This window comes from Centruroides vittatus, unplaced genomic scaffold, assembly GCF_030686945.1.
Source record: "Centruroides vittatus isolate TY-2023 unplaced genomic scaffold, ASM3068694v2 contig_371, whole genome shotgun sequence".
Lineage (NCBI taxonomy): Eukaryota > Metazoa > Arthropoda > Arachnida > Scorpiones > Buthidae > Centruroides > Centruroides vittatus.
Window position 1 is genome coordinate 510962 of NW_027122194.1, and position 288358 is coordinate 799319.

General features: G+C 29.5%; 8 protein-coding genes across 11 annotated transcripts; 3 read left to right on the forward strand and 5 right to left on the reverse strand.

The window, feature by feature from the left end:
* The first annotated feature begins 4581 nt into the window (after positions 1 to 4581).
* LOC136975379 (integrin-linked kinase-associated serine/threonine phosphatase 2C-like) lies at positions 4582 to 32924 on the forward strand. The gene is made up of 8 exons (XM_067270421.1): positions 4582 to 4748; positions 12701 to 12868; positions 12970 to 13087; positions 16018 to 16124; positions 16558 to 16739; positions 21288 to 21409; positions 28376 to 28577; positions 32636 to 32924. The coding sequence occupies exons 1-8, from the start codon at positions 4712 to 4714 to the stop codon at positions 32774 to 32776; spliced, it is 1077 nt and encodes a 358-aa protein (XP_067126522.1). The 5' UTR covers positions 4582 to 4711; the 3' UTR covers positions 32777 to 32924.
* A 3024-nt stretch (positions 32925 to 35948) lies between these two features.
* On the forward strand, positions 35949 to 58016 carry Swip-1 (EF-hand domain-containing protein D2 homolog Swip-1). The gene is made up of 4 exons (XM_067270423.1): positions 35949 to 36225; positions 36303 to 36450; positions 54456 to 54590; positions 57020 to 58016. The coding sequence occupies exons 1-4, from the start codon at positions 36065 to 36067 to the stop codon at positions 57164 to 57166; spliced, it is 591 nt and encodes a 196-aa protein (XP_067126524.1). The 5' UTR covers positions 35949 to 36064; the 3' UTR covers positions 57167 to 58016.
* On the reverse strand, positions 57688 to 90877 carry LOC136975381 (solute carrier family 25 member 36-A-like). Its single transcript, XM_067270422.1, has 7 exons — positions 90694 to 90877; positions 78083 to 78298; positions 72431 to 72508; positions 66327 to 66427; positions 64213 to 64279; positions 61455 to 61729; positions 57688 to 58627 (listed from the first exon to the last, which is right to left on the reverse strand). The coding sequence occupies exons 1-7, from the start codon at positions 90732 to 90734 to the stop codon at positions 58380 to 58382; spliced, it is 1026 nt and encodes a 341-aa protein (XP_067126523.1). The 5' UTR covers positions 90735 to 90877; the 3' UTR covers positions 57688 to 58379.
* Positions 90878 to 98235: 7358 nt separating this feature from the next.
* Positions 98236 to 121956, forward strand: LOC136975375 (2-phosphoxylose phosphatase 1). 2 transcript variants are annotated; one of them, XM_067270415.1, is made up of 3 exons: positions 98236 to 98323; positions 116122 to 116289; positions 120126 to 121956. In XM_067270415.1, the coding sequence occupies exons 1-3, from the start codon at positions 98293 to 98295 to the stop codon at positions 121394 to 121396; spliced, it is 1470 nt and encodes a 489-aa protein (XP_067126516.1). In that variant the 5' UTR covers positions 98236 to 98292; the 3' UTR covers positions 121397 to 121956. The 2 variants fall into 2 exon arrangements, with proteins under 2 accessions (XP_067126516.1, XP_067126515.1); XM_067270414.1 differs by lacking the exon at positions 98236 to 98323 and adding an exon at positions 105369 to 105507.
* A 5591-nt stretch (positions 121957 to 127547) lies between these two features.
* alpha-Cat (catenin alpha) lies at positions 127548 to 218250 on the reverse strand. 3 transcript variants are annotated; one of them, XM_067270417.1, is made up of 21 exons: positions 218101 to 218250; positions 193534 to 193695; positions 193252 to 193441; positions 164594 to 164760; positions 164391 to 164510; positions 164223 to 164312; positions 161430 to 161612; positions 161148 to 161351; positions 155975 to 156208; positions 155787 to 155879; positions 155333 to 155489; positions 150415 to 150615; positions 150140 to 150291; positions 144584 to 144653; positions 142030 to 142088; positions 138626 to 138807; positions 138440 to 138545; positions 129413 to 129547; positions 129221 to 129313; positions 129120 to 129146; positions 127548 to 129026 (listed from the first exon to the last, which is right to left on the reverse strand). In XM_067270417.1, the coding sequence occupies exons 2-21, from the start codon at positions 193642 to 193644 to the stop codon at positions 128862 to 128864; spliced, it is 2739 nt and encodes a 912-aa protein (XP_067126518.1). In that variant the 5' UTR covers positions 193645 to 193695; positions 218101 to 218250; the 3' UTR covers positions 127548 to 128861. The 3 variants fall into 3 exon arrangements, with proteins under 3 accessions (XP_067126518.1, XP_067126520.1, XP_067126519.1); XM_067270419.1 differs by lacking the exon at positions 218101 to 218250 and adding an exon at positions 217045 to 217067; XM_067270418.1 differs by lacking the exon at positions 218101 to 218250 and adding an exon at positions 196055 to 196262.
* A 19350-nt stretch (positions 218251 to 237600) lies between these two features.
* Positions 237601 to 257974, reverse strand: LOC136975473 (uncharacterized). Its single transcript, XM_067270532.1, has 10 exons — positions 257962 to 257974; positions 255760 to 255933; positions 255053 to 255116; positions 253292 to 253404; positions 253111 to 253215; positions 246393 to 246443; positions 245854 to 246006; positions 242934 to 242985; positions 240403 to 240498; positions 237601 to 237881 (listed from the first exon to the last, which is right to left on the reverse strand). Exons 1-10 carry the CDS (start codon positions 257962 to 257964, stop codon positions 237841 to 237843), a joined length of 852 nt encoding a protein of 283 aa, XP_067126633.1. The 5' UTR covers positions 257965 to 257974; the 3' UTR covers positions 237601 to 237840.
* A 2697-nt stretch (positions 257975 to 260671) lies between these two features.
* LOC136975444 (uncharacterized) lies at positions 260672 to 261575 on the reverse strand. Its single transcript, XM_067270504.1, has 2 exons — positions 261234 to 261575; positions 260672 to 261118 (listed from the first exon to the last, which is right to left on the reverse strand). The coding sequence occupies exons 1-2, from the start codon at positions 261573 to 261575 to the stop codon at positions 260672 to 260674; spliced, it is 789 nt and encodes a 262-aa protein (XP_067126605.1).
* Positions 261576 to 268812: 7237 nt separating this feature from the next.
* Positions 268813 to 285343, reverse strand: LOC136975394 (growth hormone secretagogue receptor type 1-like). The gene is made up of 2 exons (XM_067270436.1): positions 284956 to 285343; positions 268813 to 269796 (listed from the first exon to the last, which is right to left on the reverse strand). The coding sequence occupies exons 1-2, from the start codon at positions 285311 to 285313 to the stop codon at positions 268967 to 268969; spliced, it is 1188 nt and encodes a 395-aa protein (XP_067126537.1). The 5' UTR covers positions 285314 to 285343; the 3' UTR covers positions 268813 to 268966.
* Positions 285344 to 288358: the final 3015 nt, after the last annotated feature.

Here is a 288358-nt window from a genome sequence, read left to right on the forward strand (position 1 = left end):
TACAACACATTACAGTTCACTTTTATTCCGGAATCCCGGGACAAGCAAAAGACTGGGAAATGAGAAACCCTACTCGTCATGTCACGGGTCCAAGCCAACTGACGGATAGGAAAGTTCGGAATGTCAATCGGAAAAATCCACTTTTGACTCTGACTCTAGTAGACATGCCAAAATTTGGAAATAAATGTAGCATTCCTTCGAAAGCAAAATTATCGCGATGTAAGTAATGAAGACATAAAAAAAATTCTTAGCCGTGAGAAAAGAAAATATCATGGCGTGAGATACGAGCGAAAGTTTCGAAGTTGGATCAACACTCGCGGACCATGTCGAACGGAAGTGTCAAATTGATTAAACCGTCAAATTAAGAATTTAGGGAAGAGCTCCTTTAAAAAGTCAGAAAGTCAAGAAGAAAGAACGGTCTCTTCTCCCTAGCTCAATCCGTTTAGCCTCTGTGTCGGTTTTCCTGTTGTTCGGATTTTATTTTCGTTCGGCCGTATTATAAAAGTTTTTTGGTATTTTTCATATTAACTTTATCCAGTTTGATGTTGCATCAATACACGAAACGTACAGTACAACCCCGACGGCGACCAGAGTCCACCAGTGGCCAAGCGGTCTTCGTATCCTGAACACTGGAAGTCCGGTCGGTGGGTTCACGCCTCGGTCGGTGGGTTCACGCCTCGCTCGGTCGGGCTGGTTATGTGTAATTTTCCGAGTTTTCTCCACGTCTGTAACGCCTAAATAGGGGCCAGTTTTCCTTAAAAGGCATCCTCTTAGGCAAAACGCCCAAATGTTGCGTTACCATAACTTAACAAACAAACCGACGGCATCCGACGAATATCTCCGAACAGCAAAATAATACTGGGCGAAATAAATCGAAATCTTAAGAATTTGATTTATTTCATCCGATGGACGAAAGATATTTATTCAAGCGATTTTCGGAGAAGGTCAAGCCTCAACACGTAGAATTTAAGATGGTCTTTTACCTCTCCACGGTGGACATTCTGCACCATGTTAATACCATGTAAATAATTTATTTATCAAATTATCTTTTGTATACACAACTGTTCTGTATATTAACAGCTGTTATGAGGATTGAGCTTCCGGCTAGGCTAGGTCAGGTCCTTCGCTCTCCTCATGACACCGTTCGGGTAGAAAGACTATCTGATAAAGGTAATAATGTTGACCTTAGATAATAATGACCTTCTCGTTTTCTCACTGTCTTTGTGTTTTGTAGGGACATTTGGGAGGGAGACACTTCTCCCTCCCCAACTTGAGGCCATTTGGCCATACGAAGTGGCCATTTATCGTACAAGTGAATATTTTCCGAAGTCTCCGATGGCAAGAACTCTTTCGTTTCATTTTTTAATACATCTTATTTGCGTATCGTAATATACTGATTTTTGTTTATAGACATGCCGAAGATGATCTTCGATCACACACACGCGGACATAAAATCACTGTACGCGAGGATATACACTGTTTGACCTTAACTCAAACTCTCGCACTCACACACTTACACTTCAAGCGCCTCGTTCTGTGTAATTCGACATAATGAAACAACCCGAATACTAGCACCCATAAATCCAACCGCTGGGTCCTCGTCCCAGGAAGTGGAAACGCCAATTTTAAAGATTAAAACACTTTAAATTGGTGGCCGAAGGGGCTCTGATAATCACAACCTGCATGAATTAAATGGAATTTTACACATTCGCATCAATAATCTCTTTGTGATGAATTTTTCTGTTAAATCTCTCTAAATTTATTATGGTAAGAAATTATCTGCGCACAAATCTCGCTCGTATTTCAATATTGCTAAGGCCGCGACTCCACTAGCCGTAAAAGGGCCGTAAAACCCCTCATCGTAAAAGCTTTTAATCACGTGACCATGAGGTCACGTGATTAAAAGCGAGTTGAACACTGCTCAACTCGCTTTTACGTTGGTTTTACGACCTGCTCAGGCGTAAAATATCATGGTCACGTGATTAAAAGCTTTTACGGTGAGGGGTTTTACGGCCCTTTTACGGCTAGTGGAGTCGCGGCCTAACTCTTACATAAGATCATCAATTAAAGATCTTCGTGCTCATCGTATATTTCATCACACTTGCAATGTGACAGCTGGTGATTTTTTTTGTTTTGTTTTGTTTATGGACCAGGCCCGTTTTAATGTTACCCATCGTCGGTTTCTGAAGATTCACAATTTGGGCTGCCAGACTGTCTTGACACACCAGGTACAGATCGCCCCGGGTTCTTCAACAGTCCGAAATCGATCTCAGAGCGGTAGACTGAAGTCTTAACAGCTCAAACATCCGGCCGTCACCTTGTTATACCAGGTGTTGAAAGTATAACAAGTAGCGTCACTTCCATATAAACAGTTTCTTATTGTGCGCAGGACACTTGCACATAAATTATTTTTAGTTGGTCTGCAATGTACCATATCTCTTACACAATATATTATTTCGGCGAGAAATTGAAACCATTTTGCTCACGACGCGTTTTAGGATCGTAAGCTTTAAATAGGTTGAACAAATTTGTGTCCCCTCCCACATACACTAACATCTATACATATGGAAATTATCCGGATTTTTGTTTGTTTCATTTCGCGACGTTTCAAGGACCCGAGCCCAAAAATGTAAAAATCTGAGGGGGGTGATTATGCCGGATCGCCGGATACTTTTCCCCGGTTTAAACAGCCAGAAAACAAAAATTATATAAAAGGTAACGAATTAAATGAAAACTGTAATTTTTTGAAAATAAATGACATTAGTTAATCTGGTGAATAGGCGGGACGATGCAATATTTTTGTTCTCCGACACGTTTCGTATCGTTTTCTCACGTTTATTCAATATATGTTTAGAACATAGCATAAAACAACTTTAATTATTAACATTCTGGATATAGGAAAAAAGAATTGACTTATCGCATTGGATAAATGTTCATTACAAACAAATTCCAAAAATTATTAAATAGTATATTAAATGCATGATGCTGAAGCACACCAATCCAAAATTGTTCTGAGTTTACAGGGAGTCCATCTTTCTTAATTTTTTCCAGTTTATGAGAATATTAAGCATCACCTTCCCACGCACAAGCCACGGAGTGAATGAAGGTTTTTCAAATGGAAGTGGTGCAGTTCTGGTTTGCTAAAAATCTGGAGGAGTGTTCATAGCTGCAAATAAATACTTGAATGCATCTCTTCGTAATTCGCTATGGCGAAACCAACTTGGTATTTCTGCCAATAAAAATCCAATATTTGACGACAGTTTGGATACTGAATGCTGAATGCGAATGACACACACTTGACTTAAACACATGAAGGAGATATAGCTTTTAGTCTTGACCAAACAGTTATTGCATCCAGTCTGTTGGATGCACCATCTGATGAAAATCCCACACAATTCGTAAGGCTCTGGCCACATCTCTCGATTTCTTCGTCAATCAGATTGAACAGGTTTTCACCTGTAGCTTCTTGAACTGGGTTTAACCCTAGAAATTCAGTTACAATTTCATTTCTCCTATCACTAAGAAATCGTACTAACACACACGTGCTTTTAGGTAGGAATATCAGTCGACTCATCGACGATGACGTCATATTTCTTATGTTTTTACGTCGGCAAAAAGACTGGGTTTTTAACGCATGAGAAATCACACTTTTTATCAAGCAAGCACACTTACTTCGGTGCAATTTTACATGTTCCAATATACTTCCACCTTGTGTGGTCAACAGAGCGTAGAGCATAATGGCATATCACGCTGACTGCAATTTGCAATCTGCTGCCTTTACTTCATTATTGTCATGCCTTCGAGTTTTTTTTTTTTTTGGATCCAGTTTCTTTTGGCCTTGAATTGGCGCTTTCCTTTTATGTTTCTCTGTTTTTTTTATGATATGATAAATTACAAAATCACTGTGATTTTTAAACGCGGTTGGTTATTTAGATCACATTTTGTAAACGCCTAGATAACTACCGGCAATTACCGGTAACACCGGTTACAATTTCCAAACGCGCCCATATATGACTTGAGTCTAGTGACTTCAGTGTTGCACGTCGCTTTAGCTGGCGGCCGAACTGTTGCCAGATGTAACTAACCAAAATATTTCTCTTAAAAAAGTATTCAGAGGAAGAAAAAATGTAATTTTTGTACAGAAAATTTCAGCTTGTAAAAAAAAAAAGCCAGGATAAGGCTAAAAGGCCAAAGGAAATGTCTGAGGCCAACCAAGTTTGAAAAAGGCCAGATTTCTGGAATCTGGCCTTAAAAAGGCCAAATTGGGAAGCGTGATTCGGGGAACGGAACCGCTTGACCATAACCGAATGACTTATAACGATCTTCTTTTATAAATAATAAATTAAAATTTAAGACAAACTAATTTTATTTCTTCTTATATAGTTTGAGCAATTTTTTTTAAAATTTCTCTGTCAATGAAGTAATTTACAAAATTAAATATACTCGAAAATTGGACATTTTATCCTTTTAAATAATTTATATAAAGCGCCATCTGATATTTATTTTTTAATTATCTATTCAACCGTTAAGTGAAAATAAGAAAAAGGAAAAAAAAAAAAAAAAAAAAAAAAAATGTATTAAGTAACGTTATTGGCTAATTTTGTATTTAATTTTACTAGACAACCAATAATATTTTAGTTACATTTTAATGGAAGAATTGTGATAGAAGAGTTACTCTTTATATTTCTTTGGTTATATCTTTGTTCAAATTATGGATTTATTTGAAGATTTACCGGAACCAAGTGATTGTTAGTAAATACATTTACTGTATTATCGAATATATTTGTTATTATTTATATATTTAGTTATTTTGAATAAGAAACATTTATTTTCTCATTTTATTGCAAATTTATAATATAGATGCTGTATTTTGTTCATTTAATTTATTTTTTTTATATTTCTCTTTATTTACAGCTTAAATTATGTGTAAACACGATTATTTTCTAATTAATCAATGCATTTTAGATTATTTTCTAATTAATCAATGCATTTTAGATTATTTTCCAATGAAAATAGGCAACTGCAGAAGTATTCTGATCATTGAATTTATTAAGCAGAGCAGATGTTGAATTACTGACTGTAGATCTATAATTTGAATTTGTTTATAAAGTATTTGACTTTTAACACACGAAAAAACATAAGTCTTATTGCAGGCTCTTTATGTAAGTTGTTAAAGCGAGATGACGGCACCTTAGTCTCGTTATGGGTGGGCTTGATTCCTAACAGAGTCACAGCAAGGGACTGTTTGCAAATTATGTAATGCAGATATGGATGGTGGTGGGGGTACAAATGCAGCTCTGAATGACTCGGTTGAGACTTTGTCAGAGCAGTAGACTACACCCTTAAGAATAAAATGAGTCAAATGATCCGATTCTCTAACTGTAAGGGTGCAACTATGCAGATGCGAGTGAGAACATCTGGTGAGAAGAGGCGAGATGTGATAAATATCGAACTCTGTCAGATATGTGCGAGAACCAGAAATTCACTCTTGACGGCGATATTTTGCTTGTGTGTGGTTTTCCTTTGCAAGAACTATATTGCTCACAACTTCTAGCTCACTTGCAATTTGCATCTGCATAGTCGCACCCTAACTTTGTGAGATATAGTTTCCTGAAATCGGCTTATTTGGAGTTTTGGACCTTCAAAAATGGAGTAAAATTTAAAAGTGAAGAAATACAAAACTTTTCTTAAAACAATGTTAAAAATCAACTGTTTTTTCCAATTTACTAGAGACAGATAAAAGCTCATAAAACATAAGAAACTCCATTGCATTGATTACTACTGAGGTGCAATTGGAATCATGATATATGTTCTGTTAATCCTCTTGTATGTTTAACAAGCAGTTGACTTTGGAAGGACTATATCTCATGAATGGTTGTAGATCATCTGTTCTTTGATTTTTTTTTTTTTTTTTACTTTTATAGGTATGATCTACAGCTCTGATATGGTCCCAATTGCCTCGTTCAGAGCTGCATTTGTACTGTGGTGGTAAGCAGGTAATAATTATGATACATTATAAGCATGGGTGTTTACAAAAACCCTATACAATGCTAGGAACTTTAAATTGATTGTTGTTTGTTAAATATATAGTGATTAACTGATAAATTTTTGGTCAAAATGATAAATTTTGATAAATTATTTTTGGTCTACTGATAAATTTTTGGTCAAATGGCAACAACTTACCCTATGCTATGTATTATTTCTTAGTAAAATTAAGGGATTAAGCTAAGCATTGTGAAATTTTGGGGGTGAATATGTACAGGATGGGATGGTAGTTGAAAAGTATAAAAATAGCATTACATAATTTATGGACAATTCCTAAGAGAAGAAAAATGATATCCTAACTTACTATGAAAAACAAATTTAGGATCAAGTTTTAATGTGGATAGTGATAAGACAATATATAGCTACACGGCCATCTGACTTACATTATCATATAATTGATTAACAAAGAAAAATCCTTCCCACAAGTCTGGGTGTTACTTTTTTAAGATTCTTGAAATAATTTGGTTTTAACATAAAAGTGTAAAAATTACATAGTTGCTGTATAAGGTATGGAAGCTAACAAGACATTATATAGGCTGCTATAATTTTGTTATACAGTCATGATCAGCATGATGATGTATGGAGATTGAATGATTCCCAAACTGAATTGCCTACTCATGATAAATTGTGAGGTTCTGGATTCAGATTGAAATGTAGATTCACAGTAATCAGTATCTAATTGCTTAGCCATCTTCCTTATTTCATTATACAGTCAAACCTGTTTTTATGCGGTCTTTTTTGTGCGGTATAGTTGGCGACTAGTCTCGTGCGATTCGTCATGTCTCACGTTGACTTATTATAGCTAAATAAACTTATTATAGTAATATTATTGCATGAATATGCGAAAAATGAAATAATTTATTTTTTAAGTCAACAAAACACCACCTGGACAAAAATATGTAAAACAGACGATAGACCAGACGATGCAGTCAAGTGCTGACATCTGTTGTCAATAAATTCTATTTCGTACGGTTTTGAGTTATTTTCTATGTGAGACTTTTTTTATGCGGTCCCTATTGACCGCATAAAAACAGGTTTGACTGTATAGTAAAACCTACAAAAGTCAGAACCTGAGTAATGTGGAAATCTTCCAGAGGTGATAAGTTTAAATATTTTTTAATGAAACAATTATATTACCCTAACAAATGTTATTTGAAAGCTGGAACCTGTGAGATGCAGATGAAATGGAAGATGATATGCTATTGCAACTAAATATGAGGAAGTATACTGTAAATGCAAAATCTGGAAATTTGTATGTTCTGTATTGCAATGCCATCTATCAGGAAATTATTTTTTGTTAGAGGAGTTTTAAAGCACCCTGAAAGATTCAGTCTTTCATTTTTTTTTGTGTTATTTTCAGTTTTCATTTTTTATGCTTATATAAATTTCCCCACAGAGATTGATGATATAATCCTTCACAAAATTGTGGATTTGCAAACTAAAGGTGACCAAGATGAAGATCAACTAATAGAAGAACCTGAGTCTTTAAATCAAACACAAGTTTTCAGCTACATGAAAGCTTTGAAACAATTTGGAGAAGCTACAGAAGACCAAGAATTTTCTGATAAAACTGTGAACTTACAAATTTGTTTCCATAACTTCATTAAGATCCAAAGACAACTAAGCAAATAGAATGTTTTATTAAAAGATGAACTTTGCCCACATATTTGTAAGTAACATCATCTCAATATATGTAGACATCAGTAAGAAATGCAATTTGAATAAACATATAAAAAACTTCCACCAAATCTCATAAAAAGGAAAGACAATAGAGAGCAAAAGAAAAGTGATAAAATTATATTTTGTCAATGTAGAAAACCTGTGACAGGTAGAAAAAAAGATAGTCCTGTCAAGTTTTCCAGCTTTTGCAATTTTTACTGTATAACTAATAAAATTATTTCTGAAATTCAGATAACAATTTAACATTTTCAAAGCAATTTTTGTTTTTGAAAAACATTTACTCTTATAAATTTCTGGAACTAAACAGCATGAATAATTTTTAAAATGAGATTATTTGTACTCTTTAAGTTGGTCCTGGAATTATATAAGATTTGTTCTATTCTGAAGATGAAGCCATGTTGCTTCAAAAATGATAAATAAAATTTGAGTTTCTAAAACGACTATCTTTAGTTAATTTTATTTCAAATAATATTTTACATAAACATTTGTGTAGTAGTATTTCAAGATATCAAAATAATAATAATAATAATAATAAAAGTACTTTAGAACATGATTTGTAGAATGCAAAATAGATTATCTATATTTCATAGTAAATGTAAATATGTTGTAAGTTAATAATACTCATTGATGCAGAAGTTACACACCAAGAAGATGGCATTGTAATTGAAACTTTAATAAAATGAACATGATGATATCTTATAGGACTTCCTCTTTCTTAGATACATATGGCAATATGATCAGGAATGGAAGCATACAGGCATTATATGCTATCTTGTGACAGATTTGTTTACAGATGTTGCAACTGTTTTTCCAAATCCCTCACGTATAAATGATTGAAGCTGGTCCTTTGATCCCACAAATGCTTAGTAGGTGACAGCAGCTTGTCATTGTGTGTTTTAATATAGTAGTAGTCTGTTTACAAACAGAATCAGGATTTGTCACTAAAGGTAATCAGTCTATAGCAGTTTGTGCTTTTCTGTCACAGCACTACTGCAAATGAAGCTAGCTGATGATTATGAGATGCTATTGGCAGAACATGTAGTAGTGCTGTGTTTACAAATTTGCATCTGCTAGTCACTTGCCAATGATATAGGAAGAGACAGAGTTCTGTAGTGAGGTTTGCACCTGTCTCTGGATGGTGGACAAATAATTTCTTCTGATAGTCTAGAACCTGCCTGTCATGTATGTATGATCTTCTACCCCAAACACCACTACAGTCAGAACAAAATAGCTGAGTTGGTGGGCAATTTGGTGAAGTGATTATCCTGCTTACTTCACTTGATGATGGAGCCTTTTCAAATTCTATCGGCTATGCAGTGTCTGAGTGCATAGTACAAGCATGCCTGATTGAAGATTTCCAAACAGGTACAGTACAATGCAAATTCTGAACACATTAATCATTGAGTCTCATATGTATAGAATTTTAGTAGTGAGTTTAAGGTACTCTGATAGCATTACCTGACATGAAGTTGGATTACATCTGTAATCACTATGTACCTGCCTTGAAACACAACTGTAGGCTGTTTTACAGGAATCAGACAGTTCTATCTTGGTACATAACTTTTTGTAAATAAGTGTGCATATAAATGCAGATATAAACAAGCAGCACATCCAATAGAAAAAAAATCTATATTCTATTTTTATTATTGATTTTTCAATTGACATTTTTATTTTATTTTAAAATTTTATTAGACTAGAGATAATGACACCTCACAGATAATGACAGCCAAAGGCAATAGGAGACCCATCTAGAAGATCTAGATTCAAATTCAGATCAGAAATTTTCACAGAAGGGGGTTTAAACTGCTCCTTGTTACCAATCATTACACTGTGGGTCTTGGTTAAGTGACAAGGGATCTAAAATAAGCCTTTTAATCATGCTTATCATGATTAAAAGGTCTCTTAGTACAATGCAGAGTAGAAAGGCTATAAAAAAAAAGAAAATACTTCAGAGAATAAAATAATACACAAACACTAAGACAAATAAAATTAAGAAATACTGTAAAAATGTGTTTTATTAAAGTAATTGGAAACAATAACTGCTCTATATTTTCAATGACATCAAATGATGATACAGAAAATTTCTAGAATAGTCATGTAGAAATACAAAAAATGAACAATTGTGTAATTCAGAGAGGAGTGTGTACAGGAATATTATCATGGGAAAGAAATCTGAATATGTATAATGTGAAAATTAAATTTCTGTTACATCATTTATATGTAATAGTACAATGTACTGTACATGTACAGTGTGCATAAGTTTTTGATAATTCTGTAATACTTTTTATTTTATTTTTATTATTGTAATGTAAATATTTTTTGAAGTTTTCTCTAAAACCTAAAAATAAATTGAAACTTTTATATTGCTCTTAAGTTTCCAAAATGATCTCAAGACATAACCAGAGGGATCATGGTAATTATACATAATAAACATTTCTTGAAATTCACACATGTTCCAGCAGAGTTATATATATAAAAAGAAAATACACTAATGACAAGACACTTCCAGATCCTGTTATAGTTCTATCTTCTATCTGAAATTTTTAATTATATTTTTTTAATATATTTAATTTAAAGTATATTCTCTCCACCTCAAATTACTAGTGGCTTGTCCCTGTTCATCATACTTGATTAAAACATTGGGTTTACTGTAGCTGAGCTATGATTCCTTACCATTTAATTTTTTCTGAATTTCAGGCATGCAAAAACACTTATCAGTTAAGGTCCACTCCACTATCAGAAGAAACTATTATTTTCTTTGTTCTCACTGATATTGATGCATAACTAAGTTTCACTCCTGTATTCCAAAAATGAACTTTCTCAATTCAAACTTCTTTTTGAATATTTAGATTTATATACCTTACTTCAGAGAACAACCCCATTGAAAAAATTAAGAAGCTTCATTAAATTAACACTTAAATACAATAAATAAATAAATTTACATTTTTATTTACACACAATAAATTTACAGTTTTAGAGGTTACTTTAAATAATTTGATAAATATTTTTATATGTTGTCCATATCCATCTTCAGATCAAACATAGAGTGAAAACTTTTTCTTTATTTATTTTGAACTTGCATTATTTTACTCTTTTAATGATATTCACTTGTGATAGCATCTAAATCCACAGATCTAGGCATACACCTTCCTTTTGTTAATTTATAAGATTCTTTTATGTAGAGAAAGAGATACATAGAAGTAACTTTCTGATAAGAATAGCAGTAGAGCTATCTATCTCTACCTCGTCATATAAAAATCCCATAAACAAAAGGAAGATGTAAGTCTAAAACCCTGGATTTGGACATTATCACAAGAAAAGAGCATTAAGAATAAATAAATTGGAACATTACCATACAAAAAAGAAAGTATAAAAAAATTTTTATTCTGCATTTGATTTGAAAGTTTTGTTTTACATTTGATCTGGAGATGGATATAGACAATAATAAGAATGTTTATCAAACTGTTTAAACTGTCTTCCAAAAAAAAGTAATTCAATGAAGTTTCTTAATTTTTCCTTTTTGAATGTTTACATATCTGTGTTCTCTCATTTTCTCAAAACAAAAAATTCTTTCTCTCCAACATTATTATTATTATAAAATCCTGAATTTACAATGATAGAATTTTTATACATGATTTCTCCTTGATTCTAACAATTACATAATGTTGAAATGTTAAACAAGTTTTTAAAGTTCTTTCTCTACTTCCGGAGCAAAATTATTATGAAAATACTGTATATATAAAGTTTTTAAGCAAGCATTTTTCTTTTATGCATATTACAGATGAGAAGAATGAAATTAAAAGATTTTTAATATAAAAAAAAATTTTAACTTTGAAATTTAATAACATGAATATAAAATCCTTTTTATTCTTTATTCAATTCTTCACTCTAGGAATAGTTCTTAGTAATGGCACTGCTGACACTTTCCATGTTAGGTTATAGAATGATCAAAATTGAGAAAATTTTATTTTAACAAGCAATTATTTATTGTGACATTGTCACAATACCAGGCTGAAATTTTTAATCATATTTTTTTAATGTATTTAATTTAAAGTATATACTCTCAACCTCAAATTAGTGGATTGTCCCTGTACATCATACTTTTCCTATTACCAATAGTCATGCCAGTCATCTATTAACTCCTTTCAGGGGAAAAGTTTTGAATTGAAATGACTTCCAATTTGCGTCGGAAATTCATATGTAGTTAATCGGGGTCTCCTGTCCCTAAGTTTTTCATGTCTGGTCTTGTCTTTCATCTATCTAACCCTGTTCTCTAGATTTAAGGAAAGATGGACTGACAACAGTGGGATTTTATAGGTTACAATTTTTTCAAATTGCAGCTCAACAAACAAACAAAAATTTTAAAAAAGCAGCAGAGAAAATTTTCTCTAGACAACAGTATTTAAAATGACAATGGTAAACTCCTCTAATGAAGAGTTGTACCATTGTCATTTTAAATACTGTTTATGGAATATAAAAATGGTTGATTTTATGAATAAAAGGATAATTTGATTTTTTCTCATATATTGATATATGTATGTATGCATACATACATACATACATACATACTAGGGAGGTTTTGCTCTCTACTCCTTCAAAAGTTATGTGACGATTCATTAATTTCAGGTGATGCCATTTCTACTTTTTTCCTCTGCTACTGTAGATGGCCCAACTCTTGTTTGCTCACTGCATGGGTTTTGCCCACTTGTTCCCAATATAGGCTATTCATAAAAGAAATTTTGTGAAGGTTCATCAATTCTCAGTGCTACTGTTTATAATTTTTTCCCTTGATGATTTTAAGCCAAGTATTTCATATATATATAGAGTAGATACAATTCAATTCAATATTAATGAATAAATAAATTCATCAATATTATATTAAATTAATATTAATAATTTAAAGAAGAAATAACTTCTTTTAAAATAATAATTTACAGTTGAATATAATAAAGAATTAATTAAATACTATTTATAGCAAAGATCAAAGAAATTCCTAAAAAAGTTTCTTCAGTTCCTTCAGATGATAAAATACATTCATTGTTTAATGATTTACCATCACCTTCAAATATGAATTCTAATGCTGCCGTGAAGAGAAAAGCAGATGACACTCCCAATATATCCAAACCAAAAAAAACTCTTACAGGTATATTATTATTTTTTCTCTTTAGGAAAAGGTTTAGACAATTATTAAAAATATTTCATTTAAATTTAATTTTTTTAATTAATATATAATATATTTTTAAGGTGTGTATGGATTACAAGGATTTTTTGCAGAGAGAAAAGGAGAGAGAGAAGAAATGCAAGATTCACATATTTTATTTGATACATTCCACAAAAACATAGTTCATTTAGATTCTTCCATGTATGTATATACATATATAAAACTTTTTATAACACTTAGATTTTACTCTTTTTATAATCAATAGTTTTTGAAATTTATTTCATATATTTAAACAAAAAAAATATGTATATATATATATATATAATGCTGTCTTTATTTGGCTGCTTTCTTACTTTTTAATAATAGATTTTTGATACAGATAATAGAAATAACTGAAATAAACTAATAAAAATAGAGAAATTGGGGGATTTAAGTACAGTTGACTTCCAATTATCCACAAGCAAATTGTGTTATGGATTATCTGTGGACACCTGTGGACAAGGTCAATTACAACCTCAGCTAGTCATCCATCAAACTGATCAGCTGTACAGGTCACTGGGTATGTTCCATTTTCATCAGTGGGGATGATGATATGTAATAATAATAATAATAATTTATTTTTGAAAAAATGCTAATTACCATTTTTTAAATTTATTACAGTATAGTTTTATTATTAATTTTATATTTTATTGTTAATTTTAATTTTTATAAATGTTGTTATTTATTATACATATTTTTTGTTTTTTTTTATATGCCATTATATGGGTAGTTGTTATAATGTAAAAAAAAAAAATCGCATTTTATTGATAATTGATTATTTCCTCAAACTGTCCATTAACTAACAACCATCTACTTTCATTTCTGGTTTAAATAGAACATCCCCAAGAAGTCTCAAATAGCTAGCTAGACATTTGCTGCCAATGTAGAAGTATTTGTAGTGTCTTTTTTATTCATGGAATTTGATTATCCACAGTAGTTGTGCCACCCATTACCATAGATAATTTGGAGTTGACTGTATATATCAAATTTGAAAACAGGAAATTTCATGTTTTACATTAACTTTAAACTATAAAGAAACCAAATAAATGACAGCAATAGAAATGTAAAATTGTTGATTTAAAGAATTCTATTTTAAACAGTATATAAATCCAAAGAAACAGTTGAAGGATAATAGAAGCAGAAGCATATCTCAAAGGTCTCAAAAACATTTTATTCATTTAAGATCTTTTGTCTTTGGCTTTCGATCTCACACCTGAAGATGAGATGAGGTCTCAAAAATGTTTATTTGTACATACTTTTGACCTCTAATAATTTTTGTGCATTTGTTTCTTTGGGTTTTATATTCAATATATAAAAAATTTATAAATGTATACTTATGTTTTAACAATGTTTAACCCCCTAAAAAGATACTAAAAATATCTTCTCTACTTGCCATGTCCAACCACCAGGAACAAACTATTCTCCATACTTATGTTATTTTCAATATGTTCAGTAACAAGGATTTTTCCTTAATACAATAAAGATTGATTGATGATTGATGATTTTCAATATGCTCAATATATATTTATGTTCTTTATATCAAATAACAATATATTTGTATTGGTCAAAACTCCATCATTCCAAACAAACAATTCTCTTGACTGAATGATATCAACATCTAAATATTTATTGTTTCATATACAGTAATGTTTTTTGTAATTTTATTATATTTAGTTTAGTTTATTATAATTAGGATTTTGATATTTTGTTGTTAAAAAAGTTACATAATTATAATTAAGCTAAAAAAGTTTAATTTGCTAGCTTTAATTTCATATAAATTGCTAAAATACCTCTAGGCCAGCGATTCCCAACTAGGGGTATACGTACCCATGGGGGTAAGCAATAGGTTGTTTTGGGGTACAGAAAAAAGTTAGTTATTATGGCAGAAAAAAATAATATATTATGTATCACAAATTAATAGTATTAAAAAATTATTAGGTAAAAAATGTTTCTTGCAACAATCATAAACTTTATTATACATTTCAAAATGCAAAAATAGAAATAAAAACTTATGCTGCCGATTGTACAATGCAACAGATCAATAAATGTTGCGCAGTCGGTCAATGGTAGTGGGGATACCATTATGCATGATTAGTGATTATGCTACGGACTTTTGATGGTGGGGTGTATTACCATTATTATTATTATCTCTCAACAATATCCCCACGTGTTGTTTGAGAAAAGTATTTTTTTGTTTATAAAAAGTATTTTTTATTGTTAGCAAGGAAAAAGACATAGCTAGTTTCTCCAGATTTTCTCTACAAGTTGTAATTTTTTTCATTATTTATTCAGTATTTTTATTAATTTTTTATTGACAAGACTAAGTCTTGTTTATAAAATCGTACTGCCTGCTGTATTACCAGTTTAGAGATATGAAGGAGTACATGTCAGAAGTTGCAATTTGGCACAGAGTATTAAGTGCCCAAATCATGCACACATTAAAAAACCAGACTTGTAGGAACTCGGGACCAAGAACCGAGTCAAAATAAAATTTAAAATGGTGATTTTTCCTTAACCTCACTTGATCCTAAGCTTCACCTTGTTTTATTTGCAGCTCATCTCTTTTCTTATAGTGCTAAGAATGGTGATGTTACATTGATATGCCTACTCAACCCTATTTACTTACTTAGATTTAATATTTATTTAACTCTAGCAATCTTCTTTCCATGTCATATCATCACCCTCAGAATCATTATAGTAAGATGAGTTTCATTTTTATTTTTTGAATTTTGTCCAGGCATCAAGGTACAGTAGTCTATCCTTAATGGAATAAAATGCTCTAAAATAAATAAGAAAATGAAGTCCTTACAACTTAGTATTACATGGAATATTTCTGTATAAAAGAAAATATGAAACACAGAGTGATTATTTCAAGAGAAAGTAATCAACCAAAGTATGTTTCACATTACATGTTATTCAATGTGCAGTCAAGAGTTATTGAACAAAATAAGTGTTCAGTTCTGAATGAATGACTGTATTATATTAAATTTGTCATAAAAATGTTTTATAATAGGAAATAAAAATTACACAATAAATTTATTATTACAATAGAACTTACATTGTTTTCTCCAATAATTCTGTAATTACTATAGTTGCAGAGTTGCGCTGTATGGTGTATTTGATGGACATGGAGGAGCCCGTGCTTCAAGACATGTTGCCGATAGGTTTCCTGATAGTTTAGCAAGCAGCTTTCCCAAGGGTACCAACATGTGTTCAAGCTTCTGTCTGAACTTTTTTAGACATTTTTGGCACATTAGTAATAAGGTCAGTTGTACTCGATAACTATGGCAGTCTCTAAAACTGGATTTCACACAGTTAATCGTGAAAACAGAGTTATCGACCATAGGCAGTTTTGCAGGTGATAATAATTCTAGTTGCAGTATATTAATTGCCAAAAATATTAATTATAAGGGTTAGTATGACATCAGAAATACTTTGGAACCTGCATGGAATGGAATTAATATCAATGTCAAAAAAGTTGTTCTCATATACAAGAACAAAAATATTCATGTTTTAAAATGATTAAATTTCCTTTTTACAAAATGATGTTCCCTCTTATGCAGGATTCATTGTATTTTATTGAGTTTATATCATTTTTAATTTGTATAACTGCACGCACTTTATTCTCCTAGGTAATGTTGAACAAGTTGAGAAAGAAATAAAAAAGTGTTTATTAGAAACTTTTAAAAAGACAGATGAAGAGTTTTTAAAGGAAGCAGCTAAAAGTAAACCAACATGGAAAGATGGAACAACTGCAATAATTGTATTACAAATCAATAATACACTATATATATCCAATCTCGGTGACAGCAAAGTAAGATATTAATTTAAACTTTCATTAAGTATTTTTAATTTCATAAAAGGAATCTTGTTTCTGGCAGTTTTTCTTAAAGAATTCATATTGAATTTTGAATATAATATAAAAATTTTAATGTTTTGTCAAATATTTAGAAAAGTTTTTATATTCAATTAAAGTGTAAAGTAGAATTTTTTTGTTAATAATTGTGGAGCTGTAAATTCTTGTTTGATTAACATCAGAGATGAAATATAAAAGTTTTTAGCTTTTTTTCTTTTTAATTGTATAAAGTATATATTATTAATTTAATAACAGTAGTTTGAGTTTTCAATGTTCTATGAACATATATATTTAATCACTTTTTGATTTACAGTGGGTGATAGGTAAATGAACATAATCCATTCCAAGACTTTGTTCACTATCCGAATTGTTTGTTAACCGATTATCGATTTACCATAGGTTTTTTTTTATGGGAATTTGATTAATTTGTTCTGGAGACCCCAAAAATAAAAGTAAATACTTTTTTACTATGTTTATTTATATGTAATAATAAAAATACATATATACACAATCTTGCATTTTTATTAGTCATGTTTTTTCCATTTGTGGGGGTTAAAGAATCTATCTGTCAATTGCTTTTCTCTCTTCTTCAGGATTTTTCAGAATTAATTAATAGCATTGTAATTGTAGAGATCCCTGAGCCTATTAACCTCAACCTAGTTTGGATGCCATTCTAAGACCGTTGTTCTGAAATCTTCCCACTTCTTTAAAAGATGTTTAATAGCAGATATCAGCATTAATCCTCTTTTTCAGAAGAAAACATATCTTGCTGAGTTTCTTGGTGTTCTTCATTCAAGAGTTCTTGGCATTCTTTTGTCATCAGATCAGTTTCAGGTTTCATTATGAGCTCTTCAATATTCTTTACTTCTCAAATGTGATTTTTGTTACTCCTTTAGCTGCCTGAATCATCTTGATTATACTGTATTGTCTTAGATAAGATTGAACCTACTGTAAACCTGTTCAAGCCATACTGCCCAGCAACATCAGACATCTTCTGCACACTCTATACCTTTGCTATTATACTCTCACCTTTCGAAAATAAAACTGACACAATACTTAATTAGTGCCTGCTCGACAGTCTCACAAATACTATAAAAGAATTGTTTCTGTCAGAAAAATAAAAGGCTGGAATTACAAGGGAGAATTTCAAAGTTTGGAGGAATACTATCCGACAGGGTTGAGCATCGATGTCGATGTCTCCTGCACTCCAAAAAAGTTTCGAATTGTTGCCTGAAGACAAGGGAAGACCAATCGGTACTCATTATTTTATGTCGCTTCTTGTTGTGTTTGTTCTGGAGGTGTTCGTTATCCAATCATGTGTTCATTGTCCGAACATAAAAATCTTTCACAAAAGTGTTCGTTATCCGATTTGTTTGTTAACCGATCACCCACTGTGTAGTAAAAATTAGTGATGGGACAGTACCAAACTTTCTCCCAATTTTCGATTTTTTTGAATACTCTCTAAAGTTTATTTTAGTTTAGAAAACTTAATGATTTACATTACAAGCACAGTACATTCATTAATTAATAAACATCAAGCTTAAGAATGGAAAACAATCAGGAAATCCAGAATCAATCTTTAGAAAGAAACATGAAAATTCTCCATTTATATGTGGATATGCATGCTTTTATTGTGTGCTACAAAATAAATTTGTAATTATTTCAATTAAAGTTAATATTGCAACACTAACCCCAAAAAAAATTACAGTTAATTCCCTTTTACTCAACAAACTATCCCATTGTGTCATATAGGGTCACCATCTTTAGAAACTGATTCATTGCCGAAATGATGATCGGGGGAGGGGAAAGTAAATGAGAAGATGCATTTTTTTCACGCATTTTGCAACAGACATGTTTTTAACTCCATTGTATTTAACACTAAATGAAGTTTAGTAAATGATGCAACAAGCCAAACAAATATCATTGCCACAAGTTAACCAAATTTTGAATTCATTCACTCAAGCCAAGAATATCTAGACTGAATCAATTTTTGAAACTCGTATGGCATTAAATTTGTTGCAAACAAATATTTTTACTCAGAAATGTATGAATCACATTTGAAAACTTATTATTAACTTAACTTATTACAGCATAATCTGTGAATCATAGTAAAATTTTTTATAATTATAATGAAAAAGTTGTTTTATCATTATAAATAAACATACCAAATATTAAAAATAATTTCATATATTTTTCAATTAAAATACAATTTTGTTTACATTTTAAACTGTTTTGCTGACTGCTGGCCTTGATTTGAAACTAGATAGTTTAATCAATGTTAACTAACTTATAATTAAAAATTTTAAAAAGTAGGCAAATTTATGAAACAAAAATTAACGAAATTACTAAAATATTAAAATAAATTTAAGTTTGATTATCTTTTGTGTGAAACAACACTAAAACAATTTATATAGTTGTATCACAAAAGAAAAACTTGCAATTAATTTTAAAAATTGTAGTTAGTGATTCAAAAAATGCAGGAAAAATTGGATAAATAAAAATTATTAAAAATAATAATTAAAATAAAAAAAATAAAATAAAAATTAAAACTTCGAACAAAAACTTTTAATTAACACCAAAACACTCAATTTACACCAAAACAAAAACTAAAATTAAAATCAAATCATTTGAAAATTAAAACAATGTTTTTAAAAACTGTTTAAAAATTGCTTTGAAAATTTCAAATTGTAAAGCAAATTAATTTTAAAATTTATGTTATTTGTGTGTGGTGGTGATGGAACACTTTGCTTTTAATATTTATTTAAATGTACACAATACAGATTGCCGGTCAAGCCAGCCAGATGACAACTCTAAATTTACCCTATCTCCCGTAAAATGGGAACAATAAATACCAACAGAGTGCAGTCTCTTATCGCTCTGACTACACAAAAGAATGGTCCACTGTGACAGATGTTACCTTGTATATGAGCCGTTGTGTGCTTTCTGTTTAATTGACATTAAAGTTTCCAACAAACTAATATTTAATTGTTAATATCGTAATTTAAAAAATTTTTAATCTTTGACCAAAACAAATAATTAATTTTCTTATAAAATGTGGAAGAATCATTTTTAAGAATCAGAAATCATGATGAGGTTTTCTTGATTCCGATACCCAGAAAGTGTCTGATTTTTCCAATTCCAAATAATTGACTCATCACTAGTAAAAATGCATGTAAATGTTATGAATCCTTGCATATACAATTTTTAGTTATAAATGCAATAACAGTTTTTAACCCTGATTTTATCATTTTCAAATATACATTTATGTGTATCTTCCAATATACAAAGATACATAAATATGTCAAGAAAAATTTATATACATTGACTCTCAATCCTATTCTATTAATAAGTTTACTAAGTTTATAGGTTATTCACTAATGTGTTGTTGTGTGTATTAATAAAACAATACATTTTTTGCATTATTGAATTCAAATTCTTTGTTAATGGTTAGTATCTATAAAAGACCACTGTAGATTTTTTCAGTATTGATTAAGCAGTTTATATTGTTTTATTTTATGCTCTATGTTTTCGTATTTTAACTTATACTTTGGTTACATTGGTGCAAGTCGTCATTACATAAAATATGAAGGAAAAAATTAGTTAAAATATTGTCAAAATGTTACAAATGAGGATATGAATAGATTTCTCTGTCATTCTGATAACAATTTTATTTCTGTATATATTTTTGTATATTATAAACTTTGATTCATTATGTAGTTTTTAAATTTATGATTCGGATTATACCACATATGATATTTAGAATTTTTATTATTGTTTATCAATTTTATATTATAACATAATTAAATTATATAAAATCAAGTAAAATATTATTAATGTAGTACTGTATTATAAATGTACAGTATTTATGCTTCAGCATCTCAGATCATAAATCTACCAGTACTATAAATATATGCAAAATTCAAAGTGTGTCTTATCTTAAAAATTATAATAACTTATTACATTTGTAAATTTTAAAATATAAATTTTATTAAAATTTAAATGCTTAATTATGAATATAACAAAAATATATTTTTATGAAGTATCTATTAAGCAAATTGCCATGAATTTGTTAAAATTTTAATAAGATGACATAGCAATTTCTGATAACTTTTGCAGTCAGTTATAAGAATAGAATAGAATATAACGATTTACATGCCAGATGATAGTTCTGATAAGTAGTATAATGAGACTGAATTATTGAAATATGAATGTTGAAAATTTTATCTTATATTGTGCAAAAATAGTGCTAGAAAGGTTTTGATTTATTTATTTGAATGACAATTGATAGATTACTTATATATTGGACTATCAGGTTTGTTATTTACTCAGTTAACAAATTAAAAAAGAAATGGCTTTAGCATATTTCTTTTTTAATTTGTTAAACTGAGTAAATAACTTACTTATTTCTAGAAAGAATCAATTGATAAAAATTATTATTTATTGTTGTTATACTTTTCATTTACTTTTAAATGATTTTTAAATATTAAATTTTGAAATATTCATTAGGCAATTTTATGTCGTTTTAATGAAGAAAGTAAAAAATATATGGCTTTGAATCTGAGTAAAGATCATTCACCAACTGATTATGAAGAAAGAATGAGAATTCAAAAAGCAGGTGGCTATGTAAGGTATGTTAAGTTTCAATTAATTTCAGTTATATATATATTAACTGAATAATAAATTATCAATAAATTTAATAATAGATTTTGCTAAATTATATACAAAATATTACCGTATTTTACGGACTATAAGACGCACTTTTTTCTTTGAAAAATTGCTTAAAAATTAAGGTGCGTCTTATAGTCCATAGCGTCTTATAGTCTGTAAAATACGGTACATGCTAAAGATATTTTAAAGATGTTTGTGTGTATATATGTAGCTATACTACAATGAAATCTGATTTTAGCATTTTTATTCAGTGAATGAAACATTCACTCTTAGCATAATGATAAAAACTATTGATGTAGTTTTAATTAAGCAAATGCTGTCTTCTTTAGACAATGGATAAAAAATTTCCTGTCTTTTTCTATTCTCCAAAACCTCTTAGGTGAACAGAATCAATGAATTACTTTTTTTAAAAAAGTAAAGTAAAAACATCATGAATATCTTCACTATTGTTTGTCATTTACACTTGTGACAGTCCAAAACAGAATTCTTTTATACAGGAACAACCTTTCCTTTGAGGCTATGCCCAAAGGACAGGTAGTTCCTGTATATAAAAATTATGTTTTGAACTGTCACTGGTGTAAACGACAGAAAGAAAGCAAAGGATATTTGCAATGTTTTTATATTCTTTTAAAAATTAAATGCCGTTAACCAAGGTTTTAAATATTTACTTAATGAATTAACTGTTTTCTCAAGATGGTGATCAACACACTAGTGCCAAATTATGTTAATTATCATATAAAAATAATTTGGCTGTTTTTGATTTTTGTTTTTTAAAACATATTCTTTTACAAATCAAAACTGTATATTTATTATTAAAAAAACACTAAATATTGTGAAATATATATAGTAGTTTTTAATAAGACTGTTTATGACAGATATCTAAGTCTCCAGTGAGAAGAGTTTCTGCTAAATTCAGGTTCTACTATACATATATTGTATAATACATACAATACATTCATTTACGTATTGCATATATAGCATTATTAAGAATTTTCAATTACATTATAAACTTGTAAAATGATGTAAACCCAACTTTGTACATGTATTAGAATATCACGTAAGCTGGAAGTGCACTTTACAAGTTCCTACTGTTGTGCCATCTGGATTTTTGTTAGGGGGCCTGAAATTTTTTGATTCTTGTTTCCAAGACCACTCTCTCTTAACTATCTTCTTCATATTATATTGTCCTTTTAAAGGGGTGAAAGAGTCAAATCAGTAACCAATTGGTACTAAGGCCAGAAGCTTTCCCCATAGGTCTGCTTCCTATGAGACCCCAGCAGGTTGAGTGGACATGTACTAATCCCTTTTGAAAAAAACTCCAATTCATTTAAGTGTAAGGCATAATCTTGATCTTTTAGTCTATTGCACCTGCTTTTATGATTAGTATAAATTTTTATGATTTTTGAAATGCATAGTTTTTTGTTGATTATCTCAATGTAGTGTTATATAATTTGTACCATACTTCTAGAAGTAGAACCTCAGTTTATGATATTGAATCTCTGAGTTATCAGTTTGATATATGAATGTAATAATGCTTTCTTAGGAGCCAATTAGTTTATAAAAGTAGAGTTTACTTTATTAAACAGAAATTAATACAAGTTTAAATGATATTTAACTTCTTAACACACTGGGATGAATATAAAATCAACCTTACTTAAACCAAATAACCAGAGCAAAAATGTTCTACTAATGTGAAGATTTTCGATGCCCCTTCTGGGCTCTTCTTCAGGCTTTTACAAAAATCTGTTGCAAGCTGTTCATTCAATTTTTTGAATTTCACTTAGAAGGCATTCGATTTCTGATGAAAACATGCACGCATTCCAAGATATTCAAATATTGGATAATTGTATGAGATTCTAAATGAGCACAAGATTCAATTCAAACCATTAAAAGACCAATACAAAATTAAATGCTATCATCCATTAGGACTTGCCATGCCGTAGAAAGCGACATTTCTTCTTTAAAATTTAAAATTTAAGGCAAGTTGCAAGTCCACATGCATTAATTTTAAAGAAGAAATGTCGCTTTCTACGGCATGGCAAGTCCTAATGGATGATAGCATTTGATTTTGTATTGGTCTTTTAATGGTTTGAATTGAATCTTGTGTGCATTTAGAATCTCATACGATTATCCAATATTTGAATATCTTGGAATGCGTGCACGTTTTAATCAGAAATCGAATGCCTTCTAAATGAAATTCAAAAAAATTGAATGAACAGCTTGCAACGGATTTATGTAAAAGCCTGAAAAAGAGCCCAAAAGGGGCATCAAAAACATTCGCATTAGTAAAACATTTTTGCTCTGGTTATTTGGTTTAAGTAAGGTTGAGTTTAAATGACTTTCTATATTTTTAAATCTTCAATATTCTCTATTGTCTATTGTCTTTTTAAAAGCATTTGAAATTATTTATTATTGTTATCACCATTTAAAATTAATTTAACTATTGAATATGTTAACATATTTTTAAAAAAATGGATAAAATTAATAATGAAATTCTAATTCACACAAATGTTTCTATGAATTCTTTTTTATATTTATTGGTAAATAAAAAAATAAATGATAAGTTAATTTGTAAACTTAAATTATCATTTCTTAATAAAAAATTACAAATTAAAACAGTTAAATTTTTTTCAGTATGTTCTTTGTTTATATAAATATGGTTGGTACAGTTTTAATATATATATATGTTATGGCCAATGTCCAAAATCTAGCCAATTTGCAAAATTGCTGGCCACTTCTAGCTGTGGCCAAAGCCCAAAATATATGAAAATTTAGGACTACAGACTACTAAACCTCTTGGCTTCCGACAAAACATTTTAGCAATTTACAAATGTTTTTGGAATCCACTTGATTCTGGCTTCAGGTTTTCAGAATTTGTATCGAATTGGAATGCATTGAATAGAACGCATGTGTAGAATTCAAATTTGAACAGACTGAGCCATATTACATCACTTCAGCTATAATAATGTTTTGTACCATGCTTGCCATGCTTTGGATGGCTGTATCTCATTCCTAGAATTGATACAATTGGAATTATATCTGGCTTTAAATATTTCAATGGACTCTAAGAATCTGATGTGTTCTCAATTTGTAGAGGATTGATGAGATGGGCCAGATTTAATTTAGTCTGTGTGTGGTCTTCCAAGGTAAGCCTTGAGTGATGATTTTTGAGTGCTTTGTATCATAATTATGTCTACATATCCACTTTTTGATGACGTTTTGGTGGCACCCTTTCATGTAGACTAGATCCCTCCTGAATCTCTCATCTTTTAATGGAATTCTATACATTGTTGGGAGTTTCTGGCAGTTTAGGGATTCAACGAGTTGTTTGGGGATCTAGTCTAAGTGGATGCCACCAAAAGATCAATATAACAGGATATGTAAAGTACTCAAAAATCACTGCTGCCCTATCAAGGTTTCCCTCAGAAGACTATATAGAGGCTAAAGTAAATCAGGCCAGCTCACCAGATCCTCTGCAAATTGGGACCACATCAGACTGTTAATTCATTTGAAGTATTTAAAGCCAGATATAACTCCAATTATATCAACTCTAGGGATGAGATATAGCTATCCAAAGCATGGCAAGCATGTATGAGATATCATTATAGCTGAGGTGACATGATATGGCTTGGCACATGTCTTATACTAGCCTGTTCAAATTTGAATTCTACATGTGTTTTATTCAATGTACTCAATACAAACTCTGAAAACCTTAAGCTGAATGCTGAAGACATTTCCAGTGATAGAAAAGTATATTTTGGTAATTTAGGATTACTTTGGGCTTTGACCTGCCAATTTGCTATGCACCCAACAATCAATGGTCAGTTCAAGAATTGTCTAAGAAAGTGACCAAAGCTAGAAGTTTTGAAGAGTTGGATCATGCAGTTATGGGAGTTGATCATACTATTTCTAACTCACATTATTACAACTGTGAAAAATGTCTTTACTTTAGTCAAAGTAGAAAAAAAATTACTTTTAAAGCAAAGAGAAAAACTAATCAGTGTGCAAATTGCTTTATTTTTGTTGAAAAATTGTATGAAAATAAAAAAAGTGTATTTACATTGAAAAAACACAAGAGGAACCTTTTTAGTGAACAGTTTAAAAAATCAGACAAAAGAAAAATGGCTTTAGTTGTAGAAAAAACTCATCTATAAACATAAGATCTACTTAAATACAGCTGAAAAAAATCATGTCAAAAAATAAAAACTCTTCAATCACAATTAACAATAAGTCTTTAATCCCTTTTTAAAGATATTTAATACAAATATACTTTATTACACATACATAGAATATTATTACAATGAAAGGGTTATCACACACCTGAAACTATTAATGCCTTGTATATATCCCTAAAATGCATTTTGGCCTCTGGTTAATGGCCCTCTTCAGTTAAGTGAACAACATTTATAAATTATAAGGCAAAAATTTTTCTAAAGAATTTATTACAAGATTCACACTTACAAATGTTAAAATTAGAAACTATTAACAATCAAAATGTTTAAAACTGTACACTTAGCTGTCAACAGCTTTATAAATGCACTGTGAACATCTTGACACCATATGCTGCTGTCAAAAATCTTTATGGCTTTATTACATCTCATACTTCACTGAGCCCCATTACTACTACCAAATTATCAAGTACATACTCAGTACCATATGTTGACCTATTAATTATCATACATTTTACTCTAAATTTAATTAAATCCACAACTAATCTTATAAAATTCTTAGTTACCTTTGGTGTGGTGAATTGAAAGTTTAATACTTGCATGAACATGCATAATACACACCCATATTGCCATTTTAGTTTCACCCTGCACCAGTCTATAAAGTTACATTAGATCCATTAATTTTAAGGTATTAATTGGCTAACAAATTTTAAGGCATATCTTATATGAGAAGTTAATTATAATCTGTCATTCAGTTTTTGTATCCAATTGATTATTACCATATCAAATTCACTTGTACATTGACCTGATGAACTTTTGTATGATTTGTTGTATGGTTATGAGCTGGTAGGGCTTGAGCTACTAGGCCAGGGATGGCGAACCTTTTTGATTCCATGTGCCATATTGTAAACATACTTAGCTTTAAAGATGTTAATGCGTGCCAAAGTCTTAGCCTTTGAATAATGATATATTAAAGAAATTAAAAGAATATGCTTTAATTTGAATAAATGTAAAAAATCTGATTGAAAAAAGGATGGTCAGGTGATAAACAGAAAGGATGATTGAAAAAGACAGAAATCATATGATACATTACGTGCCAGATGATTTCTCCAATGTGCCACTTTGGACATGCATGCCATAGGTTCGCCAACCCTGTACTAGGCTATGCAGCCACTGCTTAGGAGTAGTCATAGATTGGACAACTGAACTGCTTATGGTATTAATGCCAAGATAGTTGTGCCACCTATTGTCTATTCTCATACTGTCATTATCATTTATCAAATTACTATTTCTGCTTTTTTCTTTTATTATGGCTATGTGCTCAAACAATTTTCTTTTGTGTTCTTTTCTTTACTGATTATTTTTATAGTGTTTTTATTAATTTCACAACCATACTTATAGCAATGTTACTTGACTGTTGAAAAATCACTATTATACTGTATAGCTTTAATGTGTTCTTGTATATGGGTTTTTAATTGACATTTGGTTTCTCCAATGTAAATATTTGGAATTGTACAGTTATAACTGAATTTATACACCACACCACTTTGTTCAAGAATATTGATTGTTTCTATTTTATGTTTTTATTAATCCACAACATTATAGTATTAGTGCATTTTGGAAATAATTGGATATTATAATCTATCAATATTTTCTTCATTCTTTGAAAAATGTCTTTTGTATTGGAACTTTAATACATTTGTCATTCTCAATTTTTCTTCTCTAATTGTTTCTCAGATTTTTTGTTCAAGATTTTAACAATTTTTAAGGATTTCTTTTGGATATTCATTCATTATATACTGTACAGTACATGTTCATAATTTTGGATATTTCTTCCTGTTTTATTTCTTCATTAGTGATTCTGTGTTGAATTTTGTCTATATACATAGTAAAAGTATTTTTCTTTATATATTCTGGTATTTCAGAATAATAGTTGATTTTGTTTTAAACATTGCATTCTTTTTCATATTTTTGTATAATTTATCATTTTTTCTCTTTATTATATCTAAAAATGGTATTATATTATTACTTTCTTTTTCTATCTCAAACTATATATCTGGGTCAATCTTATTAATACTATCCACAAGATTATCTATGTTAACTAAATTATTTTCATAAATAGCAATGCTATTATCTGCATATATGTTATATAGAACAATATATTTGACTAATGTGAATTGGCTGGCCAAAGTGTTTTTAAATTCTTTATATTTCATGAATTGGCTATACTTTGAACATTGACCATAACATATATATGCATAGTAATGTAATTTACAAAAATGAAAAGCAAATTAACTAAAAACAAAATTATATAAATTTTAATCAATAGTTTTAGCTTATAACAATTTTCAAATTATTTAACAGACTTATTTTCAGTACATATTAATTAAAAATACTCAAATAAACTTATTTGAATTTAATTTTTGTATAAATCTATTAAACTTAATGTTGTAACTAGGATTTGAAGAATATTCTATTTATCTTCTATTCATATATTTACTTTTACTGGATAAAGAATAAGCACAAACAGTAAAATTCTTTAACTTAATTTCAAAATAAAAAATATTTTTATTAATGTTATACATAATATTTAAGCTATTTGAAACAGTTTAGAGAAATTTTTCTTTAGATATAATTTGATATATTATAAGCAATGTTTGTACTTTTAATAATATTTACAATATATAAATGTTATGTGTGATATATAATTTACTGTAGAGGCATATTAAAACTGAAAATAAAATATTTATTGTATAGGGATGGACGAGTAATGGGTGTATTGGAAGTTTCTCGTTCGTTTGGAGATGGACAGTTCAAGACAAGTGGTGTCATCTGCTTGCCAGATGTTAGACGCTGTCAGCTGACACATAATGATAGTTTTATACTACTTGCATGTGATGGTTTATGGAAAGTTTTTACGTCACAAGAAGTTATATCCATAGTCATGAAAACTTTAGAGGTAATATTTTTGCTGCTGTGTCCACTCATAGATGTGTCTGCATAAGTGCTTGCTGTTTCTTGTGACTGCTCATTTGTATAGTTTTTGATTAATATTGTTTGCGGACCACACATTTTCTAGAATAGATGCCTCTGTATTTCAGTGATGCTTGGAGATGTTGATAACCACGGGCAGTGTTAGCCAACGGCTGAGTCAGGATCAGTGCATGCTGGCCTTAACAGTACAATTTGTATGCAAAGTGAGATGCCTGATTTTCAAACATGTTTGAAAATCAGGCATCTCACTTTGCATGTGGCAGCATTTATCACAGCTTTTAAAACCATTCCAGCCTCATATTAATTTTGACAAGTTTCACAGAACATAGTTTGGGAAACACTGATATAGCTAATCAGAGATTTCATCCAGAATGTTTTCTATTTGACAAAAATATTTACTTTTATATATTATAGAAAATATTTCTACATTTGGGATTGAAAAGTCTTCCTTTTACATGAACTATTCTTTTATCATACCTAAACTGAATGAATAGGAAATATTAGTGGGCAAATCTGTATGATTTTTATTTCTCTTAATTTTAATCAAGGGAATTAATATACAGGATGTCTGAAAGTTAATGTGCAGTGAGAAATTTGTAATATCATTGATATTATATGTGCAGTATTGCATATTGGATCTGTTCTGTAATTCTATGTCAGTTCTTTGCAGAAGATTATGCTGAAGATGAAGTAGACAAAGATAAGGACATGGTGCTGAAGAATCCCAACTTTATTTAAACCTTTTCTCTTGCAATATAACTTTTCAGCCATCCTGTACATGTTTCATTTTATTTAATGATTCAGAAATGTTAATGAGAATTATTTTCTGTTTTGATGCAGTCTATCCAGTCTATCCAGATCTATAATCTAAATAACTGAATAATAGTTAATGGTATAATAATGAATAACATTAAAAATAAGTTTCATAAACTACTTTTGATATTTACAGTGAGAAAATAAGTGGGGAGGAGCAAAAGGTATTATTTATAAAAATTACTTGAAAATGATTCAATGCCTGTAACATTTAGTGAAGTCTTTAAATTTACTAGGAACTAGAGTTTGAACTAGTGGGAAGTTTGTCTATAACTAGGCAATGATGCTGGTAATACCAAAGTTGACTACTATCAGATTACTGGATTTGTTGAAGTGGCATCACAATTTCCACTTGCAGTACTTTGATTTAAACCATATTTTATATATTATGTCAAATATTTTAACTGCTGTACTCCATGCTGCTAATTATGTTGCAAGACACTTCTTGTAACAGCTATGATAGATTTGCTAAATGGTTAAGAATGTTCTCTCACACACAATGAAAGAATAAATTCTAATGGTTATTGATTTCAGATGAGCAAATGCTTTTCCACTTTCAGGTGTTCTCAGCTTGATCATTTGTTCTAAGCACATTTGAACAGCTGAAAATACATCAAAAAATTGAGATATGCTTTCAGCTCTTGATAACTGTGTGTTTCACACAGCATTAATAGTTTCATGTAATCCCACTTTTCTTTATCTGTTTCATGTCCATCATCACTCATCTGTTTCAATGTTGGTGCTGGAATTGGCTTCCTACACTCATAACTATCATTACTAAACTCTTCATTATTGTCACTGACATTATTAACACTTTCATCTGAGATGGTGTCATTTTGGCTTTTAAAAAATACTAACTTACATTTAGCATATTTGTCAATAAACTTGACAACTTTTTGTACTACTTCAAACATATTTCTAATAGAGGATTCCATGCAGCTATCTTTGGACGTGTAGATTAAGGAAATGTGCCAAGCAATGAGCATAGAACACTTTTCAATACTTCTTTTCATTATATGTTTGCATACCTTTTAAACATTCACTCATATTGGCTGCATCATTGTGCCCATGAATATTAGCACAATTCAAACCAACTTTCTTAAGGAGTGATGTCATTTTTTTTGTTCAGTGAATCTTGACACTTCAACAAATCTAAGAAATTCTTCATGTACAATTACAATTTCAATGATTTTTTCTAAAATTAATTTTTGCATTCCTGAATTAATTCATTCTGAATCAAAATACTTACCTTTTTTTTTTCTTTTTTTTGTTGCTAGTTCCAAATACTACTTAAACACCACATCTGTCTTGGCACAGATTTGACAAGAAAATTTTCTTCATGTCCATGAAAAGCAATTCCTCTCTTTCCCAGCCATTCATTAATAATTCTTAGAATTTCCATATTCTCTTCTATTTTCTGCTTCTATGCATTATTAGACGAGGCATTTCTGTTTCCCTCTATGATCACTGATCTACGATTCAACCAGGGCTGTGGAGTTGGAGTCGGGAGGAATTTCTGGCCATAGAAGTCAGTCGGGAAAAATGTGTTGACTCCGATTCCGGCATTTTAAATTTAATTTAGTTTTTTTTTTATTTAAATGAAAGAAAATTTATTTTATGTTTATTAATTTTTTAAAATGTTTTTATATTTTGTTATAATACATTTATTTTAAATACAAAATGCAACAATTTAATTTATTAAATATGTATTAATAATTTTATTTGTAGTATTTGTGCTTAGTAGTTAAATTATTTTGATCCAACTGAATTTGAATATTATTGATTCATTCCTTTATTATCCCCACTCTAAATAAGTAGTCTATTTTTCTGAATGAGCCAGACTAATTGATCAGAGGATATATTTTTCTTTTCTGAACAAGGTGCTGAAGTAGCTAGTTTGCACACTTTTTAGTTAGACTAACTTTTCTGGAAAGGTGAAATTGAAGTACAAAAGCTGTAGAATAAAGATATGTAGATGTAGAATTTTATTGCTTCCCCTTTTTCCTCTTATTAAATATTTGTTAAAAATTAATTTTTTTATACAAATAAATATTAATGTAAGTTAAATATTAAAAATACTAACTATAAAAGTACTTGGGTAAATGCCAGGGCTCCGTTCAGAGTTCAGAGTAGGGTAACCTCCTATAAGTGCCTTTGTCCCCCATAAAATGATTTGGTATTTAATTTTGCCGGAGTCAGAGTCGGCCTACTAAAATTATCAGGAGTCGGAGTCGAGTTGGGCTGCGGAGTCAGATGTTTTTATACCGACTCCGCAGTCCTGGATTCAACATCAGACTGGTGCTCTCACAAGGTGGCTAACTTGACCTTGAGAACAAGGAATGTGGTTTTGGTCAATATACAAGAAACAAATTACATAAAAATAGTTGCATGAGGCATTGGACAAATATTGTTCATTGGTTTCTTTGGGATTAGGAACAGATGAAAAAAATGGAGAGGCATGTGCTCCAAGTACCCCAAAGTACAGGCACTCTTGGCTATGGGCTATATGGCCTATATTTGAGAATATACATATATATAAGGAGACCAAGCTGTTTTGTCATCAATCCTTGCAATTATTAATTATTTTGTCATTCTTTTGTACATGGTTTAGGAAATTTTCTAAAAAACTATATAAATTTTGTAATTTTATAAAATTTGTATGAGAAAAATTTTGGTATACTAAGTTTTTACGAAGAACGTTAATTGTAATTCAAAATTATTGTATTAATATACAATAATTTTGAAAACCATTAAAGACTTTAAGGCATTAAATAATTTATAGTCATTAAGTGTAATTTTTATTTTTATTATAACAATAAATAGAAAAATTATACAAAAAATTATGTTGTATATTTGGTGCAACTTCCGTAATTTCTCTCCTATTTCACTTTCGTAATTTACAACATACAACATTTACAACTTTCGTAATTTCTCTCCTATACAGTCAACAAACTGTAAAAAAAAGGAGAGAAATTATGGAGGTGTACATAATAAAACAGAATGTAATCAAATTTTCGAAAAAACACCCAACTTGTCAAGTGGTAAACCTAACAACAAATATTTGTACCCTACTTAAAACTAGTTTAGAACTAGTTTGACCCTTCTATGGAATTTTAATTGTTTTAAAATGTGCTTAAAAAAACAACATAAAGAGAAAAACTGAATATTTTTTCAAGAGAAACTAAATTAGAATTTTGATTACTTTTGCAGGATTCCAACATCCAGGCCACAGATCTGAAGACGGCAGAAGAGGCAAGATACGAGACCGCCTGCAACAGACTGGTCAACGAGGCCGTTCGCAAATTGAGTGGCGACAATGTCACCGTAGTCATCGTGGCCATTCAAAAATAAGAAGACCTCGTCCATATTCCATAAAAGAAATTATTTTGTTCACGTTTGACGATAACTTCACCACACCAGACATACAGAATATATTTAACAATTTCTTTCGTGTTTACTGTAAGAAATTTATCAAATAAACAGTATCCATTACACATTATTTGGTAAACCTGTTATTTTTTTTAATTTTCTAAAGCAAAATCTGACAACAGGAACACTTATCAGATTGTATTTGCAGAATTTGCATGTACAAGGATAAATAACTGTTGACAGAATGCACTAAAAACCAGTCAAGCATGTTGCAGATAATAAACAAGTTATAATATCTAACACATTTTATTTAATTTAATCAAAAATATTTGTTGCTTTATCAATATATAAAGTGTTTTTAATTAAGTTTTGTACATTTATAACACATTTGTTAAGTGGAACGTGCAGTTATACAACAGCACCCAGTCAAAAGTCTCCATACGCAGTACCCCGAAGTGCTTACCCAACGTTAAGTGTATACAACAGCAAATGTATTAATGTACTGTGTAGATACACAACATCAGACGAGTTCATCATAACACTAATTCTTTGCTTATATATTGTGACTTTTAAATCGCCTTTTATACAAACAACCTGAGAGGGAGAGAGAAGTGTGTGTCAAAGCAGTGCCTTACAGACTTTAGAATATAAAAAAACCACAGAAAGTTAAATCTAAAAAACTAAATTGCAAAGTTTCTGCTTCATTGATTACCACACATTAATTGTTCTCATTTTTTTAGAACTTCTAAAAATACCACAAGCGCTTTAGAAAGGGAATTGTTGATTAAAATTATCGATTTGTTCAACAATAGAAAGAAAAAATAAATTATCTGCACACTTAAATCCATCAATATCAAGATTAATGAGGGGTGGAGACGTTTGTTCTAAATGGGAATGATAATTCTCTGAAGATGATTGTGTACCTATGTGTGTTTTTGAATAGAAACCATGCGTGACAGGAAATAAATGAGGATGATTTAAATATTCGTAAGTGCGCGTGTGACCTAGAGTGACGTTGCACACAATTCCGGAGCCACCTAAAGATGTGTGACCTAGAAAAATTTTCCGTTTATTCGTCGAGCCTCTTGATAGAGTATTTCGAAAACAGAAAAAAACAAACACCACACGTTACCGTCTGCATGTCAAGAATTGACCCACATTTAAAAATTTTCCAGCGGGTCAAGTGTAATTACGTAAATTTTTAAGCATTAGAAAAGGTCACCCGAAGTCTGTAGTAATTATTTTTATTTTTATTTTTACGAAAATGAATTATTTAGAAACAAATTTGTTTTATCCACAAGAATTTTTAAAAATTAATTCGAATTTAAATGCCAAAAACTTACGAATTTTTGACTATAAAATTGCGTGAATTTCATAGATTAATCCTTACAAACTTTTATCAATAAAATGCAAAAAACTAGTTTTTGATCTTAAACTTGTATTTTTGATTCTAAAAAAATCTTATCAATTCTATAAAAATTCGGAATTTTTTAGAATCCGATAGAAATCGAACCTTAAATCTAAAAACTTGATCGATTAACATTTTTCTTCTTTTCATCAAGTCTCTCTCAATGGAAAAAATAAATGAAAACCATTAAAAAAAACTCATTCCGAATCTAAAAATACCGAAATCGATCTTAAAATATTCTAAAAATACAACATTTTGGGGTCACGTTTCGACCCATAAAAACTTTGTTTTCTAAGTCCGCGCGACGACCTGAGGTCCAAATCGAGATCTGGCCTAAATTATACGGCATCTAATTCAGTAAATCCATAGAAAATGTTCTTTTTTATGATGATTTACTCAAAAAAAAACGAATATCAATCTAAATCGATCAATCGGTAAAATAGGTTTTCGGATATTGGATGTTTTTAGATGAATTTATCTCGACCTACGCCATTTGAAATGAAAATGTGGCCCTACTAAACCACACCCTTCGCTTAATTATACACTATATTAATTATGTTTAATTAGAAGTGTGATTATAAACTAAATAGAGTATTTTAACTGCATTTCAGTTATAAACTTTAACGATATTTCTATAGAAACTAAACTAAATCTAATCGCTTCTATCTAGAATTACTCGTGTTTCACCCATGTGTAATTATCACGTGGTCGATTTTCCCGTTAGGATGTAAAAAATTGCAATCTAATTGCTCGGAAACTTCATTAATTAAAGATTAAAAATATTCTAAAACCATATATATTTTTTAAATTTTAGTTATACAAAATGCTAATCTATCGAATTTAGTAAGAAAACTGCATGAAAAAAAAAAAAAAAAAAGAAATTTCTTCGGATATTCGTAATTATATGAGGATAGACAAACAGACGGACGAAAAAGAGCTAACACAAACACAAATTAGTGTTTTATAACATAATATAAACATCCGGTTGTATACAAATGTATTATAAATTACAAGTCATTCGTACTTTAACCGAGTTAAATGTAAATAAATTATGATTCGGTCTAATAGACATACAATTTACATAAAGTACGAATTTACACATTTAATGTGTAAAATTAAATGTGTAAATTCGTACTTTAGATCATTTTAATAGAATTATGCGCTTAGTTTCATTTAATTGTAATTAACCAGAAAAACAGCCTAAATAACCCTCAAAACATCAATTTATATCAGAAAACACGAGTCAGAACTGTATAAATATGACTAAGTTTTTAAATTAATTTTAATTACAATCAAATAAACCATTTATCTAATACATATAAAATCAATTTAATTAAATTAAACCTCTAAAAACGTAATACCACTAGAGAAATTATAGAAAGAAAAGACTATGAAAATGTCAAGTTTAAAAACGCAATTTATATAAGAAAATACAATCAAACGTGATCGAAAGATAATTTATACATTAAATTTACTTAATTACAATTAAACCACTTATATAACTATAAAACAACCGAAACCATTAAGACAAGCGGATCCAGAATGCTCCTTCTTGATCCGCTTGTCTTCGAAAATAGCTTCAGTTCATAGAACACTGGAAAGGGTGTATAAGTGCGGTTTATATATTAAATTTAATTACAATTAAATCGAGTACGTAAGGTAGAAAACAACGGAAGTGACAGCAAAAGACGGGGGGGAGAAATTTGCACTTAGTTACGAAGTGTCGAGTGATTCAACACGAAGGAAATGAATCACGCGGAGAGTTTCGTCCCGCTTCCGTTTAACCGGAATTTCCAGTCACGTTCGGTATTTGGGTTTGTAGCGCTTATCGACTCGCCTCATTCGTTCGACGAACGTGAAAGATGGCAGACGACGAACTCTCCGCTAAACTCCGTCGCAGACAGACTCTAAGTGAATCCGGATCCATCGACGATTCAAACAAGAAACGAATCTTTAATCCTTATACCGACTTCCCCGAATTTTCACGTAAAGAAATCAAAGAATACGAGAAAACATTCAAAAAGTAAGTCGGATGCTTGTTTTATTTTTTTTCGAATTTATTACAGTTAAATTGAGGGTTTTCTATTATTATTATTGCAGGTTCGATGTGGGTAAAGATAACTTCATCGATTTCCAAGAATTGAAGAGAATGATGGAGATTCTTGGTGCTCCTCAGACTCATTTGGCTTTGAAGGAGATGATCTCGGAAATTGATGAAGATAACGATAATAAAATTAGTTTTCGTGAGGTATGTTTTGCTTGTTTAACGCTTTTTTTTTTGTGATGTTTCGGCTCGTTTAACATTAATAAAAGTTAAAGTGTATGACTTAATTCTGTGTTCTGTTTGTAAAGATTGATGTGTTTTTACATGTATAAGTATTTTTTTTAGCTTGTGTGAAATGAATAAAAAGGATTTAAATTATACATTTTATGCAGTTATTAAGTGTTTTTGTAGAGGTTAGTGGGGGTTTCTTTTGATATTTTTAGATCATATAAAATGGATAATAGCTGATTTTAAATGGTACATTTTATGTGCAGCCATTAACTGTTTGCTTGTTTAAAGGTAATTTTGTTTTTGCAGATTGTTAAGTTTTTAAATATGTAAATAGCTTGTATAAAATAAATGCAAGTTAGATTTAAGTTGCGCATACAATTGTTAACTGTTTACTTCAAATAACTGTTTGCAATTGTTAAGTGATTGCTAAAGTGTTTTTTTTTTTTTTTTATAGGTTAGTGTATTTTTAGATATAGGTTTATATAAAATATTGGGATTTAAATTAGAATAGTACTCTTTATGCAGTTGCTACCATTTATATGTTAAAGGTGTTATGTTTTTAGTCTGTATTATATTATATATTTTATACAATTGTTCATTCTTATTAAAAGTGATTTTTTTTTTAGAGGTTGGAGTATTTTTATTATAAAAAAATGTTAGAAATTAAATATTTTATATATATTTATTCACTATTTCCATCCAATAATTTTAAATAGCATAAAAATGCAATTTAAGCTAATTACTGTCTTCTTAATTATGATTTTAAACGGTAACAGAATAAGCCTATAATTATATATCATAAATTTTAATACAGAACTAACATTAAAACCTTATTATGCATTTATAAGGATGCATTACTTATATTTGTAAGGTTTAATCATTTGTTTCGACCTTAGTTTCATTTGTATTATACTTAATTACATTCGTGATTGACTAATTGTTGCCCCTCAAAAGTAGCACCCAGAGAGTAAATGGTGCGTGCAACTGTCTGTCTCATTTACCGGGTTGCATTCAAGATCAACAGTTGCTCTGTTCCATTTACATAGCATTATCGTTAATTTATAAATAAAAAAAATAAACTGAATTTTTTAATAAATTAAATTTGTATGAGCATTTTATGCATGGTTTAATGCAAACTTTCCTTGTAATTATCAGTTACATTTGTGTGTTAAATTTCAAAAATATATCTAATTACTTTAAAATTATTCATAATTAGGGCAATAATGTTAAATTAAATCAAAAAAGTAATTATTTTCAATTTATTCTCATTTAAATGAAATTTAAAATAAATTTTTTATGCTCGTTCTGTTTCTGAATAAATGTTTATAATGATTCTAGGTAATAATTAACGAGCTAAACAATTTATTTTTATACATACCAATAATTTTAATTATTTTGATAGTTTATGAATTCCAACAGGTTAAATATCAAGTATCTTTAAATTAAAAATAGGAATTATCTTAATAGTAAGTTTACAAATAAAATGCTTGGCATATGATGGCACAAAACATTTGTTTTGTGCCATCATATACCAAGCATTTTATTCGTATACCAAGCATGAAATATAAATACAGTTTATGTGAATTTTATAGACTATAAATACAAAACCAGACTGATTTTTATGGTTTACTCAGATTTAAAATAAAAATAAAAATATATTATTCATATTTCCAATAAATTGAATAATTTTTACTCTAATTTTCCTTTAATATTAATTAATAATTAAATGAAACACTTTAATTAAAGTACTTATAAGATATAAATTATATATTATATCTTTATATAAGTACTTGAAATAAGAAATAAATTATATAGCTCTTGCTCGTATATAAATTATATACGTGCAAGAGCTAGTTTAAATTGGTTTTTTTGGACAAAATATTTAAGTTCTTTTTAATTTTTTAATTTAAATTTTTCCTTAAATTAATGTTTAATTAAATATGTAGTTATGACAAGAATGAATGGAAGCTAATGATATTTATCATACATCTATACCATATTATCTTGTTTCAAAGTCTAATTTATACGGACAAGCACATCAAAACTTTCTACCCATTCCCTTAAGCTTATTCATACTAAATTGTGTTTAAAAATTGCAATTTAATGCATTATTTAACAATTAAAACTTTTTATGCAAAAGATTATATATAGTTTATTATCTTAAATATATCAAAAAGCATCTGTCAGCAGAATTTGTATATTAATGTTATAAGAATATATATAAAATTATCTACTTTTCATCATTTTTTTTTTAAAGCAGTTAAGGGTGAAAGTGTAATTTTTCACTTGAATGAACAGCAGTTCTATGTATTTGTAACTTATCTACAGTAACCTCTTTGTCGCAATAAATATAGATGTAGAGATTAGCATCTAAATAGCATATCAATACATTTTAGAGAGCATTCTGTACAATATTTCGTAATGATTTTTAATCAAACTGAATTAAAAATCTGTATAAAAAGAATGAATTTATAAAATGTTTTAGTTTTTAAATCAGTTTTTAAATTGCAATTTTTTTTTTTTTTTTGCTTTGTAATATAATGTAAAATTACATGTTTCTTAACTGATTCTGTAATAATGTATTTCAACATTTATAATTTATTATAAAATTAATAAATCATTTCTGAAATTATAAGAAAAACTATAAGTTAAATATTTACATTTAAACAAACTATAAAATCAAGTTATACAATGGGCTCTTTTTTACATGGGGTTGTATGCCAGAAGTACTGTATAAAATGAAATTCCTTGTAAATTTGTACTTCAATCCAAATATAGTTCCAGATGACTGCCTAGATCAGGGTTGGCTAAACCTTGTCATGATAGGAGCTATGTGTTGCCTATCAGAAATATGAGAGCTGCATTCTCTATTGAAACTTTATTTTATATAAAGTGTTAGTGTTTTTTTAGTTTGGTCTTATTATATAATATGGATAGTGTCTAGAAGAGCTGCAGTTTGGCCACCTATACTTGTACGCAATTGCAATTAAAAGAAAAAATACTCATATAGTAAAAATATATGATAACGTTTTGGTTTTATTTTTCTGAATATACAGAGAAAAATTTTATTATATCGTATTGAATACTCAAGGAAAATACATGCAAATCAAGGTATTCATCATAGTGAGTAGTATTCAGTAGTTCCATGTTTGGAGAAACATAGTTTGCTGACTTCAGAGTCTGATTCTGGCACTAAAAGTAATTAGAGTAATTATTAAAGATTAGTTAATTTATTATGGCTGAAAATCCATTAGCTATATTTAAACAGAAGCCAAATTTTTAAATTGATGCATTAAAATGATGATATATAACTTACAATTTGTTAATGATTTAAATCTATATATTGCACTTGAATTAAACAAGCTTTAAACTGTAATAGTATAAACAGAAAAGCATGCATTTTGGATGATGTGCATTTTGTTTTTATTAAATGATAACTGGTATGTGTAAAACATAACTGATAATCAAATTTGGTTAAATTTTCTAATTTGAAATTTGGAGCAGTGTGTATAAATCACATTGCATCAACACTAGTTTTGGTTCTGTAATGCTTTACTGATTCTCTATTTCCTACCAACTCTGTGTTAAGCTGGATTTAAGTTCTTGTATGTAGCATCCAGTGTGCAGCAAAATAATGCCAATTTGATGCGATTTTGCTGCTTCCTAGATGTTACTCACAAGAAAAATCCAGCTTTAGTTGTTAATACTTGTTGCAACCAATGTCAGGCTAAACACATCACATATTTATGAAGCATTCCCTGGTAGGATTTCAGTGTTAGTCCAAACTCCAGCAACACTTCAAAAATTGTTTTACCCAGTAACGTTTTACATTTATTTTCTTAAAATATCATAGATATCAAAAAAATAAAATATATTAAAATGACTTAATTAACAAGTTAGTTTTTAAAAGCTTAATGGTCATAATATATCTATCTGAAATATTTCATTTTATTGATAAGGACAGGAGTACAAAAATGTGTTGTAAACTTATATCTGCTAATGATGCAACAATTTATCTTGTTTATTTGCAAATTATCATTTTTTAATGATAAAGTTCTCTAATTTATGTCAAACTTCACATTCATCATCGAATATTAATAAATAATTTGATTAAAAATCTTTATGTAACTTATTACAGATCAGTTATTATCAAATACTTTAACTAAACTTGATAGTCTTTTTTTTCTCTGAGGTTCAGTTTCGAAATTTGATATCTAGATTGGATTAGTTCTTACATATTTTTAATTGAATAAAGGCAATTTTATGTTTTTCCTGTAAAACTAAATATCCTCTACCCCTACTTGCATCTTCAGGACATCCCATTTGTAATTTGAGAATTTACAGATGGATATTAATTGCATAATAATGGTTACTTTTTAAAGCATATTTCATTAGCATGTTTAAAGATTTAAATTTTGTAGATTTTAATAATTTTTTAAGATTCTCGAGTACACTGTTTTCTCCAAAAGACCACAGAAAAAATTTTATGGATTAATGTAAAATTATGATTTTACTGTACATTTAATTCAGTTTTAATTGAAAGTAAAAGTAAAATTTCAGGAGTTTGATTGAAGGCTTTTTTTATATTTTTTCGTGTCAAAAAATCAACGTTTTATGTATAAATCTGTCATCCTGTTTCTAAGTTCAATTATATGAATTTTATTTCCTTATCTGTTCTTTAATTTTTTCTATTTTGATTACAAATCTTTCATTTCATTCAATGATTCAATATCAATTAATTGATTATTTACTAAATCAATCAGAAAGAAATACTTCAAATTCTTTCCATTCATCATCCATTAAAATTATGATTTTATTTTCTTTGACTCATTTAAATGTTATATCTGGATATTTTGTAATTTAATTCTAATTCCTATTGTTTTTTTTTATTGACCTGAGTAAGAGTTTACTGGTCATGCTGATTGTGTTCAGTCTCCATTTATTTATATTGAAAATTTATTAACACTTGTGATAGGGTCTTGTTAACAATGAAATCATTAAGCTTTTATAATTTTTATCAGTATAATCATCAGAAACTTTTCTTTTTTTATATAAATATAAAATATTATATTACATCAGTCAATTTTGTCTTTGTTTCATTTAAAAAAAGACTTTAGCTAATGCCCATGCTTAACAATAACTTTCTAATCTATGAATAATTCTAAATGATCAGCAGTTTCTTCTGATAGTTTCTGAATGTTGCAGCAAAAGTTGTGTTTAAACATAGAACTGCATCCTTAATAAATGTTTCATTTGATTTTTAACATTGAGATATTACCTTTCGATCAATTATTTTTAAAATCAAGAATTAATTTGATGGATAATTAGTAAATTTTAAAGAATCGGACATTAAGAGTCTGTATTTTCTCTTAGAAATTTTTTATAGAACGTTAGAGTAAATTGACTTAAAATATTTTGTTACCAGTCTAAATTTAACATTAAAATGCTTGGATAATTGTTAAATTTTTGAATATAGCTTCCCAGTTGACCTTTAAATTGTCTTATATTTTCTGATATATTTCCTTGACTTAAATCAATATTTTACTCATTAATTTATATAAATACAAACTGTAATTTTATTGATATTTTACTTGAAAGACATTTAAATTTAGGAGCTGCTTCTTTAATAAGTGGTAATTTTTTCCACACAATTGACATTTCTCTTCACCAGTGGCATGCCATCCATGGAAGCTGTGGAAGCACCGCTTTCCTTGTATTTTCTAAAATATAAATGCAGTACATATTGTGCAATTATTTTCATATTTTAACATACTTTGAATTACTTAAAATTAATATTTTATTATAATTGCATTATGTATCTTATTACAAATTTCTATACTACATGTGAAAAAAATGATAAGATGACTATTGTAGCTGGCATCGCCACTATAATAAAACTTTATCACCACACTGTGATATACATTTGTGAGAACTTTTTTATTTGAAAATCGCACCATAAAAGGTTTGCGGATGTAAATTTATGACTATTGTATATTCAAATATAAATTTGTATATGCATATTCCCAATGGAAGTGCTGTTATTATCAAATACGGGATAGTTCCCATGGCAAATATATTTGATTGGTGTAAAGCAGCCAGATTACAGGCATTCGTGCATGTGCTTTAGAGCACCAACCTCATGCGATTTAGCTCATGGATGCTACACACCAAAATATCGTATAACGCTACCAATGATTTTATCCAGGCAGGCACAGCTTCCCTATCATCAAATGTCACCACACATCACTGCTCTTCACTCTTGTCAATTTAGGTGGATTTTATCATTTTCTAAAAGAAGTCATTCTTGTGGCATAGAGCTTTCTTAATTGATTCTACTTTATATATTTTGTGCTTAGAACTTATCAAATTCCTTGTTCTGTGATGTTTCTTTTTATTAGATAAACAGTCCTTATAATTATCAAATGCTATTTGATTTTAATTACTGTTTTACTTATACCTCTTGATTTCTTTATGTTAAGTCTCTCATCTTCAAATCATATATCTTTTCTGAGAATTCTATAGATTTTATCACAATCTTTCTACTGTTATCTTTCCACTGCCTAAATCTTTGTTTATTTTTGACATATTATAAACATTATCTGGCATTATCAGATGTGTCAAAGTAACTTATTATTTCTTTTAAGTCTTTCTAGTTATTGTTGTTTGTATAATATCTTAATATAGCGGTCTTATATTACGGTAGAAGTTTATTAATCTAGCATCTGATAATCAGAAATTGTCCAATAATAATCTGGTATGCTAGTATTCTACAAACTAAAACTCGTTTGAACCAAATTTGTATGCTAAAATTGACTCATTTTGTTACAGTACATCTGCTTGTGTGGTTGAGCATTGCTGTACATACTGTACAGCAAAGTCTGCAAAGTTTAGATTGCATATAACTTTTCAAATATTTCAAAATACAAAAATACTTGGTAATCTGGCATTTTCAATCATCCAGCACCTCTCTGATCTTATAGGTATCAGATTAACAAACTTCTACTATATGTCTTGGTTTCATAATATTGTAATGGAAATTGTTCATTAATTACTTCATCAAGTCTAAGATACTCATTGTAATATAGATTTTGAGTTATTAAAAGTATATTTTTGTCTTAATTATTTGACAAATGTAAATCTATAACTTAAGAGAGGAGATGAAAGTACCTAGCTTTTAAGTTTAATCAGAAAAGCCAAAGCATATTTATAGTTAATGTTTAATCTATATTAAATCTTAATAATTGTTTTTTTGTATCAGCTAAATCAGCTTGCCATTGATCATCCATGTGCCAGCATAAATTCTATCATCATTTAAATTTTCTAAAAACTTGTTTATATTTAATATATACATTTTGTTGATGTAAGAATTCTCCTTTTTTTTTTTTTTTTTTGAGGTGATCCAGTTTTTCTTTGTAATTCATTAATACCACAATAACCAGTTTTAGGATTGTAGTACAACTCTTTCAAGGATTCTCTCTAAGAAATGAGTTTTTAAGCTTTTTTTGCTCTCAATATCATCAAATTGAATAAAATTTTCTTGATTATAAAACAAACACAATATATGCACAATATTTTATGAGACACATACTAAAAAGTAAACTATTTCTATAGAATAGATGAAATAGATATGCTTTAAAAGCTGCATTTTAAGAATTCACATTAGTAAGAACCAGCACAATACTGTGGTAATTATTTCACCATTACAATACTATATCTTGGTTGTTGTAAGCTAGATTAAGTTTATTTACTGCGTAGACATACATTTTATGCTTTCTATTTTAATCATTTTTGAAAAACCTGTTATATTATCTAAGCTTTTCACTCAATATCTGAATGGTCAGATATGTTACAAAAAACTGCATCACTATTGTTCAGGAGCCACCTGTAGCTCATAAGTCATGCTTTGGACACTGTTACTAAAGGTGATGCTAGAAAAGATTTGAAAATTTAATGCTGCAGTACAATCTCCACTTGTGAGTCTTTCACAAATGGAACTTTTTAGGCATGAGTCAATCAACTTTAGTTCAATATTTTACTTCAGTAAAGAAGCAGATAACTTAGATAAGGGATTAGAATGTTTTATATTTAGAACAAACTAATTTATATTACTATCACAATTAGTAAAATAACTAGGAAAAAGATGTGAAATGCCTTCAAAAATAGAAAATAAAAGCAAATTATTAGTTTCTTTAAAAGAAAAATTATGTAAGAAATTAAAGTAACTGATGAGAGACAAATAGAGCATTTGAAGAAAGGATTGAAGTTGTATGAACATAAAAATAAAATTAAAAAAGTTTTGTGGGTATTTCTCATTCATTTACAATTTCTGGAAAATGTCATTTTCATCAAATTCACAAACTAATAAAGTATTTAAATATAGCACCACAATACTTTGATCCAGTCCAGCACCTGGTTAATTCACTAGAAAATCTAATGTTTTTAATCTTCTAGGAAAAGTTTCTGAAAAAACAGGTAATAGAATATAGATATAATATAGACCAATGGTGGGTAACCCCCGGCCTGCGGGCCAGCTACGGCCCGTGAAAAGTTTCTGTCCGGCCCGCAAGATCTTTAATAGATTATTAAAAGAATTGGGAAAAATAACTATTAATTATTTTCCAATTCTTTGTAATTTTTCGAAAACGATAAGAGAAATAAATGTAGTAATTAACTTCTTTTTTTTATTTATTTCATATTTGCAGACTAAAAAATTACAGATCACAAGAAGGCGTCAATTAACTACTAAAGCCTGCAGAAAAAACGTAAAATTTATTCTGGCCCATGTTATAAAAAAGGTTGCCCATCCTTGATATAGACTATAAGTTGAGATCTACAGCTCTATCCATCTGACAACAATGTTATAAAAATATTAGATCAGGTCTGTATGATAAGATGTGCTATCCATACTGAACAACTAAGAAAATTGGAAGCCCTCTTTAAGATTGTGAGGATGCTGCATTAATTTTAAAGAAGAAAAATATATTTCTCATGCCTGAAAAGTGCATTATGAATTAATTACTATCTATCTATCATCTACTATCTATAAGCATCTTATTGTTATTTTTCAATTTGAATTAATATTGTTCTTTGCATGGTTCCATTTTTAATCCAGTATAGTTTCAAATATCAAAAGATGTGTGCTTTGGTATTTGTGGACCTTTTTCATCAGTGTGGGCTTTTATTATTGTCCTATAAAATATTTTAAATGTAATACCTGATTATTATCTTCAGAGAAGATCAAAAATGTTAGTTTTTTTAATGAATTAATTTTTTATTTGACTGGATTAAAGTAGTGTATTTGTACTCCTCATCCATTTTAGAAATGTGATTGCTTGTAATAAACTGTTGGGTAAAAGTAAATCATTACATAATCAAATAGTTTATATAATTATTTTAATTATATTAATATTATTATTAATATATAATAATTTCATGTTATTAATATTCTTTTGGTACTGTTTTGAATAATGGAATAATTACAAATGAATAGCTTGTCTTTATGTCACTTATGAGTATTTAAGTTTATCAGATTGAATCTCAAAAAAGAATTAAATGATGATAATTAAGATCTATATTAAAGAAAAGAAAAAGAAGCAATATTTAGCCTTTGATGAATATACTAGTTCTTGTCAGATCATTAAAATTAAGTGGCATGGTTCTTGATCTCCATGCTGCTAAGTATTCCAGTTTGAGACTGCAATACCAGTGATGCTGTTTATCTCCATCAAGTCAGAGCTTGGTAACTGGACCAGTCCCATATCTGAATAAACTGTGAATTGATAGTAGTGTGAGGACCGAATTAAGCCGGTCCGATTTTAAAATTTCTTTGTTTCAAATCTCCTCGGGAGATAACAATCAAAATCAAAGATAACAATCACAAGTCAAAGGATGTACAGTCTTCTGCCGTCAAACTCGCTTCCCTCCTCTCCGCTGAGTCACGGAGATTGACTCATCATCTACCGTCATCGCAGCGGATGGGACTTGGAATATATAAGGGGGAAAAAGCTGAGAACGGGGTTGCTGAAGGTCCGCATAAGACACCCGACCCGTAGGATCCGTCCCGAGAAGCGAGGGCCGAGACACGAAGTCACCGAAGCCCGCCGACGACGAGCCGCCCGCCCGATCCTCCCGCTTCCCTCCACGACCGGAGAACAGAGACGATTAACCCTACGATTACAGCTAATTCTTCGACTAATCCTATGAAGAGGTATGATCCCCCCGCATTTGTGAACTCTCTCTCTCGCGGTTAGAAACGGAACGCATTAGAGCTTTTGTATCTGTTTACCGTCTAAATAAATCGTTATTTGTTTTCCTCATGGTTCCTTTACTTCGAATATCGCCTTGAACTTATCAATGAACCCCCACACTTCCTCCACTCAACCTGACAATCAGTTATCCGATCCCGACAAGTCGGGATATCATACAAATTTAGCCATCCTTGACAGTGGGGTGGGTCTTACCGACCTGTTCGTTGACAAAAAGGAGGTACGACTCTGTCCTACCTCTGGTGTTCCCCACAGTAGGAATGACATCTGTACAGGGAACAGGTATCAGTGATTCCATGCTCTGTGAGAATATGTTGATGATGATGATGATTAAAGAATACAGAAGTTATATTAATGGTTGATAAATGAAGTTTGGAGTTTCAAATTCAAATAAATAAATAAAATTAAAATGCACAAATTATCATTATACAGGTCAGATTATTGTTTCTGTAGTCTTTTGTTGTATCTTTGGATTGTTCTATTTAGAAAAGAGTGATTAGAATGATTCAACAAAGTAGTAAAGGGAATAAAAAAATATTAATATTGGACCCTTATAAAGCATGTTTATGCATTTTAATTTTTTTTAAATTAATAAGTCAAAGATAGCATTCCAATAATAATAATAATAGAAAAACAGTAAAAATTTATAATTGTTTTTACTAAAGTTGTATTATTATTTTTAATTTCATTGCCAATTTCTGCATGAAAAACTGTTGCTAGTGATATTTTAACTGGTTGTGGAGTTAATATCTTTATCAAAAACTTTTTTAATGGTTTAAATTTGAATGAAAACAATTTTGATAAATCATTAAAACATTTTTTTAAGATTAATTTTTTTTATAGCAAAACAAAATTCATTCAACTGATATTTAGATATCACAGTGTACTAGGCAGGTGTACACATTGTGTTATGCTGGTTTTTGACTCTACAATGCTTTATTTTAAAAAGTCAACTTTATCAGTTTTAACAATTATTATTTATCTGTAAGCTGTTGCTGAAACTATCGCATGTAACAAAAGAAATGTCTTATCAATGCCACAAGAAACAGTGCATAGATGAAGATATTTCATGAAAAAATTTCAATGTTGCTCCAAATTTGATTCATATCCTAAAGGTAGTCAGCGTCATCAAGTAAAGATTATGGTATTTATTTTCATAAATATCATAATTATTTAGAAATTAAATAAATCAATATAATTTGTTAAATTCGGCAATATTAGTCAGCTTAATTGGTTCTATATCTAATTAGGACGTAACAATTTTTGTTTATTAGTCCACAAACCCCTTTTAGGTGGTTAGATAAATAATTTCCTTTATTTACATTTTTAAAAAGTTTATCATATAAATATTTGTATCACAAACATGTAATTTTAATATTACATGCAATATAGATAAATATAGACAGATACAAAATTATGACAAATTTTTAATGATGAAATAAAGTATCTTCATTAGCTTGTTAAATGTGAAATTTGAAAAAACGACGTAAAATATTAACATAGTATGCTGCATAAGGGTAGCTGTGGTGTTATTGGAAGGTTAAATTCTGATTTTTTTTAAATCTTTGGTATTATGTAACACAGACCTAAGATACAGGATGGAAGGACTTATATAAATGCAGCTTTTTTATTATTTCTAATTTTGATGATGGGAAGAGGGATTTTCATGCATGGGTGTGAAATACTTATTCAGAATACTATGTAATGACAGGGACAAATTAACTATGTTACAAATATTAACAAACAATTTTATTAAAATCTTTTTGTAACTTGTTACTGATTGTATATAGGCAGTCCTTTTTAGAATATTTAATAAGAATTTTTGTCCCTATGATAAATTTTCATCTCTTAATGGAAGATATACAATGAACTAGGCTGGAAAATCCCATAATAGAGAATTCATTATGAATCCTCATCACAGATTCTTCAGCCAGTGTTTTCCATCCTGTGGGGAGTGATGATTCTAAATAGTCTCATATTTTCCTTGTGGTTTCAAAGTTTGTATCCATATTGTATAAATATTAATATATTTTTACCTTCAAACAACAGCAATTCTGCAGTATTGTTCAGTAAAACTGAATATCCTGTTTCCTCGGACATCCTATTTTCAATATGAGAATACAGGATTTACAGATAGGTGATAATTGTGTAATTATAGTTGCTGTGTTTTTAAAGGTCAATAATATGTTAACTTTAAATCTATAGATTTTAAAGAATTTTAAAACACTTATTATGTATTTTTTCTGTTATCATTGCTTGAATTTTCTGCAGGAGACAATATAATCTCATCCATATTAATTGATAAATTGAAGCTTTGTCTTATAATTTTAATTACATTTTTGGATAGGAGCTTGAGAGGAATTTTATACTTTGCACTTATTGTAACTTTAATATTGATCTTATTTAATACAATTTTAAGGTTTAAAAACAAAAAAAATGCACATGAAAGAAATCCTATTACATATTATGTACCATCATGTATCGTAGATTTGACATTTTATTGGTCAATAAATAATAATATTAAGTTAGGTAAAAGTATTATTAAATCCTTTTGGATTTTTTCAGTGGTTTTCTAAGTAGTCAAAGTGTTGAAACTTCATTTCCTTTATTACAAAAGCCAGGATGTCTTTGACCTCATTACTTAATATAGTAATTCCGAAGTAATTCATCAGACAATGTACCATAAGATGCATTGAAAAAATTAATGATAAAAGATTAAGACAACAATGTCAAAAGGAAATTATGATCTAAAGAGGTACTTAGTTATTTAATTTAAATAACAAGCAAGAATTGTTTAGATTGAATAACTAAATAACCTTGCAAGTTTCAAGAAAGTGATAATTTAATTTAATTTCTTTTATTAGTAATTGCAATTAACTTTAATATTGAACTTGGAAAAGTTAATATTTTTTAACTTGAACATGATACTTCATTACTTTGCTGTCATCTCCCTTACTCAGATCCTCTACAGCTCATGATAATCCTGCTGATAACACCAATGATGACACTGATGACCTGGAACCATTACCAGTATTTGAAGGATTTGATGATTAATATTAATGACTTTTTTTAAGTGAATGAACTTTAATTTTTTTTTGGTGCAATATTTTAATAATTTTTGTTGCTTCTATTTTTGTATTATAATATGTAAGAGATGCAAATTAAAGCAAAGTTATCAAAACTAAATAAAACAATTAAGCTCCTCATTTATCAACCAATTTGCTTAACAACATAGTCGTAGAAATAGAACTAGGTCATTAAGTAAGGAGTATAGTATGAGCTGAACAGGAACAGATATATAAAACTGTTAAAATACTATGTAATTACTCTTTAATTTTGTATTAATTATAACAATAAATTTATTAGTCATTTTTAACTTGCTGATTTTTCAATTAATCAAACTTGATAAGTGTGGTTAAGTCAATATAATGAGAGTTCCAAGGTATCCTTTCCCGATACTTCTTTGTCCATCATTTCTTTTGTCTCAACTGATAGATCTATTTTTGTCATCTCTCTTCAGGTTCTCTTATCTAAACTGACTAGATTTTGGTACAGCTGGTACAAGGCACAGCTATATTGTATTGAAGGAATATTTTTTGATATTAACATTAATTATTTATGTTATTATTTATTCCAGCAAACCCCATGTATAGCAAAACATGATACCTATAAACTGTTTTCCACTCTGCAAAGAACTTCCTGCCTGATTATATATCATGTGCATGCTGCCTACTAGAAAGATCAGAATGCCAAAAATTTTATATACTTACTGCTTGATTCACTTCTATATCTATAAAAATAGCAAGTAATGAACAGCAGAAATTGTTTGTTTACAGATATATGTGCTTTTAAAATGAATCAGAATTCTGAAGAGAGAATTCCCGAGGATTCTTTGAAAACACAGAACATTTTTCCTGGAATCTGGAGTATGGGATATTTCAGCATCTGACAATAATTAGTTAGGATGACAGGACACAGGGTCAAAATATAGAACTGTCATGTACAATATGGGATGTCTGGTTACTTATCTTTTAGTAACATATCTATCACTTTCTGTTAGAATTTCTTCTTTAGTTTGCACTCTTCTCTTTGGAAAATTGAAAAATATTCAAGAAATCTATTCTCTCATTATCTACTAATAAATAGCAGTAACTACAAAAATAACAACCAAGAAAAAGCAGGTAGCATTTTTTACATGTGTGACTAAATATTTCTCTTCCTCCACTGAAATTATGAAATCTATTACAGATTTTTTTCTTCTAATTTCATCTGTATCTTATTTTAAATTTTCTTTCTTTACACTAGCTATTTTCTATTAAACTCCCCATTCCTTTAAAATAACTTTATATTGGTATGACATTTCAGATTCTAAAATATCATCAGGACCAGTGTTACTCAAACTATGGGTCGTGACCCAATATTGGATTGCATTAAAATTTTAATAGGTCATGAAATGATACTATCTTTTGCAGAAATACTTGCCATACTTGTATTACTAAAATATTTTCTAACAACTAGGAACAAGAGATGCATCTGTTAAGTACTGAAAATTTTTTAACAACTTTTTTCTTATAATTGTCATTCAGTAATAAACTTGTAATATTAAAAGATTACAGAATATGTGTATATGAAATTGATTTCTCTTTTCTATTTTGAATAACATTGATGTAGATTAGAAAATTCTTGGGAATTCCATAATCCTGTGTTTGCAGGTGGTACTAGTGTTGTCACCTTTACAAAATCGCTGACTCGGCAGGCCGGACGGCAGGTTTGTTCGAACAGAAGTTCCTGATGCATGCGCAATGTCATTTTACAATGCGAAGAATAATGTGCATGCCGGTTCTAAATCAGTTACAGTTAGGGACTAGGGACTTGCGTAGGAGTAACATATGTAACCTAAATTAAGAAAGAACAGATAATTTAGCTCCATAGAAAACATGTAAGAACATACAAGCAAAAAAGAAAAAAAAGGTTGAGAGGTAGGTTGCGCGTCACACTTCGGCATAAACAGAGTAACATGGAGGAATGGCAGATAAGTTTCAGTGAGTGTGAGGTCTTTCGCTGTTCAAATGGTGTAAATTTATAAAAATATTTGCAAGAACTTTGTTTCATCATAATTTCAAAATTTCTACGAAATTTCCAGACAAAATTAATAGTTCACCCGGACAGTGAGTCAATTCACGGACTGTTCTGGGTGAAAACCGGACGGGTGGTAACACTAGGTGTACGCTAGTGGTAATTCAATGACCCAAAACTATGGTTTGGATAGTTGAATTACTGTTAGTGTTCTTATACACCTGCAGATGCAGGATTACGGAATTCCTAAGAATTTTCTAATTGGAATATAGCTGGTATCCCAACAAGAAAGAAAATATTCAAATCAATATAGATATTTAATGTACGATCATAATCATGCTAACAGGAAAAGTATGATGTACAGGGGTAAGACACTAATTTGAGGTGGAAAGTATATTTTTAAATTAAATTAATTAAAAATATGATTAAAAAATTGCAGTTTAGCATTGTGATGATGTCACAATAAAATAGTTGCTCGTTAATAGTTAACTAACTTCAAATTCAGTTTTTATGATTGAAATTTATTTGTTACAAATTGAACTGCTTTTAATGGAAATGGATACTTAATGTTACATTTCACACACAAGTTATTATCAAAAATGCATAATTTTATTTCATTACATAATGTACAGTACTCCAGTTTACAAGGTTTTTAAAAATTTTATATAAATATATAGGTCACAGAACCATTACAAACATATTGGGTTGCATGAGTGAAAAGTTTGAGAAAGGCTGCTTAAGACTAATGCTCAACTTGGAAGAGGCAGGAAGTCTATTACAATTTGAGTTTCTGTACCTAGATGATCTTTATTCAATTCCAGCTTTTCTCAGACCTCTATTTTATTTTTACAAATGCTTACATTTCAATCCTCCTCTTTATTAAATTTATGATCTCTTTCATTTAAAACTGCCAATTTGGTAGAAGAATATATTGTTATAGTTTGCAGAATTGTAGCTCAAATTGTATTTTTACATACATGGATGTTTGAAATTGTTAAATCAGTTAATCATTTTATTTGATGTCTGTAACTGTCTGCACATGTCATAGTCTCTTATCATCAATCCATAATATTTTTTCTTCTTGATCCAAAGAAAAACAAGTATTGCTGGTTTGTTAATTCTATTTCAGCCCTGCTATAATTCCATTTGATAGTATTTAATTTGTGTAAATATAATTTTAAAAAAGCTTAGAACATTCTACATTACAAAGCATAATATTTTTGTAATAAGATTTTCATCGTGATTATTACTAGTTTTTTGTTTATTAAATATTATTAGGAATGACTTGAATTATAAGATGATTTACATATTTACCATCAATTTTTTGCTTTCAATCTGGACAGAATTATGAGAGAGCACTTAAAATTTTCACAACAGTTAGCCTTATGCCCTTAGTGTCAAAGGTAGTAGTGCATGCTTACTTATATTCAACCCTAGATATGACTTCTGAAGATGGAGTAAACATGTCAGTGGAATTAAATATAAACACCAATTCACATTTAATGTGCACTCAGTTTGTTTCTCTTAGTCCATGGTATTTTAGAAACGAGAGGTATATAAGTTAGAAGGTCAAGGATGTAATTATTATTACATGACCTGACATAACAATATGGCAAGGCTTTGGAAGTAAGCATGCCAGAAAATTTATGGTTGACCTGTATTAAAATTTGATTGATTATACTAAAACATTCATTTGGGATAACAAATTACAGTATGTGCAGAAAAAAAAGAGAGTATAAAATTTTAATTAACTTCAAATAATTCAATCTAAAATCAATTTAAATTGGGAGTTTGAAACTTGTTTACTTGTCAACCCCTTTCTGTACTGATTCGAATGAAATAAAAAAAGTGACTACAATGGAAACACAATTATGTGGAACATAACTACAGTATCCATAAGGTTTTTCAAAAAAAAAAAAACTACTAGAATGTATAGTGTCACACAGCATACCTTTTCACTCTCTAAAATTTTATGCATCTAACTATAACGTAACACAGAATATGATATGCAGAGATTAAATTCTTTATGTAACTGGAAATCACTAAATCATCTGTTGATTGTACACTGTGAAACTAGGTTATAATATATTGTGTAACATTTTATTAGTTTTGAGTTAATTAATTTACCTTTAAATGCAGTAATGCATTATACTATGCATTTTTTTGCAAACAGTAAATGCACAGTGCACAAGGTACTGAAAACAAAAAAGAGTTTCTCCATTATCCGAAATTTTGTTTATCTGGATAATTAAGTTTCCACTCTGTTTTCATTTCATCCTTCTTGTAATTTGATTAAAATTTTAAAATAAAACATAATTTTATTATTAATATAATTGTGTTTTACTTAATAATTTATCAACCCAAATTTATCAATCATTAGCAATCAGATTGGGAACCAAATTTAAATTATCTGAACAGATGATAATTATTTTATTCTTTAAAACAGATTTTTTTTAAAATCATTTTATTTTACATAACGTATAAAATACAGGATAATAAAATGCAGGATAAATCTTCAAGAGTGATAATCAATTAACTATGACAGTCTTGACACTACTACTTTCTAAAATACAGAATAAAGCGTTTAGAGTTTTAAACATTTACAATTTTTAAATAAATAAATATTTCTTTTCACAGTTCCTATTGATATTCCACAAGGCCAAGGCAGGAGAGCTGTTGTCGGACAGCGGACTCGGTCAGCTGGCATCACTGACCGAAATTGACGTAGAAAAGGAGGGCGTCGGAGGTGCCAAAAACTTTTTCGAGGCCAAAGTGAGTATTGGACTTTATATTGTATTTTTTAAAAACCTGAACCAAATTGAAATATCTAGAAATAAAATGCTTCAACTCCATTGCAATTTTGTTAAAAATAAAAGTATAGCAACATTTGATAAGCACAAAGTTTCTTTAGTGATTGTAGAGCAAAATCATATTGGGGTTGTAGGTTCAATAGGTCTGATTCAAACCACTTATGAAAATTAGGATGCAACCCAGAATTGAATTACTATATCTACAATTTCTCACAAGATATTAATTGATATCAATACTTCATTTTTTAAATAATTTATGTAACTTTAGTAAGGATGAATAATGTCTATTATTGACTAACAAAACAAACTGTCCATTTTGAAAAATATAAATATCATAAACTAAATTGCAAAAACATGTCATTTATGTTTTGTAATGCTATTTGCCACAACAAAATTTTCTGACAAGGTAAGCAAATAAAAAACAAAATCTATCTTTTTATTTGATTTAAACATTAAAACGATTGGATTGGTAGAATAAAGCAATGTAATTCAAGGGCAGTTTGTCAAGGAGGGTGTCTCCCAAGATGAATTCCTATGAGAAATGGACCCTTATTTGTTAATGTATGAAGGAAATTGAAAATTCCAAGCAGTTTGATGCAATGTTTGGCAATTTTATCCAGTTGGACACTGGTGACCCAACTCGACGAGATCATTTTTGATTCCTTATTTGTCACCGAGCGTGCTCTACCAATTTGAAACAGTGAACATTTTGCAGATTACGTATTATTTCCATTTGCTTTCAATATCCTATAACATTGAATAGCTGACAGAAGATTGGAATTAAATAAACCCAGCATAAATTGCTAATATTTGTTTTGCTGTTTAAAAATGAAACTTTTTCAAACTCTCAATACTACACAGTCTTGAATTTATATTGTATCCAATTCACAATTTGGTTGGTTAAATTTTAAAATCATAAAAACTATCCAAAATTATTATTTGTTAATTTCATTTATATTAATAATCCTTTTAAAACAAATTTACACTTCTAGTGATTCATTTTTTGTTGTCAGTCATTTGCTATGTCTGTATAACTGTCCTTATTTTAGATCATATTTAATTTTTATTTTTCTATCAGAAATTAATGCAGTTTTCCGACTCTGTAGGAAAAACTGAACACTCCCATTATTGTTGATAAGTGTCATCCTATACATCTGCTCTTTTTGTATTATTTATGTAGGTCGTTTGTTATTTTATAATTAACATAATAAGAATTTGCTTTCTATTGTTGATTGTGTCCAGTTTTAAACTGTTTCCTTGTGTTTAAGATAGTGTACAACAGACCCTTATATCTTAGAAAAGTTGAAAAAACATTTTAATTTGATGGCTTGTAAAATGGTTAAGTTATTTTAAAAAATATTTTCAATTTTGTTAATAATAAGACTAATATTGAGCTCAATGGGTCTTAGTATTTCAGTTCCATTAATGTCTTATCAATTTTTACATTTGAAATTGCTTTTTGTTAGTTTAAAAGGGTTGTTTGACCAAAGGGTATTTGATATAACCATATAAAAACAGATCACATTATAGTTTTTGAAAATTATATCAATACTAAGTTGATTTAAATCCAAAATATCTGAATGAAAAAATTCTCTCGCTAACATATAACTGTTATATGCTCTGAAATTGAAACTTTATGGTTAAGAATTTATCAAAGTTAACTTAGCAGTTGTAGTTATGACACAGACACAAATTTTGATTTTGGGTGTAAACTTGGAATTTTTCAAATGTGTTGCAACATTCTGTAAAATATAAATAATCAAAATATGAATCCGAAAGTATGTGGATTGATGCACTGTCAAAGGTACCAAGAGTTGCCATAATATTGTCAATATTTTTTAGTAAAAAGTGTCAACTCTGAAGAAAAGCATCATCAGAACCATTTTTTATCTATATAAAAACTATTAAATTAAACAAAGCAGCATTAATCATGTGACTTAATACTAACCTTATTTAGGTTTCTCACTGATTTCAAGTTTGAAAGTTCTTTAATTCAATGGGTTGTTAATCTATTAAAAACAGAAGAGAAATAAAGAATAGTTTAAATGTACGGAGAACTTTCAAGGAAGTATTGTATAAAAGTAAATTTAATACTGATGTGGTTTGGAAATATTTGATACAAAAAATCATGTTAAAAACAATTTGTTGATACTTATATTATTATATAATTAATTGTACAAATATTTTAAATGATCTTAAAAGAGAAATGTAAGCAGATTTCTAAAAATCCTCTTCCTCAATAATAAAAAATGACAAAAGATCAAATTTATATTTGAAATACTGTGCATGGAATGCAGTTTGTTTCTATACCACTATTCCAATATTTAAATTATTTTTAACTAGTTTAATATGAATAAATCTTATTAATTTTTTCATGTATTTCTGTCGCAGATTGAAGAGCAATCTAGAGGAAAGAGATTTGAAGAAGAGATCAGAGCTGAACAAGAAGAAAAACGTAAACAAGAGGAGGAGAGAAGGCAACGTAAAGAAGCATTTAAACACAAGGCACGATTTTTCGAGCAGGCTGCGGCATCTTGAATGTTTGTTGTTCCGTTCTTTTTCCTTTTAGATGTGTATAAATGCCGTTCGGAGTCGAAACTTGTGCCGAATAATTCTTTCACAGTAGTTGTTAAATGTTAATTCTTAATTGAGAGTTTAATTGCTTGTTGAACAATTTACAGTCTTTAAGCCATATCGATTAATTTTTACATTTAAAATGAATAGTCCAGAAAGCATATCATCTTGCATGCAATGGAAGTATTAATGTTTGTCGTCACAGAGTCTATTAATTATTACTAGAAACAAAATTTTACGGTGTCAGTTATTTGATGTAAAGTAATATACTTGATAAGATGCAGTTAAGTTGTACGAGGTTGAGCGTTGAATTCCGTATTTGTGCCTTCCTGGCTTTGAATTTTATCCCGTCGAAATATCTCGTCCATGGAAACTGCCCAAGAATTGTCCTTAAGCAATAATTTGTTTATCTTTAATGAAGAAAAATGTAAAAATCTTCCATTTAGTAATTTTTATATATGTACAAATATTTCTATAATTATATATTATTTACACCAAGTACTTTATTTTCATTTTTTTATATATATTCTGTACAGTACATTGTTGTTAGAGTATCTAATATTTATGTATAGTGAAAATGCAGTATTTTTAAAATAATTTTTACACATTGACTTTAATACATTGACTTTAGATGATGACAAATTTGCTTGTCGCTAGTTAATGATTAAATTTTTGTATACACTTCTATGTTTTGTATTTGATATGTACACTTCTATATACAACATAATTCTATTAAAAAAAGTTTAACATTTCTATATTACAATAGTTAATGTATTAGAGGACAAATAAAAAATACATGTTGTACTTTTATAAAGACTCCAATTATTCAAATAAGGCACTTCTACTACTAAGTAATAAAGAATTAAATCTATAGAACAATTTACAAAATAACTGTAAATGGGTAATGAAAAGCTTAAAAGAATAAACAGAAATTTTATGAATTAATACAGCGTAAATAATGGTGACTAGATGGAATGCACAATTTTAACAAGTGAGACTGACTAAAAATTTAAGAACTACAAAAAAACTAAAGGCCAGCTTGCATGAAAAACTGGCAAACAAATTGAATGACATTTACAAAAATGTAGTAAGAACTGTACATTTTCTTATATATACAATGAGCATTTAATTTTTATACATAATTACATTCTGAAAATATCTAAATAGCTGCCAGTTTTTAATATTGTTCCTCTTCCTCTTCGCAGATCTGAATGGTAGGAACTTGATAGGGATAATTAGCAAGTAAATAGACGACCGCTTCGTAGACAGTCATCATGATTGCAGTATTTGGAATCTGACGTACTAACTGTGTTCCCAATCCTCTGTACAGGCCTTGGTATCCTTCCTCTTTAAAAACCAGAAATAATGTTTGAAAAAAGGAAATATATTTATTGCCTTCTTGCCTTAATCTTGTTCTAACTACCTCTGGAAAATAAATAAATATGATTTATTAATCAGAATTTCATATCTTCAAAAAATTATAACTACCTTAGATTTATTAGGCTAATATAAATGAAACTTTACTAAAATTTAAAACTGGCAAGATGAACTATGAATCCAATAAATGCTTAATCTGAATGTGGATACATGCCTGAAACTATAAGCTATTTTATGTCAGCATTCTTCCAAAGCTAGTAAATTCAAGGTTTTAACCTGGTGCTATTCATGGTCGGATTTATAACACTGTTACTCAAGGACGAGCACTGCACTCGCCCCCACATTTTCATATCAATTCTGTCTTGAGAAATTTTACTTAGATCAATTTTCTGTTTCTATATTGAAATCTGATCAGATCGATGAGATTAATAATTTCAGATAACGTTATCAAACTTAATTATAATTTCTATTCAAGTTCTGAATCTATTTAGTCCGAATTTTTAAAATGACATTGTTTGCAGATTGTTATTATGTGGTATCTGCTGATTAGTACAGTAAGCTACATGTTAACACTTAGATACTATTCTTCCTATTCTTTTTTGGGGAATATGCAGACTTTCCTCTTCATACTAATGTTGCCTGTGATGGATATGTTACTTTCTTAAAGCTTTCAGCATTTTCATATGGAGATTCTTGTTCTCATTGTCTGTGAGGAAGGAGCCTACCTTTTTTTTCTCAGACTCATCAAGCAATTTCAGAAACATTTCATCACATTTTATGATGGTATGATTCTAATTGTGAAGTGATATTGTATATATTTGTATATACATACTATTTTGAATGCAAAAAAATACACAGTGTAGCACTCACAAGTAATCTTAACTTGTCCAACACAACCAAAACAATGGCAGTACTGAAAGCATTAGCAATGACATTATTTCTAATCTGGTATCTTGTTAAAAGGGATACTTGGGAAGGAAGGCAGACAAGAGTTTGGCCACAAAACTTCAAGAAGCCCGAGTTACAAGCATTTTAATACAAAATATGAGTGCCATGCTCACCCTCGAGTAATGGAAGGTTAAAGGTAATTTACTAGCAAGGTTGAGGCCAAAGTTTTCAACGCAAAAACATGTACATCGGACGTTCAGCACCACTGTCCTTTAAGCTAGAAGTTTGGCAATAGCATTTGGAAAGTCAGTGGAATCATGCTCGACATTCCAAAAGCCATTGCCAAACTTCTAGGCTTACAGGAAAGCGGCGCTGAACGTCTGACGTACACATTTTCACGTTGAAAACTTCAGCCTCAACCTCGCTGCTATGATACTTCTATATTTTGAAGAATAGGATAAGGAATTATCTTACCTTATTCATCAAAATGTAAAATGACTAATATTTAAATCATTAAAATACTATTTAAACCTCTATTTGTGACAATACAGATTACAATTCTTTGAAAAATAATTTTAATATAAACAAGCAAAATGTTAATAAACATTTTGAAACAAAAACGGTGATGCATGAAAATTAAATTTCTATAAATTCCACCCTTGTTAAAGATTAGAACTATACTATCTGAATTACTACAAGTTCTCATTTAACAATAATTCACAACTATTTTTGTAATAATTTACAGTTTCAATTTTATTGTTTATAACAAATTCTATAAGGTGGGAAATAAATTCTAGAGGTTACAAACACATTCCAATTAAGCAAAATGACATGTAATATTATTAACTGAATTATATTTCACCTTTGGTAAATTGGTTTTATTATACGTCACTACGAAATATTGCAGTTTCCAAGAACCTATCAACATTAAGTGAGGACTTGCTGCATTTAATATTTAAAATCTTTTCCTTAAAATTCATATTTACATCATCTGTTTATTATAATCACAAATCAGAATTAGTATGTGGTCAGAATGTATAAGTTAAGTGAAGTTTTATAAGTATACTTTAATTATAACTGAAACTCTGATTTATAACAATATCTTCAAGATATATATAATAGCACTAGTCTCAAAATGTGCCTTATTTACTAATTTTGTATTTTGCTATTAAACCACTATCTTAATAAGTAATTTTTATGTTAAATATTTATTGTTTTACTGTTATTTTCTCAATACAGTAGTTTAAATCGTTTGCATTTCTTACTTTAGTTAAATGGATTAATTGCTAGAAATTATTGAAAAAATATGATTATTGTGATAATTAGGTATAGATAAAACAAAAAAAAAAAAAAAATCAGCCTTTTAATGCCAGTGTCAACAAAACTATAATTTTCACTAATTGTAGTTTTATTTATTTACCTCATGGTCATATTCATGACCTATTAAGAGTTAGAGTTAAAAGTTAACCAAAATTTTTCACATAATAAAGTGAATGATAATTGGTAACTTCTAACTCTTGACCCTTGGATGCAAATATGGACATGATGAGTCAAAGTGATTACAATAAGCACATTTTATATGTATTTAATATATATATATTTATATATCTAGCATTCAAACTGAATATTTTACCAAACATTTTATATTATTTCTCTAAAATATTCAAGCATGCAACACAAATGATCCAACCAAAACTTTTCAAGAAGTTCAAAAAATAAATTTTTAAATTGTTTACAAAGTAGTATTATAGTATTTTTTTAAGAACCAGTTTTAGGTAATAACAAATGAAAACTAAGGCATGTTAAGCAAAGAATATACTGTATAATCATAGATAAATTATTTTCATTATTGACAATTTATATTTTTCCATTAAAAGATTTACAACAAAATTACTAGAATTCCTGAAAATTATTTTTATTTAAGAGAATTATTATTTATCTAGGTTTAAAAAGTAAAAAGTAAATGATAAAAATAAATAAAATTTACCATGTGGATAAGCTAGGATTGAAGCACAAGTTTTAGAGGTTGCACCTGCCAACATAAATTCCATGAAATCTCTTGTAGATTTATCTTTGTGACAATAATTGATATCTTCTCGACACTTCCTTAATTTTGCTTTTAAAAACTCGTATATCACAAAATGTATCATTGTTTCAGAGATACCAAAATAAGATGCAGTAATTCCTTTGTAAAATCCCCTAATTCCTTTGGATTTATAAACGTCTCGAATACACTGAAGTGTACTAGTTCGACCATATTCTCTATGGAGAAAAATTTTTTAATCAAAAATTTTGCTAAATAAATATATTAGTATTTATTAAAATTGAAATTAAATATTTTTTAGTTAAAATTATTTTATGTGATACACTAGATATTCATCTAGTACAGAAGACAAGACAAATATGTCTCAATAGTGGTATGAAATAGTGGGACAAGGTTTAAAACTCATGGGGCTTAGAATTATTTTATTTATAATGGGAAAAAAAGTGCAGATTATCTAAAGAGAGAAAATATATGGAAAGTTTCATATTAGCATTTGCAGTAAAAATGCATATTAATCTGAAAAGTTACAAATATATAACACATTGATTACTTTTTCTACATTGATAATTTGATCATTCATCTGGAGTGGTTCATAATTAACAGGAGGAAGTGTTTCTTTCATACAAGACTGCTCATTGAAGGTATTTTTGATCATATCCAGGTTTTGACAGTAGGTAATGTCATCTTCACTCTCTTCCAATAGCCAGATAAGAAAATATCAGAAACAACGTAGACAGTCTTACTAAAAAGACCTCTCAACAAAATACTGCAAACACACCAAATAATAGTTATAACTTCTGCTTGAAACACAGTGGGAATATACACATTGGGACAAAAAAAGCTACCTGACTGTTCCCTACAAATGCCAGCTTTCATGATGCTATCAATTTTGAATCCATTTGTACATCAGAGTATTCTGTGAAAGAAAGATCATTCTACCCATACACCAGTCAAGGCAAGTGGGTAAGGAGATCAGAGTGCCTATCAAACAAACTGAAATAACATTGTTAGAATCTATCAAAAAATGTCTTCCTTCATCATGTCTCTAAGTAGAGTCTCTGTTAAGTCTGCATCAGTTCTGCACATTGACCTTTAAATAGGTCTGACTTAAGTACTGGGAAATTTCCCAGTACTTGGCAGAACAAAATTGTCTGCATTACCCTGGATGTACTGTACAACCCACAATTATTAAGATCCCTCAGGAGACCATCCTCAGGGGTAAAAGGACAGCAACTTTGCATTATGGATACTTACAGGAAGGTTCCAAAAGGGAAATCACCATACTATGATGACATAGAATAAAGTCAATCTAGCAAGCAAGAGCTGGACTGATACCATGCTCAAGTGCAGCATATTTAATAGCCTCAAGAGATCTTAGCAAAAGCACCCTGAATGTCAAGAAATGCAACCACCTTGATATTTAAGGCTCTCAATCTGGAATACCAAATTATGTAAGACAGCCTCACAAAACATGCGGGTTAATAGGCAAACTTAATTGAATAGGTTTCCTCTCCATTCCCTCAAACAAGTACTCTTCACATGCCTATCAATAAGCTTATCCAATGTCTATTGATATTAGGCTAATAGGTCTAAAAGCCTTGGATTCGGAATAAAATTTCTTGCCAGGTTCAGGATTGAAAATCACCAGATAGGCGCACATAGCCTAATGCCAGACAGGCACAGTACAAATGTAACAAAGAATTAAATTACAATGACAATCCTTGCATTTCTGTGACATGTGGTATCTCCACTACACTCCATCAGTTTTTGTACGATGTTTCTGGTGTAATCTTTTGATTATTGTTCCAATTATGTCATTATGAAACTAGATTGATTGTAAAACATTTTCAGTAAAAGATTGATGTTAGAATAAAATTATTCAGATTTATGGTTCAATCACAATTTTATTTTTGCTGTATTCTAAAACCTCCATTTACTGCTTAGCATTTTGTTCCCAAAGAAGTCAATTAATTATTAACCTAACCGAAAAGTAGCCTGATAATTTTGATGAGATTGTTTGGCTTAATTAAAATCAGGTTATGAGTTGCTGTTCATATAAAAAGTTGTTTAATATTAAACTAATTTATATAAAAAATAATAAAAGTTTTTTAGAACTTAAAATTATAATTAACAAATTTAGAACATTAATTCTGAATTTTACAATAGATTATGTAAACCCAAATTATTTGAAATATGGGAAATATGTTATTCAGATATAAATCAAAATTTTCAAATAACTGAAAAACAGTATAAACAGCATGATACTGTACTAAGATTTCCCATAAAGATTGGTAGTTGAATCTATCAGGACAGTTAAATATAAATGCATTAAAATGTTGGTGGCCAAAAATTTAAATAAAACAAAGCATATAAACTTCAAAACTTTATTTCAGAGGTGACCAACCAGACTGAGAGACACAGGTTTAGCTATCAACATCAGTTATAGCTATAGCCAATCATGTGACAACATAATGTAACACTGATGTTAATGGTATTATGACAATGTATCTATCATTTTTGAAAGGATATAGTGATGTTATTTAAGCTTTCCACTCAAAATTCTCCAATGGTAAGTTAAGTTGCACATGCTATACACCACTGACATTTGAGAGCTTCATATGGTTTGTTAACCATGTTTTGTGCATTGTTGTATTATTTTATGAATTAAGTAAATTTTATCTGTCATAGTTCATTAACTTACCTTTGGTCTAACTGCAATCTTGTTTTTATGAACCATATAGGACTAGTTAAAGTACATGATGTAAAACCTATAATTAAAAGAAAAGTTATTTATTCTAAATTTTTGTTTAAATTTAAAATAATTTATCTCTATATAGAATAAACAAGAATTTGTTCTTTTATTTGAAAAGATCTGCAAAGATTATAATGATTACATCTACATTTACAATACACAAAATTAACATTTTTAATTTATTGGAATTCTGCATAAATTTTTTTAGTACAAAGAAATTCATTTGTAAATATTTCTTTCAGATATTTACAGTCTTGTTCCAAAGCTCAAAGCTAAACTTTGAACTCCGACTGACAGAACAAAAACATAATACAAACTTTAAAATAAAATTTTTCTCAAACTGTGATTTGGAACAAAAAATAATGTCATTTGATTCTTACAAATACAAGATTTTAAAATCGTCCTATATGTATATATCAAAATATGTTCATATATATTTTCGCTTTAAAATATATATGAATATGTTGAAGATAAGTTTTCAAAAATAGCATAACATAATTTTTTAATTTAATTTTTTGCCACAATTTTATAACTAGACATAATAAATGTATTCTTCTTTGTAATTTGCATTGTAATTTTTGATAATTATTTAAATTTTGGTGTTTGTTTCCATTTTATAATTTTTTTTTCATAACTTGGAAATTTAAGCAGAGAAAGTTTCATTATATTTCTCATGATATATATATTTTTTAAATTTATTAAATTCAGATTAATTTCATAATTTACTGTTAAAAAATAACTAATGAAAAAAATGTTTTAACAAATTTTTTCCCAACTTTCAAAAAATAAATAAATAATGGATAGTTTGTAATAAAACCATTTAATAATGAAAAAAATAAAAATTTACTATACATTTTCATATTAAAATATTCATTTCTCATATAGATTTATAAACGTATCAGATAAATTTTTTTACTTTAATCATTTCTTTATTCTATATTTTAGCAGTCAATTGAATAATAGACTTTATCAATATGCTTAGTATTTTTCTTGGGTATAATGGACACAACTGAATAAACTACAGTGAACTTGCTTTATAATGAGTGACCTCATATGATCTTTCAAAAATGGAGGTTATATCAATTTTGGCAGCAAGAAGCAGATTATATTATGCAATTTTATGCCTACACAAGAAACATTCCAAAACTTGGAAAAAAAAAATTATTCTTTAAGTAGTATAATTTCAATTTTAAAACTTAATTTAAAAAGTAAAGAAAATATCACCATTCATTTGACTTTATATTGTAAATCATAAATAAAAATAATATTGAACATAAGTAAAATAATTATTTGTAATAATAATTCATATTTGTTGCCTAATATTAATTAATTGCATATTCTAATTTTTGAACAAACATATTTTACAAACTTATACAAACTTTTCCTAAATATGCAGATTTATGGACCATCATTAAAAAAAAGGAAACTTTTTACCATTTTGGAAACCCAATATTAGCCTTGATTAAAGATTACTAGATTCTTCAAATGTGTATGCATTTTATTATTACTTGAATCTGTTATTGTATAATTGAAAAAATTATAGTGGTTTTTCATATTTGTGATAATGTATCATAAATTATATAAATAAAATTATAAAATTATTTAATTTATTTAATTCATTACTGAAATTATGTTACAGAAATACACTGTATTTTTATTTTTATGAACAATAAATATAATTTTAATTAAGAAATTTTTTAATGTTATGGCATAGCTTTATCTCAAGGTTTCTTGATTGTTCTATAAAATTTTTGATTCAATGTTTTGTAACAACCCTGTAAATTTCAGTGATTCTAACTATATCAATGAAATAAGATTACACTTATGGAAGAACAGTCAGGACATTATTTATTGGTTATTAAATCTTGGTGAGTGGCTAAATCAAGAGTTTCTATAAAGCAAGCCTGCTGTAATTTTGTTTTACAATATGAAATTTTACTGCTTTCTAAATTTAGTATACATTTATTATACCTACACTTAGATATAATAATTTATTATGAAGTTAATTAAAAAAAAAGTAAGTTGTCCAAGAAAGTTTATTAAATTAAAAATTTAAAACTTACCAGCACATGCTGCTGAACAGAGATGTACTAAAGGAGTATCTGGTGTGAACTTGGAATTACAAAAGTTCTTTGTTTGAGAATAAGTGCAGAAATAAATGGCCCTAAAAAATAACAATAAATTATTTTTATTTCATACATATATTTATTAGGGTGGTCCTTATTATATAGGCTAAAAGCAAAATTTGTAGTTTGCATAAGGGTATCTGCCTAACTTGTTCCAATATTGAAGAGAATAACATTCCCAAAGTTTGGATAAATTTAGAGGTTGTTACCAAAGTTTGAATCATTAAATTTACTTTAAGCAAGATATAAGGTAATATAGTACTGAGAATTTATAATTTAGTCATCAAGATCAAGTATTGTCAAAAAACCTCATAACATTGCTGATACAAAATAGTCCAAATTTTTTTCCAAGATGCTATCCTGATCAATTGTCACTCATTCTGGGATGTTCTCATTACCTTCATTTTGGAGAGATCAAATCATTTTGGCTTTTGTATCCTTTGATATTCATAAAAAGGAAACTAAAGGCAACCAACTCTTTGCTCTTCACATAAATGACCAACCAACAAGTATTTTGGAAGATTCTAGGTTGTTTCAGAAAACTCAATCTGGACTATTATAGAACACTAGCTGTGTGTGCTATGTTGCTTTAACTTTTGAGGGGATGGGGATTAGTGAGGTTAGATTGGGAGAGGGTGATAACAACAATGATCTTAGTAACTAAACTGTACATTTATTAATCTGAGTATTTACAATAATGAAACTGCAAGAGGAAGTCTGCTTTAGAGGTGGCTGGAAGACTCCCACAATATTTTTTCTAGGGTGTCAATGAAAATTCATACCAAACTTTGTGCAGACAGCTGGAACAGTTATAGAATCCTTTACCTAACAAACATACATTATTTTGACATTTAAATGTATATAGGAATAAGGTAAAAACATTGAGCATATACTGCTGTACTTATGTAAGTTTTCTATTTCAACAGTAAGTTTGCAATTTTTAAGAGCATGGTAGCAACTCCTAAATATTATTCAAAACTAACAACAGTTTAAAGCCAAATGACTGCTGAATTATATTGGTTATACTACTACTACTATTAATAATAATTAAATGCTAAATTTAATAATTATAATTATTAAATTTAGCATGGTGATAGAGATGGTGTTTAATATCTTTCTCTAGTGCTAAATTACTTACCATTTAATTATTAATAGTAGTAATATAACTCAATATAATCTGGCAGTCATTTAGCTTTAATATGTAACAGATTTGGCTAAGATGGCTTAAATGTTTATATTTATAAAATGAAATTTTACCAAAATTATTTTTTTCATAATGGAACAGATTCAAAAAATGTCCCCATTCAACTTTCCAAATTTTAAAAATAAAGGCCACACTTTAATGTATTATACAGGCAAATTATAAATCATTGAAATAAATTATTTTAAGATGTTAAACAGTTAAACATTTTAAAACTTAAATCTATCATCTTTAAATGCATCAGAAAATTAACAATAAAAAGTAATTTGCAAGTTTCCTATTCAATGACATGTTATAAACTTGGTTTTTCTTCCCTTCATTCTATTTAATCAATTTTTACATATCTTTCAAAGTATTGGAATGTTTTACTTAAAATATTTTGCTTTTAAAGATATATTATACAGAGTGTGTGTGTGTGTGTGTGTGTGTGTGTGTGTAATCATAATCATCAACTCCTAAAATAAACACAAATTGAACTAATTCAAACTGGTAACATCATAAATCGTTAATTAGTTTTTCTAGAATAAAAACTATTTTAAATAGAAAATAAAGGATAAAGTTATTTTAATGAATTCATTGCCTACCTTACTATTTCTTTCTGTTACTTTAAATATATGAAATTAATAATTTTTAAAAATATAAAAATAATGACATTTACGGATTTTAAAACTTTTAATCCTAAATGTAAATGTCATTATTTTTACAGAATTCTGACTTTTAAAACATACCTGAGAATTTGGACTTTTTAAAACAGCAAATTTTTATGGATTTCATGCATAAAGATATTTTTGTCATATGCACATGATAATTTCTTTGTGATTAAATTGTGATACATCTTGTAAACAAAGCTTTACAGAAAAGAACATTACTTCAAATAAGTTATAGAAATATCTAACTGATAGAACAAGTGTTCTTTCTATCTACAAGAAGTTCACCAAATGCACATGAAATTGTCAAAATGAAGAAATAATTTATTTTAGTTTTATTTTTTATAAAAATATTTTGTGAATTATTTCCAGAATAAATCTGATGCTATATTATTTCAGAATAAAACCACTATCATGATTTACTTGTTTTCTTTTACTTTATTTCACCTTAAATTTCAATCTTAGTTAAGATTTAATCTAGAAAATTCAGAAATCTGGTCCACCCAAATCCCCAAGCAGTCCAGATTTTTCAGGTCTTTACTGTATAAAATAAATATTAATTCATTTAAAAACTAGAATATTCAAATATATACAAGGTGTGGCAGAAAAGTAATGAGATTGGCATCATGAGAGTGATCTGGCAACACTGCAGATGTCCCTTTCACATAGCTTGTACGTCAGTCCCGCCTAGACGCTCAGTAACAGTTTCAACCTCATGCAGCAACCACGTGATACTAGAGAAAATGAAAAGTGAAGCATTGTTTTTGTATTGCATCACAGAAAATAGAATAGTGAAATTTGGAGCAATGGTGTGCCATCAAATTTTATGTTAAGCTTGGTGAACCTGTGAGTTTGACCTACGAAAAGTTGCAACGAGCATATGGGGAATATTTCTTATCATGAGCACAAGTTTTTCGGTGGCACAAAGCATTTTTGGAGGGCCTAGAAGCAGTAGAAGATGAACCTAAGGGAGGCATTCAACATCAAGAACTGCGGAAAGTATTGAAAGAGTGAGGTCTCCTTGAAATGCTCAGATAAAGGGTGTTTTGAGTCAGACGAGACATTGCAGACACTGGGCTGCTCCCCATGACAACTCCTCTTGTCACATGGCCATCTCCATCAACCAGTTTTTGACAGAAAAAGAAATTTCTGTGGTTCCCCAGGTCCCCTATTTGCCTGATCTCAGTCTGTGTGACTTATTTTTGTTCCCCAAGATCAAAACCCATTTGTAAGGATGTCATCTTGGTACTGCCAATAACATCCAAAGGAGCATAACTGCATTGCTGCAGGTGATTCCACTTAAAGCCTTCCAGCATTGCTAGGCAACAATGCCTCTGCTAATGTATAGCTGCCCAAGGAAACTACTTTGAAGGGGATAACATTAATGTATAAAAATAAAATAAAATTGTTGCAAAGAAAAATTAGTCTCATTTCTTTTCTGCCACACCTTGTATAATTAATAAATAAAGTTCTGGATAAAAAGTATATTATTTGTTTATTTATATTGATAAAGTTAAGTTATAACATTAATTCAATAAAATTTTTAAATTATTATTTACTAAACATTAGTATTATATAGTGTAACTATGTTAAAATAAACATATTAGTTTTCAATTTATATAACATTTTGGAATAAAGTTTAATTTTAATCACTCTAAATGATTTTAATTTCTCTCTAAAATGAAAGTGCATTTGTTTTATAAGAAGAAATATTTAAATTACAAAAAAGTTAATTTGTTTAATTTAATGTATTTAATACAGTAAAATCTTGATTTAAAGAACTAATTCAGGTGAGGGGGTGTTCATTAAAGCCAAAAGTCTGTTTCATAATAAAGTAGTTTTCCAAATTTTCCAAATGTGTTTATTAAAAAATTGACAAATTTGTTAGATATTTTCACTTATGTAGATACATTTGCATAATTAAAATTAAGTATATACGAGGAGTTTAATTTCACAAAAAAAGTCTTCTATATGTATTATTGCTTAGGTATTTGCCCTAATTCTGAGACTGTAATAAACAAGTATATGATCTAAATCATAGTAAATAAACATATATTTTTTGGAAAATACACTTTAATTGTATTTAACTAAACAAATAAATAATGTTCTTTAAAAGAAAATAAAATTTAAATTTGACAAAAACAAAAAAATTTCCTATTTATTCGTCTTCAGATGATGATATATTGAGATGCTCCCATTGTTGCTATTGTGATAAGAAGTTAAGAGTACTGACTCTTGAGATTTGAAAAAAAACAACCCTATTAATTTAATTTAATACAAAAAGCATTTTAAAATTAACAGGATGTTAATTTTCACATGACATATGGACTGGAAATTTTGTCTGTTAGATCGAGGTTTTACTATATTAAAAAAATAAATAATAATACTAATACTAAATCTAGTAAACACTATTTTTTGCATTGTTTCAATATTTTATTTACTGTGTATTTGAATTGAATAAAAATCTATAATAAAATCTACTTATTAATCACTTTTAAGTTTGTAAACATAAAACTTTGTAGGCACACAGACAATTCAGTGTTATCATACTTTACATTTTTTACTACAGAGGTAGTAGCCTACAAGGAAAGGTCATCTCCGTGAGTTTTGTGATTTTATGAACTGCAGATGGTGCAAACAACAGAAAGAAGGACTGAAGCAAAGTTTAATCTTTGTTAAAAGTTGTAATTATATTTATTATATTATTAAACAATTCAGTGTATTTTCACATAAATCATTGATATTCAATTTTTAATGTTGTTCTTTATGTAAGTTTCACACTATAAAAAATTCTCTTTCTGTAGTGCTTACATTATTTTTACTGCTATTATAACAATTAAATTAAATAATGACAACAAAGCAAACTATACACTTTGGGAGTAAATAATGTGTGACAAGACACTACCTTTAGCTATCATCAAACTCCTCATTTTGCTTTTTGCAAGAAAATTTTTCAAGTGCCTAGCTGGTATAATTACAATGCTTGTAGACTGTTAAAAACAGTTTATTTCTTTGAAACTGTAAACATAAACAAATATATATATAGTTTTAAAGAAATATATGGCAATAGTCAGCTTAACATTCTTAGCAGAATTATATCCATATAATTTTGCTGCATAGGGATCATTAAAGACAGGTTCTATCAACAGAAACCATAAGAGCATTTATTCACCAATGAAGTTTCAGAAACTAAATAACAACAAATATCTCTGTGAATTCACCATTTGCAAGAATATTTTTCTTGAGAATAATAAATAAACAACTACTAACCCGTTATAGATAACGATCAACCAATGCCGAATTATCGGGCTAGCAAATGGCTATAGTGATATTAATAATTTAAGATAATTTGGTACTAGAGTTAGGTAATCTTATATCAACTGGAAGAGGAGAGTGGATCGGAGGTCCGGGTAGCGTAACTGGTAACGTGTCTGCACAGATAGCAGAAGTTGCGGGTTCGAGTCCTGCTTCGGGCCGTTTCTTTTCTTCCAGTTAGGCTTAAATTTATTTAAATTATTTAATTAAAATTCTAATTATTAAATTTAGCAAGAGATGGCACCTAATGCCTAACTCTAGTACCAAATTATCTTAAATTATTAATATTACTATAGCCATTTGCTAGCCCAATAATTCGGCATTGGTTGAACCTTGAGAATAATGGATCATATTTTGAAAATGCTTTGAAAATGGTTTATTTGTATTTACATTTGATTTATTTATCAATTTTAATAATATATGACATTCATGCATTTATTGATTTTTATTGTCATCCTATATACTGTATTTTGTTTGAATTACATATAGTCCAAGAATTCTATAGAAAATAATATCTAATCTAAATACAAACATAAACATCCTAACGAAAACCCAATACATTATAATAAAGTTACAGCAATTGCCATATGACATCAAGCTAAATAATGGCTATAATAATTATAAATTACTGAGATTACTATTATTGAATTAAATTTAATATGAGATGGTGCCTAACGCCTCCCTTTAGTGTCAAATTTCTCAGTAATTTATAATTATTATAGCCATTATTTAGTCCAATGTCATACATCAGTTGGTGTAAATACAAACATTATGCAAAATACTAAATCTAATTGATTTTCAAACTGAATCACTATAAATAAACAATCTGACAAAATGAAGAACTAAATACACTAATTGAAAATCAAAAACAAACTTACCTGGATGGGGCAACACCAACTAAATTAGGACCAAGACCTTTGAAAAGTGCTCTTGTGCCTTCAGTTTCCACAATATGCCTATGTAATATTACAGTTATTATTTGTAATGTTGATAAAACTTTAAATTTACCAGATAGATTATATTTTATATAATTTACAATTAAGAAAACAATTATTAACTATTTTCAGCTTCATTTCTAAAATAAATGTTTTTCATTGTAATATTTAAAAAATCTTATCAAGAGATATTACTAATCAATAATAAAAAATATATATAATAAAATTTCTTAATAAAAACAACCTTGTATATTTAAATTGAAAAAATTTTTTGTACAAGTTTGTATTTTTGTCTACATTTTAGATAAAGAATATATAACTAAAAAGTGGCAAAACCATTTAGCAAAATTTGAATTTATGACATAATAGCACAAAATTTCAGTTGGAAATACATTAGATACATCTCTAACAGAAAATCTGGTTCATGAATTTTGAGTAAGTCATGGGAGATTGTCATTAATCCTTTATTAACTTGGCTGTATTCAGATCTTTCTAACTATTACTGAATTCTTTTAGGTCACTAAGAATTTTGTGAGAACCCGGGCTAGCGTAAATTATTTAATTAGTAAAAACCCAATTTAATTTTATAATTTTTGTTTTGTCAAAAACCCATAAATGAGAAAAGTTCCATGTCACAGATTCAGTCAAGGAACTCTATAAACTTTTCCCATGGATAGTACTTCCTCTGTGAGTGGCACAGCTTCGAGGGAAATAGAGACAAAATCACGAATTGAAGCAATGGCAACTTCACCAAAAATTGGTATTAGAATGCCCAGGGGAAGGATCACAAAAAAAAAAAAAAAAAAAAAAGCAAAAGGACAGATGATAACAGAGAGTTTACCTGTCAAAATTCATGTGTGCTTATCTCTACTGGGATCCACAACCGATCTTCTCGACCTCCAGCTGTTGACCGGACCTCAGCCACTCTGAACTAATGAACAATTAGTCGAACCCCATTGTGAGTATAAATATTACAGTCTGTTAAATTCAAGACCCACCATAACCAGAGGGAGACTCGCCTTCCTTTCTTCAAGACATCCAAGGCTGACTCACCGATCCATGTATTTACTGACATGCATCTGAATTTGTAAACTCTCTCTCTGTTTGATGCGCTTATAGAATAGACTCTAGAATTATGTTACATCTTGTAAATTAGTGATGACCTTTACAAATAAATTGTTGTTATTTAATGTTTAAATGAATAGTGAAGTGCATTTATATCTGGCGTGCTGTCTCGACTCCCTCCTCTATCCCAAATCTGACTCTTCTCATACACAACTGCTTCCGTGAGATTTACACCCAATCATAATGGTGTCAGTTCTGATTTGCGGATTGTTGACATAGCCATCATGGTGCCGACATAGAGGTCACAATTTACTGTTAGTCAAAAATTTGACTCATTGGAGGTTAATAAAATACAATAATGCAATTAACTATCATTGTATTAACTAATTCTAGAAAATAATAATTAATGCATCTATACTTTATTTTCATGTTTTACATGAACTGAAAAAAGTCAACTAAACACAGAATATAAAATTAAATAATATTTCTAAACATATCATCATAGTTAACTGGATACAGGTAGCCCTCAATTTACACCAGGATTAGGTTCCATTAGAAGAGGATGTAATTCAAAATAAAATTGTAATGCAAGGTAATGAGACCAAAAACATTTTGTACACATACTAACTCAGTTGCTTTTCTTTGTAAATATGTGTAAAAATTAGGAATTTTATTGTCATAAAATAACATTCTTTACTATAATAATAAAATTAATCAATTAGAAAATTTCATATCAACTCTTTGGGATTGCCAGTCTTCTGCCATTGCAAGCTCTCAATAATGTCTCTGTACATTTTGCTTTCATAAGGAACTTGGCCATTGATGACTGCTGCATCCACATTTTCTACATTATCATTGCAACATACTAGAGAGGTTGCAGCTGACGTTTTCATCACAAAAACATCAGCCGCACCCTCTTGCAACATCAAGCATGATTCCACTGACATTCCAAATGCCATTGTCAAACTTCTAGGCTTACAAACTTACAAACTTAGGAAAGTGGCACTGAACGTCCAATGTACACGTTTTTGTTTTGAAAACATTGGCTGCAACCTCTCTATTGTAATAGGACTGAGCACATTGACCAATATAAAGGCACTGACCCCTCTAAAGATCATGGAGCTGTGCTCCCGGATAGAATTAATGTCTCAAAAGTTATCTAGAGCTTTAAGCAGTTTGGTAAGATGTCTTGCAGAAAATTTGCAGAAAACTAATTTCTCATTTCTAATTCTTGCACTTCTTCTGGCATCTGTTCTAGCTGTAAAGAATGTCTGTTAAGTAATTCAGTGATATCCTGACCTTCAACGTTTTGGAAACCAAAATTGTGTGTGCCACGTTTGTAATTTCTTCTAACACTTCTATCACTGATTCTCTGCTATCAAGTCCAAAACAGCATGTGGCCACAATTTTCTTTGAATGTCATTCATACAGAATTGGCTAACATCTTTCTAGGACGGTGTGATGATGATAGCCTTCAAAATGTGAAAGGTCTTTTAGTACTCCTTCACTGTTACTGCTGTATCAATTGTCTCTTAATACATTTAAAGGTCTTATAGCTAGTATGCCTTAAACATTGCAAATATGCCTTAGTTCAGCGTTTCTCAAAGAGGGCAATAATGCCCTCTTGTGGGCGGTGAGTAAATCTAGGGGGCGCTGGAGGCAGGGTACTGAACGGTGACCAAAGGCAAAAGTTGGGGTCACTGACAGCAGTTCCATTTCCTCTGTTAAATGGATAAGAGGAAACATTGTGTTTAATGGTTTCCAGATGTTGAGAACAATGTACGGTAAGGGCACAGAGTGTGAGATTCATAGAAAAGTTTTCCTAAGAATATTTCCAATCCTTTCTCACACAAGAGAAAATGGGTTAGGGGGCATTGGGTATAACTTTATGGAACAAAAGGGCGGTGGATCGAAAAAGTTTGAGAATCACTGCCTTAGTTCATTGATTAAAAAATCAATGTTGAGTTTGGCAGTAAAAATAAATAACTGATGTTTAACTGACCATTAGAGATGTCCTGAAGATTAGGTCGGGGCATTATCCACGGCCAATAAAACCTTCTTAGGGAAGTTATTAATTTCACAAAACTTGGAAACTACTGGACAAAAGAGTTGGATGTACCATTCAGCAACAATAGTTTGTGTAACCCATGCCTTTTTATTGTCATAAAAAACATTGAAAGAAGTACTTTCATAATCTTTTTCATTACTCTTGGCATCTCTGAATGATACACCAACACCAGCTTTAGTTTCAATAATCAGGTGGATTGCTTACAAAAGCAAAGTTAAGCATCTTTTGAGGCATTAAAACCAGGAAGTCTTTCTTTAACAGCAAGGAAGAGCTTGGATAGACTGCATCTTTTTCAAGTACAATCCCGTTTCATTCATATTGAAGACTAAATCAGTAAACTATTTGTTTACATTTATAAGTTTTTAGAATTCAGTCAGGTTTATTTATCTACTTTGATCATTTGAGTAACAGGAACTCCTTAAATAATCAATCCATAAAGTCAAAACTTAGTCTAACTTTTCCAAATACACACTCCTTTCATATATAATATTACATACCAAAACAAAAGGCATAGCTTGATAAGAATGCTTAACTTTTTCTGCATTATACATAACTGTTGAAGCTGTAAGCCTAAAACTTCACAAACATCTACAAGCTACAATCCATCCTCCATGTGACAAATCACCTTCATCTTTTCACATCTACTGTAACCATTTTACACAACTTTTTACTACTTTCAGCTCCAGATTCTAATTTATGCTTTGGTCCAACAATTAAACAAAATGCAAAAAAATTTATGTTTACCAATGTTAAATATTTTAATACATTAAACAATGTCCTTAAAACTTGACATTTTAGATTCAACTGATCTACTAATTTCTGTGATTTACACAGAACTAGACTGCAATATCCTTGCACTCACAAAACACTGCAAGTGCTAGGCTGTCTTGATGATGGTAGTCTACCACAACGGTTAGCAACCCTTCTGACCTCACGAACCACTAAACTCACAATTTTGAATCCCGTGGACCACTATCATGAATTTTTTTAAACAATACAAAATCTGTAGAATAATGATCATAAAAGTTCAATTTTACTATATTAATATGAAACTCACATGTTTAATTATAACAAATTAATGCAAGCCTAAAGTTCATTGCTGCTTGTTTGAAACAAGTTTATGGATTTTTAGCACCTTTCCACGAAGGATGACAATTGCACTCACAATATTGTTTATTGTTCATTATTTATTGATAGCAGACGTTTCGTATTTGGTTTTAGATTCAAATAAAAAACCCCCAATAAGTGAAAAAGTAACTAAGCATTTTGCATTTCTTTCGTAATACTTCGTCTAACCTTCTGTTGATCAATGTCCAAATTTCTCCTCGGACCACCCATATTTTCTCGCGGACCATTGATGGTCCATGGACCACTGGTTGCTGACCATTGGTCTACCACCATATAGAAATAATTTTGAAATGTTGTAAATCAAGGATTACCTGTATATGAAAACATTCCTTCTACTTTTCCTAGCTAGTTCTTATTTGATATCAGAATGCAATTATTTGATTACACAATAAAACAAAAATCAAAACATTAATTTTAGTGTACTCAAGTTTTTTCCTCTATTACATTCAAAAAGAATATACTAGAGGAAAAAACTTATTGAAAAGATTTAAAAAGCTAGATTAAACCAATAATAAAATTACTCTTATTATTTTGTTTATTTTTCATTATTGTGTATTATTATTGTTCAAAAAAAATGTTTTAACCCTATGCTTTGTAGAAGATCTCTTTTCAAGCCAATCACAAATGTGGTCAATCTCTTAATGGGTTCAACAGCTGATACATTGGGTCCTGTTCTTCAACAGGACCCAGTGTATATAGTTCAACTCATTTATGAACATTTCTGAGTTAGTCTGGACTAAAACTGAGCAAAACAGCTGATGTATTTACTATCTTTGCTATTAAGTCATCAAGAACAGGTTTGTAAAAACTACATTTCAACTGAACATCCTACCAACAGCTAAGTGGGAAAAAAACGATTGAACTCCAGTAGTTGATCAAGGATTTGTGTCTTGCATAAAAAAGACCAAGTAAAGTTTTCCAGGTTTTCCTCACTTATCTAATACTTAATAAAAGCCAGTTTCCCAAAGAAAATCTCTCAGAAGACACCTCCCTTCGCAGATCATCCAAGTGTTGCAATACTTTAATGACCTGAATTTAAATCTGAATCATAAAAATGAGAATTGTCAAGTGTAAGGTAAATTTTTGACCAAAATCAGAAATACTGATCATTATTTAAATATATTACTATTTCTTTTTTAACCATTTTTAACAACACAAATAAAGCAAATTGTTAGAAAAGTAGAAATAATTAAATAGCATTGTATGGTTCCTTTATTTACATTATAGTATTTTAATTATTCAAATTAAATCATAGAAGTCTAAAAATTAAATACTTGATTAAAATAATTACTGCAATTACAAATATGAATGTTCACAACTAATTTAAAATTTACCTAAGACATCTCCAAATTCCAAATGATCTTTTTTCTGATGTTAACGGCACAATTCTTTCAGAACAATGAAAATCTCTTGGAGCACAAGCACAAAATTGGTATTTCTGATGAGATAATGATGTTTGAGAAAAATTAAAATTTGCAACAGATGACTGCAGCCTGGTTTTCACAACTTCTAAAGGACAAGTAGCAATAGCACCTGCAGTTCCTCCCAAACTAATAAAATAAAAGAATTTTTAATGTTTAATTTTAATAATAATAGTATATACAGTTGTATTATCAAATCATACATATATTATTCATTATTCTTACATTTTTACATTAGGTATTTGCAAAATAATCTTTAATTTTACCATTAACACACATTACCTCATTTACTTTTATACCCAACTTCCAAAACAATCTTCAAAATAATAGGAAATAGAAAATTACAATACATTTAAATATAACATGTCAAATTATCTAGGTGGCTTTAAGTGGGTTATTGTGACACACAACAATACAGCATCATATAGCTGAAGTTTTATATATATCCAATGAGAGAAAATAGATTCACTTATTCTTCTATCTACAAATGATTCTTAAGAAAATTATCAGCTAAGTTTTTGAACCAAGTTTAACTAATTTTAAATTTTTATTATAAATTAGAAATTACACATTTTTCACAAAAATTCTCTTTTACAAAAGTCCTCAAAAATGAAATTGCAACAACACAAAGCAATGCACATAGCCACATGCAAATTGCAGGACTACAGGATTGACAGAGATATGCAAATGATTAAAAGAACAAACAAAAATATGCAACAGACATCTGTTTATTCAGTGAAGAATATGGCTCCCACAGGCAGCTATAGAGGCTGCTATAAATCAAGGCATACTATCAATGAGGCAACTAATGTTGCCTGAGATATTCCTTGCCAATCTGCATCAACTGTGGTGTGCATGTCATCTATGGTGGTGATTGTCCCCAATGCATCTCATGTCGAACGAGGTCCCACAAGTGTTTGATGGGAGAGAGGTCTGGTGAGGCTGACAGCAAGGGAAGGATGTGAAGTCCATTCTGGCTGGTGAGAGTTCACCAAGCGACATGCAGTAGGGCATTGTCTTGTTGGAATATCGTGTAAGATGCAGCCTGCACCACAGGCCCCACAATTCATGCAATGCATTGGTCCACTGTCAAGAAGCAGAAATATGCACCAAGACTAATCACTGATTGAACATGATGCCTAGTATGGAGCCAGTGTGACACTCGATGGAAACATCTAGCACTTAGAATTCCCCAGGATACTGCCACACCATCCACAGCTGTCATTCCTCCACAGACAGAAGTAGGATTCATCTGTAAACAATATCTGATGCCATTCAGTGGTCGAGTTTCAATGACAACAACATCACGCCTTCCATACAATCTGTTGCATATGGTTTAGATCAGTGATTCTCAACCACTGTGCCCTAAAGTGCCGCAAGATTTTTGAAGTGTGCCACCACTGCGAATATCCATACAAAAGCAACATCAGACAAGTAGTTTAATTGGTTCTACCTTCCTAGAGCACGTTTGGAAATTGTAACCAATGTGCCAGTAGTTACCAAGGCATTTAGAAAATGTGACCTAAATAACCAACTACATTTAAAAATCACTGTTATGACATCACCAGTTGTCCCGCAGTACTTACCAAAGTAACTGTGTGTGCCACAAAATTTTTAAATCATTAAAAGTGTACCATGACAAAAAAAAGGTTGAGAATCACTGGTTTAGATAGACAAAGATACACCCTTTGATGATAACAGGCGACTTCAGACATCAAGTACCATGGCAAACGAGTCCCATTCAGCAAATTCGCTGGTCTATGCACTCTGTTGTGTGCCAGTGTGATCCATTCCCTCTTCGGCATGTTTACAAATGTTCCTGTATCCATCATGTCACATATCACTATAGGATACTCATGTCATGTCAAACACACTTGGCAACTGTGTGCATCAACAAATTGAGGTCGAGCAGCTTCAGGACACAGTCTCATTCCCCAGTTGTTAACAGATGGTATTCAGCTCACTGAGGTATTTTCTATGCTTCTTTAAAGTTTGGCTGCTATGAATTGTCATTGACAGCATTTACAGAATGAGCTAACTGTTAGTCGTTATAGCCCAAAACTGGATACCATATGACCTGATGTGTACACAAACTTAATCATTTGCACATCTCTGTTACCTCTACCAGTCTTGTGATTTGCATGTGGCTACATGGATTCCTTCGTGGTGTTGCAATTTCACTTCTGCAGAAGTATATGACCTCTATTTATTAAAAATAAATAAATGACAATTAAGTAAAATTACTCTTCACTCCGACACCGGGGATGAAATACTAAATACCGAACCTGTTACCGGTGTAATTTGCGTGAAAAAATCTTCTTTCCACAAACGTTTTCGAGCTTTCCAAACAGATCTACCTGAAGAAGAGCTGTTTGGAAAGCTCGAAAACGTTTGTGGAAAGAAGATTTTTTCATGCAAATTACACCGGTAACAGGTTCGGTATTTAGTAAATGACAATTGTATAAACTTGACAATACTAAGAATATGCAGTCCTTTTCAAAAGAATATTTATAAAAGAATTTTTTAAAATATTCTCTAAGACTAAGCCAAAAATAAATTTGTTTTTGGAAATAAAGTTACTTACATGCTTTTGTCAAAATTAAAGTTAAAATTCAGTTCTTAGATCATAGTTTTAGGTATGATTAAATACAGGCAGATTAAATATTATATTATAAAATATTTAAGAATCAATTTATTACAATAATTTTATTTTTTCATCTATGGATAATATGTAATGTTAGGATAAATATAAAGAGAGTGATGATTATTACCAACGTTGAAACCACAATCTATGGCAAAATTATATCATCAATAATTCAAAAATTTTCATATGTACAAAAAATTTGCATTAATAATGTTAAGATTAAGAAAATTTAATCTTACATTAGTACCTTAACTTATTTCTTATATATTCTTGCTTTTCAAAATTTGTTTGTATTCTACATTAAACTCTGTCATTCTTTATACACTAATGTTCATTTAATTTCCAATAGACCTAAAGTATAGATACTACTTATCAATTTAACAATTAGGATTAGTGATCAGATTTGCACAAGAAATAAAGTTAATTGTTTATATCCAACTACTATTAATGATCTTAAAAATCATATTAAAGAATTTTTTGGTCAACAAATAGTTTATTGCAGTTACATTGTAATGTTCATTCAGGGTATTATGTACAGTAGAATACCTTTCAATCCTAAATAAAACTTCATGGAAATTACAATGGCACATGATTTGAACTTTGTAATATTGAAACTGTTTTCATTAATGATTAAACAATATTTTCGACTTTAACATTGAAAATAGACTTGTAGGTAGTGAGTCAAAAATATTCTGATATGAAGTAAAGTTGCTAAATGAACTTGAACACTGATAAAGCAGAAGGCTGTGACTAATTTTACCAAACTGAACATACTTGAAATTCTTTCCAAATCAAACTGAAAATGCTTTGATTTGGAAAAGAAATCAATTTGAACATTTGAAGATTGATATGGTTTCTTATAATATAAAAATTAAACATTTCTTGTTTTTATATACTCTCACCAATCCATATTAACTAATGCAAGTCTTAAAAACAAAGTTAAAATTTTAGATTATTAGTATTAAATTCCAATTTTCAATACAAAAATTATTTAAATAAAATTTTAAGTTTAATAAGCTTATTTAAAATTAATACCAACTTATTTATATTTTTTAACCAAAGGAATTGTTGTTTTTGTTTGATAAGTAAGATTTGATTAGCAAGAAAAAGTATTAAAATAAGTCTTCTACATCTTTTGGAATACTGAAGAGTTGGATTAGTGAAAGTATATTGTATTTCATTTCTTCCTATTAGCGAGTTACTTTTTTTCATCTATTCTCGTTATATCTCTTCTATTTTTAAAATTACTTAAGTTATTTTTTATACAAAAAAAAAATGATTAAAAAATTTAATTTTAAAATTTTTAATTATTATATACATAATAAACTTAACATTATCAAATATAAAAATATCCATACATATCTACACTATACAATTAAACATTCCAACCCCACCCTGAAACAAGCATGGTTATTATTGATCTTCTGGATTTACATTTTCTTTTATGCATAATTACTTTTGAGATATACTAGTTAAAGATTAACTTTTAATTTTCTAACTATAAAATAAATAAAGACAGTTTTTTTATTCACTTTGATACTGCTATAGACTAAAAACTTACACATTTTTACTTTGTCATTTCATTTCTCATTTTTTCTTTCTGATTTACATAATCATATTTTTAAACAAATGCATGCATGAATAGAATGTGATAAGCATGCAAATATCATGAAGATATAAAGAATAATCACATTATTAATGCAATAAGAGACATTTCAACTCATTATTACACTGAAAAGCAGCAAAGAACACTAACATTAAAAAAATCATACAGACAAAGACAAGCTCATTGCATAAAAATGCTTAAAATGTAATTTATGAGAGAGAAAACCACACCCTATATTCAACAAAGCAGATGATTAAAACAATGAATTGTTTAAGATCAATTAACCCTATTATATTTTAAACATAATTGTGTAACATATAAATTTATTTATCTACTCATGGTACTGTTTATACACTGCTATTTCAGATAGTAATACAATATGTATATCATTATATAAACCAGTAATTTCTATATCCAAAGGTCACTTAATGATCACAAAAAAATAATCATGAAAATAAAAAATAGTACTGAATATAATGTTTTGGAGTAATTCTAATAATTCTGAAACCATAAACTTATATTAATAATATTAACGTTCTATAAAATTCTTTTGGATGCTAAATGCTGTCCAAGGATCACTAGTTGGATAATATTGGGTTGATACAAAAGTTTCTGGAATTTTCAAAACGTACAACATTTATTTCAAAAGCAAAAAATAGTTTTTGATATTTAATAATTATTAGTAGCAGTAATGTAGCCCAATATGTTAATATGGTAATTGTTTGTCTTTAATATAATCATCAGGCTTTAAGATAATTATATATGTATACATTCACCATGCTGAGGTAAAGCAATAGTCAACTGAGTGTCAGAGTGGGTAATTACAGGCTGGGAATGCTGAGTTGTCCTAAGTCAGCACTGTGAATAACTAGTTGGTTATAAAAATTAAATATATCTGGAAGGAAAGGATTGAATGAAGATACAGTAGCATAACTGGCAACACATCCACACAGTAAACAGCAGTTAAGTGTTCAAGTCCCACTATAGACTAATTCTTTTCTTCCAGAATTTTCTAAATTATTTAATAAATATTAATTTAATTATAATTATTAAATTTAATAAGAAATAGCACCTAATGCCTATATCTAGTGCCAAATTACTCAGTATTTAATAACGATTAGTAGTGGTATTGTAACCCAATTTAATCTGGTAATCATTTGGATTCAAAAAATAATTTATTCAAGAAATTAACTGCCATTACATTCAAGCACCTTCTTCCATCAATTTGGCAGGTTGTGGATCCTGCTGAATAAAACTCAGATTGTTTTGATTCAAAGAACTCTTCATCATCTCCTCATCATCAGTGAACTGCTTTCCATCTGAATAGTGTTGCATGGAGCAGAAGAGCTAGTAGTCAGATGATGCAATGTCTGGGCTATATGGGGATAGTGGAGAACCTCCCAGACAAGATCAAGCAGAAGATGCTTGATCTTGTCTGGGAGGTGCCAAGTCAACCTTTGCACATGTGCATTCAGATTGTGAGCAACTCAAACATTGGTCTTGCAGATCTTTCCAATGGCAGATAAGTGATGAACTATGATGAACTCTTCACAACCAAGTGACTTGTTCATTTCTCAAGTGGTCAGATGTGGGTTGGCAATTATCAGCTGCTGCATATCGTCATCACAAAGACTTGGAAATGACATTTTTGCTAAAAAATTCTTAACCATGCATTGATAAGATGATCAATTTGGTATAAAAGCAGATGAATCATAAATTGCACATGTGTGAATTCAGTCACAAAAGAGCATTGGCAAAACTTGACATATTTAAAAAGTTGGTATTGCCATATAGAATATCTTTTCACTTAAGACTGTGCATTTCAACACCCTTCATTCACATATCTAACTAGAAACTTCTAGATGTCATCTGTTGGTGAACAATTTCAAATACTCTAGAAAATTCAAGAAACTTTTGCATCAATACAATACTAATGTAGAATATTTATATTAAAAAACAGAGTTTATCTATTAATATTGTGATGTATTGCAGCTCTAAACTGCTGAAAATTATTTAAAAGAATCTTAAGACAAATAATAAGTATCTGAAAAAGTATTCATAAGTATGAAAATTTAGTTTTTCAATTCAAACTAGTTAAAATAATGTATATTTACACAGTTAAAAACAGCTCATGTTGACCTACAAAGTCTGAAAACATTCTTGATAAAATTTCTAACTTATATAGGCTACTTGGATTTATTTAAAATTTTTTTAAAAATTAAAAACTTTTTCCATTTTAACATACTGTTTATTCTAAATTCATAAATTTCTGGAATTCAATTATTGAATTTGCATATTAAATTGTAACTTATACAACCAACCCAATAATTAATTTAATCAAACAAACAGTCAGAATCTTTATTAGACTACTTTAAGGCTAATTACTTATCAAGGAATTACCAGTAAGTAATTTGGCTAGAGGCTAGTGGTTAAGCTACCATCTTGTGTTAAATTTAATAATTAGAAATAATTTGATTTAGAATATTCTGAAAGAAATGCTTTAAATTTTCTGTTATTTTGAAAGTTTCAAATGTTCTGTTAAGTAGAATGATGTACATCCTGCATGTCAAATAAACCATGTTATGGAATAGCAATGTTTAACACAACTAAACAGAAAAATTAAATGTATACAAAAAAAAGTACTTTTACCAGCTTTCTTTTACTTTGTTCAATGTTAAAAAAAAAATTTACCCACTTTACGAATACATAGCTATAAATTGCTTGAGAAAAAATTCTTAGTTTATTTATTATTATACTGAAGAAAATATTCTTTAAAAAATAATAATAGTAAGTTCTACGAATAGAAGAGAGGAGGGTATTATGGAATAGTCGGGAAATATGGAATACCGAGGTTTTGGCTCTGTCTGTTGCTGCTATCACGTGGGAATACCATGAACTACTCAAGAAAGACTCCCATGATGTAGTGCAGTGAGAGGTGACCACTTGTTGTTGTCGTAACAGTCGTTACAGAACAAAGTGTGTTTTGTGATTTTCAAGACTTTTTGCAGGTAAGTTTTCAAACATTTTAACCTACTAGTACACATGTGACTTGAACATTGATGTTAAGCATAATGTACACTAAGAATTGTAGTTTGTTATACTGTAGTCGTTTTTTAGCTGACGATGATGAAGGGTTCATTTTCCAAGATGGCGTGTCGGGTATTATGGAATACCTAGTATTCCATAATACCCAATGTAAAAGTATAGTAAGTATACCATATAACCCGACAAAATATACTGAATAAAAATAAAGTAAAAAATGAGTTTTGAGTATAATATTGGATAGCTAAACAATAATTATTAATTATATAAATAGTAATATAGCTTAATTTAAAACCAACGTATATTTTTTTAAAAGCTAAATCCATTGAAATGGAAAGAAAACATAATTTTTCCGTTATTTGAAAATTTGTCTATAGTCTAAACCTACAAATCATTTGTTTTCAGATGTGTTTTGTCTATTTAAACTTAACCTTCTCCCTTAGTTGCAAGAGTTTTAAATAGTCTGTGTTTTTTCAGATATGCCTAGAAAAAAGGAAGATGAGGGAAAGAAGCAAAAGCTTTAGTATCAGATGCAAATGGCTAAGGCTATAGAAACTGTTCGTGAGAAGATGGGGGTATCTTAAAGTGTCCAAAGAATTCCAGGTTCCTAGTGTGTCTCTCTTCCATAAACCACCTTTTTCATATTACCCAACTTTCATAATAACCTCCATTTGTGAGTTTTTTAAATAAATATTTTTTTAACAACAAAATAAATAGTATTTTTTACAAGTGACAGTTCATTACAATTAGTTATAGTATGTACTCATGATGATTTTGGGGATTTTTATTCAAAAACCAGTAAAGTTACTTTTAGAAATGTAAATAGTATTCCATAATACCCTCCATTCCTATACATATTTGTATTATTTTCCTCATTATTATTTGAAAATAGTGATAGAAGGTCACTTAACAGCATTTACTATTAATATATAAAATGAAAATAATGCATTGAATTCATGAATTTAGATTCAATTCAAGATTCAAACTCATTTTTTACATAAAAAAAGCTTTCTGTATATAATAATAAATTATTAATAAAATTAATTATTTTTTAAATCTATTATTTTATTTCAATATTTTAAAATATTAGAGTCACCATATGTCCACGTTTAGTATGGACAGTCCATACTTTAAAGGCTCTGTCCATGTCCATACCGTACTTACAAAAAAATAATAAAATGTCCATACTTTATTCAACTGATCATGAAATTAATAATTAAATCATAACCACTTAGATTTAAATCTGATAAAAGGTACTAAATTTTTGATAATAAATTATTGTATTTGTTGGCTAGGAGGAAATGTTGTATAAGCAAATGCAACAGCTCCTAATTCCTTGTAGCCCAGAGTAATTTGTTCCTTTTGCCCCCTCTAGGCAGCCCTGCCAAAAGATGAGGCCAAGTCAATATAAAGTAAAAAACATTTGCTTCAAATGTTTATTTCAGTTCATCAAATTTACCAATATTTTGTGAATTTATTAAAAACAAATGTGTAATTTGTATAAAAACTTATTTTAATAAAATAAAATTAACACAGCATTAGTACATATGTAATAAAATGATAAAAATAAATCAAAAATAAAATAATAAAAACATACAATTAAATAAAAAATGTACAATAACAATAAAAAAAACCCAAAACAGTCACTACCTCTGTCTTCTATTTTGGTAGGCCTATACATTTCTGTAAAACTTGTTTGATTATTGACCATTAAAGAAAATAAAAGTTTACATTTGTGTGGACTTGTGTGAAATTAATTGGATGTTATTTATCCATGACTTATGTTTAGTCAAAAAAAAAAAAGTACAGAAAAGGAAGTTTGGTTTAAATGAATTATGTATAATAATTAAGTATTTATGTAAACCATAATTTCAGTAATAATAGTGAAATATAAACCATAATATGGGAGATACTATGTAAAAATAAAATCAATTCAAATTTAAATTAAAAAGAAATGAATAACAAACTATTTTGTTGCTTTGTCTTAGCAAATATAACTAATATCATTATAATTAACTGAGTACATTGTATTTGATTCAATAAACAATAACAACAGGTCACTTGTTTCATTTTCATGGAAATAGTTTCTTAAATAATTTTTAATTCATTTCAATACTGAAAATGAGCATTTAGCATTTGTGTTTAAAATATGTATATTCAAAAATATTTTAAAAATTGTTTATAAGTTCAGGAAAATAGATGTAATATTATGAAGTTAATACTAACAGGTAACTAAATTGTTAGTTGTTAGATGTGTATACAAACAATAGTTAAGTTTGATTGGTTACAGCCATATGACAGAACAACATTTCAAATGAGGACAAGAGGCTACCAAAATTTTTCATATACCACTAGTTTTATAGAGGCACCTGAAAAATTTAGTATTTAGTATTAGATCTAGTAATTTAAGTAAAATCTTCAAGATTACTTTTATTAAAAAGAAATATTTTATGTATTTCATTTGTTCAAACAAAAAACAAAGTTATAAGAGCCCATGAAGAGACAAAGTAGAGCTGTTGTCAGTTAAGTTCATGACAATATTTGAACTTTATTACAAGAGAATGACACAAACTATTTTATTCATATGAATATAAAATTGTTGATTTTATACATTATATATGGTATTATTAAAGAACAACTGAGATGAAAAATGCACACTTTTCATAAATTTTTGTAATATTTATATTATCAAAAGATAAACCTAAAAACAATTGTTTTTAAAATATTTGAAAATGAATCATAAATCAATCAGAAAACATCTAAAAATAGAATTCTTTTTGTGATTTTAAATATAGAAAAAAATACAATTTAGCAATGTTATAGCATAAAATATTTGTTATAAATAGTTTATACTTTACTAATCATTTAAAAATACTGATATTTTAAGTAAATTGTCATTCCTAATAAACATGTTGATAAATACTCTGCATTTGTATTATATATTATAATGTACAGTAAGTTAAAATAAATAATATATATTTATTATATTATATTATATTAATAATAAATAAATATTATTTTTATTAAATAATTTTATAATAATTTATCTGTGAAATTTTCAAAGAGACTTTTCAATATTTATTCAGAAATTATTTAATAAAAAATAATCAATAAAAATGATAATAAATTAATACTCTTTTCTATGTAAAAAAATTAGTATTTACAATTTTCCTATAATTATTTATACATTAACTCTACAGTATTAATTGTTTTAATATTTCTGAAAATAAATGCAGTTTGTAATTAATAATTGATAAAAATTCCTATTATAAATTAATACATTAATAAATTAAATAACAATTACTTTGTTAATACTCTATTAATCAATATATAAATTAAAAATTTTTAATTTATATATTGATTAATAGAATATTTAAACACAATGTTAATTATATTAAAATTGCTTTTACAAATCCAAACTATAATCAGGACAGACAAATTATTATATTAAGCTGATATGAACTCATCTAAAGTTTGAGATTGATTAAACTGTAATTTAACTTAAAACTGCTTTATTTATAGAAAAAGATTAAATTAAAACAAAATTCTGTAAACCTTTCTGCTTATTTAGAGAAAAACAAATGATTCAAAAGAGAATCATTAATAATAACCTCATGAAGATGTAATCAAAAAAGGCTTGAAGCTAAGAATGCTTTATTTGTTTAACTTTTTCCATCAAATAAAGTACTTTTAAATGAAAACTTAGATAAAATATGAAAATAATTACATGCTTAACTACTTTTATCGTTGTGAATTTCCCAAAAAAATATAATAGGATTTCAGGAAAGTCAAAGACATTTACTTTAATTTAGTACGTGACAAAAGCTTATTCATCAGAAATACTGATTAAAAATAAAAGCTTGACTACTTGGAAAAGCTTGTTTTTACTTTTTTAAAAGTTTACATAATTTGAAATATTTTGCTATGAATTATATATAACTTTTTATAACTGAACTCTCTAGTAAAATATATAGAAATTCATGTCATAAATGCAGTATTTATCATCATCTTCATAACTGACATCATATACATAATTACAATAGACATTGTTATAAGACTGTAAACAACTTTTTAAAATGTTATATTTTTCAAAAATATTTTACAATCTTATAGCAATATCTATAATTATTACATGTACGATACCAATTATACACATATTTATTACACAAGACAACAACATATATAACTTAACTAGTATGTTATGTTTGTATTATTAGAGTTGGAAGGGAGAAAAATAATGTATCATATAGTTCAAATAGCTCTGTAGAAAAATATAAACCTAGGAGTTTCAGCAAATATATTTACAGAAACAGGTCAGTGTAATTGATTGGCATGAATTTTTTTTTAAAATATAAAAATGTATAAAATTGTATAATTCTTGTTGCCTGTATATTGCCTGGTGAAAGGTGAATTATATCTAAAACTTATAGATAAAATATGATGTAATTACTACAATGCATATCTTTGATCTGTAATTGGTAATTAATATCTTTTGCCCATCTTTAGACTAGAAAATGACTGTTTCTTTATTGTGTTCAGTCAGTTTACATGTGTAATATGTTTACATTTATATCACAATGTAGAAACCCTATCCTAAACTGGATATATGTTAAGTGTTGAAAGTATTGTTATATCGCAATATATATGTATTGTTTTATTAATTTCTGTAAATATTTAAATATATATAACTTTATTAGACCAATTCATAATGCTATAACACAGAATTTATGTCTTTATAATCAGCATCATATACAAAATTGTCAGATTGTTGCACAACATTTAACATATACATTTATCATTGAAATCAACCTAATTCTGTTATATTTTTTAAAATAAATAACTGATTAAACGCATATATTTATCGCATTTATATCAACACACGTATAAAAGCCAACAATGCATTAAAATTGTTAAAATGTTTATATTAACGAAATATAAACTCAATATATTTAAATTCTGAATAAATTCAAGAGTGACGTAACGATTTAAAAAATGATTTATAGAAAAACATTTTTAACTCTTATACAACTACTCGGCAATGGAGTATATGAGCCAAAGGTTACATTAATGTACTGTATAATGCAATGTATTAAGTAATTTCTTTACATTGTTACGTATATATGTCTTTAAGTATGGTAATGTATACTACATTAATAACAATATATATGTATATATATTATATATATATATACCGATCATTAAAATAATATTAAAAATAAATAAGTTCCTTACCCTCCGGCAACAAGATGAATTACCGTATCGTAATGCGACATGCCATCTATAATATTAAAACATAATTTTCCGTAATAAAATTCTAAACTCGATACCTTAATCTTTAGGATAAACTACAATATAATTCCCTATTTCCCTACATTCGTATCACGTGAGGAAGTGACGGACTGCACGTGAACACTTTTTTGTTATTGGTCTCGGCCTATCACGTGATCGCATCGAGCAAACTCCGTGCGTTCGCGTGAACCGAAATAGTCGTCTGCTGGTTGTTTACGTTTTAAATCTTGGCGTCGGTGTTACCTTCGACACGTGTCTTTTCATATTTTAAAACTTTTTTTCTTTTATTTACGTAAAAAAAATTTTTTTTTAATATTCTTATTTGTTTTAAATTGTTGTATGTATAAATACAACGATATAAATTATTTTCTTTAATATTTTCATAGGAAAGTAATATTTACATCTTATTTTTTTATTTAGTATTATATATATATATATATATATATATATATATTGTTATACATATATAGTTAAAATTTTATGGTACAGAAATTATGAATGTGCTAAAGGAGATTCTAATTTCTAGTATAAATCCTCCTGGCTTATTCGTTAATCGATCATATTTTAAAAAGGGTGCGTCGCCTGGTAAAGCTGCTTTAATACGGCAAGATAAGCACGTTAATGACCTATTCAGTTTAATTTGTAACGGGTTATATTATTGGCTTGCTTATCCTGCTGTTTAAAACAGCTTTACCAGACAATTCGTCTAAAATGTGTATAAAAATTGCAATATGATTACATATGTAAAAAATTATAACAATTAGTGAGCTACTTTTGCATCATTTTAACATTTAAATCCTGTACAATTTGACGGCCGGATGACCGAGGACGACGCTTTGATGGATCCAGGATCGAATCCGGACGGGTCGAAAAATCCGAGGAATTTTTTGAAGGTTCCTCCGGATATGTCGAGCCCCATCTCTCAACACCCAGCTGTTCCGTTTCCCGTAATGGGCTTGATAAAATAAAGAACTCTTTTAGTGCCCACAAGGCGGAATGAATTTTTAGAAATTCTTTTACATTTTTCTATTCCAACAAGAAACTTAATGTAAGGCAATATATTTAGAGAATACGATGGTTAGCCATTCATTTGCCGTTCATTACACTCTAAATGTAATTACCTTACATTTAACTTTAGGACTTTTAATTTTTATACTAACTTTTCCGGATCGTGCACTAACTTTTAAACTTTTCTTTGAGAGTAAAACAGCAAAAAGAGGAAAAAAAAAAAAAAAGATTGGGAAATAACGGGCACGTGTTTAAAAATATATACACAGTATACAAAATTCTTTTTCAAATTTAGCTTACACTATTAGATGAATATTTACGTTAATTTCTATGTTACTTTATAAATATTTTGATTTTATATATTAAAAGAAAATAAATTTCATAAATTTTCATAGTACAGTATTTAATGAATGAATTTATTTATAAACTGGATTTCCATCATTCGATTGCTTAATTTACCTATCATATATCTATTTATATACATTCTGTTCAGTTTTATAAATTATTATGATTCATAATTCCATCGAGTTTTATTTTCGATATTATAGTAAAACCTCGATTTAACGTATTAATTTGGTCGAGGGGTGACCGTTAAAGCCGAAAGTCCGTTATATAGTAAAGTAGGCTTTCCGAATGCGTGTGTTAAAAAATTGACGAATTAGTTCTACGTAAGTAAAAACAGAAAAATTCAAATGGCATATATATGAGAAGTTTAATTTCACAGAAAAGTTTTCTATATGTATTATTGCTTTCCGAGACTGTAATAAATAAGTATAGACCTCAATCAAAATCAAATAAATAAACGAACGTTCTTTGGAAAATACACTTTGATTGTATTTAACTAAACAAATAAATAATGTTCTTAATTTAAGAAGAAAACAAAATTTAGATTTGACAAAAACAAAAAAAACACAAAAAAAGAACCTGTGTATTTGTCTTCGGATGATAAAATTTATCGAGACATTCCTATTGGGGCATGAAATTAAGAGCGATGACTCTTGGAAAAAAATGATCTGTTAATTGAATTAAATATAAAAAGTATTTCAAATGAATAGATTTTACATATGACATAAGGACCGGAAATTTTGTTCTTCAAATTCGAATTCCGTTAAATTGAGGTTTTACTGTATTGCTATAAGCATAAAAAATACCATATGTAGGCCTTACTAATAACAATATTAGTATATAACCGTATGCATTGAATTCTATCAAATAAATTTCAAATATTCTTTTTTACTTTTCGTGCCCTGTGGGCACTGAGGGCTTTTCGAGACAACATTTCAGAAACAAAAACGAATCATTTTGTTATTTAAGACTGTAACATTATGTAATGTTTTTGTAAACAGCCTACCTCCTTGTAGCGCATCGTAAAGATTATCTGCATACACACCCATTGCGTTGCTTAATTTTATGACAGCTACTATCTTAGGTTCGGCTAGACCAGGGGTTCTCAAAGTGGGCGATATTCCCCCCTTGTGGGCGGTGAGTAAATCTAGGGGGACGTTGGAGGCAAAGTACTGAACGGTGATTAAAGGCAAAAGTTGGGTCGATGATGGATTAGGGGGCGTTGGGTATAACTTTATGGAACAAAGGGGGCGGTGGATCGAAAAAGTTTGAGAACCTCTGGGCTAGACCCACAATCAAGGGCGTCGCCAAGGGGGGCAAGAGAGGGCAGTTGCCCTCCCCTAGAAATTCGAAAAAAATTATTTAAATGCTAAGTTTTAATTAAAATAATCTTCTTAGGCTTCTTGTAAGTTAAAAAAATGTTTTAATTAAGATACAGTATTTTTTTTCCGGTACATAGTAAATGATTAAAACTTTATGAATCGTTTTTATTTTACCTACATACAATTCACATCCTCTATCAATTTACATCATCTTGCCCCTCCCTGGCCCGTTGGCTGGCGTCGTCCTTGCCCACAATAAGAGTTTCCGCGTGGTGGGTGAGGAACGGAGACTATCTCATCCAGACTTATTCCCCGAAAAGTACGGTACCTGGTGTTTTTCTATTGCTCGGATTCGATTCTGGGTCCTCAAAGCTATAAAGTAAAGAACACCGTGGACATTAGGGAAAAATGGTTTAAACATTTTAATAATAGTTCTGTGGAAGTATAAATTTGTAAATAAATTTTATATTTAAAAATGTAATAGACTGAAATATTTACATTAAAATAAACAAGTTTATACAAAAATGAAAAATAAGTACAGTAGAAAGTCACCTATCCTAAACGGTTTTCAAAACAACAAGTAAAAGAAAGGTATAGCAGTGTACTGTTCAGACCACAAGGTAGACGGCCGGATGGCCGAGCGGTCAAGGTGGCAGCCTACCGCCCTGCGGAACCCGGGATCGGATCCGAACGGGTCGAATAATCCCCAGGAAATTTTCGGGGGGGTGGTCCGTTCGGATATGTCGGGCCCCGTCTCTCACCATCCGGTCGCCCCATAATGGGCCTACTAAAAGAGGCCCTCTTAGTGCCTACAGGGCGGAGAGAGTTAAAAAAAAAAAAAGAAAAAGACCACAAGGTATAGAACATAGAGACCAAACTCTCCACATTACTGGAAATTACTACTTCAGCTGTCAATTTTAGCGCCGTGAAACTAGGTCATAATATATCATAACATTACGTTATATTTTGAGTAAATTAATTTATTCTCAAATACAGTAATAGCATTAAAGTATTTATAGTTCATAAAACGTATAAATTCACAGTGCTTGATATACCCAAAACATGAAAACGAACGAGTTTCTGGATTATTCGAAATTTCGTTTATCCGAACGAAAGGACCTCTGAAACAGATCGATATTTCGGATAATCGATCCCTACTGTAGTAATAGGCCTAAATAAGATTATAAGATAACCAGTTTAAATTTTTTGTTTTACATTTTAAAAAATATGTTTTTGTTATTCGATTTTATTATTATTATTTTTAAATAAACATAATTAAATTTCATAATACAACATCTAATATTTCCATTAAGTTTGTGTTAGATTTAAGTAAATTGTTTTATTCTTCAGAATTCCCAATGGATATTTTAAAAATAATATTTAGTATTTTATACTCCATTTTTTTAACAGTAAAATATATTTTAAAAAAATAAAATACAGTAATATATTTAAAAATACATTTTAAAGGTGTTAGAATGAACCATTCTCTATATTAATATGACACGTCTGTTATTTTTAAACGTTGTTTTTCTTCAGTGAAGCTCATTGCGATAATAAATAGATAATATAAAGTTTATGTCAGAGAGATAAATGTTGAGCTGTAAATGAGATAAAAATGAAATTATCATTATATTATGTTTGTAATAAATTATATATATTAATAGAGCGAAGTCCATCAACGAATTTTTTCCAGTTTTGTCAAGTTTTGGACGGAACATGTATTCTGCAATTACAACTGTTTTAATTATCAACTGTTTCATCAAGATGTTTGTATATATTGGAAATACAGTAAGATTTGTTTCTGTAACAAACTACTTATCACTTATACATGTTTAATATCTAAAGAACTGCGCATTATATCTTATCCTTTTAATATGCATAATGTTTTGAAAGCCTATCTATATTACACGGATTAAATTCATACATTGTAAACAAAATAAATATGAAATTTATAAAAATTTATAATGTTATTTTTATACGTCTATAATCGTTATCTGAAATGTTTATTCTCTTTCACATTTTTTTCTGAGTATCGACATTAAATTTTTTTCAAATCAATATTAAGTTTGAAACAAAGATTTATGTTCTAACCAGCTGTTTAGATTTCAAGAATACAAATTTTATAGGATATTTTTACCTATTTGTTTCTGTTATTTTGATCGTTTTAAGTTTCCTCAAAACTATGATGCAATTAAAATTAACAATAAAATCTATAATAATGCTGAGGTTAATAGGACAAATTTCTCAATCTTCTATCTGACTTCTATCAGATAATAATTAAAAACATTTGATGTCAAGGGTGAAATATGTTATAATTAAAGTTTTTCAGCAATAGAAGTTCTAATAATAATTTAATGTTTAAAAAATATTAATTAATTAGTATTAAAATATAATGACAGCTTTAAGAAGTCACGAGGAAATTATATTATATGTAAACATACAGATAGAGTAAAAACAACAAACATGTTTTGACCTACAGCATGGTCCAAAAGTCAGTTAACCGAGATTTATTTTTTTTTTAAAGATTATTTAAGAATGGTTAAAACAGATTTGAAACAATTGCACATTCACATTTGTTATTTATACGTTTTATAATGAAGCAAGTGCATCATAAATAATGACACGCAGTTGTTCCAAATTAGTTTTAATCGTTTAAAATATATAGGCTATATATGGCATGTAAACGCTTATTAAACATTTAGTTAAATTTAAAAAATCGGTAATTTTAACATTCTATATGCGTAGCCTGTTGAAGTCTTGAAGGAATTCTGGTTTCTCTATCAATCATTCACCGCAATTTTTTTGACACCCAGAGCGTAACATATCCGTTTTACAGGTTCTCCATTATCTATATGTTAGAACGCTTTTAGTTTTGTTTTAAAAGTTAACGTGTTCATATTCACGTCAATATTCAGCATAAGTTTAGTTGTGTGGTGTACTGGAAAATATAAGAAATTGAATAAAAAAGAACACTTATTGCTTTTACCAAAGCTACTGTTACGTATATTTAAGTTATAAAGAATGTGAATGAGAGAGAATGACATCTGCTTAAGGTACTCTATGCTGAACTGAGTGGGTTTGAAGAATATGCAGTACAGTTGTCAAAATCAACCTCTTTGTGTAAATACGACGCTGTCTACAATAAACTTAATGAAGTTTGATTATAACTTTTACTTTTTTATTTTTAAAAATTTGTAAACAGTTATTAAAATTGTCAAGAAAGTATTCAATATATTGTAATTCTAATAGAAGTAAGAGCTTATAATTGAGTTTCTGCACAATAAATTGGAAAAAAGTTTCGTTTCTCCAAATAATTTGGTCTTTACAAATTCTCATGACTTTAATATTAAAAAATCATTAAAGATTTACAAAATTTTCAGATTAATTACGAATCTAAATTAAAGACATATTTTTAACAATTTGTCCCGGAAAGAGTTGAATAAAAATGTATGACAAATTAAATTTTATTATAATTATTTTTTACATTTTAACTTAATTTTACATTGCCATAATCTATATATAAACATTAAAAAGATTATGCTTTTTATAATTCTATAGGCCTATCACTTAAACTTTAATATCAATATATAACTGATATATATATATATAAGAAAAATAGATTTATTGCGAATTGATAGAAAACTTGTAAAATACAACACAGTCAGTCAATGAACTAAAAATAAATGTAAAAGTAGATCGAAAAAATTGAAAATCGTTAAAAGTTAATATTGCAGAAAAGTTATTTTATCGAATCTATTTAAAAATAAAACAAATTTCTATTAAAAGCTATAGAACATTTTAAACTTTTGAACAGTTTGTTCTTAAAATACAATAACCAATTTGAAATAAATTTACATAAATAAGTACAATATAGTTTGTCATACTTTATTTTTATATACAGGGTGGGCCAGCGAAAACGAAACGGCAGAGTGTTCGTGTTCGTCCAAGCAAAGCGCTCGGACAGGTCGATTTTACTCTCGAGGGGACATCTTTTGCAATAAAGTTTTTGCGATTCTGAATATTAACTAAACAATCATTTTTTTCGAAATAAATGCTTTTTTAGTTAATACAAAATAAATGAGTTTTTAAAATTTTTTGTTGTCTGTTGTATTCAAAATCGCAAAAACTTTATTGCAAAAGATGTCCCCTCGAGAGTAAAATCGACCTGTCCGAGCGCTTTGCTTGGACGAACACGAACACTCTGCCGTTTCGTTTTCGCTGGCCCACCCTGTATAGACTACAGTACATGTAAACTTATAGAGCAATACAAAACAGTAGATTAAAGCTCGGTTCACACTAAGAGATTTTCGTGCAATTTTTGTCGTTTGACTGGAGACGAAACAAAAATCGTAATACATGCGCCAAAGCCGAACCATTTAAACTTTGTCGTTTGGAAATTGATCCACCAAACATCCTGATCGTAAATCATGTAATATCATTACGTGGTTTATGATCCGCAGGTTTGTTCAGTTTAATTCCCCTAAAGGAAATTATTTTTAATTATAGAAAATTATAATTATTTTCTCACATGTATATTTTCTTAATAGATTGATTATTAAAATATCGAAAAAAACGGATTATTTTCTGCATTTATTTAGCAATCAGTTGCGATAGAATAAGTTTAATTGATCATTTGAAGAAGGCAACGACAAACACAGAAAACTAGAAAAACCCAGAATATTCTGTTTCTTCTCAGTTGAGTTCATCCATCTGTTACATGAAAAATGATCTGTGATATACAGAGTATTGTATAGCCTATATCGTATACCGATCGAGATGTGAGAGAGTCTTTTTAGTCTCTGATATGTCTCTCTGACGATACAAGACTACCTACTATATCATCAGTAAGTTACGATGAAGACAACTCATGGAGAAGACAAATTTTATTTTCAGTTACGGTAACAGAATATTATCATTAGACTGAACTTTTAGATTCTAAAAATTTGATTTTAGGTTACTCTAGCATAGATAAACTTCAAAACAAAAGGAATAGCCTACCTCCCAGGAAAACATTCGGTACTAAACTGGCTCCTATTTAGGTGTTAGATACGTGAAGAAACTCGGGAAACTACGCGGTTAGCCCATGAACCTCACTTTTCAATGAATGCTGGTAGATACCAGACTGATGATCGTAAAATTACTTTGATAATTTGTTATAAAAAGCCTCTACCTTCAATAGCGCTAAAAGTAAAACAAATCATTCAAAATCTGGATCGAACTTTAATTAATTTTTTTCTGATCTAAATCAATTTTTCAATACAAAAGAAAACTTGATTTAGATTGTAAAAAAGTATTAACGATTAGATTATATTTTTTATAAATTATTTTAAAACTGTAATTATAATTTTAATTTCTCTTAAAACACCAGAAATATAAAAGTTTAGTTTGATAACCCGTATATAATTGAATATAGGCCTATGAATACAACAGAAAAAATGTTTATCTGTCAAAATATAATGATATATACTGTATTAGATATATTTCCTTTATAAAACAGTATCATAGTTTTATCATAAACAATTTACATAATTTACATTTAATCCAATTAAACATTATGAAAGAGATGATTATGTCTTAGTTATTCGCTGTTTTTTCAATATAAAGCGCTTAATGTTAACAGCGTTAAACAATAATCGTATTAAATAACAACTGTATGATATCCGTTTACAAATTATTTTAAAATTAATAGTTTTATTTATTAAAAAAATTTAATATGACCTGATATAAAACTAGCCTCTAGCTGCTTATTAAAGTTAGGGTTTCTCAAAAGTTGAAAGAAGTCTTGGCCTCCAGTACCAACAACTGACCGCCCAAAAATTTTTAGTTGAGGTTTCAGTTGCTATTTTTTTAACAATATTTTATAACACTTGATTCTCTTTAGGCGTATATTGAGTAGTTTTGACACAAAAACAAATAAAATACGAATCAACGATAGTTTTCAAATTTATTTGCAATTTTGGATTCTAGTTAACCAGGCGTCCACAGAGGGGCAAACGGGGCACTTTCCCTCCCCTGGGATCGAATAAAAATTCCACAAACTATAACCACAGAAGTGATTGAGATATATAACCTTACACCCTCGACTATGGAACTCTTTGTTTTTTTGAACTGGTGCAAATACTGTATTCTATAATCTTCTCATTAAAAAAAATCCAAAAATTAAATGATTAAATTAAAATTTATTGATGTAATTATTTGTCTCCAAGTTTTGTTTTTCCCTGAAAAATTTTCTGCGGACGCCCATGAAGTGGATTATTATTTTTGGTATTCCTGAATGACAAAAGTAAATAAAAGTTTTCAGAAAATTTAAATAGGAGGTGTTAGGAAAATTTGTTTGTTGCACTCAAGTACGTTTATTATACTTTATTATTTTGTTACACACGAATATAAGAACAAGAATCAATTGAATACAATAATTTAGAGCGTTTCACGACACAAAAGCTGATCACCAACCTCATCTGAACACAGGATTGGAATATTACAGTTAAGTGGTAAAAGTAACTGTAGGGATGGTGGCATTCCAACCAATAAAGTAAAATGACGACCACATGTACAGTACAGTACAATTTCGATTGCAGTAGAACAAATAACAAACTATTTGCAAAATACTTCGGTATCTTAACACAAAATTCTAACATCTTAACACGGAGCATACAAAAAACGTGGAAGCACAACAAATATCAATGAGCTATGATTTGATCGAGTCTTATTCAGCGTTACGTTCGTGCTAATATTATCGAATATCAAGTAAATATCACAAATTTTTAAAAGTAATTTTATACCATATTTAAAAATGTATTCATTCATTTTTGTTGTGGAATAAATGAATGCATTTTTAAAACCCAGTTTTACCAGGTTTAATTTAATTGAAAAATCTTTTTCAATTAAATTATTTTACCCCACATTTGAAATTTTTTAGTAACTAACTTTAAAAAATTTCAACATTCTACAGTATAAAACTAATTAAGCAAAAACACACAAAAACTGTAAATGAGCAATTGAGACTTCAAGTGAAAATTTTCTGGTGGTCAGTTGTCAGGATGTCAGTTAGTGGAATCAGTTGTCCTAATTCATAGGCCTCTTACTGTTTTTATCGTTAAAAATTATATTAAATTTTTCAAATTATAAAATTTTACAAAGATAAAGGTTTTTTTCATTCCTTCTTAATACTAAGAAATGCGATGAAATGAATAATTGCGATGTTTTTGGCTTCATGGATGCTCTTTCACTATTACAGGAGAACCAGCCAAGCCTAATAGCCCGGCTGATCTGATTACAGATAAAACCATTGCATCAACCATGATACAAGTCTATGAATTTTTACAGTTAATTCACATTATCTAAAACATTAAAACCATAAGAACTACCCATTTTTTCATTCCATTTCTTTAAAAAAATCAGAAAACTGGAAATTTTCTGAATTAAATAAAAATAACACAATATTTCTTTCCATTGAAGTTCTAAAATTAGTTATTATTATCTAAAATATCTTTAAATAAATCAATATTATCATTTGTTTTTTTGTAATACGCCTTCGATAAATAATCAGTAAGATATGCATCTTACTGATTATACCGCATTAATAATAAGTAAATTATGTAATCAATGACGTACAGTACAAACAGTTTTACAAACTATTCTTTGATAATATGGCGTTTTATACGAAAGATATAAAGCTTAACAAAGTTAATTTTGCTTTTTTATTTAGTCCGATAAAAAGTTTAATTTTTATTCTGATTATTCTCTATATTTTTAAACTTGTTTTTCCTTAAACAATGAGCTACTCATTCACTAGATTCATATAATGGGATATAAAGATCTCTTGTAGACATTCCATAAATCAACATGAGATGTTTTATGATTTATAATTACGTAAAACGTATAACACATAATGCTAAAATACGTGGTACGATCCAAAAGTTCGGGGACTGCAGTAATCTATGACGACAAAAGCATGTATTTGAAGTTACAGCGTGTGGAATGGATTCTACCAAACCACCTCTACGTGTTCAGGTTAATTTTACCCATGTCATGTGATTAAACCGCGAGCGCTGCTGTTTTTTTCCGGAGATAGTTACCTTTGTTCCGCGACGTAATAAAAGTGGAGTTTCAAGAACAACCTCCAACATTAAATTTTGTCAGCGTTTAGGTAAAACATCTACGGGGACTTTAAAATTGCTAAGAAAGGTGTACGGTGATTCTACCATGGCGAAGTCGAAATGTTGGAGGTTGTTCTTGAAACTCCACTTTTATTACGTCGCAGAACAAAAGTAACTATCTCTGGAACAAAACAGCAGCGCTCGCGGTTTAATCACATGACATGGGTGAAATTAATCTGAACACGTAGAGGTGGTTTGGTAGAATCCATTTCACACGCTGTAACTTCAAATACATGCTTTTGTCGTCATAGATTACTGCAGTCTCCGAACTTTTGGATCGTACCACGTATAGTATAAACTTCTAAACAACGCATTATTATATCACAGTCAACACCCATCAATAATTCATGACCATTTTTAAGCTAGAGGCGAGCACAAGTTTTGGCTGGCATATCAAAGACCCAGCTTGTAATCAAAGATGCTCTTATGTGTATATAAACAAAAAGTTATGTTGTAAATCTGCATTTATTCTTACGTAAAAAAAGATATACAGATAATATTAAAAAATAGAGAAACAAATTAACACATTTAGATGATTTTTTTTCTGGAATTCTGTGGCACTCCTATGAGAATTTCAGGAACTTCTCCTGGGAAACTACCTTTAGATCTAATATGCAATTTCAATATGCAATAATTAAGTTATTGTTACATGAGAGTGTAGCTGGAACGACTATAGTAAGAATGGCTCCAGCAAATTCTGGTTTAGACTTCCAGGGTCTCTGGGTCACATACCTCGGAGAGAGAAGGTCTGAGGCCCTTTTCCGGAAAATTTTTGGAATATAATTTAATACTGTTAAGTAATATACGCTCGACCGTACAGAAATATTCGAAATTTAAACGTTAAAAATTCATTATTTATATTTTTTAGATAAATATATAAACAGAATTTCGTCATTTAGAACAATAGACAGGTGTGGATCAAAATTTTCTAGAGATAGCTGAGTCACTTGGCCGACTCTAGCTGCGGGGCCTATTGCAACAATATACAATTTCATTGATAATGACGAAATTAAATCATTCTTTATTCTTTTAATCTTTATTATCTATCCTGTTTTGCATTTGTAAATCATAAAGAATTTTATCAGAAATTTATCATAATGTTAACATATTTCGTATAATGAAATCATCACATTCAGTATTTATTTCACTTTGCATGTATGATGAAATCGTTTTTGGAATGATGAAATATTTGCATTGAAACAATGGAAAGAATTGTAAAACTCCTTAAAGAAGGCAATTCAGCAAGGACTGTTGTAAAACATGTCGGCTGTTCAAAGTCATGGCCGAGTGGTAAAGGTGGCAGCCTACCGCTCTGGGGGACCCGGGATCGAATCCGAACGGGTCGAATAATCCCCAGGAATTTTTCGGGGGGTGGTCCGTTCGGATATGTCGGGCCCCGTCCCTCACCACCCGGTCGCCCCATTGTGGGCCTGGCCGAACCCATAATGGGCCTACTAAAAGAGGCCCTCTTAGTGCCCACAGGGCGGAAAGAGTTAAAAAAAAAAAAAAAAAAAAAAAAAAAAAAAAGTCAATTGTATGTAAAATTTAGTGCAAGTATAAACAAACCGGGAATATTAAACGGAAAACCTACTAGTCAACCACAAAAAATATCAGAGCGTGTCAGGATAAAAGAAAATAATAGAAATGTATCTTATAAATAGAAAATGTACAACAGAGATTAATAAGAAGTGGATTGAAGTGAGTGCTAGTGTCTGTAACAGAACACTGAGAAATTGTTTGAAAGAAATGAGATTTTCATATACAAAAGCAAAACGATAACCGACATTAACACTAAAACATAACAAGAAAACAGGTTACAATGGGCCAAAGCAAAGCAATCGTGTACAGTACTTTGGGTAAAAGTGATTACTCAGTGATGAATCACAAATTTGTATTGTTCTTGAATATGATAGAACTTTTGTCTGGCGGTATTTTAATGAAGCTTATAAGGAAGGAAGCAACAAACTTTCCTACTTCAGTTATTATTTGGGGTTGCATGCCAGGTGAAAGACCAGGAGAATTAGCCATTATTACATCAACAGTGAATGCCCCGATATACGTTGAAGTTTTAGAGAACCTTTTTATTCCATCTATTGAAATTACTTTTAGTAGTGATTTCATTTTCCAAGATGATAATTCATCTTTTCACAAGGCTCGAACTGTTAAAATTTCTTCGTAACAGCACATCAACAGAACAGAACCGAGCAGTTTTGGCTCCAGAGGCAAACCGCATACCTGGTGCCCCTGATTCAACGTTAATTACAAAAATATTTTACAGCTTCAAGATCGCGCCGAGACATATGACTATCTTCGACCCTCTTAGTTATGCCGCTGCAACATGATGGACTAGCCACCAAATAGTCCAGAGCTCAATCCAATAGAAAACATGTGCTGGGGATTAAAGAAATTGTTCCGGGACAAAGTTCTCTGCTGCAAATCACTTATCTTGACAGCTGTTTGGGAAATTTGCGGCCGGATGGCCGAGCGGTCAAGGTTAGTAACCTGCCGCCCTGGGGGGACCCGGGATCCAGGATCGAATCCGGACGGGTCGAAAATATCCCCAGGAATATTTCGGGGGGGGTGATCCGTCCGGATATATCGGTCCCCGTCCCACACCACCCGGCCGCCCCATTGTGGGCCTAGCCGAACCCATAATGGGCTTGTTATAAAAAGCCCTCTTAGTGCCCACAGGGCGAAAAAGTTACAAATAAATAAATAAAAAAACCTGTTTGGGAAAGTTGGAAAACTATTGATAAGGAATATTGCTTTCTCACTGGTGAAATCTATGCCCGAAAGAATTACGGCTGCCATAATAGCTCGAGATGGAGCAAATTATTTAAGATGACTGATTCTATAATTTTTTCCAGTTTTACGTGATTCCAAAATTTTCTCTTATAAGAGAAAATTTTGGAATTTTTAAAACTTTTGTGTTTAATTTACAAGATGTTATTTTGATTGTAAGTCAGTGGCGCACTCAAAATTTATATATATGTATATATAAGCAAATGACTTCGTATAGTAAAAATACGAGAAATTATTTTATTTTATTTTTTTTAGAACTTTTCGGTGTGTTTTTCGAGAAAACGCGAATACAATTCAACATAATACAACATTCATTAACATTGTTTCTTATATGCTACATTGACGTCATCGGTAAACCATCGTCATTATCAACTTGTTAAATATTAAAGATTACGTAGGGTGCCCAAAACGAAGTTAACCGAGACGTATTAGTTTTGTATTTTAAGATTATTTTAAGAATATGAACACCCATTCCAAATGTGTTACGACTGATAAAAAATATATATACCGTATTTTACGGACTATAAGACGCACTTTTTTCTTCGAAAAATTGCCTCCAAAATTCAGGCGCGTCTTATAGTCCGTAGCGTCTTAAGCAATTTTTTTAAAAAAAAAAAACCTATAAAATTTAAGGTGCGTCTTATAGTCTGTAGCGTCTTATAGTCCGTAAAATACGGTATATATCTCGATTAACTGATATTTGTGCCACGCATTTACTGATACGTTACCTTAATTTTATTTATGTGTGAAATTTGAAATCAGAAATTAACGTAATAAAATTAATTAATGAATTAAGTACACGATCATAATTATTTTTACAGATAATACTCATTAAAAAAATGTAAAAACTTGAAAATATTCCCTCAGGTTTAATTACGGATAAGAGAGATTTAATATTAATATATATTTAGTTTGAAAATATTCCCGAAGAGGGCGCAAGCTGTCGCACGAAGACTGATACTGTGATTTCTTCCCCGTTGATTTGTCAATTTTACGTGTTTGTTTGGATGAGAAGAGGAAGATGACCGATAATCCTTCCGTTATCATGAAGTTGATATCCCGTCACAAAATTCTCTTTGGCTCGCTTCTTGTAGTTTGGATTGTCGGAATGATATGCACCGGTAATCTGTAATTTCATTATAAATATTATACAGTATTTCCCATTTTCATAAGTTTGCAGTGTAAACAACTTCTATTAGGTTCTCGATTCGTATTTATAAGTAAATATTAATACCACTTCGTGATTTTAATCATTTTATTAATGGAAACTCCTTATAAATTTACAAATATATGAGAATTATATAGTACATATAGAATGGAAGAAACTTTGAAAGTTTATAAAGAAAAGAAAAATTGGAAGTTACTTTTAAATAATTTGTTTACTTAATTTATATGTATATAAATTACCTAAAAGTAACTTGTACCAAAAGACTTGTAATTGGTATAAAAATTTAAATTTTGTTTTTGACGAGACATAGTCTCATCTCTAAAATCACGTTTCTGTCGACGGCTGCATGCCTTAGAGGTACGAAGGAGTACGTGTTCGGAGTTGCAATTTGGCACGGAGTATTTGGTGCCCAAATCGTGCGCACGTAAAATAAACTAGACTTGTAAGTAATCGGGAGACTGAGAACTGGGTTGAAATAAAATACGAAATGCCAAGACTTTCTACAAATGGGCATGAGTGCGAGATTTGCGCATGCCTTGCTTGCGCTCTCCGAGGCATAGTATCGTCCCAAGAATGGCTTTGCCGTTTACTTGTTCTTAATATGATTGCGAGATATGTATTCTATTTTAAAAAAGGATTTCTTCTAGAAACTTTTTTAAAGAATAATGTCTAAAATAGTGGTTCTCAGTCTGTAAACGTGCACTGGGTGGTCCATAGACTGACACTTCATCATTTTTCCAAAATACAATTCTCTGCTGTTTAGCCAGAGAAAAGAACATTTTCACACATATCTTATGTTAAATTGCCAGATAGATTGTGTGCCAAAATTTTTGTTTATTATATCTAAGGCAATATTTATGGAGTAAGTGGATGAGAACGTAGGTAGTTTGCATTTCGTCTGCGACTCTAAGTGGTCCGTGGATTGATAACTTTGAAAACCACACGTTATGAAAGTGCTAATTTGGATCGTCTTTTGCCAAGTATTTTGTATTAATTCAATTACTTTGCATTTATTATTTCCATTTAGGAGCACGATGACTGACTGAAAAATTTCTTATTAAAAAAAAAATGTTTTAATTCTAGATGGAAATTACTATTGTTTATTTTGCATTAATGACACAAACTGTAAATGCATTATAAATAAAAAGTTTTTTTGAAAACAAAATAAATATAAAACACTGTTTTTTATCAAAGCAAGTATTTTCATTTGTAATTTATTTTTATTTTTTCAAGTCTTTAGATATTGAGTTGCTGATCACAATGATTAATCAGATTGTTGGCATTTTTTTTTTTAGATTGCATTATCTTGCAAAAATAGATTTATAAGTTCAAAAACATTTGGAATTTTTGTATCTGTAATGTTTCAATAAAGCAATGTTTTATATTTATTATGCATTTTATTATTTCTAAGAATATCAATTTTTCACTCAACACTTATTAAATAATCATATATATCAACAAAATATATATTATGCTATTAATTATTAGTTCAGTAATTACAGTAATTAGAACTAATTATTAGAACAAAATTTAGTCAAGTACCATAATGACTCAAATAGTTGAAATATATATTTTATAAAATATACATTTGTAATTACATGAAATAATTCATTAGTTGACAGTAATAAAAGTTAATGTAATTTATTTGTTATTGAATGTATTCTTATGTATAAAATGTACTGTACCAAGTGTAACATTTTATAATTGAAGTTTTGTATTTTCAAAAATAGAAAGAGAAATAAGTCAAACAAGGTGTTGACAAATGTGCAAAAAGTAAAATGAAACTGACTGAAATCATATTCAGAGAATTTATATGACTTTGTCAGTTGATTTTTTAAATGTTTTGTCTTGCCTACTGTGAACTGATTGAAGAATAAGGAAGTTATTTGGCTTTTTATATTATTCATTAGACATTTCTTTGGAATTTAAAGAAAAAGTCTAATAACCTAAATCACAATTATAATATAAATTATACAGTACTTCATAAAAATGAGATATCTCATAAGCTGAGTGTTTAAAACTTTGAATAAGATAAATATTAAAAAAATAAAGTCTAGTAAAAGGCTTTCAAATGCTCTGATGATAATCTTTTATGTAGATTAAAGAATATCATCTACGATATATTTATGCCAATTAACATTCATAAGAACATTTAATTTATAAACTTTTCCCAGAACATATTTTATATTTGTATTTCTAAAAAGTATTTAATTTCTCTAATTGAATATAGATTATTGTCAGTCAAATATATAATTTTAATGAATAAATTTAATTTTTTTAAATGTTAAATATTGGAAAAAAATATATGTCTGTCAAATGTTTTAAATCTTAATTCAATATAAATAATATATAAATTGTCTTTCATTTCCTTTCTTCATTGTTGTAGAGCATAAAGTAAATGAAAATTAAAACATTTTTTAAAGTAGTTTCGAATATACTGAAATTAACTAGGAATAAAATTTTATATTTATAATATCAGTTTTGTAATAGTTGAATTAAAATAACATATTTCAAAAGTTAATTTTAATAAATATTCAAAATATAGTATACTACTAAAGCTGGATAAATAATCCGTATGTATTAGCACTAATAGTATTTACAATGAAAATATTTACATTTTCAATACAGTATTGATTAGTTACTCAAATTGTAAAAAGTGTCATTGTAATTAATGTTTTTATAAAACTTTCCTACGTACACTGTCTGCATTGCTTTGAGATCTAATTTACTGAGACCATTGGATCTCAGAATGTCTTACAATTTATTCATTCTTTTATAATGGATTTAAGAATTAATCTGTGGAAATAATCATGAAAAAGTTGCTTATTCTTTGAAAAAGATATATAAAATTCTTTTATTTGTAACAACCAGATACTGCCATAATAGATATTCACCTCACAAAATCCTTCATAAGCAGCAAAAAGTTTGTAGCTAATGAGATACTAAAAGAATATCCAAAAGTTTGAGCTTGTTGGCTTATATCCAAAAGTAAATGCTTAGACGTGTCAGATGAGCCAATGAACTTTGACAATGTTTAGATTTACTTTTTATATTTAGTTGGCTTTGAATAAAGTAATGTTGTATAATCTATTATTGTGTAATTAATCATGCAAATCATATAGTTCTTTTAGAATATTTAAATACTTTGTCTATTTAGAATAAATTAATATAGTGTTTCTTGTAATGGTTAACATTTATTTTATTGTTATGTTTTTAAAATAATAATCAGAGTAAATTAAGGAAACAAAATTTAATTATTTTTTTTATTGATTTTCCACTAAATCAAGCAGAATTCTAAATAAATAAAACCATTCAAATTAGTCTAATGCAGTGGTTTCCAAACTGTTTACCATGACACCCAGAGGTGCTGCCAAATCTAATTGGGTGGCACAGGCAGACTAGCCATTATTTTAATAATTAGTTATAGACTGACATTCATGCTATGTATTTTTTAAGCCTGCCTAAACTGTGTATCTTGAGGTCTCGTTAGAAGTTTTTAAATAAATATAAGTCTTTGTTTTTCTTCTTTGGATATTGCACTCGCATTAAATAACCAGATCACAAAAGAAACTTAAAATGCAGTAATGTTTTTAATTTTGAATGTTTTTAGTTGTTTTCATCAATTTTTGTAAGGATAAAAATGACGATCAAATGTCAGTTTTCATTCAACATGAACAGAACATAAATGTATTTCTGATGAATATAATTTAAAAATTACTATTCTAGAATAAAAAGTTCAAAATGAGAGAATGCTTGACTTTTAAAATAAATATGCAACAAGTGAAAAATCAAAATATGCATAACTGAATATGAAACAACTAAATTATCTAAAAATGCACAAATGAACTAAACAGATAACAAAAAATGTGGAATAAATACCAAAAACAATAAAAATAAAAATAAAATTAAAAATACAGTATATACAAAATTGTGAAATAGGTAGATATATGTGTGGTAACACCTCTGTATGTTTCTGTACTTTTATCTAAGGATCATTTAAAGTCTAGATCTAGGAACATTTTCCAAGCTGCCAATGTTAGTCTTTGTAATGAATGGATTGTCCTATGGATATTAATTTATAAATGTGCAATGCTTCTGTATATTTAATGTGCTGCATACTCTGCACTTTCTGGATTATTCTAGTTTAGTCCCATTTGACTCCAACAGAATTAGGGTTGGAAATTATATATGCTGCTAGGGCAGAGATTGGTTTAGCCTTCTGAATGTTGTCTTTGTGCTCTCTTAACTTTGTACTCAATGATCATCTCTTGGTGGCTTTGATATAGCATAAAACATGCATAACTTTACTCTTCTTTATCAGTATCTTTTAAATTCCTGGGATATATAGAGGGTCAATAGGTTCCTTATCATTTCATGGTATTTTATAGATGGTAAAGTTTCTTCTGAATATAATCTTATTATCATAGCTGCTCCTATTTCCTTGTATATGTACTGGAGGGTTTCACACATTCAATGATTTATACTTAGCTTGTATGTCTTTTTTCTGTACATCCTCCATATTTGGCCTGTATCTCTTGATCATAATTTTAACGATGCATGGTTTAAAATCAAATTTGTGACCAAGTGTTTTGATGTACTCCCACTCATGTTCTCTCTTTTGGACAGTTTGACGACACCTGTGGATTCTTTTAATAATATCCCTAAACGCTGCCATCTTGTAGTTAATTGGATCATGGGAAGCTCAAGGGATAAATAGTGGGTTATAAGATGCTTCCTATAAATGTTGATGGTGATTCCTCCTTTCAGCTTGAGTGCAATGTCCAGAAAATGTGCATAAATGTGCTTTCTTGCTCTAATTTAATTGTCAAGCCATATGGGTTTGAGTTTATATCATTAATAAATTGCTGAATGTTGAGATGTCTTCTAATTATACCAATGCTTTAAATTATATTTGTAAGAAATATGTTTATATTCTGTTCAAGTCAAATGAAAACTGTCATTTGATCACCATTTTTATCCTGAAGAAGGTTGATGAAAATGACCAAAAACATTTAAAAATTTAAATATTACTGCATTTTCAGGTCTTTCTTTGTGTAGTTATCTTTCTTTCTTTCTTTTTCAGAACTAAATTATGTTCTTTTCTTCATAATAGAGGAAAAAGTGAAGAAAGATAGAGAAACAGATTCTTACAGATAATTTTATTCCTGTTTTGTGGTTAATTTTACAAGTTGAAATCTGTAATTAATGTGCGAGTCACATGAAAATAATTGTATTATATGCATTTTATAGAGTTGGGCTTACCCACTCTGCAAAATAGACATATATAGGGGAACTGCTGCCAAATAGCAACAGATTAAGGGAGCCAGGAATCAGAAAAATTTGAGAATCAATTTTCTAATAATTCAAAGAATTTTTAACAATATCAATCTACATTAATTTTTTCTTAGAATATTTTTAAGTATTTTATTTTCAAAAATATCTTTATGCTCTTGTATTGATCTATACTATATATTTTTTCCTATATATATCTTATCTATTATTGAAATTTTTATAAATTATATTTTTTGGAATCTCCAATTAATTTTTGTTAATATAAATCTATTATTAAAGATTAAACTTAACACATAATGCTTTCCAATATATTTTCAAAGAATTAATGATTTTTACATAAACTCCTAAAGCAATATCTAAAAAAATAATTTTAGTTCAACATCTTCGAGTATGAATGTGCAAAAGTAGAGAACTGAATTATCTGACTTGAACTAAGTTAATTGATTAATATTTTGCAAATTATTAATAATATGTTCAATAAATAGATCAATAAATATTTCAAAAATGTTCCTTGAATCTTTTTAAAAAAAACTTTATATTACAGAAGAATCTCATTTTAACAGATTGCTTGGGCTGCCAAAAATTATCCATTGCTCTGAGAATCTGTTACATCGTGAACAATGGATTTCCTACACACCCAGGAAAATATGTTGTTCAAAAAATTTTCGTTTTTTAACTCCTAAGAAATACTATTATTATTCAATTTCTTGAGATCTCTCTGTTTGTAACATATATGTATATTATGCCATATGTGTGTACAATAAGGCCTTAGTGTACAACAAAGCTGACAAAATTGTACATACTATAAGAATAAAAAGAGGAAAATTACATATGCTCATTAGTAGTTTGATTGACTTCACAATTTCAAGAAAAAAACCTCGGCCGTCTAGGTTTCTCTCGAAGTTGCTTTTCTGTCTATTAAATACAACATTGCTTGATATTAGTATGTCATGTACAGTACAGTATAGCTTGTTTGTTTATGCTGCAACTCAGTTAGGAAGGTCTTCACAACTTGGAAATACTTGATAGCATCACTAAATTTCGGTACTACACTTGGACCAATGAGTGTTCACTAGGTGACTCTTCCTCAATCATATCAGCTAGCTGACTCTCTTTCTACAATTCATCAATTGTACATAATCCAAATGTAACAAGTGCATCATCAAACTCTGCAAATTTTCAGAAACACCTAAATATTAACTAAACATTGAAAAAATATGAAGTTTACAATAGATTTAGGGTAGAAAAAATCTGTTATTCTGAGTAACAGACCCACTAAAAAGAGGTAAAATTACATTGATTTGGCAGGACCTGGAAAAAAAAACCTTTATTCCAATAAATCTGTTATTCCATAATCCATTTAAATGAGATTCTACTGTATATGTTGTATAATATAAAGCTTTTTAAAAAAATATTTTATTCAATAGAGCGTTTTTAATTCAAGAATTTTAAAATTTCACAATTATTTCATAAAACTTTAAAAATTAAATTAAGTTTATATATTAAATTCTTAAAGTTTGTGAAATTGTAATTGTTACATGATGATTGTTCTAATTGATGATGACGATGATGATACATTTATGAAAGTTTTGAACAAATTTTGAAGCCAATAAGATGACTGAGGTAGTTAAGGTGTCAGGTCTACTGCTCTGGTGTCCTGGAATTGAATTTAGGTAGTCAAAAAATTTTAAGAATTTTTTAAGTGGTAGTCTGTCCCAGATATGTTGATCCCTGTTGTACACCACCCAGCTGTCCCATTATGGGGCTGACCAAACCCATAATGGACCTAAAAAAAGAGTATTTGTAGTGTCCACAGGGCAAGAAGAGTAAAAGAAAAACAAAGAAATTTTGAAAACTCTTAGGCCACATAATAAATATTGTTTTTGGTTGTAAGATATTTAGATTTAATATGCAATCAATTTAGTATCTATTATTGACTGCATTTATGGATTATAGCTATAACATTTGAAATAATTACTTTTTATAGTTAATCTGATTCAGTTACATCATCATTCATCATTATTTCAATGTAAACATCAGAATCAGGATCTTCACTGTCATTATCCTCTTGTTCATACTCACCATCTCCAATTTGAGTTTTCCTAATTACTCTTCAGCTGATAAGTTCTCTTATGAACTTGATCACAACTTTCCCACAGTCAATATCTGAAAATATTTATAATTTTATTTCAAAAATGTTCCTTGAACCTTGGAATAGAAAGTGCTATCCAATTCTAGACAATTTGAAGAGAGAGAATTTTAGTTCATTGTAAACTGCATTATCTTGTATAGTGTAGTACTTCAATGTATTTCCTATGCTTTTTATGCAGTATCTTGATTCTCTGGGCTTTATTTGAAAAATGGGTTTAATAAAGGAAATAAAATAGTTTCAGTAAAAATGATTATATTAGGGTAAATATATTTATTTTAAGCTTAAAAAAGAATAAAAAGAATGTTATTACAGATCTTTCAAAGGAAAGTCTTATTTAGAGAATATTAAAGGCTGTGAGAAGGGAATTCCTTAAGTTTTAAATATTTTGTTAAGAGTAACAGATAAAAAAGAATACAAAGCCATAGCTACAGGAGGCTATGATGTGACTAAGTCCCTCAGCTTAATCAATAATGCTTGTATACAATATATTTAATATATGCTTTTGCTTTTATCATGTAAACTTAGGTTACTGTACTTTTTTACATATGGACATTAGCTAATAAGCCTAGTACTTGAAAAAATATAAGTTTGATAATTTTTTCAGCTTGTCTCTTATTTATAAATCTAACCCTCCAATGATTTGTTTCTGGCTATAAGACTGAAATATTATTAAAAACCATGAGAAAATACTTTATTTAATGCTGTTTTTAATTTGTAAAGACATGATTTATAAATCAGTACCTTTTATGGGATGGTTAATAAAATAGGACTAGGAGAATCTCATTCTTGACTGAAATGCAGCAATGGCTTGTGAACTCACGTTAGATCATTGGGAGATGCTAAATTAAAGTAACTTGTCACTCTGCATAAGCAGCAAATTTTTACCTTTGTTCTGAAACTTTCTTAACTTACATAATAAACATTGTGTGAGATATAATATGTTAATGTATATAGGTTAAGTTTAGTATATAGGTTATGTATAGTTAAATTTTTGAGAAAAATGGAAAAAGATCAGTATTTGAAGAAATTTGGCAAGAGCTTTGCCTTATTTCATATGTCAGGTAGTGTGCACTCGTTTACATTTTTACAATGGAAAATTTCCATTGACTTAATGTGGGGTAACCTTTGACCCTGATATCTCCTGTTTTAAGTTGAATTTTAAAATTTGGCGTCTTTCATGATATGCCATTTTATTGCTTCTATTAATGTTCAAAATTTCATACAAATCAGTCAGGTCATTACTTTGCAAGTTACATTTCGATGATTTGTCAATTTGAGTTTCTGTCATCACTGCCAAGGAAGTTTGCTTGCTTTGCTCACTGCACATTAGTTATTAAAGTGATATAAAATCCATGGCTGTGGAGTTAATAAACCAAGCTTATGATAGAATTTTACAAAGTCCAACTCCTGTCTCTAAGTAATAATGTAAAATATACAGTAAACCCTGCTAACATGGATTTTGCATAACTTAGAAAAATTTTTTTACATAATTTAAAATTTATTGATGATAGAAAAATTATAATTAACAAGTATTTTCAATATCTGGTAGTCTTTGCAATACTATACATTATATTATTGCAGTCAAAAAGTTACTAAAAACTGTATATTGCTATATACTTACTGTTGTGAAATTAATGAGCTTGAGGCCAAAGCTTTCAATGCAAAAACGTGTACATTGGACGTTCAGCACCACTTTCCTGTAAGCCTATAAGTTTGGCAATGGCCTTTGGAATGTTGAGCATGATTCCACTGACTTTCCAAATGCCATTGCTAAACTTCTAGGCTTACAGGAAAGTGGTGCTGAATGCCGACGTACATGTTTTCATGTTGAAAACTTCAGCCTCAACCTCGCTATCTTTTGGCTCACTTCCTGTAATAATAAATTCAGCAGTATAATTTTAGCTCAGTAAAAATTTTTTATAGATCTGATCAAAATAAATTACTGAGCTGTATATCTCTGTTCTCATTTTCCATGTTAGAGAAAATAACTTGGACAACCTTCACCCACTATTGGTCCAGGTTAGTGGTTTACTATAATTTGATTACATTAACTTAAAATGACATTTTTTAAGTGAATCATTAGGCATTTCTATCCAAACTAAAAGTACTTATCTTTTTTCAGAGTTTTTCATTTTTACTACTATCATCATCATAATCAACAACAACCACATATTAACTTACAAAATATTTTCTATTCATGGGTATAGTAAAGTATTCAAAAATGTTAGATTTAACCCAAATTCTCTGTGCTGTTTTGTGTGTGTCTTTTGACATTAAACAGAATTAGCTAACACAATGTATTTGAATATAAATTTCTGAATTACAGGAGGCTCCTATAATATAAGATAGGAGGTTAATGCTCCTATTAAAAGCTTAACATAAAGTACATAAAATAACAAGCTGGTCTGTTTTACCAACTCTAACTCCTCTAGCAACAAATTTGCTTCTGTCTCCAACTCCAGAGCTCTGATAAAATCAAGATTGATTTCATTTCTTTGATGTAATACATACAAAAAAATTAAATCAATATGGTAATTAGACTTGTTGCTTAATCATATTAAAATGACAATTCCAGTTTCAAATGAATAAAAATGATCATATTGTATATAAATTTCAAAAGAAAATACTAATAATAAGTTTGTAACAAGTTCTTCTAATTTAATATTGATAGAAGTACAATAAGAAAGCCATTAAATAAATGAAAGAGAGTTTTCTTAATGCTTTTAATATAATGATCTCTCTTAAAAACACCTGGAACTTATTTCTCCATAAAAAAGATTACATCACAAATGCACAGAAAAAATTTTATAGTTCCAATTATATAAGTAAAATTCAAAATAATAAATAATTATGAACTAAAATTTGATAATTTTTGTATTTAAATAATTTTTAGTTAAGATTTAAATATTTATTTTTAAAATTTAAGCAATAAAATCTAAAGAAAAACAAAAAGTTTTGATTTCTTTAAAAAGTCTGGTTATTTAATGTTGTTAATATATAACATGGAGTCAGAATTTTTATATATTCTCAAATATTTATAAAACAAATTGAAATTTATAATTGACTGAAGATAAAATATTTATTTTTAACCATATAATAACAATAACTATTGTTTTTAAACAGTAACGTTAATGGGAAGAAATGGTCATACTAAAATTCGATTAAGAAGAACATCTCATACTATGCTTCTTCATCATCGTCATAATGATTTACCACCACCAAACAGTTACAAGATGGTAAAAGCTTTAAAATATTGCAATCCTCCTGAAGACATATCTTTGGGTCATGAAGGTTAGTTCCTTTTTAGATTTTCTTTTTTATTTTTATTTTATTTGGTGATCAATATTTAAAAATTTTGTTAAGGTATTAAAATATTAAAAGATTGTATTCTTTAGATTACAAATTAAACTTTACAAAAATTATTTGTATAATCTTAAAGTGCACTTGCTGTAAATGCCAATGACTCTGCACACTGTGAACAGTATAGTACAAAGACAAGTAAAGCCTACATAAAGACAATGAATGATGTGACCTGTTGCTCTTTGTACTGATTCTATTTAGAGGCAGGTGGGCAAATAATAAGGCAACTGACATGCAATACTACACAGAGAAATGAGAGCTAAGTATACAGGACATGTGACACTGAGATTGTGGTCCATACCATCCTAGACTTAACATTTTCATGAAAATGGAAGCAAATAAGCAATCACAGGGAAACTATAAAAATAATTTTTTAAATTAACATGTATAAAACTCATTCATTTTTTAATTTTTTATATATAAAAATTTCTTTGAGAAAATAACTTGCAGTTAAGATAGTTACAAATCTTTTTCTACAAATTATACAATATTCTTTAACAATAACATATTAATCTCACACAACACACTTGATATTTTGTTAAAAACAACAAAATCCACCAAACTATTTCAGTGTTCTGTCCATAAATTTTTACTAACCAGGTTGAATGAAGAAGTAGCTGAATGAACCAAAGAATGTTGCCTAATAACATAAAATTATGTTATTTGTAAATATGATCCTTCTTTCTCTACAAACACACACACACACACAATGTGTATGTATATATATATATAGAGAATCAATTTCCAGAATTTAATAGGTTTTTTTCTCCCTCATATTCTATGGTTTCTATTTCATGGATATCCTCTACTTTAAGTTTTTATTTTGTGTATGAATAATGATCTACATAATCTTGCCAGTAATTTCAATTACAATTAGCTAGTTTTTTCACTTTTTTTTTATATTCCCTACATTTTGGCTCCATATAATATATAATATACTTCTCATTATAATGTCATATTCCATTTTCTCTCTGAGATAGTTTGCATAACATGAAACATTGTTTATATTTTGTAACATAAATAGTTTTTATTTCATATATTTATAAATAATATATACATATTTATAGTGGAGTGCATTTGAAAGAGATTATGTAGAGGTAAATTAATCATATAGGCAAAGTTTCTGTAATTGATGATTCTATTTTTTATTTGATGTCTTCACTATCATGCTTATTAGTTTTTTCTTAAAATAATATAAAAATAAATAATAATAATAATTTTAAAGAATGTTATTTTCTAGCTTAACTTGAAAGCATAGTCTATTAAATGTGAAATTCTATTTACACATCAAATCTGTTTTCCAGAAACATATTATGTTCAGTATTAACAAGTCAAACAGTAGTATATGGTTAATAGCAAACTGCAAGTAGTACCTGACTTATGATTAATTAAAACAATATATTAATCAGTTATGGACTGTAATACAACAAAGCAATGCTGTTTAGGTATATTGAACTTCAAACAACATTTATTATTTTAATTAATTGGTATTTTTATTAACAAAGACTCACAGAAATGTAGGTAGTTAATCACATTCAAAGAAACCAAACCATATATTATTCTTTGTAGGGAATTTATTTTACTTTCTTCTTAATTCCCTTTCATTTATTTTGTTTATTATTAATTCCCTTTAACTGTATTATAAAATTAAAATTAGAATGATTATCCGGACTGAGCAGCTCTGCAAAAATCTATTGCTTTTTGATGTGATGCAAATCCAAATGATAGTGAAACATAAGTATACCAGTTTTGTGTATGTTTATAACCAATTATAGTAATAACTGATATTTTACATTAATAATTGTAGACATTAGAGAGTGGGATCAGTTATTTGGACTAAAAAAATATTTATTATTATTCTAGTTTTGGTCATCATAAGTAATGGTGGTTGTAAGTTGAGGACTGAATGTATTTACCAGTTACATAACATCATATACTTTTTTTACACTTGATGATTTATGATTTCTAACCTTTGTACACATTTTTAATATTAACTATTGATAGCTATTGAAAAGCTTTTCAATATAGTAGCATGTTCATATTTCCTTGTATGTAATTGACAGTGTGTTTTTTTATGTCTGTTATAGTGATCTACAGATGTCACAACTGTCCTTATTTTGTATTGACTTTTGTTTCTGCTTAAGAGTATTTTTGAATTAGATTTTTGCACTCTTTCTCTGCTTTAGAGACAAAGTATTTGATGTTCATTTTAACATTGTTTTCATACATGGGAATGACATCTTTACAAATTTTAAGAATTATTATTTTGACCACCAGATTTAACTAGCCAGATGGCTAATAGAATCAGCTAGGAGGCACACCCCAGCCAAAAGAGCCTGGGAAGCACTGTATTTTCCAAACTATCTGATAACTTTGACAGTTAATCTGTGACCAATCACAACGCTTTTTTATGACATAATCCAATTTATATATACAGTGGACCCCCGATATAATGTGCATGTCAGGCAAGAAACAACACCTGCGTTATAAGGTGAACTGCGTTATACCGAGTGGCGCGATGTAACAGGGTTCACCTCTTTACTTTAGCAATAATGTCAAGCTTTTCTTTCACACTGTAAGCTTTTCTTTTACTCATCATGCATACAATAATTAAACACTATTCAAAATACATGCAGGAACTCAATACATACACAATTATTCAACACGCAGTAACAATAAAATGCACTACTCACTAATGCCACATGGACCTGTATAAACATGTTTGAGCTTATTGCGTCACGAACATCGCCCGCGCTATAACCGAGTGTGCAGTATAGTGAGCAGTGCTATAACGAAGGTCCACTGTCTAAACTTCCACTAACTCAGATTAATAGTGGGTGAAGTTGTCTGAGCTTATGAAAGTCCAAGTTAGTAGGGTATTTTCTCCAACAACATGGAAAACAAGAATGTGGACACAGTAGTGTGAATTCAGTAATTTATTATGATCAGTTCTATACAGAAGTTTTATGGAACTGAAATTATACTGCTATATTTATTATTACAGAAATTGAGTTAAAAAAATTTTATGAACATGCAGTATACAGAAATGTATACTGTCTTTTGTAACTTGCCAACTATAATAATATAATGCATGGTACCACAAAGATTTCTGGATATTGAAAATATTCATTATTATTTTATTGTCACAAAACTTTACATAACTCTCAGAAATTTTCAAAACATTAATTTAAAGTCCAGATTTATTGTATAACATTTACATGTTTTAAAAAATTCCTTCTTTAATAAAATTTTTGCCAAATCTTATCTAATATTTATCCTTATTATACTTATAAATCATCACTATACTTTTAAATTGTTAAAATAAATATCTTTACATTGCTTTTATATTTAATATATAAGTAATATTTTCATAATTTTTTTTAAAATGAATTCAATTCTTCATTAAATAAAATTAATGCTGAGTTGATGTAAGATGCTTCAAAATATACTTGAAGGATATTAATCTATATATAATTTTTATAAAGATATTTAGGAGATCTGAAGTAATAAAGTTCAATATGTACAGAAGAATTGGCTTTTAACTTCCAAAACTACTGATAAAATGGCCACATTAATTTTGAAATAATATTACAACATACATGTAAATCAATACCAATATAAATTCAATAATTATGTGATTGGTATGAACTGATTTTTCAATTAAAACAGTTAATTTCATTTTTTATTAATTATTGATACTATATATATTTCTTAGACTTTCAATCCTAATTTCATTAAATCAATAATTATATATCTTTTTATTTTAGGTAAAATGCCAGGAAATTATTCTTTAGAATTGGTGGTGGTTCTCATACGTCACGGAGACAGAGCACCATTAAGGCAAATACGTAATCAGTCGTACATTAACTGCGGTGTAAGTAAAGAATTAAACCATTCTCTTCTGAACAAGTATATGTCATACATTAAATCAGTTCAGAGATTGCCAAAGGAAGATCCTTTTTCGGCCTTTAATCTCTTTCCTCACCCAAAACTGTGCAATCCATCTCAGTTAACTTTATTAGGAGCAATGCAACATTTGTGGCTTGGAAACATTCTAAGCCAAGTTTACAATACTTACTGGAAGTTACTGACTAAAGATTTTACTTACAATAACATAAAAGTTTATAGCACTGTATATGCTAGAACATTTCAAAGTGCTGTTGCTTTTCTGTTTGGGTTTTTGCCGAAATTTGATTTTTCTCAAATCAAAATAATACCGTCTTTTGATACAAGATTTTGTTTAAAGGAACTATTTTGTAAATGTCCCATCTTGGATTTTCAGCGTAGAATAATTGAAAAGAAGCAGAGGAAACTGATTAATTCTCATCCTGCCGTACTTCATTTACTTCAACAGTTAAATCCTATTGTCAAATCTAATCTTAATCAACAAGATATTACGTCTGCAACTGCAATGTTTGACAGTCTGATGGGATATATATGTCATAATTCGCAACTTCCTTGCATTCCAAACACTCATATCTGCGTAACGATCGATCACGTTCGGAATTTAATGGCATTTCTCGACTGGGAGAGAAAACAACTTGCCGGAGATGGAATTCACAAGAGGAATTCGCTATTGAAAATGCATGGTTTTCTTTATAACGTACACCAAAACATGCAAAATTTAATTAACGAGAAACCAAATGCAGTTCGGTTTATATTATATTCTGGCCACGACATTACTCTGTCGCCGGTTGCATCTTGTTTAGGATTTAACGATGGCGTAATTCCATCCTATGCATCAAGAATTATTTTTGAATTATATAGTTCGACCATCTCAAATTCAAAATCTTATAATTTGAGAATCTTATATAATGGAAAAGACGTTACAAAGCATCTTCCCTTTTGCAAATCGCATTTTAAAACAAAGAAATCAAAATCCAAACAGGATCATTTGTGTTCATTTGACAGATTTACCAAGTTCATTCACAGTGATTTTTTTAAAGTAATGAATACGTCGTCTTACGAAGTTGCTTGTGACTTTCCATTAACGACAACACAATATTCAAACGAGAAAAGCACATCCAGTGGTGTATAGTTTTATAAATTATTTCAAAGAATTATTAATAATTAATTGAATAGACCTTTTGATTTGTACAGTAATTTTTATGTAAATATACAAACAAGTTTTAGAAAATTAATGTACAAATATTGCTGAGCTTCAGATTGAGGTAAAAATAAATATATACAGTAAATAATAATAATAATAATATATTGGATGAAGTGAAACAGAATGCAGGAAAATTAAAATATATCTAAGAGATCGAATAGTGAAAATGTCAAAATATAAGTTGGACCTTTTAAGGGAGATTGAGAGAAATTGGAGGTCAGAGAGAAATGTTGAGATTGTCACATGATAATTGTTAAACTGATAAGTAGGAATGTGGATTTGGATTTGGATTTGGATTAACATCATTTCCTTTAAATTCTATATGCAAAGTCAAAATGCGATAAAATATATGTTACGTTTTATTTTAAAAGTTTAATTGATACGAACAAATGATTCCACTAAACATCATATCCAATATTGGCATTTAAATGCCAAAGAAAATCTCAAATTCATCTGGTTCCAAAAATCAACAACAAATCTACAAACATAATAATCATTCTAACCTAATAAATTTAGGTTTAAATGTTTTTAATATATTTTATGTTTTTACAGATTTGTTGAAGATTTTGGAGATAAATTAGAATGAATACAGATAAACACTAAACTAATGTAACTATGGAAATAGTTAGAGAAATAAACTAGTAATTCACATTATTGGAAGATTTTTTGCAAGTTTTTTGCAATTCTTCATAAATTCTCATCCTCTCCCATATATATATTGGCGAAAATTTGATATCGATACTGATAACGGTCAAATTTACAAGTTTTTGGCTAATAATTTAACTATCGGCAAATATTTTGCCACAACTTCCAAAATGCTTGATACATACTGCAGTTAGTAGTTCAAATTAGTCTACCCCAGACAAAGCCGATAAGAAATTTGACAGTAAATGAATGGTCCAGAGGTTAACGAATCTTCAAATGGAAAAGCTCTCTACCGAGCCAACTGTGATTGTGATTGTAGATGGCAAATATATCAGCATGCTCTCGGATACTTTCTTCATATTCGTTGATGTATAAATGTGTATATAATGTTATGTTGTGATTTAGAAATAGCATATTCCAAATTTCATATCATGTAAATTATTGCTTTGTTTCGTCGGTTTTACGTCGTATGCCGTTCGTAAAATGTAATAATTTTACGTGTGAATTACGAAATATCAGACTTCAAATTATTAATTTAAATATTTAATTAATAACATTATTAAACACTTACAAAAGAGTTGTAAAGCTAGTCATAAAATGTCTTTTAAATAGAAAATAGTAAAGAATGACAATTTAGTAACAATTTGAATCTCAAAATTTAGATCTTACAAAGCAAATATCTCACAAAAGACTGCAAAGGAGATAATTCTGATGAAACGTTATCATACATAGAAGTGATATATTTCTTAAGAGTATTATTTGTTCTTGTGATGTCAATTAACTTAATCTTTGTTTACTTTTTTGGTTACTTAACCACTTCACTCTGCACAATTAAAAGTTCCTATTGTGGTAATATCAGAAATTGCAAGAATTTAAGAATTTTGAATCTTTGTACCGATTACTTACTTATATGCTTATTTCTAAAACTGATCACTAATTTAGTTTAATTTTCTACTACTAAAAATTTTTAATTAATAAAATATTTTTAGAAAATGTCTTCCGTAAGTTAATATTGTTAACATTCTAAATTGCTTTTTAGCATTTAGAAACAAGAGTGAAGGGGTTAACGACAACATTTTAAATGAGAATTTTTATTCTGTGATATACTTAGATTTTATTTACATCTGTACAGATCTTCCTTAATATAATTGTCATAAAATGTTGTACGAAAAGTTTTAATGGATGTCGGAGACTTAACCTGTGATTGTTGTCGGAATTTGTTAAAACGGAGGTGAAACTAGGGCAATGAGGCATAGTAGACTGCGTGTCTTTTCTGTTGGGAGAATAATTCTCAATTCTGGTCTCGATCCTAGTTCCGGTTCTGTTATAGTAAGTAAGAATGCATTGAGAAAAATGTTGTTCTGAGGTACTCATCTCTTCAGTTTACTGTATTGTCTATTATTATAGTTATATGAATAAAAGATGAATTTCTTATTTGTTTTTGTCAATAAAATTCCGAAAGCTAAAAAAAAATTTGAGGTATTGTCAAATGCCATTTGAAAATCAAATTATACCCTTGCATTTAAATCTGATCGTATTTAAGAATTTGAATTTTAACACTAGAATTGCAAAAGGGGTCGATTTGACCTCGACCACATGTGCTTTTGTGGTGGTTTGTGTATAAAATTCAAGCTAAAATACAGTGATTTACATTATAAATCCATTTTGTCGATTTTTTGTTGATGAATGACGTGACACTCAAAACTCCCCGCCAGAGGAAATTGCTAATGAAAGATAACATTACTGATTTTCAGGTGTTAAGAAAACATTTTCTTTAACTCAAGTACACCTCTTGACTTGAAAGGTGTGTTGCAATTAATATCTTCAAAATTTATCCAAAAATTAATGATTTGAATTATCAAGAAAATGTTTCAGCAAAAAATTCAGAATCTAGTAGTGATTCAGAGCTAGAAATGGGACTTTATCCAGACTTTCTGCTACTGCTGCTGGCCCAAGTACTAATAAGAGTACTGGATGATCTAAGTGAAGGAGAAAGGAGTGTTGGTTATCTGTATATTTGCAATGATGTCAGTTGCTCATTGCCTAAGCATGTTTTGTTGGACAAGAGAAGACAGTCCTGAATTGAAACTATGTGGAAAGTCATTGAAGCTGAAACAAGTGTTTCAGGTACATTGCTTTTTGTCTATCTGCTGTAGGGAATTTATTATAAGAAATGTTTCACTACATAACTAACTATACCAGGGGCATCCATACGTTGGGGCACATACTGCCTTTGTTGTTGAGTTGCCTGGATGATGTGATTCCTTGGAAACAAATTACAAGAAAGAAATTGATACCAGAGTGAAAAGGAAAGAATTGATTCTGTTCAGATTTTATTGCAAAGAAAACTAGAAATCACAAACACAAGTTTAATAAATCTTATTATATATATATATATATAAACTAAACAGAAATTGTAGCAAGACCAATTTTCCCACTATCACTGAGAAAAAGCTTAGACTTTAAATTGCTTCCTGTTTCTATCTAATAGCCTAACTTGTAATTCATTACATGCTTTTTAAAATAGTCTTTTAGGTATAGAGATTGCCATTATGGCTAAATATTTTTACATGTGCTTATACAATCCAGGAAAAACTTTCCTCATCTCAAATCAGAGTTACTATTGATTTGAAGACAATGCTGCCATTGGATTGATCAAGTGTACTCTTGATTTATCACAGCTACTTTTTTTTTTTAAATTTCTGTCTTGAGATAGTTCTTGTGGAAGCTCCAAAGCTCGAAAGGGTCTCCCTTCCAAGGGGCTTAATCTTGAGTGATGCGAGTAGCAACGTGAATGTGTTGGGAGTGTCACATGGTACCAACCTGTTCAATGAGACCATCACTGAACAAGTTGGTACCACGCAACACTGCCAACACACAATTCGAGACTAGAAACCATAATCTATAGCCTTGAGGTAATGAATGAAGTGTCAGTCTAAGTGGTCTTTCTTAGGCTTTGTAAGTTTTTGGATCTATGATCCAAGTCTGGCAAGAGCAATTGGAAGACAGAGTTCAATAATATAAATTAAGCAATTTAATATTTAGAAAAGAATATCTAAGACAGACGACAAAAATATTTGCAAAACAGAGATCAATTTGTTTTATATAACAATTTATTGTTGGTATAATTTACAAATGGACACATTTCACATGTTTTCTGGTCATACTCCAGGGGCTTCAAAAGGTCATTTCTTTAATTTTTTCTCTCTCATGTATTGATATTTAATACTTTAAGCACTTTGGTCATTCAACATAAAGAAACTATTGTTAAGATAATTGAGTACAGCCTAAATCTGTTATAAATATATAGCTTGAATCCTAACAAACACTCAAATCAGAGACTTTGATTCTAATAAAATATCAGTATACCAGTAAAAGTATTGATTCCAAAACATAGAATTGCAACATTGAATGCTATAATTAAATGAACACAATCTCACATTATTGCTAATATGAGATTAAAATAAGTTCATGTTCTTTGTTTTAAAGCTTCTCTCTTCATATTTTGTTTGAATAACATCAAGTTGAAATGTCTTCAGATAAAAAGTATATCAGGCATAGCTTTATTTATGAGTTTTGGAAAGGATATACAGTAACACCTTACAAATGATAAAAACAACTCTTAATGTGTGTGGTAAAGATGCTACTAAACTTTGAACATAACAAAAATAGTCCACAATTTCTTGAACAGTAAAGGATACAAAATTTATGGAGCACTCTAAAGTTGTTGACAAAGAAAAATTGCAGGAAGACATTGTTAAAAACTGATGAATAACACAACATCTATATATAACCAAACACACCAAAAATAAAGCGATAAAATTATAAAAAAAAAATACGAGAATGAGAGAGCAAGAGATGACTTGGACAACAGGTTGTGTTTACGCTTTGAGTGCATTTTTCACTGTGTAGTTCGAACTTTGAGATTCCATTGTATAAACATTTGGATTGCAGAAATATTTACAAATAAATATATTTGGCCACCTGAGCAGTTTGAGAAAAACTGGACTAAGATATTCCCATACATGATTTTAATAAACCGTCAAGACCAGAGAGAAAGACAAAGAAATCAGAACATTCTAAGAACTTCAAAGTATAAATTAATATATATCATCAAGTATCCCTCACATAACACGATAGTTACATTAAAGAAAAATTGTGCCATGTTATGTGAATCCATGCATTCCAAAAGTTAGTAACAAAAAAGAATTGTATACTTTTGCTAAGAGAAATATGTTTATTAAAATTCAATAATTAATTATCAATTGCTTTAATTGTTGTTAATTTATTTCCAATCACAATTAGCACAATTACTGGATTGCATGTTAATTTTAGTTAAATAAGGACATTACTTTTCTGGCTGTTATGTATTGGAATTGTCAAATTTGACTCAGAGTATTTTGCAAATCTCCACATTTTGAGGCCATCTGAACTCAAAAAAGTAAAAAAAAATTCTGTGGATGTGTTGCATATATTTTGCTTAATATGTCAGGATAGGATGAAAATAAACAAAATTTGACACTGTAGCTTGTAAATAAGGGGCATTGGTGCTATTAAACTTTGGTTGTGAAAGATTGAGGGGATTGCGAGGGTGGTCACAAGTCGTATCTCACAAGGGATCAAACTTAATGAAGAGAGAATTTTACTTGTTAGCATTTACAGTGTTTTTATAAAACTCATATCTATCCTTAAAATTCTCTTGCTATTTTATAATAATAATAAATATATAAAGTTTTTATAACAAAATCACAGAACAGATGGTGCCACATACAATGTTATTTATTTTGATTAATAATACAAAAATGTTACTTTTAAAATAAAAGCTGGGAAAGTTAGGCAACTTGTTGCTGGATTTTTTAAATCCAGCCAGACAGGTTGAAGATAAATACAATTCTTAATTAATTAAAATTTGCCATTAAAAACACATACTTAATACACCTGACACTGACCTCGTATGGCATAGCTATTTTGAGAATTCAGGTAGACCTTGCAGCTTTAGAACCATTCTTTAAAATGGTCACCAGATCATGAAATATTTGTAAAAAAAAAAAGCCAAGTATGTATAAGACTTTTCACATTAATTGATTAACGAAACAAAGAATTAAAAGATTGTGATGATAATTTCCCCGTTTATAAAAAAAACTAAGGTATTATTATTATTCATGCAGTGCAGTGCAATTAAGTTTGTGTAAGTGAGGTTTAAAATTCTATATACCTAATAAATTTGTGGAAACTGCTTTTTGTTCATCATATATCAAAAAAATCCATGAGAAGTTGTTAATAAATTTCTCTACACTGTCCTTGGTATAAAATTAATGAGAATGAAATATGATACAAATTATTTTGAGATTAAAATTATTTTGTATACTTTTCATTCGACTACTTATATTGATTATTATGTATTCTGTACTTAGGTAATAATCAAACAATCATATTTTGCATCAATCACGTTTTCAATCTTTATTGCATGTGAACCACAAAAAATTGAATACATGCATATTTAGTGCCATAAAAATGTGATTGAGGCACTTTCTTTTTAGGTGACAAAAAAATGCAATCGCCCCGATTATAACGATCACACAAATGGTGAAGGTACAAAAATATTTTTCTTCTCATCTTGCCTTACCGTATTAGGAAATACAAGAACCGAGATGTGAAGTGCATCCTTCAGCCAACAATTCACAATCACAAATACCACCGGAATTCGTAATACTACATACTTTAATGCTTTTTCCTACGACTACACGATGATTTCCTATCGTCGATCTCTCATCTTGGCACGGCTCTTCGATCGATCGTTCTGAACAGATACATATGTTGGAAATACAATTTCAAAAAATAACAGTAATAATGAAATATGTTAATAAATTTGATTGTTAATGGCAAACAGATTTCTCCTGTGATATATAGTGTATATAAACTTCCTCTCTCACTGTATCAAATTGCATACATCAATGTTTGGCTACAAAATTCCCTCAAATGGGAAAACGATTTGGATATTGGTCTTGGTTTAAAAAAGATTCCCCAAATTAAACTTCTCGAATGTTAAACAATTGAAAAAACAGCACCCGTCAGTTGCTCCTGACTGCTTATGTACATTGTCCGATTAAGGAGTAACCGAAAATCGACGGAGAAAAATATATTGCTCACATGAAAGTTTCAAAATGAACAAATATCAAAGTATATTTTATTAAAAAATTAGAATAGTACAAAATAAAATTTCCCCTTTTATTAAAAGCAGTGCAAATTCACACTTATTTTGTGTGGTTCCTTCTTTGGCATGACAGGAATAATCAATACAAAAACTGGTTTGATAGTAAAAAGTATTTATATATAATTCTTTAGACAGCTTTGTATTGAAAATTCTCTAGGCCTCATAAAAGATTTTTCTTCTGAATCGTCTCAAGCAAATTTTCTGCAAAATAATTACATTGAGCAGTTTTTCCTCATTAAACATCTAAAAGATAAGAAAAAAATTTTTTGCTTTTGTTTTGAGATATTAAAAGATTAGATAAATAAATCTTATGAGGTCTAGGCCATGCTATCTAAGATTATAATGGAAAAAAATTCTTTTACAATACATACAAAGATAAAGATGAGTTCTTAAGAAGAAAAGGTCTATTGATGTAAAAAAGCTTCGAAATTATCAAAAGACTTCATCAACTACTAGTTTTTCCATGCTAAAATATCAGCCTTCCCATTAAGGGATGTTTCTGCATAACAAAATTGGAATGATTCCCCAAATTTCTCATACTGATTCTGCTGGACTCTGAAATTCACTTAAAGCTTTGATTGGAGCAATGTGTTTCTTTTGTGATCCTTTTCTAACTTTAGCCCGGACTTCTTCTGGTTTTTCGCGTCTAACCAGAGGTTTCTTCTCTGGTGCTTTCATCTTCCAAACTACAATTGGTGACTAAATGAAATAATCAAACAAATATAAGATTAAAACCTAAAATTGTGGTGGTGTGTAATTTAATTAACAAAAAAAAACCACATATATACTTACACTAACCATACCGCTACTTCTTGGATACTAAAATAAAAATCCATAACAATTAATAAAGTGCAAATACAAAAAAAATGATATTCTAATAGTTAATAATTTACCTTAGTTGATGCTACATAAGATGCCTTCACTGTTAATACTACAGCATTCATCAAATTTTTAGCTGCTTGAATTAAAGAAGTCGCACTGTCCAACTAAAAATGAAGTGACAAGAATAAGGAAATAAATTTAAAATCTTACTATGTCTACAATTTTTATAAATTTATCATCTTTTCTCTCATAATGATACTTACCCCCGAAACAATGAGATTGCCAGAAATATTCTGGACGTCTGCTTTTACTTTACTTGTGATATTTAATTGATGACAGTACAGAGCTATACGTTGAAGATATGCTAAAAGATCCTTTTTAGTATTTGATTCTGGACACTGGAAAGAAAAGATGAAATCCATAAATTTCAATAACTACATTAATTTTTTATGACAGTTGAACAACAATCAATCAGATAAAAAGTATTGCTAAACCAACATTATTGCCTAAAACTAAGATATGCAGATGCAAGTGATATACAGTCCTCTGAAATTTATTTTAGACTATCCATTAAGAACCCTAGATGGTTATTAAGGATTTTATGATAAATTAATATTCATTTAACAGAATTTTTAATAATTTTATTACCTTCCACGCTGACTATTAATAAAAAATAAAAAAAAACAAAAAAAAAATGCATTTTATGATAATTTTTTAAATTGCAATCTCTCACTAGATTCAATCTGTTTTCTATTTTTAATCACAAACATATTACAATTTACAATTGATTAATTTTTTGTATAATATAAATTTAAAATAATATTGAAATTTTACAAAACAAAAGAAAATATATAATAATAATAATAATTTAAACAAATTTGGTCAATCTTCTACATCAGTTAATTATGCATAACTGTTTTCTTTTAAACAAAACAAACTACAGCAATCTAGCTGGAGCAGGAGAGAAGTTATAGCCATTATTTACACTAAGTCTCTAATTACACTTCTGGGAGGATGGTGGATGAGTCATCAGAGGGTCAAAGTTAAGACAAGTTTTCTTAGCAATAATGTATAACAAACGTTATTTTTATATTCTTTTGGCAATTTTTACAATAATTGACTATACTATGCAATTTTATATGTGATTATTTACATATTTTCTGGTATTATGTAACAGTGGGGAGTTGACTTTCCCAGAAAATTTATAGCTTGACGGTTCTTAAATAATGTTTACTTGCCTAAATACTGTCTAAAAACATTAAATTAGCTAATTAGAGCTCAAAAAACAATTAAAAAAGCAAATTTATAGTGATTATATTTACATTTTACTTCCACATTCATAGTCAAAGGAGGCAGGGCTTTCCATGGCAATTTATAGCTTTCACAAGTCACTGCTTTGTTAAAGTAATGTCTATAGAAACAGAAAATAACCAACTAAAGTTTAGGAGTTTCCTTTAGATTGTTCTAAGCCAATTATGGAATATTATTATAGAAAACTATGAATGTATAGACTTTTCCTTTATGTTTCATCTCATACCCATTAGATAACAACTTACTGTAAAGCCTCCCTTTCTGAAGGAGAACACACTTGGTAGAGTAAATTTACTCCATTTAATTCAGGGAATGGGAAGAGAAGGGTTTGAAAATAGGACAAAAAATACTCTCTCAGTCAGAATGTTTTCAACAACTTAGCATTCTAATCTGGCACATTACACTAACCCAATGAGTGTGGTGCACTGAGGTTTAGGAATGCAGTGGAGTCTCATAGATTAATTGTTTTTATTAAACTTAACATTTTAACAGATGTAATGTTTATCACCACCAAAGAATCAAGTACACATCATGCCAAACACAGGTCTATATAGTCTAATTCTTCACTGTACATGATCTCCATGCTTTACCATCTTATGTTGTTTCAGTACAGACTTTTCTAGATCACAACTTTGTTGAAATTGATACCAACCCAATGATATCAAAGTTCTTCATGGTTGTCACAATATTGATATTGGTTTATCTGCCATTTCAGTTCTAAACTGTAACCATGGGTATAGTTCTAAAAAGATGCCAAATATTTTCTATAACATTTAGATCTAAACTTGTTGGAAGTCTGGCTTTATGTACTGATGCATTATCATGCTGCTGTATCCATGGGAAAAAGATGAGCTGAAGGCCCTCTACATAAACACTACCATTATACTTCTAATTGACACTCTTAACTTTGAGTTTTTCCATTGAAGTGACTTTTCTACATTTAAAACAATTTGTAAATGGCTACTTTATATTAAACAATCATTTGTTTTTATTTATGTATGTTTTTTTATCATGTATATTGAATGTTATCCTTTCTTTATTTGTATTTTAATCTTTTGTTATGGGGGTTATTTTTGAGGTTATATTTACGGGTGTTATGTCAATTGTATTATGACATTTCATTTTGTATATGCAATAAATAAATAATTTCAACAGTGAAATAAATACTAAAATTTTGAGACCAATGTAAAATGTAAAAACAGTGTTTCACTGTATGTATTAAGAAACTGAAGCTACAGGTCTTCAAAACGTCATGCCATGAATGGAAAACAGATAAGTCATTTAATGTTTGTTCTCTACCATTATGATGGTATTATTATTATTATGTTGGGTGTAGTGGGTTATACTCGGTTGACACTGGTGGCTGTGTACTATGCCGGACCAAAATCAAGGCATAGCAACCAAAACAAAACTAAAATTAAATAAGTGTGTCAGTGTCAGTATTCAGGAATTTCCTAACAATATGGCATATATTCAATATTGTGGCCTTCTGTAGTGTGATGTATGTGTTTCTATTCAATTGTAATGTGCCCAGGCTTTTGTGTAGTGTGTGTGGTATGACACCTGTAGAGGAGAGAACAACAGGTACAATAAGCACCCTATCCATCCTCCACAGATGTCTTATTTCCTGGGCGAGTTCTGTGTACTTGCTGATTTTTCCAGTAAATGTATTTTGTACATTGTGAGTGTTTGGTATGGCTATGTGCATAATGTATGTGATTTTACTGTGTTTGTCAATGAGTGTGATGTCTGGTTTGTTGTGGTAAATTGTTTTATCTGTGATTATGGCTCTGTCGTAGTATATTTTGTGTGTGTTGTTTTCCAATACTGTCTGTGAAATGTACTTGTAGTATGGCTCGTGGATAATTTGTGTTTCTTTGCAAACTCTTGGTGTATTATATTTGCTACTTGATTATGTCTGTGTAGATAATCTGTCTGTTCCAAGAGTTTGCAACCAGAAGTGATGTGTTGTATAGTTTCTGGCATAACGTGACATTTTTTGCATGTGTCATTCATGAGTGTTGTATCTTTGAGTATGTGTTTTCTGTAGTTTTTAGTATTTATGACCTGATCCTGTATGGCAATCACGAATCCTTCCGTCTCCCCAAAGAGGCATCCCCTGAGTTAACCAGCTGTTTGATGCAGTTTTGTCAACAAAATCCTGGGCCAAGTCATAAGAATGCCTGCCATGGAGTGCCTTTTGAGCCCACGATTGCTTAATGGTGTCTATGCTTTTTATATGTTGTGAGTGTAAATTTAATGGTGTGTTATTTGAGTCTGCTAGAGTTACTGCTTTATATAACTGTAATGTTTCTTGTTTTCTGTAGAAAAACTCTCACAGTGACTGTATTTGTTTGTAATGAAGGTTAACTATGTCAATCAGGCCATGTCAGCCATCTTTATGTGGAAGAATTAGTCTTTCTATGGTGGATTTAAGATGATGTTGTTTATGCTTAGTAAGTGTTGTTCTTGTTTTCCTTTGGAGTTGCTTGAGATCTGTGTGAGTCCAATATGAGCTCCAAAAGAATATGTGAGTACTGGGATGACATACGTGTTTATTGCTTTAACTGTGTGCTTTGCATTTAACTCTGTTCTGGGAATAGCATTTAACCTACTTTGGTATTCTTTAATTAATCAATACTAATGACGAACAACTTCACATCGGGTGTATAAAATAAAATGTTACTCATGAAAAACCCATAACCAGTGCATAACATACAATATCAGTCACTACGAACGTTTTAAAACCCCTCCTGGGTTCTTCAGGTTAAAAAATTGACTGGAACGATTTTTGAAGATGAAAAAAGGAACCAAATCACATGCCGAACAGCATCGAACGTGGAAATTTTACGTGTGGCCAAATGTTATTTTAAAAATATCAATGTCACAAGGCTTGATGAGAAACAAACAGTCAAATCTTTAACATAAGTTTGAATGCTATTTTTGAAATATCGATGTCACAAGGCATAATGGGAAGGAAATCGTCATATCCCTAACATAAGATTGAATGTTATTTTAAAAATATCGATGCCACAGGGCATCCCGGGAAACAAATCATACACTTTCCCAGCTCCTCCACAAACTATCCTTTACATAAAAGATAATGTTAAAGCTCCATAACAATTCCAGATCAGGAATGCATGTTCTTAAAGTATCCTTATAGGGAGGAGTGGGGGTGTACGCTGGTCCAAATTTAAGGACTCTTTGAGCATATTCAGGCACATGTACATTGTCCCATACAATAAAAGAACACTCATGCTGGGCAGAGTTGGCAGGAAGTTGGAACTGTAGGATCCAGTGCAGCTTCTTACAATACTGTTTCCTTAGGTTAGAGCCAAGCCTTTCCTGGATGTTAGTAAAACTTTCGTAGTGACTGATATTGTATGTTACGCGCTGGTTACGGGTTTTTCGTGAGTAACATTTTACTTTAATTAATTTTCGCTTTATTTGTGCATGTTCTGTTAGTTTGGCCTGTTGGAATCCTAAATACTTGTAGAACTCACACTCTTTCATGGATTCAATAATGTCCCCATTTCCAAGTGCAAAATCTTCTTTCTTCAGGATTCCTTTTTCTATGTGAAGTGTTTTGCATTTATCTAGGCCAAATTCCATTTGTATGTCCTTGTTGTATGAATGTGTGATTTGTAGGAGTTGACGAAGTTGTTTTTGCGTGGATGCATAGTTTTATGTCATCCATGTACATGAGATGTGACTGTGTTGTTTTTTCATGTCTGATATTGTAACCATATTGCACGTTGTTTAACATATTGGATAAAGGATTCAGGGCTGAGCAGAACCAGAGAGGACTCAATGAATCTCCTTGAAAAATTCCTTGCCTAATGAATATTTGATTTGTATGGAAGTGTTATGAACTCTGAGATGTAGTGTTGTTCTCCAGTGCTGCATAGTGTTTTGGAAGAATGCAATGAGTGGTGGATGTATTTTGTATATGTGTAGAATTTGTAGCAGCCAACTGTGTGGAACACTGTAAAATGCTTTTCTGTAGTCTGTATATGCCATGTGTATGTTTCTGTGTTGTTTGTATGCTTGCTGTAGAATGACTGAATCTATGAGTAACTGTTCTTTGCATCCCGTGATTTCTATGGCAATCTTTTTGTTGTTCCGTAAGAATGTTGTGTCCTTCAACATGTTTGTATATTTTGTTTATAATGCATGATGTCAATAATTTGTAGTGTGTTGGAAGACATGTAATTGGTCTGTATTGTGTGGGGTCTGTGGTATTGTTGTTTTTAGGTTTCATGTAGGTCAGGGGTGGCAAACCTATAGCATGTGTGTCCAAAGTGGCACATAAGGAGAAATCATCTGGCACAAAATATATCATATGATTTGTCTTTTTCAATCATCCTTTCGGTTTATCATCTGATTATCTTTTTTTCGATCATCAAGTTATTCTAATTAAAGCATATTCATTTAATTTCTTTAAATATTGTTATTCGAAGTCTGAAACTTTGGCACGCATTAACATCTTTAAAGCTAAGTATGCTTACAATATGGCACACGAACACAAAAAGGTTTGCCATCCCTGATGTAGGTGATGCCTTGAATAAGAAATTTTGGCATGTCTTGTGGATTGATGATGATGATGGTGTGTGTTAGGTGTTTAGCTAGTTCCTGGTGCAGTGATGTAAACTTTTTGTACCAGAAATTATGAATGTTGTCTACATCAGGTGTCTTCCAGTTGTGTGTTCTGTTATTACATTGTGTTATACACTCTGTAATAATACAATGTATTGGACATTGTGTATGTTTATTTCAGCACAGGGCATAGTTGGTATGTTATGCATGTTTTTGTTCTCCTCCTCGATCCAGCCTGTATCAGCATTGTGCATAACAGCACTGGACCAAAGAGAAGACCAGTAAGTTGTGAGTTCTTCGTCTGTTGGTGTGCCACTGTGCTATGTATCAGTGCTTGTTTTGGTACTGATTTGTCTGTAGAAGAGTTTTTCATTGTTTGTGAATAATTTATTTTGTTGTTTTTGTAGTGTACATGTTTTATATCATTTGAGTCTACGTGCTTTGGCAGCAAGTTTTTGTTTTAGTGTATCAATGTATTCTGTAATGCGTGCATTGTGATGTTCGTGTTTTGTGTGTGTTATTTTCTTGAAAATGTGTTTGAGTTGTTTCTTTAACCCTTTCCCGGCCAGGGTACCGATCTATCGTTACCCTAATTGTTTCGCGAAACGGCCAGGGTACCGATTCATCGTTACCCTGTTAAAAATCGATTTTTATAAAATTTATCGACAACAGATGTCAGCACTTGACGGTATCGTCTTGTTTATCGTCTGTTTCACATATTTTTGTCCAGGTGGTGTTTTGTCGATGTAAAAAATTTTAATTATCGATGTTTTTTCCTTAATTTTTCATTTTCTGATAATTTTTTATTTCATTTTTAGCATATTCATGCAATAATATTACTATAATAAGCTCATTAATGCTATAATAAGTTTATTCAGCTATAATATGTTAATGCATCATAAATATTCAAGTTATGACCTTCAGTTCCGATATTTTATATATTTTTTTAATTTTTAATTTTTAATTATTTTTTAAATCTAAAATATCAGCAAATGTTACATCTATTGCTACTGGTAATCATATGTTTATTACGAAAATAAATAATCTTGTTAGATATAAAATGAATAAAGTATATTAGTTCATTATATTAGTTGAAAGCAGAATAAAGTTCAGATTTCAAACAAATGTTTGATATAATGTGCGATTATTTCACAACGAATGAACGTACAGGAGGGTCTAATGATGTGTTCACTTGTTTATAATCGATCAGCGCCGCCGTAACTTATCCGTTACAATTCCCAGACACGCACCTGTTATCAAAGAGTTGACCGTTACGATTTGACCATTACGAGATTGACGGTTGCGATTTGCGCTGATCGATTATAAACAAGTGAACACATCATTAGACCCTCCTGTACATGCATAAATGTTATATCAAATTGTACAGAACAATATTGTACGTCGTATTGGCTCAGTGACAATAAGAATGAAGTAACCAGACAATGTTAATTTTGACAAATAGTAACAAATTTTCAAGGCTGAATGTCAGTTATCATATATATATATTTTTCCTCATAAATTTTTCAAACAAACTTTATCGAAATATGTCGTATTTAAAACTAACTATATTGATAAATATATGTGATTTTTTTCATATGAATAAAATAATAATTTAATTTTTAGTGAATTTTTAAAATAATATTGCCTGATTCACCTATTTTGACCTTGGCCGTTTTACAAAATAAGGGGGCGTGGCAAACGGCAGGCTAAGAGTTAATTTGGGTGTTATGTTGTTTTTACTATATTGTGTCAGCCTGCCTAATTGCTGTCTAATGTCATTTATTTGTGTTTCTATTCTTCTCTGCCAGGCAGGCTTGTGATAGAACTGTGTTCTGTGTGTATCTGTCTGTGATTGTATTTTCAGTCCATGGTGTGTCAGTCACAGTAGTGACTGACACAGCATAAACTAATGTATGAATGTCTGAGAGTACAGAAATTGAATGAATGTAGTGTGGTAGTAAGTGAGCGTTTGCATAATTTAGTGTTTTTCCTACTACCTTGGACGTGTTGATTTTTGGTATTCGTGGTCGTTGTGTGGGATCTGTGCCTGTATATTTAGTGAGTGTTTCCTGAAATATAAGTGAGAGTGTATTAACTAAATCTATGTCAATGTTATCAGTGGTGGATGAGGAAGTGTTTGTAGTATCAATAGTGGTAGCTGTTGTGTGCTGTAATTAGTGCTTGTTGTTGGATTATCCCAACAAGTTACACGTTACACGTCGCCCCATTTAACATTAATCTTCATTAATGTTAAATGTTTCTGTCTGTTGATTTATTTGATCAGTAACCTGTTGTTTGATAAGTTCAAGTGTCGTTTGTGGGATAAGGTTGTTGTGTATAATTGTTCTTTTTTGATCAACAACCCTTTGTTCGGTGACAGTGAGGTGAGGATATTGTTGTGTGAATCTTAGGTGTAGTTGTCTGTATGCTGTCATGTTTGTTTTGAATTTTGTAATGGATTAGTAAGTACAGATGATAAACTCATTCATTTCTATTGTCCATTTCATCCGTTGGTGTGGTTTCCCAGCCTTTGTGGTCTGTGGATGCATTGCCACAGAAACACCAAGGCTAGATTGATTCTTCACATCTGTTGAGGGCATTGCACTAGCCATGCTTGGGCAGGCGCTGCTTTCGTCACCAGTAACCAAAGGAGACTGTGGCATATTTTTCGAACACGAGCCTCTGCCTAACCCACGAACGCGGACCTTGTTAACCCGGGTGACGTCTGAGCTGGTATCACACTTTGACCTGGTTATTACCATAATAAATATCTCCATGGAATGTGGGTGTGGTCACTCTTAGCTTCATTTCTCCCCATAGACCTTACTGGCATGGGTGTCCCTACCAGGAGCTTGTGCTCCAGCCTGCATTGCCCTATGGATCAGTAAAATTACTGGGCTCTCCCACCACGACCAGGTGGTGACCACGGGAGAGTTATTATTATTATTATTATTATTATTATTGATATCCAAAAACTTGTGGCTTTCCAGATCACCTGATTTGAATCACAATCATTTTTATTATGTTATTTAAAGGCTGTGCATAAAACAATCATCCTTCTTCATACTTGCCCAACCTCAGGATAACATTCAGCATATCAAAAATGACATTCATGGAGTCTTTGCAGAGGTTTCCCATAACAGGATAGGATCAAATGGGTTTAGTTGTGAAGATCAAAACAGTGATAATTTAATATGAAAATACATGACTTTTTGAAGACCATGTATTAAATGATTCTAAATGTATCAGAATTGTTTTTTTTTAAATAATTTTTTAAGACACCTTTGATTTTTAGTGTAAAATTCTATAAAGTATTAAAATGAAATTCTTTCATTTACATTCTTCAATTAAAAAATTTCAGATCAAAATTGTAAAAAATTTACCTGGTCAGCAATTTGTCTAGCTAATTTATCTAACTTTGTGCCAAATTCTGAAATTTTTTTTGCAGCATTAATGACATCCATAGTTGTTTTTAATGGTCCCTTGCCTCTGTAATAAACAAACAATTAAGAAATGATAAAATTTTAAGATACATACATGTATGTTTTTAATTATTATGTATATATTACCGTGTGAAATCTGTCATTTCCATCATAATCATACACATCTGTTTTGCTAATACAATCACATCATTTCCTGTGTCATCCCATTTGGCAACTTCTTTATCGAACTTAGTCTTTTCTGAACGGAAGTTTTCAACCTGTGCAGCAATCTTTTGCTTTTCTTCTTCTGAAACAAATCTGTATGCATCCTGTAATTTTATACAATATGAAATTCTTTAATAATTTAAGAAATTATCAAAAGTAACTTGGTACAAGTACAAATTAATAATAGGTAGTAAAAATTAATGAAAATAAAAAGTATGATCAAAAACATTAATAGTGTATTTAAATTAAGATATTAAACTACAATTATAAAAAGAGCTATTAAAGAAAATGCTACAGAAGTTCAGACAGATAAATAAATAAATTGTTTTGTAAGTCTGCATTTAAATTCTTAACCTTTTTACAAATTACATCAATCCATTATGAAACAATTTTAACAACAAAATGGAAAATAAGTGAAACAAAAAATTAATTATGCTCAATTAAAATGAACATATTCTCATTTTAATAAGGGAAAAAAAAAAAAAAGTCTTTTAGCAATGTTCAGTCTAAGATCATACCAACAATATTATTAAATGAAGATGGAAAGATGACAAACTTAACTTTAAACTTATTTGTGTTTTGTATTTTATTTAATGTATCATGTCCATCATTTTTCCTTTGCTACTTTTTACAACTGAAATTTTAGGAATGGAACTGATACACCCAATAAGAAAGCTCACTTTAATTTCAAAACTATATAAAAGTTTTATTTTGTATGATTTAATATATGTTGTTATTATTTTATTGAATATTACAGTAAAAAAAATCTTTATTAATTTATGATATTTCAAATGGTAGATAATTTGAAGATAAAGATGAAAGATTGTTTAATCAAAAAGCAAGTATCAAATAAAAACCTCTATTAATCCAATTTTTAGATTAATGCCAAATTATTGCCAGATTACATTAGGCTATAATAATGCTATTACTAATTAAATGTCAAGCAATTATCTCTTTGATTGTAATTATTGTTAAAGAATATAATAATAAAATTTATTTAAACATAAATATACCTGCATGTATTTAGTTTTAATTACTTATTCTCATAATTTATTAAAATACATATTTAAAAAAATATTATATTAAAAAGTTTGTTAATGAGAGCAGTAATTACAGGTATACCCTAGTTAGGTGGTTAGGTCACAAAAAAGTGCCATGTTATGTTATGAAACAGGACCAATACAAAACAAATGGGTAGGTTCCAAAAGTTAGTAAAAGTATATTATTTTTTTCATAATTAAAAAAAATATGTTTGTTAGTTAATTCTTGATTGCTTTAATAATCACAAATCAAAAATATTACACATTAATATTAATTTTTTCTTCAATGTTAAATAAAGAGCATTTTCTTTTTGGCAAAATATCATTGTCATTTAAGCTTTCCTGTTAACCTTAATCTGAAGTATTAGCAACATCTTAATTTTTCTTTAATTTTTTTTCATAAAACTGATACAGTCAAATCTTGGATTTTGAACATCTTGCTTTTCAAATAAGTTCACAGACAAAATTTTGAACTCATATTTTCCCAGTTACCATACAATAATTTGTCTACTGAATAAGCTATTTGGCAAGAGCTGACCACAAGTGGTCAATTCCCTATACTTCCTATGTTAGAAAGTTGACAGCCTGGTCAGGCTGTCAACTTATCAATGATAAAGTTTTCAGATTTGCAGAATTATTAAAACTTGAAACAAGACATTTCATTAAATAAAAAACCAATTCAGAAGTTAGTGTTGCCAAGATCACCTCGTAACCTTAAGATCTCACGACACAAATCATCAATGATGTTGCTATTTAAATTAGATTTCAATGTGCATGCGGGGAAAATACATTTCCATTTTTTTGTACATGCAGCTGAATCTAAATCAAATTAATTAATAAACTGAATTAATATTTACATAATATAAATGGCATCCAAGAATTTGTGTTTAAATATGTTTAAGTTAAATTAAATAACAAAAATTTATTATTAAATTATATATTATAATATTAATATTTATTAATGGTAGGAAGCCAGTTAAAACTAAAAATAATAATAAATTTAAAAATAATAAAATAATAATTAAAACGTTGCCCTTTACACTGAAACTGAAATTAGAACTAAAATTAAAAATAAGATCAAAATTAATTAATTAAAATCAGATCAATAGAAACATAATAGTTCAGAAAGTGTGGATAAAGTACTGTCTATCTTAATTAATTTGGTTATATTATCTATTCTAATATTATATTGCATTTGTAGGCATTTTTATGTATGAAATACAGCTAAAAAAAAAAAAAAAAAAAAAAGGCTTTACTTTGGGAATCAGGAATGGATTAATCCATTTTATATTGTTTCCTATGAGAAAATTTGTTTTGGTTTTAAAACAACTTTCAGGAATAAATTAAGTTTGAAAACCTAGGTTTGACTGTATTCTCATTTGCTTGTGTGTTTGTCTAAGAGATCTTAAAAAAATAATCATTTTTTATAGTAACTTTTAATTTGATCTATAAAAACAAAACACAGTGTCTTTTGGGTTCATTTAGAACACTATCAACAATGACAGTGACACCTGGTTTATAGGAAAGCTATAATAATAAGCTAGGACAGGAAGAAGAAAAATTATACACACAGTTATCATTAAAGAAAACTGAGTGAAAGGCATGAAACAACATTAAAAATTTCAATATTCTAAAGTCTATGGACAAATATAAAATGACACATTTGCTTGAATACAAAAAATTCAGATGACAGTGCTTGCTTTTAAAATTGTGACATTTTATATGGAAATGTCTCTAATTTTCAAACTGTGTTGGAGCAAAACCACGTTGTACAAAAGATACCTGTATATATATGCTTGTGAACATTACACGTAATAATAAATTAAATAAAAACAAATACCAGATTAATTAATAATTAACAAAAATGAAATCTTCAGATTTTTTCCCTTGATAATTGTATGTTTTACCATATCATTTAAATATTCCTTAAAATAGCATTTAATTTTTAAAATTGTCCCACTAGAATTCTAAATATGAGCATTTTTTACTTTAAATATTTTATAAATCAAATAATTATAATTTAGTCATTAAACAATTCATTATATCAAACATGTATACAAAAACATTAAAGTCTAAATTTTAGCAAATAAAATAGTTGAAATTATTATCTTAACTTTTTAATGAATAAGTAAAAAATAAAGTCATAAAACATGGGACATTTTTAAGATCCATTACTAATAATTCACATTCTCATATAAAATGAATGAAAATAATTCATAATACTGTTAAACAACATCTAACACTATTATTATATATTACATTAAATAAATTATAACTACAGCTTACTCTTGTGTTATTGATTCCACTTATTTCTGGATATTCATCATAATCAGTATGAGCACTCGCTGTTAAAAAATTTCAAGAATATTAGATTCCAACAAATTAATTAGTTATTAGTAAAATACAGGCCTTGGAACAGAAAATTACTTCAAAATAAGTGAGAATAATAACTCCCAGCAAGGAAAAAGTGACTGATATAAAAATTAATTGACCATGATGATATACATTATTTGTAAGGAGTGAAGTCTGATTGTTACTTTAGGTTTATGAGTTTTGTTTCATTTGACGTTATAATTTAGTTTGAGAACATTTTCTTTTATTTAAAAGACAATAACTTATTTTCATTATTAACTAACAGTAATTACGAATAAAGCAACCATAATTTGTAATTATGACTGGAAAATACAACTAACAGTGTTCCGGTTATTGGTATTGTTTGCAGCAGCGGCATAATTTAGAACTAATGTTTACACAGGGTCTAAACATTTGTGTGCATTTCTCACTTCTGCATAAATAGTGTTGCAATTGCAAAATTCTGGTCCAAAAACTTTGTTTTCATGTGTTTTTCCCTCTTCTCAGATTTGCATAAATGCAGCCTCACAGCAAAGACTCAAATAGACTATAGTCTCTGGCAAAACCAAAACTAGGGAATTTATGAATTCCGGTTTAGTTTGTGTTTGTCAAATATGAGTCGGTTGACCAAAATTAGCAAAAGCGGTCATTAATTATCCTTTGCTACATCTGTATATTTTGATCTGTTCTTTACTCGGTTTCTTTATTCTTTTGTAGAGCATAACTGTAGGCTAATAAGTACTGGGCCGATAAGCAGGAGGCATCCAGTAGAAGATATACAGCATGTGTCTCTCTAAAAAAATTGAAAGAAAAACTGCCTGGATATTTAAGCAATTTTTCTTTCTAATTTTTCACTCTCTTTCTAATGAGTTATCTTCTTAAATTTTACAAAGTTAAATTTTTAATTGATCAAAATTATTAATTAGAAAAAATTTTTCAGAGTCGCAGAATTATTAAAACTTAAAACAAGATATTTCATTAAATAAAAAACCCAGAAACAAAATGCATAATTTTCCTGGCAAAAACATGATGAAATAATAAAACAAATTTTAAATTAGTTTGTGATGCCGTCCATTATGAGATTTTGTTAAAAAACAACTTTTACGTGGTACAATCCAAAAGTTCGGAGACTGCAGTAATCTATGACAACAAAAGCATGTATTTGAGGTTACAGTGTATGAAATGGATTCTACCAAACCACCTCTATGTGTTCAGGTTAATTTCACCCATGTCATGTGATTAAACCATGAGCGCTGCTGTTTTTTCCAGAGATAGTTATCTTTGTTCTGTAATGTAATAAAAGTAGAATTTCAAGAACAACCTCCAACATTTCGACTTTGCCATGGTAGAATCACCGTACACCTTTCTTAGCAATTTTAAAGTCTCCATAGATGTTTTAACTAAACGCTGACAAAATTTAATGTTGGAGGTTGTTCTTGAAACTCCACTTTTATTATGTCGCAGAACAAAGGTAACTATCTCCGGAAAAAAAAAACAGCCGCGCTCACGGTTTAATCACATGACATGAGTGAAATTAACCTGAACACGTAGAGGTGATTTAATAGAATCATTTCATACGCTGTAACTTCAAATACATGCTTTTGTTGTCATAGATTACTGCAGTCCCCGAACTTTTGGATCATACCACGTATATTGTTGATAATTACAAAACTGCAAATAGTTTAATTTTAAGGATAGAGATGAGTTTTATATAAAACTATAAATGCTAATAATGAGTAAAATATTCAAGAAGTCCAATTCCACTCTAGTTACAACATGTAACCTCTTTCTATAACTACAAAAATTTAATAGTATCAATGCCCTTTATATACAAGCTACTGAGCTAAATTTTGTTTCTTAATCATTACCCCATTGTGAGATATTAAACAAAACAGATGCCAACACACACAATTTTTTTTTTTTTTGTCATTTTTAGATTCAGGAGATCTCAAAACATGGAGATTTGCAAAAACCTCAAAGGATCAAATAAGACACAATTCCAATATTTTCCCATGTTATATACATAACAAGCTGGAAAGGTAAAACACTGTTTTTATTTATTATTCATCAATAAATCTTGAAGTCTTAAAAAGCTATAGATTTATTAAATTGTCCCTTAATAAACTTTCCAATGTTCATAAAATATTAACAAACTTGAAAAAAATTTAATTGGTAATTTTGTTACACTAGCATTTAAAGACCTCAAAAGTCATATAATAACATGAATTTTTCAATGTGCAACAAAAGAAAGGTGTTACGGGCATCACAATTTAAGTATTTAAATGTTAATTAATGAAGTAACTAACACATTACAGCTTGGGGTCACAAATATTGTTGCCCATAACAACACAAAAAGTGAGAAATAGTGATATATCACTAAAATAGTTGGGAAAAAGTGACTAATTTAAAAATAGTGATCTGTTCCAAGGCCTGAAAATAGCAGTAATCCAAAATATTTAACATTTTATTAAACAATATAATTTCTTACATTTGCTTTTTGTTTCAGATGTATTTCCCTCAAATTCAATTTCAGTTTCTGAATCCAATTCTTCTGCAGTCTAGAAAATATTAACAACCAAATTTATTAAAAAAATAGACTGTATAAAAGTTAAAAACAATTTCTAGATTATGGCATATATTTAACAATACAAGTAAAGAATTAAAGCTTAGTTTAACTTATATACAGAAGATAAATTGTTACACAAGATAATCATTAGTTTTTCAACTATAGTACTAATTCTCAAATTATGGATTAAGTACTAATATTAATTATACTTATTATACTGATCAGGTACTAATATTAGTATCTGATCAGTACCAAAAACAATTAATTAATTAAATTATTGTTTTGGTGTTTGATAGAAATATGGTGAAGGAATCCTATATATTAAGACTTAGTGAAGTAAATAAATTTCATGCAGATATTCAATTTGAAATTGAAAAAGAACATAACTGTAAAATAAATTATTTGGGTATTACAATAACTAGAAATAAATTGGGCATTGTGATTATGAAACACGAGAAACCATGTAATACTACAAAAACTATAAATTATAATTCTTACTGTCTAATAAGTATAAAAAAAAATTGTTCTATGGTGGAAACACAAAAAATATAAGGCAGAATGATGGAATTGGGGGAAAGGTTACAGTAGACAGATATTTAATAAAGATTCTTTTTTACCCTAATTATCTGAGAAGATTGATAGATGTTTGGCTTCAGAAGTTTTTAATAACAGACAAAGTAAAGAATGACAAAGGTGAAAAAAATGATGTATCATTTCTGTATATTAAAAGTGTAAATTTCTTCTAATAACCTCCCAGATGACATTGTTCTGGAGACAACTTCTTTTGATCTAAAAACTAATACATGAATAACATAAAATGCAATATAACAGATGAAGTTCCACACATGATGGCAAGTCACAAACTTGCAGGGGTAAGACAAAGGGATGGGAAGATCGTTTTGTCTAAGCTAGATTTCCCTAGCAGACCAAGGGAATAGACAAATATAATATTTAGGTTTACTACATTTATAAAATATTGGTAAATTAATTAATTTTTCAAATAACAATATAAGTTATTTTCATTGTTTTTTTTATTATTACTATCTGCAATATAATTTATGCAAAATAATTCAAATTTATTATTTAAATTGAAATAAATTTCTCAAACTATTACTATTTATTGCCTGAACAATATGACATATGCAGACATTAACATGTTCACAGCATTACGAGGCACATGTGACTCATATGGACATGTCTAGTTAGGGCTACAGACATAATTGCTTGTTTTTCTGTGGGGCGGCGCATATGTTTTGATAACATTATTCTACAAACATCATACTTGATATATTGATATTATTTTATTATATGCAATAAAATATATTAATTGAATAGTACGTAGCACAGGTGACTTGTGCTGCCCTGTATTAAAATAGACTACCAGTCACCCATCACTCGTAATGCCCAGCAGCTGCCTAAACATTTATCTACTGACGCCATGAACGTGTTAACTTGTCATTTACAACATGACTACTGATTTATATATGCTACAATAAAATTTTTATATTTATTGGTTATTAAATGCTCATAATGCTCTATTAAATCAAATGTGTTATTTATATTATGATAATCTAAGCAATTTTTATCATAAGTTCATCATAAATTTTTTAAACATTATTAACGTACCCGCAATCGAACTCAGTTCGAGCTGTTTACATAGATAGCGTTACACAGAAAATGGTGTTTTAGACCCTCGGAGAAAAAAAATCGGCAAAAAAAAATTTTTTTTTTGAATTTTCGGATGTTTTTTCAGTCCCCAAATTTTTTGAAAAATTTTTTCCCGCGCGAAAAAATTTTATTGCGATTTTAATTAACCCTTAATGATGCGCGATTAATGCTTAATTGTTTTTTATGGGATTTTTTTATGGAACTTTATTCATCCTTCTAAAGTTCTAGCACGCCGATTTTACTTCGGTAAAGTTATTTAAAGCTATTTTCTGATGTAAAAAACAACATCCAATAGTTTAATTTTTTTAATTAATAGATTTTTTTATAATTACGTTTAATTAAGTCGGGGGTGGGGTCGGAAATATCAATTAAAATCGTAATTAAAAAAAAAGTTTTGAAATATCCCGCCATCTAGTATTCACCTACTTTTTACCCTTCTCTTCCCGAGAGTTTCACCAGAATGTCCCGCGAAACAGGACACCAGCTGTTCTCAAGGTCATCCAGCTGTGTAAACAATGACTCATCGGTGTCAAGTTTCGCGCTAAGGCGAGAAAAAGGAAATTGTACTTTGAAGCTTTTTCTTCAAAATTAACACATTTCTTTCGTTTTTTTTTCGTTTTTAATATTTTTAATGTAATTAAACATAATTAATTTAAAAAATTTAAAAAGAAACGGACCGGAAGGTGTTAAAAAGAGTAAAAGGTTGTTTAGAAAAATGTAATTTATTAAAATAGAGGAGTCATTAGGGTGTAATAATAATGACATTTTTAGTGAAATTGAAAATAACCATACCTAAACCTTGTTTAAGACGGCTGGACGGCCAAGCAGTCAAGGTGGCAGCCTACTGCTCTGGGGGATCGGGGATCAAATCCTAATGAGTTGAGAAATCCCCAGGAATTTTTCAGGGGGGTGGTCTGTTCAGATATGTCTCCCATCCCTCATGGGTTTGGTCAGGCCCAGTCGCCCCATTGTGGGCCTGACCAAATCCATAATGGGCCTGCTAAAAGAGGCATTCTTAGTGCCCACAGGATGGAAAGAGTTTAAAAAAAAAACTCATTTAACTGAGAACAGGTGTTTGTTCATATAGTTCATAAATACACCAACAGGTGGCAGTGTTATATCAACTCATAAAAGTAATATGTGCAAAAATCTTCATATCCATAATGTTATCTAAGAGAAAATGACACCAAGAAGAAAGTATAGTGTAATATTGCAGCAGCAAGAAAGCAACAACATTCAACAACTGCTTTTGAAAACAATAAAACTGATTTTGATGATTCAGATAAAGATCAGACTACACAGAAATCAGTAAATTACAATAGTTCAGAAGACTCAGTGATTATCAAATAAGTAAACTTCATAACCTAAAATGTAACTTGTGCATGTAAATAGTACTACTGCAGTTGATATTATTTACATTCATTACATGCCATACATAAGTTACAAACATACTTAACATAATATATCATGTATCATCATTGTTTAATATTATGATTATTACATTAAATTTTTTCTTACTTTAATTCCTTTGTGTAATGTTTCAGAGGTTGTTAAGTTGCCTATTAGTAAAAATTTGGCTGCAATAATACTAATGTTTAAGAAGTAAGTTTTTCAGTTATCATTGTTTACATGAAATACTTGAATTTTTCCTTATTTTCACAGGATTTGGTAACTACCACTACCAACATAGCAGGATCCTCTTTTTTAAACAGTGAAAGAGAAAGACATATTGAAGGATAAATACCTGGCCCAAATTGCAACTGAAATCTTAAATATTTCAACAACAAAGGAAGAAAACAGAAAGAACACTTTTTAAAGACTTTTGGAACAGGAAATTTTAATGCTCAAAATGCTTATCAAATAAATAATAAATAATTTGATTATTTGGAGTTATGAAAAAATGAACATCAGACAAAACTCACTCACCTTTAAGACATGTCCATACAGTAAAATATTCTGATCAAACTAGTTTTGGAAATAAAATCGATTATGTAAAATTGCATTTTTGAATATCTAACTCTTCAAAGACAGAGGTCAAGTAGAGAACATTGTGGTAAGTTTGAAGAAAAGAAATGTTGTTCCCTCCTCTGGCAGGAGGGACAAGCACTCAAATGATCCAAGAAAGTAGTGATAAGGTGGTGAAAGAAGTAACAACTTTCATAAACCACCTCCTGACTTACATAAATTATTATTCTCATAAAATGAACCAAGAAAAATTATTAATGATATGGACTATACAATTGAGTCATATCATGACAGATTTCAAATTGAATGTGAAATTGCCAGAACAATGCATTTTTCACATAATAAATTTCACAGAATTTTCACTGAACAATTCAACATTTTGTTTAAATTACCTAAGTCTGACATGTCATGAATATAATTCTCTTCACATTACAATAGAAAAAACAAAATATGACCAAACTTGGAAGCACTTTCTCAGCTTGAGGAGAAACAAGAGCGATAAAAACTGCTATGGAACTAGCAGTTTTTATCGCTCCTGTTTCTCCTAAAGATCAAAAATAAGTTTGATCATGCTAGGCAATGATCAAACTTATTTTTGATCTTCAGCAGGCTCTGCCTATGCCTAAATTGCCCACTGGTACAATATTTTATAAGAAGGTATTCTGTTTTAATTTCAGCATTCACCCTTGCTCAAACAACCAAGCTAATTTTTACTTTTGAGATTAGTAGAAGAGCTGATGAAGTTGCAAGTTGCATCTTGAAACATTTAACACTACATATTTTTTTGGTTCAAAACTTATAGCCATTTTTGATAACTGTTGTGGTCAGAATAAAAACCAGACAATTATTGTAACTTGGTCATCATTGTTGACTTAATGTAATTTAAAACTATTGAGCATATATTTCCTCAAGTTGGCCATACTATGCTGCCATCAGATTAAGACTTTGCTGTAGTAGAGAATTATACATTGCCAGTAGTACGTCTATTCATCTAATGAATAGATTAATATACTTAAAATATGATGTTACAAGATGTCCAAAGTACATATTATGACCAGTGATGATTTTCTTATGTGTCAAACATAAAAAATTACTTTCACCAAACTGGTGTGTTTGAGAATGGACAATTTGGTATATACAATGCTGTGAGATTATTTTTTTTCAGATAATCCAAATGATATGCTCATTTCTAAAAACTACTACAGTCCTCTTCGTGAGATTTCTCCGAGGAAGAAAGGTAGACCATCTGACATTTTGGAATCATTTAGGAAAACTATACCTTTGAAATATGATAGTGCCCATCTACCTGACAAGTCAAAATTGACAAATGTTATGTTTTGCATGCAATGGATACCCAAAACTTACCATTTGTACTACAAATCATTGTATAGTCATGATGATTAAGATAACATTGTAACCATTTACATGTGAAAATGATGCAATGGTATCTGAAGATAAAAGACTGCACTTGTTTGTTCAAATGCATTTTAATTCATGAATAAAAAATATTAGACAATCTTTTGAGGAATTATTATTAATAGTAGTCATTTTCTTAAATAACATAAAAAATTGTATATTTCACATAGTTCAGTTGCATTAATTTTCTAAATATTCAGCATGTGCTCCTATAAAATTTAAGAAATGTCACTTACAGTTATTTACAACCAGACACCTCAACTATAGTTTTAGTTTTACATTATCAAAATATCATCTATGTGCTCCTTAAGAGAAAATATCTTAATTCCAAAAATGATTGAAATTTTCTACTTTAGCCATATTATTTAAGATTTTATTTAAAAAAAAACATTAACTAAAGTTTATTATTTAAAACAAATAAATTCTTACCCTATTCATTAAAACTGCTCTTCGAATTTCCCGAACACCATCATATACCAATCGTGAAGCATCAATAAATTCATTTTCATCTAATTCTTTAGCTGAGCTTGATCCTAGTGCTTCAACAGCTGCTTCTACTCTTTCAGCAAAATTAGGCATAACTGGAACATTTCATATAATAATGAAAATCTCTTTCTCAATTTAAAATTAATTTAATAAATTTTTCATGTTCCAAATTTTAGTTCATAAATCATTATTACCATCATTATCATCATCATCATTACCTTGTTCCCTGAGTACTGCAACAGCTTTCAAAACTCCATCTGTATAAATTCCTGGTTCATAATTATCCATTTCAGTTGTTACAACATTACAAACTCTTGCTGATCTTCCTCTTATTGCTCCTGCAGTTCTATCTAGTGTATCTGCATCGCCCTCTTGGAGTGCCAAGACACATTTATTCACATCTTCAAGAATATGACTTTCTAAAGAGAAAAATATCAAATAGAAGCAGTTTTAAATCAAATACAAATAATTTTTAAGTTATAATTAAAGTTTCAAATTTGAATAATTTATTTTTACAAATTCAGTCTGAATTTTTGATTTATTCACAAAATAATTATTCTTGAATACATTTAGAAAAACTGATTTTGCTGTAGTTCTTATTTTTAATTTTAATTATAGACTACATTTCTTTAAAATTTTTAATTACATTGATTTAATCATTATATTTGTTATTTAAATATTTTTTTTATAATAAAAATGATTATTGATACAATACAACAACATTGTTTGTTCAGCCATTAAGAACATAACTGTAAACAGACTGGAAACTTTCTATGAAAAATACAAATAATTAAAAATTTCATTAAAAGACATTTTCTTTTTTCAAAGGAAAAAAAAAATTAAATAAATAAATTAGATCATCTTAAACAATAAGTTAAAAACTCATACAAAACTCACCACTAAAACAATAGCTTAAATTAATAAAGTTTCAAAATCAAGCAATTTTAAAGGTTGTTCAAATAAAACAGACCATGCTAAGAGCATTATTAATAATTGACAAGTATATGCAACAGTGTAAATGCTGAGACATGCAAAAATATTAAACAATGTAGTCAGTTTAAATCATGCATAGCTTTTTCAACAGACATATTTTACTACTCTGTATTGCATATGTGTATTTTTTGGTTGTTTTTTTAATGATTTATGCATACTAGGCTTGTAAACTTCTTGTTAAATGTGTTAAATTCTTGTTAAAATGATTTTTAAATTAAATTGATGTGTTCCAGACTCCAGAGTCTGGAACAGATTAATCTAATTTACACTATTCTTTATGGGAAAAATCCATTTAGTACTCAGACTTCCAAAACAAATTAAGTTCAAGTACTGAGGTACCACTGTATTTATTTAAAAACTTTTATTAAACCATCAACAAATTATGAATATTGAATATGTGCATTGAAGTGTAGTAAATCTGTAAGGAACTGAGTCCGAACGTTATTTTTATTTTATTATTATTATTTCCGTTTTATTATCTTTTGTTTGGGGTTTATGTTTATTTAGGACGAAGGTTCCCCACCACTCTCTTGTTAGTAATGAAAAATGAAGATAAAACAACTCACGGAGAAATAAGCGCCGTAGGAAAAATCTTGCGCACTTGCGCTGCCCGGCGGAAGTAACAGTCCGCAGAAAAAAAAAATGGAGGGGGGAGTCCCCACAATCACTAGTAGAGAAATACTTGATAAACCGTCTTAAACATCCCAGAAAATTATGATAAATATTTTGTAAACGGTTTATAAGCTTTGTCGGAAACTTAAAGCTGCCAGAAAAGAAAGTTAATGTTAGCAACTAAGTATGTAAATAAAGGGAGTAACCCAGCTCAAGTGTGACATCACCTCACAGTATAAAACCCGTACGTTAACCGAAGAAGGAGAGGTGATTTCCAAACCGAGGTGAATTCAAAATCGAGGCGACGTTGAGAGCGAGGTAGATTCGAAAGCAAAGTATTTTCTGATAAAAGTCCAGATTGATAATTGGATGATCCAAGGTGTTAAAGAGGAGTTCGATTGACGATTTGACGATATCGAAAGGATTGAGGAAATAGTTTCTTCATATAGTGAGGTGATGGATAGATGTTTAATTAGTAAGAGATATTGTTCATAGTTTCTAAGTATTTGATTGTCGAATTTCAAGGGGAATTACTATTAAGTTAAGCTAAGTAGCTGAGTTTATTGTCGGGTTGACTTGTTGATTTTCATTAATAAATTTGGTTTGGATTATTGATACTTGTACGTAGTACATTCTAGTTGCTAATTAAATATATTTGAACTTTTGATCTGACTTGATATTTATCGTTATTATTACTAATTTTTCGGTGCACGCTTAAAAGCCCAGGCCTGACAAACTAATCTCGAATCCGCGTAAAGTACCCGTTAGGTTAACGGAAGTTTCACCGACCGTAATTATAGTCGGTTTCCTAAGATACTAAAAAAAAATAGTACTTTACAAATCTTTTTCTTAATATGGCTCTTTCTTGAATGAGTCTCTTATAAGAGTGACACCATATGTCCTTATATTGGTACATTGCATTGTAATGCACATGCACATTGAGGCTTCTTTTTGGACTCTCCTCCCTACAGCACTAGAAATGTCTTTTCATCAAACCTACAGTAGGTTTGGCCAGGCCTACAATGGGAGTGGCTGAACTAGGCCAAGTGGCAAGAGACAGGTCACATGAAAATACCTGGAGTGTTGCTCACCTGAATTTGATCCTGGTTCTCTCAGAGTGGTAGGCTGTCATTTTAACTCTCTCAGCCAACTGTTAAAAACATGGTTAAAAAAATCCCAAATGCTGTGCAAACATCTTCACCCTTACATGAAAATTATTATGGTATTTGTTGTTATATACCATAATGTATATGGAGAATTTCTCCATGTACATATTTATGACAATGGAGTTTTTCTGTGCTCAATTTTCATGTGGCCTTTTTATAGAAATATAGTGTGTGAAACTGAAGTGTTCACACACTATATTTCTAGCTATATTATGGAGTATGATAATTTTTTCCTATCTAAAAGTTTAATCTGAATTACTTTGTCAAGTAATTGAGATTGTGATATATATATGTTACCGGCCAAACCTGATTTCAGGCCAAACTGATTTACATACTATAAATAAGTGCCAGTGGTAAAAAAAAAAAAAAATTATTTTGTGTAATTCGAAATGCCACCACAGTACACCCTATAAAAATAAATAAAAGATAAAATTTTTTATATGTTATGCTAAGAAGCACAAATAAGTTCAATTTTAATTTTAGTTTGACTCTAAAAGTTATTTTTATTATTTTGTTTGAATTTTTGAAAATATTTTCGAAAGTTAATTACCTTTAAAAGTGCATGGCTTAATGGTAACCTAACCTATTCTAATAATTATGGTAATTTATTAGAATAGGTTAGGTTAGGTTAGAACGCGCATCCCCACTGTTCCCTGTCTTCTGATTGCTGGAATCGGAGACGAGCCACCATCTTCGATACCTAGGGTAATATTAACCCCGTTTTTTATAATTAAGTAGACTGTGTTTGAATAAATATTGTTCATCTGATTGATTGCCTTTTAATTTTATTTTAACCATTAATATACTTGAATAATAATTCTAAATCAGTTTGGCCTGACACACATAGGATAAACTAGTTTGGCCGGTAACATATATATAATTAAACATTTAAAGCTGCTGTGTTTTTGTGGCTTTCATTATTTTTACCTTTTATTATTGAAATGCATAAAGACTTCTGTGACAAAAAACAAGGACAAATTTCTTTTTAGATTTAAAGTAAGATTTCTTTTGATAATAGCAAACAAGTATTTTTTGTTTCTTTTTAGAAAATAATAATATGTTCATTAAAGAGTCATTAACATTTTAAATAAATGTTAATTTACTTCTCTTAAAGTTGTAGTTATTTTCTAAATGAAAATAAATTTCACTGTAGATAAAAAATTTTTGCAAAATTTTTTCTCTGAAAAATTTTATCAATGATAATTATAATTATCCATACTATTGATTCTCTACATCTTTCCAAAAAGTAAAGAAAATATAATGCTTTTAACTTATTCTTAAAATAAAACAATTAATATTTAATAACTTAAATTCTTTACAGTGATTATAAGAAATTTCAATATATATGTATTGTGTTCATACCAGTTATTCAAATATAACAATTAATGCTCATATATACCATATTTACTCGCATATAAGATGAGGTTTTTATCCATTTTTCACTGCTTCAAAAACCTAGGTCGTCTTATACGTGCGAGCAAAGGAGTTTTTGCATTTTTGCAATAATTTTTGTGACTGTGTATTCATATTTTTTAGCAGATGCTCACCCTATGGTGTTTAAAAACAAAAAGTATTTTATCAGGGTCGTTTGAATCCTCCTTGTGTATTGTCAGGAGTAAAGATGAATAGAAATAGGAAAAGCAAAGCTTTTGAATTGAATTCCAAAATTACACAGAAGCCCAATATAAGTTTTAATTCATTCCCACTTGAAAACAGATGATTACTTGGAAACCGGAATTCGAAGAAACTCATAAGTGTAATCAACAAAGAGTAAATTTGGCTGTTAAGAATTGGCAAAAAAGGTTCCCGACTGTCCAGCTTTACATGAACAAATTATGTTGTCGATTTTACAAGATTTTTCTTGAAGTTTAAATCTAATTTTCTTTATTTTGATCTTGAAAGTCACACCTCATCCTATATGCGAGATTGTCTTATGTTCGAGTAAATACGGTAAAGAATATTCACAATTTGGAAGAAAAAATAAATGCGTTTACATTCTATCCTTCTTTCATAACTTTAGGAACAAAAGTCTTTACAGGCAGAGTCAACCTTTTATTTGAAGCTACTTGTCTACTTCATTATGTAAAAATGTTTTTAAAAAATTTTTCAGGTGCAGGTACAGTTATGATAAAAATATCTTAAAAAGTTATTTTTTAAGATATTTTCTAATATGACAATTATTTATATATATTTATTATTGTCCTTGGCCATTTCATTAATTAATGTTATTGAACTTATAAACTTATTTAAATAAGTTAAAAAAGTTTTTGTTCAATCTAAAAAATTAAGAATTATTTTTATTTATAATAAAACTGTTGATATCAAACCACTTATACATACATACATACATATAATTTTTTTTTACCTGAAACAGCAAGGAAATCATCAATTGTAGTAATATCATCCACTGCTTCTGTAAGTATTCTCACTTGATTCTCCCAGGCATCTTTAAAGGCATCCATATTTTCTTGTGCTACTTTTGATTTTGGTCGGGCAGCAAGAATACGAGCAGCATTTATAACCTAAAAATTACATAAAATTACATATGTTAATTAGCCAGTCAAATTTTTTAATTGATGAATTTTAGCAAATGTAGTTTTATTATGATCATTTAATTCATGTAACATTATACTGTTTTTTAGCTAATTCATTGGATTTAAGATTCAAAAGAAATCCATAAGTTTTTTACTCCTTGAACAATTTGTAACACTTTAAAAATATTTATCCAATAATCTTTTTTACATACAATTTTTTGAAGTAAAAATATTGCTGTAAAATGACAAACTACAAAAGTTCTGTTATTACTTTTATTGCATTACCTGTGGACAGAGACCTTCTATTTGGAAAGCAGCAAATCGAACCATTTTTACACCTTCCTCATTATTTGACATGGAACAGGCTAAGTTAGCAACCTAATGTGAAAATAATTTAAATTTTAAAATTAATTTAAAAAAGCCTATTTATTATTGAAATATGTTATATACCAAACAGTTAAAATAAAAATTACTTCAACTAATTTATTTGCATGTTCTGTAAAAACTTGAGCATATTCTTCTACTTCTCTTTCATTTCCAGCTTTTGCAGCTTCTATTAGTACAAGCAATGGCACACTTGTTTCAAGGAAAGAATCAGAAACATGATCAACTACTGCTTTTCTTAACTGGCGTCTTAAATCTTTTGTTTTGTGCGTCATATGTTCAATGGCTTTATCAAGAGATTCAGAAGATTCCTTTTTACCAACCTATTAGAAAAAACAAATACAATTAGTTACTTCTAAAAAATTGAATTAGATACACATTTAATTTCAATGATTTAAGTATCTTGTAACTTTGACAAAATTTCTCAGAATTTTGACAAAAGTTACAATTTCAAATACATTAATTGTATTTTTTTTTGTTTATACATCCAGTACTAATTTCATATTAATATTGATTTAAAATCAAGCAATAAATGAGATTCGTTTAGAAAATAAAAAACTGATTTTCATTCAATATTATTTTCTGAAGAGAAAATAAAGAATGCTTTTCCATTATTGGTATATATAATAGATTTAGAAATTTATTTCTTTCTACAAAATAAATATTTTCCTCAAATGTTTTATTTGTAAAATTAATTATTATTTCTACTTTAAAAAACTAAAGATAATATATTGCAATTTTATAACTGATAATAGCACATGCTTTTTTATTTATAAATAACACTGTAATAAGCACAGAACAAATATATTTCAGAACATTTCATACTTCAAAAAGATTGAAAATGGTAAATCTCCAATTGTTGTTTCCTTTATGCCATAAGTCATTGATCAGGACTATCAGCCTCTCTGGGACAAAACAAAATTATTAAAAGGATGTAACAATCAAAAAGAACTATTTATTTGGGAGAACCTTTATATATCAACTCTAACACCATGCAACGCAACAACTCTAGAAATCCCTCAAATGTGGACTACGTTATTTAAGCATTATAATCTGCATTTCTGGAGATACAGTGTTGCATAGCAACCACTGTTTGTGAATTCTACCTCATTTCTTTTCCTGTTCAAAATATTTTCGAACTACATTCCAATTTAAATTGGTGTTCCATCTAGCCTCTTCGTTCAAATCAACAAGCAGTTTGAAAGCTTAGAAATAAAAAAACTGTTGTATTTGATTTTCACCTGAAGATGGTAACTGTATGTTATTGAAAGTGCTTGTGAACTTATCAAAACTCTTAACAGTCGCTGTTCGTAATGCCACAACACGTAAGTGTAACTTATGATGATATTTCTGGTTAATGTGAGCTTAGGTATACAAATTGGCGGCACTTCCAGTAATCTCGAATGCAATGACTAAACGAGTTGCGAAGTAGAGGAAGCTGCTGACGATTGTGTCGTGATATGCAAATTATTTTTTGAAACACCCCATGTGGAGACACGGTAGGAGAATTGTAGATTTTGCATTGATACTGAATTTGAGTTTTTTAAAACTCCTAATTTTTGAATTTAGTTATTTATTAATAGTAATTTGTTAAAAATGGGTTAATATTATTAATAATATATTCTGAATATATGGGTTAATAATATTCTGAAGCATTTTGGGCTGAGTGCACCTCTCAATCGTTTTTCCAATTGTTCAAATCTGACTTTTCCGAATTAGGTATTGATACCAGAATTGATAAAGGTTTTAAATTAGCAGTAACGTTAGGAATACAGCACGTACAGGATGTGTGTAAAAAGTGTTCTAATTTATGTAAAATAATCTATCGAATTGACAGAGAATCATGTGTTATGTGATGCCAAACGTGCAGAAGCAATTCTTCAGCTTTCGAAGAAACATTTAAAGGGAAATGCGGCAAAATCTTGTGGAATCGAATTTTTTCGTTTATGTGGCATTACATTGGATTAGACTGCTCTACTACAACAGCCGCCTTAGCCTCAGGTATTTCTAATAGAGCTGGAATAGACTGGTCAAACCACATCCGTTTTGTAATGATGGTTGCTATGCATAATTTAACTACATTTAAAATTGGTGGGCCAAACAAAACTGTAGAAATAGACGAAACAGTCATATGCAAACGCAAATATGAAAAAGGTTGGAAATTGAAAAGTACAAAATGGGTTGTCGGTGGAATATGCAGAGAAGACAGGAACTGCTTTATTTGTCAAGTGAACGATCGATCCGAAATTACCTTAAACTGGATAATTTCTAAATTTGTTAACTCAGGGAGTACAGTCCTGACTGACGAGTGGAAAGGCTATATGAATATAGACGATCTGCACGGAATCGATATCAAACATAGAACCATTCAGAAAATTTTGTTAATCCAACTACTGGCGATCACACCCAAAATATTGAAAGACTCTGGGGGTATTTAAAAAATAAAAAAATCTGCCGAAACATTATACCGACGATCTATCCGATTCGTACATGTATGCATTTATGTACAAGAAGTTTTTAGATTGGCCATCTAAGAAACCCGGCGAAAGATTTTATATATTCTTACAACATTTAAGAAAGATATTTCCTGGATCAGGCAGAATTCCCGAATGGAAAGAACCGGAGACTGTTCCCGCCGCTCCCGTTTGTACTAATAAGAAAAAAGTGAAAAAGGAAACATGCAAGAAATGTGACGTTACAAAAAAGAGCGAAAAAACCACTAAGAAGAAACGAAATCAGACTGGTCCGTCAGAATCAACTGTTGTAGAAAACAAGAGTCGGAAGAAGGGAAAAGAAGCATCTTAATGTAAGTAAATCTGTTTTTTCAATTTAATAATTACCTTTTTACATAAAATAGATTTAAAATAGGGATTATTAGTGTCTAATAATCCGCGAGGCCTAATTTGCATAAATAATTTTGCCGATAGTCATAATCAAGATGGCGGCCGGAAGTGCCGCCATTTTTGTATACCTAAGCTCACATTAACCTTATTTCTTTATTTTGCACAAACAAAATAAATATATTGAAAAATATAAAAACAAAAAAATTATATTTTGGATGTTAATCTAGTATCAAAGATATTCTGATTCAGCATGACACACATCCCAACACAGTCCTGAGAAAAACACCACACAAAACAAGCAAAGCTCACCACTCATGATGGGGAAAAAAGCCTTGTTCAAATACTGATGAGTCCTTAAGTACCCTTTCATGGTTGTGCCAGTGCTGCCAGCTAAAACACACCAACAAAAATAATATTGGAGTAGACCAAGATAGCCAAATATTGCAGCACCTTAGCACTAGCGGAAATTAGAATTTGCCGACTGAAACGCTTTCAGTTAACCGACATTTCAGTTGATCAGTATTCAGATAATCGATGCTCTACTGTACTTTCCATCAGAACATAAAAGGAACATAACCAAAATTTTATCTGGATTGGACAAAGATTGCAGGAGTTATAAGGAATTCACATACATAAACACAAACACATGACAGCTTTTTTAGAAAATATTTAGTATGATTGACTACTCTTAAAAAATTACATTTATACAGTGATAATTAGGGAAATTTTGGATAAAATAGAACAATTTACAAAAAGCAGGACCTATATGCATAGTCCAGTATTATATTTACTCATTAAGAAATACAGTACAGTACTGCACATAATGAAAAAAAGACAAAAATAAAATTCAATATCACATAGAATCCACATCAAAAGAAAGAATTCATAATGTAATATTTAAAAAATTCATGATGAGCAGATTAAGTGAAATTGAGAGAGATCCTACATCCAAACTAAAGTAAGTTTATTGAATGCAATTTGTTTTATTGCAGATGCAGTAAAAAAATTTCAGAAATAATTATTAATTGCTAGAATTATATTACACTTATCAAAAACATTCTGTTCATTGATGCATTATCTTCAATAATGCATTAATAAATTTAAATAATCAGAGCCAATGAGTAAAAGTTAATATTTAAGCATTGATAAAGAAATGTTCAAGAAATAGATTCTGATGACAATCAAGATTGTCATCAGAATCTGTCAGATGGTGATGGTGAAGAATTTCAATCAGAAGAAAATCTGTCTTTTTCAGAAGCTATAAGTGAGCAAAAAATTTTCTTAGTTTGTTGGTTTTTTTTCCAGCATATGACAAAAGATCATGAAAAGGATATTGCAGAACTTCAGAGAATGACTGACTTGAAAATTATCAGCAACAAGGATTAAAACAAACCAATATAACAATTTTTTAAAATGTAATAATACAACAACAAATAAGCCTAAACATTTATTAATTATTTAGAGTTTTGTTAAATTGAAAAATAATGCTTTAAAGGAACAAAATCAAATTTTGCAATGTAAAAAAACAGTTACAGTCTAACTTGATTATAACGTCATCAGATGTAACGACAACCCTTATGTAATGTCAAATTTTTATCAGTCCCGCGACTTTACTATACTAGATAATGTTAAAAATCCCGCTTGTAACGACATAAAACCCCGTTTAAACGTCATATTTGAAGCACTTCCAAATTTACAAATGTTATTTCACAAAGAAAATACTACGTGTTTAGACCTAGGGTCAGAGTCCACTTTCTAGAACAACTGGGTGGGTACTCTCCCCACCTGACTTCGGTGGGGTGAGATTTGCTACACTTTTAACGACGTGACGATCAGTTATTATGTACTCATTTTTAAATTACTTTATGCTAAATTGTTAAATATTCTATTATTTTTAATATAACATTACATTAAATAGTTTATAAAGAAATAATTGAATTATTTTTAATTGGCATACATTAATTTAACCTTTTGTTGCCTTTTGATTCAATATTATTCTCAAAACTGGAAGTTCCGCCATTATTAAAACTTATGACAAATAGAAATTTCTTATGAAAGGAAATTTTTGAAATTTTTAATTGCATCGATGTAAACTTCGACATAATAATGTAAATAAAGTTGATTTAAACATGTAGTTTGCATTTTTATACATATAATAATAAATTTATTATGATAATAATAGACTTCGCAGATAACGACACTCAGTTATAACGTCAAAAAATTGCCGGTCCCATGGATGACGTTATAAACGAGTTAGACTGTATTTTAAAAAAAATGACTGTAGAATTGTTCAAAAATGCATTTTGAAGAACACTACAATTTTGACTGTTCTCTTTTCACAGTCCCAAATTTGTCAGATTGGAGAGATCTGATTGTATTAGTAAACTTGTGAAAAGAAAAATTTTCAAATTTTACATACATTTGCCATATACTCTGATAGAAGATCTTGTAATGCCTGTCGAACAGCATTACATTCAGCAACAATTCTTTCTCTACGATCATCTCTAGTACAAGAAGAATCAGCCATCAATGCAGCACCGCTGATTATGCTTTCTAATCGCTCTTCCAAAGCAGGACGGGTTCGGATTTCGTTGTATGTCAGTGGATCCATATATATTCGTTCCTAAGAATAAATTTTAATTTGCTTTACAATATAAATTTCTTTTTAATACTCTCATTATTTTTTCCTTGCAATACTTACATCAAATTCGTCCAAAGCTGCTGCCAATTCACCTGGCCCATCATAAGGTGGATGACCAAGAGCTCCAGCTGTTGTCTTGCCCTGTGCCACTTCACTAATAGTATTAACAGCTTCACATACTTGTTTAAAAATATAATCACGATTTTCTTTAGCAGCAGCTAATTCCGGATGTCGAACATAAACCTATTCAATAAAATATACTTTTATATTCTAGCTATAAGTATAAAAATAAATCCTATATCTATCTACTGTATATCAAAAGTTGAATAACTTATTTTTGAGGAAGGAAAAATTCATTCCCCAAAAACAGTAATAACTAACAACGTTGACTATGGATTTTTGATAAAAGATTTTTCAGAATTTTGTGAAAGAGTATATTAATTTATAAAATTTTTAACAAAAATTATAATATATAAATTTTAATATACAGATTAAAAATTAAACATATTTCAAAACTGGTTAAATTCTATAGCATTTTTCAAATTTAGATGATTAATAATCATCAATATTTTAACTTTTGTAATGAAATTTTTTAAGCAAAGCTGCTTCCAGCCATCAAATTTTTCATGAAGAATGAATTTCTCATTATAAATTGCTTAATTTTATTAAAAAAGCTGATATATTAAGTTTATTTTATTGGAAACTAATTTGTCTCGATGACACTATTCTATCTCTGAATTACTGAATGTCAATTATAAACTTTCCAATATCCATTTTACAATTTAAACTTCTATCAAAATAGTTGTATAAATTAATAATAAGATTAAAGTTTAATACCTCTTTTATATTTAAAAACTTTTGTTTTCCAATGTCTTTAATAAAGGATAAAAGTTATGAAAGTTTTGTATTCAATATGAATTTAAATCCTATGTATGGCAATCATCTTATGATAATATCAGACAGGTACCATCTTAGGTTGAAATTATTAATTATACTGGCTGTACTCAAGCTAGAATTCAGGATTTCACTATTAACAATTTTTAGCAGAAATAAAAAAAAATTACTTTCAAATATTAAAAATGTGATTGTTTCTGTTTTTTGTTAGAATCTTACTATCAGTAATAATCAAAAAAGGATCATTTCAAATAGGAATTATCTTTTCTTAAAAATATATCTTGTTTGAAGCTAAAGTGTGATAAATTTTATGGTGATCATAAATTGTAACAGACAGAAAAAGTATGCTGTAGTTCTTATAGCTGAATGAAAATATCTTCTATGGGTCAGATTTGGTATTAGTTTATAGAACTTTTTTTAATATAATTTTAAATGCTAATCAAAATTTTTTCTTTTCCCAATTTTAGGAGTTATGATTTCACAAAAGAACATAACAACCTTAATAAAACAACGTTTTATTTTCACTTATAAATGTATTTCAAATATCATTATTGCAATATCATTCTTCAGTACAAATCAAACATTAAAATCTCTGAGTAAAACATACACACAAGGTTTGGCATTCTCTTAGGAGGATGCTAAACCTTGTGTGTGTTTTTTATTTAGAGATTTTAACTCTTCATTTGTACTGAAGGATGCCACAAGAGAGGTATTTGAAATGCAATGAACAATTATTTATTGTGACATCATTGCAATGCCAGGCTGCAATTTTTAATCATACTTTTAATTAATTTAAAATATAAGATCTCCACCTCAAAATAGTAGTGGCTTGCACCTGTACATCATACTTTTCCTTTAACAATAGAGTTGTGCTGGTCATCTATCTAACAGCTTCCAAGGAAAAATTTTTGAATTGAAATAACATTACTTCCAATTTGCATCAGAAGTTCATATATAGTTTATTGGGTCTCTTGCACTTAAGGTTTCCATATCTGGTTTTGACTTTCATCTATCTAACTCGAATGAACAATAGTGGGAATTTATAGGTCCAATTTTTTCAGCCTTCTTTTCCTGTTTTAAGTCTATAAGACTGTTAAAAACAGGAAAAGAAGAAACTTTGATCAGCATTTTAACTGATATTAAAAAAAGTTCTATAAACCTGTGCTGTATCATGAAAAAGTAATTGCTTTAAAATAAAATCAACACTGTAGTTCATGTCAAATTTGTTTCTAAACTATTTCTAAATTATAAGTAATTGGAAGAAGGGCATCTAACATTTATATTTTATATGCATAAATAAATAGCAAGTAAAACGAATCATACTATGGTAGAAAAGAGACTAGTATAGGAGAAAATCTTAATATATTGAGAGATGTATTTCAAGTCTACATCTTTATGAACTTTATATCAAAGAAATTTAAGATAGCAAACTACAGAACATTAAATGAGTAATACAAGTACACAAGTCATTTCAAAATTCAATGTTTAAGGAAATCTGGACTAAAGGATAATATAGTAATCCACAGAATGTGCATTCTATGTACAAGTTAAATTTAAACACTAAATTTAAAAAGATTATTAAAAGAAAGCTTTACAGTGAGACTTTAATCTGCAACTTTGCACAAGATTAATATTTTACTAATTATAGCATATAAATAGTGAGAAATTTTTTCTATATTAATATAAATTTAGATAATTAAGTTATACAAGTTTTGTAGCTATTCTGTAATTATTTTAATAAGTGAAAATTCTAATTCAAAATTTTTAATTTAGTAGTTTGACAGTTATATTAATTATTTACAGTTAATAAATACAGTATATATTATTTTCATTGTATCAAACATGATAGAGAGAATCTCAAAATAAACTTGTAAATTTTAAATTACATTAATAGTAAAATTTCAATAATTTTAGTTATTATATCCTGAATTTTATTTCAAATTTTGCACAAAATAGTACCTTTGAAGCAGTTAGTAACATCATGCTATTTTTCTTAAGAATAGCTCGTGCGGCAGCTAAATCTTCTCTAAGATGAGGATCCTTTAATTCCTGCAATTTATTTTCCATTATAAAATTTAGAGGAAAATTTCAGTTTTTAAAAAGTTATCTTAAAAATTATTCAATTACAGCTTGTCTTTTTGCTGCTTGATGGATTAAATCTGAAGTGTTTTTACCAAAGTCATGAAAAGATTTCAAAAGTTCTGACTGACTAGAAGCATTTTTTACTTTATCCAGATCTCCTTCAACCTGAATATTAAGAAATAAAAAAAAACCTAAGCAAACTTGTTAATACAATAAAAAAAAATAATTAATAAAAATAAAAATCTTACCACATGAAGGGATTTTAACAAACAGTGAACATCGACCATATCAGCAAGAATTAACAGATGTGTTACTGCCAAAAGTAAGCTTCTAGCAGCTCTTACCATGTTGCTTCTTTTTACTGATGAAAACGGATCTTCTGCAAATTCTCTTGAACTTTTGCTCATAACATCACCTACAAAATATAGATATAATGTATGAAAAAATTAGTTTATTAATTATAGAAATAATAATTATATACAGTCTCTCACAAAAAACAAAATAATAAAAATATCAAATGACATATCTTAAAAATTTTAACTATAATATAAATTTAATAGATTTATTTTAGAAGAAGAATCTTTATATTAACTATACATTTGCAAATTTTCTTATAATTGACAAGCCTTTTTCATTTTCAGAAGTAACAGACAATTAAGATATACAGTAGAGCGTCGTTTATCTGAATCAATTGGGGACTGGGGTTGTTCGGATAACTGATTTTTCGGATAACCGATTAACCTACGAAAATGATGTACGAAAAAATATATTAACCTATCCGATGTTGAAAATTTTCTCCGTTGCATGTCGCTTTGTGTTGAATTTTCGTCGATTTTAAGCCTAACGAAAATTTTTATAATAATAATCGAGGCTATTCTATCGTTAAAAATTATTTTTTTACTTTGTACAAGCAAAATAAATATATTAAAAAATATAAAAACAAAAAAATATATACTTTAGAAGTTAATCTAGTATCAAAAACGTTCGATTCAGCACGACACAGTCCGACTAGAAAGCTTTTGGTTGACCGGCTTTCGGATAAACGACGCTCTACTGTATTTTGACTGTTTATGTATAATATAAAATTATGTGATGAACAGAAGAAATAAACAAAATGCTCAGACAAATGATATAACTGTTCTTTCAATATTACTGCTAGAATCAGAAAAGTTTTGTCAATTATTGTAATTTATATTTTATGTCATCATCATCAGTAATAATTATATATCAGTGTTCTTTCAATAATATAAATTTTACATTGATCAATAGTATACATTATGTAACAACTTTTTCAGAAATTTATTTTTTGTTAAATTTTAGCAAATGTATAATTTTTTTTATGGTTATCTTTTAATAGCCACAAAAACAGATTATATACATTAATGGAAAGTTTTTAAAGCTTCCAATTAATTGATAACTTTTCTTGAGAAATTGAAAAATAATAGTGAAATTGAGGCCAAAGTTTTAAATGCAAAAATGTGTACGTTCAGCGCCACTTTCCTGTAAGCCTAGAAGTTTGACAATGGTGTTTGGAATGTCAAGTATGATTCCACTGACTTTCCAAACACCATTGTCAAACTTCTAGGCTTACAGGAAAGCGGTGCTGAATGTCCGACATACACATTTTCGCATTTAAAACTTTGGCCTCAACCTTGCTAATAATGCAAACTTACAAAAAATTTAGAATTTATAATCAGATGTAAATTTAATTCTATTCACAAGCATTGAAGTATACAGATTATTTGTTTCTTTACAATTTCTCTCCATTTAAATAAATCAGTATAAATCAAGAAAATTTCACTATCAAATTAAATTGCAATTAGAAAAAATTATTTTAAAACTTTTTTGTTTTTTAATCTCAAATGTCACCAGTCACGTAATTCTTGTATCAAACAATTTTAACATAAAAATATTTAAATCTCTGAAATTGCTAAATTCAATGCCTCTGATAAAACAAATTATGTATCCAGTCTGAAAATGACATTCTAAACAAAGAGAAAATGGAACTTAATTTTCAGAATCCAACAACAACAAAGGATAAGACAGTACTAAACTTGATTTCATGTTATAGTAAAAATATAATTAGAATGTATTTTTTGACATTTTTGATAAACTTATAAAATCTTTATGCTTATTATGATCCTATAATTTTTTAACTGCAAGAAAATATTTAAAAAATAAAATTCTAAGTAGAATTTTATTTTTTAAATAAGGAAGATCGAAAGATTAGGAATTAAGTAATTGCTAATCTTAATGATTGCTCCTCTATTAAAATTACCTAATTAAATTAGATTGTTATTTCATGTTAGCTAATACACTCACAATCTTTTGAGCAACAAAACAGTATTTAATAACACACAGTTTCAGTTTAATTAAAAGACCATTTTCAGAATGAAAATACTCCAGAAACTGGGTTATACTATACTGCAGAAACTCTCTACCTTGGCATTCACCCAGCAGATTGATGCAAGTTCAGAAAAACAAATGTTTTCAATCTTCTTCTAAGACATACTTCAAATCACAAATTTCAAATAGATGGAATATATAACATTTTGGTGTTCAAATGTGTCAGGTGCAGAAGAACTTATATGAAAATTCAAATTTAAAATTCCCTAAAATCGACCAATAGGATGTGTAAATTTTAGAGAATATTAAACTTGAATTTTTGTATAAGTTCTTCTGAGCCTGACACATTCAAACACCAAAGTGTTAGATGCTCCATCTATTTGAAATTTGTGATCTGAAGCAGGTCTTAGAAAGACTGAAAACATTCATTTTTCTGAACTTGCACCATTCTGCTGGATGAATACCAAGGGAGTTTCCACAGACCATCTTCAGGTTATGAATAATGCTATCAAACATAAAATCAATGGTTATGAAATAATGTTTTTCTGCTAGGTTGAGAAGTGTATTAGTTGCTTTCTGTGCAATCATCTTTTTATTGTTTTAGATTAAATATATATTTAAAATAATGCAGTAGCTTAATTAATCAAGTTAATTTGTTATCAATTCCATTTCAGTTTAAATTAAATTATTAAATATATTTTTAATAAAATAAGAATATTTAAAATTTTAAAAAATATTTATATAAATTTCCAATAAAATATGTTTGTTAGAGATGGGCAAATACCATTCAAGAATACTCAAACACACATGCTGGCTATATGTACAGACAGTGCCTTTTTAGTCTCGATTGCCAGACAGATACTGTAGTGTCAATTATTCCAAAGTGTTTACAAAATTTCCCAATTAAGGAGTTTTATCAAAAAATCCTCACAATAATATCAATATTACAGATACAATTTTGATATTAATATTTTGATATGATATCAATACTCATAACTTTTTATTGAAATACTTTCTCAAAGTTCAGATCATTATATGAAAATTTATTGTTCTATTTCATAACTGAAAATATGTAAGATGGAAAGGAAATTGCTGGAAGAAGGAAATACATATATAAAACTGTATTTTCAGTTTATATTATTTCATTTTAAAATCCTAATATGATTGTGAAACATTTTATATGCTTATTATGATTATGATAAACCAAATACAGTGGGTGATTGGTTAACAAACAAATCAGATAATGAACACTTTCGTGAAAGATTTTTATGATCGGACAATGAACACATGTTCAGATAATGAACACTTCATTGAACAAACTTAAAAAGAAACGACAGAAAATAACAAATACCAATTGATTTTCCCTTGTCTCCAAGTAACAATCCGAAATCTTTCAGAGCTTGGGAGACATCAACATCGACACTCAACCTGATACCAATTGGATAGTGTTTCCACGAACTTTGAAACTCTCCATTGTAATTCCAGCTTTTTGTTTACTTTTCTGACAAATAATTTTTTTATAGTCTTCGCAATTGACTCTTATTCAATAACGTGATTTTTACTGTGGTCATCGTCGTTCCGTGGTGTTGGATTAACGTGCTCCGTGTTTTGATCGAAAACTTGGATAATTGGTGAGGTAGACACCGATAAATTATATATCATTGGGACGTGTAAAAAGCCTGGTTTCTGTGAGTACACTTGTCTTATTATTTTTCTCTTCGAATCGAACGTTGCACTGAGTGGCCATCGTCGCACGCGTCTTTGGACTTTGTCGCCGTTACGCGTGATCGTACTGGATTACATTCTTCTACGACTGATATTGTATGCTCTGATATGAAGTTAATATACCATGCAAATATCGTGGTAATCCATTAATTAAGAGCCACATCATTGCCGCTCAAAATCCCGCACCGAACAAAGAGCATTGTTCTCAGCCACGTGGAAGTCCTAGCCATTCGGCGTGAGGTCGCCGTTCAGCGCCTCTCAACTACCTCAGACGTCACACTAGTTGCTTAAGCCGCTGCTGTGGCAAGTTTTAGCCCTGATCATAACTCTTATTGCAAAGCCGGTCCTTGCCGGGTATCGTTTTATTTGTGCTATACAACCTAACCTGCTGAGTAAATTACCTCTCCTGACATGTCAAGGGAAAGTGCAGCAGAAAGTTTAAACAATAGCTTCATCGAAGAAGATCTTATAACATCAATCAATGGACACCTGGAAACCATTCTCAACTGTATTCCAACAAACATGAGCATAGCTGTCAATAAAGAAGAACGGACCCATGCCAGGGTAGCGGCCGTCAGTTTGCATGCGGCCGCTAACCAAATTTTTGGAGTGGTCCTAGCGCTAAGAGAAAGGGTCAAGGAACTTTCAAAGCCAGTATCTTCTCTGGATAAGGGATCCTTCTCGGACGTCCTAAAGAGAAATCTAAAATCAATGAGTAAAACGACTAAATTAATTTCTGAAAATTCAGCAAAGTTAGAGGGGAGAAAGAACCCTAAGAAAGCTAACCACAACATCATCGTATCAGCAGTCAAAGACCCAAATCAGCCTGTCCCTCTACCAGAGGAAACAATGAATATAGTGCAATCTCACATCGACCCAAGACAACTTGGAGTCAAAATAAACCATGTGAGGCCTCTCCCAAGTGGAGATATTGCAATACAGCTGCATGACGAGCAGGACCTAATATCCTTAAAAACAGCAATACAAAACAATGAGCACCTCTCACAGCAAATTAGAGTAACAGAGCGAAATAAAAAGCTCCCGAAAATAATACTACTCAATGTGCCAAACAGCACAGAAAATGAAGAGCTAATTCAGCAAATATATGATCAGAACCATCAAATAAAGGAACAAATCACACAGGAAGACTTCATGGAAAACACCAAACTGAGCCATAGCTTTCAACCAAAAGGAACAACTCATTCAAGGCATGTAATCCTAAGCGTTACTCCTAGTATTAGGAACATACTTATGCAAGAAAAAAGGGTCTTCGTGGGATGGTACTCCCTAACCGTGGATGATTACATCTCAACCATCCGATGCTTTAACTGTTCGGGATACTGGCACACCTCACATAGATGTGAGGATAGGCAACGCTGTAGCCATTGCACTAGACGTCATAAATTTAAGGACTGTCCTAACCTACAGAAGGAACCGAAATGTATAAACTGTATCAATTATAACAAAACCGTACCAGAGAATAAGGCAATGAATACTAATCATAATGCATTTGATAAACACTGCCCAATAACAAAATGGCACAGAGCTAATCAAGTTCACAACACCCATTATGAATAGTCAGCCTCCTCTTATCCCATCCCCCAGTATGGACAATAACATAAAAGCTACCTATCTGAAAAATAAAAACAAGACAAAAAGTTCTCTAAATATACTGCAAATCAATCTCCAACGGAGCATGGCTGCTTCCACTAATGCAATACAAGCAATAATTGAGAAAGAAGCAGACATCCTAGTTTTCCAGGAGCCCTACCTTCGCGATAATACGGTCTCAATGCTTGGAAGTGGTAAAATCCTCACTAGACGAATAGACAATTACCCGATCCGCACAGGTTTCATGATAACCAATAGGCACCTTAACTGCCAGCTAGTCACTCAGTGTAGCAAAATTTATACCACTACGATCAGTGTTGACTATGGAGAGCGTCAAATTTTTATTATCAGTGCCTACTGCCCGCCTTCGGAGGAAATAGAGGCTCCCCTACAAGAAATTAGAGACATCTTTAAAGAACTCCCTGCTAACTCTATACTCATCTGTGGAGATTTTAATTCAAAATCACCGATCTGGCACAGCCCAGTAGAAGATTCAAGGGGCCGTGCAGTCTGTGAACTTATGACCGAACTGGACATTCAGTCCTATAACGTCAGCACGCTTCCAACTTTCTCCAGTAGTAACGGGAAAAGTTGGATCGACCTATGTCTGGGCAACAGGAAATCTACCATATTTAACATCGACTGCAGGACTCAGCATCAGGTTTCTGCAAGCGACCATGCTTACATCCTTACCAAGATAACAGACATCAACTGCCCTGCTAACATCAACATCTGTAACAACACAAATTGGGATCATTATGAGGAAAATATCAAATGTATGTGGGACCCCTCTGACCTCATTAGCATCAACTCTTGTCAGGAAATTGACATCGCTGTTGAACAGCTCCAAAGGGCTCTAAGGGAAGCATTCTATTGGTCCACCCACATCAAAGCTAAAAAGCCCTCGGCTCCCTGGTGGAACAAGGAACTGGAGACAAACAGGAAAAAAGTCCGGGCGGCAAAGAGGCGCTACGTGCGAGAGGTAGACCCCACTACTAAACTCTCTCTTAAGCAGACGTACCTAACTCTTTTCAGGGATTATAAAACTCTCATAAATCGCACTAGAAGTAATTCTTGGAAGAACTTCTGCACTTCTTCTAACTCAAAGGGCCCTTGGAGTATTCCATATTATACTGTAATTAAAAAAAACAAAGCCTCTACCATTCCGGCCACCATTTCTAATCCCAATATTCATACCACCAACCTGAGAGAGACATATAGAGCTATTTTCTCAGCTCTTTTCCCCCCTGATGATCCTATTAACGACTCCGCAGAACATAAAAACACGAGGGAAAAAAGCCAAAAGGAATTAACTACTTGCAATGATTGTCCTTTCACTTCAAACGAAATTGGCAAAGAATTTCAAAGGATAAAGAAGAGAAAGGCCCCAGGCCCAGATCTTATCGATTGGAGGATGGCCCAGCATGCGTTCTCTGCCATCCCCACCACTTTTCTCATACTGTTCAACAAGTGTTTATCTCTGGGATACTTCCCAAAACTTTGGAAAGAAGCCTCTGTTAGACTCATTCAAAAAGAGAAGAACTCATCACCGACTGACGCCTCCGGCTATCGCCCAATCTCTCTCCTAGCAGTGATTGGGAAGGTTCTGGATGCACTGATGGCGGGAAGAATCCTCCATCACCTCGAGAATCAGGCAGCCCTAAATGAAGCACAATATGGCTTTAGAAAAGGTAAGAATACACATCAGGCCATTGGAAAAATCATCCAATATATTCAGACTGCAAAACTCGAAGGTAGGCACACCATGATGGTCACCATTGACTTCAAGGGCGCTTTCGACCACGCATGGTGGCCAGCCATCCTGTCTACTCTGATCAAAACAAACTGTCCGGCCAACATTCTAAAACTTCTTCGCAGCTTCCTTTCGGAAAGGGAGGTAATGGCAATTGAGACTGGTAAAATCCACTATAGATCGTTTATCTCGAGAGGATGCCCTCAGGGCTCAAAATCAGGACCTCTCCTTTGGAATATCCTATATAATGGTCTATTGAACATCACTAAAGGAACAAATCTAAATGGAGACCCATATATTCAAGGCTATGCAGACGACACAGCCATCCTGCTAAGCCATCATAATCATGATACCTTACAGACTTATACTAATAATCTGCTGAAGTTGGTACACAAGTGGAGTGAGGAGAACAAGCTCATTATCAATTATAATAAATGTAACTGTATGGTTTTCCCTAAAGGGAATCCCCTTCAGAAGCGTCCTTCTATTAAAATTAACAATCAAAAAATCCAGTGGACAAACAATATCAAGTATCTAGGTCTGATCCTAGACCCAAAACTGACTTGGAGGGACCACATCCACTACACTTACGACAAGGCTGTTAGAGTTAATCATGCACTTAGGTGCATCGCCCGTAATTACTGGGGCTTAAATCATCAAAACAGCAGGACAATCTACAAGGGGGCCGTAGAGCCAATTCTCACGTATGGCTGTGAGGTCTGGGGCCATGCTGTTGCCAAGACCCACATACGCCGTAAACTCCTCTCAGCACAACGGACCTCAGCCATTGCAATTACCAAATCCTATAGAACAGCTCCTACGGATGCCCTATTGGTTATTGCAGGGCTACTCCCTATTCATCTGACTATCTTATACAGGTATATTAAGAATCTCTTCATAAAGATGATCACAGCAGACATCAATCAAGATCAACTCCATAAACACATCTCCGACTTAAAGCTTCCTGATCTTACCCACTCTCTTGTCAATGAAATTGTTAAGAATGGTATTGACCTTAACACGAAAATGGAAAACAAACACCCAGCCAATAATATCTCTAGCAACTTTTACCTCAAAGAAACCTTTATCCCGAACGGCCTCAACTTCTTTACCGACGGCTCGAAAACGTCAGATGATGTAGGTGCCTCAGTATGCCTCGAAGATTCTTCAAAAAGGAACTTTTGGCAAGCAGTATACAAACTGCATAAAAATTGCTCTATTAACCAGGCAGAATCACTAGCAATCTTCAACTCATTAAAGTATATTCATACTAATATCCAATGGCTACAACACAGGACAATCAATATTATCAGTGATAGCCGGATTGCCCTCCATCAAATTAAAAATGAAAATGTCAAACTCCCCATAATTGAAAACAGCCTCAAGTTAATATATGCACTCGAAGACTCCACCAAAATAAACTTCTACTGGATAAGAGGTCACTCTGGAAACGTCGGGAATGATAGAGCTGACCACTTGGCCAAAAAAGCTAAGGATATTGCAACGAATTGCAACCACTCGTCACTCCCAATGTCCTATCTCTGTAGCAAACTTAATAATATCATCATGGACAGGTGGCAAAATGAGTGGGATAAAAGCAACACCGGTCGCATCACTCATGAATTCATCCCTAATGTTAACAATAGGATGTTTAACAAACACCTAGAAACCTCGCATGCTCTCACTCAGATTATGACGGCACATGGTAACTTTAAGGCCTACCTTTGTCGTTTCTTAAAGAAAGGCAACGGTCTGTGTGACTGCGGTGTAGAAGGTGATGATCCTCATCACCTTATCTTTACTTGCACTAAGTACGTTACTCACCGCTCTCATCTGAGGCAACTGGTGGAAAAAGACGGGCACCACTGGCCCTGTAAACTAAACACCTTCATCGACAATAGGAAAATCTTCTGTGCCTTTACAAACTTTGTTCACAACCTTAATCTTATGAACTATCAACAGACCTTCTAAAAGCAACTCATATTTCCACATCCTCGTTGCAGTGTTACCATGCTCCTATTCAGCCTAGTGTGTTGTATCCTGTTTAACTTTGGCATCATCGAGCTCTTTCTCATCATGTTTAACCATTATATTTTATTTATCCTTTATCATAAGGCTACCATTGTATAATGTACTGTACATTCTTTGCTTATTGTATAACCACTGTATTCCGTCTCCCCCCGTATTATGTACAATCTCCGTATCCTGTACCATTCATCCTCTGTTACATTTTTATCCACTGGTCTTTGTATTTCTGCTGTTTTATGTTCAACATCCGTTCTATGTAACTTCCTTGCCATACCCTGTATCTTGGTGCATCATTTTCCGACACCTATCCCTTACTAACCTCTACCTCCTCTCTCCGGTTCCCTGCTGCTATGGTTACTCCTGTAGCTCGCTCCCCCTAATTGGTTACCGTCGCGTCTTACCCCCTTTTGTTTACTTTCTACTTGCGGTCCCTTCTGTTTCAATTGCATCCTCCTCAGTTCCCGGCAGACGCCCTACAGCCCTCCTTTCCTCCTCCTTTTTTTTTTTTTTTTTTTTTTTTCCCCCCCCCTTCCTCATCCCCACCCACCCCACTCTCTACTACCTTACCTATCCCCCTTTCTTTCCCAAGGCTATACCATTGAGTCAGGCCTTTCCTTTAACATCCTATCCTATCCTATAGTCTTCGCAAGACTGTTGGGCACTCCATAAGTTTTGCGTCGGTTTATTTTCTAAAGGTGAGAATTTAACTGTCCTATCAGGTATTCGTTAACATTTTAACACCAAAATTTTGAATTACATTCGGGCCTCACATTTACATACAGTAGACCCCCCCCCTATAACATGGTAGAAAAGTTCCGTGTTATAGGGGGGGTCTACTGTAATTCTTTCATGTGCTAGTTGATTTCTGTTCTCTGAATTTTTTGAGTGATTTTCTGAACTCTTTATTTCAAAAAGAAATTGATAATATTATGGAGCATAAAAAGAGTGGAGTGTCAAAAACCGTGCTCACCATAAAAACCAAGCAAGAGATAATAGCCAAAGTAGAGAGTGGGCAGAAGATGTCTGATGTTGCTAGGCAGTATGGCTTGAACAGGTCTACAGTAGGCACAATCTTAGCTAAGAAAAATATAATCAAGAAGACTCAAAGAGCTAAAAGAGTAACGAAAATCACATCTGAGAAACAAAGATGTTCCATCCATGAAAAAATGGAAAGATTACTTTCAATTTGGATAAAAGAAAGGGAACGAAAAAAGATGTAACTAGTATGACTATCATTCAAGAGAAAGACCAATTGACGTTACTTTTGGGAGCTAATCACTAGCGATGACATGAAGCTTATCTCGCTTCTTGTCTATCACTCTGAGAACCCTAGAGAATTCAAAAAACATTCCATAATTAAAGAAAAACTGCCAGTGATGTAGAGATCGAATAAAAGAGCATGGGTCACGCAGGATCTTTTCAAAGAATGGCTGTTGGAAGTTTGTGCTCCAAGCATCAAGGATTACCCTTCAGACCAATAAATTGCCATTAAAAGCACTGTTGCTATTGGACAATGCACCAGGACACCCAAAAGACCTTGAAGATAATTTGCTGGAAGACTTTCCCTGGCTGACAGTTCAGTTTCTACCTCCAAATACCACTTCGTTGATTCAACCAATGGATCAAGAGGTTATTGCAGGTTTCAAGAAATTGTACATTCGAGCACTATTTCGTCGGTGTTTTGAAGCATGCCAATTCTCCTCAATGATGACATTAAAAACATTTTGGAAAGAAAAATTTGATATTCTTGAAGCTATACGGCTCATTCAAAAGGCATGGTCAGAAGTCACTCAATGGCAGTTGAATTCTGCTTGGCGAAAGCTGTGTCCCTCCTGCGTTCAGGGAGAGAGAGTTGATGTCCCTGAAATTATGGATGAAATTGTGACAACTGCTAGAGATCTGGAATTGGAAGTGAATAAAGTTGACATTGAAGAGCTCATAATGGAATCTGAAACTGATCTGACGACAGAAGAACTCCAAGAATGCTTAAATGAAGAACACCAAGAAACTCAGCAAAATGTGTTTTCTTCTGAAAGAGAGGAAGATAAAAAAGAATCAATGCCAACATCTGCTATTAAAGATCTTTTGAAAAAGTGGAGGATGTCAGAACAGTCTTAGAATGGCATCCAAACCAAGTTGAGGTTAATGGGCTTGGGGATCTCTACAACAACAATTCTATTAATTACTTCCAAAAAATCCTGAAGAAGAGAGAAAAGCAATCGACATTGGACAGATTCTTTAATCCCTACAAACGGAAAAAACATGACTAATAAAAATGCAAGATTGTGTATATATGTATTTTTATTATTACATATAAATAGACATAGTAAGAAAGTATATATATTTTTTATTTTTTGGAGTCTCCAGAATGAATTAATCAAATTCCCATAAAAACCTATGGTAAATTGATAATTGGTTAACAAACAATTCGGATAACGAACAAAGTCTTGGAACAGATTATTTTCGTTAACTGATCACCCACTGCACTGTATTTATTTAATTGTGTTTGCATACTTTAAATATACTTCAAGAGTATAAAAATTCTTAAATTTCACTTGCTTTATTATATCTTCATATAAAGTGACTTATAAATACAGACACTTCAAATTAGTTTCAGTTAAATTCAAATTAATTTTAAATTTATATTATGTATATATTATTATATTTATTAAATTATTATGAAGTATATAAAACTTTACACTCATATTAATTGTGATTTAAAATTAACACATATGCAATAAGTAATAAATACTTTAACTTGAAAAATTATAATTAAAATTTTCTATAAAAGTTTTGCATATTCACATTAAATAACCAATGAAACAATTCTGATTGATTTATTTTAATAAGATTATTATTATTCTTAATTTTAAAAAATTTGCAATAATTCTTATACTATAAACAAAAAAATTTAAAGTAATTTAATGTTTTTAAAATACTAATCATATCTGAACAATTTAATAATACTCTTCTGGTTAAAATTTTTTATAAAAAGGCAAACAAATATAAATGATAAATGGGCTGAATTAAGCGAGATTAAAGTCAAAGTCAAGTGATCAAAAACATTTGTTCGTGTATTGTATCTTACTGGAAATTAAAGGTTTAGCAGTGATATTTACATGTACTGGTAATTAGTCTAGAAGTTTGTTTTGTATTTCATAAAAGCTATGCCAGCTGGGAAACAAGTATTGTCATTCTGACAGATTTTGAAAATAAAAAAGTAGGAAATTTTTGTCTGTTATTTGCATATAGTAGTGTCTGTTTATTCAAGATATAAATCCATCAATAGTCCTATTACTACACTGCAACTCATTAAGTGTAGGTATCCCAAATTTCACTGTATCCTCACTAAACCCAAATTTCACCATATTGATATCATTGAATATTCCATCATAATGATATTAAGATAACTTTATGATTTGAGACAGGTTTCCTTTCCTAATTCTATTGCCTTCTGATGGAGTCATGAATATAAAAATCTGTAAATCTATATTTGATATTTATAGAAATAATCAATTAGAAAAACATGACTCTTTTCTAGAAATTTTAAAAATTTAAATGTCTTCATGTTTAGAAAATAGTAGTTATATATTTAAGCATTTAAATTAGACTGCATTTAATATAAAATAAACTATTCTTCTTTTCTAATTAATTTTCAATGTAACTTTATATATAAAGTTATATATATATATAAAGTTACAATTTAAATTTAAATCTTTAAAAATGTAACTTCTAAAAATTAAAATTATAAAATATTTTAAAAACAGACAAATCTAAAAAAAATTTAAAATAATTTGTTTTATTCAAACTTTTAGAAGACAGTAGGATGTATTTTATTAATTTATTTAAGTGTTATGGTGAAAGATATTAAGTAAATATTCTTTGAATCTAAGCTATATAATAATACAGTAAAAGTTAAATTGATATCTGAGTTAAAAGAACTGTTATATATAATTCCTTTAACTTGTAGATCAAGCCATATAAACAAAAATTATATTTTTCCAAACCTTATTTAAATGACAAAAAACATATACTTTTCTTTTCACTAATGCAATTATCAACTGTGTCATGTTTTTTCTATAAAATTTTAGATATTATCAAATCTTTATTTAGTAAAGATCTAATATCTGAAAATAACTTAATAAGCAAGAAAAAAAAATTAATTTTGCCAAAATCAGCTCAAAATATAATAATAAGTGAAGCCAATAAATATTTCTTAATAGAAATTTAAAATTCAACAATTTAATATATCTGATAAACTATACAACATATTATAAATCAAATATTTCTATTATAATAAATCTCTAAGATATATTTATAAAAGTTTTCTATTTTTATTATAAAAAATTAAAATATATGCATATGAATAATTTACATTAAATAAATTATTATTACAAAAAAGATATAACAAAAGCATAAGTTAACAAAATATACATGCATTATAAAATATAAAATTTTACTCACTCAAACTTAATCCTTTTCCAGACATTCAAAATCCAAAAAATTTTATGCATAAATTCAAATATGATCTCATGCTATTGAATTTAATTATACAATTGTACTTATAAAAAAGTTTTAGTTATCTAATGTAATTTAGAGTTTATAAAAAAAAAATTTTTGTTTCATTAATAATCAATCATTCAATGCATATAATAAACTTAACTAGTATTATCACCATCTAGTTAAGTTTAATAACTAGAATATCTATATTTATCAACTATATAAGAAAAAATATAAATAAAGTAATCAATTTTCATTAAAATAATCTTATTAAATAGTAAAATTATAGTTATCAAAGTTACATGACATAAATAAAATCTGTAAGCTTTTCATATAAATATTTAAATTTTCTTAAGTGATTATATATATATATAAAATTTTTATACTCCAATTCTTAATCTAATAAATTAAAATTATTCTTTAAAATATATTTGTTCACGCAAATTATTAATTTATGAATATTCAACAAAATTTATCAACAGTTAATGAATGAACAAACTCCCAAAATATAAATCCTTACATAAAATGTATGTTCTCCTAAAGAAAAATCAGAAAAAATATTTTGCTCTAAAATGAAATTAAATACATTAATATACAAACTTAAATTCAGCATTCTACTATTATTAATTATTAAGTTAGTAACAACAGAATGCTGAAAATTATTCTTGGTAAATAATTTTTATTCAAAATTTAATCACCACCATAACATTTGATCATGTAATACTTCATTCAGAAATATTACATGATCAACTGAATACACTGTCAGTTAATTTAATGTAGAATTCAATCAATGTATCAATGTATCAAGGAATCAATGTATTCAGTTGGAAATACTGTAATAAGTCCAACAAAGTAGTACAGCTACAAAACATTAATAATTAAAGCAATAAAAATAATTGGAACAAAAAATTGCCTGAGATAAGATTGTAAATAAAATTTGTGATGGTAGATAATATTTAAAGATGTTAAAAACAGAATAAAAGATAAGAGTTAATTCTTTGAAACTAAAGATTTACATTTTTCTGTGACATTGTAAAATTTGTCTTAACAATTATTGTTAAGACAACTTCCTTATTCTTAAGTTTTGAGTTTCTCATTAAAAATAAATTAATAAAATCTAAAAGTTTAAAAATAAATCTAATGTAATAAACAATTTAATACCAGCATGAAAATATTTAAAGAAAACTAATATTGAATAAATAAAGTCAAAATAAATAAATATAATTAAAAACTTTTTTAATAGTGATGACAGGATTAATTGAAATTGTTATGAGTTGGAAGAATTGAGCATTTTTCACTAAAGCATATAAATGTATAACTGATGACCAAACATTGCTGGAAACATATGAAAGGTCCGTTTGGTCATCAATTACTTTTCAGTAAATGGAACTGTTATCAGAATTGAGAGAAATTTATCTGATTTCAGTTTCTTAAAATATTCTTTAATATTTAATAACAAAATTAGTTTTTGATTTCAGGTAATAATTAAAATTGTTTAAATTATGATCATTAATAATTATGAAAATGTATAGGTCTGCAATTTTCAAATTGCAGACCTATACATTCCCACTGCCATCCATCCGTCCTTTGTTAATCTTGAGAATGAAATTGAACAGATAAAAATCAAAATCAGATATGAAAAGCTTAGGGGCTGAAGACCCAAATCAACTGTATATGAACTGATTTGCACTGGCAGTAATGTAATTTCAATTCAAAATTTTCTCAGGAATGGAGTTAGATGAGTGGCATGACTCAATTGTTATCAGCAGAAGTATGATTGATGTACAGGGATAAGACACCACTAAAATCCAGGCAAGATATGGAAAACTTAAAGGCCAGAGACCCTGATTAATTATATATGAACTTAGTCTGGACCAGAAGTTACATATTTTAAAAAAAATTAAATTATTATTAAAAATTGTAGCCTGACATTGTTATGCTTTAAAATTTCGATTTGTTTGCTAAAAGTAGAAAATAAAAATGAATGGACAAGAATGAATAAACTAAAAAAATTTTCAGTATAGTAAAGTTTTGATAGTAAAGAATGAAGTTATTTGCATTGCCAGTCAACACACTAGTCAAAATTAAATAAATGCATTCTGTATTACCACACAGAGGCATGTGACATAAAAACTTAAAACTGTGGTAACAGCAATACATCAGGAACTTACAAGTAACATGTGTTACCAGGTTTGATATTCTTAAAGTTTTCTGGGAAATGGAAAAAAGTTTGGAATGCCAAACAATATTTGGGATTATATTTGGCATAAAATAATACCATTAATATACTGTCAGCAAGAACAAAAATTAGAAGTATCCACCAAGAAGAATAGACAGCTCCATCTAAATTGCTGTCAAAATTTTACTATTGAAATGCTTTACTACATACTACTTACTTTTTTAATGCCTCCATGTATATTTTGATGTTGCATCTACACTGAAAACTTACTCCACTAGATGATTACATCAAACAAGAAATCAATAACTTTATTTAAAGCTCAAGAGAAAATGTCAAGTTTTACAATAAATTTGTTCAGTTTACTGTTAAGTTTCATTGATTTCTAATGTAATAATTCAACTGATAGCATTTCAGGGTAAAAAATGGCTACAGAATAAATTTGCATCATTTGGCACATTTATTCAAGCCATTCAGCATGTATGAATGAAAATGATCTGCATCCCTGCCACTAACTATGTGGCTCATGCTACTCTATGCTAGCAGAGAGACTACAATCAGCTACATTTTTGGAAAAAAAAAATCAGAATTGAGACTTTTTAGTGTAATTTGCATTAGCATCAGAATTGTTAGGAATTTTAGTATCATCCTATTGCTACTTTTTAATTTAACTCATTTTTCAATTCAGATGATCTATTTTAAAAATTGAAAACGTTGTCAGAAGTATTATACACCACCTTTTTTGTATATTTTAGTAAATTTAAGAGCTTAACACTATTTATTTTTAATTTTACTTGTAAAAAAAATAAATAGCTATAAGAATCTATTTTTTAATGAATAAATCAATAAAATTAAAAAAGCATTCTTACATCATTCTTTGTATCTGTAATATTTTCTATATTAAGGTGGATTCCATAAATACCGATATAAAGGGACTAATAGATTTCTGTATAGAATCATTCACATGGAAAAATTTGCATATCCTATTTATTTTTAGTTTAACAATACCTTCCAATGTGATTAAAACACTCTCGACAAACCGTTATGTCCGGTAACGTCTGAAATTTGTGAAACAAATGTTTTCAGCCTTGCTTGAGGTCTGGTTCAGGTTAAATTGAGAAGGAATTCCAAACTTAGAATGCCTGGTAGCAAACAATTTCAAATGTTAAATTTTAAAATAAAGTTGAAATATGGTTATTAACCTGAAGCAGACCTCAAGTGAGGCCAAAAATGTTCATTTCACAAATTTTAAATGTTACCAGACAAAGGTTCATCGAGAGTGTTCATTTTTAGTTTATTTAAACCTTTAAAAATATATATTAAAAAAATAATAATAATAATTTATTAAGACAAAAAAAATTTTAAAACAATTAGCTTAAAGTTGACTGTCCAAAAATATAAAGGTAGGTTGATATTAAGATACCAGAGATTCCTTAATAAAGCAGAAACAATTAGAAATAACTATAGTTGATTAGAATCCCTAATTTAACAATGGGCCAAGACACCTAACAGATTTAGAGAAAGGTAAAATTCTTGCTCTTAGAAGCAAAAATTACTTTGCAAGAGCAATTGCTAAAAAATTAAATTGGCCATCTACTGTAATTGACAACTTTATTAAACTTGAAGATCAATATGATAAAAAGAAATTAACAGGATGCTCTTCAAAGCTTATAAACACAGCAAAAATAAGCCACAGTTTGCCAGATTACCAGCAACAAAACATTATTTTGGAAGTTAGCAGCAATGTCCAAGTATAATGTTGGCAAATCAACACTGTATGTTTTTTTCTGATAAGCTTTCTTAACTTTTACTGAACAAAGATGTCAGTATAATATGTAAAACAAGTCTGAGTAGGCATTTTAAATACTATAATAAAAGGACACAGAGTGTATGATTTAATACAGGCATCTTGTATACCAGTCAAGAAAATCTGCATAAAGCCTACTCACAAGGAGAATGTTTACTACGGACTAAGGATAAAATGAGCCGGACCTGTGGAAACTACATCTGGGTGACAAGAAAAAATTCAACTAGTCCAGATGGTTGGAGTCATTAATGGAATGATTTGAGAAGAGAGGAAAAACTATATTTCAAACAAGGTAATGGCTCAGTTATGATAGTGGGTGGTTTTAATTGGCAAGGAAAAACTTCACTTACTTTTTTACAAGGATGTACAAAAGCAAGTGATTATCAGAACATATTGGTAAGGCAATCTCTTGCCTTTTGTAGAATGTGTTGCAGGGAATTGATGATCCTTACAACAGGACAATGCTCCCATATGAATGTTTATTAGCTAATGGGGTGCCTATTATTGCTGGCCAGCTCTATCTGCTGATCTTAATTTGATGGAAAATCTTTGGTGAATTCTGGCTAGAGATGTATATGCAAATGGCAGCAATATAAGTGGGGGGTCTAAAACAAACCACAATTCATCACTGGGAAGAAATAAGTGCATCAGTCCTCCAAAAAATCATACAATCAATGCCAGACTGCATTTACTAAGTTATTTTAGCCGAAGAAGACTTCATTGAATACTAGGTTATTGTTAAATATAATTTATTAACATGTCATTAACTGTTTCAGTTAATTTTGTTATATGCCTTTATATTTTGAGACAGTCAAATTGATTGTAATTATTTAAAATTATCATTTTTTTTTCTGTCTCAATAAACTATCATTTTTTGTGTGCATTTTGAGCAAGCCAGAAATAAATTATTTTTACAAAGTTTACAGTGTGAATAATTTTATATAGAAATCTATTAGTGCCTTTATATTTATGGGACACAATTTAATGCTTATTAAATTCATTTAATATTTTTTAATTTAAAAAAAACAAATAGTTTATTTGTATTTGCTTTCGATTTTTATCAAAATCTTAGTTTTAAAAAAATAAACATTTATATTACAACACAAAAAAGTAATACTGAATATGTTATTTATTGGCACTAAGACCATTTTATTAAAATGCCTGTTGTAAGTTCAGTGAGATCTAATAAGAACATATATATATGCTATTGAGAATGGATAAATTAAAGCTTTGGTCCGCATTCCAATATAAAAATTTGGGTACTGACCCAGATTTATCCTGAAGATTTTAGAGCATATATAAATATCTCACTATATAGCTAGACACAACAAACAATGCCATTTATTAAAAATAAACAAAAATATAAAAACTGTCTATTGGCATTACTAGTCCCACCAGTATGTTCTTGTCACATAACTGTGTGACCTATGATTGTAACAAGTTGAACAGCACAACCCATAGCTCTGAAATATCAAATGTAGAAGAGTTGCATGGGAACATTGATGTAATAAACAGACTCCCAAATGAACAAGATTCTCTATGACGACAATGATATTTTTCACACGACTTATCACAGAAAATGTGAGCACATAAATATTGTAAGTCCTAGAGAGTTGAGTGAGTATATTACAGCACTCAGTTTATCATAAGGATTAATTCTATGTCAAATTTAATCACTATATCAGGAGTCACCAAACTTTTTTCACAGCAGGCCAGATAACTAGTGAGAATGACAAGCTCATATTTCTCATATTTTAAATGTTAATTTAAAATATGAGCAATTTAAATAAGCAATTTAAATAAATAATGCAACAATAAGGAAAAATTTGGAGAACAACATTCTTTTAAAAAAAATATAGCCAAAACTACTGTTGTATATCTTAACAATAAAAGACTTATCAATGAAATTATAGATCAAGAAAAACATTGTTATACAAGGAAGTATTTGAAAAAAGTAAGTTGGAAAGTAAGACCACAAAAGACACAAACATTTTGAATGTTCTTAATATTCTCAAAAGTTTACACATGTATTTACTTACTTTACAAATTTGTTTTGAAAACTGAATAGCAATCTATATTGGATAAGAGATCAGTTTCTTGATTCAGAGATCTTGATTTTTGAGGTGATTACCTCCAAAATCAAGAAACTTTTTTATCATAGCATGTAAATATTTTTTCACACAACAGAAAATGCTTTTCAATTTTGGAGGTGACTATATTAATTAAAATATTATAAACATGAAAATATTCTTTTTATCCTTTCTAAGAAGTCTATTACCAAATTCTTTACTAATTTTGTACAGCTTCACCACTGTCAAACCATTGTCCCACTAAATGTCTTGAAATGCAGAAACCTGACCAAGTTCAAGGCTATAAAGTGAATGATGAAATATTCCCCATAAAAATTGATCATCAGTAGGCTCATTGAGTTGAATGTGCAGTCATACATTGTCATGAATTAACAAAATCCAGAGTTCTGTAAGATTTATTGTTTGTTTTGAATAGCCCATCATAATTTTTTCAAGATTTATTGTTAATCCATGATTTGGGAATTTAATCAGACAACATCACAACCTTAAAACACTACACATATGCCACCTTATAAAATGCAGCCGTGTTTATTCGGTACGAACGTTTTCGGTCGTGTTAAACGACCTTCTTCAGGAAAATATCCAAAAAAGAAAAAGAAAAAAAGAAAAAATCGAACACATCGAAAATTTGCAAAAGCGAACAAACTTTGGAACGTTTTTAAAAATATTCTAAAGAGAATTGCATGCGCCATCTCTACGTCGATGCGTATTAAATAACACATTACATGAGAATAAGATAAAAATAAAAATAAAGATAAATAACAGACAATGAAAAATAATATGCTCCTTGGAGACATTAAAAGTAAAGTACAAACATAAACTATGGTGCAAGCCGAACGGCGCACAAAACATCGGGAAGGAGAGGAGCTGTGCAGAGACAATAACTACGGTTTCTGACGTTTACATGTCGCCTGAGCGCCAGGCTGCAGATATTTTACTAGCCTCTCTGAAGTTGATAGATTGTCCTTTCTGGCTTGCTTTGCAGATATGCCAAGCTTCTGTATACCGGAGGTGCTTTATGTTGCGAACTGCTTGTACTAATCTTGCTTGTGCCCATTCAGCTTGGACTTCATCGGGATCTGCCAGAACGTAAGTCGCCAACGCTGTGCATGGTTGTTCGCTTCTTATATTTCTCATGCCAGCGTTGGCGACTTACGTTCTGGCAGATCCCGATGAAGTCCAAGCTGAATGGGCACAAGCAAGATTAGTACAAGCAGTTCGCAACATAAAGCACCTCCGGTATACAGAAGCTTGGCATATCTGCAAAGCAAGCCAGAAAGGACAATCTATCAACTTCAGAGAGGCTAGTAAAATATCTGCAGCCTGGCGCTCAGGCGACATGTAAACGTCAGAAACCGTAGTTATTGTCTCTGCACAGCTCCTCTCCTTCCCGATGTTTTGTGCGCCGTTCGGCTTGCACCATAGTTTATGTTTGTACTTTACTTTTAATGTCTCCAAGGAGCATATTATTTTTCATTGTCTGTTATTTATCTTTATTTTTATTTTTATCTTATTCTCATGTAATGTGTTATTTAATACGCATCGACGTAGAGATGGCGCATGCAATTCTCTTTAGAATATTTTTAAAAACGTTCCAAAGTTTGTTCGCTTTTGCAAATTTTTGATGTGTTCAATTTTTTCTTTTTTTCTTTTTCTTTTTTGGATATTTTCCTGAAGAAGGTCGTTTAACACGACCGAAAACATTCGTACCGAATAAACACGGCTGCATTTTATAAGGTGGCATATGTGTAGTGTTTTAATACGATATGCAGTCTACGACGAGTCACAACCTTAATTTTGCCATCTCAAAAGATAAATGTAATAAATGCACTAAATACTGGATAATATTCAAAACACTTACACAACCAAAAATCATGAAACAACAGTGGAGAAAACAAATATTTTCAATTGCTTTTAGCAATCATCCTCAAGTTAAAGAACTTATTCAAAAATGTATAACAGAATAGAATGTATGATAGAATGTAGTAATTTATTCAAGTAATTAGCTATCAACTACAATCCCCATCCCAGAGGGCATTATTGGATATTTAATAATATTTTTACATCTAGCTATTTACATCCCAATACACACATGACATCTGACAGCCAATCAGGTGTTTATTTTAAATTACTACATTCCATCATACATTCTATTCTGTTATATGTTTATGAATAAGTTCTTTAACTTGAGGATGATTACTAAAAGAAATTTACAATGTTCATTTTCTCCACTGTTGTGTTTCAAGGAGCTGGATTTTGGGTTGTGTAAGTGTTTTGGATAAGACATATATTGACAAAAATCACATTCAATCCATCTTCATGGACTGTATGCACAATTGAAACTTGCTTTCTGAATGTCCCTTTTTTGAAGTTTCCATATGGTATCACTATATGGATAGTGAATATTAATGTGTGAACTTGGTCTGTTGTTGAAGTTTGAATGACTTCAAAGATATCACTAGCATCCAAGAATGATAAATAACTGTTAGTAAGTTTTTCTGTGTGAAAGAACATCTACCAGCTGAAATTTATTGCCTTATATTAACAGTTTATTGTGAATCTGATCAGTCCAGAATGATGAGAGTGGAACAATGTAGCCAGTTTTGCAGTGACCATGACACCACTATGGATTTACCGCAAAATGAGACCAATATCAATGATAGCCCAAATCATTAATACACATTTTTCCAAAATGCAGGATAGATACATTTTGATGATGCAATGGCCAAAGAGGTAAGTATCTCCATTGGAAATGTCTGCTTGATCATATAAGGTCTAGGTTATCACAGAATATGTTCAACATGGATCCCTAAGTGTGTCAATAACCAGCAGAAATCTCAAAAAATGTAGTTAGCTCTGATGGATTTCAAACACAATAGAAGAGAAGGCAACAATCTTCCTATACAAATATTTTCAGGAATAGAAAACTATATCACATAATCTAGAGACCCAAAGCAATGAGAATACAGTAGTGCCATCCTTCTGACAAGGTTATGGTGACATTGGTTTTTAATTAGGAAGGACCTCTTCTTTTAAACTTAAAACCACCTAATGACAATCACTGCCAACTACTTGAATCAGTTGTATGCTGCAATCAAGAACAAGCATCCTAATAAATTTTCATCTGTAGTCATATTGCTCCATGACAATGCCAGATCACATGTTGCTAAGATATCAAAGGTAAACTGGAATGATTCTAAAGGAAAATATATCTCCCATCTAGCATACAGCTCTGACCTGTTACCTTACAACTTTTAAATTTTTAGATCCATGAAAAAAAAAATCACAGACACCATTTGAGAATAGTTCTAATGATGGAAAATGGCCAACCAAAAGAATGCTTCCAGAAAAATATTTTGTTTAGTGGCACTCCGGGATAAGCATCACAATGCCTATGGAGACTTCCATGTTCTGTTCTTTGTGTAGGTCAGATGTATCTTTGAAGTTATATAAAAAAATATATTATTTGTTATGCTAATTTCCATGTGGTGTCCAAAATTGTTTTTAGATTGTTTTATAAAATTCTTACTAATATGCTTCATAAAAATTTGCAAAATTTTTTCTTTTTGTCCAAGTTATTTGACACATCTTTAAGATAATTTAGTTAAAAGCTATTTTAAAAAAAATCAAGTAGTCTCCATTTTGACATAAAGGACTGCCGTTTATTGAAAATGTACAAAATATTGCAAATGATTTATTCTAGAGCAGGAGCTTTATTTTAGTCTGTGTGTCACAGTAAGTATATTTTAACGGTAAAAAATTTATGCTTGCCACAACATTAAAAATTAATTTTTAGAAAAATGAATAGAATATATTTTAACTAGAATAAATTTTAAAAAGTTATAAATTAAATTTACCAAAAAACAGAAAAAACTGAAATTAACATATACTGACATTAAATCACAATTGTAATATTTTTTATGAGATTTACTTTGTCGGAATGGCTTAAATTGAATGTGTACATTGATTTTGTAATATTTTAGATAAAAGAATTATAATGAAAATATTAAATTATTATTGTATTTTATTATTTGTTATTAACAATAACAACTGTAAATATTAGACAGTAAAAAATAAATAAAACCACATGATGCCAAGCAAATCTTCCAATGTACCACTTTAGGTATGCATGCATACCAATCATACCTGATTTTAAAGTGTTCTTCATGAAAAATTTCAATTTCTGTAACATTTGATATTATAGAAGCAAGAGAAAATGAACAGTTGATTAATTCATAAATCATTATTTGTGTCACTATGATTTTCAAATGCAGAAATAAAAACAGATCCGAGATAAAAAGAAAGATAATACTTTAAAATCTAGTAGAATATATTTTCTGAAAATGAAGCCTGTTAATCAATTTTACATACATTCCAATAATAAGATAAATATAACTATAGAACTTTTCAGAAATTTGGTTGATAAGTTTCTAAGTGGCAAAACAGGACAGATCCTAATCATGCCTAAAAATTCACAACAGCATTGGAAATTCTTTATTTAACTTTTATAACATGTATTGCCTTTTTTCTACAGAAATTTAGACAATTCTCAAATGAATACATACACATTAAATATTTTAACTGATGCGTTTTACAATACATGCGACCCACCTCACAGTAAATGTAACATGAATACATAAAATACCAGTGGCATTCAAACTGACAAATAAAGCAATACAGAAGCAGTATTGTGATGGCTTTTAACATTAAGCAAAGTATTTGTTAAAAAAAATCATTTAAAAAATGTTCTAATATAGAATAATGAAAAATTTCTGAAAACAAAGCTGAATTGTCATCAATAACTTATAGTAAATTAAGTCATAATATAAAAACATTCAAAAAAACAAGTAATCCAGCAAATAAGAAATACTTTATTAGCAGAACTAATGTTTTCAACAGTATTTAATTAATGTTCTTCTATGTATGTAACCAACTGCATGGATTTAACAAATTCATTTTTGTTTTTGAATTCTGTTCCATGTATAATTCTAAAAACCTGACAATGACTGTTAAATACTATTAGAAGCATTAGTTCTAAATAAGTTAGTTCCTATTTGTTAGATTACTGTTTTTTGGGTGTTTTTATACTAATCTCATCCAGTTTTTTGGTGTAACTATTAAGCCCATAATAGCTAATTTTTTAGCAATAAATCTAGCCTTAGATGAATTCTCACACAGTTTTTATTGAAGTTTTGAATGATTTTCATTTGAGATATAATAGATTCAATGCAAATGCATCGGAATTTATACTTATACTTATATAATATATACTTAATACTATATAATATACTTAAATAAAAAAGTACAGTGGAACCTCGCACAACGAGTATTTCGCATAACGAGCAAAACAAATTGTAAAAATTTGCCTCGCTTAACGAGCTATATTTTGCATAACGAGTGATGAGAAGAGGGAAAGTCCTGAATTGTGCACATGCGGCATGCTCCATCAGCCTGTGTTTAGCACTCATTCCACTAGCATCTTAGTGTTGCTTGTGATCGCACATTTTTCCAAACTTGTGTTCACACATATTACTTATAAACATCAACAACCATAGCCCATTATATAATAAACACGCCAAATGATATTCCAAATTCTTGGGTCATTAAATTTAATGACCAATTTCAAATTAAATTTTAGAAATGTCTGAATTAAAAATTAACTATTTATAATTATTAAATTTAATACGAGATGGAAACATAACTGCCTACACCTCTAGTCAAATTAATTAATTTCTAATATTTAATTATAGCCTTTACATTACCCAAGAATTTGGCATATTGTTTGGAGTGTTTATCAAACATTAGCTGTAACTTTTTTTTTTTTTTTTGTTTCTGCAAATTGAATTCTCATTCTAGGATGGTTCATTCTGCACTAGAAGAAAAGATGATGATGATTCATGCTTCTTAACAGTGTATATTGTACAATTTTTTTTTTTTTTTTGAGTAAACATTATACATAAAACATTTGAGCATTTTTTTTTGGCTTGGAATGCATTATTGTATTTTACATTAATTTCTATGGGAAAAATTGTTTCGCTTAACAAGTGTTTCGCATTACGAGTAAGACTCTGGAACAAATTATGTTCGTTAAGTGAGGTTCCACTGTATTACTGTTGGAAACAATTTTAAAATATCTTTCATCATTTGTAGATGAAAGATATTTTGATAGTTAGTATATATGTAACTTTCTAGATATATTACACTGTATGCATGTCAGATATACAATATTTTTCTTGATCTACAATTACATAACATTTTTTTTTATTGATCAGAAATTGATTACATTCATTCAATAGTCCGTTACAGTCTTACTAACCTGAATTAATTATTATATGTGTGTGTTCGGATTAGTGAGAAGTTTGAATTATCAGGGTAATACGTAAAGAAAGAAAATCAGAAAAGATTAAAAACAAATATAAATATTAAAAAATTATTTTATTTGGCTCATACAGCAAAGCGTCAAAAATGAAGACTAACTGGAATAGGACTCTATCCAGATTTTCAAATATACATGTAAATTAGCATTTTAAGTAAAATAAACTTTAAATACATTGTATTAATAGTTCAAGTTTAAGTGATGAAAGTTCAAACCCATATTTCACAAGGAATTTGGGAATACTTATACAGAATCACCATATTTAAACAAAAAGTGCACTAATCATAATTTCAAAAATTAAGAATTATGAATTTTAAATGAATGTTAACAATAAAGTTAACACTGAAAGGGATTAATATCCATTTTTTGACGGCTGATGTTTAGATTTTTCACTTTGCTGTATATTTATAATAAAATGTGTATCAGATATTAATTTTAAAAATAATCTAAGATTTCTTTTCATTTCTAGCTGAAACATCTAACAATAAAAACCAACAACATTAGTTTGAATCCATGTACATTTAGAGTAGCAAGTAGGTGCACTGTATATATTTACAAACACAAAGTGCACCTAACAGTACATATTCAATAAATAAGGTTAATAGTGCAGTTAAAAGACAAATAATGTAACATAAAAGGTTGAGACTAATAATATTTTTTCAATATTATAGTAATAAAGTAATGAAAGAGTATACAGTAATGTAGTCCTGTGCAATACAAATAGTCATCCTTGCCAGGTGACATTTGTGTCCACGTTTTACAAAATTACCCATATCTTAAACTGAAGTAAAATTGTACAGCAAGCTGTTACTTGATTTTTCACAGCTGAAGGCATTAGACCTAATGAGATCCATCATAGGATGTATGTACAATATGGAGAGTCACTAAAAAAGCTTTGGTTCAAAAGTCTACACAGTTCATTGTCTAATTTCATCCTTTCTTAAACTTTTCAACTTAAAAGCTTTTTGCACGCATGACTCTCCATACTGTGCATAATCCTGCTGCAAAGCTCACTAATTTGTAAGTGTAACAGCTTTGACTGTCAAAAATTGAATAACAGCTCACTGTTTGACTTTGGTGCAGTTTGATATGGGTAATACCATTTTGTAAACCACATAGTGAACACAAATGCCACCTGGCAGGAAGGACTAAAGACAGTGCTGCATTACTGTATATTCTTTCATTATTATTAGTATCAAACTTATGTGCTATGTTATTTTTTTATATATCCGGGGTGCACCCGCAATGGTAGCCGTGTAGTATTCCTATAAGGATAAACAGCGTCATTTTTATGATAATCTCATATATATTAAATGCATGTTGGAACGTTCTCAGTTATTGCACACGGGAGATGTTCTTTCATTTGAATTTCAAAACCGTCAAAGAACCTGACGAAGATCTCTGAGGAGATTCGAAAACGTTAGTTCGTTATTAATTTTCGTCTTGGATACCGGAAACGTAAAGGCTTAGGAAGATATTTTGTGATTTTATATGTACCGGTATGAGGATTGTTTTCTATTTTTTTACCAGTGCTAATAACCTTATTTATTGAATCTACCTTGTATATATTTTAAAGAAAAGTTGAAAATGTTATTGATAGTAACATTTCATTCATTTATAAATTTCGATAAAGTCCACAAAATTAAAAATAATTCCATTTTCCTCCAAACTAATATTCAGATAACTGCAAAAACTATACAAATAATTTCATTACATAAACTAAATATCACATTTAATGATAATACAATATTGTGATCATAGATATTATTACAATATATAAATAACTACATGTAAACTAATAATTATCTTTATACTTAAAGACAGTTATTAGTTTACATGTAATTAGCAATCACTTGCTCATTACAAGTAAATTACATTCTATTATATGTTAAAAATATCTTGGACAACTAGTTAATTGGTAAATTCAAGAACAAATGTTTTCAGAATGTTTTTTTTAAATAATACTAGTTTGTCTATCAAGCAAGTTTCTTTTTCCTTCTTATTTTTTCAAAATGATAAAAGCACTGATTAGAATACAAGAAAATTGCTTATACAAGTTTTTTTTATACTTAAATGATTCTGAAAAGATTATTATTATACTGTAATATTATATCTGGATAAGGAGGGGAGCTCATAACCCAATATAACAGCAAGTACACTGAGCATAAATTGTTTAATCATTGCCAAATTAATTTTGTCATAAAAGAAACCATTCTTAGTTATAAATAATAACTTAGAATTTTTTGCATCTTACATGATCTACTTTATGATTATTCATTCATATAGCTTACTACATTAAAGATCTATGCTGTGAACTATAGGAAAAAATTATGTAAGAAGGAATTATAACTGTGTATAAATAATTGATGGAAACATTGATGGAAAAAAAACTCATTTCAGTCATTATAAATGAATTTTTGAACCAAATTTAAAACATTCTGATTAGATACATATCATTTAAAGTACAGTATAGATTTCATTTAAAAATTTTCACCTGTTTTTCGAACTTCTTCAACAGCTGCTAACATTTCCTGACATATATCTGGATTTTCATGAGCTATTTCCTCTCCTTTTAAAATAAAATTTTCTGTTGCCTTTTCAACAGCTGCAACCAATATGTGAGCTCTTTTGGATCTTCCTTTCTTCTTTTTTGATGGTCCTTTTGTATTGACGAGTGTAGTTACCTTGAGAATTTTTAAATTTTAGTGTTTAATACTGTTTTCTAAATGTATTTTAAATAAAAAATAAATTTTAAAAAAATATTCCTAACACATACTTGTATCACTAAAGGTTCAAGTGTTTTTTCAACTGATCTAGTTCTGATTTCAAGATTTTTTGGATCCCATTTAAGGGCAACTGATGGCAGAGCTGTATCTGTACTTGTCATCTTTATATATTCACTAACATATAAATTATTTCTAGCAACCAACCTTTAAACCTGTAATTAAAAAATAGATACTGGTAACCACAATGAATACAAAACAAAAATTTTAATTTATCATAATTACTACATTATATAAATAATACAATTTAGCAAAAATTAAAAATAGTTTTTAATATTTTTTTTGATGAATATTACACAGAATAACTCAAATTCTAAATCAAATAAAATTATCATCATTCTTTATAGTTTACTTCTCTAGCAATTAAAAACTACAATTGTTTTATTAATTACCAAATGTAAACAAAATATATATTAATTTATTTTCTAGTATATAAATTAAGACTGCAGTTAACACGATTCAAATTAAATCTTTAAAATAAAGATATTATAAATTCACTCTCTCTCTAAAATTAATATATAAACTGTACTGCACAGTTAATTAAAATCTTATTTTTAAATAATTCTTTCATTATATTTTTAAAAAATGTTTGAAAAATATTCATCTTAATCTAAACACTTGTTTTTCTAAAGAAATTACAGTTTTATAAACATTTATGTGCATACGATATTAAAATAAATAATAAAATAACCAAAATAAAAGTTAAAGCAAGTATTACCATTCTTTATAGCAGACTTTATAGCATTCTTCAAGCTTACAAAGCCTAAGATTGTTATATAATTGAACAAATACAAATGTTTGTTTTTAATCTTTATTTTGTTTTAACATTGTATGCACATGAATTTGAGCTTAATTTAACTGTTATAACAATGGCTGTATTTTAGATGTTTGAAAATTATTTTTTAATACTTTAATACATGGCTAGGGTGCCATGGCTTCCTCACAGACACCATAAAATGTTATAAAATTTTTATATTAGAATTTAATGTACTGTACTTGTTAGAATTTGACATAGGGCACCATGGAAAAATCAGCATTTAGCAAGGACACTGAGAATCAAAAAGTTTGGGAACCACTGGTTTAAGATGTACCATTCTTGGAAGATTTCAAAACAAATATTTAATTCAAAGAAACTGAATAATTATAATAAAGATACACATTATTGAAAATTATGAACTAACTATGCATAAGTTTAAATTTTATAAATCATTTACTTCTTATTTACTTATTCATTCTCTTTAATGCTTGTAACAAAACTTATTCCGTTATCTAAATTTTTTAATTCCTAAACTTGGTCTCATCTTTCCGAAATGATGCTTTAAAATTACAAACATTTTAAAGATTGTTACCTTTAAAATTTGATCTAAAACATAAAGCCAATTATTAATTTAGGCATAATAAATTCCTTAATTGGATAATTTTCTTCTTTAGCTGACAAAATATATTTATCGTAAACAGGATTTTATCACATTTTTTTTTAGACTGATAAACTGAATATTGAAATAGAATGGCAAGGTAAATGTTTCCAACCATAAAGAATTCATATAAATAAAGTTAATCATCCTATGTAAACTGAGTTTAGTTTTTTACTGCATTAGTCTACAATGTGTAGAAAATGTTAAATATATTAAAACTTTTTACAAACTGAAAACAGTTATCTGAATGATGACCATCTCCATACAAACTAAATACACTCTTACCTTTCTTAGTAAGCTTTTAAATATGCAATTGAAATTGCTCATCTATAAGCATTTGCTTTGCAATTATAAATTCACAATTTATAAAAAATTATAATCCAGAAAATCTTGTAAAAGTTTAAATATGTTTGGAACTTAATATATTAAAATGTTAAGTTACTTTTTAATTGAATAGTTAATATTCTTAGATTCCAACCTTACATTAATTTGTGACAGTTACTGTGTATGAAAAAATCTAATATTTGACATTTACCTACATAATATATGTCAATTAATCTGATATTTTTAAATTTAAGAATAATACTACAATTCATGACTACAGTATTCTCCCACACAACAATCTCTATTAATAATGAACAAACAGATATATATTAATTTACAAAGAGGATAATACCAATTAACTTCATTAAAGCAATTAAAAAACATTAATAAATTGAAAAAATTAATTATTTTTGTTTATTTTCAATTAAGAATCAATTTTAATATTTCTAAACTGCATCTAATAAAAACTTTATATATTAATATCTATATTTAATTACATTTTCTAAATTATCTCTAAAATAACCCTTATTTATATTAATATATCATAAATAACAATTAGAAGTTGTTTAAATTCCATATAACAACATTCTATATTTTGGGAGTAAAAAAAAAATTTTATTAGACATTTAAATAAAATTAGTGCATAAAATATGTCAATAAGACTAAACCAAAATCTGTCCAGAATTCCACAAAAAAAGACAAGTAAAAAGCAGGCAGTTTAAATTAATGAATATCTTATCCAGTTAAAAATATTCCATCAAGACAATTTAAGTACCTCATTCAAATCGTTTGTTCCACTCCAGCGCATTTCCTGTAAACAGACATCACAGCAGACTTTCTTACAGATTCATAATGATATACACTCTCAAGCACACACAAACACGCTACCGTATCGTGCAATGCCTTGTGACTAGACAATGGAAGAGGAAATACAGATGACTCATACAATCGACTACAACGTCAGAAACGTTAATAGCGTGGTTGATTTGGTCAAAGTGCGAAACGTTATTTTATTTTGATAGACTATTTCCTGATAAATCTTACACAAAATCTAAGGTGTGAGACACATTAACGATTTTTGCAGAAAAATTTTTGTATTATTTAGTAATTTAATTTTAAAATCAAAATTTAAATGTTTTTTAAAACGATATTCTTATATCTAAAATATAACAGTTTTTAAGAAAGGAATCGATAAATACCATAAAAATACAAGGAATCCGTTTACGAATGCGAATCGAAACACAATAAAATTCATTGTTTGTTTGTTATAAGTGTTACAATTACGAAGAAACACGATAGAAAAAAATTTATTTTGCCAACGTGTAAAAAACTGATTGATTGTCGATGACGTTACTAATGAAAATTATCAAATAACAGGTAGAAAATGAATAAGCTCCAAGCACAGCAGCAACCTGAGAAGTCGATTTTTATTATGCGAGCCAAAACGAATGTAAAACAAAACAAAAAATCGTTGCATCGTGACAGTCCTGATTTTTAACAAACCTGTACTAAATTTTATGAACTAATGTTACATCATTAATCACACGAATGCCTCCATAATTTACTGTAGTTTAAAAATAATAATACATGCTTATGTACTGGACGTACGCTATAGTCTGCTAAAATTTTGTTTTATTCGACATTAATGAATGCTAAATTTAAGTAAGTACAAAATTTGCACGGAATGTGTAAAATATTACCTTCTATTTACATTCTAACTTCCGTTTCTGATAAACCAGAGTCAGTAATGAATTTTCTACATTATAAACCGTTCATAGTAATAAGATACGATTAAGCTATACCAACGAATCGAAACGTGTTTATAGTTAAAACGGGAAACTCAGAAATATTTTAGATTTTTACCTATCATTTATACCTTAGAATAATCCTTGATATTTACACAGCTTACATTAATCTGTTAATTAAATTAAAGCAGTAATTAACTAATCGATAATTTTAACATATTACTGTAATTAATTTATTCCTATTTACGGATTCATAAGAAATGAAACGTATTCAAAAGCAGTATATAGCTTGAATATAGTTCAAGTTTTAAATAAATTCTTGAATATCAGAATTTAAGTTGGGATCAATTTGTAATCTAGAGCATATTTCGTTCTAGGAAAAATTTTAACACAATTTTTCATCGGTTGTAGCTTTTAAATCGTATGAAAGAGGGAGAGGACAAAAACACTAATCAGATAACGTATGGTCGATGTAGGCGGGTTCTCCAAGCCACAGGCGAGTCACATGAATCAATACATCCAATAGTAGCACATACTGCATTTATTTTTTCATATTTAAGTTTAAAATTAGGAAGTTTTAAAGTACTTTTTGAATAAGAAAATGCAATATTAAACTGTATAATATGCAAGAAATGATTCACAATTTTATTCCAAAATAATGAGCTTATATAAGTTTAATAACGATGCGAATTTAAATAATTAATAAGAATTTGATTATCGAAAACGTTTAACATATTAAATAAACGTTAAGCATGCGAGATTTTTAAAATTAGTAAGTAAAATAAAATGGGGGAAACTTGCAGATACTTATACAACGTGACAAAAGTGAGAAATGGAGAAACGATGTACTATTTCCCCGATGTAATGGAGTTGAACTACTTAAGATGAAACGTTATCCTCTTGTTGATACTCTCAAAACATTTCTTATCACTTTCGCATGATTCCATCATCGAATAAAGTTTGGTTTCGAATATTAAATATTCGAAGTGAACTTTATAAAATATGATTTCTAGGTGTGATCATAAAGACATATTTCAGAGAAGCCATATAAAACACCCTGTCATTTTTTCTTCCTCTCTCTCTTTCGAAATTCCACGAATAATGATGGATTTAAATGGAAACATCTCACTTATTCTTCTATTGTGGATTTCCAAATTTAAGAATTATTCCATTACACGATTTATATAAGAAATTCATATCAACTTCTCACATCGATTTATTTACGGAATGAATGTCGGCATACTTGCCAGAAAAATGTACCTGGCTCGATATAAAATACCACATTCCACAATAAATTCTACTCGTTTATCAAAATCTTTACGATAATATACAGTTGAAATATGACGAGTTAACAAACTTTAATTTTTATATAAGAAAATATCTTTTATGATATTAAAATATTATAGTTGGTTTTATATAATAGTAACTAAAGAAATTGGTTTTTGTTTTGTAATATTAATATCAATAGTTGCAAAAATAACTACTGGACAACAGAATACATATTTAATACATATCTATATTCATACAAAGTTTAAAGACAATTTTCTTTGTTCAGCTCTCTGTATAATGAAGACAAAATTTCTGTTGTTCTTATCAGAAGAATGTACTTTTTATTTTTAATTAAATATACAAATAACGTAGGCTGGGGATTGTTTTCTAGGTTGATTAAATAAAATTTACTTCGAAATAAAAAGACGACATTCTTTTTATTTGCTTTCATAAATTTCAATGCAAATTTTATAGGAACTCAATTCAAAACAATATTAAATAGATCCTAAGTAGTATAAAATCAAATATCTATCATTAAAAACTAGGACGAAGTTTAAATGTTAAAATTTTGATCTATTAATATAGTTACGAGACAGGAGAAATTAAAATAATTTAATAAATTATAAAAATTAATGCAATGTATAAGCAAATCTTTCATAAATAAAAAAATTATTAATCAGTATCTCAAAATATATTTTAATAAAGTGCATGAGCCAATTGCAATCAATAGCTAAACAATAGTTTAGTTCAATCCCCATCGAGAGTTTTAATACGAGCAAAAACAGTTAAAATTACTTAGTAGAAACGACGATCTAATGGCATATAGTAATGAAACCAAAATTCAGCTCTTTCCTGCACTTGGCCCTATAAATTATAAATACATAACTAGATGCAACTTAAATATTTATATGGGCTTGTATAAATTGTAAAATTAATTAGATAAGGTAACGTAATCTATCAAGGGGGAGCGCCTCCCGAGAAGACTTTATATGGGAAATTGGTCCCTATTTAGGTGTTAGACGCATGAAGAAAATCTGGTGAACTACACGTGAACACTCCTCTGATGAGGCGCGTACCCGCGAGCAACTACCAGTGATCAGTGGTTTTGTCCACTTTGCCACTGGTGAGCGGTTATATAAATTACATACTAATTGCAAGTTAAAAAATTTACTAAATTAATAATTTCAATAGTTTTTAAAACAGAAAGGCAATGTTTGGCTTATTATTTAGATCTGTTCAATAGTCCGTACAGAAGCTTTTTTAGAAATCTGTATTGCATCGTTAAATATAATATTCAATGATGCGAAAACTTATCTTAAAAACGTTTTTTGAAGAAAGCATTTTATATTAAATTCTTTTCTCTCAAAATGACAAACAATTTATATTCAAATAACTATAAAAATGAATAAACAACAGTTATTAAAACAAAACTGTACTGAACTCTTTGTGCAAACTTGCGTGCTGAACTACATTCATATACATGATAGTAATATTTAAGGAGTTGAAGAACGTAAATATTTAATAAACTTATTCGTTTTGTATAATTTATTTTCCATCAAACATTAATTAAAGTTCGTTTAACTAAGGTTATATATAGTTTCAAAACGGAGTTTAATGTGCAGTTTTCTATAATGTAAAGACATTGTACACGTTAAGCTCTCTGTACTTCGTAAATGGGTAATAAACAATGTCAAGAAATTAAACTTGAATAATTAGATGCATTTTTTTTATTAATTACATCAATAAATAATTAAAACTGTTGATATTAATAAAGAAATATAAATATTTTCATTATTTTTTTTATACAGAATAGATCGAGATACATCGGATACACGAGTAAAAACGCTAACTGTAAAACTTACATTAACAAGCACATTTTTTCTCCTGAAATAAAATGTGGTTAATACCAATAAGTTACGTGACAATATTCAATTTTCAGCAACATAAATAAATCTCATATGAATATATTCTGAAGATATCTATGCTTTTACGGAAATTAGCTTTTAAACTGCTTAACCTGTAGATTATAATACATTAATGTGATGCTTTTGTATTATTAACAAATGTATTACTCCTATATCGACAGCTAAGTGATGTTTCTGAGTATTTGCTTTCATTCAAACAATTTATTTTGTATGTTCACTGTCACTAGTTATACATTCAATAATTCACTTCATGTAAAATGTATTTATCATGATAATCAGTAAAAATGTTTTTAAATATGTAATAATAAATTAGCGCCTTTCAATAGCATTCTCGCTTATTTCATCGTTTTTAAGAACTTGCTTCGATATCAAAAACAACGTAAACCACGCACCTTTCCAACCTTCTTGTTAAATGATTATATTTAAATATTAGAATGCTAGAAAAGCAGAATATTCTTTCATATGCCAAATACAATTTCAAATGATTAAGACACCAACACAACTTATGTGACGTATTCATTCGTAAAACATTCGAATAGAACGTTGTGTGTGTTTAAAACTAAAAGTTTCACACACGCGGGTCCTGTAGCCGATTCTGCGTCACGCTGACACGAAAATTACGTGAAAACGCAGATCAATTTCGCTTCTCTTATCGTATTATTGACACTTTTCGTTGCAACTTGATGCCAAACGGCGTTATGATCAATATTACACGTTGCGCTGCTTGACGCCACGTCACGCCACTTTACACACTTTATGAATCATCTCTAAAGGACTGCCACACCTAAAAAAATACTTTATCTGTCACTCGATATTATTGAATGTCGGATAAATTACATTTTCGACAGATTCTGCACATAGCATACGTTGCTAAAAGTAGAGTGAATTATAATACAGGAATTTGAATACAGTGACTCAAAAAGTCTGTGAAATTCAGTTTAAAAATTTTTAAATGTTTTAGATCTTGATATTATTCGTTACTTCCGTCTTTTTGTGTTTAATAAATTACTTAATACGTTGTTTATCAATACAAACTTTTCTAAAATGAGCATTATGTATAAACATGATAAAACATAAAACAAACCTGCTTACAAAATAAATGCATGCCAAAAAAGTCTGCGTAGAAGTAGATTCTTTTTCAAATTCGCGCCATAAAATACCTCTAAAAGTTCAAATTTATCTATTATGCATTATAATAATTAGACCCGTTATGTGATTTTTTTTAAAATTGTTATTGCTAAATTTACAATATCACGTAAAGAAATATTGATTTAGTGACAATTCACATCCAGATTTCAGAGTATCAATACTCTGAAATCTGGATGTGAATTGTCACTAAATATGCGTGAATTAATAATTAAACTTCGTAATAAAGGAAAAACACTTCACAAGATAGAAACATTATTGGAAAAGCATATTCCAGCATTCAAAGGATAAATAATAACTTTAAAGCAACGGAAGTGTAGGTCTCAAAGTCTCAGGTCAGGATCACGAAAATATTAACACCCCGAGAAAAACGAAAAATTATAAAGAGAGCAAAAATAAATTCAAAAGTAAATAGCTGCAGAAATGGCTATATCTGAAAATGAAAATGTTAGTACAGAAAAAATACTCAATGTTTTAATTAAGAAGGGCTAATTATCATGTACACACTGACAGACTGAAACCATTGATTTCTAAAATCAATAGAAAGAAGCTTCAGAATTTGCGTGAATATGTAGCGAATTTGGAAGACTTTTGGAAGTGCATGTTATCTAATGATTAAAGTATATCTAATATATTTGGCTCTGATGGAAGAGAATATGTGTGACAAAAGCCTAACACAGAATTTCAAGGGAAGAATACAAGTGTCACTGTTAAATATGGGGGTGGTAATGTGATAATGTATGGCAGCACATAGAGTTGAACATTAAAATTCCTCAATAACACATTGAACAGATATGATTATTTAAAAATTTTAATGGAAAATTTAATAGTAGTGTGCAGAAATTGGGATTAGAGAATAACTTCATATTCCAATAGGGCAATGATTGCAAGCATTCTTCACATATTGTGCAAGAATGGTTACTGTGTAATGTTCAAAGACAATGGCATACACCTCCATAATCCCTCCTAGGATCATTGGTGGAATTTATTAGAACAACTAATACACAGAAATACACTAAAGGCTACCTTAAGGAAAATGGTATAAAATAGGAGAAAACACTTCAAAACTAGTTTCATCAGAGACAAAACAATTGAGACAAAGAATTTGCTACAGAATGCTAGCATGAATTTCGTTAAGTTTATTCTAAACAGTTTGTATTTGTACACAAACTTTTTTGTTTTAAATTTCTGCATCTTGATATTATTATTATTCTTTATTATATATAGTGTTGATTATTTTTTAATTTCTTATTATATATATGATGTGTATGTAGACAATTACAATAAATATATACTGTATTCTGAAACGTGCTGTTTTTGTACATTACATAACATTTGATGACTTTAATAAGTGCTGTACACAGACTTTTTTGAGTCACTGTATATTTGAAGATGGTAAGTGGTAATATGGTTGATGGTTTCAAAAATGTTTTTCATTTTCTATATAAAATTTGTTATGAATTCAAGACAGAATAAGGTTGACTTTGTAATAAAATCAGCAGCTACCATCAATAAAAAATTTTTCCTTAAAACTTTCCAAATATCTAGTTTAAAACATGCTATTTCATTTTAAGATTAAATATCTTAAAATGAAATAGCATCACAAAATATACTTTTTTATGTAAAACCTAAATGTTAACATAACTGTCATAAAATATACAGGGAAAAATTCAAGTAGACTTGATATTTTCTACATAAGTTGAAAAAAGAGAAAGAACTGCAGAGATATTTTTGACATTTCTTGAATCTAAAGGAAATTATTCCATTCAGATAATGAAGCAGCTATAAGGACTGCCACATAACCAGTGACTGTGATTTGTGATGCTATAAAAGTAGCAGTTGCATCTTTGAGAGAAAGGAACAATATAATGCTACTACAAACATTGTTACCAAAAGCTGTAATCCTATCACAATACTTGCAAGTTGCTATAGCTAATAAATGGACAACATGGTGGGTTATCAGAGAACACTTGAAACATAAATCATTAATATTAACACTTTTATATTCCGATAAAATTTTCTGTCTTAGAGGATGATAAAATACTTTTAAATTCATCTAATAAAACACATCAAACATATAAATCAGGGACACTTTAATTTAAAAAGAAAGTAGCTCCTTGATTTACAGTTTGATTTGTTTTATTATATGGATATATAACACAGTGATAATTTCAGAAGCCTTCAAACAAGGAAATAAAGTTTTCAATATATTGCACCTTGTTAAATCCACAATACTAAAGAAAAAATTGAAATTATTTTCCACTATTTTATGAAAACAAAGCTATGTTTAGTCATTGATCACTGCAACTACATCCAGTCAATTCAGTGAGAAGGAGTTCACTTGCTACATTTTTGTTGCTCTCCAATAATCACAGGAAGTTGCGATATATTTTTGATAGTTATTGTGACAAAAGAATGATGATTATCTCATTAATATCATCACTGAATTATTACAAAATAATAATTGAAATCAAAGTGAGAAAATTCTTTTTAGTTTAAAGATACTTTACTGCCTTGAAAAATTTCTGTAAATTATGAAAACAGATTCAGTCAACTGCATCTACACTATTGAAGAGATTTTTGTGTATTGAGATAAATGTAATATCTTTTAAATTTTATTATTTAATAAGATTCCAGACATGTTCATAATCTTGAGTAGTATCACGGTATAGTAGTGTGTGACAATAATTTGTTTTTTTAATCAATTTTTATCATTTCAAACTTGTAATTTAACTAAAACTGTCGCTAAGTTCTGTGGAATAATAAAGAAAATTCAGAACTTTTTAAATATTAATACTGTAAAATGTCTATATCACACTTACACACTTACATCAAACAAAAAATCCAATACGGTACTGTTATCTAGAGAATCATGACTGATTATATTGTAAACTGCCTACAAATACAGCAAAATGGACTTATAAGAGCCATATACAAACTGAATCATTATTACCAACCTCCACTTATTACCATCGAGAAAAAATAGATAATATAGACTTTGTATGCAAAACAAACCAAACTTTTTACATTTTAAGCTTTATAAGTTTGAAAGAACAACTGTCGTCTTCTAGACATAATGGAAAATTACTGCAGAAAAAACTACAGCCATCAACAAAACTTTAACTACTTAAAAGCCTCTAAAAACTCTCAATATAACAATCGGCTCCAGTTTTCTATATGATAAAATATTGGAATTTGCTAAACAAAAAAATACAAGAAATAACCAATCAAAAGAAGTTTAAAACAACAATAAAAAAAAAAACCTCTTCAGCCAAATTCTTTTCTTATAAGGTAAATAGAAAGAAACAAAATCTTAATGAAATTGATGTATTTGTGTTGTAGGTGGTTTTTCTTGTGAAAGTGATAAAAAAAAAACTATGAACTCTGTGATTTCAAAACTCCAAGGAATAACTATAAACGAAGAAATGCAACTAAACATTATGTAACCAGTTGTCTTTGTGTTACAGTCTTTTTGTTTTTGTTGTAGAGACACTTGAAAAAGATAGTGTCTATACTGAAAATAAATTAAAAAAATAAAATATGAAGATACTAAACAGCAATAGTGATAGAAACCATCTGACAGGATCAGAATCAACTGCAAAAGTCAAAATGGATCTTTATTACACAAAACCCAAATTAGCTGCAGTGCAAAAAATACTCCTGGATATGATTTGAAATGGACTATTTTAAATCATCCATTAGTTATCAGAAAATAGAATTGGTAAGCACTAAAAAAAAGAAAATACTATTGGAAAAGTCTAGTATGTGAAAGAATGTGTATTAAATTCTTTAAAGCTGTAAGAAATGTAGCAGATTTTCTTGGCCATATGCCAAAAAATTTAATGAGATCATGAACTATTTTCATTCACATATTTATCTTTTACAAAAATTACAGAAGTCTTTGAGAATATCATAATTCAATATCTAATTATATAGAAGTATACTTTCTTTTATATTCATAATTACTATTTTCAGTGTTAGTGCTGCTCTGAGAAAGTTTCAGGTTTTTACTTATTACTTTTGTATCTGTTTTTAGTCCTAATGTACGATAACCTTTGTAAATATAAATCAAATACTATAATATAATATAGTAGATGGGTTAGAAGTACAAAATAATGTAATAATCTTAATCTTTACTGTTATTTTTCGCACAAGCAATGCTGGGCTCATCTGCTAGTAGAAACATAAAATTGCTACAGATAATAATGAATTAGTTAACTCAAATATTCATATCTAGTTCTGCCATAAAAATAAGTTGATTTTAAGAGAGAAGTATGAAATAAAATTGCAAATTTGCAAAGATTATAAATAAAACAAATATTGAGAAAGATAATTATTTTATTGAATACAACTGTATTAATCATCATTAGATTTTACAAATTACGATGCTAGTAATAGGAATTCTCGAGCATTTAACTCTAAAAATCTTACTTTGAATGAACAATCCAAAGAATTGTTCTGAAAAGTAAACAAAAATGAACAAGTAATATAAAAAAAAATTTTTTTAAAGTCAATTCCTACTTAGGTTAACAAAGAAAAATTTTATTCTAGTTACTTTTTAATAAATAATTACAATTAACATAAATATGTATATACATATGCTAAATATTTTATATAAGAGAAATTTTTTTCTCCCATATAAAACTAAAATTAATTAATTAAATTTAATTAATGAATTAATATTTGAAAAAACTGTATTAACATCATGTGTCATCCACTACAAGTTTTAAAAAATGTATTTAAACTAGAGTAAATGAATAAAAAGTATTTTATTAACAATTGAAAATTTGAACAAGATATATAAATATATATATATAGGGAGAGTGTGAACTAATAGTAGGAATTTAAAAAAAAGGACAATTGAAATGCCAAATACAAACAACTGGGCAAAACTGATAACAAATTTAGATTAAATAATGAACGCAAAAGATGTTCTGTAAAACAAAAATTAAATTAAATCCCAATTATATTTTAAGCTGTGATGTATAATGTAAATTATGGATTTTAAGAGAATCAGATAAGAAATGTAACTCATTTAAATAATAGATAAAACTTATTAATCTATTCTAAATCAAACAAAATCATTGTGTTATATAAAACAATAGTTAGGAAAAAACAAAAACAGTATTTTGAACATATCCTGAAAATGCTAGTGTTGAAGTACCAAAAAAGTATTAATGGTTAGAAAAGTTATGAAGATGCCAAAACAAAATAAGATTAAAAAAAATAAAAAATCCAGCATTTTCTCAATATACAATGAAACCTCTCTTCCCAATCACTTCTTATCTGACCAAATTTTGTAGTAATGGAATTTTCTCTCAATAAGCAGGGGTCACTCTGGGGGAAAAAAATTGCCAACCATTTCACCAATTTTAAATCATTTTTGCCACTTCAAATTATTTATTGCTACCAGTTTTACTATCTATGCAGGTGCTGGTAAGCCTTATCAGTTTGGAGTGTGAAAAGCAAAAGTAACATGTTAAGCTGCCAGTTAGAAATAGGGATTATTTTTCAATAATTTTTTAATGAATAATTTCAAATAACACATTTGATCACAAAGCTTAAACAGTATTTCACAGCTTCTGTCATAACAAAATTTTTTGCTTTAGCTGAAGCATGCTTTATGATTAAATTTCACCCTGAATGTCGAAATAAATAACCAGGGTTTTCATTGCCACTTTAATAAAAATATCACCAAGTGGAAATTTTGATGCTATGCAGCAAGATACCCCTCCATAAGGCCTATGTTATTTTCTTCCATTATGATAGCCATCCCTTTTCCTAACCAGTAGCCACATTTATTGGCTACCGGTTTTATGGCACAGAGGAGTCTTTCCTCTTTTAAAATGCCCAAATGTTCATAAAATCACTTTTCTTGAAACTAGTGGTTTTAAGGCAAGCTAATACTGTGGAATGTACTGTATATCTATATATCTGACCCAACTCCTACCGTCTTAAGGAAGACTAAGAAAATAATTTCTCTTCCTAGTATTTCTGCTATTCCTGGGCGTGTGGATCTTCTGTCTAATGTAGCATGCCCCAGGCTCTTTTTTGAGGTTAAAACACATAAGGAGAGCTGGCCATTGAGGCTGCTGGTTAATAAAAGGTCCCACCCAACCTACCACCTCGAAAAGGTGCTCGCCAAGCTACTAAGTGGGCTCCTACCTCTTTCCCCCTGGGTTACATCTTCCTCCACTGAGGCTAAAACATCGATATCTTCAGTCTTGGGTAACTTATCCTGTAATGAGTACAGTTTCTACAAGTTGGATGTTGTTGCTCTCTACCCCTCAGTTCCTCAGTTTGAGGCTGTTATGCTTGCTAATAACTCTTCTTGTCAAGGCGTGCTTTCCAGCACAGCAGGTCTTATAGATATGCGATGCTTGCTTTTTATTACCGAAAACAATAATTTTCAGTTTAATGGGAAAATATACCTACAGAAACAAGGGGTCCCCATGGGCTCACCACTTTCTGCTGTATTGGCAGAGTTACTCATGAAGCATGTTGAGCAAAGGATCTTCAACTTTCCCCTCATGATAGCATACCCATTGTTATACCTCAGATACATGGATGATATTCTCGTAGCTTGGCAGGACACGGAGGAGGATTTCCTCGTCCTCAAAAGTTTACTCACAAAGATTTATTCTACCATCAGCTTTACCTGGAAAAAAGAAAATGAAGGAGTAATTGCATTTTTAGATCTAAAAATCTCCAAATCCCAGAGAGATATATTGTACTCCATGTTCCATAAATTCAGCTGCATACCCCCTTTAATCCCTGATACGGCATACTAGCTGCAGGATTACATCAATGCAGCCATTGTCCCTTTAATTAGAAGGGCCTTTCTTTTGTCTTCCAATCAAACCACTATCAACATTGAACTTAATGCCATTCATTCAGCAGCAAATGCAGTAGGGTATACTAATTCCAAGTATAGGTACTGTACATCTTAAACAAAGTCAAAAGATCGCTTTTTCCTGCCACGGCTTTATATGTTCCAAAGGAATGCATGGTAGTCCTTCTTGCATTACCATTCTGTGGCCGAGTCACCATCCATGTTTGCTGTATTTTTAGGCAACACGCGCTTTTTCTACCAGTCTCACCACAGCCAAATCTTAGGAGGCTACTGTGCAATGACAGGGATGTTACTTCCATACTAGAGAGGTCTGGAGTTTACTCTATCCCAATGGAAAATACAACATCCAGTATTCACACCCAATACGTTGGAGAGACAACTAGAATGTTGGCTTGCCGCATTTCTGAACACCAACATTCCATCAGGACATCCAAGTGTGATACCGAGCTAGCAAGAATGGCGTTGCAGCACCAATACACCCCGCTGTGGGACCAGGTGGTAAAGCTCAGGCATTGTAATAACAAGAGCATTGTGTTTTTTTTGGGAGGCCTTCCTTACCGCTGCACTAAATCTATGCGGGTCAACTTATATAACAGATTAAGGCATTGCCTCTAGCTCCACATCTCAGCATTTTCTAGTGCATGCGCTTTGTCACCACACGCATATGTTTAAATTTCTTTACATTCAATTCCATCGTTGGTCTTGTTCCAAAGCTCTAATGCCGTTAGTTTAATTCAAAAAAATTTTTGGTTCAAAAAAGGATTTTAACTGTTATTATCTGCCTGAGGAAGATGGAAATAGTTTTGTAGAAAGTGCTAGTATTTATAGCAATATTTGCACTTAGTTTAACACCCATATGTTAATTTTCTAGTCTCTTGCTTATTCAATGATCAGTGTGAAGTCCAACCATTGTTACAGTTAACTGTATATCTTACCTTTACAAATGTATCAAAGCTTTCCTGACTGAATTGGTTATCATCAAATTGCTATCAGTCATAATTAGCATGACTAAAATAGGCCAGAGACTGCCTTTAGTATTATTTATAAAATATATTTTTGGAGAATTAACAGTTTCTTAGGCACTATAGAAAACCAAAGGAAATTTGCTGACTTGTTGGGGCTTATCAAGTTGCTATCAATTATAACTAGCATGTTTTTTAGAGTTCCCAATTATTAACCATATATATGTCTGTTAATTTTATTTTAAGAATAAACTAAGAAATTTCTCATAGAGTTGTCTGTTATAATAGCAACAGCAATGGCAAGCTTGAAAACAAAAAAGAAATTCTCTATTTTGACTTTAAAGGACAATCTCCGAAATCAAGAAGAATGAAGCAAGGCTGAAGAGAGATTTGGCTAAAAAATTTAATTAAGGCAGATGCAAATTCAAGCTATCACTGCTAACAAAGACTGCTATCTTGAAGAATGGGAAGAAAATGCCAATGAAGAAACTAAAAACAAACAGTAGCAACCAAATGGAGAAGTTAACAGGTTAGTGTTTAACTGGTTCAACCATATCCACCGAAAAAAATTTCCAGTAAATGAGTCAATGTTTCAGATAAATAATCCTTGCACATATAAGTTGTTTTAAAAATACAATATAATTGAAATGCTTATTCTTTTCCAACAAAGACCAATCTTCTTGTATGCTCTGTTTGCAACACACTTTTATAATTAACGTTTGATAGCTTTCAATCAAATGAGAATCTTGAGACAACCATAGAAATGAGAGAAACTGTGCCAAGCTAACAGATTTTTCAATGCCAACATCCAGTTATATATATACAGGGTGGGCCAGCGAAAACGAAACGGCAGAGTGTTCGTGTTCGTCCAAGCAAAGCGCTCGGACAGGTCGATTTTACTCTCGAGGGGACATCTTTTGCAATAAAGTTTTTGCGATTCTGAATGCAACAGACAACAAAAAATTTTAAAAACTCATTTATTTTGTATTAAGTAAACAAACATTTATTTCAAAAAAAATGTTTGTTTAGTTAATATTCAGAATCGCAAAAACTTTATTGCAAAAGATGTCCCCTCGAGAGTAAAATTGACCTGTCCGAGCGCTTTGCTTGGACGAACACGAACACTCTGCCGTTTCGTTTTCGCTGGCCCACCCTGTATATATAATTATATATATAATTATATATATATATATATATTATAATTATAATATATATATATAATATATAATTATGGATAATATATATATATATATATATATATATAATATCCATCACTAAACTTAATTTATACAGTTTATTATATGCTACTTTAACATAACTGTTATCGTGTAGTTTCAACAGTCTAATCCAAAAAGAAACTATTCTTTTGCTTTTATTATTAATACCAATATTCTAGAAACACCAAACTCCAATCAAACATATAAGCTAGAATTTTATGGTATAACAAAAATTCTTTGAAAATATAAGGCAAGAACAATTTCCATTTTATCATGATAAGTAATTGCCCATAAAGGAGCAGCATAAAGTAGTACAGATGAAATCATTGAATAAAATAATTTTATATAAATATGAACAGAATTAATTTTAGCTTTTGAAAGAATAGTCCACATAGAACCTAATGCCATTTTAGCCTTACAAATACTATAATTTTTAGTCTATAAACTGTCCAGAGGACAAAACTAATACTCCCAGGTATATGTAATTCGAAATGACTCGTATAGGCTGATTATTAAAAGACCATCTCTCTCTGGGTGATAGTCTACCACCCTTCTTAAACACCATCACTTTTGTTTTTGAAACATGTATAGTTAATCCATAGTCACAACAGAATTCCTCTAGAATTGTGATTTTCTTTTGTAACATTTGTGGACTATCAGCAAGGATTAGTGTCGTCAGCATACATTAGTACATGTAACTCAACTTGATCAGAGAGAAATCCCAGGTAGGTCAGATTTACAGTTGCACTATCAAACGATTAACATATAAATTAAAAAGTAGTGGGCTCAGAATCTCAGCCTGGAAAACTCCAATGTCAATACCAAATGAATCAGTCATTTTGGCTAAGATCTTTACTTTTGCAGTGGCTTTTGAGTATATGTCAATTATAGAGCCAAGAAATTGTTTATCCATGCCCATTATTTCTGATAGAAACCATAAAACTTTATGATTAACAAACAATAAAACACACATTTTCAGGTTTTACAAAACATTAAATAGAAGAATATAATAAATTCACATACTAATTAGATCAATTAAACAAAGTAGTTTGAAAAATGAGGGATTAATGATGATCCAATTTATTAAAAATGGCTTTAACAAAATTTACATACTTAAATACCATTATTGCACTTAAACATCTGTAGAATCACTGCCAAGAAGAAACCTAGATTCAAAATATTTCATTCTAGGTTTTTGACTTCTTCACATTTTAGAATGTGGTGAAAAGGTAAATTATGTTTGTTAACCGATCACCCACTGTATTTACCTACCTGAAAATATTGGGAGCTGCACCTAATGTTCTTGGTATAAAAATAAAAATTTCAGAATCATAATGTATGTACTTTGAGAATTTTGACATATTTATTACATTTTTTTAATTTACTCTTTGCTGGTTGAAGGTTTATGAACTTGTAATGTCTGTAATGAAATTTTTAAAAATAAATATTTTTTATTTATTAGTTGAGCCACAATTTGGGCATTGTTGATATATAGTATGACATATTTCTTTGATCTTATGATAAGAATTTCAGAATAGAAAATATTAAAAATTAATAAAATTAACTGAGGAAAAAATTTTATTATATTACAATTTTTCATATACTACATACTATATTTAATAATCTTCATAAATTATAATTATATCAAAAAATTTACTATATACTTTCTTAGTAGTCTTTATATTCCTATTAAACTAATATGAAAGAAAAATTATAGTTAAATTATTTATACAACTTTCATTAAAATTTATATCTCATATATTGTAGAGTTTTAATAAAAAGAAAACAACAGAAGATGACAATTCTATTCAAAAATTTAAGAAATACAAAGTAGATAAAAGTATATAACTTTTAAATATTTTATGTTAAAAAATTAAAAATGTAGTTTTGTCTTTAAATCACTTCCTATGCCAACTATAATTACATTAGAATGTGATGCTATTAATCTGTTAGCACTTCATACTAAAACCATTTTGCAATTTAAAAAGTAAATGATGTAATCTTGTATATAAATATAAATTGTATAAATAATTTGCACATAAAAAAATATTTCTGTTGATGTAAAAAGCAATTAAAACCAGGCATTACTTTTTGAAAATCAGTCAAAACATTCACAAAATATTTTAGTACATAAAAGTTAACAATAACTTTTATGAGTAATAACTGTACCAAGCTTTCAAAGAACAGTAAGACCCTGCTTAATGCTGCATCAATTAATGCAGTCTGCTTGAAGTCTAAAGAACGCTCAAAATTTACGCTGATTCAAATTAACAGAACATTTCATTGATTCATATATAATATGATTATTCCCAAACATGAACAAATCAGCAAAAGGTGGCAGTTTGTTGTAGTGCTGTACGTTCCTTGAATGCTTAAGTGCTTAAATCTATGTTTGTTTGGTCTATTTTGGAAAACATATAACATCATAGATACCATAGGCAATATTGACTTCACTTGGCAAGAATTAGCTGATAAATGCATGAACAGTGTGGAAGAAGTTATGGCTGAAGGTACTGAAGAATTCTCAATGAGAAGAGCCTATTGCTGTATTGTTAGGTTGACAATTTTGTCAACCTAATTAATACAGCAGGACTAGGAGATGTAGATGAGAAGGATATTGAGGAGTTACAGCAGGTTTCTGGTGAGAGCCTTACCAACGACCTTCAAGAACTGGCAGAACAAAGAATTCATACAGAACTGTAAAATAGAGATTCTAAAAATGAAGAACCCAAAGAATTTTTCTACAGATTTCCTTAGTAAAAGTTTGGTAATGATAACAGAAATCGTTGATCGAATTGTAGCAAATGATCCAGATTTTAAAAGGAGTGCAAAAGCAAGATGAAGCATTTTGGATTGGATCTCTTGCTACTGACATTTGCTTAAGGAAAGAAAAAGAAAGTTTGTTCGTGTTGAATAAATGTTTTAAAATATTTTAGTAAAAATAATTAATAGTTTCAAATTATATATATATATATATATATATATATATATAAAATTTGACATTTATTTTGACAATTTAGTTAGCTAAATTTTCAATCAGAGAATTAAAGACAGCAAAACTAATTTTTAAAATTTTATGAAACTTTTAATTTATTAAAGATAAAGTAACTTAAAAAGCTAAACTGATAAATTCAAAAAAACCAAATTACTCTTTATTCAATACTATTTTCAGTCATTCTACAGCCACCATCAAATTGCAAATAATACATATTTTATATTAGCACATTAAATTTAGAACACAGTTTTTGCAAGGTAGTATTAAAATTAAATTAAAGATTAATTATTTTAATATAAAAATTTGTTAAACTGGAATGCTACAAACTAAACTTAGCAGTTAGTTAATATCTTGTAAATTTAAGATGATACCAAGTTTCACACTTTTTCTTTAACTGGGAAGTTTTACATAAGTAAATCAATAAGAGAAAAGATAATTTTATTTTTTGAAATTGCAAGTTTTTAAACTAATTGTTCTTATTTACTCAGAATAATATTCTAATGCATTTAGACTTGTGATTTTTATAATGTTTTAATGTTCCAAATCTGAACTAAAAATGCTCTATTCAATTTATGTATGCTTAATGTTGAAGATAGCATAAATTTATGCTGAAAATATTTCATTTTAAATATTTTTTGGTAACTTGAAAGTATTGATAGCAGTGTTTTGAATTAATTAATATATTATAGTGCCAAGTTTCATTACATTTCTAGACAATTTATATATTTTAAATTAAAACATTCATTAATTTAAAAATCAGTTGATGAATTATATAGCATTAAATGTTTCTAATGTCTAGTTTCAGATTATGATCATTTACAAACTGAAATGATAGTAATTTGTTTTTATAAATCAAAAACATTTAATTTCTTTACAAAAAATAAAAAAACAAAAATTGAAATACTTTCTGACTTTCAATTTGATTCTACATTTATAATGTAATGTACTATTAATCGAAATACCATTTATATTGTCTCACATCATGTAACATAATGCAACATTGTGTAGCTGCTTGCTAAATTATTCTATGCACTATGCATAACAAATTTTTAAAAGTTTTCCAAAATTTCAAAATCATTATTTAACAGTTATGAGTCAGTAATGAAATGTGGATATAGTTCAACAATTACATATTAAAAAGTGCCTAGTATTGGAAAATTCAGTAATGAATGGCCACCAACTTTCTGACATGCCTGGTTCCAAAACTTTATCAATTAATATTATTGCCACACCAAACAAGGTCACAGTATATCCTGGACACTATGAACTCAAATTAAGCATATATTAAATTTGGATTGTAATTACACTTGATTTTGATATTTACATTTTTCTTACATTTAATTGTAGCTATGATTTATACATAAAATAAGTTAAAACTTTTACAAAATAGAGCAATCACTAACAACTGCAGTATAGACAGGTCACAAAAAAGCACTACACTCAAATTTAATCTGCAGCCATTCAGTGAATTAGTCTGAGAGTTGCAGTAATTTTAAGTGCTCTCTTGTAATTCATTCTGGATTAAAAAAGATACCAGATCATCAATAGGTATACCTGTATCAACTTCTGACAATGAAATTATAATATTCTGAAAATATTTAGTTTAAATAAAATTTTAGACTACTTTCCTAAAGTGTAAATGATTAATGTAACATTATAATACGAAAAAATTAATTTAAAAATAGCTTCTAAGTAATAATAAAAATTACATTCAAAGTACTAATAAAAAGTTTTAAATTCAATTTACTTAGTGTTCTAATTATTATATAAATATTATGAGCATACAATATCTATATAAATTTTAAATGTATTTTTATATTAATAAAATTCTAATATCTTCTAGTTCCAGTATAATTAATCCCAAACAAAATATATTTTATAATAAATAAAAATTTTGGAAAGAACTAACAACAAATTAATGTAAAGTGTTAAATTTGATATCTGATTATGAATGACTAAAATAATAATAAGCATGTTTGCTAGATGTTATTGGCATAAGCAATTAATAGACAGCAAATCCTGCCAAGCAAGCCAAATATATTCAAAGTTCAGGAATCTATTATTATAAAATATTAAATAATATGACTTTGCATTCATTTGGTATCAATTATGTAAAAATTTTATTTTTAAAATATAAAAAAAGACAATTTAAAAGTGTATTTTTGTAAGATATCAGTCATTTTTATAAAAAGAAAGTCATATTAAAAGAAATAGACCTATTGATTTAAAGTACTGATAATTTTGGTTAGACATTTATTTTTAATTGGATTTTCAATCTACATAATTTATATAAATGCCTTATATGTTATCTATATAAAATCTAATAAATGGAATATAGATTTAATCAAATTCTTCTCACATAATGCAGTATAGGTCACACAACTGACAGCAAATAATGACTATTATTTCTCAATTCGTCTCATATTGCAATTTGATACAAATCAAAACTATTTCAATTTAAAAGTAAATTCACACCTTTAAGAATCAAAATAATGTTGTGGTCAAAAATATTCCCAAAAATACATATATAGATATAACAGATTCTAAGGTCTCTAAAGAAGTATATTAATTTAATCCAAAATCTTTTATAAAATGATAAAATTTTATAGAAAATTTTCTTGAGGCATTTCAAAACCCAATTGGCAATTTTGACCCAAATATTATAATTTTAAATGTTTAAATATTTAATTAAGCATAATTATTTGTGAGTAAGTTATGAAGTGAAGAAGTCCCTAAAAAAATTTCATTTTCTTACATTAATATGCTTCAAAATTTGACATCACAAACACAATATTCTTGCTTGCATACATCAGCCACATGTAAAGACTGTCAGTTCTTAACTTGCATCATATTAACATTAAACTACAGTACTTTATTATTTGTAAGATAAAATTACTATGTTGACTAACATTATTTATTCATTATGTTTCGGTCAAGTGAGATATCAAATTTGTATATTTTATAAATATAAATTTTCATTAAATGTCAATGAAATACAAAGTGATTCAAAAGCTGCTTAACACCCTTGTTAAATTGATTTCTATTGGACAACAAAATTTTGGCATGAGAAAAACATGTTATGCTTAGGGACAACAATCTAAGTGTGTCAATCAAACAGCATAACACGTTTCTATCATACAAAACTTTTCCCTGTCCGATTCTGATTATAAAAAAACCCATTTTAATATGTTTTGTTTGACAAGTTTTAAAACTATTGTTTGAAATGGCAGAGAATTTAGCTCCTATTGGATTTAAAAAATCCAACAGAAACTAATAATAAAACAGTTCAAACAAATTCAGCTTATCATTTCATTTGAATGCAATCGAACAAATATTTTCACAGTTTGTTCAACACACAAAACACTTTTATAATGCAACGTTTAAGGTGTTTGTGTGTCGATTAATTAAGTGCAGTTAAAGAAGAATGTAAAGTTTGTTCAAATAAGCTGATATTTTTGAATTTATTATATTCATTATCAATAAAAAGTATCTGATTCTGGTAAGTTTTATTTGAGTAATTTATTAATATGGAGTTATTTTCTTGTACAAATTATCTTTATCGCACAAAATTTTCTCAATTATATAATTTAACCAAAATATAAATATTCAATCATCATTGGGTCATATAAATCTGAAAGTAACTTTGAACATACCTGATTTACATTTTGTATTTTATTCCAGAAGATGCATTTGATTAATTCTGTCATTATTCTAAATCAATTAAAAATAAATTTCTAGTTAAATGCATAAAACAAAATATAAACTAAATGGCCACATTTTGTTTTCCTTAATTTTTTCAATTAAAAGAAAAAGAATCACCCCTCTATTTAAGAGGGATGTCAAAGCCATACATATTGTAGGTGGCAAAATTTACATTCAGTACATATAAACAAAGAAAATACACTAATATAAACAACTTTTTTGAAAAAAGAACAGAAAGCATTTCATAATTCAAATTTCATGCGAACAAAATTAGACTTAATAGTATATTTCAATAAGATTAAAAAGGGGAATATTGCATAAATCAGCACACAAGACCAAACGAATTTTACTTTAACTTTACACATACATTTCAAACAAGGCAATGCTCATCCCCATTCCTCTTCAGCTAGAATTAAAATAACAAATTACTTTATTTGATATTTTATCAGGCTTACTAGAAGCTGTGAAAAGACCAGATATTTAGGTAATGGCTTATATAAATATCAAAATTAAATTTTATTTGAAAAATCAACATTTAAAGGGAAAGTTTTACTTTAAAAAAATACAATATGACTTCTAGAATATTATATTTGACAGGTAATTACAATCACTTATTATTATGGAGAATCATCAATGACATTATGTATTTCAATGCAAGTATATACAAAAAATAATTGAAAGACGCTACTTTCAGGTAAATATACGTAAAAAGTAACATATCAAAATATTTAACTGCAGTTTCAATCATTTTATAACTTAAAACTTTTTTCTTTTTTTGGATTAAAGCAATTGTAGTCTTTAAATTAAAACAATCCCCGGAATTTAATCATCGTTATCGTTATAATGGGATTTAATAGAACTTATCGCGACAGGTAAATCAACCCTTAGGAACTTTTTAACAATTTACTCGAGTTCATTGTCATCATATATTTAACTTATAATTTTTAAACGATAATATTTAGTTATACGTTTAAATTTTATAATTCGTATCGTATTATAAGTCATACCTTTCTCCCCGTAAGCTATTTCGTTTGATAATTCAAAAAAAAAAACGCCTTTTTCCGAAGCTCCTCTGACTCAACACACCCAACCTACAACCATTATGGCCGCTCGACGGAACCGGACATCGTTTGGTTCAACTATTTCGATCAAACATTCCTCGCATGTTATCGTATTCTTTCATTTTCAGTAACGAAACGTTTGAAAAAAATGTTAATAAGTCACTATGTTATTTCTTAAGAAAATTTATTTATTAAAAGTTTTTGAAATGTCAATAAAAGTATAACTAATATTAAAATTATTATTTTTAATCTTTTTAAAAACTATTATTGAAAATAATAAATAGGTTAAATTGTGTAATTATTTTTTGTTATTTATAAAAATTATCTTATTTTTTTAAACAATACATAGATATCGATTTTGATGTGAATAAGATTATCATCATATATTAAAATATAACGCTAACTGTCTGTATCTTAAAAGATTTAAAATGTTTCGTTTTATGTCTTTTTTAAACGATTTTAACGCAATTTTATTGTCATGAAATTTATATAACAGACTTTAAATAGTATAACATCAAAGAAAAATTATTATTCTCTCTGGCGCTCATAATAAAAGATATTTTCTAATTGCTGAAATCAATCAGAGATCAGCAAGAGATCAGACAAGTTTTTAGTGAGATTTTAAAATTATTTCACCTCAAATTTTGTCATTTATCATTTGAACTTAACGTTTCAAACTAAACCAATAATATCTGCATGAAAATAAATATAGCCATAATATAATTGTATTATTTAAATTTTCCCGCCTGAAAAAATCCGTGTTCCCGCCACGAAGTCGAAGTGCGGAGCCATGGCCCCCGAAGCTAGAGTCTCCAGAGTCCCTTTATTCCTTCGTCTGATATAACGGCATTGTTTATTGCACTTTTACTCCCTCTGTTTATGCACATTAAATAATATAACCAATTTTCTAAACTTTTACTAATACTCGTGTATTAATTTGTCTTTCATGCTTCAAATATTCATAATCAGATATCAGACTTATATACGTCAAGTCAACTAAACTAACTACCGGATCTCTCAGAGCGACATGCTGTCACCTCGATCGCTCGGCCGGATGGCCGAGTGGTCCTGGTGACAGCATGCCGCTCTGAGGGATCCGTGTTCTAATCTGGCGATCGAGCACGAATATATCGGGCGCGGTCCTTCCAGATAAGTCGGGCTCCTTCCTCATCACCCGGCCGCTCCATTGTGATCTGAGATATAAAAATTTTCTTACACTAAAGAATTTTAACCCTTAGCTGGTATCGTAAATTTGACAAACGTAACTGGTATCGTGGGGGCTGCGCGGCCCCCAAGCAAAATTTGCCTATAGAGAGGAAGTTTCAACAATGTGACAGTTTAAACGTGCATAAATGCTAAATAAAACATTCGTTTAGTATAATAAACTCTTTTTTATTCATATAATTCTTCTTACTTAGTTATTACAAGAGATCATAAAAATGTTACAACTTTTGGTGTTTGCTTTTTCTAACAATACAAACAATATGCAAAAATCTACCCTATTGAAACAATTTGCCATATTTCTTATTCATAAGAAACTAATCTCACAAAAAAGTAACTCTTATAGCCAGGGCGGGATTAACCAATAGACAAATTAAACAAATGTCTAGAGCTCGTAATTCGGAGGGGCTCAGCTTCAGTGCAGAATCTTTCTCTGTTTTAAAACGAGTTAAAAATTATTTAAGAAATTCGATAGAACAGGAAAGACTGTCTTTAACAATGCTTACTAAAAAAGAGACACTCTCAAACGGCTAGATTGATCAATTTTCTCAAATGAAAATCCAAAAACGAAAAATTTAAATATTTTAAAGGCTGATTAATGGATAAAATTACGGTACAGTTGCCCCTTGATAGTCCGACGTTTTGTAATCCGACATGCTTAGTAGTCCGACGCACCTCCCGTCAAGGTCACCGTAGTCCCCGTCCCCGTTACGTGTCTGCTTGCACAGAAGCATGTTGCGACATGAATCTCCCCACCCAATTCTTACACGATGACACACATTTCTTGTGTTTTCCATGAGCAGTTCTGTACGTACTGTATTATTTATGCCTATACATACTGTATGTCAGTGGCGTGCCGTGACATTTGATAATAGGGAAGCTGTGTTTCTGTGAGAAGCCGACTTCCGGGGGCAATCAGTTAATTGCGCGTCAGTGATAATCTTGGTTCCATTCCGGCTCTTTCAGCAGGGTTTTATTTGTGTCCCCAATTCCCTAATCTCTTAATTATTTGACTATTGTACTTCTTAAGTAGAAATAAGTCGAAACCGGTTACTTTGTACTTGAATATTTGTAGTCTTGGGAAAACATCGGAAAGACAAATTTTTATAACAACGGATATATAAATCGTAAATTTAAGGAAAATAAATTCTAGAGCTGTTTTTGTACCACGTACATCTCATTCATTAAATTTGGTTGTAAATGATGCTGCCAAAGTAACAGTTAATTTTTTAACACTGTACTAGAATTGTACACGTTTTTTCTGCATCCCCGTACAGATGGGACATACTAAATCGTAATATCACCGGTTTAACATTTTAATCCGTAAGTAATATAAGATGGGAGAGCAGAATAAATATATCAAATATTTTAATGGATTTTTTTAAAACTCCAGTCAACTATACAGAACTATCATAAAAACATGCCAGTAAATTCCTATCGGTTGAGTTAAGTTATAAATCTAGTCCAAGGGTGGGCAACCTTTTTTATAACATGGGCCAGAATAAATTTTACGTTTTTTTCGCGGGCCGTAGTAGTTAATTGACGCCTTCTTGTGACCTGTAATTTTTTTAGTTTGCAAATATGAAATAAATAAATAAAAAGTTAATTACTACATTTATTTCTCTTATCGTTTTCGAAAATTACAAAGAATTGGAAAAATAACTATTAATTACTTATTTTTCCAATTTATTAATCTATTAAAGATCTCGCGGGCCGGATAGAAACTTTTCGCGAGCCGTAGCTGGCCCGCGGGCCGGGGGTTGCCCGCCGTTGATCTAGTCTGCTCGTAAATTCACATAATCGGGCGAGGGCGGCCGAATATCTAGCAGGCAGGCGGCTAACAGCCCAGAACCGGTCCGGGATATAAAATTGGATGCTTTATGCGTGTATCGCTTCTACCAGCTAAACCGGGTGAGGTTGGTGCTCTATAAACCGCATGCACCAATGCCTATAAAATCTGGCTGATTGGAAACTGACCCGGTTTCGACATTCCTTCCGCCACTGAATTATTCGAATGTACAATAGCAATCTTATCGTTTTTTTTCACATGTAGTCAGTGGTGATATTCGAAATAGTTAACAAAGGGTTCGCTAGCAGAAAATTTTTCCCTGACAAATGAAATGAAAGTTTTGAATAGAAATAAATACAATACCTTTTCTTGCAACCGTATATCTAACAATCAGTGGCGTACTTGGAACGTAACGAGCCATGGGTGAAGGGAAGGTAACGATAGTATTTTAGGGCTGTCGACTTTTTTTTTTTTTTTTTTTTTTTTTAGGCAGGGGTAATCTTTACCGCGAAATGGCGCTTCTGGAAATACACACGTGTCATCATCTCTCGAGATACATTATACTTTTTCTTTCGCTGTCCATAGCCCGACACATGTTCGACAGCCATCTCGTATTATCTCGCGCGCGTGGCATTCTGGGATCTCTCTTATCACTGGATCGACTTTCAAGAACTCTCTTAAATCGATCGCGATTAAACCTCGATTGAAACGGTCGAAAGAGATTGCACCAAAACATACTCCCTGACCTTGCTCACAATCTTGATTGAAATGCTCGGTACGAACGGGGTATAAGGCTCTAGTTTAGCAGTGGCGTGCCGTCATTGGAAGCGATGGAAGCGCCGATTCCACCTTCCAATGACCTTCCCTTGTATTTTATAAAATATAAATTTTCATATTTTAACGTACTTTGAATTAATTAAAATGAATATTTTATTATAACTGCATTATGTATCTTTTACAAATTTCTATACTACATGTGAAAAAAAACGATAAGAATGCTATTGTATATTCGAATAATTCGGTGGCGGAAGGAATGTCCGCTAATCAGCCAGATTATATAGGCATTAGCACATGCGGTTTACAGAGCACCAACCTCACCTGGTTTAGCTGGTAGAAGCGACACACGCGTACGGAGTCTAACTTTATAACCCGGACCGGTTCTGAGCTGTTAGCCGCCTGCCTGTCAACTTCCAAGCAGCCAGATTATAGGCATTGGCGCATGCGCTTTACAGAGCACCAACGTCACGGTTTAGCTGGTAGAAGCGACACACGCGTAAAGAGTACGCGACTTTATATCCCGGAGCGGTTGTGGGCTGTTAGCCGCCTGCTAGATATTCGGCCACCCTCGCCCGATTATGTGAATCATAAGCAGACTAGATCAACGGCGGGCAACCCGCGGGCCAGCTACGGCTGGCGAAAAGTTTCTATCCGGCCCGCGAGATCTTTAATAGATTATTAAATTGGAAAAATAACTATTAATTAGTTATTTTTCCAATTCTTTGTAATTTTCGAAAACGAGAAAAAAAATAAATGTAGTAATTAACTTTTTATTTATTTATTTCATATTTGCCGACTAAAAAAATTACGAGTCACAAGAAGGCGTCAATTAACTACTACGGCGCGGAAAAAAACGTAAAAATTATTCTGGCCCATGTTATAAAAAGGGTTGCCCACCCTAGACTAGATTTATAACAACCCAACCGATAGGAGTTTACTGGCACGTTTTTATGATAGTTCTGTATAGTTGACAGGAGTTTAAAAAAACTCCATTAAAATATTTGATATATTTATTCTGCGTTTATTCCGCTCTCCCATCTTATATTACTTACGGATTAAAATGTTAAACCGGTGATATTACGATTTAGTATGTCCCATCTGTACGGGGATGCAGAAAAAACGTGTACAATTCTAGTACAGTGTTAAAAATTAACTGTTACTTTGGCAGCATCATTTACAACCAAATTTAATGAATGAGACGTACAGTACATACAACGGTACAAAAAAAAAAAGCTCTAGAATTTATTTTCCTTAAATTTACGATTTATATATCCGTTGTCATAAAAATTTGTCTTTCCACTGTTTTCCCAAGACTACAGATATTCAGGTACAAAGTAACTAGTTTCGACTTATTTCTACTTAAGAAGTGACTAAATAATTAAGAGATTAGGGAATGGGGACATAAATAAAATTCTGTTGAAAGAGCCAGAATTTTACTTCAACAAAAGCTTAACAGAACCAATCACTCGCTCAGTACAGTGGAAAACTGATTTCCGTGTACACCTGGTATTAAAACGAATTAGTTAGAAAACGAATGACTATTAAGTTTAACATAGATTTTTACAGCTACGGTGAGAAACGTTTAAAATTTACAACAGCCCTGTGGCGTCCTTTGAGATATACTAGTGATGCGACAAAAGAGGCATTTGACATTGACCGGTATCGGCACCCTCGGGATTTCGCACGCACACACTCACTACACACCTACCTGGACCGTCACTAGTTCCATCCATTAGCTACTCGTATCAAGATATTTGACTAAGTAGATTGTTTTAAGATTTAAAAAGTAAAGAATATTTTATGTTATTTTTATGTACGTTTCTTTACAAAGCTATAGTTTAATTATAATTTTCTTTAAAAGTATATTAATACAATCGAACAATACATTGTACCAGGTATGTATATCCACCGCACATTTTATTTCACCGAGTAAGTTTTTATAATTTATTTTTAATTTTAGCCCTTATATCGTGGCTAGCGATTCAGAATGTAATTGTGATATTAAAAATACATTTAGAGAAGTCTACAGTTTTTACTGGCTTATCGAACATATGAATACGAATGGACCCTAGACCAGTGATTCTTAACAGGGGGGCCGCGGCCCCTGGGGGTCCATAAGAAGTTTGCCGGGGGCCGCCAAATTATGCAAAATTTCCTTCAGAATATAATAAAAAGAAAATTGATGTATAATCCGAATATCGTATTGAAAAGTAAAATAAGAAAGATAAAGTTTTCCTATTTAGTTTTTATTTATTTATTTTGTATTTCTTCCTACATACAACTTTGTTAGTACAGAAGAAATAAATGTAAATATGCTACTTACACCGCAGTATTTACTTCTTTTATTCCAAAGCAATTTTAAGAAACTATTAATGCTTGGAATTTTAAAAATAATTAGGAAAAATAGTAGGCTTTGAAAATTTAAATATTTTTGCAAAAGATATGCAAAATCCTTACGACAAGTGGGCGTTTTAGTTTTAGGAAAAAGTCACAAACAAAAGAAATGTTAAGTAAAGATTTGAAAGTAATCAATTTTTTCCACTAACTCGTTAATTACTTTATCGTAAAAATTGCTGGTCGTCGATTCCATCAAAGTATTTAAAATCTTTTTCAATTGAAAGCAACGCTAGTGAAAACAATCTTTCCTCTGTCTGACAAGTGAGTGTTCCTTCTCTATGTATGAATTTGTTTCATGGTTAAAAAACTGCGCTCGACAGATGCAATGGTAAACCGTAACAATTAACGATATTAATCATATTCTTTTAGTACATTTTTGTTCGGATCGTCATTAATTATATTATTTTTTACATCTAAGAGTAACTTGCCAATATAGTCTGGACATGAATATTAATATTGCAATTCACTACGTAATTTAGATAAATAAAAAAATTCTCCATAAAAGTTACTTAAAAAATTAAAACTCGCTTGGGAAAATTGTTTTTCATGATATAAGGTAGGGTTTCTGAAACGGGATCCCGGGAACCCGGGATCCCGGGATCCCGGCTGTTTTTTTACCCCGGGAAATATCCCGGGAAATTTTTCTCATCCCGGGAAATCCCGCAATTTTTTTAAAAGTTCACTTTTTTCTTATTTTGTGTTAAGATTGAAGAAATTTTACAAATAGAAAGTATAATTAACTCATAAACTGTCAGAATGCCGGAATGCATTTATATTTAATTTAAGCCTGTGTTACTGATGGTGCAGCTGTAATGGTGAAATTTGGAAGGTTAATTGAATGTGAGCATCAGTTATGTTATGCACACGGAATTCATTTAGCGGTATGTGATGTTTTGTACCAAAAGTCAACCACTTCAGTAGCAGTCCCTCTTTCTGAAGAAATTCAAACTGAAGATGAAGAGCGCAATGATGATATTGAGAAAGATGAAGAAGACTTTAGTTATAGTATTGATTTTGAAAGTGTTTTGTGTGAGCGTTTGGCTGAAGATCCTTTCGATATAGATATTTCATTTGAATTACATGACACACTAGGTAATGAAATAGTCTGTTCTCAAATCATTAATAAGGTTAGAAAAATAGCAAAATTTTTTCGCAAATCACCTTTAAAGAATAACATCTTACAAAAATACGTTGAACAGGAACATGGGAAAAATTTGCACTTATTTCTGGATTCCAAAACCCGATGGAATAGCCTTTTAGCCATGTTAGAGCGATTTATTAAAATAAGATCATCCATATCGAAAGCAATCATTGACTGTAATAAAGATACGGACAATTTTGATCTTGACAAACAAGAAGTTACTGTAATTCGTGACATCGTGGCATCACTGCAGCCATTAAAAGCTGGAGCAGAAAAGCTTGGCAACAGAGGATCGACTTTACTTTCATCGGAAGGTATTTTTTCTTTTATTATAAATGAGTTAAATCAACTAAACACACCTTTTTCAAGAAGACTAAAAGAGTCGTTTATTCGACGCATAGCAGAGAGAAGAAATGTAAAACTGACTGGCCTCATACAATATCTCAATAGTGGAAAGAATTATGGAAAAGTTTCAACTTTCCCAAGTGAAAAAAGTTTGCCAGCCTTACCAACCAAGACTATGTTAATTTTATCAGCAAAACAGATGTTAGATCGTCTTTTTGAAGTATCTACTGATTCTACTTCCGGTGATACAGATCAACTACCAGATGTCGCAAGCTCATCTGCAATGACTTTAGCTGAAAAGCTTGATGCTGCTATCAAAGAAGCTGAGATAGACAGATCAAGAAAAGTGGACAACAAAAGCAGTACTGAAACGCGTCTCGAGAACGAAATAGAAATCTTTGAGGCTACAGGTGAAAAAACACACATCATCTGTCTTCTGTTAAATGCGTTAAAAACGATTCCACCCACATCGATTGAATCAGAAAGGGCATTCTCGGCAGCAGGACTTTTTATTACCAAATTAAGAACCAGATTGAGTGATCGGAGTATCCGACCATCTTTGTTTCTTAAAATCTCATTATAAAAATTTACAGTAATATTTGTATTATGTTTTATTTAAATAAAAAATATCATTTTCTAAGTTAGAAGTTTGATCAAAGTTCAGTTTTTTTTCTTTAAATTTTTAACTCAATTCGTAGGCAATTTTTGTTATAAGCAGTTTCGAACAAACTTTAACAATTTTTTTTTTATTTGTGAATTTTCTACGTAATTCAAAGGTATTTTTAATACATATTTTACACATCATTATTAATACGATTTTGGAGGTTGTAGAACACTTAAATTACTTTAAAAAATGAAAAATAATGATATCATTCGATTTCAAGATATTTTTTATATTTTAAAAATAATTTATTATATCCCGGGATTTCCCGGGATCCCGGGAAACAGTTCACTTTTATCCCGGAATCCCGGGACAAGCAAAAGACCGGGAAATAAGAAACCCTAATATAAGGTATGATCAAAAAGTTTCCATTCGAAGGCTGTACAGTCCAGATTTGGTATGCCAGTCATGCAAAAGCGCCACCATGACCATTTATACAAGCATCCCACTGTTTCACCAGGTTGAATATACCCCGTTGGTAAAACTCCTGTTTTTGCTGCTTGAAGAAGTCCGAAACTGCCTGCTGCACTTCTACGTCTGACCGGAACCGTCGACCTTTTAAGGACTTCTTTAAATTGGGGCTCATAAAGCAGCTTGTCAAATCACTGCCAAGAGATGGGGATTGTTTCAGATATCTGTGTTCCAAGTTCCTGAAATTGTCTGAAGCCAAGTTAAAAGAGATAGTTTTCACTAGAGTACCTAGATATCAGAGTAGCGACATACGAGTCATCGCCGCCATGTTCTGTCGACTGTCATCACGTGGTCTATGGATTGACATTAAGAAATGACGATTTTTTTTAGTTTAATAAAGCATTTTATTCTTAAAGATGATTTATTAAAGAAACTTATGCACTACATTCTTTCAAGAATGTAGTGCATAAGTTTTTGGGGAATACTAAGGACCCTGACTACAAAACCATTGTACAACGCATGCTGGCAGCGTATGAAACTCAAGGATGCAAGATGAGCTTAAAAGTTCATTTCTTACACTCCAATATTGATTATTTTTTCGAAAACTTGGGAGCCTACAGTGAAGAACAGGGTGAAAGATTTCACCAGGGTGTTCGTGATATCGAGAGACGTTACCAAGAAAAATGGGATGTCAATATGTTAGCTGACTACTGTTGAATGCAAGAAACCAGAGGTAATCGGAAATGAGTTCGGAGAAGCATCAAAGAGAAGAAGAAAATGTTTCATGAGAAAAAAGAGTAGACTTAAAATTGCGTATAAATATCAGAAACAATTATTTGATTAGTTGTAAGAAAATATAATATATTTAGTTCATTGTAATAAATAAGAGTTTTTATTAATACAAGCAGGGCCGGATTTACCAATTTAGAGGCCCTGGGCACAAATTCGGTGGGCCCCCCTTTAAGAGTAGGCAAATTTGATTTAGAAAATTTACACAAAATACTGTACTTTCAACTAGATTTCAACTAGAAAGTTGTAAATTTCATTTAAAAATAAGGTTATTGTAAACATACATATATTTTACTGTGTAAAACTAATTATTTTAATTTAATTGAAAAATATCTATGTAAAATTTTTTCCCGAAATTTTCCGATGTTTCATAGGTTTTTCCCGGGTTTGGTTTTCTTTGCCTGTGGCCCTCGTGATTAGGCCACACTAGGCTGTCGCAGTAATAGGAAAAAAAAAAAAAAATAATGTTTAAACATAGTTTTGTGGGGGCCCCTATTTTGTGGGGGCCCTGGGCACCGGCCCCAAATGTCCCTATGTAAATCCGGCCCTGAATACAAGAACAAAACGAGTTTTTATCTTTTTATCATACTCTTTTACAAAAAGAGTTTTTATCAAAAATTTGTTTTTATTTTGCAAAAAACCTATACGTGATGGGATGTTACGGAAATCATTTTTAGAATCTCCTATCTTTAAAACATATAATTCAGCAAAAATATCCCATACAGCTGGATTTTTTTTTTTTTTTTTTTTTTGCAGACTTGTTTAATCTAAGCTTATAAACCCATAACTGGGGGCAGTTAATAATACAATTAATCAATTTATTGTTTATGTAAAATAAATTGCAAAATATCTTTTCGGAATCCATAAAAACGTTTTTTACGTAAACAATAAATAAACTAACTGTGGAGTTTAAAACACTTAGGTCATGGAGTTATGTGGTTTAAAATGACTTGGGTTTAATATATATGGTTTTCGTACTTTTGAATTTTCTGCCAGGTAGGGTGCTGCATTGGAGAGCACTGTCTGGGAAGTGAAATAAAATAATAATAATAATAATAATAATAAATCTAATATTTTTTACACTGCAAGCAGCTTGCAACGCCTTTTTATTGGAGATCATAAAATCATAAAATTCTTTACAGGTGTATTTGAAATTTGTATTCCAGATTTTACATGTGTTTCATTCAGTCGATTACCACTTTTTGACCAAAGTTCGTTTACTACACTGAAAACACGTCCAGCAGCGGACGTGTTTTTTTATTTCTTCAACAAGTTTTTTTTATTTCTTTGCCAGATTCACACACACAATTAAAAAAAAATTGACTCAACGCAAGTCTACTCTCTTTTTTTTCTTGCCACAACTTCATGAATCTCTCTCAGTAAACAGTAATCGTCATACAATTTATCCTCATTTATAGGCACATTCAGAAAAGAACTCAGATCTTTTAGTTCATTCCAGTCAATTTCTTCGTCCATTGTCAAAATGATCATTTTCTTGTAAATACTCGTAGAGTCGTCAAATTCTAGCTGCTATGCAGTGGCGTGCCGTGACATTTGATAATAGGGAAGCTGTGTTTCTGTAAGAAGCCGACTTCCAGGGGCAATCAGTTAATTGCGCGTCAGTGATGACCTAGGGTCCATTCGTATGTGCGTGGTGGCAGAAGAGACGTATCTGACAAAAACCGACAAAAAAGAAACATAAAATAAACAAATACTATGTACAAAATAGTTTGCTTTAGGACAATCAGCCGTTCGGACATCCTGAGCGTCGATGTGGTTCTTTGATGATCGATCGCAGGTGGTCCCGGGACAGTGGCGTTGACAAGTCTGTAGGGCACGGGGAGACCTACCTCTGTTGGCGTCGGGGACACGGTCTAAGACCGAAGTGGCACGGGTTACAGGTTGGCACAATAGACGAGAAACTGTTTTTTTTTTTTTTTCTGCGCGTTGACACACGGCGTTTTGGTTATTCGGAACATTAACCGAGTGCCAGCTGTCTTCGATTGTCGGAGATTATATCAATCTCTGTTCTTTCTTTCATTCATTTTGATTGGTCGTTCTCCCTCAATCACGCATCCCAAGTGGTTGGTCCCTGGTTACTAAATGTAACGAGACTCTTACCTGGAGCCGGAGAAAAGTCAAAATAGAAAATGAATTCGATTTTCCACCGATCATAGGACGACTTCCTTCCGCGATTTATGATTTCTGCCTGACAGTTTGATATAAACAATGGGTGTCCGACTACAAACGACTTTTACCTATGTTTTTTTTAAACTAATAAATTTTTCTCTAAATTAATTACTTCATCATAAAGTCGCTGGTCGTCAACTCCATCAACGTATTCGAAAGCTTTTTTTCTATCGAAAGCAATGCTAGCGACCACGATTTTTCTTCCGACCGAGTGTTCCTGGCCAATGTATGAATTTGCTCTGTAGTCGAAAAACTGCGCTCAACAGACCAACCGGTAGATGGTACCGTATATATTAATGATATTAAATCATATAATTCTTTTAGTACGTCTTTGTTCGGATCGACATTAATTATAATATGTTTTATGTCTAAGAGTTACTTGTCAATGTAATCGGGACACGAATATAAATATTGCGATTCGCTGCGTAATTTAGATAAGTAAATTTTATGGGAAATTTTTTGATTTAATTTAAAGAATTAAAACACTCTTAGAAAAATCGTTTTTCCTAATATTAAAATTACTAACATCTAAAAGTGATAAAAATTCTAAAGATTTTATGTCAATATAATTACAGTATAATTAAAAGAAAATTATAATCAAATATAACTTTGCAAAAAAAGTACATAAAAATAACATTGAATACTCTTTACTTTTTAAATCTTAAACAATTCACTTAGCCACTGGCAGGGAGCTATCTGACTAAGGGATAGAATCGTTGGAAGGGTTACACGTGTGTAGCTTCCACCAGCTAAACCGGGTGAGGTTGGTGCTCTGTAAAGTGCACGCGCCAATGCCCTCTGGTTGCTTTACACCATTCAGTTATTCTCGCCGTGGAAGCTGTATCGTAAGCGCTTCTATTCCGCCACTGATATTCGAATATACAATGGTAATCTTATCGTTTTTTTCACATGTAGTATATAAATTTGTAATAAGATACATAATGCAGTTATAATAAAATATTAATTTTAATTAATTCAAAGTACGTTAAAATAAGAAACTTTATATTTTAGAAACTACAAGGGAAGGTGGAAGCGCCGCTTCCAATGACGGCACGCCACTGCTGCTATGTCATTCTGTATGTTTTGAGGAGTGAGGGGAAGTAGCAGCTTCGAATTTTTTTCAGTGCGGGCGGTACGAAAAAATCCGGGAGATTTTAAAAACTAAGGGTCTTTTTCCGGGAGAGTTGGAAACCCTAGTTGTGAGTGATATTGTAATATCAGCTTAACACTGAATTGTAATAATAATAAATTTTTATATTTATTTTGTAAGATATTCAAGTTAGTTCAGCTGTTTACATACTTTAACGAAGAATTTTTAAAAATTTTACAAATACCCATTAATTTAAAATACTTCCATAACTGCGAAATTAATGCTGAGAGAAAAGCTCCAGAACTCTTCAAGTTAGAAGAAAATGTATTGTCATTCTAACACAGTAATAACTCCATATAAGGTACCGGTACTTAGCATAAAACTGAATTATTTAATTAGCTTATATATTATAATCACAGTAATTTTAAAACTTTTGAAATTTTTTTAAAGAGATAATAATATTAATATATCTCGAAATGTTTGACAATGTTTAAGAATTAAACAATCATTCCAACAATTCTTTCGACCAATATTATTAATAATTATTAAAGAAACAATACTCATCCACACCAATGAAGATAGTTTCAGGTATTCTAAGAGCTATGCATTTATTTCTGCTTTAAAACATTAATAATCCAGTGTAACTTCTACGAACGTAGTTATATTTGATTAACAAATTGGAATTCACACTTTTAATAAACGATAATTACAATTTCTCCAGTTCAAGGCAAACATCTGCGATCTGCCCAGCCATATAAACGATTGACGTAGAAGATGTGAGACGATAATCAATCCTAAACACGCAGAAAACAAGATGTAGACTTGCAAAATGAAGATAGGCCTATGTAATATAAAAATGTTAGCTGACATAGCTGGTACAGTTAACAGAAATGGTGTCGTAAAAGTATTCATTTAGAATTTATAAATACTTTGGAGTCATCGTTGCTACACTTCGAAAAAATATTCTTGTGCCCAGGAGCACGCCTTCATTGGAAACCTCTTGCATGGGACAACGGGGACAAGTTCATGACATATTAGTACAGATACGTGATTGATATTACAATTTCGTGACACATTGGTACAGATACATGATTGAGATTATATGTTTAATTAATAGTACAAGTTCAAATTTTATAGTGCGAGTTAGGACTAATGAAACTCGACAAATGATGCTAGTCACTTGTGGAGTTGCATACTTTCCAACTCTTGGTGGAACTCAGACAGCCACCTCCACGTGGTGAATTCCAGGTTGTCGTTTGTCTGGAAATGGCGAAGGGCAAGCGAAGAGCTGCTTGTTTCCTTTGAATTGAATAATAAGGAATGAAAACATGCCAATAAAAGCAGAAATTACAAAAGTAATTAAAGTTAGGAGAATTAAGTATTTAACTTTGGTATGATTCGCTTTAAATTTTGTCAAAGTATTAATTGCTTTGTCCCAATCGTGATCGTGAATTTCAATTTATCCTATTTAGCTTTATGGTAACATATTTGTGTTATGGTGGCTACAAAATTATAACTACATGTCAATAGAAGATGATGATCTTAATAGCAAAGTTCTTGGCTTGCTAATAAAACAACGATAAAAAAAGTTAACGTAAGTCATTAGCAACATGATAAAAACGCAGAAAACTCCACGTATCCTGCCCGTTGACAGTGGTCGAATTCACGATTGCCTATCGTTGTTTAGCCTTTTGATGTCAGACCTCAGTTTCAACTGTCAACTGTCAAGGCCATCCGTTTTAAAATACAACATTTTTAGGTGTTTTAGGTAATCTGTTAAAACTGTAGACGGACGACAGTCGGAATTTATAGGCTACAATTTTTTCAAATTGTAGCCTATAAATTCCGACTGTTATTTTTAATTTTTATAAAAATGACAAAAAAACCTCATTTTGAGGGTATGGATGAATTTTATAAAAAAATGTAAATTATAATAACGAGGAAAACCTTCATTAAGTCTGACCCTACTGGAGATATGACACACGACCCCATCTTCCCACTCAGTCGACCTTATACCACCAAAATTTAATAGCATCACTCCCATAATAACAAACATCCTTGCAAAATTTCAAAAATTTTCAATAAGCACATGAGTTATTAAGCTTCAAACAGGGTGAACAAAATTGTGCCCCCCACACATATTAAACATGCATACATACAGAAACGAAAACCTGAATTTTTTGCATTTTCTCGACGTTTCAAGATCCCCAAGTCCAAAAATGTAAAAATCTTGAGGGCATTTTTTCTTGATCGCCATACTTTCCCTCTGTTATATATGACAGCCAGAAAAGTAAAAATAACAGTCTATTTTCAATATATAAAGGTGTTAAAGTTACAATGTTTGTGCTCTCTGATGCCATTGAGAGTGGACAGTCAACTGGGCAACAAAATAAGAGATGAATAGTAGACAAAATGCCAGTGGTGTGCGGTGACATTTGATAATAGGGAAGCTGTACTGGCCCTGGATAGAATCATTGGTAGCGTTATACGATATTTTGGTGTGTACCATCCGCCAGCTAAACCGTGAGGTTGGTGCTCTGTGAAGAGCATGAGCGAATGCGTGTAATCTGGCTGCTTTACACCATTCAAATATTTTCGCTGTGGAAGCTGTCCCGTATTCGACAATACGGCGCTTCCATTGGGAATATGCATATACGAATTTATATTCAAATATACAATAGCAATCTTATCATTTTTTCGCACGTATAGAAATTTGTAATAAGATACACAATATGGTTATAATAAAAATTAGTTTTAAGTAATTCAAAGTACAGTAAAATATGAAAATAATCGCACAATATGTATTTATATTTTAGAAAATACAAGAGGAGCAGCGCTTCCATGGATGGCACACCACTAGTAAATTTACATATATAGTAAACATACATAGTTCTACTACTTGGTGCGTTTTATTTGGGTTACAAGTAATGTGTCGTGTCAGTTAAATAAAAGAAGTTTAAAACATGTTTTCCTTATTAACTATAAAATTTATTTCCTATGTTAATTTTAAAGCTTTTCAAACGAATGCACAGAGAAGTGAGTAATACTTACACAAAACTTTCGAGTTAATCAAAAACCTTAATAAATAAATAAAAAGCAGAAATACTTCGTTGAATTACAACTTTAAGCAACGAGCTTACTATGTTTCTTCCACACTCAAAATGGTGACCTCCTCCTTCTTATTCTTCTTCTTTATTTCAGTTTATATGGAGATTTTAGCCTGTTGGCCTTTTCTCCGATGTACAGTACACCGCTTTACGATTATGCGAAGCGGTTCGAACAATATACAAAACGTTCTAAAGCCTTCACATGCTGACGAGAAGGGAGGTCAGCGTGTGCCCAGTAAATAGGTATGAGTGTCCAGACGACCATGAAATCTATAGATAAAGTGCGGTCGAGGTCTTGACGGGCCTCCTTATACTCTGCACAAGTAATCAGAAATGGCGGGATGTTCCCAGAGCGCCACAGTTCGGGCAGTTGGATGAGACGCATAGATCTCTGGAATAAAGAAACCCGTTTAACGGGGCTGTTTCGGTGTGAAGGAGGGCCAAGAGGGTTTTGGCATAGCGAGACGAGGCATATGAATATGGCCAGGGAACAAAAGGCCGGAGGTGATCCCGACTTTTTTGTCTAAGACCAAGAGTCGATGTAGTTATCGATAAGAGTATCCCACATGGCCTGGATGCATGTGCCATGAGGGGCTGCCTCCAGGAGCCGGTTGTCTTTTCTCGCCGCCTTGTCTGATGTCTCATTGATTTGTATGCCGACATGACCCGGGACCCACCCAATCTCGATTGGTTTGGGATGCAAACTGATTTCAGCTGCTAAGTCAATTTTTATTGCCGGGATGAAAAATTAACATTACCCACCGCCTGTATGACTGGTTTGCCGTCTGAGAGAATGACAGTCGGATTGTCGAAGCTTGAGCTGATTTGCAGTGCTTGCTTTATTCCTAGAGCCTCTGCGCCAAATACGCTACAGTGCTCGTGTAGGAGCCAAGTTTCCCGGAGTTCGCGAGTCGGAAAAACTACACCTATCGCCGTTCGGGTACTGGATTTGTAGGCATCCTCCCCAAGAGGAATTTGCCCTGCCAGGACGACTCCAGCAGCTTCTGAGACCTCTGTTCTTACACATGCATATACTGGCTTCACTTAATTCAGGGGCTGCAGCTCCAGTATTATAGCTTTATGTTATGTATTATACTTTATGGGTCCATATACGCCAGTAAAACCAAAATATTAACATAAAAGGATGTCTGTAAGTACAGATTGAAATTGAAAATTGTAATTGTTAATTTAATGAACCTTGAGAATTATCGTTTCCCCGATACAATTATTAGAAGGCATTGATATGGAACAAAATGGCTTCCGAAGATATCTGACAAGTACTATATTCAAAAACCGAAATATGGAGAGTTTTACAGTAAGGAAATTCCAGATAACGATATTTTTGAAGGCAGCTGGTATATAGTCATTTGACCTTGGACTAAGACCTTTAAGGACGATAAAGAAATGGCGGTTTGGGAATGAAATATGCCAAAGCGCAGAAATACATAATATCAATGATTGATGTTTGACTCGCTGTTGCACTATATTTGAGAAAAATACTCATTAACAGAGTCGCAATTTCCTACAAAGACTCATTTTTGTGACATATGTAAACTATACACTCCATCCACCCATGGAACTAGCTATAAATAACTGTAAGGGCTAGTTAAGTGACAAGTGTGAAAATAGTTTTCAAAAATATTGTTTTTTCCTATATAATCATGGTATAATTTTTTTCTATAAGTTTAAATGTGCATACTACAGCTAGAAGTTGTCTATATTGGTGCCAAATAGCTACTGTCCACAACACTATATTCTGTTTAAAACTGTTAAATTGCTTCATATTATATATGGTTAATGAATAACTGTATTTGCATTTTCTATGTTATATTTTATTGTATATCTATAACAATATACACTCAAACCTCGGGTTTCAAACTTAATTCGTTCCTAAAAGTTGTTCTAAAACCGAAACAAAATTTCCCTTTAAGAAACAATATAAAATGGATTAATCTGTTCCCAAAATGGTTTTAGCTGTATTTCATGCATTAAAAATGCCAACCGCAATATATTATACATATATATATATATACAAATGAAAATATATATAATATGTTACCAGCGAAACCCAATTTTATGCCAAACTAGTTTGGCATAAGCGTGTCAGGCCAAACTAATTTAGAATTATTATTCAAGTATATTAATGATTAAAATAAAATTAAAAGGCAATCAATTAGATGGACAATATTTATTCAAACATAGTCTACTTAATTATAAAAAATGGGGTTAATGTTACCCTACGTATCGAAGGTGGCGGCTCGTCTCCGAGTCCAGCAACGAGAAGACGGAACAGTGGGGACGCGTGTTCTAATCTAACCTAACCTATTCTTCTCAATGTCAGATGTGGTAGCTGTATGTACGTAATGTGAATGTATTTCTCTTTAATCCGAATAAATAAATCCAGTAGACTTCCTCACAGCTACCGGATTTATTTATTCAAATTAAAGAGATATACATTCACACTAACCTATTCTAATAAATTACCATAATTACTAAGTAGAGTATGTTTGAATAAATATTGTTCATCTAATTGATTGCCTTTTAATTTTATTTTAATTATTAATACACTTGAATAATAATTTTAAAGTAGTTTGGCCTGACACGCTTACGCCAAACTAGTTTGGCGTAAAATAGGATTTTGCCGGTAACATATATAAATTAAAAGTCAAATGTTCCATCACCACCAATTGAAACCAAAGCCAACACTTCACAAAGAAGTGATGTAAATAGAGATGCAACTCTGCCTGGATGAAATACAGTATAACCAAATCAATCAAGACAGACCACAAGTACTTTATCCACACTTTCCGAAATATTATGTTTCAGTTGATTTGATTTTAATTAAAATTAATTAATTTATTTATTTATTTTCAGCGAAAAGGCCAGTTTTAATTATTTTAGTTTTAACTAACTGGCTACTCAGTATTAATAAATATTAAACATTAATATTTTAATATGTATTATATTATATTAATAAATTTTTGTCATTCAATTTAACTTAAGCATATTTAAACAAGAATTCTTAAATGCCATTTATATTAAGTGTATGTCAATTAATGTGGTTTTTATTAATTAATTTGACTTAAATTCGACTGTGGCATGTACAGAAAAACAAAATAGCATCTCTCCGGCATGAACATTGAAATGTAATTTAAATAGCAACATCATTGATGGTGTTGTGACATCTAATGAGTAGTCCTGTCATTGATTGATCAGGCTGTCGATGTTCTTTAATATAGGAAATATAGGAAGTTAACCATAGGTAGGCGGCTCTGCCAAGTAGCTTGTTTGACAACCAGAACAAAATTCATTTCAAAATTTTGTTTGTAAACTGAATTGTTCAAAACCCGAGATTTGACTGTATAAGAACATATGACAACTATAATTCAAGTTGTCCCAACTAAACTTAATTCTTGGTTACATTGCTATGAGCAGTCAAATTATATAAAAGAAGTGATTTAATTTTCAATAAAATGATGATAAATTCACAAATAATATATTTATTTAATGAGCAAGCATACTTTTTAATGAATTTCAAAAAATATTTACAGAGCAAAAGTGAATATATATATTTATGTGTGTATTCAAATATTCAGTATATACATTTTTATTTCTATTTATATATTCATATTTTAATTATGTAAATATATTCATATTTTACTTATGTAATTATGAATTAAAATATTAAGTAAATATTGAATAAATAAGTAAATAATATAAAATAATTTCAACTAGAAGATGACCATTTTATCTGGAAATAAATATGTTTCATAATAACTTGTCTTTGGTAGGAATTGGCCAAACAATATCTGAAAATAGCAAATAAACATAAAATTAATTATTCTACTAAAATCCATATTAATTTAAATTAACAAATTAATTAATTTGATTCCAAATATGATTTTTAATTTTGGAATTATTCATTTTTTTAAGGCAGTGATCCTTGGAGAAATTGGATAAAGATCAGTGTTTAATAATACTTCTGAAATTAAAATGAATTCTTCATTTTGCTCTCATTCTTGCAAGATCTTGCGACATCATCTAAATGATAATGGATCTGGTAAAACACTAATTAGGAAAGTTCCTCAAATGTAAATCCAATTCAATCTACTTTTTTTAAAACAAAAAATTTTAGAAAATTCAAGCATTTTCAGGTTCTACATCCATCACCAGTCAAGAGGAAAAGCAGAGATCAAGCATCTCTTGATTTTGTTCAATCCTGATAATAAACATATAGTCTGAAAAGGCTTGAACTTTCTAAAAAGTTCAAGCCTTTTCAGACTATATGTTTGGTTTAGAAAGTTTAGAAACTCTCTCCACATCAAATCCAGTAATTTCTCTGCTTTAATAATTTTTTATTAAAGCATCAAAAGATTTTTTTATTTATTCCAAATTTCCAAAACTGAAAATTTATATTAATGTTATAGAAGTGTGTTCAAATTATAAATATAGTTTTTAATTAATATATTGTAATTTGAACACTTTGAAAACAGTAGATCATATATAAAATTTGAATCATATAGAAACATATCTCAAACCCAATGTCATCACAGAATCCTACCAGACAAAATACTACCCTAGTTTCCTAAAGAAAAATATACAAAATATAAAAGATCTTTCCAGTATTGCAAAAGAATATGCATACATCACATTGGTTCCATTGCAATGTTTTTGATAAAATAAATTAATTCACTCTTCTCTACCTGCACTTAAATCAAATAATATAACATAACAAAAACTATTTATAAAATATTTATTTATATTTATATTTATATTTCATTCGTTATAAATTGTAATATTCAATTTTTATGAGGAAGATCAATAAAGTAGACTGAAAATGTTGGAAGTTTAAATAAAAAAACTGCATCTTAAAGAGTTTTTGTTGTTTTAGTTATTAAATTAATTTATTCAAGAAGAAACATATGTAAAGAGCCGCAGCAATACATAAATTTTCCAGATATAAAAACAAAATACAAATTTAAAAAATATAAATAATAAAACTCTGCAGCTGAAAAAATTTATTATTTACACTGCAGAATTAAGCAAAAGTTGTTTCCATCCACCATCTTAATACCAGAAGAAAGGTGTGCTTTTCACCTATTCCAATGACTTTTACAGATAACAGTATGTATAAGTTGTCAAAACTGTGTAAGAACCTTCCTTTTCAAATTCCAGTATTGTCCTAGCACACACTACATAAATTATGTTGTAATGATAGGGACAAATGGAAATCTGGAGAGAAATTGGACATATATAGAAAACCATTTGAAAAACAAAGAAACAATACTTTATGTTAGGGCAACTAAAAAAAATTTGAATAAGTGAATTACAGAACACAAAAAGATGTGAAATACCAAGATGACAGTATTGACCATCTTTAGATGAAAATTACCACCCAAAATGGGATGAAGTGAGTTTTGTTTACACTGGAAAAATTGACATATTTTACTATTGAAGGCATTATACATGAAAACATCTAATACACGCAATATTTCCATATCATCTCTCCAGAAGATCCATGAAAGTTATCAAAAAGAGAACAAGCAGATGATGGATGAGCAGTGGAAGCAATATTATAAACAACTTGATTTCCTTTGGCTGAACCAACAACACAATATTTACAGTTTCAATAATCTAGACCACCTAAATACTACACTTATACACAGAGCTCAGACCAAAACCCTTCTAACAACCAATTTCTATACTTCCACAAACTAACACAATTTAATAGATGTAAGTACTGTCCAAGCAAAACAGACAGTTCCTTACATAGCATTCATCACTGCATGATTTTCCACAACATCCAGAAGAGACTTTTACAAGAAAGCAGCCAGACAAACAATATCAAGAAATTAAGTGACTGCCTACAATTACAATCATTACAATTATATACAAGGATATTATCTCACTACTTTCAAGCATATACTAAATACTATTACTATTAGATGATACACTATCCAAGTATTCACAACTGAGTCACTGGAGCCTAGTAGCTCAAGTCCCACCTTAGTATCAATGACAATGAACAAAAATACTTGTAATATTTTCATAATTTTACATGCTCTATTGCTTAAGAATAAAGTCAAATGCTTTTTATTTTGACTAAAACAATGACAAATGATAGAAATGATTTGTTACTATTTAAAGTTAGAGCTCCCAATTTTGTTCTGCCAGGGGCCCCTGACTATATTAATCTGTCACTGTAGCTGTGTAAATAAATTAAGATATTAAACATTAAATTTAAATAATTATATAAAGATTTATAAAATTTCATGATTCAAGATTTTGAGAATTCGAGATTTATATAGATTTATAAAATTTTATGCTTACCGTCATGGCTCAAATAAAATTGTGGACCAAAATACTTGTCCATATATTCTTTTACAGTCAGTAAATATTTAATATTATATAATTTCATTATATTATCTAAAGTACAAATTTTCATATATTATATAAAATATTATATAAATGTTAAAACAATTATCATTGGTAATTAATTTAAAGATAAAACTTATTATTAATTGAATTTTTCAGTTCAAACAATTGTTATATGTACTGTACAGTGTGTCCCAAAAATATAGATAATTTATGATAATTTTTTTAAAAATAGTATTTCTTAACAATGCAAGTGGTGTTTGCTGTTGCCCTGTTGCTTGCTGAAAAATTGCACTCTCTTTCCTAATATCAGGCCAATAATTAAGCCATCCAAATTAAATTTCTTTTCATCTCTGAAAAGGACTGAGAGCCACAGTATGTGATCTTTAGCCCACTGCTTTCATGCCAATTTGTGTTGTTTTGTTAGTGATGTTTTTTTCATAAATTCATCAAATTTCATATGTGCAGATGCTAAAATTCTTTGATGAAAAGTGCTTTTTGATATTTTTTATCCACTTTCACACAAAACTTGATGAACTGATTTAACCTGTTGTGATGCAAGATGCACAATTCAATTATCATACCTTTGAGACATGATTTTGGGTCTTCCTGATTGATGTTTAGAAAGTATTGGTGATGATTTTTCCAAAATTTTTTAAATTTCAGATGCAGATTTGTTCATTAAAATAGCAATTTCCTCAACACTACAGCCTTCTGCTTTTAATTTTTGCATTTATGCAATTTCTTCCAAATTAAACTCTCTTCTATGTGAAATTTTAAAAAGTTTTGATTCAATATTTAAATTACTTTTTGACAATAAAGTAAAAGTGTTATGTGATGTCATTTACTTTTATTTTTGTAATTTTATGTTCAAATTTTGCAATTCTGTTTTATTATCTATACTTTTGGGACAGCCAGAAAATATATTTTTGTTGTTAAATTATTAAATTAATATAATGATCATTGAAAGCAGAGTATTAAGTATAGGTTTGTGCATAATTTGGTACATCTGATAGATAAATATAAAAAGGACTTGTGGTGAAAATATATATATATATATATAATATTTTTGTTTGTTATATTTTGTTTATTTTTGGTTAAGGAGCATAAGTCCTCTCTACCCCTCAACTACAGGTCTCTTCAGAAATGCTTATTGATTCAACCTGAGACTGGAGATCATTCAAAAATGTTACCTATAAAGTTTCTGGTGTTTAACTGATTGCTATCAGACTTACCAATCTACAAGGGTGAGTTAGAGAGTGATCAACCAACTATTATGACATCCTTCATGGTTACCAACCGATTAGTAAACAATTCTGAACAGGTCCTCTGTATTATGTGCTACTATTCATAATTAAATGTGAAGTGTTAAAACTTACATTAAATAATAAAATAAATAAATTTATAATATTTTTTTAAAAAATATTTTGAATGAAACCTTTGAATTTGTTGTGTGAGAGCATTATATTTTGGTCTTAACAAAACTGCAACCAATAAAGAAATGAGAATGAAATCTTGACCTAACTATTATGATTGTGGCATGATGCCATTTATTCATGTATTGTTTTTAAGTTATGTTATTTTCATTTTCTATCACTTCCCTTTCCTAGCCTATCAATTTCGCTTTTGTTCTTGATTTTCCTTTGTTTCTGAGTTTGAGAACTTTCTACCCTTGCCCTATTTCTGTGGGTCTGAGCATTAGAGTGGAGAACAATAGAGTGGAGAAGACCATGAGGGCAAACATCAGTGTAGTCAGCACTTTTTGGTCGCGTTTCCAAAGAAGGCAGATGTGCAGAGGATCAGCTCCAGGCTTTGAGTAGTGTAAAAAGCAACAGGGTATGACTGCTAAGATATATGGCTAGTACAGAAAGTGCTGGTGAGTCCTGAGAGTCATATTGGAAAACCTCTTTCGGAAGACCAAAAGAAAAGAGAACTAGTGACAAGTAAGAAAGAAATAGATATACCAGTGAAATCCAAGAGAACTGCAAAGGTATATTTGAATGGTTTCATCGTGATACGTGAAGCGACGAGTACACATTTCTAAGACTTCATTTTTTGTATATCTATCTCTCTCTATCTAACATCTCTTTCCTTTTTTAGCATTAATTAGAGTAAAAACATAATTTGTAAGGTAGTTTTAAGCATGGCTGATCTTTGTGTATACTTTTGTGATTTGAACTCCACGTGTGTGGATCCCAAAAAGTGGTTGAGAAGATCCTTTTGTGTAACAATCTTGATTGTATTATATTTTATAAAAGTATTCACTAACTACACACCAGAATTGAGACCTGATATTTTTTTTGTGTTCATACTGTTAAAAAATTAAAGTTTTGTTCTTTATGTTATGTTCTGTTTCTTATTCTCGTATGCTTGTCATCTTATTCTCTACATGATAAATTTATATTGTAAATTTAAATTATTTTCTAATTTAACAATTTAATAACTTTAATTTCATTTAATAAGAATTATTATTATGTTCAACTTACTTTTCATATAATTTAATTCTGTTTTAATTCCAAAATACATTTGAAGATTTGACTGTAAATACAAGAAAAGAATTCAGATTAATTTGAATAATTTGTGTAATTAAATTGTTTGAAAATTAAAGAATAAAAATCAATACTACTTATAATTTTATTTTAAAAAAGAATTTATTTTATGATGATATGAATCAACATGATGACAAAAACATAACATCAAATCATAGTTCCTTAAAGTTTTCTCCAATTTTTTTATAGCTATTTTGATAAGAAGTATCGTATATACAAATATCATATGACTTTCTTTCACTCATTTTAAAAATGTGTGTGTGTGTATATATATATTTTATCCAGATTAAGTTAACAAGGAATAATAATATAGGTCAAGATAGTGCTCATACAGAATGCAACTTAATTTAGTCTAACATTCATTCAGTTGTTAATTCCAGCAGAGAATTAATATTGTGGCATCATGTCACTAATCCACTTAAAAAAAATTAACTCAGTTACAGAAAGTGTTTTCAAATAGCTATTGTTAGAACATTGATCAGGATCAGCTAACTCATTTCTGTTCAAATGGTTCATCTTACATGGGTTAGTCAAGTAGTTTTCAACCAGAGTACAACAATTTAAGAGTGCTGTGAAGTATAATGCTGAACAGTGTCATTACACCTCTTATTTGTATTACTAAACATTTTTGATCACTCATTTTGTCACCCCTCTCATGTTGCTGCTTGAAACAGTCACCTCATTACCTTGCTCATTGAGCCAGCCCTGAGACTGACATAATCTATACTCTAGTCACTTCAGAATAAAACAAATTCCTGAGGATCTAAGCTAAAATTGAACTGATTCTGTCATAGTAACATTCTTACACTTTAGAATCCATGGCTATCTAGCCATCAAATATAAATGGTTATAAAAATTTTCCTTTTTTACTTTCCTGACTGTTATATATAACAGAGGGAACATATGGCAATCAGTTAAAAAATGACCCCCAAAGAATTTTACATTTTTGGACTCAGAACACCTTGAAATGCCAAGAAATGCAAAAAAAACAAATTCAAAAAGGATTTTGTACAAAAAGGGTGAATAAAATTGCTCACCCTCTTTGGAACTTAATAACTCCTGTGCTTTTTGTCAAAAATTTCTGAAATTTTGCAGGGAAGTTTGTTTATTAGGGGGATTGAGGCTATTAAACTTTAGTAATTAAAAGTCAAGAGGGTAAGGAGATAAAGGGGATCATGTGTATCTACAGTAGGGTCAGGCTTAATGATGATTTTAATGTTATTAGAGTTTACAATTTTTTTATAAAACCCATCCTTACCCTCAAAATTAAACTTTTTGCCATTTTTATAATAGTTAAAAATATAAAAAGGTTTTTAATAAAATATGACAACAGGTGGCATCACCAAATGTTGCCAGAAAAGTTAAGGAACTCATTGCTGGATTTTTTGTGATATGTGTTTAATAAAAACATTTTTCACAAATACATAAAACTTTGCTACCAAGTTTTTGACAAAGCATTATTCTAAACTTTGCTTCACACAACTTTGAAAACTAAGAATATTTTAAAAATAATTTATATATTGAGTATGTTGACTATTACACTCATTATTTAACATGAATTTAAATAAAATACAGACCTATAACTCATCCATTATAAAATAGAATATTCATAAATTATGAAATAAAAAACTTATATAAAAAATTATGTAGTATTTGAAACTGAAAAATAAATTCCTCCTCATTTTGGAGTCAAAAAATCATTTCATATCAAATTTTTCTCTAAAACTTATTTTGAGGTGGAAAGTCTAGTTTCTCTTTTTCTTAATAGTAATTGTAGCAAACACATTAGAAAAATGTCTACTTTACATGGTATTATTTGGATAATACTATGAACATTTATATTTACACATGAATTATCTTCTATCTTATGTTTAAATATAATTAATGTTCACAAAGTATTATCCAATTGTGATAAAATAGCAAATGTGATAAAATGGCATAGTGTAATTATATTCATTCAATGTTACTTGTAAAAAGATGGGTTTATTTCTTTCAGTATGGGAGTAGAAATTCATATAAATATTAATTTGAGTATATCTTGTAGTTAATTGTTCATCTTTAATATATTAAAAACTAAAAATCTGCTACATAAGAAAAAACTGGTTTTAAAAATTCTAAAGAGTGAAACTATCACAGCATAAGCATATTAGAAATCCATTTAAAAATGAAGGAAGTCCATGACTCCTTACCATTCACATTCTAAATTTAATTCAACAGTTTGTTGTAGAATTTAATAGAAGATCCTGTTTAATAGGAGTAGAATGTTCTATTCTAATATGTTAAAGATAACATTAAAAGTGCCAAAAATGTTAATGTTTGTTTGATGTAAATTTTTAAACATCTACATCAAATTGTTGAATTAAATTTAAAATGTAAAGATCTGCTTCTAAAAAAGTAAAATGAAGATGAAGTAGTGCAACTAGAACCAATATTAGGGAGGTCCAAATTTGAATGTGCTAATCTATATTTACCCCTGTATCACATGGATATAGCCACTAATGCTCTGGATGAAGAATAAACTCATATATATATATACATACTGTACATGTGTGTAAGTGCATTCATCACATTCAAATCTTTTCTTGTACTTATTTGATTTTTTCCTTATTTATTTATTTACAAAAGGAGTCCCTTTGTAAATAAATAAACCTCAATAGCAGAAATTCTAGAACCCTTCCTGGTTATGTTACTGGCTGTTATCTTTTTAATCATTATGAAAAGCTATTCATTTTCATTATTCTATAAACAAGTAACTCTCCACAGTCATCTTTATCCTTTACAAAGAAATGTTTTCACCATATATATTAAAGAATGTTTCTCAGAATGTTATATTATTTTATACATTTATTATTATTACTTGAGTAAATTCAGCTTCTTGAAGATGTCTACAAACTTGAATGACATTTTTGGAAAGATTTAATATACTATTACGTGCATCAAATGAGGATTCTTCTTGGTAAAGATCTTCAACTTCATGCCATAGCCATTTATGTGAAAGTCTCTCTGGTATCTAATTTTTTAAATTAAGAACAATTATTTTTAAAATTATATTTGCAACTGTTACAAGAAAACATTATTCAATAATAAATCACAAAAAAAAATAAACAATAAAATAACAAAGCAGTAAAATTTGTAAATTTAGAGTTTTATTTTCTTATGCAAGTTTCATGAAATATTGTAATTGATTTTCTTCAGACAGAATTCCAGTTTTATAATGGAATATTAGATTTCTTGCACATAAAGAAATCATTGTATCTTTTAATTCAATTTTGTTCATGACATGAATTCTATTCTATCCCAATGTCTCAATGTGTATATAAGTAACATCAATGAATGAGTCTATAAGTGTTCTTAAGGTGTACAAATAAAATGACATGTGCAAAGATGATTACTTACACTGGAGGAGGAAGTTGAGAGACCCACAGATGTATAGCTTCTGCCATAAATCCATTGTTAAAGTGCTTCATATAAAAAGAATGAACAAGGAACTAATTTCTTAAAATAGTATAACAAAAATCGGATTTATTGGAACCTACGGTGAGTAACAGTTTCTTCAGTACTTTTAGGGGACTTGACTATCAAGCACTTTTGTATCTCCTGATCATGAGCTTGGTGCCCAAAAGTATTAAACAAACTGTTACTCAACATATAGTACATGCTCCAACAAAGCAAATTTTGTTATTATAAAAAGAATTATTTTGAAATGTTAATTATTTTCCTTTATATCATTAAATTAATTTAAATAGACTGGTGTCCAAAACAATGACACACAAAATCAAAAGAATATGCAGCTTAATTCAACAAAATCTTTTTGCAAAAGCAAATTTCCTATTTCCAGTTAGTACATTATGACATAGCATTTAAAAGGATATAAAATAGTCTTATTAGATGATGTTTAATTAACTCTGTGTTTATGCTGTCAGTCATCACTTTTCTTTTAGTTCAAACACATCTAGATGATTTACCCAAGATAGGACATTGGAAAACTATAGAAGAAAGTACAACAGTACTTGATATCTCCAGAAAATTTGGAGTTTCTCTCAATGTTATTTCCAGATAATGCTCAATGTTTTGAGGAACTGAAACTTTTACTAGATGCTTACAAAGAGGTCACTGTCACATAAACAGGAAGACCAATATACACTGAAATTAAATGCAATTGATACAGTACCACAAGTCAAATTGCAGCTCAGCTATATGCAAGCTTGTCTATGCAGACTGGAAAGATGTTTGTGTTAGACTTGATGTTGCTTGTCAGAGATTAGTAAAAACTGGTTAGACTTGCGTAACTGGTTATGTAACAAAGAAACAAAGAATACACAAAGATTACACTGTCTTGACTCATGGAAGGTCAGCACTAAAACGGGGAGAGTGAAATGAGGTCACAGTCACCAATGGGGCAACAGCAGCACTAACCTTTTATTACGTAACAGAAAAATATTTACAAAACATTACCATGACACAATGTGTTGTACGTAACAATATCATATAGCATTTAACAATAATTTCAATCATTGAATCCAACAGTTTGGGTAAAATTGAATTACACATCCAAAGACCTGTACAATGTGTCTTTTTATCCAAAGTTCATCATAAAGTCTGTTATTCAGTGGTTTTATATCCATAAAGATTGAAAAATGGATCATTGGAGTAAAGTCCTGTTTACAGATGAGATTATATCAGTCATTCAGTCTTAAACATCTACAAAAGAGAAACCAATTACAATGTCACAAACATTGTGGAAAGAGGCAGATACAATGCTGCCAAGATAATGGTGTGGATGGCATTTTGTTAAAGTACAAAGTACAACTGGTGAATATTGCTGTAAAGATGTTATCTTACTTTATTATCTGATGTACAAAAGAATTTATTTTTATGGATGATAATCAACCACACCATATAGTAGTTATGGATGAACTACTAGGAAGTGAGGATATTCATCAAACAGTAATATCTCTAGTTTTGAACTGTATAGAAAATGCATGTGATACTCTCCTATTCTGGGAAGATGTATTGTTAAGTAAAATTTGCCACTAGAGTGTTTGAATATTTATCCATGCTCTTATAATGGGTAAAATTACCACAAGAACTCTTGGATCACTTGATATGAGACATGAATAATGGTGTAAGTCACTCTCATCACTCACTTTTCAGGATGGCCAATTATCCTCTACTAAGAGGTCACACTATGACCTGTTTTATATTGATTTTGTTTTCTATAAAACTGTTTCACATAAAAACACATAGTTAATTAACAATTAAATTTATTCACTGTTGCATACAACTGCACAAGGACTCTCTCAGACAAACGAAAAGTATGCTGGAATTTCTACCTTTGACTTGACAGTCAGATCAAGTTACAACAGATCCTCCCCTCTAAAATGAAGTCTCAGAGATGTCCAGGTAGTGTCCATGTTCTAGAGCTCCTTCTAACTGGTGGTCCTTTGTCCTGATGTTGAGGAGCTGGATGTTGGTTTTTCTGTCAAACTGGATGTTGCCTATTCTGGAGTGGTTGTTCTCTTTGAGCTATCAGTTGATCAATATGTCTCCTTTCTATAGTTCCTTCTGGTGAGGCTATCATGTATGTATATGGTCCAGTCTTCCCTGTCACCTTTCCTGGTTTCCACTTCTTTGCATCTCTATAGCACCTGTAATTGATGTCTCATATCTGGAATTCTCGTATACTTGTTTCCTCTTTTTTATCCTTATATAGGTATGGATTTAGTCGGTCATAGATGGTGCATAGTCTGCTTTCCATCAACAGTTCTGCTGCCATTTTTCATGTAGTGCTACTAGGTGTTTTGCATAAGCTAAACAAAGGTCTGGGGAGCAACACCTTACTTTTTTCTTGGCTGTGATGTAATTTTTCAATTCTCCTCTTTATAGTTTGCACCCGTCTCTCTACTTGTCTGTTGGAAGAGGGATGATATGAAAGGGTAAATGTGTGCTATATCCCATTTTTTTGTATAAATTCTTCCATTTCTTGGGATTTAAAGCTTCGATGATTGTCTGATACAATTGTATTTGATGTCCATGTGTACTAAATATTCTTCTCAATAATTTCACGGTTTCCTGGGTTGATTGTGTTTGTACTTCTTCTATCTCCACCCATTTCAAATAAGCATCCACTAGAATAAAATATGTACTGTACATCCATAGTGTGATCCTGCACAATTAATGTGTACTCAGTCCCAGGGTCCCAGGGGTGATGGCCAATGAGTGTCTTTAACTGGGATTGGGTTTGACCCCTGTTCTTGTCATTTTCTACACATGGATATCGTCTCTTCAATTTGGGAGTCCATTTCAGGCCACCAACAATAGCTCCTGGCTGTTCTTTTCATTCTAGACATGCCCTCACGTGTAGAGTGTAACAGGTGTAATAGCTGTAGTTGCAAGGTTCTACGGATAACTACTCTTTGTCCCTATGAAATGCAACCATGGTGAATTGAAAGTTCTAGTTTTCACCTAGCGAAAGGCATAAGTTCTTCTGGATTACTAAGTGGCCATCCGTGTAAGATTGCAAGTTCAACTCTCTTTAACACCAAGTCTTTGTTTGTCTCACTGCTTACTTCCTGAGATGTGATGGGCAATTCTGGCTGTTCAAATATAAGAAATATCTCTCCTGATTCAGGAATAGTCTTTTCTTCCATAGTAGTTGGTATACGAGATAATGCATCAACATTAGTCATCTCTGCTGACCGACAATGTTCAATCCTACATGAGTATGCTGCTAATATCAAACACTAACGAATCATTCTGGGTGACATTAAATCAGGAATTGGTTAGCAGGATTCAGAAGGCCCACAATCCATATATATATAAAAATTTTGGGCAGCTAGGTCATTATGAAATTTTGTGATGCCAAAGATTATAGCTAATACTTCTCTCTTGAATTGTGAATAATTTCTTTCTGCTGGATTGAATGTCCTCGATGCAAAGTTTATAGGAGATTCTGATTCATCTGGTAATATGTGTGAAAGTACTGCTCCAACTCCATATGGTGAAGCATCACACAACAACAATATTGGTTTATTTAAATCATAATGGATTAATAATGTTTCTAGTGTTAGCATTTTTTTTTATTTTCATGAATGCTTTGCTATGTTTTTTTTTCCAGATCCATGGTTTGTTCTTCTCTAGGAGTCTATATAATAGTTCAACTTCTGTTGCTTTATCTTTCAAAAATCTATCATAGAAGTTTACAAATCCCAAAAATGCCTGTAACTCTTGTTTGTTTTTCGGGTCCCGAACCTGTTGGATCACTGCAATTTTATCCAGTGTAGGTTGAATGCCCTGAGCATGTATCAAATCAAATATCCTAAAAATTTAAGTTGATTTGTCTTGAATAGGCATTTGCTTTTGTTCAGTTTTTAGTCCAGCTTCTGAAATCCAGTTAAGAATTTTCCTCAACTTTTGATGTAGGGCTTCTTCATTGAGTCCCATGACAAGTATATCATCTATCATCACAATTGACCCTGGAATACCTCCTACAATCTTTTCCATCTCTCTTTGGCAAATAGCTGGACAACTACTCACTCCAAATGGTAATCTTTTCATTCTATATAAACCCTTGCATGTGTCGATAGTCAGTATCTCAGACGACTCCTGGTCCACAGGAAATTGGAAGTAAGCTTCCTTGAAATCAAGCTTGGCAAATACCTTTCCACCAGATAATGAAGCAAGTATATCGTTAATAGCTGGCAATGGGTATACATCTACTTTTGTTGCCTCTCTGTTTACAGTGCAGCAGTAATCTCCACATAAATGTACACTTCTATCTGGTTTTGCAATGGGTACCACAGGAGTGGCCCACTTGGAAGTTCTAACTGGTTCTATAACTCCTAACTGATGAAGTCGATTCAACTCTTGTTCTACCTTTGTTCTCAATGCAAAAGGAACCTGTCTTCCTCACATAAAAATAGGCTTTGCTTCTTTATTTATTGCTAAACTGACTGCCTCACCTCTAAATAGACCCATTTCTGAATTATTGAATAAATGCTGGAATTCTTGCATCAGATGTCTGCATCATGTTGGTGATATAGTCCCTCTATTCTGATTCCTAATAGTTCAAACCAATTTCTTCCAACAAGTCCTGATCCATTTCCTTTAATCACTAACAATAGCAGATTCATAACTTCTCCTTTAAATTGCACCCTCACCATTGTAGTGCTCACTACCTCCAGATTCTGATCTGCCCATGTCTGTAATTTGACTTCTAGTTTTAACTTGTCTTGCTGGATTTTAATTTCTTTTAAGGTCGATTCGCTCACTACAGCATACCCAGCCCCTGAATCAATTTTCATCATGACTGGTATATTTTCAATATTGCTTAATTAAGATTTTTAAGGGTTGTATCCTACTTCCACATATTTTGAATAGAGATGTATATTCCTCTAACTGGTTTGATGTCAAATTTTTGTTCCTCAATTCGGTGTACTCTGGCTCTCTGGCTGGATACTTCTTTCCATTGTGCCCTAATTTGGTTTTTTCTCTGTTTGGAATTTTTCTTCTTGTACTCTTGTTTTGTGATACATGCTTTTTCTATGTGCCCTTTGTTTCCGCAGAATTTACAGATTACCTGAGCAAATCGGCAATTAATTGGGTTATGATTCCTGGTGCACCAAAAACAGCGTAATATGGCCAGCTCATTATTTCTCTTGTAGTCTGTCTTTAAGTGATACACTTTGGTGTTGTTTCTGTCTGACCCAAGCTGGCTAACATCTTCAGATGCTGCATCCAAAATGGCCTTATAAGTAGTGTCCGTTTTTGCCAATAACACGTGTTGTATTCCTTTATCCCTTAAACCAGCCACTAGCCTATCTCTTAGTATATGCTCTAGTAAGGTGCCAAAGTTGCAATTCATTGCAATTTTCTGTAGTTCCACAACAGTCATTGATACTCTTGCTTGGTTTTTGTGACCTCTGGTTAAATTTGAATGATTCAACAATTTCACCAAGTTTCAGGTTAAAATGGCTATCAAGGCATTAAGTACTTCATTGAAGTTAACTTGTGTCATTTCTTTCAGGGCTATGAGTGTTACTACAAGTTCATATAGAGTTTCACCGCACACAGTAAAAAATAGACCACACTTATCTTGGTTATTTTCAATCTGGTTTGCCTTCAAGCAAAAATGAAAGTGGTTCTTGTAAGTTTTCCACTGGCTATCCATCTTGAATGGTTTGAAATGAACTCCACTGGTTGATGTACCTGGGATCGACATTTCTGACTTTTGATCTCAAATTGTAATTTCTGCTGGTAAGTCTCTATTTTAATCCTCATCGCCAATTTCAAATCAATTTTGTTTTTGACACTGTTTCACATAAAAACATGTAGTTAATTAACAATTAACTTCATTCACTGTTGGATACAACTGACTGGGATGATGACTACACAAGGACTCTCTCAGACAAATGAAAAGTATGTTGGAATTTCTATCTTTGACTTGATGTCCAGATCAAGTTATAACAGATCAGGTACAACAACCTATTTGTGATTGAAGTAATATTTCCATTGCACTTTCCAACACAAATTGCTTCTTTTAAATAAAAAAGAAAGTTATAATTTAAAGTTATAGCATATTTTTATGTAAAGAATGTTTATTTACTGTCAGATTTAACTGCACATAGCATTTTAGTCTTTTACACGTTTTAAGGTCATTATAGTTTTTACAGTCTATAAAAGATTGTTAGGTAATGTTTAAATTTTGGACACCAAATCTGTTGCAGTTATCTTTTTTTGTTATTATTTTGTAAGCTACTGAGATACAAAAATCTCTATCACAGGGACATTTGAAACAAAGACTGACAATAAAAATAGGTGATATTAATAAAATAGTTTTTCCTGTCCTTTATTATGAGATTTTTCACTACAACACCATGCATCTTCAGAAATGAAAGTTTAGACTTTATTTTTTACATATAAATCACTCAAGTTTTTAAATAAACAAAATTTCTGTATTTACAAATACTTCTCCCAATGTATAAACTGTTGTATTTCCATAAAATTGTGTACAAAAATCTTAAAATATTTATTATTTCTGTTCATAACTAATTTCATTTTTAAACTACATTTATATATTTTATTTATAGATAAAATATATTCATTTTAAGGATACATCATGGACAACTATTAACACCTTAACTTCTTCTAGCAATCCTCTTCCATTAGCTATCTCCAAAGCATGTGTTGCTATCAAACTATTTATTTGATCTATTGTGGCCTTTGCAAAATAAATAAAAATATTTTCAATAAAATAATTAATTAATTTTAAAACTTTTTAATATTAAAATATTTACTTCAATACAGTTCAAGCAAACATCTTTATAAAGTAATAATAAACCAGTAGAAGGTGGAATATTTTCCCTTTCTTCTGCTTTTTCTATAGTTTTCATAATGCCTTGAATATACTCTAAATAAAATTTTAAAAAATAATTGAACAGTATAAAATTATATAGATTATTATTGAAATTATTAAGAATATTAATTGCAGATTATAAAGCAATAAAAGTGGATTACAGTTAATTTAAGTCTAAAAATTTGTAATGTTATATAAAATTTCATTTATCGACTATCTGGCCATTCACAGTTTGTTAATGAGCAGATATGCTGGTATATTTACCACCTTGACTGTCATTCTTAAAGACTTAGTTTGAGTCCTTCAAGTGACAAGTCTCAGACTAAACCAATTCTTTCAGAGTCAGTCATTTCGAAGAATTTGGTTTGGTTACATTCTCAGTTTCCTGGATACTTTGTCCCATAAAGTCAGGACCCATCCCTTTGCAGTCCTATTGTGGACATGACCAAAATCATTTTCAGCATAAGGATTACTCTTACACAAGTCATGGTTAAGAGCTATGCCTTACTTGATTAGAATTCTAGAGTGTTTAAAAGTAATCTATGCTACCTTGAGATATACTTCAAATCCCATCAAATTCATAAAACCCATATTCTTTGCCAGTGGTGAATTAAGATCAGGGCTGGTTCTGATATGTGTGCTTTGCATGCATGCAGGTGACCAAATTCCTAGGATGGCTGATAGTGCACTTTAAAAAATAAAATTCAAATATAATTTATTATTTTAATATAGTGATCAGCAATTAAACAATGATGACTGATGATACAGCTGTGCAGTTTATGGATATAAATAATGGTGAAGCATACATGTTAGGTGTTTTGCATCAGAAAATTTAAAAAGTACAAGCAACAGGTGATGGAGGATTCATCCATTGAATCAGAAAAAAAATTCACCAGTGGGAAATCCATAGCCATTACAATTGTTTCTTGTTTTAAATCACATAAAAACTCTAAGTTTTCATGTAACTAAAATTACTTTAAATTAATTTCATTTTAATTTGCAAATTCTATTTTACAACGATGCTAAAATATAACTTTGAACAACAGCACCTGTTATCTATGGGGCAGCTTGATTTGAATAAGATTAAAATAAATATACATTAATTAAATATTTTTATGGATTTTTTTTAAACCCCTTCAAATATATGGAACTGTCATAAAACATACCAGTAGGCTCTCATGGGTTGGGTTAAGTTATGAATTTACTCATTATCAGTACTGATAGGGGCAGCCAAATATCTGTAGCATGCAGGTGACTAGCAATCCAAAACTGGTCCTGTTAAAACTTTTTGGAGTCCCTAGACACAGAAGATTGAAGCACCTGTACATAATTTTATGACATCAAAAACTAATAACATTTAATTGTAGATATAGAATTATTTATAAATTATGATATACAATTGCAATGGTAAAATTTCTTAATTTTTTTTTTTTTCTTTTCAAATTTTAGTGTCTCAAGAGCTGGTGCCCTTAAGCATGTGAGGCACATGCCTAAAGGCACCAGCTCTCAGCAATGCTCTTGGCATTCTAACATAGACTCATCCTTTCTACTGTGTCGAGCAGCCCAGAGTGAAAAGAATCAAAAAATTTAAGAAAAGGTTTATATCAATACTCTTTTTATTACAAATTTTATATATTTGCAATTTTTGAGTGAATTTCAAAGTAAGTTAAACATAAATTTATTTTAAAAATATAATATTAACCTCCAACTTCTTTTGCTGTAGCATCTTCCTTGTATATTCCTATCAATTTTAATAAATGGATTGGCTAAAATTGAAAAGAAAATTTTATATTTTTCTTTAAATTTAAGAAAAATTAAATTTATGCATATAGATATATGCTTTAAATTTATCTTAAAACTAAATGAGAAAGAAATTAAAACAGAAAATTATATTTTAAAGTTTCAGTTTATTTCTATTTTAACGTTTTTAATTTTCTGAATTATAAAATATACACTCAAAATGTACACTCACTGTTTTTGTGCGGTCTTTTTTTGTGCGATTTGTTTTGTGCGATATATGAATTTCAATCAAATTGGTATATCACACAAAAAAAAATTGCACAAAACAAATCACACAAATAAAAAATTGCACAAAAAAAGACCACACAAAAACAGGTTTGAGTGTATATACAGAGTGACCATAAGTCAGATAACATGTGTTTTCCAAACAATTTAGCAATGTTTTCAAAGTTTGTAAATAAAATATTCAAATAAAACAGAAATTTAAAATCTTTATAATGATTAACTGTTAATGATTAACCCAAAAATCAGTTAATCATTATAAAGATTAACATCTTTATAATGATTAACTGATTTTTGGGTCCCTCTGGGCATATATTTGGTTACTTTTGCTGTTAAACTAAAAATTCATTCATTTTTCTTAATAATAATTTCTTAAGAAAACCAAACTTGTCCAGATTCTTCATATTTTTCTTTCATAATCTGAAAATAATTTCTTCTTTCATAATTCTCTAAAAATCCTTCAACTTCTGGTCTACTTGGAACTTCAGCTTCTGCCAATGACATCAAATCAGTAAAAGTCGTCCTTCGTCTGCTATATTCTGCCATTATCCAGATTTGGATCTGTAAATGATAATTAAATTTGAGATGATAACTAGGATTGTCAATTATATCTTTATGACCCAAAGATTCTGAATTTAGTACATTTTCTTTGGATTTCAGGTTTTATGGTTAGTTCTCTGGATCAACTATGTTTCAATTAAAACAGTACAGTTTAATTTTTTGTTAGAAGTTTCTTGAAAATTTCTTTAGCAGATTTCAAATATCCATTTAAACATTTATTCTGTTAATTTCTTCAATACTGTAATAGTAAACAACCATGTGAACCTGCTGGCTTTATTATTATAATTATCAGACTTATCATGAACTTTTCCAATTTCTTTAATTGATGCCTAATATCCCAGGATAAGTCTGATAATTATAAACAATAAGGCCAGCAGGCTCATATGGTTATTTACTATACTACAGCATTCAAATATCCCGTATCAAATGAATACCAACTACCATATCTTCTAGAACTGGTTTATACAATGTATTACATAGGCATTTGCCTATGTAATACATTGTATTTTTATTGATTTATCAATAAAAATTCAATGTCTCCTTCTCAGCTACAGTGGAGTAAACAATATTAATTTAGTATAAAACAATCAATAAAGTAATATTTGATAACATTATCTACTATAATAATTATATCATATAAACTGTAATTTTAAATAATTCTTGATATTTAAAGCACCTTGTTCCTTGTAGATTACAGCTGAAATAAACCAAAAGTCAGACAATGTTTAGTTAAATATGAAAAAAATCTGAAAGGTGGCTTGATATTGTTTAAGTGATGGAAGGATGTATTCTGTACTTGTCTGATTATTGATCAATTGTTTAAAATATGGAATATTTTATACTGAATTGGTGATGTTTTAATTTAACATTCATATTACATATATAGCTATATTGATATTTAATTCATTTTAAAATAATGGGAAATTTGAAATACCATTTTAGTGTTTTTTCCAATGTGGGATTTATTTTGACTACAGTTTAGAAGGAAGATGTTTTAAACATAAAAAATTATATAATATAATTATTATAGTAAATGTCCTTATTACTTTATTGATTGTTTTATTATTCCAAATTAATATTGTTTATTTGACTATAGCTGAGGAGATATTGAATTTTTGTCAAAAACTGAAAATGCTTATGTATTACATTGAATAAAAAGTTCCAGAAGATATTAAAGTCAGTATTCATTTCGTACTGTATATTTAAAATTTACTACTCTTTTTTGGCTCTTCCATGTGTCCGTTTTTATCATCTCCGAAATTGGTATGTTGTTTGGATTCATCTTGCTTTAGTTTCCTTAAAAAAACGTTCTTCAATCTTGGTATAACTTTGTTGACCTTGGTATAACTTACTAGAAACTTCTAAATTAAGAATACCAGTTTCCATTTCATATTTTTTTGTATCAATTTTTAGTTCAAAATGTAATTATTCAATGACCATATAAACTAATTAAAAATGAATTACATACAAATTCACTTCATGGGAGTAAGACCTGTGCATTTGCATAGACCCTTCTGTTAGAAGAGCCCCTCAATTAGTTAATTAATGTTTTATCATTTTCATCTTAAGGCTCCATATTTATATTTCACACCGGGTACTGCAAAATAGGTATGTGTACAAAATACAGAGAAATTTGTTGACTAATAAAGAAATTTTTTCTGATAAAAATAATTTATCTGCTTTAAATTAAATTCAAAAATTCAAAAATAAATTTAAAAAGTGAAGAAAACAATCAAAATTTAGGTATTTACATTAATTGATGAATAAAAATGGACTTCTGTTATGCATTCAATAAAGAAATTATTTATTTATTAGAACTTTTTTGAAACCTAAAATTCAAATTTCAAAAACAACCGAATTACCAATCACACGAGAGCATGAATAACACCATCTAGTGATAAGAATTAAACAGTTTATATTTGTTAAATTATAAATTAGATTAAAAATCTTTGAAGAGTTGTGTATCATTCTTCGGATCACATAAAATAATAGTGTTTTATATTACTATAATGAAAATAAATATAATACCATGAAAGGATATAAAAAGTTTAATCCAACGACCTCACCCGGGCCATGCAGGACCAAGGTCCTAGAATATATTCTAGGACCTTGATGCAGGATACCACCATCGGCACACTGACGGATTCCTGGTCAGCGGCGCTCCGCAACAAAAGCCGGGACCACCTTCGCCCGTTCGCCCCCTGGAGGTACAGTTGCGCGTCGTCTCGCCACGCGGAGACGCTTTTGGCCCGGCTTCGGACCGAGACGGCCCGTTACATGCTTTCCTGTACTCACGGCACCTACACGACTCTCCGAGGTGCCCCCATTGTGGCGCAGTGGAAACTACACTACATTACTGGCTTCATTGCCCCAAATACACTACAGCCCGCAAGGACCTCGGCAACACGATGACCCTTAACATGTCTCTGGTGCGCACGCTGACGCCTATCTACTGGCCACCGGACTCCATCACTCCTAGTCAGCACGTGGCGGCGCTGGAGCGCTACATTAGCCTCACTGATCGTTTCGCTTAGCAACTGGCAACGTTGGTCGGAGAAAGAGCCACAAAGGCTATAATCTCCATATTAAACTGTGAAAAGAGAAGAAGAAGAAGAAGACCTAGAATATTAAATAACACATGGATCTAGCTACTTGGTAAGCGTTAGTTCTAAATTATGCCGCTACGGCAAACAGTGCCAATCGCTGCAACTGTATTTGTCTTTGTGTCACAGTTTCGTTAACGGTTGGAAAATGGAATGCGGTTTATGCAATTTGAAGTATAAACATAAGAAAGGTTTAAGCAGACATATTAAAGAGAAGCATAAAAAGAAGGGCTATAACATGAATGATGAGGATGGCCGTGTTTCTTTATGCAACGCTCGAGAAGCGCTTTACAGCGAACACACTGAAACTGGTTTCTAATTGGCCAACACTGCTCGTGACGTCATTTTGCTACACTCTCGTTGCATAGAAACGCGGCCGATATAAAATTATCGTATATCTCGGCAGATAAGACGAGGCATAAATTTTCGTCGGAGTTTTATTGTTTTAGCATATATCTATCCTATAAGACGACCCCAAAACTATCAATGGCCCATGGATTTCGTTTAGATCAGCGATCATCATCTGGATAATAACAGTGTATAGCGTATACGCAATTATGTCCTATTCGTAATTTTTTGACCGAACGTCAAATTTTATTTTTTTGCATCTGGCGGCACTGCCTTGCGATTGTTGCGAACATTCACACTGATTCGGGAATTACAGTAATGAATGACCTTGACTATTCACAAAAATATCTTATGGCATATTTTATTTTGTGGACATACTCTACTCTCTACTAGTAAATAATAACGGTTTGTCCGTTTTTTTATAATGTTTTTAATTTATATAAATTTCAATCTAATTTTTTTTGTGTCTGTCCTATAAGACGACCCCGGATTTTCGGGGCCTTTTTTTATGATTCAACTATCGTCTTATCTGCCGAGATATACGGTATTTAAATGTAGTTTGTGTTATTTGATTTTATTTATTATAAAAATTACATCTCGAGATTTGATTCTATCTGCCCTTGTGGAATGGAAGAATGTTAAATATGTTATTATTTAATGTTTAAAACTACTGCATATAAGGAATTATACTGCAATTATGTAGTACTTTGTAATTTGTTTAGAAAAGAAACGTTTAGAAATTGCATACATTCCATAAAACTACCAAAATTTATGTTCATATAAGTTTTTAACTTTTATGTTAAGCTTTAAAGTAGTTCTAAAATAATTAGTGACCAGACATACTGATTTTTGAGATTGTGTTCTGATTTCAATTATGAACTGTTAAAGTTGCGATGATTAAGAAAAGAAAGAACTGTGGAATAGTTTCCCAGTGGCAAACATTACGTTTCCTCCACCTATAATTGACTGAGTGAGAGGAAGTTTTAGTCTTGAACTCCATCTTTTCTCTATCCTTTCCAAAATAGTATCTAGACAATATGATGGTTGCGTATGTCATGCGAGTAATGAATTTATAATTAAGGCAAACAGTAATATTTTTTAGGCTATATACTTATGCATATTAATAATAATAGCACTTCTCTCAGTGAGAGAATATCAAATTTTAAGCCCTTCTATGTTTTATTTTATTCATAATTCCATATCGTAATCTTACAGTATTAATTTTTTATAGAATAATTCATTTTCAAGCAAAATGTCTATTCATAAATTTATTTTATTTTCATTTTTAACTAATAATTTCGAACAAAGCATTTATAATTATGAACAGAAAACATAAGTATTGTACCGGTATATCACAGATCGTACTGTTTAAACTTTATCTATGACTATATTTTAAACCGCTCACTACATTCCATTTTATTTAACGTATAACGAGTTCATCAACGTTGACAGTACGATAAACAAATGATAAGGCTTGTAACTACGACCCGAAACTGACTCAAATCCAGTTGCCGCGATTGGCGCTGTTCGCTGTAGCGGCATAATTTCAAACTAATGCTTAACTGTTTTGCCTGTCTCAAGTTCTGTAATATGATGTCGCAACACCACCCCTCATGCAGCCTCAGTCCCACGTTGTTATTCATTCTATTATCTTCATGCACTTTCAAAATTTCTATGTTCTTGTAATTTTCTTTTTATTTGATTATTTTCTGTCAGTATAAATTTAACACTATCTTTTATAATTTCAAACTCTTCGTTATTACAATGTTGTGCCACTCATGACGAGATTAAATTATTTTTAATGGCATATACAGTATATGTTTTTTAATACTTGTCTTTAATTTTCTTCCAGTTTCCCCAATATATCTTTTTTTATGTAAACAACTGCAATCCAATGAATAAACTACATTATCTTTTTCTAAATCATCATGTTCGTTATTTTTATATTTACTGTTAATCATTTTTTCTATGGTTCTTGTATGACTTGATACTAAAATAACATCTAAATCTTTTAATTTTTCAAAAACACCGAATACATATTCCATTTTAAGATACAATATTTTAACTTCTCCCAGTTGTCTATTTAATATTACATTTTTTATTTTACTTGTTTCTAACCATTTTAGCAATAAGGTTCTATGATAATTATTTAAACTAAACATTCTTATACTTTCTATTTCCATTTCTTGATCATTTAGCATAGTCGTTCTCTCTTTAATTTTGTTAATATACATCTAAAAGGAATTCTTTTTTTTATATATAAAGGCATATTGGATTTGAAGCGTATATCTTTCCCCGTAGCACATTTTTAACATATTTTTTAAATAATAATTTACTATTTAATCTAACTATAGTAACTTCTAAATAGTTCAGACTATTATCTACTTCTTTTACACATTCAAATTGAATATTTTTATTCATTAAATTAATTTCCTTCACAAAAACATTAATATCCAGTATTCTTTTATCGTAAACGATGAAACAGTCATTTACATATCTTTGATAACTGATTATACCTTGGGTTTCATTAATCTCTTTATCAATTATGATCATGCACAATTCTACCAATCTTGGTCCTATGCAGAATCCTGTTGGTATACCTTCTGACTGTCGGTAAAATTTACCTTGGAATTCAAAAAAATTGTTATTTAACACTAACTCGACCAGTTGTTTAACCCAATCTACGCACATTACGTAGGATAGTGAATTTAAAATTAATTCTAAATTTATTGAGGTATACATATTGTTAATATCGAGTGAATTTTATAGTTTTCCTTCATAACTACAGCTTTCATATTTTTTAAAAATTGGTCAGTGTTTGTAATATTATACTCAGATATCGGTAATTTATTTAACTCTTTCTTTAAAGCTATTTCAAGATTATACAATAAATACTTTCGAATATCTATCTGCAACTGGCTGCATATAGTCCTTTGTTGCGGTAGGTTACAACTATCGTTATAACCTGCTGCTATTTTAAGGAACAACAATACTATTTTATTTAATTTACAAAAAATATAGACAAAAAGAATTAGTTTAAGTGGCAAATAATGTAGCGATAGAATATTTACCAACACAAATTTAAATCACATGAAAGTTAATTATAGGTTCAAGTATGCCGTGAGATAAAAAAAAGAAATGTGAAAAACACTGGTTCAGTAGACTGTTGCCTAATTGTCGGGCATCTTCTCATCCCTCACTATATAGTTGCCCCATTACGGGCCTGGATCAAACCATAAGGGGCTTCCTAAAATTATTATTTATTTATTTATTTTTATAAATACAGTAAATAGAAAAGCTCCAAATAACAGTTTATATCTACCCCGAAACTAACAAATATATACAAAAATAAATACAACAAATATATAAAAATAAAAATTGTATAAGGCGTTTTACATTTTAATTTAAAACAAGAAAAATTAAGGTAAAAATATCATCAAAATTATTTAAAGTTCGAGAAATACGATTTTTAAAAAATCTTTGAAATATATTCAAACGAAAAGTGGAGTGAAAACACACAAGATAAAGGTCGTAGGGATTATTGAATGTGTATAATAGCCGATCATAATAAATAAAACCATTAAAAGGTTTTAAAATAATGATCGAAATATTTGATACGCTCCCAAAAAAAAAAAAAAAAAAAAAAAAGAAAACATTATCTAATCTTTGAAAAGCTGAGAATACTTACCGGTAAGTTGCCTAATTTTTAAAACCCAAGTGAATTTTATCAAAATCTCTAGCAATTTTTAATTTTCCGGCTGTTATATATAACAGAGGGAGAGTACGGCAATCGGTCAAAAAATCAACCCCAAGACTTACATTTTTGGACTCAGGACACGTTGAAACGTCGAGAAAGACAAAAAAATTCGGGTTTTTTTCTGTATGTAGGCCTATGGATGTTATTGTATGGGGGGCACAATTTTGGTCATTCTCTTTGAAGCTTAATAACTCCTGTATGTTTTGTCAAAAATTTCTTAAAAAAGAGGTTTGTTTATAACGGGAATTCATGTTATAAAATTTGATGATTAAAGGTGCAGGGAGTGGGGAGATAAAGATGTCGTGTCATATCTCGAATAGAGTCTGACTTAATAAGGATTTTACTCATTATTAGCATTTACAATTATTTTATAAAACACATTCTTATCCTCAAAATTAAACTTTTTTCTATTTTATATAGTTAACTATTAACTATTAAATGTAAAAAGTTGTTTTTAATGAAATATCATAACAGATGGCGCCACCAAATGTTGCCAGAAAAATCCCGCGACAAGTCGCGGGATTTTTTAAAAATTTCTTATTTTCTCACGTTCACATTTTTCTACTTTGGTGATCCACTATCTTCTTTTATGCTTTTCCATTAACAGATATGAACTCTACATTATATCCTTCGACGACTCTCATATCCAAAGAGTTGAATTTTTTGGACGACGATAGGAGACGCTTATGCACAGTGATATATTTATGCTACTTATTTTGGTTATATGTTGAAATTGTCGTATCTTGTACGGTACATATGAAAACATCATAATCATTTCATTCCATTAAATTATTGAAACTATAAAGTATTATATATAATCTATATCAGGGCTTCTTAAACTATGGGTCGCGACCCCATTTGGGGTCGCTTAGCGAAATCTTGGGGTCACGAGATTTTACTGCAAAATATTGAAAATAATTTGTGAGAGTTTGAAAATGGCATGCTTTCGTAGGTTTCGTGAGTTGCACTTTGTGTCACTTCTGGTGCAGCGAGACAACGATTCAGCAACACTGATTGTAGTGTGAACTAGTGTAGTGTTATTGCTTTTCAGTGTATTCAGTTGTCTCTGTTCCATTGTAACACGAATGAACTGTGGTCGTACACCATTATTGTTTTTTGCAAATTTGTATATATCTTCAATATATATGTATATTTTCATTGTGTTTCATATGTATATTGCAAAATATTTATATATTTTTATTTTATATATATATATATTTTTTTGGGGGGGTTCGCGAAAAAAAATCACAATCATAAATGGGGTCGTGAATAAAAAAAGTTTAAGAAGCCCTGATCTATATATTAATTGGAAGATGATTTCAGTTTGTCCGACTTAGTTTGAGTAAACCGCTGGGACTAAAAATACAGTTCAGGTATCAAATTAAAGCTCTTACCCTGTAGATGCCGCCGCTGAAGAGAGATTTGAGAAAGATGCAATGGTTCAGGAGTAGCGGAGTTGCAAAGGTATAATGGTAAGTCTACAGGACAAAATTTCGGGTCTTCGCACGCCGTGTAGCGATTTAATTTTTTAAAAACCGTTTCTGTATTTTTTGCTAATTTTTGACTTTTTGCATTATTTTTCAGGCATCCCCTCAAAAGTCAGAGAAATGCCGGACACACACTAACTGTGTGTGTCCGGCATTTCTCTGACTTTTGAGGGGATGCCGGATTGTGATGTTGGGTTGGGAGAGGGTGATAAAAATTTGCATAAAAATTCGCACTAAATTTTACTTAAATATTCTTTGAAACCATAGAAAAAAATATTGTGGGGACTTATTCTCCCTAACATCTATAAAGGCCACTCCTTGTTAACTTTAGCCCGAGCAATTTTTTTTGTTTTGCAGTTTCATTATTGTAAATACTCAGGTCAATAAATGTACATTTTAGTTACTAGGACTATTGTTTTTATCACCCTATCCCAAACCAATCTCAACAATCCTCCAACGTCCGAGCAATGCGGACCACACAGAACTAGTATTATATATTATATAATCTAAATTTAGTTTGTTAAGTTATGGCAACGCAACACTCGGACGATCTGCTTACGGGATGCCTTCCGGGAAATCTTTTTAAGGGTAACTGGCGTTACAGACGTGGAGAGAACCAGGAAAACTCCATGTGGCCAGCCCTGCCTCATGTTCCTTTATCCTTTTCTCAAATACTCTTTCGATTTTTCAAATATAATAGACTTTATCTCTACATATACACGATATTTTGTACACTACACCCGATTTTTCCAATTTATGTTGTAGTAAATTTATATTCTGAAAATTTGTTTTTTAAATTAGCTGTTAATAATTTTAATTACTGATGAGGGGCCGAAAAATGTAAATCGGCCCGAAATGCACCGAATAATGTATGTAATCAATTAAAATATATATAATTAACTCCTACGTTTCGGATTATTGAATTACCTGTAGAGATTCTATACACCTGCATACGCAGGATTACGAAATTTTCAAGAATTAATCTTCATTCTCATCTCTTTCTAGTGCTTTTTTTCTATTAAAAAAATTAATTAAATATCTTCAATAATCATAAAAATAAAATAAATATGTAAAACAAATAATTTTCAAAATGTTTTTATTTAAAAATTATATTATTAATATTAAATCAATCATATAAAAATTTATAAGATGTTGGAATTAAAATGAAATTTTCTTATTATAAAGAGAGTCAGCTGTAACTTATAGCGTTAATAATATATTAAATTCTTATCAATAATCAATAGAAGAATATTTTAAAACTTTTCCGATATTAAATTTTCTTTATTTAAATAATTTATAAATATAAAAAAAGTATAAATTTACATATTTCATGTATTTTCAATCAATTTAAATCCTCGGTTACGATAAAAATGATGTTTTAAATTTCAATTTCAAGTCTCATTATTTAAATAAAAAGCAGTTATAAGTTATAAAACAATTTATTTCATTTAACTTTTATAATTTTAAACACTTGTTTATGCAATTATTTATTCGATAAAACATTTTTTTTTTTTTTTTTTTTTTTTAGTGTTCTGACTTCCTATATAACTTTATACATGTTAATTGTCAATAAATCAAGATGTTTATGGTTATGGGTTTTACCCTCGGATTCACTAAGTGAATATAATTATTATATGGACTAGGGTAACGAATTATTATTAATGGAATATCAGAATTAATATTACGAAGAAGATAGAAAGTTGACACTAATCGCACTTTCGCAGCAATAACGATTTATCATTATGCTAACGTTTACCAAAGAGGAGAGAGTTCTTCGATTTTTCTTGCTTTATTTTTATTTTCTTTTTCTTCTTCTCCTTTTCCTGATTGATTACAAATTGGAAATAGAAATAAATTAGTGCGTGTTTTTGGAAATATTTAAGGAAATAAAACATTTTTATGATTCATTATAAGGAGGCTTTAGTACCTTATCAGTAATTCTAAATAGGTTTAAAATTAGTGGGTGATTCTGGAAATAGTTAAAGGACTGAAGAATCATTATAAATACATTTCTAGAATTAATATTAATGTGGGGTTTTGAAAACATTTAAACTAATTTCCTTCAGCTCTTATTTATCTCAATCTTCTTTGGATTTGGCACGCCGTTCCATTCCTAGAGTCTCGGATATTCACTCTTTAGTATCGTCTAACTAGCTTAGACATAGTCACTTTGGCTTCTGCTACAGTTTTGTTGCCTATAGCGAGCTCTTCGTATTAACTTTTAGTGATATTACTATTTTTGTTCTGGTGACCCTTGTATCCCTGTAATTACTGATCAATAGGTCACACATATTTTTTCTACCTGCCTTCTGATGAGAAGACAACACTTACAGGAAAAACTCCAAAAATATGATAGAGTGAATGGGTGGTGATAGGAAACATTCCTGTCACTCCTATCCTATTGCCATTCTAACATTCACTTTCATCCCTATCACCCCTACTACTTTCTTATTTTCTCCAAAATCTTCTCAGTAATTTTGCCTTCCAAAAGCCAAAACACTTGACTTTAGAAAGTTGGGAATAGCATTGCACGCTCCATCCTAAAAAAAGTAATCCACTAACGCGTTATTTTCAATATTTATTTTAAAATCTGAATTTATACATTAAATAAGTAATATTTAGCCGTCTTTTTAGAAATAAACTTTATTTTTCTTAATGATATTTAAATGATGACTTTGATTAATCGACTTTCTCAAACTTTTACATTAAACTAATGACTATATTTTTATAGTTATGCAAAAATATAAAAGTTGTATATTTTCATTTATTTATATAGTAATTTTATTTTACTTTATTTTATTTTCGAAATGTATATATATGTAATGTTAATTTAATTTACTAAAATTAAATATAATATGAAAAATCGACCACAGATGGAAGCACAAGTTCATTAATTTTACCATGTATTTATTTACAGTTTTTTACATGTTATTTTAAAATAATTTTTACATAATAACTAATGTAATAAGTACATATTTACATTTTTTTTTAAATTTTCAATATAAAACATAAAGTTTTAAATATAATATTATTTTCATATCAATTATATAAATATTTTCCATTTCAAAATAAATAATATTATATCAATACTTAATAATATTCGATGTTTTCAGAATTTGTAGAAGGAATCATTTTAAAAGTAGAAGTAATTTCTTAAAAATATTTTTAATTATTAATTTACATTGAAAATACGTTTTGTAGTATAGCACTTCTGAATCTTTTATAATGGGTACCTCAAGGGATTAAGTAAGAAAACCAATGATTCGTTTCATGTGAAAGTCTATGAAACACCTAACTGGAGAATCCCATTTTAGTCTTCTTCTTCTTCAATGGCCGAGAGTTTGAAACTGAACTTTTAAATTACAGGAAATTCTCTAATTCCGAATTCTTCCGAGAATGAACTCCCTATATCGAATAACGGACAATTCTCTGAAAATGCCGTATACAAACATAGAATCTATTACGCCGCATAAGGAACAAATTACAAAATCTCCTGATAAAATTCCCTTTATTACGAACTTCGGCCATTTAGGTTACGGCAAACTATCCGTTTGAAGAGAGGTCAAAGACCCTACGAGAATTACTGTATTCAACAATTAGGGATGGTATTAAATAGACACAGGACAAATTACCAGATCCTGCGATTTATCAACAATTGTGCTACTTTTGAAGAAAATTTTCGGCAGTTTTTGTCAATATCGCAACTTCTTTTGCTTATTAAAACATTTATTTCCGAATTTTTATCCACTAACTACAGATTTCTAACATTAAAAGCTAACGCCTGCTAATTAAAAGCCGAAGATTTAGGCTTAATTTTTGACAAAATGGCGTTTTATAATTTTTTGCTAATCGTTTGCGTGAGCCTCGGCGGGTTTCTGGAAACATTCTACAGCTGCAACGCCATTATAAGTAGTTTATAATGGAAGTGTAAAAACCAGTTTCTACCTGCGCGGAATTGCGCAGAAAATACGCTAATAACGTTGAAAGAATTGCTTCGGGTTGATCATTTTCGTGTGTTTATCAGATTATGTGGAAAATTGCATTAACAGCAAGTGATTTCTGAATGTTGGAATTCATTTTCGAGCGCTAAAATGCGAAAAATTTGTCATTCAAACTTAATTTTGTATCTAACTCATTACGTATGTTGTTTTCTGCGGTCCTGCACACTGTAGTAGATCAAAAGCAATATTACATTTTACGTGATTAATGTTAACAATAAATGCATTTTATACTTGTAAAGACTTGTAAAGACATTTTTTGTTTTCTCCACATATCAAACACTCAAAACTTGGTCCCCTCAAGTTCGTTAATTAGAGAATTTCCTATATATATATATATTTTACCACTTTGAACGTCAAATTTTCTTTGTAAATTCATAACTTAATCTTCTCAGAGAATAATTTATCAATAAAATATTAAATTAATTAATTATTTTTCGAGCTTCTAATTAGCAACCAGTTAAGTAAGCAAAATAAAGGTGTAGTTTGTTTTATATGAAACGAACTATATCATTTGTTTTACCGCTAGTCACTTAGAAGCATCCTTTAAAATAATTTATAATTATATTACAGCTATCAGTTTTTAGTAATGATTTTCCTATTATTTCATTAATTATGCATATATTTACACGAGCAAACATATTTTAAATTATTTTCGGGCAAGAGAAATAAGTAGGACGGTTTATTTACAATTATTAATAATTTGGAACAAATTAAATTCCAAAATTAATCATAAGAAGTGTTCGTAACGTAGGGCAAGAAGTTCATCACTCGATGTAAATTTTGACCTTTGTGTATATACATATTTATTTATATAATTAAAAAATATAGGCATATTTTTCATACAAAACTTTTATCATACGTTTTCTTGGGCGAAATTTTGCATATTGTGTTACTTGCGACAGTTTGCACTTGGCTCTTCCCTCCTGTGCTGCTCGTTCTTAACGTTGTAGACGTGCTAACAGTTACTGTTCTTCTTATTAAACGTTTATGTGTACCACAGAATATTAAATGAAAGAAAGCATTCCGAAATTTTGAAGATATTAAATTATACAGTATTGGATTAATTGCAGAATTGATGTATAACATGACACGACAGAAATACAGTAGATTGTAATATGTCTCCATACCTAATGCTTCTATCTTATCTTGAGAAACTAATGTTAACCAAACTGTAAAGACTCTAAAAGGTGTAAGGCATACGAAGAAACAAAAAACAACAGTGGAAAGCATTAGCACCACTTGTTTTCTTGCCTTCATCTGCGTGTGTTCCATACTAGATTTTATTAAACATCTACTATTCATGAGATGTTTGGCTATAACACCATATATAACAACGAGAACGATTAATGGAACCCAGAAGAAAGCAGCTGAAGTAGACAGAAAATATATCTTGTGCCACATGCTTTGGGCAGAAGTTAGACAAACGGGCACTAAGCTACCATCTACGTAATGGGCATAGGTGTATTCTGTAAGAGCCAAAATTGGACAGGTTATTGAAAATGCTATCATCCACACTGCTATAATGACTGCAAGGGCACGCATTTTGGTGCACGTGTACCCAGCTTTTAATGGTCTACAAATTGCATAATATCGTTCGAAACTAATTGCAAGTATGGTCAAGAGCGATCCATGCGCAACTACCAGTTCTACAAATGGTACTGTTTTACCTAAATTAAAAGAATAATAATATGTTATTATGAAGTCGAATACAGAAATATAATTACGGTATATAATAAAATAATTAAATACAATTAACTCTCTAAAAATATAAATCTGTAGTAGGAAACATAAGATATTTACCATTTAATTATAAAAATTAGTTACTTATTAATATTTACAAAACCTTTGGCACACAATTTTTGGAGAATTCAACAAAAAAAAAAGTTTATTTTTTTCTTGGATTCTTATCACTAAATCCATTTTACCGCTTGAGGAATTATCAACAAAAAGACATCAGTTCATGGTGGATGAAAGATAAAGAATCGTCTCTCAATCTAGATCGATTAGTGTTTAACTATAATTGATGTATTCTCATAGTAAAAAAAAAGTATATAAATATATTCTGGGAAAATTTTAAATTATTTTTTAATAAATAATTTAAAAAATATTAATATATAGGCAAATCTCTGAACAATGGCTACTGACTGGAACGTAAAAAATGGCTGTTATTTAGAGGTTATTTTGTATGAACTTTTGTTAAAAAAGAAAAAAGTTCCTGAAAAAAAGGCCATTGTTGGGAAGTGGTGGTTATTAGAGGTTCCACTGTACATTTTTCTTCTAAAAAAATCTAAAAAATCATGTTTTGTAATCTAATAAGACATGTTCGGACGTTTAAACCTATTAATACAAAAATCGATATAGAAACAAAAAAAAAATATATATATATATATATTTTCCGTTCTGTTTGCTATAAATTTATTTTTAAATCCTATAAATCAGAAATATTTATTATTATTAAATATTATTTTAAAGAAAACTGCTTTTTAGTGTAAAAATATTATGTAAATATTGATCATGGATCAATTATTTCTTTGGATGTTTCAACTAAGATCTTGATCCAAATATTAATTAGATATATTTCATCGCAAAATCAAACATAACATAATTAACGATAAAACTAATTTTTAAATTATTTAAATTATTAATTATCTGCCCCACTAGATTATAACTTAACTCAAATGATTTTTAATCTTTAAGAAGAGAATTGATGATGATATCTTTCTTGTAAACACGACTATTTAGAAATGACTAAGTAATAGCAGTTAATAATGATTTTTTTTTTAAATTTATGTATTTATAATTTTAAAGTATTAAATATAAGATGATTAAAAATATAATTATAAAACTAACTCATAAAACATGGCATCCAACATTACATAATACGTGTTGACGTATTATGTAATGTTGGACGAGATACGCGCAATCACTTATATTGTGCTATATACTTCGTATCTGCACACAGTACTTTTTCAGACTTGTATTTTTAGAAAATCGTATAAATTTAAACTGTGCCTTTTCATATTTGATGAATTTTCTTAAAGCCAGAAAACTTTGTTGAATACACAAAGGTATATTTTAGTTTAGAGCCATAGAGAATTTAATATCGGTTTAATACATTTATTTACATTGAAGAAGTTCCGAAAAATACTCAACTAAATGTCAGAAAAGATGAATTGTGGTGTTTTCGAATTACATCGGATTATTTTAAAATTGTATAAGCGAGTGAGAACTACTGACAATACAACAGAAGGTGAAAATGTATTCTTCAAGAAATATATTTTTTCAATGTAGTTTTTAAGATACAAACCATTTAAAATTTCTTAGAAAAAAAATGATGAATTTATAAGAACATATATAAATATATCCTAAACGAATTAATTAAAAGTTTAAAGTATTTTAATTGGATTTTATTAAAAATTGTACTGATAACATATCAAAGATTTTCATGAATACTTTGTGCCCGTGATGACCGAGTAAATAAAATGGCTAAATACTAGTATTTGGTCTTGGGTGTGCGCTGTCTAACAAGCTGGTTACGTGAATTTTTTTCGGATTTTCTTCACTTGTCTAACATTTAAACAGGGACCAGCCTTCCATTGAAAGTCCTCCCGGGAGGTTTCTCCCTTGGCAGATCGCGCATGTGTTTCGTTTGTCCCATTCCACCAGTCCACTCCATTACTATTTTCATAAAGTTGATGAACAGATCATGGAATCTTAAGAAATTGCATCAAATATTGTAAGAGCAAGTAAAATAAAACTTAATAAAAGTTTATCTTATGAAATTTCATTTTTCGAATTATCAATTCTTACAAGTGATATAAAATTCACGCTTTAAATTATTTACAAATTTAAATTACTAAATCTACTTAAAACTATTAATTAAATTATTATAATTAAAATAAATAAATAAATTTTAATATTAAAAAAAATATGCAAAAATAATTGATATTTCAAGGATGCTTTAGTACATTAAATTAATAATTCATTATTGGTTAATTGGTTGTATTTATTAAGATTAATAATATATTTAATTAAATAATTGTACAACATACATATTAATGTGTAAATTAGCATGGAAAATAATCATAATATCATATTTCGAGTGCGTGTTTGTATGTCAATTTAACAAGTTTTAAATTAAGAAATAGTTTTATTAAATTTTATGAAATTGTATCAAATATCTTCGATTTCATCATTAATTTGTAACGCTTTGATTTACAGGGTAATCCAAAAGAAACCTACTATATTTAATGCTTTATTACAAATGATGACGAGGTCTACAAATCTTACTCATCATTCAAATCAATATTTGAAGACAGTTGTATTGCAATGTATTCAATATGTTTCAACTTCAATCTCGATCATCCTCAAGCTTATTCCAAAGTTTAGCATTACACTTTGAAGAACATTTCTCTGAATAGCGAAGATTTCGCAGTTTTACATCAAAACACAGTGGAAGGAAATTGACTGACCTGTGTGTTTTTCATCCAGAATCTTTCATACAGTTATCTTAATTGTAGAGATAGTTGTATGAAAGCTTGTGGATGAAGAACATACAGACCAGTCAATTCTATTCCATGATATAACAAAGATCGTTGGAATTGACGGTAAATATATTGAACACATTGGCTTCAGTCGTCGATATGAATGATATTTAAGTAAAACTTGCATACCTCATTGTTCGATTATAATAAAGAATTAAACTTCAAAGGTATCTACCGGCCACCATGTGGTATATTCTATTATATAAGTATTTATATAATTAATTTTTAAATTCAGTTGACTACCTTTATGATACTAATTTAAAAATCGAATTTAAATATACTTCATGTTATCCATTTAAAACAATTGATATATTGTTTTATTAAATGCTATCTGTTTCGGTATAAAAACATATTTGATGAATAGTTCTTTTAACTGCTCGTGATGGCGCTAGCAGACATCAATGCGTATAATTGATCTAATCTGCGAACTAATGTAAGCTTATAAAAATATTAAACTCTCCAAACTATACATTCGAAATAATACATTTATATCCCTGTTATCTAGCTTTTGTGAGAAATATTTAGTTTACAAGATTATTAAAAAACGTCAATAGATGGCGCTTGGCATAAAAAAATTAGTTAAATTGTACTCGAGCACGATTCAAGATTTGTTCGTTTAGTAGAGATGCTGCACATTTTTACGTCAATTTGACGTCATTTTTTTAAAGTTATTCATTGTAAAACTAAGAGATGACGTCAAATTGACATTGAAGTGTACGAAACGAACAGGGCTACACTAAGATTAGTATTACGTTACACCGGTTACATGTGTGTGACAAAATAGTGTGACCGCAGAACAGAGGAAGAAAATTGTGAAATATTAATAGAATCACTTATTTTAGTTTAAATTTTATATTATTAATAAAAATATATAAATAAATTCGCAGCAGAAATTATTTTAATTATTCGTATTATCTGTGGTTTATGAATTGTGTCTATTATTTAATAAAGTTATAATAACATAAAACCAAAATATTTTCTACTTTCTGCATGTAGAGTATGGCGAGGAAAAAATTTGCGACTGACTGCTATTTTTCGTTGGTTTTATCCACTCGGCTACTGATGGCATTTGCGCTAGTCAATTTTTAATAAAACGTTCTCGGAAAGTAATGCGATAAAATAGTGTATGTCATTAAAACTTAAATGCCTTGTCGAAATTCTTCCTAAATGTTTTAATTGTGACCCAAACACTAGCTTCAGAGGCGTTTCTCTTAATCATATCCTATATGAAGTGCTCTTTACACAAATACTTTATCAATTTGATGTATGAAACAATAGCTAATCATCAAAAGACAATATAACGATTAATATCGCTAAGACATAAGCACTATTATCTAATTTAGTCTAAATAAGACTAAATTAAATAATCATCACCAATTTATTGTGTACTGTTTTAAGGCACCTCTAAGTGATGTATTTTGAAATGTATATCAACCTGACTACATAAACCATTACACTCTGAGATGCTGGTTAAATATTTAATATTATTTTCAATCCTGAATTATTTTCCATTTTTAAATTATTTAAAAAATTATGTGAAAGAATTCGAATATTAAGATAGTTGGCAATATACAAGTTTGCTACTTTCCAAATTTTAAGAAATCCACCAATGGCCACGTGGATAAAACCATCGAACACTGGTAGTTTTTGTGGGTTTGCACCTCAAAGTGTTTCCGGGATTTCTTCACGTGTCTAACACCTAAATAGGGTCCAATCTTATAAGAAAGAAAGCCTATAGGGAGACACCTTCTTGGCAGATCGCCCACGTGTGCGTTGCCTTATCCCATCAATCCAAATCCAATTTTTAATAGATCAAACGAGACATTTTTAAGAAAAGGAGATCTAGTGAGAATTTCTTAGTCGATCTTCAATGAATCTTTATCTAATACTGATTATGCATAGTAACAGATTTATCTAAATCCTCTTTGAATATAAATATCTGTTTTCTCAGTTCTAAGATACTTTCCAATCCTTATATGACATAAAAGAGAAACTTTTTGTAATGAGAAAACTACATTTCTTTTCAAAAGGATCCTGTAAGACTGCATGTTGTACAGAAGGTTGCATAAGTATATACATTCACTATAAATACACTAAAAATACACAAATGCGTTATTAAAAAAACACAGAGCATACGTTCGTAATTCAAAGTTAACTTATAACAATAGAAGGCCAGCAGAATTTGAGGAATTTCCTCATAATCATACTTTACCGACACTTTTCTTTATCCATAAGAGTTAAAAAATACTTATTTTTAAGTAAATTCGGATATTTTCCTCGCCGATGAAAAAAATCATTAATTCGGACTGGATTCAATTTCGGATCACATTATTCAAGATAGTGTTTAATGGTATGTAATTTATTTATCAGCTTCGATAGCTTTATATTCTTCAGTTTAATTTTTTTTCCTCGGATCTCCAACATCTAGGGATTTAGAGGATTTCTTCCAATTCTGATTGTATTTTCGATAATATCGTTATGATTTGAAACTAATGCGAGTTCTTCCTCCGTTACTCAGAATATAATTTAGATAAATGTTATAAGAATCCAATTAAACGGATCTTGTGAAATGTATTTAAATTTAAAAAATTTAAATATATTTAACTGTTTAATCTTATAATCTTATAACAGGCTTTTAAGCTTACAAAAATATATAAATTATTCGTATATACATATATTTATTGACATGTTATTCATATAGTAATAGATAATGAGGATATATACTTAAAATTATTTAGCGTTTTACATATAGAGTGGGACAAAAGTCAGTTAACTGACCATTTATCAAGTTTTCGCTTGAAAGGCAATAATTTCTGTATTTGAATAAAAAAAACTCTCATTACGAGATCATCAGTGGCCGAATGGGTAAAATCACTAAACACTGATCGCGAGTTTACGCTTCGCCAAAAGGCAAACTGCGTGGAGTTTTCCGAGTTTTTCTCACGTGTCTAACACCTAAATAACTGCCAGTTTCCCATAAAAGTTCTCTCATATTCCCCTTGGCAGATCACCCATGTGTTGTGTTACCTTACACCCTCAACCCATTCCAATCCGATGGATCTCTCTACAATGGACCACCATGTATATTATACGTGAGAAATATTTTACTGATAAATATAACCACAAATAATAATCAATAATTAATATCCAAAAACTTTTTCATATTTAATGCTTACTTTCCCTTCGATTTTATAGAAAAATTAGTTTTTAACGTATGTTGACTGCTTACATAAACTTTACAGCTATATTTTTGGGCTGCAATTTTGAAAAAATTGTAGACCCGTAAATTCTCACTGTCGTCCGTCCGTCTGTATTTTCTTAATCTCGAGAGTGGAGTTAGATACATAAATGCCGAGACCAGATGTGGAAACCGTAGGGGTAGAAAGCCCCGATTAACTTATGAAAACTTCCGATGAAAACCGGAAGTCAAGTTATTTCAATTTAAAAATTTCCCCCTGAAAGGTGTTAGATTACCGGCACGACTCTATTGTTAAAGGAAAAGTGTGATGTACAGGGGTAAGTCACTACTAATTTGAAGGTGGAGAGCATATATTTTAGTTAAATACATTAAAAACATGATTAAAAATTACAGCCCGTCGTTGTGATTATCTTTAGCATCTAACCGACAATATTTCTTAATACGTAGCTTCGATTTAATCACTCATTGATCCAAATTAATTGTATTTCGGAAAAAATCCTTATTATAATCTGTATTTAATTTTTTCCTGGTGTTTAGAAAGTCGATTAACCAATATAAACACAAAATTTCTGTATTAGTCAAATACTATTATAGGAAAACTAAAAAAGAAACGTTGATCTGAATGAGATCCGTACGGTTTACATTCTTATGAGCCACCATATATTCCATTTTATATATTCATTATATGTACTGTACTTAGAACAATACACGAATTTTAACTTTGTATTACGTTTATTTATTACATTAGTACCAAAATTTATTACATTTCTTGTACATATTAAGGAATTAATTGTAATAATTAATACTTAAAAATATCGCTAAAGTGTAAATTTATAAAATATATTTTTTAGCATAATTTAAATTAATATACGTTTACATTATCTTTATTTTTATATTACAGGTATAATTTTATATAATATAAATGCTAAATTCGTGTATAATTATTCAATTTTGCATGGATGAAAGCATTATTAAGTATTGGATATTGATCTATATAGAGAGGTCCATAAACCAGTTAACCTCTGTAAAGATTAATTTGTAATTGATTAACCAGATTAACTAAAAATAAAATTAATTCGATTGCATTTTTATCAACTTCCCATCAATTTTACAAAAGAAAGAAACAAGTGTATCTGGAAAATGAAAAACATGATTAACTGATTCGGACCACCCTGTACTTTAATTAATGATTAAAACCATTATTATTATTTTTATTAAATTAATTTTTATATGCCTTGTCTTCATAAAATATTCAGAGTAATTCAAACAGAATATTACTAAAGATTTTTGTACTAAGGAATGGTACACTTATCAATACAGATATTAAGGAGCAATGATTTTTTGATATCTCTATATCAAAATTGAAAACTTTATCAACAGTTTTTTGATTAATGATGCTATTTCGATTGAAATATACTCATAAACGATCACTTTACTGAAACTTCAATGGCTTATTATAAGCAAGAAATCTGGATAATTTTTAAAAACTTGTTTAAAAATTATTAATTATAAGATAAAAATGCAATACAGTATTTTAATCTTGATTAATGGGCACTTATATAAAGCATTTTTTTTCCTATTTCTAAAAGAAAAAAAATCAAAATACTTATGGAACACACGAAAATCAATGTGAATTAATGTTCGCTAGTATTATCGATTATTCGACACCTTTGGTTTTTCCATCAACTCACAAATTTGGATATGCTTCAGAAATCTGTACTGTTTCAACAGGAATATTATCAATTGGGGTAGTTTTTTAAAGAATGATATCATGTCACATCTAAATACCTTGTAGAACAGTGCACTGCCACGTCTGAATAGTGCTGTCTGCGATTCTTTCACGTCATTTGGATGAAGCAATCTGGAACATTCTCAAAATGTTATGAAGACAAAAAAGTTAAGCTAAATGGAACATTTTAATAGATAGAGACGTTCCGTTTTCTTACATTTATCGTTCCTCCGTATGTGTACAGTTGAAAACTTATAGAAGAGGCATTATACACCACATATTCTTCGTGCATTTTTTGCTTCAAAGATAAGATTTATGCTGCCAAAACTACAAAAATTGGGGATCTAACTAAAGCTGTAATAGAAAATGAACAAGTATAAACCGATTCTTGGCAACTTTTCCTGGATGCTAATATTAAAGCATGCCAGAAGTATATATAAAAAAAGCTCTGTAAATTAACTATAAATTAACATCAGTATTATAAATTTTTAATTTAATTTCTAAGATATATTGACGACATTAGCAATTTTCAGTTTAAATATAATTAATTTTAATACAAAGACCTGTATAATATCGTAAAAAGTGTTTTTCATCACTGATCTAATCTTAACTTTGTTTTGATTTCATTGTTTATTTTGGCAAAGTTAAAAGTATTAGAATCAAAATTACTACTTTAGTAATGAGTTTCGGCGAAATAGTGACATAAATTAATTGTGTACCTGCCACTAACGGTAAAGATAAGGATTTCTAATTAAAGGACATTCTACCTAAATTAATTTGAAGAAAATTTCATTTTATCTTTTGTCTTCATTGTCAATCTTTTGATTAAGCCCTATCACAGAGTGATTGCAGAGCGAATTTGGAGAGGGCATTTACGAGGCCTCAAAAGCATTTGTTACAAATTATTCATTAAGACCAATATGTCTATTAAGGGAAAGAACATTTATATTTTTTTTAACCAAGCTTTATCATTTAGAAATTTTTTTTAAACGTTGATAATGTATTTGAGCTTTGAAGATAAAAGTGCCAACTCGACCTCCGTAAGAGTTTAAGAGATTTAAAAATAATTATATAGAAAATATCCTATATTCCGTCCACATATTATCGAAAGATCAGCAAGGAAAATTTTGTGTAGGCTTCACATTTATCAGATGAACTGTTGGTCGCAGGTTCGTGTCTCACTGATAATCTGGCCATATGGAGTTTAGCGGAGTTTTTACGTGTCTAACACCTAAATAGGAGACAGTTTCTCTTAGAAAGTCCTCTTGGGAGACGGATCTCCTTGTCAATTACCTTATTTTATTAATATAATTCACATTTATCAGGGTCTTAATAAAGGGTCAGTGGTTTCTCCCGGACTCAGAAGTATTACTAAAGTGTAAACAGAATACAATATACAGTAAAACCTATCCCAAAAGGAAAAAATTCTTCGGAACGAAGCGATTTCCTACGTTAAAAGAAACCTGTTCAAAACGGAAACCTGTCCAACCAGAAATACGGTGCGATTTTGGTTTATATCCTATTGGTTTTACTCTATTATATCCAGAATCTATTATGAGAGAATCTACAGGAATTGCTCGGGTATCGCATTTACAGAGCCTCAAAACACAAATTATTAAAAAAAACCTCTTTAAAATCTATTATTTTGTTGTTTTATATATATATTTGGGACCTCAAAAAGGTAAATGATCCAATCCTCTCTCCATCTTTGAGAGGCGTAAATGATTTCATGTCAAATTTCGTTGATTCAAAAGTAATTTGTAACATTCCAAAATATTTACCACGACTCCATTTTATAAATAAATTTATTTTTTAATAAAATAAAAATGATTAAAACGCCCACTTCTTTTATAAAAATCGAATAAATCTAAAACGATAAATTCTATCTTTGATAATTTTAGAAAATATTTTCTTGCCAAATTTATGATTTAAAATTTAAGCCAATTTTTTTTTCAACGTTATAATTTTTTCATTTATCTAAATTCTTTTTATAGAAATTAATTAGCATTTTTATTTTTAATTAAAATAAACATTGAAAAGCATGTTTTAAAGAATATAAGATAAAATCTAATGCAAACATTTCTTGTAATAAATTAAAAAATGTGAAGAAAATTTGTAAATATAATTTTATTTACGTGCAATTATAATTTGTTTTTTTTTATTTTGTAAAATATTTTTGCATTTTTTTAAATAAAAACGAATTTTTAAATATAAATTTACATATTTTTAATTTAAAAATCGTAAATATTTTGATAAATTTTTTCATTTAAGTTTCGATATTTTTTTAACATAAATTTGCATATTTTAGAATTAAAAAAACAACATTAACATTAATTAGACTAATGTTTATTAATGTTAAACTAATTAATAACTTAATTAATGTTAAATTAATGTAAACTAATTTAATTAAGTTAAAATTAATCAAATTAAAAACAACAATTTAACATAAATTTGCATATTAAAAGCATTTTTTTATAATTAAAAATAGTATGCGCTAATGGAATAAATTAATTTAAAAATTTGAAAATTATTTATGATTTTAAACTATATTTAACGAGCAATTATTTATTGTGACGTCGTTATAATGCTGGACTGTAATTTTTAATCATATATTTTTTAAATTTAAAATATATGCTTTCCACCTCAAATTAGTAGTGACTTACCCCTGTACATCATTCTTTTCCTGTTAGAATCATTGTATAGGTCTAATGCAAAAGGAACCATTCATGCATTAAGCCATTAGTTTATAGGGAAGACTCGTTTGTATCTGACAATTATTGATGATGGGGAGAGGGAATTGAATTTTTGATGACGTAAGATTGTACCCGTCCCCAGTCATTATAAAATATTTTGAAAATAATGCGTATGTATTTGCGAATCATTTGAACTTCTGGCCTGATGACATAATTAGGAGGATGGAGGTACCGCGATCTGCCGAGGGAGCTATCTCCCAAGATGACTTTCTATGGGAAACTGGTCCTTGTTTAGGTGTTAGACAGATGAAGAAAGGCCGGAAAATTCCATGTTGGCGAGGCGCGAACCCACGAAACCAGTGTTCCGTGCTTTTATCCACTCGGCTACTTGTCTGGGCACCTTGATTCCTGATGACTGGTGATGATGAAAAGAGGGGTCAAAAAAGGGCAAACCTTTGTTGACATAATACTTGAATGACCCCATAAAAAACAATTTATAGGTCAATATATAAATAATTTTTAAAAACATAATTTAAGTTTAGCCATATCTAGACTCATTTTTTTTCATTTATAAACTGTCCCGGTTTGGGCGATAAACAATATGGCCACATTAAATTTTTATATAATATCGAGAGATATTAATCTGATTTTTCTACAGTTTACCTCTACCATTTCATTTACATAAAGTATTGTACTGTTTTATTGGTAAATATAACTTTTAAGAGATAAAAATGGATTTATTTCTTACGAACCTAATCCATCTAAAAAGGGGGATCGATTTTTGATTTTTACAAGTGGATGGTGGATGAACTTTAACAGTATAACTGCCTTTGATGTAGAAAATGTTAGAAATTGGTTTAGAAGAACAATTTTTCGCTCGGAAAAGCTTAAGATGAAAATGTAAAAATCAAGTTAAAAATTTACTCTTAAATTTTTTTTAAGTTATAAATAAATTAATTTTTAAAATATATTTTATAGTATACAGTATACTCTCCCCTCTTAATTTTTGTTTAAAGTAATAGGCAAAGTTCGGCTGAATTAGCTAACATAGTGGAAAATTTGCTGATAAGTTGCTTGCTTGAAATAATTTTTTTTTACAAGAAGGTATTCATGATGCTCTGGCACAAATTATTGTACACTGTAAACTAATCAGAATTGCTAATTTTGCTTTCAAATTAATCAAACTTTCAACCTAGCACTGAAAATTTATTAATTATATTAAATACACATCACATTATACAGAATTGTGCAAAAGCTAGTTAACTACTATAAAAACTAAATTTCTGTCTTATTCGAACAATTAATCATTGCAATTTTGTAAAAGAAAATATGTTGTTTGAAATTAAGTTTACAGTTCGTATTTACAAATATATCTGAAACGTATATCTATAACTTATAGATCAATGATTTCGAAATATCTATTATAGAATAGTCCAGAAAGTTATCTTTCTTCTGGTTCTATAGTCTAGAAGCCTAGAAAATCTTATTACCTTCGATTTTTCTCATCTATTTCTTTCCACGAATCGACAATTTGGAAAAGTTATCAAGAGAATCTACATTTAGAAGTTTTTTGTTTCTTTAATTAAATTTTTTTTTGTTAATTAAAAAATAATTTTTTTATACAATTAAAGCTTGATATAATTTCTTTAAAAGTTATTTATTTTTTAAAATAATTCATAAAAATATTCGAGAATATATTTTTAAAGTGAATTTATGGATAAAATTTAGAGGAAAAAACTAGCGGATTTTCAAGTTTTTAAAATTTTTAAATATTTAAATATTTATTTAAAAATCAGAAATTTATTTTTAATGATCTATAAAAAAATTTAAAGGAACTTTAAATATAAAAGTTTAGTTTTAGAAGTATAGAAAAATCACAAAATGGTAAATTAAAAATTATAAAAACACAAAAAATAATACATAAAAACGAAGATAAGTTTAATATTAAATAATTTTATGATTTCTCTGTTATATTTATTTATTTAACTTTAATTTTAAGGAAAATCTTTTATATATTTATTTAATTTTCTATTTTTTAAAATAAATATTTAAATTAATGCATAACTTATATAGTAAAAGTAGATAAAAGTGAGGAAAAAATCAAGAAAATTATACATGTTTTGAACTTCATAAAAGTAGTTAAAGTTTAAAAACATTCGACTTTTATTATCAAACAACCTTAATTATATCTTTTACTAAGGATACAATATTATTGTAAATATAATAGATGACTTCCTAGCTACTTAAACATCATAATCCAACAACAATATATCTGATAAATTTTGATACAGAGTAGAGTAGAGATCGATCAAGCTGAATCTGTTTATCGATCAATAATAAGGTCTGAAGGACATTTCGTGTAATGTCTAATAGTGTAATTATCGGATGAGAACAGATTGAACGTGTAGTGAATGTGAGTTTCAGACAGGCAGATAATGTTTAGTTATGACGCTTGACTATCTCTTGCTCAATTTGCCAACAACATCTGTTGATAAATTTTACGACGTTTCTATCGATTTTTCTCTCGTTTTGCCACCCTTAAACTATATTCGAAGTATATAATAATTAATAAATTCACTTCATAACAAAGGTTTTATTTTTTAATACTCTCTTAAGAGAGTTTTTAGAAAAACAGGAAGCGAACTCTCGTTTTGTTATTGCGCTATCAGTAACTGTTACAACGGCATAAATATAAGAAAATTATGATGTCTCTGTTGTTTATTTACATCTATATTTAATTTATTCTTTATTTTTAATGCTTAATTATTTATAAAATTGATTTTTTATATTTCTTCGGCTTTATGGAACTTAGTTCCGAGTAGATGATTTATATTCAAATTCCTTAATTCTTTAAGATATTTTTAGTTATTTATGAGACGAAACTCTTCAAAAAATCATCTTTTAGTTATTTATTTTCTTGTTTTTTTAAGCTAATAATAAACTTGTCTTCAAAGTTTATTCACGTAAAAGTTATCTTAATCGTCTCCATGTAAATTATATACGTCCCAAAGGAGTCGTTTTGAAATTAGTGCAGAAATTTATTTTAATGTTGTTTATAAGTTTATATAAATTTTAATTTAATAATTTTAATTATAAGGAGGAATAAAAAACATTAAATGGGATTAAATACTTAATTTTATATTTAAAAAAATGTCTTTTAAAACGTAACTTAATTACAAAATATGTTTGAATAATCGTAAATATTTCTTTCACAATATATTTAAACAGGGTCTTGACCTCACGAGAATAATTACTTGAATTTATCTAGCATACATCATTAACTATATAAAGAAACCCATTATGAAGAACATTAAGCATCTTGAGATCCAGATGAACCAAATTTACATTAATATCACAGGATCATATTACAACTGTACAGGCTAATTTATAGCAATCTCTCAAAATAGTTAAACGATGCATACAAATTCTGTTATCATCACTTTTTATCTGTAATTAATTTGAATGCAAGTTAAGAAATTAAATATAAATTTAAACGGTAAACGATCATACTTTCCAACCGAAAGATCGCGATCCCCAACAATAGGAGAGTTACTACTCTTAAGTAACGTTATATAAGTTATATTATCATTATGTACTATTTTAAGAAGCTACAACAGTATTATTTGTAAAAAGTTATCGATAAATAATGGTATAAACAGCGGTAAAAATCATTTTAACTCATTTAAAAAGGTTAGGTTGGGAAGTTACGTCAATCGAACTAATACTTTGTATTCGAATTACACGTAAAAAACTGTATAATTTATGACTTTACATTAAAATGTAATGCAGAAATTAGATAAAGAAAATGTCATTTAGTCAATAAATCACTGTCAAATAATTTAAAAAAATTACAAATTGAATAATTTCAACTTTCATTTATTAACATACATAAAATGATAGAAAACGATTTAATTATATTCTTGAAACAAATCATTAAACATCCTAATTAACTTAATTAATTCTTCCTGCTAATTATGTGATATTAATTTTGGATATATTAATATAATTATCTGTTGTATATGACTAAATCTTATTGTTCATTTATCTGATTCACTAACGAATATAACAATAATTTATATAAATGAACTTTATAAAATTACTTAAAAAATAATCTTATAGTTTATTAGTAAAAAAATAAAATTAAAGTTTAATTTAATAATCTAATTAAAAAATTTTGAATCTTTTGCAAAAATTTGAAAGCATTTTTTAGAAAATTTTTCGAAATTTTGGAAATTTTTAAAGATGTTTTAGAAACTTTTAGAAATAATTTAAAAAATTAAGAAAAAATTTATTAAATTAATTCATTAATTCAGTTTAAATTTATATATTGAAATTGAGTTAGATTTGTAATTAAGATACAAGAGTGTTAATTAATTTTCTCGTAATTTTAATTAATATAAGAATTAAAATTAAATATAATGAAAGAATTATAATAATTACTTTAAAAAAAACATATTTAATTAAATTATACGAGTGAGAATATTTGGAGTCAATCAAGCTTAAGAATCAATAAAGAAAATCTGGGCTTTTCTATTAAAAGGTAAAGAATTTTTCACTAAACTTTTCTGAAATTCATAAACGTATTATTGAAAAATTTTTAAATATAAATATTTCCTAAATATTCTAGAATTTATAACTAATTTATATATATATATACTTACACATTTCTTCTCCAAGTATCCAAACTTCTGGTTTCGAGTGAAGTTCAATCAATACACTTGGCATACAAACTAAAAGTACTAATAAATCAGCAATACTTAAATTGATGAGGAATATGTTTGTCGAATTTCTTAATTCTTTATTTTTAAACACTACTAAAGGTACCATTAAATTTCCTATAGTACCAAGGGTTAAGATTAAACCACAAACTATACTAGCGCACGTTCTTATGTATAATGGAAATCTTAAAGGTATATATTCTTCAGACCACCCGAAATTCTTTTGGCAATCGATAGTCCAGTTAGTTTCATTGATACAGTACCACAACGTGTAATTCATTCTGTTACAATCGTCAGCCATGTCATATATATAAAAACTAAAACTAGATTATCAACCCTCTTAACTTAACTACTGAGATGGAAGTGAAAGCCTATCCTCAAAGTCAGAGGTTTTGTTAGTGGATAAAATGCGCACGCAGCTTTTACGTCATACTATATTTTGATTAATATATATATAGTTTTATTTATTTATATTTTGCCTTTCTATTGTCTTTATACTAAAGCTCTGTTCATTGTTATGTTCTTAAAAACCGTTTTGCTTGAGGGTTGTTTAATTAATTAATTTGCAAAATTTGACCCACTTTGTAACGTCTTTTTAACGGAATTTTGTTAACTAAGTTATTGTTATTATATATTATACATATTTTTTAATATATGTAATTTATAAATATTCATATGCATTATAGTACAAACTATAAACTTTAATATGTATTATAAAACAGTAATATGTATTAGTATACATATTAGTGTACTGTACTTGTATATTAAGGGCCTGGAGTGCGCGGTTCACAAAATGTAAGGCTCCACCCTTTTCCAAAAGCCATACAAATATACGAATAAAATCAATAAAAAATACTAATATATATATATATTTTTAAAAGTTTTATTAAAATTTTACTTTTTATGATTTTTATATCATGTTTTTTTTTTAAAAAAATAAAATAAATAATATTTGGGCCTTTTATATTGAAATGGATCTACTACATTAGTTTAAATAATACAATTATTTGTTAGGTCCAGATAGAGCCTTCAGGCTCAATGTATTAATAGACTCAGACCTAGAAAGAAGGGACTAGTAATCCTTTCAGTCTGGTTTCTTGAGTCCAGTGGGCGAAACCATATTTAGCGACAAGCGTATGAGGTTTCAACCCTAATGACTTTATGGAGCCCTACATCTACAAGACCTCATAAAAGCTTTTTTTTTAAGTTAAAAAACACGAATTTGGCCACGTAAAAATTACAACAATAAATATCGGGGACCATACAAAGGGCTCGGGTGCAAGAATGTTTCACATTTCTATGACAAATAATAACAAAATTATTTTATTATTACAAATGAAAAAATTAAATGTTTCACACTTCGTCCTTCTCGGGACCCCTAAATTCGAGACAATGCCCGAATTTAGGATTCTGGCTGGTCAGAAAATCCTTAGAAGCTGTTGGTACAGAGTTTAGTTTAGTATTGTTCTTTATATTTCTCAGGTTATAACGTTTATGTTTAAACAGATCTTTAAAAATAAATGTTTTTTTCTGATTATATTTTATATATGCAAATTTTGTTTTAGCATCATTGAAGAAGGCCCCACAAGAGGTTAGCAAGAAGTATTTCTTGGAAATAAACAGTGTTCAACAGGGTCTTTTATCTGGACTTTAGTGTATTTGTGTCAGCTTTCAGATCTTAATTAAAATACAGAAAAATATATTAAAGTATATTCAAAGACATAAATGCCTTCTATTTTAAAAATTCTTAACTTTTTATTGTTAAAAAATTATTTTTACTTTATTAACATAAAATTTAATTTAAATTTTTTTTAAAAAAATAAAATTAACTAACATTAATTTAAAAATTTAAAATTTTAAAAAAATAAAATAAACAGTTTTTTTGCAAAGTAATTGAGATAATTGACAAGAAATTTTTAAAATATTTTCCTCTAATGAATTTTATTATAATTTGTTCCAATTTAAAGTTTTCAATAATGTTATTTTTAAATTTTAATAAGAAAAATTTATAAAGAAATCTGACATTCGATAAATTTTTAAAAATATATTTTATATATTATAGTAAAGATATATTATTATTATAAAAAAGATTAAAATAAATAAATAAATTATATATATTATTTAATAGAATAATAACTATGATAATTAAAATTATAATCACAATACCTTAAAAAATAATAATAATAATTTTATATATATATTTTTTGTTGTAATTAATTTAATCAATGTTACAAATGCCAAAAAAGTATAGAAATAAAATAATTTTTTACTTTTTTTTAATTTAAAAAATGATTTAAAATGTTTTTCTTCTTAAAATTTTTATAGAAATCATTTCATTTATTATAATTACAAAAACGCTTCCGATAAATCGCTCTTTTACATGTATTTGATAATTATATTAATAGATATTCATAATTGTCATTAATTAAATAATAGTAAAATAGTTTGTTTAATTATCACCAGATGGCAGCAATAAGTAAAAGTAATTAACTTATTTATTTTAAAAAGCATTTTAATATTATAGTGTTAATAGATCATTTGCTAAACATAGTTATAAATATATAATTTAATATAATTTTTTAATAAGAGAAATATAAACTTTAAAGTAAAAAAAAATATAGCAAGTCATAAATTATTACTTGTCTCATATATTTTTAAAGTAATATCTCTTTCCTTCATTTTAATTTATAGTTATTTTTTTATTCTTTTTAGAAATATATTTAAAGAGTGAAAACATTCATAATGTTACTTATATACTTAACTAATGAAAAATTTTAATAATTTTTAAAATTAAATTAAATTTTTAATTAAATAAAAAGTATGTTCAATTTGAACTAGAATAATTCTTAATTAGAATTTAAGAAAATATTAATATTTTAAAGCTAAAATAATTTTTAAATAATAAAAATAAAAAGTATAAATTTAATTTTTGAAAAAAGTTTTAAAAAATCAAAAATAATTTTTCATTTGATAGATTAGAATTAAAATTATTAATAATAATATTTAATTAATCCTTAATTAATATTAATTATAGGTTTTTTAAAATCAATTTAATAATTATTAATTTTTACTACATTAATTCTTAATAAAAAACTTTTTATTTAAAATAAAAAAGTTCTTTGTTAAACTTTTATTAATAAAAGTATTTAATGAGTTTAATAAATATTAATTAGAATAAAAAGTGCTTAATTGAATTAATTTTTTATGTACAGTAATTTAACAAACTTATTTATTAAGTTTTTTTAACAATAAAAATTTTAATTAACGTAAAACTATTATTTCTTTAAAATTCTAATTAAGAAATATAAATTTTTTATTATAATTAATAATTCATATAAATATTTTT

Bases quoted from the DNA above. Each gene is read 5' to 3' on its own strand.
- LOC136975379 (XM_067270421.1), top strand. From the start codon at position 4,712: ATGGATTTATTTGAAGATTTACCGGAACCAAGTGATT. The intron at 16,125-16,557 runs GTACCAACATGT...TTATTCTCCTAG, and splicing joins AGCAAGCAGCTTTCCCAAGG to GTAATGTTGAACAAGTTGAG. The intron at 16,740-21,287 runs GTAAGATATTAA...AATATTCATTAG, and splicing joins CCAATCTCGGTGACAGCAAA to GCAATTTTATGTCGTTTTAA.
- Swip-1 (XM_067270423.1), top strand. From the start codon at position 36,065: ATGGCAGACGACGAACTCTCCGCTAAACTCCGTCGCAGACAGACTCTA. The intron at 36,451-54,455 runs GTATGTTTTGCT...TTCTTTTCACAG, and splicing joins ATAAAATTAGTTTTCGTGAG to TTCCTATTGATATTCCACAA. The intron at 54,591-57,019 runs GTGAGTATTGGA...TTTCTGTCGCAG, and splicing joins AAAACTTTTTCGAGGCCAAA to ATTGAAGAGCAATCTAGAGG.
- LOC136975381 (XM_067270422.1), bottom strand. From the start codon at position 90,734: ATGTCGCATTACGATACGGTAATTCATCTTGTTGCCGGAGG. The intron at 78,299-90,693 runs GTAAGGAACTTA...TTATTTTATTAG, and splicing joins ATTCATCTTGTTGCCGGAGG to TTTGGGAGGAACTGCAGGTG. The intron at 66,428-72,430 runs GTAAGTTTGTTT...GTTATTTTTTAG, and splicing joins GTTGGTGTTGCCCCATCCAG to GGCCATTTATTTCTGCACTT.
- LOC136975375 (XM_067270414.1), top strand. From the start codon at position 105,408: ATGACCGATAATCCTTCCGTTATCATGAAGTTGATATCCCGTCACAAA. The intron at 105,508-116,121 runs GTAATCTGTAAT...GTTTTTAAACAG, and splicing joins TGTCGGAATGATATGCACCG to TAACGTTAATGGGAAGAAAT. The intron at 116,290-120,125 runs GTTAGTTCCTTT...TTTTTATTTTAG, and splicing joins CATATCTTTGGGTCATGAAG to GTAAAATGCCAGGAAATTAT.
- alpha-Cat (XM_067270417.1), bottom strand. From the start codon at position 193,644: ATGACAAGTACAGATACAGCTCTGCCATCAGTTGCCCTTAAATGGGAT. The intron at 193,442-193,533 runs GTATGTGTTAGG...AAAATTCTCAAG, and splicing joins TTGAACCTTTAGTGATACAA to GTAACTACACTCGTCAATAC. The intron at 129,147-129,220 runs GTAAATTATTAA...TTTTTATTTTAG, and splicing joins CTTATGTAGCATCAACTAAG to TATCCAAGAAGTAGCGGTAT.
- LOC136975473 (XM_067270532.1), bottom strand. The intron at 255,117-255,759 runs GTTTGGTTTTCT...TTTCAATTTTAG, and splicing joins AATATGAAGAATCTGGACAA to CCAATCCATTTATTAAAATT. The intron at 237,882-240,402 runs GTAAGCATAAAA...TGCTATTTTCAG, and splicing joins ATTTTATTTGAGCCATGACG to ATATTGTTTGGCCAATTCCT.
- LOC136975444 (XM_067270504.1), bottom strand. From the start codon at position 261,575: ATGTGCGTAGATTGGGTTAAACAACTGGTCGAGTTAGTGTTAAATAAC. The intron at 261,119-261,233 runs GTTAGATTAAAT...AATTCCTTTTAG, and splicing joins ACTATTTAGAAGTTACTATA to ATGTATATTAACAAAATTAA.
- LOC136975394 (XM_067270436.1), bottom strand. From the start codon at position 285,313: ATGGCTGACGATTGTAACAGAATGAATTACACGTTGTGGTACTGTATC. The intron at 269,797-284,955 runs GTAAGTATATAT...CTTTTAATTTAG, and splicing joins GATACTTGGAGAAGAAATGT to GTAAAACAGTACCATTTGTA.